At 43.1% G+C, this 243,793-nt stretch overlaps 2 protein-coding genes across 4 annotated transcripts; one reads left to right on the forward strand and one right to left on the reverse strand.

Annotated features, from left to right (window-relative positions):
• The first annotated feature begins 48,913 nt into the window (after window positions 1-48,913).
• On the forward strand, window positions 48,914-94,928 carry CENPF (centromere protein F). Of its 2 annotated transcripts, XM_075863332.1 has the most exons (20): window positions 48,914-49,030; window positions 50,966-51,157; window positions 52,851-53,047; window positions 53,344-53,456; window positions 53,966-54,057; window positions 55,075-55,366; window positions 56,577-56,779; window positions 58,091-58,216; window positions 58,332-58,460; window positions 60,210-60,332; window positions 64,467-64,602; window positions 66,126-68,302; window positions 69,955-72,132; window positions 73,021-73,173; window positions 76,213-76,389; window positions 85,291-85,452; window positions 87,623-87,776; window positions 88,915-89,364; window positions 92,850-93,037; window positions 94,365-94,928. In XM_075863332.1, the coding sequence occupies exons 2-20, from the start codon at window positions 50,996-50,998 to the stop codon at window positions 94,542-94,544; spliced, it is 7,392 nt and encodes a 2,463-aa protein (XP_075719447.1). In that variant the 5' UTR covers window positions 48,914-49,030; window positions 50,966-50,995; the 3' UTR covers window positions 94,545-94,928. The 2 variants fall into 2 exon arrangements, with proteins under 2 accessions (XP_075719447.1, XP_075719446.1); XM_075863331.1 differs by lacking the exons at window positions 48,914-49,030; window positions 50,966-51,157; window positions 52,851-53,047; ... (2 more) ...; window positions 55,075-55,366; window positions 56,577-56,779 and having other exon boundaries at window positions 58,095-58,216; window positions 85,294-85,452.
• A 6,178-nt stretch (window positions 94,929-101,106) lies between these two features.
• LOC142761407 (spermatogenesis-associated protein 7 homolog) lies at window positions 101,107-242,618 on the reverse strand. 2 transcript variants are annotated; one of them, XM_075864596.1, is made up of 10 exons: window positions 242,548-242,618; window positions 211,285-211,377; window positions 206,477-206,524; window positions 139,727-139,848; window positions 126,186-126,586; window positions 125,247-125,283; window positions 120,486-120,520; window positions 115,149-115,226; window positions 114,709-114,766; window positions 101,107-101,421 (listed from the first exon to the last, which is right to left on the reverse strand). In XM_075864596.1, the coding sequence occupies exons 1-10, from the start codon at window positions 242,606-242,608 to the stop codon at window positions 101,272-101,274; spliced, it is 1,083 nt and encodes a 360-aa protein (XP_075720711.1). In that variant the 5' UTR covers window positions 242,609-242,618; the 3' UTR covers window positions 101,107-101,271. The 2 variants fall into 2 exon arrangements, with proteins under 2 accessions (XP_075720711.1, XP_075720712.1); XM_075864597.1 differs by lacking the exon at window positions 101,107-101,421 and adding an exon at window positions 113,686-113,777.
• Window positions 242,619-243,793: the final 1,175 nt, after the last annotated feature.

The following is a 243,793-nucleotide window of genomic DNA, read 5'->3' on the forward strand; positions in this document are numbered from 1 at the left end:
AGAGAGAGGCAGGTCCGTAATAAAGTCCATAGCTATATGCTGCCAGGTGGCATTGGGCACAGGCAATGGCTGGAGCAGACCAACAGGGCTGGAGTGAGCGACCTTGTTGGCTAAACATACTGAACAGGAAGAAACAAAGTCCATAATGTCCTTGGGCAGCATGGGCCATCAGAAATGATGAACAATCAGATCCCGAGTCTTACGGGTCCCCGCGTGACCTAACAGTCTAGAGGAGTGTCCCCAGACGAGGATTCTTCCACGGTCAGCCAGGCGCACAAAAGTCCTCCCTGGAGGAATGTCCCCAACTTCCAGGGGATTGACAGAGACAATGCAAGATGGATCAATGATGTTCTGTGGAATCCCCATGGTGTCTTCTGTCTCAAAAGACCTGGACAAGGCATCGGCCCTCACATTCTTGTCGCCAAGGCGATAATGGAGCTCAAACTGGAACCTGGTAAAGAACAGTGACCACCTGGCCTGACGAGGGTTCAGCCGTTGGGCCGTCTGAAGATAGGTGAGGTTCTTATGGTCCGTAAAAATCAGGATGGGATGAGCTGCACCCTCTAGTAGATGTCTCCACTCCTCCAGAGCCAATTTGATGGCCAGTAACTCTCGATCCCCAATCGAGTAGTTGCGTTCTGCGGAAGAGAAGAGCTTAGAAAAATATCCACATACCATTGACTCGTCCTTGGAGCCTCTTTGGAACAGGAGTGCACTAGCACCGACAGAGGATGAGTCCACCTCCAATGAGAACTGTAGAGAGACATCTGGATGATGGAGGATAGAGGCTGATGTGAAGGCACTCTTCAGGCTATTGATTGCAGACTCTGCCTCAGGAGTCCACGCCTTGGCGTTCATGCCCTTCTTAGTGAGGTTAGAGATAGGAGAAGTTTGGAATAAACTGTCTGTAAAAATTGGCAACTCCCAGAAAGCGCTGTATGGCCCTCAAGACTTGAGGGCGTGGCCATTCCAGAACGGACTTTACCTTTTCAGGATCCATCTCGAGACCTCGATTTGAGACGATATAGCCCAGGAAGGGTAGAGCATCTTTTTCAAACATGCATTTTTCCAACTTAGCGTACAGACAATTCTCCCTTAACCACAGCAAAACTTGACGGACATGTCTCTGATGCGTCATAGGATCTGGAGAAAAAAATCAAGATATCATCAAGGTAGACTACTACACAAACATAGAGGAGGTCAAGGAAAATGTCGTTAAACTCCTGGAAGACCGCGGGAGCATTACACAGGCCGAAGGGCATTACTAGGTATTCATAGTGTCCATCACGGGTGTTAAATGCAGTCTTCCATTCGTCACCCCGGCAAATCCTGATTAGGTTGTAAGCCCAACGCAGATCTAGTTTGGAAAAAATCTTGGCACCACGTATACGATCAAACAGTTCTGAGATCAGTGGCAACGGATATTTATTTTTCACCGTGATCTGGTTGAGACCTCGGTAGTCAATACAAGGACGAAGAGAACCATCCTTCTTTTTGAGGAAGAAGAACCCGGCTTCTGCCGGGGAGGAAGACTTCCGTATGAAGCCCCTCTCCAAGTTCTTTTTCACATTGTCGGACATGGACAGGGTATCTGGCAAGGAGAGAGGATATACCCTACCACGGGGAAGGGATTCACCAGGGATCAGTTCGATAGGACAGTCATACGCCTGGTGGGGAGGCAATGTCTCCGCCTCCCTCTTGCTGAAGACATCTGAAAATGCAGCATAATGACCCGGCAATCCTGCCAATGACCGAGGCAGCGAAGGCTGAGCCGTAAAAATCTGCACCAGACATCGGCTTTGACACTCAGGGCCCCACTGGAGAACCTCTCCAGAATTCCAGTCCATGACTGAGGCATGTAGTCGGAGCCAAGGCAGGCCCAGCAACACAGGGTTAATGGGTTTGGATAGGACATAGAACGAAAGGAGTTCGGACTGAATAGCTCCCACTTGGAGCCTCAGCGGCTTGGTCACAGCTATAACTGGGTCTGGCAGAGGTAGTTCATTCACTGATGCAACCGCCAACGGCCTCTCCAGGGGGGTGGTGGGTAATTGAAGAAGATCCACCAGGTCTCTACGGATGAAATTAGCAGCGGATCCAGAGTCCAGATACGCAGAGACCTGATGCGTTCTCTCGCCGGACACTATGGTCACTGGTATGGACAATTTACACAGAAGTCCTTTCTTACCCAAGGTTGTCTCTCCTAGCAACCCTAGGCTTTGGGATTTTTGGGGACACAGGCGCACAAGATGGCCACCGAGGCCGCAATATAGCCAGAGTCCCGAAGTGCGTCTGCGTTGTCTCTCCCGGGTGGATAGCTTACCCGGGCCATCATCACAGACTCCTTAGGAAGATCGACATCTGAGGACAGCAGGGGTTACTGCAAAGTAGGGATGTCACGATACCAGAATTTGGACTTCGATACCGATACTTCGTTTAGTATTGCGATTTCGATACCAATTTCGATACTTTTGCCAACAGTAATAAAAAAAAAAATTCTTCCGTTTTCTGATGTGAGGAGCAACGTCTGATGAATTTTGAACGCGCCTCACATTAATAGTAATTAATCCCATCATGTTTCTCAGTCATAATGGGTTAATGTGCGAGGTACATGATGGGGTTAATTACTATTAATGTGAGGAACATGGAGGTTAAATTCATCGCACCTCGCGCCCCACAATAATAAGTGAATGAAAGCCGTGTTTCATTTTTTTACAGCGTACACAACATAAATGATGCAAAAAAATTGTTGTGCAGGTTATTACGGCTGCGCCAATACTGAATGTGTATATTATATGTATTGAGACTTATTTTAATGTTTATTGTAAAAACGGTGAATGTGTATTTTTTTTTTAATTTAACAATACTTTGTTTTTATTTTATTTTTAAACTTTAATGTACTGACATATGTCAGATATGTGCCAGTACATTAGCCGGTGTATGTATAGTACACAGGCAGTTGTTAGGACATACTTGGGTATGTCCTAACAACATGAAATATGGTAAGACAGCCCTGGGGTCGTCAATAGACCCTGGGCTGTCTGCCCATATATGGTATGGCCCTCGATCACGTCACACGAATTCCCTGTGACGCGATCCAGGGGCATGCCCCCTGCTCATTTTCTCCTGAATGCTGCAGTCAGCTGTGATCGCAGCATTCAGGGGAATAACGGCGGAGATGAGAGGTTTCTCTGATCTCTGCCGTTATAGAGCGGGGCTGCGGCTGTGTAATACAGCCGTTGCCCCGCTCCTGACAGGAAGTGCGCGCGCGGTCAGCATGAGGAGATGCGGCCGGCGCTGCGCTAATGAGCGGCAGTTCAGGCACTGGTGACCGAACATGGGGGTGTTTTGTAGTGCGCCCGCCATGTTCTGTCTCCAATGCCGCCGCTCATTAGTGCAGCGCTGGCCGCATCGCATCATCCTGACCCCGCGAACTTATCATGACTCAGGAGCGGGGCTGCCTCCTGCCGACGTGCGAGAATGTTCAAGGCCTGGAGGAGTTGGTCCTGTAGAGACCGGAGGTCTAGCATATCCGCCCGCATCTCTTGTGACGTCGTCATGGTCTTGGATCGACCAGCAGGGTCCATGGCCTGAGCGTACTGTCACGTAGGTTTCGTGGACCCACTGGACCGTACCGCCTTGGCGGTATGGCAGCTGGCCAACAGGGCGCAGGTCAGAGTCTATAGTTCATATAGTGTACCTGTGGCAGCTCGGACAGTAGCAAGGCAGGCTAGGCAGGAACTTGGCAGCAGGTAGACGTCAGGCGTGGAGAAGCAGGACAGGCGTGGTATACAGCACGGCTACAGCTCAGCACGGCACTAGAACAGGATACAGGTTACTGGAACAGGGAACACTGGGAGCAGGAAACACTAGGAGACCATTTGCAAGACAGACTTGGAATACAACAACAAAGCTCAGGCGTGGGAGGATGGGGCTGGGACCTTCTTATAGCCCAGGGTGCTCTGTGAGCAATTAGCTCAATCTCCAATATGCGTGCGCTCTGGCTTCTTAAGTTTGGACTGAGCTCGTGAGCGCACCCTGGTGGTCACTGTGGAGCAGGACGGTCGTATGTGTAGACATCTCTTGAGAGAAGAGCGTCAACTGGATGGAAGGAGTTCATGGTCAGCGACCACGGACGTTACAGCCAGATTGTTATCATTAACTCTACATAATTCAGGAGGGACTTGGGTCAAAATTAGGGACTTTATTTCCAAAAGGGGAACACTTGGGAGTTGTCACTTGGGCGTTGATGTTCTTTATCGCTTTGTATTGTTAGTTTTAAGCAGCAGCTACATTATTACACTTCTAGTGTTTCCTACACCACATTGCAGTTGTACTTTGTGACGGACTACAATAGCAATGGACCGTCTTGCATTTTCTCTGTGACTATATTAAATCATACCAAACCAACTATTAGCTTACAAAAGGGGATTAGTTGATTAGATTGGGTCATCATGTAGGAAGTGAGTTTACACAATTCCTTGAGCTATGCTCTTCTTTCAAGTGAAGGTTACACAATGCTTTACAATCTACAATGGAAAGTTTTTGGGGTTCCTTTCATCCAATCATTATGCATCATGGTTTTCCAGTCTGGTTGCTCACCAAGCTGTAGTTTATGGAGCTATAGTTTGCATGTCTTGCACTGATGAGGACTAACAAGCAAGAAACATATCTATGCATGAATATCCACTTCCTTAGTATGTGATTTTTCAGGTCCAACATTCTTTGCTGATAATTTGCTAATATAACTTTACAGCAGTTGTAGCTCAGTCTTCCTGATACAGAGCTCCAAATCCACTACAAAGACCTACAGTCACATGATAAAATTCTGGCTACCTTCTGCTGCCACTAAGGGGAACTTACTGCATAATGTGTTATTATTGGGTTCAATGAATAATCAGTATGCAGTAAGCTCCCCCTAGTGGTGGCTGCTAGAGGCCAGAATTTTATCATTTAACTATACTGTATATCTATGCAGATTTAGAGCTCTGTATCAGAAAAATACTGAGTTCCGACGGCTATAAAGATATATGAAGTAATAATTCGGAACATAATATTGATGATCCTATCGCAGATTATATGGGGCACTAAGCCAAGTTAAACCATTAGAAATGTAAAGAGATTTTACTGAAATGTAAGCTTTTTGATTCCATTCATGTTTATTCAAGAAAATAACCCAAATGAGTATCCTATTGAAAAGTGATATCCTAAAGCACCAGAACTACACCTGGTAAACGCTAAATTATTCCACCCATTGAGTCATATTCTGGATGTTGCAGGTGGAATGTTCATTACACAATCCCAAGAAACAAACAAGTCGAGGTTTACAAGAGCGGGCATGTCTCAGCTCCGATGGCCCAAGGTTAAAAAGACATCACCCAGTGGCACGAATGCCACACAACTACAAAATAACAACTTCGAACCGACGTGTTTTGGAGTTGTGTTCAGGAGAGCATTCCTGTGGCCTTTATCATTGATTCGTATTTATCCTTTCCAAACATACAACTCGTTGTAACACTGGTTTATTGTTAGCACATTTGTTTACAATAATAGTTCAATTCCGGAATATTTCCTACTATATTGTATAAGGAAAAGTTCCTCAACATTCTAATATACTTTGTGTTTCAATTCTCTATCATTTTAAGATCTCTGTTTGCTGTCAGTGAATGGGAACATTCTTGTTTATATTTAGAGCCTTAAAAACCATACATACAATTGAGCATCTGTTAGGCCTCATGCACACGACCGTAGTGGTGTGCACGGTCCGTGATTTGCGGCTCGGAGGGCCGCGAAGTGTCACCCACGACCGCCTGCAAATCAAGGGCCGTGCACATTGCCGTGGTCTTTAATTTCAACGAGCCTGGGCCGCAAAATGCGTCCGTAATAAGATATGACCTATCTTTTTGCGGTCCAGGCTCCCGGGCAATGTGCATGGGCCCATTGAAATAAATGGGGCCGCAATTCACCTGCAGATTTGCGGGTGAATTGCGGCCGCAAAAATACGTTTGTGTGCATGGTGCCTAACAATGTATCCAATTAAGGAAATCTTAGGCTGGTTAAACTCTCTGGACCCCAGACTGATACACTGTAGCAAATCAGGATAGGAGAGAGATTTGTACTGCTGATGGGTAGTTTTTTTTTTCATTGCAGAAAACTCAGCTGTGAGCAGGTCTGTACAGGTTTTTTTTTAGCCTTTGCAGGTAAACAAGAATGTATCCATACACTGACAGCAAGCAGATATATATTGATAATGGTTAAAAAAATAAAACCCTTTTAGTCCTCATTGATATGTTGTTGTTTTTTTTTTTGCAATAATTTGTGCAAAGTCACAACAAAAAAACAGTGTAGTATTCCAAAACTGTGCTGGACTCCCTAATGAATACTTTTTGCAAAATGATTTTGACCACTGCCTAAAAACTTGACTTCTGGGGCAAAAAAAAACATTGTACACGGGTTATTTTGTACAGGGTATTTGAAGTTTTATAGAGGAAAAACACCAGAAAAACACCATACCTAAAGCATGCTGCGTTTTGATCAAAACACCACTGACCCTAAAAACACTATAAGGCCAGGATCACATACACAGTTTTGATGCAGTTCTTGGCTTCTTATTTTAGGGCTTTTCTACACGTAACGGAATTAATGCGTATTTTCTGTCTGGAATTGCAGGCGGAAAATACGCAGCAGAATACAGTAGCAGCAAAGTGGGTGACATTTTACACTGGACGATTATCGGGCAGACGAGCGTTCAAGCAACGCTCGTTGCCCAGTGTAAACAGGGGAACGATCAGTAGATGAGCGAGCAAACGGTCATCTGTTGGTCGTATTGTTTTTAAAAAGTTAAATATTATCGTTGTCGGCATCCCTGTGTAAACGGAGACGCGCTGCCGCCATGATAATAATGTATGGGGACGAGTGATCGGAGTAACGACCGCTCGTCCCCATCCCATAGCTCCTTGTGACAGGAGCAAACGAGCGCCCATCATCGATGTCCTGTCGATCGGCGCTCGCTGCACCGGCCGCTTATCGGTCATTGTAAAAGGGCCTTAAGGCAAGGGCATACGTATCATTGAGGCAAAACATGCAGCTGCTATGTGGTCCTTGGAGAGAGGGGGCCCAGCCCTGATTTCTACCATCCTCATTTACTATTGAGGGACTTACCAGTCTAGAGGAACTGCATTATCAGTAAACAAAAGGATGGGTAATTGGCTCAAAAGGCCCTGGAGTGGCCGTGCAGGGAGAAGTAACACCAGTTTGATCTTTGATATGGGGTCCACTCTCTTAAACCAAGTGTTCACCTATCCACTGGACCGCATTGATCGTCAGTTTTCGTCACTGCCATAGACTTTGAATGGAGCGGCAGGGTGCATGTTCGGCCATCACAGCATCCCAGTGGTCGGGCCCCCACCAATGTAATATTTATCACTTATCCAGTAGATAGGTGATCACTTGTCACAACCGGAATACCCCCTAAAGGCTTGGGCTAACACAGTGACTTCTCGTCATCCATGGACTACTATTGCAGTAGAATAATAATGGCGTAATGTATTCTCAATGCTTCTCCATGGGAAACAAGGTCGCGGACGACCTTTCGCCAATACAAAAAACTCTGACTGGGCTGGCTGACTTTGTTATGGCTTCAAGGTCATCTGCGACCTTCTTTCCTACAGTGACTTGCAGGTAACCAAATGTCGCCTTGTAGCGCTAACCTAAAGCGTGTAGGATGAAGTAGATCTCTCCTGCACCTGTGCACTCATTCATTCTTCACTTCTCTGTGGGGCAGACATATAGATAACATATTATGCAATGGCTGGGAATGTATAGGTTGTTTTATAGGGCCAATGAGCTCATGTTTGCTCTTCTGTAATATGCTTGGTAAGCCTTATCTACTATCTGCTGTTTGTTTAAGGTGCAACATTACTATAAAAAACAGGAAAGAACGTCTGGAACGCAATGAGACTAAATATTTTAGGCCGGGTTGTTTGTAGCGTGTTTTGTGTTGAGAATAGATCATGACAAATCCATGGGATCGAAACCGAGACCAAAGTACACGTGGCCGTATTCCGGATATGCACCTTAACTTGTCATGCTCATGCCGTAGCTCCGTGTGTGTAGCTCCATACAGGGGTTTACCTGCCGGGGGTCTGGATGCCAGTAGTGGTGCCAACAAGCCATTCTATCTTTACTATGGTATTTGGATATAATTAGCTACAACTCTGGCTCCATAGCTCCGCTGAAAATTATAGCCCGGTGGCTACCAGTATTATTAGGGAAACCCCAGTTTTTGCATCACTGGGGTATCCTATCTTATGTCAAAAAGGACCCCCATCTAATTGTTAACACTGCCTGTCAATAAAAACTGCACTTCCACAGGTAATCACAGTGATGTGTTTACAATATACAGTGAAGGAAATAAGTATTTGATCCCTTGCTGATTTTGTAAGTTTGCCCACTGTCAAAGACATGAACAGTCTAGAATTTTTAGGCTAGGTTAATTTTACCAGTGAGAGATAGATTATATAAAAAAAAAAAACAGAAAATCACATTGTCAAAATTATATATATTTATTTGCATTGTGCACAGAGAAATAAGTATTTGATCCCCTACCAACCATTAAAGAGGCTCTGTCACCAGATTTTGCAACCCCTATCTGCTATTGCAGCAGATCGGCGCTGCAATGTAGATTACAGTAACGTTTTTATTTTTTAAAAACGAGCATTTTTGGCCAAGTTATGACCATTTTTGTATTTATGCAAATGAGGCTTGCAAAAGTACAACTGGGCGTGTTTAAAGTAAAAGTCCAAGTGGGCGTGTATTAGGTGCGTACATCGGGGCGTTTTTACTACTTTTACTAGCTGGGCGCTCTGAAGAGAAGTATCATCCACTTCTCTTCAGAACGCCCAGCTTCTGGCAGTGCAGACACATCGTGTTCTCAAGAGATCACGCCTTAGGCTGGGTTCACACGACCATGTTACGTCCGTAATGAACGGAACGTATTTCGGCCGCAAGTCCCGGACCAAACACACTGCAGGGAGCCGGGCTCCTAGCATCATAGTTATGTACACTGCTAGGAGAACCCACCTCCCCGCGGATCTAATGTCCTGTACTGGAAACATGATTACAGTACGGGACAGTTGTCCTGCAGCGAGGCAGGGACTCCTAGTGTCGTACATAACTATGATGCTAGGAGCCCGGCTCCCTGCACTGAGTTCGGTCCGGGACTTCGGGCCGAAATACGTTCCGTCCATTACGGACATAACATGGTCGTGTGAACCCAGCCTTAGGCTGGATTCACACACACAGTTTTTTTGTTGCATTTTTAATGGTGTTTTTAACAGCGGGTTTTTTTGTGTGTTATTTATTTGGTGCGGCCAGATGTTATAGTAAAGTCTTTAGTCAAATATAAAATGCACTATATACACTGTTTGTTTTTGTAGTGTTTTTGTGGTCAGTGGTGTTTTTTTCAAAACGCAGCATGCTCTAAGGGTGTGTTGACACAGTGCAGTTTTAGCGGCGTAGTCTACCGCAAAACTCTGCCTCCCATTCCCCTGTATATCCCGCTGACTGATTTAAAAAAAAAAAAAAAACAGAAATCGACATGTGGTGCGGGTTCTCAATCTGCAGCATGTTAATTTGTCTTGCAAAAACGCTGCATAAATTCCACATGGAGATTAAGGACGGAAATTCTGCAGTGTTAACGCTACATGTCAACCTAAGGGCTTATTCACACGAACGTAGAATAAGTCCTTGTGGCGGCCTCTAAAATAACGTCCGTCACACGGACGCATGTATTTCAATGGGGCCGTTCACACGGCCGTTGTTTCAAAGGACCATGTGAAGGGTCAGTTGAAAAATAGAACATGTCCTCTTTTCTTCCGTTTTCACGGATCCCTCCATACACTCAAGTCTATGGGGATCCTTGAAAACGGAACCCGGACGGGTGCAACTCGGACATGAAAAACAGGTGTTTGCACTCGTTTGTGTGAATCTGGCCTATGGGTGCGCTCACGCGTGGTGTACTTGAAACTACAATGTGTGCCTATTGGAGAAATATTCAGCTACGCAGACAGAATATTGATTCCGTCCAAAAAAAATCAATTGTAATGAAATCAATGGTAATGCAAACGGAAGCCATGGTTTCTGTTTGCCTTTCCGTTGATGGGTAAGGGTATATTCACACGGCCTATATTCAGACGTAATTCGGGCGTTTTACAAACATCTGCCCATTGCTTTCAATGGGTTTTACGATGTTCTGTTCCCACGAGGTGTAATTTTACGCGTCGCTGTCAAAAGACGGAGCGTAAAAAAGACGCCCGTGTCAAAGAAGTGCATGTCACTTCTTTGGCCGTTTTTCATTCACTCCATTGAAAACAGCTCCAATAACGTCCGTAAAATACGCAGCGAAAAACGCGAGTAGTTCCAAAAAACTTCTGAAAATCAGGAGCTGTTTTCAGGCGAAAACAGCTCCGTATTTTACTACTCCGTGTGAACATACCCTTACTCAGATGGAAAGGTCCCATCAACGGAAGCCGAATGCTGGTGTGAACACACCCTTATAAAGTTTTCTGCCGTTTATGCCGCAACGTGCGCATGGCATTTGGTCAGTGTTGTGCTTCGGGTCTATAACATATCAGCACAGGCTGTGCCTTATCACCATTACTCTGGATTTACATTTCAAAGCATTTTTACACCTTTAGGGTATGTTCACACGCACTAATTACGGACGTAATTCGGGCGTTTTTGCCCCGAATTACGTCCGTAAATAGCGCCTCAATAGCGCTGACAAACATCTGCCCATTGAAAGCAATGGGCAGACGTTTGTCTGTTCACACGAGGCGTAATTTACGCGCCGCTGTCAAATGACGGCGCGTAAATAGACGCCCGCGTCAAAGAAGTGACCTGTCGCTTCTTTGGGCGTAATTGGAGCCGTTATTCATTGACTCCAATGAATAGCAGCGCCAATTACGTCCGTAATGGACGTGGCGTTCAAGCGCCTGCACATGCCGTTACGGCTGAAATTACGGGGATGTTTTCAGGCGGAAACATCCCCGTAATTTCAGCCGTTACGGACGCCCTCGTGTGAACATACCCTGACGTTCAAGGAATTCCACACCTGGGCAGCAAACACCCGGCATGGTCAGCGTAATCTTTGAACTAGTTTATATTTAATCATCGCATCAGACCTATTGCTGGTTAAAGTATTCATTGCTCTGACTTTTTCATGGATTTGTCGCCTTTTGTACCTCGATTTTTCTAAACCTGGCAAAACTGCCGCTGTTCTGCGGTGCGGAACCCCCACCCCATACACAAAAAAACAGATACAAAGGTCTGATGTAAGTGCTATATATCCTTAGCACTGGTTTTATGGAGTTTTCGTTGCCAGAATTTAAAAAAAAATATATATATACTGTCGTTTTGCAAAAACACCTACATAGGAATGAATTGGGTTGCAATATTTGCGCGTCTCAATGCTTCTAGAAGACGTTTTCACACTCAGTTTATATGCGCTTTTTTGTATGGAAAGACTCTGTCGGATGATGTTACTTTATAGAGAACCTGTCACCTCTCCTGATTAGTCTGTTTTTAGAAAATACTTGTATTCCACATGAAATGACAATTCTGTTACGGGTTTTCTTAGATCTCTGTGTTGTGCCGTTCCTCTATTATTCCTCCTAGGCATTTATGAATAAATTGACAACTGGGTGTTACCAGTTGTGGGTGTGTCCCTGACTGACACTGTCCAATCACTGCTGATAATGAGACTATGTTGGGGACACGCCCCTTTAACATGGAGGAGCGTAACACCCAGTTGTCAATTTATTCACACATTTCTAGGAGGAGTAAAAGAGGAATGACAGATTTCTAATATAAAATGTATCAGAATTATTTCATGGTGAATACAAGTATTTACTAAAATAAACATGTCGGGAGAGGTGACCTGTGTTCTTTAATGTCTATAGTGTAATATGAGAAAGTCTGTGTTTTGGTTTGTGGCGTTTTTCTAGCATTTTTAGGGTCAATGTCATTTTTAGGAAAACGCAGCATTCTCTAGGTATGACATTGTTTTTTGTTTTTTTCCTTCATAGGCTTTCCTATAGAACACCAGGAAAAACACATGTACAAAATGACACAAAATAAAAAACGCCATAAGGCCCCATTCACATCGCATTTGTGCTGTCCGCCGAGCGTATACGTTTTTTTATAAAAACCTGGACCATTGAAAATGTATACAAACGTGTACCATTTTCTGTTTAGGTCTGTGTTTTCTATAGCGTGTACATTTAGCGTATACTCGTACATCGGTTTATGTCTCTGTCAGTTTTTTACCTAAAAAAATATACGTTTTTTTTTTAAAAGTGAAAACCGATAGAAAAAAACAAGAAAAAAACAGATTTAATGTATGTAAACAGATACAAACTTATAGCATTACGTTTGCATACGTCGTCCATTGAGATCAATGCGGAAAAAACTTTGTCGCCTATACCTTTTTTTGAAGTACAGAATAGCGCATTAGACTACGCTTTTCAGTACTTTCAAAAAACAGTCCCCCTACGTAAACCATGACAAACAGACCAAACGGATGTTATTTTGGTCTACGTTTGACCCATCATAGTCTATGTATACGCCGAACTATACGTTTCAATACTTTTTTTAGTGTTTAAAAACGTATACGCTCGGCGGATAGCACAAACGCGATGTGAATAGAGCCTAAGGGCAGGATCACACACACACAGTTTTGATGCAGCTTTTGGCAGTTTTTTTTTAATCAAAGCCAAAAGTGGATCCAAAAGGAAGTAAAGGTATAAGACTGTCCACTTATGGGTTTGGTTAGAAGAAACGGAGCCAAAAACGGTCACAAAAACTGCGTATGTGATCTTGGCCTAAACGTCATAAAAAAGTTTGAAAACGCATGATAAAAAAACGCTGGAAAAAATACTTTGTGAAGGAGGCCTAACAGGGATATGCACAGCAGATTGGCGCAGAACAGTTGCACCTGATAGAAATGAATGGGAAAGCAACTTTTTGCTATTTTACTTCTGTTGGAGCAGAAAAGTGTTGCACAAAAAGTTGCACGATCACAATTTAGTCTTCAGGGTTATGGCTCATGCACACTGGTACGGAACCTGTTCGGCTCCTTAATACGGTGACATGGAGCCTCCATGCACTGGCGTAAGGCTCTGCCGGGCTCCATGTGTATAGAGATATTCTCCTGTAGAAGCAATGCTTCCAGTAGTGAATACCGCCATACAATGCGGATCCATAATACAGCCATGTATATAAGACCAAAGAATACCCACACTGAGGAGAGATCTTGAATGCCACTACCATAGCTTCATCTCTAGAGACTGGCACTGCCACACTCCTAATGGATTACATACAGAACTCTGCTACTCCTAGATCTAGTGTTTCTCAATGAATAATTGCACAAAACTGAACTATGAGAGACCAACGAAGAATGTCTACTTACTACAAGATTAGTCACATTAGTTCCAAATTATTCACACACCCCTCCTCCCATGAGACCCACTGGTATTTCATGGCACATGCTTGCCCAGGAGATAACCTTGCATACCTTAAGTTGGATTCAGGTGCCAAAGATTACGACGTGTGCTTCATTTATCAGTGACTCAACGTTACCCCATCCAAATAGCAATGAACTCTAATGAAGCCTATTGGAGAGGTACGAGGCATCAAAGTTGCATCATCTCCTTTCATGATTCTCGTTATCATTGTTTAACCTGGAAACCAAGAAAAGTACCAAATAGTTGGGCTTCTCAAAGTTGTCCATGTCTTGACGAACTGGGGCTCATGCACATGGCCGTACTACCGCTCCGTTTTGTTCAGAGCTGTAATGGTGCTCCCCTAGAGGTGCCTCTAGTTTACCGCCGAGATCTGTGTGGTGCCTCCATGCACTGCCTTGTGCACGAGCGCCTACATAGTATTATCTACAATGTTACTGTGGGCATGACTAAGTTTACTATACAACATTATAAAATGTTCTTTTTGCTCTTTACTATACGGCTGGTCATAGATAGGGCAAATATTCAGAGGATTCAACCACGTTGGAGTATTTATAGGCGGTGCCGAAGAAACATTTGCACCTGACCTTTGCTCCTTAGATGCCTACAGCTGCCATTCCCACAAAAAGAAACTGGCAGACTTAGAGCTAGTTCACACGGTGGATTTTGTGTGACTGGTCCCGCCGCAAAATCAACCGTGGAACTATTCCTGCCTCCCATTGACATCCAATATTCCTCCCTCCCATTGACATCAATTGGAGGTTCATGCGGAATCTGCCCAAAGATTGAGCAGGAAGCTTCTATTTCTTTTTTTTAAATGAATCGGAGGCTGAATTTGTCGCAAAATTTCCTCCATGTAAACATGCCCTAATATCCTGGTGATGTTGAGTCACAATAATTCTACTATACAATATTATACTTACTATCTCTCTATATAAACAAATACTGTACTTAGAGCATACCTACCAACATTTCATTCTTTTGTGGGACAGTTTTAAGTCCCACAATTGACCAGAAACGCCCACTATAGGGTACACTTGCATAAGCTCAACCCTTTTGCCACCCGTTCCACGGGACAATCCTGTAAAAAATAGTACTGGTGGGAAATATGCTTAAAGCATAACTACTGTTTGTTAGGAAAACGCCTGTTCCCTTAAGATCACCATGACTACTGTTCTAGCTTCTGGGCGGTTCTGTTTTACTTTGTGCCTATATCCTTTTCTCTTTCTTTCTGCCAATTAGGTGTAGGGTTGTATTTATATCTGGCTTCCTCCACCTGGTCTTTGCTTGTGATTTTCCTAGCCTTCTGGTGTTCTGATCAGGCTCTGACGCTCCCTGTACTTCTGACTTCTTGGAAACTGACCTCGGCTTGTCTCTAGTTAACCCCTTGTTTACCGATTTTGATTATCTGTTCCCGGCTGTGTCTGACCTCTGCTGTACCTGATTTCGACTCGCTCTGTTTTGGACGTTCTGTTACCCTTTGGACGTCTGGTTATCCTGTTCAGGTATTGCCTGCATTGCACCCCTTATCCAACACTGAACTCTGCTAAGACAACCTGGGTTTTAAGCAGCAAAGACCATCCCACCTTGCGGTTAGCTCTGTCGAAAACCTTAGGCTATGTTCACATGGAATTTTTTGCGGCGTTTTTCACCCGTGGGCAAAAAACGCCGCAAAATACGCTTTTTCTGCCTCCCATTGGTGTCAATGGGAGGTCAGAGACGTAGACGCCCGAAGATAGGGCATGTCGCTTCTTGTTCCCGCGAGACCGTTTTTCCGCTTGCGGGAAAAAAACGCCTCCGCCTCCCATTGAAATCAATAGGAGGCATTTTTGGCCGTTTTTTGGTGCGTTTTCCGACGTGGTTTCCACGTAAAAAAAACTCTGTGTTGACTTGCCCTCAGAGTAGCCTTAGACTCTGTCGATCAGAGTTGTGACGGATTTGAGGTTGTGGTTTATTTGCACGCTCTCTCCTGGAAGTCTCCAGCAGTCTTTGGGGAATCGCTCAACTTACAATTCCATAACACTGTTGCAACGTACATTTCACAATCTCTCCTTAGGCAGCTCTTCCTCCCCTTTCACAGCATCCAGTTTTGCACAATCAGCAGCTGCATATCCCTCCTCCCTGTTTTCTATTTACTGTTTAACTCTAGACAGATTTATAGGGGACTGAGGTAGTTTCTGAACATTTACAGAGAGCCTGCAGGTAGGGAAAAAGGAAATATAGGCTACTGGAAGATGCCACTGATACAGTTTCATCTAGGTTCCACGGTGCACCTGGTAGCACCATGTCCCCATTATTCTTTACTCTGGCACAGCGGCTTAAAATTGGGACTGTTGGTAAGTATGATTATAGTCAATAACAGACTGACTATAATCATACTTGCCAACAGTCCCGATTTTAGCGGGAGACTCCCTCAAACCGGACCACAAAAGGGGTGGCGTTTACGCAAATCTGCCTCAGAACTGGCCTCTTCCGCCTCTTTTGGGGGTGTTCCCGGGCAGATAGGGGTGGGGCTTTAAGTCTGCAGATTTTTGGGATTTAAAATGCTGGTAAGTATGACTATAATTAAAAGTGTTTTCAGGAATAAACTGGTGGGGGTCGACTGCTGTGACCACTGAGTTCTGCTGATTGTGAGAGTCCCAATGGGTCACAACCCCATTGATCCTACATTGATGGCCTAGCTTAAAAGGGTTTTCTGGTACTTTTATATTAATAGCCTATCCTTAGGACAGGTCATCAATTTCAGATCGGTTGAGGTCCAACTCCCGGCACCCCCACCGGTCAACTGACTGAAGGGGACCAAACGCCACAAACTCTTTATAGCTTACCAGGCACAGCGCCGTACACATCTGTATCGTCTTTGCATGAAATTACAGTACTGGTCCCATTCATGTTAATGGAACTGAACTGCAATCCCGGGCACAGACGCTACGGATGTGTACGGCGCTGTGACACTGGTAGACACTGATGAGGCCGTGGTGTGGAACCGGCTTTATATATCATAGACCACGGGGCGCTGTCACCAATCCAGATCCATGGGCCTCAATGATCAAAATTGTCTAAAAACACCTGAAACCTGTCCTTCATGCCGATAGCAACCAATCAGGGCTCAACTTTAATATGTCTGGAAAACTTAATACTGTACTATAACTATGACTGTGATAATATTGATGTAAAATGCATTTTATGAGATGGTGAAAATGGCATAAATTGTGCTACATGTATAAAAATGACGCATGTGGAATGATAAATTTGGCGCAACTTACCAGACATGTTAGACTGCTTCCTCTTCCTTATGCCAACTCATAGCTGGTGTACTTTGCACCTAGATTCTAAGCCAAAAATTGTCGCACACATTTTACGACTTCTCTTGGCCGCACTCCTTTTCCTTGACACTTTACAAAATTGTCGAAGAAGGTGCAAAAAGTGTCTAAAACACAAGTTGCCATGACGGGATGGGGTGTAGGGTAGGAAGAATAGACTGTCACCTAGGGCACCATGGAGGGGGGCAATGTTCTGCCTTTACATTTTTTACCAATCGGTATTCCCCTGTAAATAAGGACAGCAGGGATTGGTGGTAAGAGGAGAAACCGGGGGGTGGGGGGGGCAGTTAAATGAAAGTCTATCCACCAACTATAATTCTGAACTTCAGGGACTATGGGGGCAGGGACACATTCTGAAACCAATATCTTGGACACCGACAGAGCTTGTACCGCCCCTTATGCTACATACTCTTTTACACAATTTGCTTAGTAAATCTTTTCCAATTTTTTTCTTCCTTCCCATATTCTCAGATATTAAAAAATTATACAATTACGCCCCCCCCCCCCCGCATAGGCTTCTTTATAGCACTTCAAAAACACAAGAGAAAAAAGCATGTACAAAATGACACTAGATAAAAAACCCATCAAAAACACCACGCATTTTTTTTCATAGATATTTAAACACTAGTCGAAAATCCATGTGTGATGGAAGCCTGAAGAGCATTTCTCCCCAGAATAGGAAAAATGTTAGCAGTTCCTTGGAAAGTTGGGTGGCAAACAAATAAGCTGGCTTTAGGCCGGGTTACCAGGTAGCGTAAATGCTGTGGAATTTCCGCAATGGAATTCTGTGTGGAAATTCCGTAGCCTTTACAGTAGCAGCAAAGTGGATGAGATTTTGAAAATCTCAGGCCCCCGCTGCGAAAAAAAACCCGCTGCGTAAACGTTAATAAATTGACCTGCGGTGCGGAATTCAAATTCAGCTGTTTTGGACGGAATGTGCTGCGGGTTCCAGGTCGAATACGTAGTTTTACGCGAAGTATCCGACCCGTGGGAACCCGGCCCTTTCAGCTCCGGCAGGGAATGCAACCCAGCTTTCCAAGTGTCCTGAAAAACACAACGGTTTGATTATACATCTACGGCAATACGAAACTGGTTGAGCAGACTTTATAATATTTTTACAGCAGAGGAAGACTCAAGGACTTACATGTAAAGTTATATTTACGATTTTTAGTTTGTTTTTTTCTGGGGGGGGAATGCCCTTTAGGTTTTAAAACAAACTTTTTTATTTTCAAAGCCATATACAACATAACCGTAGCTGGAGGGGGGGGGGGGGGGACGTCGTGAGGAAAGTTGCAGGATTAGACAGAGTTCAGGGGCTTGGAATCTCTCCGGTGGGTGTGGTTTTGTGGTTAGACCTCAGCAAAGAATGGACTCCATTCACTACTGTATGAATTGAAATTCTGACCCCGTTCTGTATCTTAGCCCAACCTAATTATAAAACAGGCTTCTAAATTTCATTTTTTGCTGTGATGCATATTATTACTCCTCTGGGAATGAAAACGAAGCAATTGAACAGAGCAATGAATTGTTTATGATGACCCACGGGCTGCACGTGGAATACATTGTAGAGATGTGCATACTGTTATTGTATTTGCTGACCCTATTTGAGGTTAAACATCCGGGTCTTATGAAAAATCAACAAGCCGGACTTGAACTCGTGATCTATAATGATACACAGCACAGTTTATAAGCGGGAAAGCTAAAGAGAAGATTATAAATTATACGGTAAGTGAAGCTCCGTCCTTTGTCTATATAATCAGCAAATGTAAAACCTATAAATAGAATATCTATAAAATATTTCTTCACTTATTTTTGAAGTGACGAAATAAACGATTGCTACCTGGAAACCATAAACAAGCAGGTTTACACCGTAAGGGTATGGTCACACATAGTGAGCAAAAACGTCTGAAAATACAGAGCTGTTCTCAGACGTTTTTGTAGCAACTCGCGTTTTTTGCTGCCGTTTTTGGAGCTGTTTTTCAATGGAGTCAATGAAAAACGCCTCCAAAAACGTCCCAAGAAGTGTCCTGCACTTCTTTTGACGAGCCGTCATTTTACGCGCCGTATTTTGACAGCGACGCGTAAAATAAAGGCTCGTGGGAACAGAACATCGTAATTCCCATTGAAAGCAATGGGCAGATGTTTGTAGGCGTATTAGGGGCGTTTTTTCAGGCGTAATTCGAGGCGTAAAACGCCCGAATTACGTCTGAAACCACTGCGTGTGAACATACCAATATAATACTAGTGATGTCATATGAGGACAAGCATCTGATTGGCTAATAGTGGAGCAGAACAGGTTCAATTCCAATCAGTTTTATTGAGGTCCGTCTTGTCAGGACTAAGAGCTCATGGTGCCAATGGGTGGTTTTGGTCCTGGGGCAGTTGCTCCCCTTTAGGCCGTAGACATGAGATAATTGTGGGGCGAAATGTACAGTTCTGATATATAGTATATAATTATTATGTGTCATGGAGATAATAGTCATGAACTGTTACAAGGCAGGAACCATACTGTAACCCTGAATACAACAAGAACAAAGCCAATATGAAAGTCACCACGTATGTGATAGTCGCATTCTCATTCTAGAACTGAGTTTTTGCGCCGTTGACCTTTAGGCGCAATATAGGATGCTCATCATAACTTCCATATCAAATGACAAACTCGGTTCTGCTACACCTATAGACCTTATAACCACTTAAGGATACAGCATTTTTCTTTATTTTTCCATCACTGCATTCCAAGAGCCATAACCTTTTTATTTTCCCATCTACATAGCCGAATTAGAGTTTGTTATTAATGGGACGTGTTGCATTTTTTGGGGGACATATAATGTAGGTTAAAAAAAAACAACAATTCCGCCGTTGTTGTTTGAGTTTACTTTTTATGGCGTTCACTGTTTAGTATAAATTACATGTTAACTTTACTTTACGGATCGTTGCGATTACAGGGATTTCCAATTTTTTACAGTTTTTGTTATGTTTTACTACTTTTGCACAATAAAAACCCTCATTAAAAATTAGATTTTGTGTCAGGGCAAGTTGGTACTGATTCATTGGTACCATTTTGGGGTACGTTTTAAATGCATTTTATTGCTTTTTTTGTGAGGCGGGATGAACAAAAATGAGAAACACTGGCGTTTTTTTTTTACGGCAATCACTGTGCGAGTTAAATAACATGATGCTTTTATCATTTGGGTTTTTTCGTATGCAGCGATACCAATTATGTGTACTTTTTTATTTTAGAAATTATAAACCATTTTTAATAATAGGGAATTTTTTTTTTCTTTTTAGTAATATTTTTAATTATTTTATTTAACTTTTGAAAAAACCCTTAAAAAACCCCAAAACATTTTTAGTCTTCTTTGATGTCCTATGTCAATTTGCCGGAAAGATTTAGTTCCCATGACGTAATAGTATGTCATGGGGCACGAAAGGGTGAAAAAATACAAAATTCAAAAAATGGTGCAAATTTTTGAGGAATTCAGGAACTTCTTAGGCCGGTTTCACACATGTGTAATATGGGCACAGATCTGAACCTGTAATATGGTCGCAAATCCTTGCCCGAGCACAAGTCAATTGATCTGGACTAACAGCATTATAGAGACCTACTACTGTTAGTTTGGGTCAGGGACCTGCGGTCAAGCCGAGATTTGAGGCCGTACTAAGGACTCAGAAATCTGCCCATATTACGGTCTTGTGAACCTCGTCAGAGCCAATATTTCACTTATGACACATTGATAAGGGTGTGTTCACACGCAGTAGCAAAATACGTCTGAAATTACGGAGCTGTTTTTGCCTGAAAACAGCTCCTGTGATTTTCAGCCGTTTTTGTAACTACTCGCGTTTTTCGCTGCGTATTTTACGGACGTTATTGGAGCTGTTTTTCAATGGCGTCAATGAAAAACCGCTCCAAAAACGGCCCAAGAAGTGACATGCACTTCTTTTTCGCGGGCATCTTTTTTCGTATTTTGACAGCGGCGCGTAAAATTACACCTCGTGGGAACAGAACATCGTAAAACCCATTGAAAGCAATGGGCAGATGTTTGTAGGCGTAATAGAGCCGTTTTTTCAGGCGTAATTCGAGGCGTAAAACGCCCGAATTACGTCTAAAAACAGTGCGTGTGAACATAGCCTCACTCTACCCCATTGTGTTCACAACCCAATGGCTATGGGACAAGGTGGCCATATGTTCCTCTTTTGAAGGCTTCTTTCTCTTGCCCCCCATAGATATACGCGGTAGTGCTGAATCTGATTGCCATCTGGAGATATGAAGATGAAGACCGGTAGAGAGAAGTCTTGGAGGAGCACGTTTATCTTGGAGTCAGAGCCCCCATATGTTGCCAAGCCCCATAGCTATGAATACCATGATGAATAGAATACAGTGATTAAATGGCTGAGCTCTTATGAAATAATACCACCCTGCGCTACGCAGACCTGTGTGGGCGGCTTAACTCGCCTCCTAATATACAAGAATAAGGAACAATCTTATCTACTAATATCAACACTTAGTGGAAGCCGTAAATGATGTCACTATGATGTCACCAAACAAGAAGGGATAAGTGTCAGAAAAGACGTACAAGATGGTGGAAAAAAGCCATAGGCAGTGTGTGAACCTAGTCTTCACAGGCTATTCTAATGATAGCCATTTATAGTATATCCATAGGATATACCATAAATGTCTGATAGGTGTCGGTCCTACCTCAAAAAAACGGGGGTCCTGTGACCAGGGCCGCCATCAGAAATTTCTCAGCCCCATAATCACAAGAAGTCTGGGCCCAGGGCTTTTTTGAATATCCTGAAAGTCTCCTTTAAACGCCCAGCTAGCAGTCTTGTGTGGTGCAGGGGACACAGAAGGTGATTTGTCTCTTTGAGTGGGGTGGGGGCCACAGACCGTGGCAGAGGTTTTGTGGGGGGGCCTAAAGACAGATAGGTGACAGGGAGGCAGAGGGTGGTGGCAGGTAGTCTCCCCACTTGTGACTCTCTCCTGCTCCACAGGCTGTCCTCACTGCCGTGCTGAGCTGGCACTGCTGCGTGGATAACATAGGCAGGCAGCAGGTACTCAAGGCTTCCGCCACTACAAAGAAAACTCTGCATGCTCACACGGATGCAGACGCACATCGCGTCACTGTGAGGACGAGGACCGGGAACAGGAGGAAAAATGAGGGCGGCCCTAGCTGTTGCTTGGGGCCCATGTAGTGTTACCTAGGTTAAAGGTACGGGCCCCATAATGTTATAGGCTTGTTCCTTTGACCTAGGTGAAACTATATGGGCCCCAGGGGCGTTGCTATGGTCTTAAAAGATCAGAGGCACACAAGCCCCAAGGCATGTTTACCCCCGCCTGAAATTTTTACATACATATCAGAGATAGCATATCTATAAGACTAAGGGTATGTTCACACGGGCTATTTTCGGCCATTTTCCGGGCCGTAAACGCCCGAAAAACCTGGAAGCAGAACACCTCCAAACATCTGCCCATTGATTTCAATGGAAAAAGCGGCGTTCTGTTCCGACGGGCCATTTTTTTACGCGGCCATTTTGAAAAACGCCCGCGAAAAAGAAGTGCAGGTCATTTCTTGGGACGTTTTTGGAGCCGTTTTTCATAGACTCTATTGAAAACAGCTCCAAAAACGGGCATAAAAACGCAGCGAAAATCGTGAGTGGCTTAAAAAACGTCTGAAAATCAGCTGTTTTCCCTTGAAAACAGCTCCGTATTTTCAGAGTTTTTGAGTGTGCGTGTGAACATACCCTAAGGCCATACCTAAACCGCTGGATAGAATTGGATGCGTTGTCTCAGCAGACCGTATCACACATGATTGGATTAGATACATTGGCTCAGTGGACAGTATCACACATAATAGGATTAGATATAGGGCCCAGCTCGCTGATATTGCGGCTCCAGCGCTGGACCCAGGAAAGGTAAGGCTGGGTTCACAGAGTTTTTTGCAGGCGGAAATTCTGGCTCAAAATTCTGTTTGGAAGTTTGAGGCAGATTTTCTTCTCCCTGCAGGCCGATTTTGCCTGCGTTTTTCACCCCCGTGGCCATTGAGCGCCGCAGGAATAAAACGCCGCAAAATACGCTTTCTCTGCCTCCCATTGATGTCAATGGGAGGTCAGAGGCGTAAATGCCCGAAGATAGGGCATGTCTCTGCTTTCTCCCGCGAGACGGTTTTATCGTTCGCGGCAAAAAGACGCCTCCGCCTCCCATTGAAATCAATGGGAGGCATTTTCGGGCCGTTTTTGACAAGTTTTGCGGCGGTGGTTACTGGGGTAATAATGGGGGATTACTGCTATCCTTTTCACTGGCTAACACTAAGCCCCGCCTCAATCAGCCAGTGGCCATTACTAAGGCGGGAGTAATAAAGTTTTTAAAAAATACAAAGACATAGAAAAAATATTTTATTGAAATAAAAAACCCCCACACAACCCTCGTTAATCATTTTACTGAAAATGAAAAAAGCCGTTATCAAAGTAGTCCTCGAATCCAAAGTAGTCCAACAACCGAACCTGTAAAAAAAGCACAAACACACAAAAAACCCATTAGTAACACATGTGGTAGGCTTAGATACAGGGCCCATGTGTGATACTGTCTGTTGGGCCCTGTATCTAAGCCTACCACATTAGACTTAGGCTGGGTTCACACGAGCATGTTACGTCCGTAATGGACGGAACGTATTTCGGCCACCAGTCCCGGACCGAACACACTGAAGGGAGCCGGGCTTCTAGAATCATAGTTATGTACGACGCTAGGAGTCCCTGCCTCGCTGCAGGACAACTGTCCCGTACTGAAAACATGTTTTCAGTACGGGACAGTAGTTCCACGGGGAGGCAGGGACTCCTAGCATTGTACATAACTATGATTCTAGGAGCCCGGCTACCTGCAGTGTGTTCGGTCTGGGACTGGCGGCCGAAATACGTTCCGTCCATTACGGACGTAACGTGCTCGTGTGAACCCAGCCTTAGATACAGGGCCCCAGCAGACAGTAATCTTAAACAGTATAAGATTGCCGTCTGCTGGGGCCCTGTATCTAAGCCTAATGTGGTAGGCTTAGATACAGGGTCCAACAGACAGGATAACCGCCCTGTGCGCTCTGGAACCTGAAGGGTAAGTATATTGTCAGTCACTATAGTAACAGGGGTCCATGTATTTTATTACATAGGCCCCAGTTACTATGGCAACTGTTTATAGATGGGGGGCCGCAGGCCCCCTGGCTTCGGGGCCCGGTGATAATTGTGACCGCTGCGACCCCTATAGCTACACTATTGTGTGGCAGTCATCCGGGGCATCGGGCCAAAGATCCGGGGCTTGGGCCCCGAACGTTCGGTGCTAGCGACACCACTGATGGGCCCGTTGATTCTGATTTGCAGTGGCGGTGACCCCTTCTTCTAACACTACGGCCGGGCCCCATACTGCCCTGATGGCGGCCCTGCCAGTGACCCCTGTTATGTAGCATAAACGCAGCAGATTTCTTCCAGACGTAGCATTAATTTATCTAAAAGGAGGCTACTTTTTTGTCTCAGGTGGACAGTCCCCTTTCACATCGCAGCCGCCCTGGCAATCAGCTGATCATCGCATTTTCGGTTGCTGAAGATACAGACGGTCACGCATGGGAAACGTGGTATTACGTGACGCCCATTTAAAAGTGTAGAAAAAAAACAACACCACAATTAAATCCACTGTGATTCAATTCTGTTACACAATTCTATATGTGAGAGTCGGGGTGGAGGGGTGTTACTTCTGGTAATTATTACGTGTATTATTCTGCTTGCAATGAAATAATCTTGGACGCCACAATAACTTGAGGCTTTGCTCATACCTACTGCAAGAAGTACGAGCCTCTGTAGGTATGGAGGAGATGACTATAGGGACAGCACGGACGTGTCCTGTCTTGTGTGCCAAGGGAAACGCATGTTGTGCCTTCTCATGAAAGAATGCAGGAAGGTGCCCCGGGCAGAGAGGGTGGCGTGGAATACTGACAATTTTTAACAGCATAACATACTGTGAATTATAATAATTACAAATATAAGGGGGGCACTACAGGCTTTTACTTCTCCTGTCTCCTTTATCTCATCCTTACATGGGGAGATGCCGGTTTCCATATCCAAACTTTGACCAAAGCCCCTAACGCTTAAAGTGGTAGAACAGAATAAAAATAAAATAATTATTTTTGTTCCCCAGGAACAGCGCCACCCTTGTCGTTGGGCTGTGTCTGGTATTGCAGCTCATACCTATTCAAGTGAATGGATCTAAGCTGCAATACCAGACACAGTAAATGGACAAGAGTGGCGCTGTTCCTGCAAAAACTTGAATTTTTTTGTCTAGTTTAGAAAACCCATCTTCATATTCCATGAGAGATTTCTGAGTGAATAAAGTGGGGGGGGGGGTCCTCTGTTTAGGATCCTCATTCATTGGCCAAAATAGAGAGTGGTTACAAAGAGTGTGCTTCGCTCTGGAGGACTGGAGGACCTGTCACACAGACAACTGCAAAGGGTACGTTAGGTGGCGCTGCAGGGAAATTGAACACTGAGGGTATGTTCACACGCACTGTTTTCAGACGTAATTCCGGCGTTTTACGCCTTGAATTATGCCTGAAAAAACGTCTCCATTACGGCTAAAAACATCGGCCCTTTTGCTTGCAATGGGTTTGACGGTGTTCTGTTCCCACGAGGTGTAATTTTACGCATCGCTGTCAAAATACGGCGCGTAAAAAGACGCCCGCGTCAAAGAAGTGCATGTCACTTCTTGGGACGTTTTTGGAGCCGTTTTCCATTGAAAAACAGCTCCAATAACATCCGTGAGATACGCCGCGAAAAACGCATGTGGCTACAAAAACTTCTGGAAATCAGGAGCTGTTTTCAGGCGAAAACAGCTCCGTCATTTCAGACGTATTTTGCTACTGCGTGTGAACATACCCTTAGGCCGTGTTCACACATAGTTTTTTTTCCTGAGGCTGACCTTTTAGATATCTGCAGCGTTTCTGCATGCAGATTAGTCCCATTCAGTGGGGCTGCGGTAAACACGTCAAGAAGTGATGAACAACGGGGTGGTTTACTATTGAAAACAATGAAAGACTTTTTTACAAGCGAAATTCGCGCTAATTCCAACATGGAAAACACGTCGGAATCAGCGTGAATTTTCTGTTGTGTGAACAAGGCCTTACTGCCAGGTTTCCCCACAGGTTACAGCTGATCCTTCGGGGTGCCAGCAGGAAGACACTTTATGATCATCTTATTGTCAGAGGATCCTTCTAACAAGTAGAGATCGTCCAAAGCGGACACCCCCTTTAATTTCTTTTGGCAGCTCTCTCCTTCCAGAGTTCATAAAATCATGACTGTTTGTAGGTTAAGGATTTTTCTGCCATATGGGGCAAAGGTGTACATAGAGGAGCAAGGTTTTATTTTAAATAAAAATCAGCTCCAACTTTCAGACAAACAACCGATTCAAGGCCCCCTGCACAGGAAGCAGAAATATCCGCCACAAAATCCACATATGTAACATGCAGATATTGCGGCGGATTTCACTCCTCTCATTGAAAGGGGTGTAATCTGCAGTGAAAATCTGCAGCAGAAATTGACAAGATGAAGATTTTAATATCCGCGCAAAAAAAATTACTGTGCAGCATGTAGATGTCAAATCTCATCTACATAGCGGATAATGTATCCGATTGCCGGTGGAAAATCAGAAAGTCCCCAGAAACCGCGCCACTCTCGTCCATGGGCTGTGTCTCGTATTGCAGGTATTCATATGAATAGATGGGGCAGAGCTGCAATACCAGACACAGCCAAGGGACAAGAGTGGCGCTTTTTCTGGAAAAAAAAAAAGCCCATAACCTCATTTAACATTCATTGTATTGTGCCAGTCCCTCTACTGACAGATTATCGACTCCATAAGCGGCACCTACATGCCCCATGGATGCTCTGCCCTCTTGACAGTCGTGTAATTTAGAATATGTGAAAAGTATGTTTTCCTGTTTTTTTTCAGACACAGCTTTTATCCTTTGCATCGTACAAGGAATTACTGCAAATTAACCAGATATGGGGCATGTGAAATATGTGCAGATTTTTTCTGCAGCGTGTGAATGGGATTCCCTAGTGATGTGCTGTATGTTGTGTGTTTTGTTGCTAGAGAGCGCCATCTAATGGTACTTAATAGGAATGCACTTGTCTGCTGCGATTATATATAAGGCCATGTTCACACGTTTATTCGCAGATTCCGCGCTTAAATCCTTATGAAATCCACCGACATTGCGCATCCAATGCAAATAAATAGAGTATTTTATACCCCATTCACACAACATGCGCTGCAGATTTTAAAATCCGAGTGTCAGCCTCAGATTTCTGCAGCGGTTTCTTTTAAAAATTGACGTAGGATTGGAAATAGGTCAATTCTGAATACACATACACCAAGTTCATACCTCCCAACCGTCCCGGATTCAGCGGGACAGTCCCGGATTCTGGGTGGTGTCCCGGGCAGCTGATGGTATGTCCCGGTGTCAACTGTATTTGCATCCTCAGGACGCAGATACAGTTGAACCCAATGCTGAAGCAGGGAACCGTCAGTTCCCTGCTTCATCATTAGTACAATCGTCGAGGACTCCCCAGGTACAGCGCTACTTTAAGCGCTGAGCACGAGGAAGCCCTTGACGTCACTGTCCATATATGGACAGTGACTCCTCTATGAGCGCAATCCCCTGCCAGAACGTTGCCGACGCTCTGGCCGGGGATTCCGCTCCTAGAGGGAACCCCCGAAGTCACTGTCCATATATAGACAGTGACGTCAGGGTCTGCCGACGCTCTGGCCAGAGATTCTGCTCCTAGAGGTAACCCCGGACGTCATTGTCCATATATAGATCGTAAAGCCAGGGGCTCCTCCTGGAGTGGGATCCCCGACCACAAAGTGGCCGATGCTCTGGCTGGGGATTTGGCCTTTAGAGAGAGCCCTAGTGGCGCTATCTACAGAGGGGGTTTCACTATTTACATGGGCACTGTGGCACAATATTGGGGCACTATCTAAAGGGGACACTGGCGCTATCTACATGGGCGCTGTATGTGGCACTATCTATGTGGTCACTGGCACTAGGGGCAGCTATGGGGCATTATACTGTATGGTGGCTGCTAAGGGGGCATTATACTGTATAAGCAGCTGTCGGGGCATTATACTGTATGGCGGCAGCCAAGGGGGCATTATACTGTATGGGGGAATTATACTGTATGGGGGCATCTGTGTGGGCATTATTCTGTATGGGACAGCTATGGGGGCATTACACTGTATAAGGGCAGCTATTTGGAGCATTATATTGTAAGTGACAGCTATGGAGCATTATACCGTATGGGATAGCTATGGGGGCATTATACTGTATGGGGGCATCTGTATTGGTGCATGTATGGGGGCATTATACTGTATGAGACAGCTATGGGGGCATAACTGTATGGGGCAGCCATTATACTGTATGGGAGAATTATACTGTATGGGGGCATCTGTGTGGGCATTATTCTGTATGGGACAGCTTCGGGGCATTACACTGTATGGGACAGCTATGGGGGCATAATACTGTATGGGGGCATCAGTGTTGGCTTTATACTGTTTGGTGGCAGATATGGGTGTATTATACAGTATAGTGACAGCTAGGGGGCATTATACTGTGTGGGGGCAGCTATTTGGTATTATACTGTGTGGGAGGCACTATGACACTGTGTTGGCTGTGTATGAGGAGGGATTATGGTGAATTGGGTGGGATTACAAGCGTGGCTTAAAAGAAAGAAAATTTCCCGCGTCATGCTTCGTGCTCCGCATCGGTTGTCCCTCTTTACAATACTTGAATGTTTGGAGGTATGACCAAGTTATAAAATAAATTGAGTTATTTCAGTACAAAGACGAGATATATTAAAGCCAGCATCACAACATCGATATTCCAAAGATTGTGTGAACCAGTGGTTCTACAGATGTTGTGAAACTACAACTCCCAGCACATCTTGACAGCCAATCAGGAAGTGCTGGCAGCTGCCGTCCCGCCGGGTGGCGCGGGCCCCCTCATGCTGCGGGCCCCGGAGCAGCCGCTACGACTGCTATAGCGGTAGTTACGCCACTGGTACTAGTACAGAGGTTTTTACATATACTCGGATGTATGGATGCAATTTTTCTTTTTTAGGGTATGTGCACACACAAAATATAAAACGTCTGAAAATACTGCGCTGTTTTCAAGGGAAAACAGCTCCTGATTTTTAGACGTTTTTTAATCAAAGTCGCGTTTTTCACGGCTGTTTTTGGAGCTGTTTCTATGGAGTCTATGAAAAACGGCTGAAGTGACATGCACTTCTTTTTCGCGGCCGTTTTGAAAAACGGCCCGTCGGATCAGAACACTGTATTTCCCATTGAAATCAGTGGGCAGATGTTTGGAGGCGTTCTGCTTCAGATTTTTTTGCCGTTTACGGCCTGAAAAACGGCCAAAAACACTCCATGTGAACATACCCTAAGGCTTTATTCAGACGAACGTAAAATACGCGCGTGCAACGCGCGTGATTTTCACGTGCGTTGCCCGTAGCTATATTAGTCATTGGGGCCGTGTAGACATGGCAGCGTTTTTTGCGCAGCGTTGCTCCGTTGCCAAAAACTCACGACATGTCCGTTGATTCAGCGTTTTCAACGCATCACGCACCCATTGAAGTCAATGGGTGCGTGAAAACCACGCATGTCGCACGGAAGCACTTCCGTGCGAACTGCGTGTTTGCGCAACAGCTGTCAAAAGGATGAATGTAAACAGAAAAGCACCACGTGCTTTTCTGTTTCCGAACATCCAAACGGAATGTCTTTGCGATTAGCGAAGCCGGACAAGCGAACCGAACTTCACCGGGTTCGGCCGAACTCGATTTGCCCGAACCCGGCAAAAAAATTATCGGTACACGACGTCAGGAGATAGTCACTGTCCATGGTGCAGAAAGAGTTAAACTGTTTCAGCACCATGGACAGTGACTTCCGATCCCAATAAACATGAACATGTAAAAAAAAAAAAAACGAAGTTCTGACTTACCGATAACTCCCGGCTTCTTCCTCCAGTCTGACCTCCCGGGATGACAATTCAGTCCAAGTGACAGCTGCAGCCAATCACAGGCCAAGCACAGGCTGCAGCGGTCACATGGACTGCCGCGTCATCCAGGGAGGTGGGGCCCGATGTCAAGAGAGGCGCGTCACCAAGGACGCGTCACCAAGGCAACGGCCGGGAGGGAAGTTCTCGGTAAGTACAAACTTTTTCTTTTTTTTTAACAGGTTGCTGTATATTGTGTTCGGCATTCACTGTCGAGGGTGCTGAAAGAGTTACTGCCGATCAGTTAGCTCTTTCAGCACCTTGGACAGTGACGGGCGTCGACTAGCCTCATCTCTATGATGGCGGCTGCGCGAAAATCACGCAGCCGCGCATCATACACGGATGACACGCGCAGCTGTCAAATGTTTTTTGCGCGCGCAAAACGCTGCGTTGTTTGCGCGCGCAAAAACGCAATGCTCGTGTGAATCCAGCCTTAGGGTAACCAACCACTCTTAACCAAAAACGTCAGAAAATACGGAGCTGTTTACAAGGGAAAACAGCTTTTCAGACGTTTTTTAAGCCATTCGCGATTTTCACAGCGTTTTTTACGGCCGTTTTTGGAGCTGTTTTCAATAGTCTATGGAAAACGGCTCCAAAAACATCCCAAGAAGTGACATGCAATTTTTTTGATGAGCCGTCATTTTACGCTGGGTATTTTGACAGCGACGCGTAAAATAGAGGCTCGTGGGAACAGAACATCGTAATTCCCATTGAAAGCAATGGGCAGAAGTTTGTAGGCGTATTAGGGGCGTTTTTTCAGGCGTAATTCGAGGCGTAAAACGCCCGAATTACGTCTGAAAACAGTGCGTGTGAACATACCCTAAGGGTTCACATAGAGGTACGGAAACCTCAATAGAATAACTTTATTAGCAGCATATTACAACTCCATACAACTTGTACCGAGCCATAATATGCCCGTGTGCATGAGGCCTAGACTATTGCTTCTGCCCATAATGCCACTGGAGGAAAGCAGTAGTCTAAAAATGAGAGCACCAACCATTACCATGACTATTGACAGGATCCCGAGCCTGTTGAACAAATGAGGAATCTAGCCATTCAGCCCCGACTTATCTCAGCTGTCGCTCTAAATAGCAATTACCTAATATAGCAGAGTTATCGGAAGCGCTCCTTTTGGTCAGGTTCACACATGACAAATAATACGCTGTTGAACCAGCCTGAAAATCTGCAACACTGAAATCGAACCAACCTGTAAGTGCGGTTTAAAGTATCGTTGTCTTTTGCGTGGCACCAGGACCTGGGTGTCGCCCCTATCACTAGACCGTTCTAGGCACTAATCATATAAAGACATATATTGGGCACTGCCTTTACCCTATAGAAGACCAAAAAGAGAATTCAGTTTTTAATGTTAGAGCGCCCTCTGGTGGAGCATTTACATTTTTCGAGCAGAATATACTTTCAGAAAAGGTTTGACCTGTCAAAGTGATGTCAGAATTTTTTCTTGATGGGGGGGGTCCGAGTACTGAGACCACCACGATTGCTTAAATGAAGCTGCAGAAGTGCTCAGGTGACCGCTGTGCCGCTTAGTTTCTGATCCTCCGAAAGTCGAGCGAGCAGTGAACGGACTCATAGGCTTTCATAGAGTGGAAACGAAGCAGCACAGCACTCACCTGAGCACTTCTGCAGCTTCGTTTTAGCGATCAGTGAGGGTCTCAGCGTTCAGACCCCCATCGATCAAAACTTCTGAGATGTCACTATGACACGTAAGAAGTTTTATGAAAGTTTAGGTACATTTTAAGAGTAAGACTACATTCACACGTAGTATAATTGCTGCAGATATTCCGTCCATTCCGGCCTATTGGGATGACGTTTCATCCCATGTGACCGCAACAGCCTATCACAGGCTCAACACAGACCAGACGGGGGAGTATAGGCTTATTCTTTTTAAAATTCCTTCTTCTCCGTAGCGGCAAATTCAACCGAAAATCGATACTAATTCAAACACGATTTGGTGCAGACTTTTGGCCGTAATTCCCTGCGGTATCTGGGTCGGCTGCAAAGTTTCTCGCAGCACATCCGACCGGTGTCAACATACCATAATAGTACTGAGGACCTAAGAATATTTTTCTTAGAAACAGCAATGACAAGCTGCAAGGATTTCACAAGATGTTGGAAAATTTCTTCAAGAACAAAAAACACTTCCGTAAACGTTCTATAAATATCACATGATCTGTATGGATGTAGCACTCTCTGAAGTTTGAAAATAAATGAGGTCATTGACTTGGAACAGAAAGAACGACTGTCCCACAGAAATAAAGAAAAAAAAGACGATTTTTGTACGGACTGTCAAATCTCTTTCTGGTAGCGTTAATTTGGGGACACAAGAACCTCGGGGTATAGACCCGGCCACTAGGAGGCTGACACTAAAAAGAAAAAAAAGTTGGCCTCTCCCACCCAGGTTATACACAACCTACAGGCACGGAAATAATTAGTTTGTACCCCAGCAATGCTGAGCAGGGAAGATTGAGAACTGGACACGGTTCTCTCCAAAGACTTCGCACGAGAACGTATCAGGCACCATTTTCATCAATTTGGTGTATCTCATGCAATTATCACATAGTCCTAAGGCCTCCAACACACAAGGGTGTCCGGTCCGTGATATATGGTCCGTAGGTCGGCCGCATTTCCCGGACTGAACACAGTGCAGGGAGCCGGGCTCCTAGTATCATAGTTATCTATGACGCTAGGAGTCCCTGCCTTGCTGCGGGACAACTGTCCCGTACTGTAATCACGTTTCATCTGTAATTGTGGATAAAATACTGACACATTTCTATCGGCCACCTTCCCATATATTTACGGCCGTGTGTCTGGGCCATAGAAATGAGCCGCAAACATGTCCTATTTTTCGCATTTATGGACCGTGCTCATATGCTTATTATTGTGAGCCTGGTCCGCAAATGCGGATATCACCCCACGGCCCTTCCCTGCAGTATTTACTGACCGTAGATACTGCATGGTCATGCACATGGGTCCTGAGAGTGTCGGGGAGAATTATCAACTCTTAGGGTATGTTCACACGGCCTATTTTCGTAAACGCCCGAAAAAGGCCCAAAAAAATCGGAAGCAGAACGCCTCCAAACATCTGCCCATTGATTTCAATGGGAAAACGGCGATCTTTTCCGACGGAGCGTTTTTCGCCACGTAAAAAAACGGCCGCGAAAAAAAAGTTAAGGAAACTTTTTGGGATGTTTTTGGAGCCGTTTTCCATAGACTATTGAAAAGAGCTCCAAAGGAGGCACATGGAGGTTAAATTCATCGCACATCGTGCCCTTGTGATAGAAAGCAGTTTTTATTTTATTTTTTTACACCGTACACATCATAAATGATGCAAAAAAATAGTTGTGCAGGTATTTACGGCCGCGCCAATACCGAATATGTATATTTTATGTATTGAGACTTATTTTAATGTTTATTGTAAAAAATGTGTGTGTGTATTTATTTTTTTTTTATATTACTTTATGTTTTTACTTTAATTTTTAAACTTTAATGTACCGGCATATATCTATATACTGATAGTAATGTACCGGCATATATCTATATACTGATAGTAATGTACCGGCATATATCTATATACTGATAGTAATGTACCGGCATATATCTATATACTGATAGTAATGTACCGGCATATATCTATATACTGATAGTAATGTACCGGCATATATCTATATACTGATAGTAATGTACCGGCATATATCTATATACTGATAGTAATGTACCGGCATATATCTATATACTGATAGTAATGTACCGGCATATATCTATATACTGATAGTAATGTACCGGCATATATCTATATACTGATAGTAATGTACCGGCATATATCTATATACTGATAGTACACAGGCATATATCTATATACGGATAGTACACAGGCATATATCTATATACGGATAGCACACAGGCATATATCTATATACGGATAGTACACAGGCATATATCTATATACGGATAGTAATGTACCGGCATATATCTATATACAGATAGTACACAGGCATATATCTATATACGGATAGTACACAGGCATATATCTATATCCCAGTACATTAGCCTGTGTACGGATAGTCACATGCGGTCAGCATGAGGTGAAGGGTATGTTCACACGGCAGCGTCCAATAAGCCTGAAATTACGGAGCTGTTCTCAGGCGAAAACAGCTCCTGAATTTCAGACGTAATTGCTCGTACTCGCGTTTTTCGCGGCGTCAATTACGGACGTAATTGGAGCTGTTTTTCAATGGAGTCAATGAAAAACGGCTCCAATTGCGTCTCAAGAAGTGACATGCACTTCTTTGAGGCGGGCGTCTTTTTACGCGCCGTCTTTTGACCGCGGTGCGTAAAAAAAAAGCCTGTGTGCACAGAACATCGTAACCCCATTGATTTCAATGGGCAGATGTTTGCCGGCAGTTTGGAGCCGTATTTTCGGAAGTAATTCGAGGCATAAAACTCCAGAATTACGTCCGTAAATAGGGCGTGTGCACATACCTTTATAAGCGGTGGCGCAGGCACTGAGGACAGAACACGGGGTGTTTTGTAGTGCGCCCGCCATGTTCTGTCTTCCATGCCGCCGCTCATTAGTGCAGCGCCGGCCGCATAGCATCATCCTGACAGCGCGCACTTGTCAGGACTCAGGAGCGGGGCAATGGCTGTATTACATGGCCGCAGCCCCGCTCTCATACATTCATGTGTTACTATACTGAGCTGTGCGGCCGCACAGCTAAGTATCGAAATACATGAAATGACGGTATCGAACCGTTTGGGGAAGCACGGTATTGAAACAGTATCGAAGTTTCGATGCATCGTGCATCCCTAGTCCTGCGTGTCACCTGTAAACTATGGGTCAGTTCACATGTTGCGTAAATACTGCAGATTTTCCACAATGGAATAGGTTGCGGAAAATCTGCAGCAAATACAGTAGCAGCAAAGTGGATGAGATAGAACAAATCTCATCCACACGCTGCATAAATACCGACGGGAAAAAGCGCTCAGAAATTGACACGCAGTGCAAAATTTTATTCCGCAGCATGTTAATTGTATTTGCGCAAACGCTTATTTGTTGCAGGTTTTCCCCATTGGATTCAATGTGGAGGTAAAACCCACAACAATTAGCAGTTGTCGCATTTTTTTTTTTGCAGTGGTAATTCAGCGATTCCGCCGCAAAAAAAACGCAATTTTGAAAACAAAATTCTCATACTTACAGAGTAGTCTGTTCCTTCCTCCAGGCCAGCTTGGATGATTTCAGAGGGCTGGCCCCCTGGGATGTCATGTCATTCCATGTGACCGCCGCTGCAGCCAATCACAGACTGCAGCGGCCTCCTGAGATAAAACTTCATCCCAGGAGGCCGGCCGGCTAAATGCTGCAGTTTTCCGCAGCGAACACTCTGGGCGAATAACTGCTCCAGTTTGGTGCGGTCTTTCACCCGGAATTCCCTGCGGCGCACAGGGCGGATACGTTGCGTGCTTTTACACAGCATATCTGCCCCGTGTGAACTCAGCCTATCACATCTAACTTAGATGTAATAGTTTACTGGTCTGCCGGACTAACGGACTCAGTGAACACCTGGCAAACTAATTATCACAGGTGTCTGAGATTGATTACAATGATCCAAAGAGCCCTAAGACACAATACCATCCATGAGTTTAATTGAAAAACTAATAATTAAATGTTTATGACACTTAAATCCAATGTGCATAATAATTTGGAACACGGTGTATGTGTGATGGATCCCACTGTATGTACCATCACAAGTATACATTAAACATATACCTCGGGGAGCATTCACAGGGCCAGAATCCTGGGAAGAGTATCAGGTAGCGCCCGGCCCTCGTATTCCAGCCCTGGAGAAGCCCCTGATGTCACTGTCCATGTATGGACAAGTGCTGTCAGGGGCTTTCAACTACAAAGTTCCCAGCCAAAGCATCAATAGCGCTCTGGCTGGTGACTCCGGAACTGAAGAACCTGACGTCACTGTCCATATATGGAGAGTGACGCCAAGGGATCCTCCAGTCCCAGAGTCCCCAGACCAGAGCGCTTCCAAGGCTTTGGCCGGGCACTCCGAAGTTTAAAGCCATTGACATCACTGCCCATATATGGACAGTGACATCAGGGGCTCCTTCACGAACAGAATCCATGGCCAGAGCATTGCCAATGCTCTGACTGGGGATCCTGGCATCTTAAGGCTCCTGATGTTACTGTCCATATATGGACAGTTATGTCAGGGGCCGAACTCCCAGCCAGTGCGTTGCCGATGTGATGGCTGGGGATTTTGGCATCTTAAAGCTCCTTACGTCACTGTCCATATATGGAGAGTGATGTCAGAGGCTCCTCCAAGAGCGGAATCCCCTGCCAGAGCATTGCCGACACTCGGGCCGGGGATCCCAGCATTTTAACACTCCTGATGTCACTGTCCATATATGCAAAACAGAAAATTACCACAGCACTGGACCACAAGTGGGTGCACGCCTCAATAGGACCGGATCCGCGGTCCCCAATATCAGATAGACAAAATAGACGAGGAGACAGCACTTCCAAAATATGTCAGCTTTTTAATCACCCGTGCGACGTTTCAGTCCAGCAGGACTTTTCTCAAGCATAGTGAACACAGCAGTACAGGAGTATTTAAGGACTCACAGAGTCAACAGTAATAAAAAATGTGATTAATACAAAAACAGTTTAAAAGGATCTGTGTATAATAAAGCAGTGTAATTTAAAATCACAATCAGACCACCTAGGTGCTTATGCATAGAACTATATAAGTTTTAAGGGACTGGTACATCAATAAGCAGTCCGAATAAACAAAAAATAATAATGAATAACAAACTCACCAAGTGTGTGTATAATCAAAAACGATTACAGGATATTGTATCAAGATGCCAGATGGAACTACTTCTAATGGATAACGGCGTCCTGGAAGTCCAGATATCCACGTGTATAGGTTGAATAACATTCTATACTTCCTGTATTCAAAATGTGCATACTCTCGCGAGACTATGCTAATTAGTTCCTGCACATGTGCAGTGCATCTAGTGACTGCACGGCGGCCATTTTGGAAAGTGGCAATGACGAACATTAGAGGAAAAAATAGGGAAAAATTGTCAGTATCATTTAAAAAGGGGGGGGGGGGGGAAGAGAATACTCTGTAGGACAACTAGGAGTTAGGGACAATGATATACTAATCAGTATTAAATTGTAAAAAACAGCACACACATGCTAATGTATAAACATTCTGACAGGGTGTGTGTGTAAACCAATATCATTGAGTATATGTCCCACATAATCTCACAAAAAGTGTCTAATCCCACCAAAATGACAATATATATTTATATCCCTTGGCCTCATACGTATGGAAAAAATTATTATATCTAGCCACACATGTTTCACAAATATGGTCGCCACAGGATCAACTTCGTGATGAGTTGGGTGAATCGTCATTGTTTCACCCTAATTTAACCAGTGCCGAATTGAGTGCTTTGAAGGACCTGTCTGGTGACGTGTCCCTGACGATCAAACCGGCCGACAAAGGCGGGGCCTTGGTCGTCATGGATACGTCGCTATACTTGGATGAAATCAGAGGCCAAGTTCATGACATTAATGTATACACAAAGGTCTCGGGTGACCCCAAGTTCAGGATCCAAAATAGGATCACACATATTCTCTCACAGGCTTTGTCAGTAGGGATTATTTTTTTTTTTTAATCAGTTCAAGTTTATTCAACAAAACTCCACATTATTACAGGTCATTGTACGTTCTCATACAGTGTACAAGCAATTTTCAACAGACCCAATTCTTTACATTTAACCAAACATTCCCTTCCCCCCAACTCCCCCCTGTATCCCCCCCAGCCGATCTCCTCAGTACCACTTTTCCAATCCTCTCCCCTCAGTGGCCCTATACCTGCACTTGTTGCCTTAGTGTCATTAGCTCCACAGAAGCATACCCAGATTGATCAATCCACCTAGCCCATTGTTTGTCGAACTTGACCCTGGACCCCCTCTTGGAGTATATCCTATACTCCATCAGAACCTGTGAGTTAAGTGCCCCTATGATTTCTTGTTTTGATGGTGGCTCCGCATCCAGCCAGTGCTTTGCAATTCCTTTCCGAACTTGATACAGTATTTTAGCAATTGCCAACCCTGACATCCTATCTCCCCCCAAATCTCCAACATACCCTAGCAGCATTACTACAGGATCCCATGGGATCTGTACCTCAAACACTCTCCCCACTAGTTCCAATATTTCCGTCCACAGACTCCCCAGCTTCCCACATGTCCAGAACATATGAAGGATGTCTGCTTTTTCTTCCGGGCACCTAGGGCACTTTGCATCCGCTCTTAATCCCATTTGTTTCAGCACCCACGGGGTCCTGTACACCCTATGTATCAGAAACAACTGCGATCTTCGTTGTGCTACATTAATGGACAAAGTACATGTTGCTGCCAATACCGCCTCCCAGTGGTCTGTTGTAATAGGACCCACATCCCTCTCCCATATTGCTTTCACTGTTGCCATAGGATCTCCCAGATGTTCCACCAACAACCTGCGATAAACCAATGAGATTAATCCTTTTGATGTTACTGCCTTTGCAATATGCTCCAACACCCCCGCGGCATGCATCGTCAGGTCCACACTGACCGCTTGTGTCTGCACTGCGTGCCGAATCTGCAGGTACTGATAAAACATGCGGGAGTCCAGTTGAAACTCCTCCCTTACTTGCTGAAAAGATTTGAGTATGTCTCCCTCATACAACTGATTCAACCGTATTATGCCTTGCTGCTCCCACCCCTGCATCCCTTCCAATTTACCCAATTCCCCCAAATAAGCATTCCTCCAGAGCGGTGTATATTTAGTGCACTCCCCTATCCCCAGCAATTGCTTGCACTGCCACCACACCTTATGTATGAGAAGCAGAGTGGGTCTGGTACTCGCCATCTGTTTATATCTGTGCGCTTCCAGTCCTGCCAACGGGTTCTCCCCCCCCCCCAGATATGATAGGATGCGCGCACTGGACCCCCATGTCTCTTCCTGCTCCCACCCCCAGAAATGCTGACATTGGGCAGCTAAATAATACACCCAAGCATTGGGAACAGCCAGGCCCCCCTCCTCCTTTGGCAGCTGTAATTTCTCCAGTTTAATCCTAGGTACCCCCTTCTTCCATACTAGGTCCCTAAAAAGGTTATGCAATCTCCTGAACCAATATTTGGGGATCCATACCGGTGAGTTATGTAGGACATACAACACCTGGGGCATAAGGATCATTTTAATCAAATTTGTCCTACCCAGAGCCGATAGGGGCAACTTATTCCACGCCTCTACTTTGGCTTTTATCTTTGTTAACAGTGGTATTACATTAAGGGACATATAATCCTGTACTTTCGCCGTCACCCTCACCCCCAAATACTTAAACTCCTTCACCACAGGTATCTCCACCTCCTCTTCCCCATTCTGAATATCCCCCGGGTCCATGAGCATTAGGGCCGATTTTGACCAATTAATGAGTAGTCCTGAATATTTCCCAAACCGCTTAATTAGGGCCATCACTAACGGTAATGTGCGTTCGGTATCCGCCATGAATAGCAGCATATCATCTGCGTATAATGCAATTCTTTCCTCCACCCCCCCATATCTCAACCCCTGAATTTGTTCATGTTGTCTCACTGCACACGCCAAGGGTTCCACCGCCAACGCAAACAACAATGGGGACAATGGACATCCCTGACGCGTTCCCCGCTCCAGCGCAAACCGATCCGATAACACCCCATTCACCCTTATCTTTGCTGTCGGGGCTACATACAACAATTTTACCCATTTTATATAATTAGGGCCAAATCCCATTTTTTCCAGAACTGACCACAAATAATTCCACTCCACACAATCGAATGCTTTGGCCGCATCTAAGGACATTATGGCTCTCCCCCCACGATTATCCGGCATAACTTGTAGATTCAAAAACAGCCGCCTCAGATTTACCGCCGTCGATTTGGATGGCATAAAACCGGCCTGATCTCCGTGTACCACCCCAGCTACTACTTTAGCTAGTCGAAGCGCCAATACTTTCGCCATGATTTTAATATCCGCCGTCAGCAGTGAGACTGGTCTATAAGAGCCCGGGAGTTGAGGATCCTTCCCCTCTTTAGGCAGAACTACTATAGTTGCTTCATACATTGTTTCTGGAAGCCGCCCCCTATTGAAGCTATCTAAAAGAGTGGCCAGTAACTGCGGCGCAAGCTCCTCCCCATATTCCTTAAAAACTTCCACCGGAAGACCATCCGGCCCCGGCGCCTTTTCACTGGCTAGTATCCCTATAGCCGCCTGTATTTCCTCCAGAGATATTGGCTCCTCCAATGTCCCTCTCTCCCCCCCCCCCAACCTAGGAAATTCTATCTCCCCTATATACTCTTCCAGCTGCTGAGGCGTGTGCTCTGCCCTAGAGGCATACAAATCCGAATAGAACTTCTGAAACACTTTCAAAATCTGTCCTGTATCAGTCTCCAACTTCCCCCCCTCCCCTTTAATGGTGTGTATGTAATTATTCTCCCTCTGAGCCTGCGCCATCCTTGCCAGTAACCGTCCAGTGGTTTCCCCCTCCTCATAATATTGGCGTTTTAAAAACATCCTTTTGTTATCTGCCCTCTCCAACTGATGTTGCTTTAACAACCGCTGCGCCTCCACCCAATGCTTCAATGTGTCTGTTGTGTTATCTATTATATGCAGCCTTTCTGTCTCCTCTACCCTTCCCAACAGTGCTTCTCCTAATTGTCTAGACCGTGTTTTTACTGCTGAAATGTGCTGGATGAACACCCCTCTCAGCCACGCCTTCATCGCGTCCCACAGTATCTCTTGCGGTACCGTTCCTGAATTGAACTGAAAGTACTCCTTTATGAGGTCTAAAATTTGTTTATTGTCTATCAGCTTTAGCCAAAAGGCATTAAGTTTCCAACACCCTTGCCCCCGCCCTGTCCTCCCCTCCGTCTCTACCTTCATTAACACAGGAGAATGATCCGATAACGCTCTTTGCAAGTATTCTATCTGAGCTACAAATGGTACCGCTGTCGGTGAGCACAAGATTAAGTCTATCCTGGATAAAGACTGATATGTGGAAGACGCACAAGAATACTGAAAGCTATTTGGATGTTTATCCCTCCATATGTCCCGCCAGCCCATTTCAGCAACCAGATGGCCAAAAGCTGTTACACCTCCCCCTGTCATGCCAAATTTATCCATATTGGTATTCAATACTGCGTTAAAATCCCCCATCACTAGTAACGGCACCTCCGGGTACCTAGCCAGTTCCTCCACCACTTTCTTGATACATCCACTAGAAAACGGAGGGGGTACATACAACACCACCAACACACAATTCCAATGATACAATGTACAGTGTACCCCCACATACCGCCCCTCCCCATCCTGGAAGGAGTCGTGACATACAAATGGCACTGCCCTATGTATGAGAAGACTCACCCCCCTTGAATATGTAGTATGGTAAGAATGAAAACTATGGCCTACCCAGGCCCTATGCATCATGGAAACTGAATCCCTAGTCATATGTGTCTCCTGTAGTCCTATCACCCTCGACTCCTGTTTTCTAATAAAATCAAATACCGCCTGTCGTTTTCTGGCTTCCCGCAGGCCCCGTACATTCCAGGACAAACAATTAATTGATCCCATCATCCCTCAACATATCACAGCTCCTCCTATCCTGTTCTCTTAATTTTACATATCCGACCGGCTGGGTCTTCTTTCCCTCCCTCCCCTCCCCCCCCTGCAACCTCCCCTCCCCCCCCTGCAACCTCCCCCGTAAACCTACCCCTTTCCAAGGGTTGGGGCAACAGAACGTATCTGCCATTACCCATAACAAACATCGGCAGGTCAACTCCGCCCACCATACATTCAACAATGCCATAACTCGTTATGTGCTTTTCCCGCTTAACTGACCATCCCTCCCGCTGCCATTTTCTTACAAATAAACTACCATCCCTTCAGCATATCAATACCCCTCAATGTCCATAAACACATTCCTCCTCTTCCGGTCTTCCGCGGTCCCCGCAACCATGCCCTCCAACTCCAATCAAATGCCAAATCTTGCAATTTTTCCTACGACACCTGGTTCAGTCCTGCATCCCCAGCCTCCTTTTGCCAGCCGGTCTGTTCCGGATCAACGCCGTCCCTCTGCCGGTCTCAGCTGACTTTCATGGCTATCCAACCATCTAACCGCTTCTCTCGGTGTCTCAAAAAAGGAAGTTGTTCCCAGCGCCACCACTCTCAAACGGGCAGGATACATCATCGAATATTGCACTTGTAATGCCCTTAGTCGTCTTTTTATATCCATAAACTGTGATCTTTTCCGTTGTACTTCCAAAGAGAAGTCCGGGAAGAAGGACACTTTCACCCCATTAAAGGAGATGTCTTGACGTTCTCTAGCTTTCCTCAGGATCTTGTCTCTATCTTTATAATGTAGAATCTTTATCAGCACCGGTCTCGGCGGCCTTCCGGGAGGGCCAGGTCTGGTCGGCACCCTGTGCGCTCTCTCCACCGCAAATAAAGGGGTCAATTCCTCTCTACCAAATGTGTCTATCAGCCACTTTTCAAAGAAGTCATCCGGATTCGTTCCCTCCACTCTTTCCGGAACCCCCACAAGGCGCACATTATTTCGTCTCAGCCGATTTTCCATATCGTCTGTCTTAGCCATCAATGTCGCCACTGCCTGCGAATGTGCCTGTACATCCTGCTTTATGTGAGGAATCGCATCCTCCATGTCTGAGACTCTCCCTTCCACGGCAGTGGTGCGTTCCGCAACTTTCTGCAAATCATTCCTGAGCAGCAAAATGTCCTCCTTCAATCCACCCATCTGACTTGCTAAGGTATTAAGGACCATAGAATTCTGCTTCACCGCTGCCAAAATGTCCTTTAGGGAGGGTTCCTCCTTCCTTACTCCACTTTTCCCTCCAGCACCTGGCTGATCCTGCATGGCGCCACTCATCTCCTCCTCCTCCTCCTCACTTCTCATGTCCCCCGCCAAAGGAGAATACCTGGATCCATATGATGAGCTTCCAGCTGCCTGATCTCCAGCCGACTTTCGCTGCTGTGCAGCCGCCCCCCCTGCTCTCGGCGTGCGGGCGAACCTCTCCAGCTTTTCCACAACTTCCTGCCGGAGGCCTCTATTGCGGCCTTCCTTCTCCTCGGCGCCATCTTGAGCGCGGGACCCGGGACTCGCTGGCGGCGACTTCTGCTTCTTAGAGCGCGTCATTATGACCGGGTATTCGTGCTCCTCCACCTCCAGACTCTGGTAAGCCCCTAGGGAAGCTATTTTCCCCGAGTTTTACGGGATATATGGACCTTAAAGGATGATTACAGCAGGAGCTCCGGTCACACACGTCCTCTCACATTCACCTCTAGGCCACGCCCCGTCAGTAGGGATTATTGATAAAGAGTTGTCAGAATTCCTTGTCGTTACACATCCAGTTACTCCTGTCATCTACTGTCTTCCCAAGATCCATAAGTGTCTAAATAAACCCCCAGGACGTCCTATAGTTTCGGGGAGAGATTCTATCTTTAACCCTATAGCAATATTCTTGGATAAGATACTTAGAGTGTATGCCATTTCAGCGTCATCATATATACAGGATACATCTGATTTTATAGTGAAATTAACACACATTTCCCTGAGTAGTGAGATCATTTTGGTGTCTTTTGACGTCTGTAATTTATATACATCCATTAACCATAGCCGGGGTCTTAGTGTAGTGAAGGACGCCCTGGGGAGGTCAGAACACTCGGCTGAAGGCATACAATTTTTGATGGACCTCTTGGAGGTGATTCTCACAGAAAATTATTTTCTATTTGCTGACTCCTATGTTCAGAGGAGGGGGACCGCCATGGGCTCGAATGTGGCTCCCACATATGCCAACATGTTCATGGCGGCCCTCGAGGAGCGCCACGTCTATGTATCCCACCACTTCAGCCATGTTCTGAGGTGGTGGAGGTACATAGACGATGTGTTCGTGATTTGGACCGGTAATACGTCACAATTGGAAGACTTTTTTGGGTTCCTTAATTCCATCGATGATGACATAAAATTTACGATGGAATCATCAACTACACACCTACATTTTTTGGATACCCTAGTTTATAGGGAGGGTGACAAGTTAATTACTGATCTTTACAACAAAGTGACTGATCGCAACAGTTTACTGCGATACGATAGTCAACATCCCCGCCGAATGGTACAGTCCTTACCTTTTAGTCAGATGTTAAGGGTTAAACGTATAGTGACTGAACCCCAACAACTTACACTACGTTTAGATGAAATGAGTGACAAATTTGCCAGACGTAAATATCCTTTGTCCCTCTTACAAAAACAGAGGGACAGAGTTCAAACCATCACTAGGGAAGAATTGCTTATACCACATAGACGAGAATCATCTGATAGATTAACTTTTGTCTCTACATATTCAGATATTAGTAATAGAGTTTCTAGTATTATTCGCCAGGAGTGGCATATTTTTACAAATCTTACTAAATCTGGTCCTGAATTTGGTTGTCCTCCTAGGATGGCATTTAGACGACAAAAAAATTTAAGGGATCGTCTTGTTCATGCTGATGTCGGATCCTTTCAAATGAACCGCCAGTTGACTCTGGCTCCCAAAAAATTGGGATGTTTCCCGTGTCTTAATTGCGTCAATTGCAATAATATGATTAAAGGGAACACGTTGGTTCATCCGACTAATGGCAAGACTTACCCCATTAAACATTTTCTGACATGTGCATCATCTCATGTCATTTATGTTTTACAGTGTCCATGCAAGTTGCTATATGTGGGGGAGACTACCCAGGAATGTCGGGCTCGTCTTAATAAACATAGATCGACTATTAGAACTAAAAAATTGGATCTCCCAGTGTCCGCACATTTTGTATCAGCGGGGCATGTGGTCAGCGACCTTAAATTTTGGATCATTGACCATATTCCCCTACACCGTAGGGGTGGGGACAGGGTCTCCAGACTCAAACGGAGAGAACTTGAATGGATTTTCAAGTTAAATTGCCTTGCCCCACATGGTTTGAACATTGATTTTAAAGTCGGTGTAGTCACTTAAGTATGTCATATATTGTAACGTATTTTTCCCTTATGTACCTTGCTTGATTTTTTTATGCATCATCTCTTTTTATGTGAATTGAACACATTCTTAATGATGTCTTATTACTATATATACATATACATATTTTTTTATTATTATTACAGATTCGATTTGTTGAATGGACTGCTTTCTCTGGTTTTCGGAATCCTGCGAATACATTTCTTCCTGTGGCGACCATATTTGTGAAACATGTGTGGCTAGATATAATAATTTTTTCCATACGTATGAGGCCAAGGGATATAAATATATATTGTCATTTTGGTGGGATTAGACACTTTTTGTGAGATTATGTGGGACATATACTCAATGATATTGGTTTACACACACACCCTGTCAGAATGTTTATACATTAGCATGTGTGTGCTGTTTTTTACAATTTAATACTGATTAGTATATCATTGTCCCTAACTCCTAGTTGTCCTACAGAGTATTCTCTTCCCCCCCCCCTTTTTAAATGATACTGACAATTTTTCCCTATTTTTTCCTCTAATGTTCGTCATTGCCACTTTCCAAAATGGCCGCCGTGCAGTCACTAGATGCACTGCACATGTGCAGGAACTAATTAGCATAGTCTCGCGAGAGTATGCACATTTTGAATACAGGAAGTATAGAATGTTATTCAACCTATACACGTGGATATCTGGACTTCCAGGACGCCGTTATCCATTAGAAGTAGTTCCATCTGGCATCTTGATACAATATCCTGTAATCGTTTTTGATTATACACACACTTGGTGAGTTTGTTATTCATTATTATTTTTTGTTTATTCGGACTACTTATTGATGTACCAGTCCCTTAAAACTTATATAGTTCTATGCATAAGCACCTAGGTGGTCTGATTGTGATTTTAAATTACACTGCTTTATTATACACAGATCCTTTTAAACTGTTTTTGTATTAATCACATTTTTTATTACTGTTGACTCTGAGTCCTTAAATACTCCTGTACTGCTGTGTTCACTATGCTTGAGAAAAGTCCTGCTGGACTGAAACGTCGCACGGGTGATTAAAAAGCTGACATATTTTGGAAGTGCTGTCTCCTCGTCTATTTTGTCTAACTGTCCATATATGGACTGTGATGTCAGGGAATCCCACCGCGAGCAGAATCCCGGCCTGAGCATTGCTGATGCTCTGGCCAGGGATACTGGAATCTAAAAGCTCCTGACATCACTGCCTATATATGGACAATGATGTCAGGGGCTCCTTCAGGAGCAGAATCCCCAGCCAGAGCTTTGTCGACACTCTGGCCGTGGATTCCAGGTTTTTTAAAGGGAACCGGTCACCAGCATTTCACCTATTAAACCAGCAATACCTGGTGGTAGGGGGTGAAAAATCATTTCTATATAACCTATAATTGTCTTCTTAGTCGGCTCTGTAGCTTTAGTATTCAGTTACTTAGTGTTCCCACACCGTATGCTAATGAGCATAAAAGAGTCAAATCTTCATTCCTCAAGTCTTTCCGAGTTTACCCCGCCTCCTTACTTTTGATTGACAGCTCCTCGCCACACAAAATCCTGAGCTTGCGCATAGATGTCCTGTTCTGGTATGTGCGTACAACGGATTATTACGATAAAAGGCGCAAAATGTTTGCAGACCGTTATTTACAGTCGGAGGAGGAGTTTAGGAGAGGGGATAACGGTAATGAACTTTTGATAGCAGCGGCCAGTGAGGGATAAGTAAAGTTCAATAGGTGAAATGCTGGTGACAGGTTCCCTTTAAGCTACTAACATCACTGTCCATATATTTACAATGACGTCTAGGAATCCAACAGGAGCAGAATCCCAAGCTAAAGCTTTGCTGACGCTCTGGCTGTGGATTCCGGGTTTTTTAAGCTCCTAACGTCAATGTCCATATATTTACAGTGACATCAGGGGCTCCTCCAGGACCAGAATCCCAGACAAGAGCCTTACCGACGCTCTGGACGTGGATTCCGGGTTTTTTTAAGCTTTTAACGTCAATATTCAGATATTTACAGTAACATATAGGACTCCCTACAGGAGCGGAATCCCCGGCCTGAGCATTGCCGATGCTCTGGCCAGGGATACTGGCATCTGAAATCTCCTGACATCACTGTCTACACCGTGTTTCAAATTATTATGCACATTGGATTTAAGTGTCAAACATTTAATTATTAGTTTTTCAATTAAACTCATGGACGGTATTGTGTCTTCGAGCTCTTTGGATCATTGTAATCAATCTCAGACACCTGTGATAATTAGTTTGCCAGGTGTGCCCAATCAAAGGAAAACTACTTAAGAAGGACGTTCCACATTATTAAGCAGGCCACAGGTTTCAAGCAATATGGGAAAGAAAAACGATCTCTCTGCTGCCGAAAAGCATGAAATTGACCAAGGTATTGCACTAGGTATGAAAACATTGGATATTTCAAGAAAACATAAGCGTGATCATCGTACTGTGAAAAGATTTGTGGCTGATTCAGAGCACAGACGGGTTAATTCAGATAAAGGCATAATGAGGAAGGTTTCTGCCAGACAAATTAATAGGATTAGGAGAGCAGCTGCTAAAATGCCATTGCAAAGCAGCTAACAGGTATTTGAAGCCGCTGGTGCCCCTGGAGTCCCGCGAACCTCAAGGTGTAGGATCCTCCAGAGGAGATTTGTTCAATAAAATTCGCATTATACCCCAGCGGTTGATGGCTTGAAGATTATACTGACTGTCATTTGCATCGACTATTTAGGAAAATCAGCGAAAAACAACATTTGCATAATAATTTGGAATGCAGTCTATAAATGGACAATGATGTCAGGGGCTCCTTCAAGAGCAGAATCCCCAGCCAGAGTTTTGCCGACGCTCTGGCTGTGGATTCCGTTTTTTTTTTAACGCTCCTAACGTTACTGTCCACTAATTCTGCGCTATAATATAAATATCTCTCTATAATATAAACTATTACCTAACTATATTATAAAACACTAAAAAAATACGTGAAACACGAATACCCCAGAATAATTCTACATTCTGTAAAGCACTGCTCATGTAGTTACACAGGATATTCACAACCACTCACAGCCCTCAGTAACCAGCAGTCAGGGTGATAGATATAAAACACACCATCCTGTATCACGTCTAGTAATAGTATTAGCGGCGCTGATCCAGGGTTTATAACTGATCGCCATTTTCACATTAAAAATATATATATATAAAATACATAATAAAATTCATCTTCTTACAGATCACAAATCTCCTGTGTCCTTATTTCTCATCACGTGATGGAGTTTAGAATCTAGCGGAGCTTTTTGTTTTTCATATATGTTATCACTATTAATAATATACTAGTCTTTTATTCTATCTGCCTCGGGCACATTCATCCTGGCTGTCATCACAAAGGTATCCGGTAATATGCATCATAATGAAGAAGCCTATGGAAGTCATTGTGGAAAGCGGCTGCTCGTTTCCCCTGCAGATACCTATGCGGTATTACACAACGTCCATTCAAGTTAACAGGTGCCCGTGTACAGTAATACAGGATTTATCGGACACCGCTCAGCAGAAGACAGCCGGCACTCAGATCCCGACACTATACCAGACTACGCCCACAGCGGCGCGACTGCACCGACCACCCCTTTACCGCACAGCGCCAGCCTCCACCTTTTAAATTCCATGCGAACTAATCCCATTGGCTTCTCGGTCAGAGACCAATAACCAATCGAATTTATCTTTCAGCAGCCAATCACGCTTACCCTTACAATTTCCATAATGAATTTGAACTGAAGCCACGCCTCCTACGCGCTCTGTGCTCTGCGAGTCTAGCAGGTGGGCGGGCTATTTTGATGCGTTCTACCCAATGAGATAAGGCGGAGGAACGCCTTTGGACCAATCACAGCTGTTCTTTCATACATGGGCTGTCCTGTGCTTAGCTGTTGTGTGTTGTGGACGGCGCGGTGTTTGAATCGTTATCGCAGCGGATGAGATGTCTGGAGCCGGGCACTGATTATACGGTGACAGGTGAGAGCAAGCGGCGGCCGTGGCTGGGGGAGGAGTGCAATCCGGCACAGTGGCGTATTTTCCTTGGAATTAGGCTGAGTTCACACTCACTGTGCTGATATATACTGCTTCCCCATTCAGTAGTAAAAAAAATATCATTTTTTATTTTATTTTTTTAAAGCGTAATTGCCAGTCCACTGTGGTTTCCGGTATTTTTTGTATCAAGATCGCCCTGACGGACCCAGTACCGGAAACAACAGCGCAGCATGCTGCGCTATTGTCTACGGTAAAACCATGGAAACCCGACAGGACCCACTAAAGTCAAGGGGTTCTGTCTGTTGTCGCTGTCATTCAAAGGAATCGCCGCTTTTGGTATTTTTGTTGTTTTGCTCCTCTGACGGAGCCGAACTCAGATGTGAACAGCCAGTTGTCAATTTATTCATACATTTCTAGGAGGGATAACAGAGGAACGGCACAATGTAAAGTTTAAAAAAAAAGATTCTCCAGAATTATTTAATGGGGAGAACAATTATTTACTAAGACAGACCGGAGAAGTGACGGGTCCACTTTAAACTGATTAACTCGGTCTCGTTAGAATTGGTTTGAAGTTTCTGGCGCTGGGGGAGGATCTAGAATTAAGTCCCAGGCTGTAACCATATATGGGAGAAGCAGATGAAAGCTAACCAATTGTACAATGTGCGGACTAGGTCACATGGGACACAGAACAAATTAAAAAAAAGTTTCCCCAAAAAATCCTGTAAGGGCCTGTTACTAGTTGGGGGTGTGACCCTACACAGACTGACAATGTCCAATCAGCACTGACAAAGACTTTCAACAAAGGGAATGGTAACACCCAGGTATCCATTTAATAATTGATTTCTAGGAGGAATAACAGAGGAACAGCGCAACAAGACCCCCCCCCAGCAAACTGCTGATTTTTGCCAGGGGTCTCAGGAGGTGATTTGCGGCGGCTCTCGCATTATAGGAGTAGTCTGTGATCAGATAACGCATTTAATTAAAGAGGCTCTGTCACCAGATTTTGCAGCCCCTATCTGCTATTGCAGCAGATCGGCGCTGCAATGTAGATTACAGTAACGTTTTTATTTTTAAAAAACGAGCATTTTTGGCCAAGTTATGACCATTTTCGTATTTATGCAAATGAGGCTTGCAAGAGTACAACTGGGCGTGTTGAAAAGTAAAAGTACAACTGGGCGTGTATTATGTGCGTACATCAGGGCGTGTTTACTACTTTTACTAGCTGGGCTTTCTGATGAGAAGTAACATCCACTTCTCTACACAACGCCCAGCTTCTGGCAGTGCAGATCTGTGACGTCACTCACAGGTCCTGCATCGTGTCGGCACCAGAGGCTACAGATGATTCTGCAGCAGCATCAGCATTTGCAGGTAAGTAGCTACATGGACTTACCTGCAAACGCCGATGCTGCTGCAGAATCATCTGTAGCCTCTGGTGCCGACACGATGCAGGACCTGTGAGTGACGTCACAGTGCTGCACTGCCAGAAGCTGGGCGTTGTGAAGAGAAGTGGATGACACTTCTATACACAACGCCCAGCTAGTAAAAGTAGTAAACACGCCCCAATGTACGCACATAATACACGCCCAGTTGTACTTTTACTTTTCAACACGCCCAGTTGTACTTTTGCAAGCCTCATTTGCATAAATACGAAAATGGTCATAACTTGGCCAAAAATGCTCGTTTTTTAAAAATAAAAACGTTACTGTAATCTACATTGCAGCGCCGATCTGCTGCAATAGCAGATAGGGGTTGCAAAATCTGGTGACAGAGCCTCTTTAAGTGCTTACTTGGACTGTAGTTTGTTGAGCCCTATTAATGTGCACTACAGGTCCCAGCATCTTATTACTGGTCCTGGCAGGCATGAGCCGTGTATGTACTGAGCAAGCTCACAGCAACGTCGTGATGTTTATTTTCTTACAGAATTACAAGTGGACCCCATAAAGCAGGACGATGAGTTGGGTGGTGGAGGAGTGGAAGGAGGGTCTGCCCTCTAAGACCCTGCAGAAGATCCAGGATCTGGAGAGTCAGCTGGATAAACTGAAAAAGGAGCGGCAGCAGAGACAGTTCCAGCTGGAGTCCCTGGAGGCCGCCTTCCAAAAACATAAACACAAGGTAAAGAATTAATAGTCCCACACACTGAGGACTACTGCGCTGAGCTCCCAGAAAACATGCCCTCACCCTCCAAACACCCCACATCCTGCAAGCCAAGTTCACTGCAGTTTTAAGGGGGTTGTCTGTTTAAAGAGGACCTGTCACCTCTCCTGACATGTCTATTTTACTAAATACTTTTATTCCCTATAAAATAACAATTCTTGAATGTATTTTCTTAGAGCCCTGCATTGTGCACCTCTGTTACTCCTCCTAGAAACTGAGTGTTACCATTCCCCTTGTCAAAGTGGCATGTCCCTACATAGTCTGAGACTGTGAGCACTGATTGAACAGTGTCAGTCTGTGTAGTGACACCCCCCAACTGGTAAAACCCAGATGTCCAGTTATTCATCAATTTCCAGGAGGAGTAACAGAGGAACGGCACAATGCAGAGTTCCAAGAAAAGATGCTCCAGAACTGTTAATTTATCAGGAATACAATTATTCACTAAAACCGACATATCAGGGGAGGTGACAGGTCCTCTTTTAGAGAACCAGTTTTTGCGTAGACCTATAGACCAATCAGCCCGAGCAGAGAGCTGCACTTACTCTGGACGGCTCTGCACAATCTTCTGTGACCCAACCATATCCGCAACAGCACAAATCTCTGTCCTGATAGTTTGCTACAATGTAGCAGTGCTGGTAAAAAAATCTGAAACCGCCTGAACAGTACACTCTCACATAGGATTGGCGAAACTGGATACGTTGCAGCAAACCCACAGCTGTGAGAAGATTAGTATTATTATACAAGTATTAAAGTGAAACCGAACTTTTAAAAAAACTTTTGACCTGTCGTAGTGACATGATCGGCTTTCCTCGGAGCTGCTCAATACAAAGTCTGAGTCCGTACGCTGCTTGCTTGGAAAGCCGATCAGAAACTAACCGCTTCTGCTGCTTTGTTTTAGCGATCGGTGGGCGTCTCAGTGCCCGGACTCCCACCGATCAAAACTTCCGACATATCTCTGTGACATGTCAAAAGTTTTTTTTAAAAGTTTAGTTACCCTTTAATAGTTACATATACCTTTACAACCAAAGTAAGGTCAGATGAAAAGGAAGTATGACTGCAGGATCAGACTACGCCGGGTTTGTTTGTAGTGTCACCTCAGAGTCACATAGGTCTGCATAGGAGCTGTATACACACAACGATAAAACATGTTTAACCAAGTCTCCTTTATTTCTTATAAAAAAAATTGGTTGTAAAGGTGGCTATATCCTTTAAAGGGGTAACTAAACGTTTGACAAACTTCTGACATGTCAGAAGTTTTGATTGGTGGGGGTCCGAGCACGGAGACCCCCACCAATCTCTAAAACAAAGTGGCAGAAGTGCTCGGGTGAGCGCTCAGCCGCTTCATTTCTGTTCGGCTTTTTCCGGAAAGCCGATGTATCGGAGTCTGAACTCCTCTACATTGATTTCCGTAAAAAGCCGAACAGAAACGAAGCGGCTGAGCGCTCACCCGAGCACTTCTGCCACTTTGTTTTAGACCCCCACCAATCCAAACTTCTGACATGTCAGAAGTTTGTTACACTTTAAGTTTTATTTACTTAAGACATGTTTAATTATGTCTGTATAATATTGGATTATTTCTTCTTGATGTAAAAGAAAGTGTTGATGGGTTTTAATAATTATCGCTTATTTTAATTCATATTTTGGATGACAGGTTGAAAGCGAGAAAAGTGAAATCACGGCCCTGAAAAGAGAGAATCAGAGTCTGATAGAATTATGTGACAACCAGGAGAAGACCAGGCAGAAACTGAGCCACGAGCAGCAGGTGAAGGACACGCACATCAATTTCCTGGAGGGACAACTGAGCACCAGCAAGAAGCACATAGAGAAGCTGGAGCAGGAACTAAAGAGGTCAGCAAAGACGGGACAAGCGCACGTTATACCTCTCCCAGGCGGGGGAAGGAACGGGGAAAAGTATTGGGGGTGGAGGGGGGGAAGGGTCACATGTAGAAACTAGTGTATGAACCGGCGGTGCCCATGCCAACCAACCTGATTCTAGCCCTCGACTAAAAGACTAGAAAATAAAAGCAAGAATCTGGTTGGCTTGGACACCACCAGTCGTCTTTCCGCCACTAGTATTTATAGCTGACCGGAGCCGTGACATGAATGGCGGATTTGATGGTGGATCTTCCCTCTTTGTCCTACAGATATAAGAATGACCTGGAAAGGAGCCAGCAGTCATTTAATGCGGCTGACATGTCTGTATGTGTTACCCCGCAGAAAACCTGTACTGCCTCGTTCACACCTGTTAAATTTAACGGTAATATTTTATTTTCTTTGTTTATATGGTCATATAAAGGGTGTGTATACTTTTACAACTATCGTTTTATTGCTCAAGTGCATCTTAAATAGACAAAAAAAGCTTCCTTGCAAATCGTCTTGATTAAAAAATATATTACCGTTTTGTGTATACAGCTCCTATACAGACCCATGGTTACAGATTACAATCAACCTGTGTGTAGGATGGTCATGCAGTCATTTTGCTCCTCTACATCCAAAACTACAGACCGTAGATGAGGGGGGCAGACGGAGTGGAATAACACATGACTGGGGGGTTTAGACTACACATTGGTTTTTTTGTAGTCTGTAACCATGGAGATTCATAGACCTGCATATGAGCTGTATACACAGAGGTAGATTATTATCAATACTATTTGCAAAGGTGTTTTTTTCTTTTTATTAGATGCAATAAAATAATTGCAAAACTGTACACACCCTTTAAATTGGAAAGTAAATTGAAGATTTTAATACAGTTTTATATTTTGACAGATTCTAAATATGAAGAGCTACAAGAAAAGTATAATAAGGAGGCGGAAGAAAGAAAGAAGCTGGAGACAGAATTAAGATTTCTCCAAATTAAAGTGAGTAAAAGTTTCTTGCAATAAAGTTCTGATAGCGAATCCGAAGCCCAGTTGTTGTATCAAGACGATACCTCTCCAAGCTTTACACTGCAGCACTGCTTTTTTAGGTTGGCTGCCGTGGAGAAGTACCAGCTTAGCAGGGAGTCCGTGTCTGACTGGCATTGGGGTTTGGACCCAGGACCTATAATAAATGATACCTTTTAGGAGTCCAGGAACACTGACATTTCTAGAAAATATTAGATTGTTTGTTTATTTTTATTTTTTCATTAGGGAATCCTTCAAATTCCTGAAAGGGATTGTATATGATCAGAAAATGGCCTTCTCCTTCATACTCACTGCCTGGGCTTACTTCTAGAGTAGGAGTCAGCAACCTTCAGCACTCCAGCTGCTGTGAAACTACAACTCCCAGCATGCTGCAACAGCCTTTGGCTCAAATAATAGGGCCTTTGGCTGCTAGTGCATGCTGGGAGTTGTATTTTCACAACAGCTGGAGTGTTGAAGGTTACTGACCCCTGTTCTAGAGTATGGTGATGATCTTTGCTGCTGTTTTGGAATAACGTTATGGTTATACCAGCACCCCCTATTGTAAAAAATATAAGCAATTCAATCAAGGAGGTATAAGGACCCTGGAGCATCTTTTCTTAGAACTCTGCGTTGTGATCTTCCTCTGTTATTCCTCCAGGAAATGTATGACTAAATTACTTTTCAAAGAGGCACGTCCCTACACTGTTTGTCATTGTCAGCACTGATTGGACAGTGGGATGTGACACCCCCCAACTGTTAACACCCAGTTGTCAATTTATTCATACATTTATAGGAGGAATAACAGAACTCTGCCTTGTGCCACTCCTCTAAGTATTGACTAAAACTCCTACTTTTTATTTTATTTTTTTTGGATCCTTTGCTATTTTTGGATGGAAATGGCACACAAAAAAAAAAAAATACAACAAAAGTTCTAAAACAGAAACCGTAGAAGTCCTTTTTATGTTTTATGTTTTTTTATTTTATTGTGTCCAGTTGGCGAATCAGCCGTCTCAGCCCGCGCCCCAGAATACAGTGAACCACCGGGACATCGCTCGTCACCAGTTGTCGTCCTCCGTGTTCTCGTGGCAGCAGGATCGGACGCCGAGCCGGACATCATCCAGCAGTCATGATACCTCACTCAAGAGGAATTATACCTCCATTCACTATCCATGGGAGCAAGAAGAGACGCCGAGCAAAAGAGGATTAAAATCCGATGGTTTGAACAGAAGTTTTTGTGAATCCTCCAACAACCCAGCAAATGATCAGCTCAGAAACCAGAATCAAGGTGACCTACAAGCTGATGGGTTTTTAGAAAGTCAACTTCTTGTCCTCCCGTAGGAGGAGATCCGTGTTCTCCAACCTGTGGTTCTCCAGCAATTCTGCTAGAATTCCCTGACACCCTGTGTCTATGATGGGAGTTGTAGTTTTGTAATGGCTGAATATCCTTAGGTTGGAGGAACGCTGGTGTAGAATGTCTATATAAATCAAAACTATCTTTGCAAAGAAAAAACTACAATCTCCTTAGGTTGCTTTAGATGTGGTGAAAGCAAAAATACAAAACAATTTTTTTGGGGTCTTTTCCATCCCTCTGCCGAATATTTTCTCTGCTGGGTGGACTGACTTTTTCTTTTGTGATGCTATTGCTGTGCTCAGCACCCGGAGCCAATCAGATGTCTTCCCACTTCTGCTCCCCCTCCCCTCTCAGACACATAGCGGGTGAGCAAAACTGCAGCTGCATACCCTTCCTCCCCCTATCTTTTACTTACTGAGTTAAACTGCCCTTAGGCCTCGTTCACATATGCGTTGGGGTCCCGTTCTGACGTTCCGTCGAACTTTCCGCCAGAACGGGACCCTGAACAGACACAAACGGAAACAAGAGGTTTCCATCACCATTGATTTCAATGGTGACTAATCCGGTGCCCATGGTTTCCGTTTGTCTCTGTTGTGCAGCCGGACCCGTCGTTTTGCCGGATGCAATAGCGTAGTCGATCGGAAATAATTTGGCCATGGGGGAGTAAATGGCATAAAATGACAAAATACTCACCTGATTGAATCCCCCGACGTTCCAGTGGTGCTGACAATCTTTGTGTACTGTACGTGCCCGTATACCCACGTGACCGCTGCAGCCAATCACTGACCTGACCTTAGTGGTGTACGGCATAAGATCGATGGTTGACTGTAGCGGTCACATGGGTATACGGGTACGTCATCACTGCAGGGTTTTAGATTTACAGATTCGTAAAGGCTCTTTTCTTAATTTTATGGCACCCCCTCCCACTTCCTTGGCCATGTTTATTCTGATCTTGGAAACTTCTTTAAATTGCCTGATCTGCATAAATGTCCATATCGGACACTCAGCAATGCCCTTGAGTAAATTCTGATTGGCGGGTATCTGACGGCTCCTACTTGTCGGGAATTGCTATTTATGCCGTTCTCTAATATACAAGTGTAGCTTCATGAACCGTATTTACTGATGACTGCATCTTCTTTGTCAGAACTGAGGTCCAAAGTCACTGAGCTGGAGCTGCGCTTCCAGGTTCAAGAAAAAGAGCTGAAAAATCAACTTCACAAACTCCAAGAGACCCAGATCCTGCTAGACAAGACACAGGCAGAGCTGGCCGACAAAGACAAGACTCTCGCTAAGAGCCGGGATGATTTGGCGCGGGTGACCGTACAGTTTGAGCAGTCTGTCGACAAAGTGAGTAATAGTTACATCATTCTTCCAGGGGTTATCCATGATTAAAGGGGGCTACCGGGACTTTGATAGCGGTGGCCTATCCTGAGGACAGAACATGAATATCAGACCGGTGGGAGTCTTATTCCCCACCACGATCAACTGATTGGGAGGGGCTGCGGCTCTCTGGGCGAGTGTCCCATCCCCTTCATTGTTTACCAGGCACCGCTCCATACATTCAGTAGTGGTTGTGCCTGGTATTGCAGCTCACGTAGGGTGAATAGGACTGAGCCAGGCTCAGCTATTACCAAATGTGGTCCATACATGTGCCTGGTAAACAATGAAGGGGACGCAAAGCCTCCTGGAGCACAATGGCCACTTCAGCTGGACCCCCACCGATCTGATATAGATGGCCTAGCGTAATGATAGGCAAATCAATATCAAAGTCCCGGAAAAAAAACTTTGTAATATTCCATTTCTTGGATAGATGAGGAAAAATGTAACACTTTTTCTATTGAAATTATAAAAAAAAATACTCCTGTGTATGGATATTGCTGTTATATACTTGTTCTGGGGCCCCCTGCTGTTCCTTTGAGCTGCAGTACCAGACACAGCCACTACTGAATGTATGGCGCTGTGCTTGGTAAGCAACGAAAAGGCCACAGCGCTCACGAAAACACTTTTGCCCCATCAATCAGCTGATCGGCGGAGGTGCCGGGAGTCGGACTGTCACTGATCTAATATTGATGACCTATCCTAAGGGTAGGTTACCCATATGTAACTTTCGACAAACCCCTTTAAATGCTGGTTTCCCTGCAGCGGCCACTAAGAGGAGCTTTGGAACTTATCGCCTATTGTTTTATGCAAAATATTGATTTTATGTAAGATCTCTGTTTGCAGTCATTCAATAAAAACTGTCAAGGTTTACTGTCATTGCATAAAAATCTGTCAAGACACTGCTCTGATAGCTATAATGTAACGAGCCGTGCACCTGTGTGTCCATTACATGATCACGACAGATTTAGATCCACTGAGCGTAAACCATCAAGCTTCCTGTTGAATACCAGCAAGCAGAGATTTTGAAAACTCTAATGAATTCATATCGAAAGTATATTGGAAAATTTTAATACTTTTAATTCTACAAAGACCAACATTTATTTGCTTAAACCAGAATATCCCATAAAATATTATGTTTAAATATGTATTTCCCAGTTGTCCCATTGCAGTGTATATCTGTACCCGTATTTCTTGTCGTATCTTTTATGTGGGCGCAGTTTTTTTTCTTTCCTTTTTGGTTGTCTTCTGTGATCTAGCAAAACTTTCGTTGTGTTTCAGTACGCAATGACTGAACAGAAGCTGAAGAAAGTTTCAGAAGAGCTGAGCTGTCAAAGACAAAATGGAGAAAGCGCTCGACTGGCCCTGGAGACGAAACTAAAGGAGCAAGAGAAAGAAAATCAACAGGTTCGGTTCCTCGTATCCGCATTGTCTCCTATTTGCTGGAGCTGTGTGCATTTCTCTGTGCTTAGCCTTCTGATCTTCTGGCTTTTATGTGATTCGTCTCTTTGTATATATGTAGGAGCTGTTACGTCAGCAGAACTCCCTAAAGAATATGGAGCAACAACTGAACCAGATGAAAACCAAACTAAGCCAAGAATCCCAGCAAGCGAAGAACGAGTTTAATTCCGTCCAATCAGAACTTGACCGGGTAAGACGCTTCCCGCTCTGTATGTCTCAGTTTTGTTATTGACCGTCAAGGCAATGGACTACTTTGCACTGATTTATTTTTATTTCTTCTACTCATTTGCTTCCTAAATGCAAAATTAAGCAACTTTTTGAATAATCTTTATAAAAAATGTCCTACCATGTTGCTGCTGTGCAGTCTGTACAACTCCTGTACGTGGCTGGCTGTCCTGCTGCTTCTGACACAAATCCATCAGCACACTGCTCCTGGCTGCTGTCTGCTACCTCTGCTCTTACCCTCTCTCATTTTAGAGATACCAGCAAGGAGGGGCCGAGGCTGTACACAGCAGAGTAAGCTGTATTAGAGAGGCAGGAGATCACTCAGTCTGCAGGGGTAGAGAGCACACAGGCAACATCAATACAGAGAGAGCTGGGGACCCACGGCAGAATCTGCAGGGGGAGAAGGTAGAGCTCACACAGGCAGCATCAGTGTAGAGAGAGAGGAGATCTTACACACATGCGCACACATGCAGCACCCGTGTAGAGAGACCACATCAGTATAGCGAGAGAGGGGGGAGATATCACACATCAGTGTAGAGAGAGATCTGAGACACAGCATCAGTGTCTGTCAGCACAATTGAAAAGAGATCACATATTGGCTGTATTAAAATGGTAAAGCAGTAGAGGAATGAAGCTGTGGTGACAGATGAGCTAGTGAAGGCAGCAGCATCCTGTATTCACAGACCTCACATCCAGCATGTTTTACTGGGAGGGACACGTCCACATGAGAAAAGTCTGAAACCAGGAGCAGGTTGTAAGACGCCTATCAGGGAATCTAAAAATCAATCGAGGAACAAGGATTGCAGCTTAAAACTTAGTGAAACGTTATGAACGCCATGCAACCACTAAGGCCTCATGCACACGACCGTGTTTTTGCGGCCGCAATTCCCCCGAAAATCCACGGGAGAATTGCGGCCCCATTCTTTTCTATGGGGCCGTGCACACGACCGTAGTTTTTGCGGTCCGTGCACGGCCCGGGAGCCCGGACCGCAGAAAGAACGGGCATGTCTTATTACGGTCCGGGCTCATTGAAAACAATGGTGGCGGCCATGTGCATGTCCCACGATTTGCGGGCGGCCTGCGGCTGACAGTCCGCAGCCGGCCGACCCGAAAATCACGGCCGTGCACACGGCTACGGTTGTGTGCATGAGGCCTAATACATATATACAAATTTATTTTTTTAAATATCAAATGTGTCCATAGGCTTTAAATAAAGTTTAACATGGCAGCTTTCTTCCGGAAACAGCGTCACCGTGCTGTGTCTGGTATTGTAATTCAGCCTAAATACCAGATACAACCCATTGACAATACTGGTGCTATTTCTTGAAGAAAGCGTATTTTTCTACTCTCAAATAATTCCTTTAATGGGAATTTTCAATGAGACCTGTCTGAAGTATTCATGGGCGCAGCTCACAGGTTACGTAGATACAGACATGTAATTCCCATCGGTAAAGAGTCACAAGGTGCAACTTGCCTACAATTGGAGACTTGCAAATCGTACTCTTCCCCCAGTTGTTCTCTTTGTATGTGGCTCATGCTGCAGTCTCCGGTGAGTTGTGGATGTATTGAGGGATTTGGCATCACGTGGCACAAGTCCTTTTTTTTTTTGTTTTTTTTTAACGCCAGTCTTATGGTTGGGCGTGAGTGACTGCAAGTTCACGACGGTCAGGACACTTTTTATTATTGGTGGTACGTTATTTGTCCTCTCCTGTAGGCGACACATGGGAAGAAGATTTTGGAACACGAAGTAGAAGATCTAAAGCAGAAATTATCCAGATCAGAACAGGCCGCGTCCACCAGCCAGAATCACATGACTGATCTAAAGAGGGACCTGGAGGTAAGGGATTTGTGTAGTCAAATTTGCACTCAAAAGGGGTTAACTGGTTTGGATAAGCCCTCGACATATGACCGGTCCCCCAATGATAATGCGATTAATGGACTGTCCAGGGATCCTCTACAGTGGCATATAGAGGGTTCCAAAAGGGAGGGTGCCAGGGGTGCCAGCACCTCTCAAGCATTTATGGCACAACCTGTGTAGGATGGGGAATACCCAAGTTCTTTGCTTATGAAATAGTAAATTTTTACCGCTCAGACGGTGTCCATCAAGAGTTCTCCTTTCCCCAGCCTGCATGCAAAAAAAGAAAATCCCCTCTTCCACCGGTGTGTATCTCTGTATTGCTGGTTCTTGTAGTTCCATGTAGTAATTGAGCAGCGCGCCATATGAATACCTGTGATCGATGGCCTAAATCTTAGACTTATTGTATCGCATAATGTGCTGGGAAGCTGAAAAAAACAGCGATTACCCCTTTTTATGGGGGGGGTTTTGTTTTTACGGCGTCTACCAAGCAGTAAAAACGACATGTGCGCCTTATTCTACAGGTTGATACGATTACGACGATACCAAATTTATATGTTTTGTTTTATGTTTTACCACTTTAAAAAAAAAGAATGTTTTATGTCGCCATGTTCTGAGAGCCAGAACTAAATTATTTTTCCATCAATTTAGCGATGTGAGGGCTTCATTTTTGCGGCACGAGCTGTAGTTTTCACCGATACTATTTTCGGGTATATGCGACTTCTTGATCGCTTTTTATTACGTTTTTTTGGAGAACTAATGTGTCCAAAAACAGAAATTTGTGTGCTATATATATATATATATATATATATATATATTTGTTTTTTTACGGCGTTCACGGAGTGGGTTAAACAACGCTATATTGTGATAATTTGGATTTTTATGGACGCGGTGATACCAGTTATGTTAATTTTTACTTTTTAACATTGATTTAAAAAAATAAAAAATGGGAAAAGGTTTTTTGGTTTTTTTTATTTTTTAACTTTTAATATTTTTTTTGAACAAATTGTTTATTTTTTTTAGTTTTTTGTGTTTTTTAATTTCAGTTTTTTACTTTTTTTATTAGCACCCACAGGGGACTTGAACCAGTGAACGTTGGATTGCTTGCGTGATATACTGCAATACTAATGTATTGCAGTGTATTGTGATTCTGACCGTCTCCTTCAAAGGAGTACAAAGATGGCAGAGATGGGGGCCTTCATTAGGCGTGTTTAAAGCGCATTTCTTACCTTAAAAGCCGCGGTCAATAGCAACCGATGGGGGCGCGATGGCGTGTTTGAGGGGGCGAACCCCTGATTCTATCAATTTAAATGCTGCGGTCGTGATTGACTCCCTTTGGCGACATCTCAGTAATAGTACAATGGGTGGTCCTATACCGGTTTTACGTTCTGCGCAGTCTGTTATCAGCCGTTTCTGGTTGGCTAGAGGCTGACTGTAGTGTTCTTCGATGTGATCGCTACGTTTTTGTTTTTTTCCAGTTCTCAGAACCTCCAGGAATATTTACATACGTAGGATATTGGCAGCTTGTCCTATAACGCTGCTGCTCTTTTATATCTGGCTGATTTTCCATTTACTGCTTCTTTAATTCTCTGAATACAGCGCTTATTGAATCTAAAGCTTGTCATGTAACCCCCGCGGGATGTACGGCAGGAGTGACCGCTAATCTGAATCCTCATGACAGTTGTTGTGGGGGCTTCACAGAATGGAGAATTGTGACTTTCTGCTGTTGAACAGTAGGTGGGTGTCATATCCTAAAAGGCACAGCATAGAAGAGAGAAGATGAAGTTTAAGAACACAGATCGCACTCGCTGTTCTCTTATTTATTATTGGAATGTACTGTGTGTACCAAAATGACGCAGCAGCTGTTAGATCACAACACCCATTATCTGCAGCTACTCCTTATGCTCTCTCCCACATATTTAAAGGGGTTGTACAGGATTAGATAGACATGGCTGCTTTTCTTCCAAAACAGCGCCACACCTGTTCATAGGTTGGGTCTGGTATTGCATACATGACCTGTGGACAGGTGTGACCAGAAAGCATCCATGCCTTTCTAACCCCTTTTAATTTTGCGTGTAGTCCTGATACGTGGTTTGCAACCTGTGGAACTACTAGTCCCAGCCAAACCTGACAGCCGTGTGGAGTTGTAGTTTTTAAAGGGAAAATGATCTTCTCGTTCATAGATTCGTGTGTGAAGATCACATTGTGTGGTTGTGTAAATACTTTGCTTTACTATTAGGCTATGTTCACACTGAGTATTTTGGGGGAGGAATATCTGCCTTAAAATTCCGTTTGGAGCTTTGAGGCAGATATTCCTCTCCCTGCACGCCGATTTTCCCGGCGATTATCGCGCCGTTTTCGCCCGCGGCCATTGAGCGCCGCGGGCATAAAACAGCGCGAAATACGCTTTCTCTGCCTCCCATTGAAGTCAATGGGAAGTCAGAGGCGGAAGCGCCCGAAGATAGGGCATGTCGCTTCTTTTTCCCGCGAGGCAGTTTTACTGCTCGCGGGAAAAAGACGCCGACGCCTTCATTGAAATCAATGGGAGGCGTTCTCGGGCCGTTTTTGCCGAGTTTTGCGACGCGGTTTCCGCGTCAAAAAACTCGCCAAAATACCCCGTGTGAACATAGCCTTATACTCCGATCATGTCTAAAGCTAATTTAAATCTATTACCAGAAAGCAGTGCATTGTGGGGGCTCCAATGACCGTTACACACAGAGGTGTAACTTGAAGCTCCTGGGTCCCGATGGAAAATCTGTACCTACCATGTGTTATTTATAATACTTGTGTCTTCTCATGTGGCCGAGGGGGCCTTTTGGGCCCCCTGAGGAACCAGGACCCGTATATGACAGCTACCTCTTCACCCCTGTAGCTACGCCCCTGGTTACATACTTAGGCAGTTAAATCACACGTCTGACAGCGGGGTGGAACTAAACTGCTGTCTGTTTCCATGGACAACCGGTAGATTTTTTTTTTTACAGGAACAATGAATAGAAATGGTGACATCACATAAAGTAACTGTGATATGTAAAACTGGAACCACGCTGTAAGAATAGTTGGATGCAGAGTTTCTCCATAGGTTCTGTTCACACCATGACGCACCGTCGGATTAGTCAAACGACAGATACCAGCGGCACCCGACTGACGCTATTGACTTACAATGGGGTCTATCGCTTCTGCTGTGGTGACCGTCATTTTGATGGGTGTAATAGCAATGCATGCAATGGATAGACTCCTAAGGCCCTGTTCACACTGAGTTTTTTTTCAGGCAGAAAATTTGGATCTGCCCGCACGCCCTTTGCCACGTTTTTCGCAGCGTTCTTCACCCGCGGCCATTGAGCGCAGCGAAAAACACTTTCTCTGCCTCCCATTGATGTAAATGGGAATTCAGAGATGTAAACGCCCAGAGATAGGGCATATCGCTTCTTTTTCCCTTGAGACAGTTTTTTGGCTCACGGGAAAAAAATGCCTCTACCTCCCATTGAAATCAATGGGAAGTTTTTTTGGCGTGTTTTCTGATGCGGTTTCCACGTCAAAAAGTGTCAAAACACCCTGTGTGAACAGGGCCAAATACTCCCTAGCCCCCAATATAATCAGACATTGTGGATCTAGTCCTCGGTGGGAAGAAAATCAATTCTGTATATAGTCATATGTCATTCAAAATGTTATATTCTTCGAAGCAGTTTAAATGGGACACATGTCCATCCATTTAGATATTTTAATCCAAATAGGTCCTGTTTTCAGTACGGGACAGTTGTCCCGCAGCGAGGCAGTGACATAGCGTCATAGATAACTATGATCCTAGGAGTCCGGCTCCCTGCAGCGTGTTCGGTCCGGGAAATGCAGCCGACATACGGACCGGACCATATATCACGGACCGAACACGCTCGTGTGTGCCTTAACACTTTGATGCAAAATTGCATGAGGGCGCCGATGATTGTAAACGTATAGTGTATAATATGATGCAAGGTCTGGGGATTTGTCGATGCCCATCAGAAGAGTTTCTGATATATGAGATGCCATTAGATAGATTATACAGAATTCCCTTTAAATCATTACCTCTCCTACCCGGAATGATGTGTTCTCTCATTTGCTTCTTTGTTTCGTTGCTTTCAGGAGGCTCGGTCTCAGCAAAATGCAATTAAAAGTCAGCTCGACCATAAAATGAAAGAAGTTTTGAAACTAGAAGATGAATTTAGATCAGCAAATCAAACACTACGGCAGAACCAAGCGTTCATAGACGAGCTCAAAAGTAAGTGCCCCTTTGCAGCAGCTGCGTGTGGCGCGAAGACGCAGTTGACTGGAGTTATTTGGCTGCGGGTGCATCACGCCAGGCAGGATCTCCATAACCTCTGTGTGTTCTGCTTATTAAACGTCAGGATTATGGTAATTATCAATAATACCACAGAATTATATTGTGGAACATGGACAGAACCAGTGACTTTGATAAATGGGTTCTGGTATAATGAGAAAATCAAAAAGACTGATTACGAGCCAGCGCCCCCCCCCCCCCCCCCCTCCGGCTACAATCCGAGCTCCCGGCGTAATCTACGAGAAAGCACTGTAGTGGGAAAATGAACTTAGAAATACAGAAATATGGTGCCAGGGTCCGCTGCTTTGTGTCTGATGCAGTAGCAATTAAAAGGCTCAGCGATTTTTTATTTTTTTTTTGTCTCTTCTTGGAACAAATTAGACTTGATGTTGGTTTTTGTTTTTCTTTTTGCAATTTAATGTAGATTTGATGTGTGTTTTTCTAGAGAAATTAATGTTCGAGAGCAATTTTAATTTTCACAGTGCAGTGAACTTGTCCTTATAGGATAACTCTCGTACATACATCGCTGGAGGTTAATTTTGGATGCGTGATGATGCTGTTGTCGGATACCGTGCTTCAAATCCCCTGCAAAAACATACATTTAAAGAGGATTTGTCGTAGTTTTTTTAGTACATTTTTTTTTTTAACCACATATCTTACCTTTTTCCTGTTGTCCTCCCAATTCCACTGTACTTTTTTTTTTTCCCACTCTCTTGGTTGCGCTATGGCCCCTGCAGTAAATCTCGCGAGATCAGCAGGTTTTCTGCATCACTGTGTCTGCTCTGATTGGACAGTGTCAGAGCAATGCAGGAGGTCTCCTCCTGTCTGTACCTCACAATTAGCATATTAGGCTGCCAAAATGGAGTGGGGGGCATAGTGGGACAACGAAGGACCAATACAAAAGAAAATTATTGACCGCACTGCAATCTGGAGGATGCTAGGAATAGAAAAAGGTATGTGGTTTAAAAAAAGAAAAAAACCATGATCGGTCCTCCCTAAGTTATAGAATTCTGTCTGTCTGCTGCAACCACTAGGAGGCGCTTACAGATTTATTATTGTGTTCAATGGAGGCTTTAAGTCTATATGCAGTAAGCCTCCCCTAGTGGTGGCTGCAGGAAGAATATTTTATTATTTAGGTGTATAGAGGCGATCTAGAGATCTCTTAACAGATTACTGTACAGTGCCTGATGTAGAGCAAACTTCTCAGAATGCAAATCACCAGAAGAAGTTCTGTACAGACACTGAACAAGCAGGGTATGCCGGGAGATTACAGCTCTGAAGAAAACAAAATTGTGAATTCAGCTCTGAAGTATTATACAGACTGTAACACCGGATTAGTTCAAGATAAGTAATGGGTATTCACAAAGTCGAAAATTTGACACAAAAAGTTGAGCAACGGTGGACATACACTTTTTGGTTATGATGTCACTTAAAAATATAAACTTCTTGAATGCGTTTTACAGATAAAAATAACAGTTTGGAGGTGGAAATGAAAGCCGCTGTGCAGAAACTAAACAACGAAGACTCGACTTGTTTAGAAAATCTTAAAGTGACTATGATTAATTTGGAGAAAGAAAGAGATTTTGCCAAAGATTTGCTGCAGAAGAGAGAAAACGACTTGGCTGACGTGAAGAACGCTCACGCTAAAATGTCCGAAGAATTGTCGACTTTGAAGACTCGGCTTCATTGTAAAGAACAAGAATTGAAAGACTTGACTAATTGGAAAAACGAATATGAAAATAATTCTATCTTGTTCTCCAAAGAGAAAGAGAACATGTCGATAAGAACCAAAGACTTGGAAGTGACGGTTCAGAGTCTTACCGATCAGGTAACTTTACTGGAAAACGATAAGAAAAATTTACACACCCAGATAAAGACCCTTCAAGATATCATTGATGTAAGAACAGCTGATCTGGAGGTTCAGGAGGTAAATTGCAGGAAGCTGAATAGTCAGCTGATGTCGGAAAGCGAAAAATATCAAAAAGAAATCGAAAACCTACAGAAAATATCTGAACTGGAGGCGCAAAATAAGACTGAAGAGTTAAATGTTTGGTCAAACAAGGTGTCCTATTTGGAAGGTGAGTTGGAGAAACAGGGAAAATTAAATGCTGAATTACAAGGTCAACTTGACCTACTTTTGAGAAGTCATCAGGAAATCCAAAAACATCTATCTGAAGTCAAAGGAAAGCATGAGTGTCGTATCCCTGATTCTACAAGCTTAAAAGACCATTCATCTGAACAAAGTGATTCTATTCCATCTATCATCAGGGAAAAAGAAGAAGAAGAAATCGTCAAATTATCAGAAAAATGTAGCGTTGCCAAAGCAGAGATGGAATCTGTGTATCAAAATAACACCGAACTTACTACTAAGCTGCAGGAGCTGAATCTGTTGTCCGAGACGTGGTCTGCCGAGAGGGAAACGCTGGCGGCTTCAATTAGTTCTCTTCAAAAAGACCTTGAAAAGCTGACTGAGGAAAACAAAAGAATGGGCGAACACTGCGATCTGCTGAGTTACGAGAAGACACAACTTCAGAACGCAAAGATTGACACTTCAGAGAAAGACTTCTTCTCAAACCATAATGCTGAAGATAAACCGGTCGATGAGTCAAGAGAAGAAACCGCAAACCGATATGAAAATCTGAAAGAAGAAGTGGCGGAATGGAAAGAAAAAGTTTCTAGAACCCAACAAGAAAACAGTCGTCTGCTCCGGGCCAACGAGGAGTTGTCTACATCGATTGGAAAGCTCCGGGACAATGAATTTTCTCTAAATAAGACTCTAGAGGAGTTAAGAGTTTGTCTGAAGGACAAAGAAGCCTCTTTAGGAAACGCGCATACTAAGTTAGAATTGTTGAACAAAAATTGTCGGGAGAAAGATCATTCGGTGGAAGGAGTCCGTGAGCATTTGATTGACCTTCAGAGTCCATCCAACGATGGTTTTGAAAGGAATGACGGTGCAGAATTGACGAAGGTTTCTCAAGATGGTTCTGAAAGTCCCAAAGGAACCAATCTCCATGGACTTGATGAAACCACATTGAATGGCAGCAGTGATGGGATATTAATGAATAATTCTCTTTTTGATATAAGTGGAGATATCTCTTTCTTCACACCATCAGTTGGACAACAGAACCGTGATGAAAATTTGACATTATTGATCAATATGGACCACCTTACTTTGGTATCGGCTAGTGACCCTACTCTTCCCCTACCGGATCTTTCAAGTCTAGAATCCCAAAAATCGGCCACCTTGTCACCTTTTACTTCACCACCAATAAAAAGGGCTGACGGGAATGGAGATCGAAAGTCGATTACCAGCCAGATTGTTGACTTGCTCCTCCAGCAGTCTCCTCCTCAGCAGCAACAAGTCTTAAGCTCTGGAGTAAAGATCGATGAGCCTGTGGAAATGAAAGACTTGCTCGTGGTCTACCAAATGGAACTGAGTAGGTTGCAGAAACAACATTTATCTGAGATTGCCACCTGGCAGCAGAAATTAAAAGACCAAGCTTCGGAAATGGAGACCGTGTTGTCAGCCGGGAAGGCTGAAGCGGAGCGTTTGGCTCAGGAGCTGGAGGCTGCAAGACTTGAACTGCAAGTTTTCGACCTAAGTGCACGCTCCCTGCTGTCTTTTGATAATAATGATGATGTAAGTATGTGTGGGCAATTCTTTATTGTGAGATATGATGTAAGGATATTACTCGCTTCATGCTTTTGATTTGCATGATTTGGACTTGATATGTTCCCTACACTTGTCCTAGGTACGGCACAGGCCGCTCACACATGCAGACTTAAGCTGGCCATACATTAGTGATTTCAGACAACCAATTTCTGTATGACTTCTCATTCACGGTCTTTCTGTAAAAGTTGTTGTTTTGGATCACAATACCTTTAGAAATTTGTCATTTTAACTTATCGACCGCTGGCTTGATCTTTTGCCTGGTCTGGGCTTCTATTGATGGGATTTGGCATGAACGAATATCCGAGATTACACCCGCTAACGGCTGAAAAAAAAAATCAACTTTTCCACATATCTGCCTTCGGTTGGCAGCTTTCATGCTTGTTCGTGTCACGAAAAGGCGTTGGCAAAAAATGGTCTAAATCGACCTTTTCAGACGTCCAAATCTCTAGTGTATGGTCCGCTTTATGGACGGTGTTTATGTTGATAAAACATTTTGTTCACACCAGTAAAATATTCATCTCCTAATTGAGAATCTTTAGTGGACATTCTTTAATTCTGTTTTCACTTTCTTGTCGGTTGAGGACTCCCACATTTCCTACAAATTTCAAAAAGATTTTGAATGTAATTTTAGAACATTTGTTTGACTGTAGAAGGCATAATCTTAACTACTTCATTTACCTTTAAAGGGTAACTAAACTTTCAAAAAATGTTTGACATCGCATAGTAAAATGTCAGAAGTTTTAATCGGTGGGGGTCTGAGCACGGAGACCCCCACTGATTGATTAAAAAAAAAGGCAGCAGAAGCGCTCGGGTGAGCAATGTGCCTCTTCGTTTTTTTTATCAGCTTTTCTAGGAAAGTCGAGCAAGTGGTGTACGGACTCCATGGAAAGTCTATGAGCCTGTACACCGCTCGCTCAGCTTTCCGAGGAAAGATGATCAGAAACAAGGCTGCACAGCACTCACCCGAGCGCTACTGACGCTGTATTTTAGCCATCAATGAGGGGTCTCCGTGCTCAGACCCCCACCAATCAAAACTTCTGACCTGTTCTTTTGACATGTCAAAAGTTCTTTTGAAAGTCTAGTTATCCTTTAAAAGAGATTTCTGAGATTTAGCGTTTATGGCATATCTCTAGATTGAGAACAAAAGGGTTGCAGCATTTTGCACAACCCCCTTCAGTTTTCTTACAGATACCACGCCAATCTCATCCAGGTTCTTTATCGGCCTCGTTCACAGTCCGTGGTCGAGCGCAGCGGAGTCTAGTAAAACTTTACTACACACATTACAAGCCTATCCTAGGGATATACCTTAAAAAAATTCTTCGAAATTTAGCTGTAAATTACTTATTCTAACTTGGTCACTTTCTAGGCCGTGCCTTTTAAATATTCCTTTACATGGACAAACGTCTTGACAAGCGCTCAAGGAGGAGATTGGGTTCGTCAACAGGGCGCGCAGAATTGCAATTCTTTTTGTTACTTAGAATTGTAAAAAAAATCAGACTTGATAGGGTAAATTAATTTTTAAGAGGTTTAAAAAATATTTAGGATTTTTTTGGGGGTGGATTTTGAAAACTGAATTTTTTGATTGTATAGTAAGACTTGCTTTACTTTGTTCTTTTTAGTCAACTACAAGATTTGATGCCACCAATCAGACCCTCTGTACAGTTTTGCCCATAGGACGCCTTTCACTTGGCAACAATGCATTGCAAACCTCTGGATGTCTAACGCAAAGTCCAAAAGTTGCATTCAACGGTGTAGTTGATAGCATTACGGAGATGATTGGTCATGGGAGTCCTACAGGACAAGTAGGAAATATTGAAAAATGTTCTAGAGAGAGGAAGAGAAGGAAGGGTTCTAGTGGAGCCCAAGTAGACAACCTGGAAACTCAAGATGTCTCGGAGAGTCTCCAGCTAAAGACTAAGGAAAGAGAAGAGATTAATCAAGATTTGTTAATGGAAATAAAAGACCTGTCAGCCCAAATTGAGATACTAAAAGGTGAACTTCTTAAAAAAGACAGAGAAAAACAAGATCTTGATGATAAATCTAAAGTTTTTGAAGTTGAAAAATTGGAATTACTAGAAAAAGTCGAATTGATTTCTAGTGAGAAATCGCAGTTGGCAAATAAAATAGTCGAACTTGAAAAAGAGCTTAATAATTCATTAAATGCGATGGAGATATTGAAACGGCAGGTATCTGAAGTGTCCAGTATACGAGAAAACTTAGAGATCTCCGGCAAGGAATGCAAAGAAAATTACCTTCAAACGCAAATTGAGCTGAGGAGGGCAAAATCTGAAAAATCAAATCTTGAGAACCACGCTCTGTCTCTAGAAGCGGACCTGGATGCCCTTCACTCCAAATGCCAGCGCTTACAAGAGGAAAGTGAAGGCAATTTAAGGTCTTTTAATGAGGCCCGGGAGAATCTTGATGCTGTCGTGGAAGCGAAATATCAGCTAATTCAGGAACTGGAGAGTTTAGTTGAAGAAAAGGAAGAGCTTGAACAAATGTATAAAAAGCTTCAGGTTACGGAACAAGAGCTGGAATCGAGTAAATTGAGCTCTAAGGAACTAATAAAGATATTGGAAGCTGATTTACGAACCCTGAAGGAAGAACTTCAGGCAGTAAAATTGACTGCGGAGGAGTTGACCGCAGAAAGGGACTGTATGGTTGACTTGCAAGAAAATGAAAAGACGCAAGTTCGAGAGCTCCAAAATCAGATCCAAAAATTTCAAGAAGAAGAAAAAATCCTGGTCCGTGAGCAAGAAGATCTCCAGATACAAGTAAGAACGACGCAAGCAGAAAATGAGAAGCTCTCTAGAGCTCTGGAACGATGTCAGCAACAGAAGCATGAGCTGGGCAGCAGCTTGAGTTCTGCTCAGGAGGAAGTTACTCTTATGCGTACGGGAATAGAGAAACTTAAGGTTAAGATCGAAGCCGATGAGAAGAAGAAGCGTCATTCGATGGAAAAGCTAAAAGAGAGCGAGCGGAAATTTGACAAGTTGAATGACAAGATCGAGTCTTTGGAACGAGAATTGATCATGTCTGAAGAGAATTTGGAGACTGCCATCATGCAGACGGAGACGGCCAAGGAGGAAGCCGAGAAACTCAAGGAGCAAAAAGACACTTTAGAAATGGAATTGAAATGTTTGGGGAAGAAGCTTGAGGACCTGGAAGAAGAACTTCAGAGCAGCCGGGACAAAATGGTTGAGTTCGAAGCCACAATTGCAACCGTTACAAAAACTCTGGAGAGCGGAGAGATGGAACGTGCTCAGTTTATGGAAGACTCCAAGAAACAACAGGAGTCGTTTCAAGTGGAACTGGAAGAGTTGCTCGCACAGAAAGCCCTTTCTGACCAAAAATATGAAACGGCTGTGGCCGAATGTGCAGATATTACATCGAAGATGAAGGAACAGTTGCTGCAAGAGTTGGAGAAGGCCCAGATGGCAAGCAAGGATTTTGAGATGTCTCTTCAAAAACTTACTTCAGAACAAGAAGAATGCAAACTTCAATTAGACGAAAAGACTCGGCAACTGGTGGCCCTCGAGAGCCAATCAAAAGATTCAGAGCAATGGGAGATTAAATATTCTGCAGAAATCTCCCGATTTGAAGTTGAATGCGAAAATTTGAAGAATAAAAATAAGAGTCTCCAGAAAGCATTAGAAGAATTAGAAGAGAAGGTTCAGGCCAAGTCAGCAGAGAATGAGACCCTTCAGTCCACCATTGCTGATCTGAAAACCTCTTGTTGTGATCTTGAAACACAGGTGGAATCCACGAAATCTGAAAAACAGACCCTTCTGGATAAGGTAAAGTTGTACCACGTCGTCTTCTTTTGTTCCGTTCTTGACCACTAGGAGGAGAGGGTATTGAGCAGGAGAGCGCCACTTGGGCCTCTGATGCCTTCAAAATATAAGTCCCTTGTCGTTGTGTCATCCTATAAATTAGTATGTTCCATAATTGGAAGTCCGTTAACACATTACAGGCACCTTGCGGTTTAACACCCACAGTAGGTTGTAATATGTTTGACCCTGTAACCCGTGCCCCCATAGGTATTCATGGTAGTGTTGTGACGAGATTTTGAGGGGACCTGCTGGCTCTCCTGACATGTCTGTTTTAGTTAAAAAAATGAATAAATTGGATTCCGATTTAAAATAACAATTATGGAACATCTTTTCTTAGAACTCTGCATTGTGCCGTACCTCTATTATTCCTCCTAGACATGTATGACACTTGATAAGGGGTATGGTAACACACAGTTATCAGAGGCGTGACCGCACCGATTGGACAGTGTCAGACTCTGTAGGGACACCCCCCTCCCCAGCTGGTAACGCCCAGCTGTTAATTTATATATTTCCAGGAGGAATAATAGAGGAACGGACAACACATCTGGCACAACTCCTCGTGATGTCACTTGCAGGATTGGCGTTCAGGGGGGGATTTATTTTGTAGTTAAGGAAATAGCCAATGCATAATTAAGTGTAATCGTTTTTTACAATATATAGTCCCTTCCAGCAGCGCCAGTGAGTATTGATCTCTATGGGAGGTTTGGATAGGAATGTAGTTGAGCGTATCTGCAGTACATTGCCTTGCAGGCGGCAGGGGTTTCTGGGCTGATCGACGTGCCCAAGGCTGCAATTCTTGTAACTTCCTTGTCGGAGCAACTGCTTTATCTTAGTCTCTGCGTTACTTTGCAGGTGGCTGAGCTGGAAGACGATTGTTGTGGTTTGCAGAGCAAATTACAAGATGCTGATCTACAAATCAAAAGTATTCAAGAGCTGAATTGCCGTGAACGGCGAGGACTGGATGAAGAAATGCAGGCAATCCGGCGGCAGCACCAGGACGGCAGCGTGAGTCCTTCTCCTTTTCTCTTATAAGAATATTGTCCCTATTATTTTTCCGCCAAGGAACAAATATTAAGAAAATCTTAAAGTGAATGTCCACCTTGTTACCATGTTTTTTTTTTCAGTCCAAAGTTCTGTGCTGATACATTTTTTTTAATATATCTTTATAGACCTAGAGACGAAGATAACATACAGGCTGCCTGCGGCCACCACTAGAGGGAGCTGACTGCATACTGTGCTATTAAGTTCAATGTATGACAGAATGCTGTAATTTCCTAAGCTCCCTCTAGTGGTGGCTGCTGGTAGTCTGTATGTTACCCATGTCTATGCAGGATTAGGTGTTCTTTATCACCAATACGGAGCGCTGACTGCAATAAAGATATATTAGAGGGTGAATAAACATTTGACAAACTTCTGACATGTCATAATGACCTGTCAAAAGTTTGGATTGGTGGGGGTCCGAGCACTGAGACCCCCACCAATCGCTAAAATGAAGCGGCAGAAGCGCTCGTGTGAGCGCTCAGCCGCTTCGTGTCTCTTCGGCTTTTTCCGGAAAGTCGATGTATCAAAATACTCCGATACATTGATTTCCGGAAGAAGCCAATCGGACATGAAGCGGTTGAGCGCTCACACGAGCAATTCTGCTGCTTCTTTTTAGCGATTGGTGGGGGTCTCAGTGCTCGGACCCCCACGAATAAAAATTTCTGCCGTGTCACCATGACATGTCAGAAGTTTGTTGAACGTTTAGCTGCACTTTAAAGAGAACCTTTCACCTGCCCGTACATGTGCAGCGAGTAATAGGCCGGGCTTCACAGACACGGTCTCACTTTACTTTTTTTTTTCCTATCTTCCTCCGTTATTTACATATCGGTGCCGTTATATTTGTCGCCCAATATGTAAATTAGCCCCTGAACTGTCAAAGGGGCGTTTCTATCTAACTAAATGGCAAGGGGGCGTGATGTCTTCGCTCTGACACTGTCCAATCAGCTTTGGACAGTGTCAGGGCAGGTTGCGCTGTGTTCCCTCCCGCGAGAACATGCACAGACTGGTGGTTCTGCAGAGAGCGCTCTGACTTTGTGCGTGTTCTCGCAGGTAGGGAACACAGCGCAGGCCGCCCTGACACTGTCCGTAGCTGATTTGACAGTGTCAGAGCGAAGACATCACGCCCCCTTGCCATTTAGTTAGATAGAAACGCCCCTTTGACAGTTCAGGGGCTTATTTACATATTGGGCGACAAATATAACGGCACCGATATGTAAATAACGGAGGAAGATAGGAAAAAAAAGTGTAAAGTGAGACCGTGTTTGTGAAGTCCGGCCACATGCGGCACTCTGCTGCACAAGTACGGGCAGGTGAAAGGTTCTCTTTAAAGCGACCCTCTGCTTCTCCATAAAATCGTTACCTAATATGGGGAATCTATTGGTAAAGTACCTGGTGCCCTAGTTTTGAGATTTATACTGTGGATCCGCCAATTCCAAATATCTGCATTTAAAAAAAAAAAAAAAAGTCTGGTAGCTACTCAGTCTTCCCTATGCACGCTATTATTATGGAGGGTCGCTTTCACATATCTTTATTGCGGTAAGAGCTCTGTATTTGTGATAAAGAAGGCCAAATCCTGAATAGACATGGGTAACATGCCGACTACCTACAGCCACCACTAGAGGGAGCTTGGGATCTTACTGCATACTGTCAAACATACATTGATCTCTGATCGGAGGGTCGCTTTAAGAAATCAATTAGCGTGGAATTTTTAACCTGTTTAGTTAACAAAAAAAAAAGCTAAAAAGCTAGATAGTAGAAGCACTAAACAAGCGGGAGGCCTCTTAAAGGGGTTTTCAGAATTTTACATTGATGGTGGTAGTCCCCCTACCCCCTTCCCGATCAGCAGAATGAAGGTGCTGGAGCGCCACGGCCCCTTACACTACTTTACCCGTCACAGCTATGTACGAACGTATGCGGCTGTGTTTGGTACTGGAGTTCAGACTGTAACGTGAATAGGGCACAGCTGCAGTACCAGACACCACGGCATGGACAAGCGCATCACAGTAGGGTGGATGTTGCACAATGGCGAGCACCGATTTCCCCCCCCCCACGTTCTGTTGATCGTGAGGGTCGCCACCCACCGAACACACATTGATAGGCCTTTAATGTAATATCATGAGAAATCCCATTTAGGGATGTCGCGATACCAGAATTTGGACTTCGATACCGATACTTCGTGTAGTATTGCGATTTCGATACCAAAACGATACTTTGCCAACAGTAATAAAAAAATAAATAAAGTTCTTCCATTTTCTGATGTGAGGCGCAAGGTGTGATGATGAATTTGTGGTGTGATGATGATGTCTGCCCATATATGGTATGTCCCTCAATCACGTCACAGGAATTCCCTGTGATGCGATCCAAGGGGCATCCCCCTTCTCATTTTCCCCTGAATGCTGCAGTCCGCTTTGATCGCAACATTCAGGGGAATAATGGCGGAGATGAGCGGCTTCTCTGATCTCCGCCGTTATAGAGCGGGGCTGCGGCTGTGTAATACAGTCATTGCCCCGCTCCTGACATTAAGTGCACGCGCGGTCAGCATGAGGAGATGCGGCCGGCGCTGCACTAATGAGCGGCGGTTCAGGCACTGAAGACAGAACATGGGGGTGTTTTGCAGTGCGCCCGCCATGTTCTGTCTTCAGTTCCGGCAATCATTAGTGCGCACATCATCCTGACACTCCACACTTGTCAGGACTCATGAGCGAGGCAATGGCTGTATGCCGCAGCCCCGCTATAATACATTAATATGTTATAATGCTAAGCTGTGCGGCCGCACCGCTTAGCATCGAAATACATACAATAACGGTATCGAACCTATTGGTGTATGGTATTGAAACCGTATCGAAGTTTTGTTGCATCGTGCAACCCTAATCCCATTATTGGAGATATTATTCTCTTTCAAGCAAGTAACTATAATGCAAAATTTGTAAGGATGAAATCCATGTAACCAATAATTCTCCTGTTGATGCATTGTATGTGTGTAATGTGATCTGCCCTCTATAGGTTCAGCTCCTGACCGCTATGTCAGAGGCAGCAGAGATGAAGAAATCTGTCGCTTCCCTGCAGAGGGAGCTGGAGTCTCAGGCAAAGAAGCACGAGGATTATATAATAGAATATGAAGAGCGACTACTCCAGGAACACCACCGGGACCAATCCCTGCTGGATGACATCCGGAAACGGGTGAGCACATTATATCTGATACTTCTACGTAATCGATATACACAATACACCCGGTCACCAGGATATGTTACCACTGAATAAGTTAACAATGTTCCCCATAGGGATGTCACGATACCAGAATTTGGACTTCGATACCGATACTTCGTGTAGTATTGCGATTTAGATACCAAAACGATACTTTGCCAACAGTAATAAAAAAAAAAAAAGTTCTTCCCTTTTCTGCTGTGAGGCGCGAGGTGTGATGCTGAATTTTGAATGTGCCTCACATTAACCCCTTCCCGACATTTGCCGTACATGTACGTCATGGAAAGCATTGACTTCCCGCATCTTGCCGTACATGTACGCCAAATGTTTGGGACCGGCTCAGAAGCTGAGCCGGTGCCATCATCACCGGATCTCAGCTGTATCTTACAGCTGACATCCGGCTGTAACGGCGGGGACCGAAATTAGCTTCGATCCCCGCCATTAAACCCTTAAGTGCAGCGCTCAAACGCGATCGCTGCACTTAAGGTGTTTGCAGCTCATCGGAACCCCAGTAATGAAATTGCCGGGGTTCCGGTGGCTGCAATGGCAACCGGAGGCCTAATACTGGCCTCCCGGTCTGCCTAGCACCGAAGCCGGTCAAGATCCGCCCGGCGGCGGAGCCTGATCGGCTTCCGTAGCTGCCGGCAAGATGGCGCCGGGTCAGGAGCTGATCCGGCGTCATCAGCGGTGGAAGTCAGCTGTACTGTACAGCTGACATCCACCTGTAACGGCAGGAACCGGAGCTTGCTCCGATCCCTGCCATTAACCCCTTCGATGCAGCAATCGAAAGCGATTGCTGCATCGTAGCGGTTACTAGCAGATCGCCAGCCCTGAAAGGCAATCAGGACTGGCAACTGCTGTTATGGCAACAGGAGACACAATGGTCTCCTGCTCTGCCATTACGGAAGCCGATTTAGGCCCCGCCGGGAGGCGAAGCCTAATCGACTTGCTGTCAGTGAATGACTGACAGATCTAATACATTGCACTACATAGGTAGTGCAATGTATTAGAAAAAAAAAAATCTGACCCTTGGACCTTCAAGTCCCCTAGTGGGACTTGAGAAAAAGTGTAAAAAAAGTATAAAAAAGTGTAAAAAAAAGTGCAAATAATAAAAGTTTGAAAACAATAAAAGTTTCAAGTAATCAAATAAAACACAATCCCCCTTTTACTCTTATCAAGTCCTTTATTATTGAAAAATAATAATAAACCATATGTATTTGGTATCGCCGCGACCGTAACGACCTGAGGTATCAAAATATTATATTATTTATTGCACGCGGTGAACAGCGTAAAAAAAACGTAAAAAACGTTACCAGAGTTTCTGTTTTTTAGTCACTTTGCCCTACAAATGTTAGAATAAAAAGTGATCAAAAAGTCGCACATATCCAAAAATGGTACCTATAAAAACTATAGCTCGTCCCGCAAAAAACAAGCCCTCATACACCTCCGTCGACAAAAAAATTAAAAAGTTATGGTTCTCACAACTTGGCGACAGAAAAAATACATTCTTTTTACAAAAGTAATTTTATTGTGAAAAAAGTTGTAAAACATAAAAAAGTGCTATAAATTAGGTATCGCCGGAATCGTACTGACCCGCAGAATAAAGTTAACATGTAATTTATAACGCATGGTGACCGCTGTATAAAAAAAGACGAAAAAAGCTGTGCCAGAATTGCGTTTCTTTGTTTACCTGGCATCCCAAAAAATAGGATAAAAGGTGATCAAAAAGTTGCATGTACCCCAAAATGGTACCAATAATAACTACAGCTCGTCCCGCAACAAACCAGCCCTCATACCGCTACGTCTATGAAAAATAAAGGAAATAAAAAAATATGCAGTTGTGCCCGAGGGGAACATTTCTTCTGTTTGAAGAGGCGATTTATCAAGGACCTAAAATTAGGGAACCAGGAAGGGGAGGGCCCAAACATATCCGCTGGAAGCGACGGTGCCCGTATTATACCAGGACAACACTTCCTAGCAAAATTCCCCAAACTACAAAGGTGCGGAGTGTGGACCAAAAGGGGGATAATAAAGGACGCCATTTATCAGTGCGACACCGGCCTGTGCGGAAAGGATTGCTTCACAGCGTAACACACATCTATGGATCATTTTATTGTTTTTTTTTACCCCATTATTATACCACCTGACTATGCCCCTTATATACTCCGCCCGGCTTACATATGCCCTACATTATAAACGGAAACACCAGTAAGACTCCAAACAAAACTACCACCAAGCAAAATCCACGCTCCAAAAGCCAAATGGCATTTCCTCCCATCTGAACCCTACAGCGTCCCCAAACAGCAGTTTCCTTCCACATATATGGCACCGTCATACCCGGGAGAACCCTTTTAGCAATTTTTGGGGTGTGTGTCTCCAGTGGCATAAGCTGGGCACGACATATTTGCCACTGAATGGCATATCTAGGGAAAAATATAAATTTTGAATTTGCACCATCCACAGCGCATTCATTTATGGAAAAGACCTGTGGGGTGAAAATGCTCACTACACCCCTTAATAAATGCCTTGAGGGGTGCAGTTTCCATAGTGGGGGTCACTTCTCAGGGGTTTATTTTTATTATTTCACATCTGAGCCTCTGCAGTTGTGAACCAATACTTTGTAAATCGCCAAATTAGGCCTCAATTTTACATGGTACGCTTTCACTCCTGAGCCTGGTCGACTGTCCAGGCAAGAGATTAGGGCCACATGTAAGGTGTTTCTAAAACCAGGAAACCCAGCATAATAATTAGAGAGCTGTCTCGTTATGGTGGCACAAGCCGGGCACCACATATTGTCCACATATCTGTGGAAAAAATCCCATTTTCACTCTGCAACATCGAGTTCACACTAATTTCTACAAAACACCTGCAGGGTTAACATGCTCACTACACCCCTAGGTAAATGCATTGAGGGGTGTAGTTTCCAAAATGGGGTCACTTCTGGGGGGTTTCCACTGTTTTGGGCCCACAGGCGCCCAGAAACCAATCCAGCAACATCTGCACTCCAAATGGCGGTCCTTCCCTTCTGAGCCCTGCCGTGTGCCCAAACAGCAGTTTATGACCACATATGGGGTATTGCCGTACTCGGTAGAAATTGCTTTACAAATGTTGGGTTCTTTTTTTTCCTTTATTTGTTGCGAAAATGAAAAAATTTGCGCTAAAGCTACGTCTTATTGAAGAAAAAGGATTGTTTTTATTTTCACTGCCCAATTCTAATAAATTCTATGAAACATCTGTGGGGTCAATATGCTCACTACGCCCCTAGATGAATTCCTCAAGAGGTGTAGTTTCCTAAATGGTGTCACTTTTTGGGCGTTTTCATAGTTTTTTTCCCCTCAGGGGCTTTGCAAATGTGACTTGGCCTCCGCAAACCATTCCTGCTAAATGTGATCTCAAAAAGCCAAATAGCGCTCTTTCCCTTCTAAGCCAAGCCGTGTCTCCAAACAGCCGTTTATTACCACATGTGGGGCATTGTTTTACTCGGGAGAAATTGCTTTACAAATTTTGTGGTGCTTTTTCTCCTTCAGTCCTTGTGGAAATGAGTAAAAATAAGCTAAACCTACATTTTCTTTGAAAAAATGTTGATTTTTATTTTCAGGGCCTACTTCCAATAATTTCTGCAAAAAACCTGTGGGGTCAAATCGCTCACTATACCCCTAGATAATTTCCTCAATGGGTGTAGTCTCCAAAATGGGGTCACTTGTGGGGGGTTTCCACTGTTTTGTGTCCTCAGGGACTTCGTAAATGTGACATGGCCTCCGCAAACCATTCCTGCTAAATGTGAACTCCAAAAGCCAAATAGCGCTCTTTCCCTTCTCAGCCACGCCGTGTCTCCAAACAACCGTTTATTACCACATGTGGGGTATTGTTTTACTCGGGAGAAATTGCTTTACAAATTTTGTGGTGCTTTTTCTCCTTTAGTCCTTGTGGAAATGAGAAAAAAAATCGCTAAACCTACATTTTCTTTGAAGAAATGTTGATTTTAATTTTCACGGCCTACTTCCAATAATTTCTGTAAAAAAACTGTGCGGTCAAAATGCTCACTGTACCCCTAGATAATTTCCTTGAGGTGTGTAGTTTCCCAGATGGGGTCACTTGTGGGGGGTTTCCACTGTTTTGGCACCGCAAGAGCCCTTCAAACCGGACATGGTGCCTAAAATTTATTCTAACAAAAATAAGGCCCCAAAATCTACTAGGTGCTCCTTTGCTTCTGAGGCCGGTGCTTCAGTCCAGTAGCACGCTACGGCCACATGTGGGATATTTCCTAAAACTGCAGAAACTGGGCAACAAATATTGAGTTGCATTTCTCTGGTAAAACCTTCTGTGTTATAAAAAAAATTGTACTAAAAATGTATTTCTGCAAAAAAATATGAAATTTGTAAATTTCACCTCTACTTTGCGTTAATTCCTGTGAAATGTGTAAAGGGTTAAGACATTTTCTAAATGCTGTTTTGAATACTTTGAGGGGTGAAGTTTTTAAAATGGGGTGACTTTTTGGGGGTTTCTAATATATAAGGCCCTCAAATCCACTTCACAACTGAACTGGCCCCTGTAAAAATAGCCTTTTGAAATTTTCTTGAAAATGTGAGAAATTGCTGCTAAAGTTCTAAGCCTTGTGATGTCATAGAAAAATAAAAGGGTGTCAATCTAAAGTAGACATATGGGGGATGTTAATTAGCAACAATTTTGTGTGGTATAATTGCCTGTCTTACAAGCAGATACATTTAAATTGGGAAAAATGCTAATTTTTGCAATTTTTCGCTAAATTTTGGTGTTTTTCACAATTAAATACTGAATGTATCGAGCAAATTTTGCCAGTTACTTAAAGTCCAATGTGTCACGAGAAAACAATCTCCGAATCGCTTGGATAGGTGAAAGCATTCCGGAGTTATTACCACATAAAGTGACACATGTCAGATTTGAAAAATGAGGCCCGGTCAGGAAGGTCAAAAGTGGCTAAAGAGGGAAGGGGTTAATAGTAATTAACCCCATCATGTTTCTCAGTCATAATGGGTTAATGTGTGAGGTACATGATGGGGTTAATTACTATTAATGTGAGGCACATGGAGGTTATATTCATCGCACCTCGTGCCGCACAATAAGTGATAGAAAGCAGTATTTATTTTATTTTCTTACAGCGCACACATCATAAATGACGCAAAAAAATTGTTGTGTAGGTTATTACGGCTGCGCCAATACCGAATGTGTATATTATATGTATTGAGACTTATTTTAATGTTTATTGTAAAAATAGTGCATGTATTTTTTTTTAAATTTAACATTACTTTGTTTTTACTTTATTTTTAAACTTTAATGTACTGACATATATCTATATACTGATAGTACACAGGCATATATCTATATACTGATAGTACACAGGCATATATCTATATACTGATAGTACACAGGCAGTTGTTAGGACATACCTCAGTATGCCCTAACAGGAAATATGGTAGGACAGCCCTGGAGTCCTTCAATGGACCCTGGGCTGTCTGCCCATATATGGTATGTCCCTCAATCGCGTCACAGGAATTCCCTGTGACGCGATCCAAAGGGCATGCCCCCTTCTCATTTTCCCCTGAATGCTCCAGTAAGCTTTGATCGCAGCATTCAGGGGAATAACAGTATCGATCCGTTTGGGGATGCACAGTATCGAAGTTTCGATGCATCGTGCATCCCTAGTTCCCCACTACTTGGAGGGCAGGACATAGAGCGCACCAGATGCTAATGAGCATATACATTTCCCCTTGCAAACCAGGAGTCCCCTCAGCGCTCTCCCGTGTGACCCTTCACGTCTTCCTCCGGTCGTGTCCTGTTTTGCCAAGTCGTTCACTAAAATTCCATGGTTTCTCCTCTCTGTAACGCCAGCCTTCTGGCAGTCCCCACTGCCGGGTTACTCACCCCTGCCGCCGGCGCTCTGACCCTGTGATGGTGTCGTGTTCCATGCCCACCGGCAGGCTTGGACGACAGTGTTGCTTTGCTCTCTGCCACCCTCCTCCCTGTTCTGTTACGGCTCAGGCTTTATGCACACTAACGTAGTTCTCGTCCGTAATTACGGATCCGTAAGTACGAAATTGCGGACCCATTCATTTCTATGGGCTGTGGACACCTTTCCGTATGTTTACGGATGTGTGTCCATTCTGTAGAAATGATCCGTAAAATATATAACCTCTCCTATTCTTGTCTGTAATTACAGCATGCATTTCCCATCGAAGTTTATGGATGCTTACATAATTACGGACCGCTATGGATGTGCATCTGTAGCTGTCCGTAATTACAAAAGCGATGCTTTCCGACGCTAGGGGATTACCCAAGATCCCTGTTCTTTGTTTTTTTTTGCGGATCTGTAAATACGGATAAACTATGGATGCGCTACGGACCGTATTTGTGGACAGCGTGCCGTATATGCAGATGACTTGCGAATGACTACGGATCTGTATTTGCGGACAGTAAAAACCATTACGGTCGTGTGCATGGGGCCTCACACAGTGTCTCATAAGGCGTGCGTGCGCTTCCTTGCTTTGAATACTGGGGTGGCTACAGATAGCCTAAAGTCAAACCGGCTGAGTAGCACAGTGGGTCCACAACCCGCTGGTTATTACACTGCCTTTATTACTTTTGACTAGCCCGAGGCTGAGCCACGCTAATAAACTTTTAGTGGTTTCAGATTCACACATTCATTATTACCTTCTACAATATGCTTCCTGCATGGATTTAAAGAGGGTCTGCCATCTCTCCTGACCTGTCTATTTTTAGTAAATATTTGTATTCCCCATAAAAATCACAATTCTGGAGCATCTTTACTCATTGACTCCTGTAGTGGGCATGCTCTGTGGCACGTGCAGAGGTCACTGCAAGGAGACATAATAGGGACAGCTCATATCCTTTGCCTTCTTGAGTGTCATTCTGTATTATATGCCTCCCAGCTTTATAATCGTGGTGTTTTTTTTCATTTTTTATTATAATCCTGGGGTGTTCCCTTTCATTGTAATCCTGCCTCTAATCATAATCAGATGATCACTGAGAAGTGATCTCTACAGAACAGGAAGGGTCAGTCTATTGTGATGATCAGTAGCCAGCCTGAATTTTTTTTCACGTTAAATAGGTCATTTTGTGACTATACATTCCCTTTTATAGTGACTGTCTAGTCGAGAGTTAAAAAATGTGTCAGTACCTACAGGGGATGATTACCTGCTATTTTCTTGCTGTTTATTAGCTCTGCTCCATTAAGGAACAGTTGTGATCTGTGACTACCGCTTAACTACAATGTCTACAGGGAGTCTGAGGTAGTCTGAGACACACCTCCTTCCTTCTCATTGGTTCAGGATACCTTTCTCTACTTACTTCCTCTATGCAGCTCGGCCTCTTCAGATTGGCTGCAATTATAAACACAGGCCCATCACAGGCTCACCAGGTAGTCAGTCCATTCAGAGCTGATTTTGACTACGGCAAGAACAGAATGATTATAAAATACGAAAACCCCATGCACACGACCGTGGAATTCATCCGTAATTACGGACCCATTCATTTCTATTGCCCACGGACACCTTTCCATATATTTACGGGAAGTTGTCCGTGCCGTAGAAAGGCTCCGCAAAAGATGGGACATGTGCTATTTTTTGCTTTATATGGTAACACGGCACGCAAATGCAGGTGGCCGGCCGTGCCCGTAATCACGGACCGTGATTATGGGCATGGTCGTGTGCATGGGGCCTAAGTTGCTAAACCACCAGTGACAAAAAGATGGAAATCGGGTAATTTCTTCAAATATACTGGGCAAATAAACTTTAGTAGGTGGAATTCATATCCTGACCATGTTGTCCTTGTTTCAAGTGCTTGCGTACGCTGACCCCTATTAACACCTCTATATTGTATCGGCCACACCCAGGATCCTTTTAACCCATTGACTTATTTGAACTGCTAATAAATGACCTGATGATTGGGTGAGAATCATTTATCGGGGTGATATCATTGGCTTTTGATGATCAGAATCACCATTGATTTCAATTGTGACGGATCCAGTGCCAATGATTTCCGTTTGTCTTCGTTGGGCAAGAGTCCAATCAATGGTGGCGGAAACCGAAACCTATGATTTCCGTTTGTGTCATTCAGGGCTCCCGTTCCTACAGAAAGCTTCGGGACGTCAGAACGGAGCCCTGACGTAGATGTGAACGAAGCCTAACTAAGGATGTCCATGCATTGTGTTTCTCCGTGGAGAACTGTATACATGTCAAAAGATTACATTGTGGGAGGAGGTCGGTGCAGATACCCTATTGGTCACATACACAGATTTTTATTTAAGAATACCACCGATCACAGATGAAGACTTCCCAGCGCTCCTGAATCCTCCGCTGCGGTATCTGGGTGACGTCTTTCTGTTCAGGGCTCGGCCGTTTGCTGTACTGACGTCTCCGGCCTCCTAAAGCAGGAGGGTCTGTCACACGGGAGGACTTGATGGAGGGGCTGCTCGGTCCTCTGGTCTGGACGCTGCTGCCGTCCCCTCGTCCTCGTTTCCATGGAGTGATTGTCACCCCCAGAGTCATGGAACTGCTGAATAGTGACCTCACTGTGTGAAAGGTCCTGGGAGGGCTGTAGAGACGCTTCTTCTATTACATCGCCTACACAAATGGATGGATCACAGGCTTTTGAGCAGGTCTATCTGTCCTGTCTATGACCAGAGAGCAAAAATATCTGGAAATTATGGACAAGGGAGCGTTTACCAGCAATATATGCCCTGGCAGGCAAAAGGTTACTAATTCCTTCTTATTGGTTTTTGACCTGCGCATCAGAAAACTCTTAAGGAGGTTTTAGAAACTCGTTTGTTTTTTTCATGGATCAGTAACACACGTAACCGATTTTCTTTGTGTGTTTTTACAGCAGGACGGAGACCAAGCGAGCGATCAGGAGAAGCTGACGTCACTGGAAACACATCTTAATGCACACAAACAGCAGATTGATCGCTTAAAAGCCGGCAACGGGGAATTGAATGAATCCTTGTGTAAAGCTCAGGAGCAGCTGGTGGAACTGAAACAACTTAAGGTAAGTGTGGATTTGGCAGCTGCGTTAATCTGTAATGATCTGTTTGCAGATATCCTTTAAATATTAGATTTTCTCCTGTGGCGAGGTTTTTTTCTTTTTTTAATATGTAAAATGCAGCAATGGCTAGGCTACAACTTTTGCTACACGATGCCAGTCCGAGGCAAGACCTGTGAAGCGAATGATGTAAGGCAGCCGGCTGGTGCGCGTCTTTTCCCAGTTCGTAGCGCTGCGCGGTTTCCCAATCACTTCTATAGGAGTGCGAGTTGTTGCAAAGTTTTTTTTAAAGTGAAACTTTTTTCCTCTCTGTGGTACAGAATGACATATAATGTATCACTTAAAGGAACACTCCAGAATTGATACTCTGTTATGCCCTTTTGCAGGTACTGAGGGGGCGGTGCATGACACAGGGATTTTTCTTTGGTATTCTCGGTGTCATACACCACCCCCTCCAGCACTTCGGGTTACGCATTGTTACTTTTTTGCTGTCCGATTGATGTAAATAATGTCGTCCTCTAGCCCAGGTAAACAGCACTAGGGCAATGCTCATTTAGTGATATTAAATCCTGGGGGATTATATCTGGGACCAAATCTACAGAGGTCATTCATTGTTTTTTTTCCGCAACTAAATAACTCCTTTATGTATGCCCCTTGCAGCAGCCCCCAGTCTTGGTGGGGAGAGCACTACCACTCGGGGACCCCAATGTTATTTGCCAGTGTTGGTAGCCGTATAATACTACAATGTCTGGGTGCCTGCAACGAACCTTCAACAATATCAGCGGATCACAAGAGGTTTCAGCAGCTTTCCATTTGAAAGCAGAGGGTTGTCCAACCCCTATTCAGAGTATCCCCCCCCCCCTATAGTCATATAAATACCTATCTATATAAGTCTCTATAAGGGTGAGGCCACATGTAGGGGCTGATGTGCACCCGCACTGCTTCCAAGGGCTGCAACTACATGTTGGCAGTACCTCAAATTGCAATGCAGTTTTAGATCACAGGGGCTGAGCTGTAATGCAAAATACAGCCTGTAGACAAATGTGGCGCTGTTTCTGGGGAAAAAATGCAGCCATTTTTTTTTAAAGGGATAGTCCCATCTCCGACCTCTGTGGCCTATATCCGAGTTTCCCAACCTCTCCGAAAGACAGAAAACTGCTAAAATCAAGCACTACACTCTTAAGGTATGTTCACACAGCATGAGGGAGAAAAAAATCTGCCTCAAATTCCCTTTAGGAATTTTGAGGGCGATTTTTGAATTGACAGCGTTATTTGACATTTTTTTCTTTTTTTGTCTGCGTTTTTTTAAGTTGTTGAAGCTAATGCAAAAGACACAGGAAAAAAAGCACGAAACGAGCGCCGCAGGTTTTTTCTGCCTCCTATTCATTTCAATTGGAGATCGGCCCCCTGACCATCAGCCCGATGTGGGTAGTACCATACAGCGCTCTTGTAGCTAGCACCACACAGCGCCCTTTTAGATGGCACCCCCTCTTCCTGTAGATGGCACCCCCTTTTCCTGTGTATAGCGCCCCTGTAGCTTCCTGAAGGAGTGGAATCCTCCTGTGGCCGGGGATTCCGCTCCTGGACAGTGACATCAGGGGCAACTCCTGAAGCGGAATCCCCGTCGACCGCATGGCAGACGCTGTGACCTCCACTCCTGGAGAAGCCCGTGACGTCTGTCCATTTATGGATAGTGACGTCATGGGCTTCTCCTGGAGCAAAATCACCGGTCACAGGGGGATTCCACTCCTTCAGGGAGCTACAGTAGCGCTATGTACTGGAAGGGGAAGGTGGGGGGTGCTATATATAAGGGGTCAGCAGAAAAATCACCTCCTCCTCACATGCACGTCTCGCTGTGAGGAGTAGGAGGAGAGAAAATACGGCCGTGGCAGTGGTTCAGAGGAGTGTCGCGGCACCCCGATTAGGAACCGCTGGCCTATATTGTAGATATGCCATAAATGTGTAATCTGGAAATACACCTAGAATTGATGTCTTGTCTGCAGCTATGGACCCCAAAATGAACTCCCGTTGGCTGAATTTAGTAAATAAGGAATAGCACATAGTGTAAATTAGGAAATTGGAGGACGAATTCCCAGAGAACCATACAGAAGTAGGGGAATTTATTATCAAAGGCTTAAATACTTGTGACTGACGATTCACACTGTTCATTTTTTAGGTTGTCCTTCATAATTTAAAGAGGAAAAATGCAAAAACCTGTAAAGATCTGAGTCACTGGATGAATTCATGTAAAGAGATGGAAGAGGAGAAGCAGCAGCTGCAGAGGCAAATCTTCCAGCAGGAGGAGACGCTGAAAGGCCAGAAGCACCACGGTATGATCCCTCATGTGCCCTGTGCTTCAGAGTGGATCACAATCTAATACTGTATATACTGGTTGTTGCCATTTATTTAAAGTGGATGTCTGGTATAGAAGACTATTTATTGAGGGGGGTCTCTCAATCAGGACCCTCGTCTATTAACAGAGTAGAAAAAGTCTCTTGCTCTGGAGGACCCAGCACATCCATGCAGTAAATGCACAGGCCATTAATTTCTAGGGGAACTGTGTAATACCTCATTTCTCCTGCAGTTGTGCTGCAGGGAAATTGTACACTTGCTGCCATGTTTCCCCACTTTATTATAGTTGATCGCTGGAGTTCCCAGAAGCGGGATATCCCGTAAATCATCTGGAATCTTTCTAATAAAAGGGATGGTCCTTCTCTTGTAAGATGGAGCAGGACAGAATGTAGAAATGTAATGAACTGAATGTATTGTAGTAAAGTGACATCCTATGACTGTGACCCTGTTGAGTCGCTGAGCTCTTCAATATGATCCGATCTATGTGAGGGACATGACATGACTGTGTGCTTGATTTTATGCACGCTACCATTGATTGTGACCAAACCTAATACTAAGGCTCTGTTCACAACTGCACCTCTGTCGCAGTTGCCATCAGACGGAAAAGCAGGGATGCATACAGTGTCAAAACTACAGACGCCACAACGAAAACTGACCAACAGATGTGAACGGAGGGTTCACAAACTTGTCTTTTAGCGCATCAGAAAAATTGCCCTCTAGGAAATATGATTCATTACAAATGAAGTCCAACCAAATCTAAAAAAAAGTTACATCCAATCTCCAAAAAGTTTACTCCCACAAGGTTTAGTAATGTGGTTCAGCGAACACGTAACTTTTTGCACTTTCCTTGAAGTCGTCCTATGCGGCTCAGCGGTGCAGCTCCTACAAGGGTTGTTTGCCTAGTTATGCATCTCCTTCCCCTTACATTTCTTGACTAGGCAGGATAGCCATTCAGGAGTCTGAGAAAGACGGATGACAACTAATGTGGGAAATCGAGGCCCCAGTGGTCGTCACCCAACTTTTCAAGGAACAATATTTTATTTCTTTGGTATTTTAAGTGAATATTTTGTGATCTTTTTGGTGACGGATATTTCATGTTTATTTATGTCACTGCAGCTACAGAAATGAACACCAGCGATAACGACTTACTATCCGAGATCGAAGAATTAAAACAGTGCTTGGAAGAGAAGACGTCGGAGGCGGACGAGAGCGTCGAGAAGTACTGCAACTTATTGATTAAGACTCACAAACTGGAAGATTCCAATGACACGCTCCGGACGCAGCTGGATCTGCTGAGCTCCAGGCTGAAGGAGCGTGAATCCAAGAAAGACCAGGTGGAAACTCAGACCTCACAATCAGAAGGTGCGGTGACGCAGGCTAAGAAAAGCAGGACGAGCAGGAGGTCCACCCAAAGGAAGAAAGCAGCCAAGAGGCAAAGAGAATCCGAGACGACGGAGCAAAATCCCTCAACGCCCCAAGTCGTGAGCAAAAGAGTAAAGAAAACCGGAAGTCCGAGCTTAGAAGATGCGTTTAAGCCTGAAGGACTTCCAGACGTTGTGAAAAAAGGTATCCCCCCCCCCCTCCCCGACCTCAAAGGGACCACGTTGTTCTTTTGAGAATGTATTAACCCGTTAGTGACGGCCCCATAGTGTTTTTACGGTGGCCACTAACCAGCTTTATTCCGATGCAATAGCCTTTTATATAGAGCAGGGAGCCGTTAAATCTCACTGCTCTCAGCTAACTCCCTGCTCTAACGGGCGAGATCGATATCCGTTTCGATCTCGCTCGTTTGACCTTTCAGATGCGGCGCTCAATAGCGAGCGCCGCATCTGAGTGGTTTTGGAGAGAGGGAGGGAGCTCCCTCTCATCCCACTGACACCCTGTGTGTAATCGCAGGGTGTCGGTGTCTTCTATGGCAGCAGGGGTGGGCCTAATAAAGGCCCCTAGGTCTGCCCTAGTTAATGCCTGCTAAGCCATGCCAGAGGCATGGCCTAGCAGATACCTGTCGGTTTTACACGGACAGGCAGTAATACGCTGAAATACAAAAGTATTGCAGTGTATTATAATAGCGATCGGACGATCGCATAGTGAAGTCCCCTAGTGGGACTAGTAAAAAAAAAAAAAAAAGTTTAATAAGGTTAAATAAATAAAGTAAAAAAAAAATGATAAAAAACACTTTTTTCAAAGTTACACATATTTGGTATCGCCGCGTCCGTAAAGACCCCAACTATAAAGTTATTACATTATTTAACCTGCTCGGCAAACAACGTAAAAAATAAAATAAAAATCTATGCAGAAGCTGCTGTTTTCTGTGAATCCTGCCTTTAAAAAAATGTGCTAAAAAGTGATCAAAAAGTCGCATCTACTCCAAACTGGTACCAATAAAAACTACAAGTCGTCCCACAAAACAAAAAACCCTCACACAACCGCATCGGCGGAAAAATAAAAAGTTATGGCTCTTCAAATATGGAGACACAAAAACAAATAATTTGGAAAAAAAAGATTTTACTGTGTAAAAGTAGTAAAACATACAAAATCTCTATCAATTTGGTATCGTTGCACTCGTAACAACCCGCTGAATAAAGTTATTATGTTATTTATATCACACGGTAAACGGCGTAGATTTAGGTCGTAAAAAAGAGTGGCGAAATTGCGTTTTATTTTTATTTTCCATGACTTCCCCCTTCCCCCCCCCAAAAAAAATGTTAATAAAAGTTAATCAATAAATTCTATGTACCCCAAAATGGTGCTATTAAAAAACAAAACTTGTCCCGCAAAAAACAAGACCTTATACAGCTATGTCGACGCAAAGATAAAAAAGTTATAGCTCCTGGAATGAGACCATGGAAAAACTTTAAAAAATAGCTTGGTCGTTAATGTTTAAAATAGGCCGATCATTAAAGGGTTAAGAATCTGCTTAAAGGGAAGGTCCACCGTTTTGCAATAATTTTTTTTCTTACAATGTATCTAAAATAAAGAAAATAGACCACTTTCCAAATGGCCTTGATTTAAACAAAAAAAAACACAAAACAACCTCCTACCGTTTTGTGTATGCAGCTCCAAGGCAGAACCATGTGTCTCTGTGGTAACAGACAACAAACAAACACTATGTAGCCTTCATTAGGTAGGTTCAGACTATACACAGGGTTCCTTGGTAGTCTGTATCCGTAGAGACACATAGGTCTGCATAGGAGCTGTAGACCCAAAACGTTTGAACATGTCTTTTTAAATGGCAGTTCTGCAACATAGAATTATTTTCGAAGTAGCAATTTCCTAAATGACATGTTTGCGAGGCCCAGCCTGAGGAAAGCATGCTGGACTGCCTGGAGAATTTAGGGACATGTTCGTCATTGAACATCATTTTGCAGTTTATATAGAGAGATCTGTATTCTAGTCCAGAGCTGCATTAACAATTCTGCATCTTCAGATCTGAAATCTCTCCGCATGTGTCTGCCAGAGCTTGCATTGGTGATTTGCATTCTGGGAAGTGTCCTTTTCACACCAGGCGCTGCATAGTAATCTGATGTAGGGAAAAACTGCCCCCCCCCCTGCATTATAGCAGCTTAGCAAAGTTGTTTCCAATAACAACCAGCAGAATAGTGAGTGCAGCTCTGGAATATAATACAGGCTAGAACTCCGGATAAATACAAGATAAGTAATGTCATGTATGTATACAGTGGCTACACCAGCAGAATAGTGAGTGCAGCTCTGGAGTATAATACAGGATGTAACTCGGGATAAATACAAGATAAGTAATGTCATACAGGTATACAGTGGCTACACCAGCAGAATAGTAAGTGCAGCTCTGGAGTATAATACAGGATGTAACTCAGGATCAGTACAGGATAAGTAATTTAATGTATGTACACGGTGACTCCACCAGCAGAATAGTGAGTGCAGCTCTGGAATATAATACAGGATATAACTCAGGATCAGTACAGGATAAGTAATGTAATGTATGTACACAGTGACTCCACCAGCAGAATAGTGAGTGCAGCTCTGGAGTATAATACAGGATGTAACTCGGGATAAGTAATGTCCTGTATGTACACAGTGACTCCACCTTGTATAATATATCTACATATAAAATGTAAAATATAATTTGAAATATACAGCAAACAAACTGAGCTGTGTTAAAGAGGCTCTGTCACCAGATTTTGCAACCCCTATCTGCTATTGCAGCAGATAGGCGCTGCAATGTAGATTACAGTAACGTTTTTATTTTTAAAAAAACGAGCATTTTTGGCCAAGTTATGACCATTTTTGTAGTTATGCAAATGAGGCTTGCAAAAGTCCAAGTGGGTGTGTTTAAAAGTAAAAGTCCAAGTGGGCGTGTATTATGTGCGTACATCGGGGCGTTTTTAATACTTTTACTAGCTGGGCGTTCTGATGAGAAGTATCATCCACTTCTCTTCAGAACGCCCATCTTCTGCCAGATCACGCTGTGTCGTCACTCACAGGTCCTGCATCGTGTCAGACGAGCGAGGACACATCGGCACCAGAGGCTACAGTTGATTCTGCAGCAGCATCAGCGTTTGCAGGTAAGTAGCTACATCGACTTACCTGCTAACGCCGATGCTGCTGCAGAATCATCTGTAGCCTCTGGTGCCGATGTGTCCTCGCTCGTCTGACACGATGCAGGACCTGTGAGTGACGACACAGCGTGATCTGGCAGAAGATGGGCGTTCTGAAGAGAAGTGGATGATACTTCTCATCAGAACGCCCAGCTAGTAAAAGTATTAAAAACGCCCCGATGTACGCACATAATACACGCCCACTTGGACTTTTACTTTTAAACACGCCCACTTGGACTTTTGCAAGCCTCATTTGCATAACTACAAAAATGGTCATAACTTGGCCAAAAATGTTCGTTTTTTAACAATAAAAACTTTACTCTTATCTACATTGCAGCGCCGATCTGCTGCAATAGCAGATAGGGGTTGCAAAATCTGGTGACAGAGCCTCTTTAAGTCCTTACTAGTTTACGAATTTACTTTCTTCTTTGTTGGTAAATTTTCATTATGAGGTTAATCTATTCCCATATCCTATAGGTTTTGCTGATATCCCATCCGGGAAGCAAAGTCCATTTGTCCTTAGGAGAACAGCGGTGCCCTTAAGGAGGAGTCCCCGTCTCTCGTCACATACAAATTCTCCATCCGTAATGAACACACGTATTGATAATCTAGAAAACATTTCTGACCTGAACAGTCCAACACCAGGGGGCAGCAAATTCTACATGGTAAGTCTTATATGACCGGTTATGCTACATAGGACCATGGCGGCTGTCAGGACATGTTGGGAATTGTAGTTCTACATTTGCTGGAGAGTCGCAGGTTGCAGACCATTGCACTAGAGTCTGTCGCTAGTGTAACCCCACAATATAAAACCTCGCGCTGCGGAGAGTCGGGAATAACTCGCGGTAATTGGTGCAGACGCTGCAGTTTGGCTCTGGAGGGCTCGGGGTTAATGAGGCGCAGTCAAGGTTTTTAATTATATAGCTGCCTCTGAATTGAAAGTCTACCAGTGGTTTCTGCTTTGTGCCGCGCGGCTCAGCTTTGTTTTACATGTCAGCGTGTTTATACCCAAGCAATTAAGATGTTCCAGAGGGACGGGTCACAGAATGTTTATCATGAGCAGTAAGAGACGGAATAGTAATGGAAATACTTGACCAAATCGTCTCGGACCTGACCGTGAAGCTGGTCTTAAAGGGAACCTGTCCGCTCCTAACTGCCTACCAAACTGGTCCCAGCGTTGGGTAGCTCTTGTAAAATGATGTGCCCATATACACCTTTTGATTGCTGAGCAAGGGGTGGAGTTGGGCGGCTAAAAAGGGGTGGAGTTGGGCGGTTCTACATAAAACGCTGAGTAACTTTTTTGGAAATATTTAGTTTTATTTATCTAGTACGGGAATTGAGTTAGATGTTTTCTTCTCCTATTCATGTCTAAAGCTGAATTCAGAATTTCCTATTACCAGAGAGCAGTGTATTGTGGGAACTCGGATAACTGTTCGTGTCCTTTCACGCTGGCCAATTTTGGCCGTTAAAACTTAAGCGCCGATCAACGAGACCGCTTAATTTCTGTTCGGCTTTTACTGGAAATCAATGTATCGGAGTACGGACTGAATAGAAAGTCTATGAGCCGGTACACCGCTATATCGGCTTTCTGGAAAAAGCCGAACAGAAATGAAGCGGCTGAGCGATCACACGAGCACTTCTGCCGCTTCGTTTTAGCGATTGGTGGGGGTCCCAGTTCTCGGACCCCCGCCAATTAAAACTAAAGACGTCAGAAGTTTTTCAAACGTTTAGTTGCCCTTTAAATCTATGCCTGCTATGAGCAAATATAGATTTGCGCATAAATCTACGTTATTTTCGGTTTTTAGTAATAATAAATCTGTCAGAAAATTGTGGGTCACGCCCCTTTTCTTTTGACCCCACCCACTTTTCTCGCCACATTTGAAAACTGGCAAGTGCAAGAAAAGTCGTATTGTCGGTGCGGAATCTGTAACGTATCCGCCGCGTCTGAACGTGACTTTACTCTTCCTAACCGAATATTTCTGGTCCCTGCAGACAAAGGCCACAGAAGGGGACTCCGCTCCAATGGACGTTCTCTCTCCACTCTCTGCCAACGTCAAGATGAAGAGTCGACCGTCTGATGACGCGTGTGCCGGCGAACTGGAGAAAGAGCGAGCAAACATCAAAGCTTCACATGATGAGACGGAAGAGGAGGGGTCGTGTCAAGTCCAATAATTCCCCGGCAGCGTTTTATTATGATATTTTTATATATTCTTGACCAGGACTTGTCTGTTATAGGACAATTTTCTTTTCTTTTATATGGTGGAACCCAAACCTCGTGTCCCCCACAAATGTGTGAACGCAGGCTCGTGTCATAAACGTGGATAAAGACGACTGGCGGCGGCTGGGCCGGGCCTGGAGACTCTTTATTGTGGATGTTTGGAGCCATGACTATTCGTGTAGGGGGAGGAGAGTTTTACTCTTTGGATTAGATTTTATATATTGTCTTACCCTATTCTAATGTTATTTAAAGGGGTTGCCTGACCTGCTATGGCATATGAGTGTAATAGAGGGGTGAGGTCTTCAATTCTAGACCCCCACCAGAGCAGAGAGGCGAGGAAAAGTGCAACCCCCCCCCCCCCCCCCCCCCCCCCGGAGCCCCAGTCTTGTCCGTGCATACCCTTCCCCCAGCAGTGTCTATATTTACATATAGACACTGATGTACTGTCAAATTTCCCATCAACAGTTGCCCTTCCCCCATGACTGCATATAGGCACCGGCCTGCTGCTTCTATATAGGTAGATCTGGCCCTACATCTATCCACTCGTTATCAGTGTAGTTTGAGCTATGGGTTATAAACTAATGAAATGTAGGGATTACGTGTAGTGTATCAGGAGCTGTAGAAAAGGTATGGGGTTATAATATAATTTTTTATTTTTGTAATTCAGGTTTTAATTGTATATGTCAAAAGTGTGAAAATTGGCCCAGCAGCAAAAGGATTAACCGGTTAGTGACCACCACTAACGGGCTTTATTCCGATGCAATAGCATTTTCACGGCGCTGCATCGGAATAAGTAAACAGAGCAGGGAGCTGTTAAATCTCCCTGCCCTCAGCTGCCAGAGGTATCAATCTCACCCGTTTAATCCCTCAGATGCGGCGCTCAATAGCGAGCGCCGCATCTGAGTGGTTTTGGAGACCGGGAGGGAGCTCCCTCTCTCTCCCGCCGAGTGTCTGTGTCTCCGATGGCAGCCGGGGGCATGGCCTACCAGATACCTGTTGGTTTTACACGGACAGGCATAATACACTGCAATACAAAAGTATTGCAGTGTATTATAAATGCGATCGGATAATCGCATAGTGAAGTCCCCTAGTAGGACTAGTAAAAAAGTTAAAAAAAAGTGGGAAAAAAAACGTGGCGGTTTTCCTCCGCAGCTGTCCGCATCAATGCCGCACATCTGCGGCGGATCTGCCCAAAATGTGCAGTAAATTGATGCGGACTAGCTGCTGCGGACTGCGGTAAAAGTGCTTCCCTTCTCTCTATCAGTGCAGGATAGAGAGAAGGGACAGCACTTTCCCTAGTGAAAGTAAACGAATTTCATACTTACCGGCCGTTGTCTTGGTGACGCGTCCCTCTTTCGGGATCCAGCCCGACCTCCCTGGATGACGCGGCAGTCCATGTGACCGCTGCAGCCGTCACTTAGACTGAAACGTCATCCCGGGAGGCCGGACTGGAGACAGAAGCAGGGAGTTCTCGGTAAGTATGAACTTCTATTTTTTTACAGGTTGATGTATATTGGGATCGGTAGTCACTGTCCAGGGTGCTGAAACAGTTACTGCCGATCGTTTAACTCTTTCAGCACCCTGGACAGTGACTATTTAGTGACGTCTCCTAGCAACGCTCCCGTAATTCCGGGAGCCCCATTGACTTCCTCAGTCTGGCTGTAGACCTAGAAATACATAGGTCCAGCCAGAATGAAGAAATGTCATGTCCAAAAAGCAAGACGCATCCGCAGCACACATAACATGTGCATGACAGCTGCGGACATCATTGCGGAATTTAGAATCTCCATTGAAGTCAATGGAGAACTTCCGCAATTAGTCCGCAACCAGTCCGCCACTGGTCCGCAACATCCTTTGTATGCTGCGGACACCAAATTCCGCTCCGCAGCCTATGCTCCGCAGTGGAATTTTCAGCCACTTATAAACGAAGCCTACTAAAAAGAAGTGGAAGGCAATGGAGAAACGGCTCCGCTGCGGATTAACGCTGCGGAGTGTCCGCAGCGGAATTCAAGAGCAATTACGCCACGTGGGGCTTTGCCCTAACAAACTGCTTTATTATTAAAAAAAATAAATAATAAAGTAAAAAAGTTTCACACATTTGGTATCGCCGCGTCCGTAACGGCCCCGACTATAAACTTATTACATCATTTAACCTGCACGGTGAGCGTCGTAAAAAATAACATTAAAAAAAATGCAAAAATTGCTGTTTTCTTTGAATCTAGCCTAAAAAAAAAATGTGCTAAAAAGTGATCAAAAAGTCGCATCTACTCCAAAATGGTACCAATAAAAACTACAAGTCGTCCTGCAAAAAAAAAAAAACCCTCATTCAACTGCATCGGCGAAAAAATAAAAACGTTACAGCTCTTCAAATATGGAGACACACAAACATAATTTTGAAAAAAAAAGTGTTTTTTACTGTGTAAAAGTAGTAAAACAAACAAAATCCATATAAATTTGGTATCGCCGCAACAACCCGCTGAATAAAGTTATTGTGTTATTTATACCACACGGTAAACGGCGTAAATTTAGGATGCAAATAAGTGTGGCAAAATTGCAGTTTTTTTCTATTCCAAAATGGTGCTATTAAAAATTACAACTTGTCCCGCGAAAAACAAGACCTTATGCAGCTATGTCGACGCAAAAATAAAGTTATAGCTCATTGAATGAGACGATGGAAAAACGTAAAAAAAAATTTCGGTTAACGGTAAACCGAACCTGTTATGATATGCTTACCCTATAGAGCAGCATATTATGGTTACAGATGCGATTTAATAAAGATTACCTGCGATGTTGCGGCAATAAATTAGCACAAGTATAAACACATTTTAAAGGGGAAGACAACGCAGATTGGGTTCAATAGTCCAGTTTCCAGGTCGCAACATATCCACAGACCGTTCAATGATTGACTCTGCCGGAGCGCACGTTCCCGTCACCGCCCTCCCGCGAAGAACATGTCCCTGATATACCAGAAGGTGGTTTGTTTTGCTGGATTTCCCGGTCCACCGCTCTCACCAATCACAACTCCAGATTATAAGGACAGATTCATTTTTTGTATATTTTTTTTTTTTTTTGTGTGTATAACGTCTTATATTTAAAAAACTATCCTTTTTATATCACTTTTTAATATTTGTAAATAAGTTCTGTACATATTTATATATTTGTATGTTTTTGTTACCTATTTGAGTACTAGTAACATACTAACGAATACAGGTGTATCTTTTATTCTGGGACTGAACTGTATGATGGTCATTCTGATTTGTAAACCTGTTTTATACAGGCAATCTATATGTCATAATCGGCAAGCCCTTTTTTTTAAATTGTTATTTATTACATGGGGAATTAAATGGGTTGTCCAGGATTAGAAAAACAGCTGATTTTTCCAAAAACTGCGCCACACCTGTCCACAGGTTGTGTGTGGTATTGCAGCTCAGTCCCATTGGTGAGCCTGATTACCAGACACAACCCATGGGCAGCTGTGGTGCTGTTTTTGGAGAATGCAGCCATGTGGTTGTTTTTTTAAATCAAGTAACTTTTTTGCAGTTTTCCACAATACAAATATGTACAAGTACAAAACAGGTTGAAAACAAATATATGACATAATCCTCCCCGTCCCGATACACCTGGGAATGAGTTTGCCCCAATCCTTATAAACAACATGTCAGCGAATAACTAAGGTCTCATGCACATGATCGTAGTGGTGTGCACGGCCCGTGATTAGCGGCTCGGACGGCCACGCAGTTTCACCAACGGCCGCCCGCAAATCGTGGGCCGTGCCCATGGCCCCGTGCATTAATTTCTATGAGCCTGGACCGCAAAACACGGCCGTAATAAGACATGTCCTATTTTTTTGCGGTCCAGGCTCCTGGGCAATGGCGTCGGGGTAAGATTAGCGGAATACGCCCCATTGATAATATTCACTACCTCTCGCCAGAAGATGTCAAGATGCGAACATGATCCTGTGCATGATCTCTGCATTTTGCGCTTTACATCTGTTGCATATGGGGGTATCCCGTAGACCAATATCAAACGAAAACTGGGGTGTTTTATACACCTTGTGTTAGAGATACAGGTGTGACAATCTATGTGCCTCACTAAGGGTATGTTCACACGCAGAGTCAAAAACGTCTCAAAATACGGAGCTGTTTTCAAGGGAAAACAGCTGATTTTCAAAAGTTTTTTGTGCCACTTGTGATTTTTATGGCCGTTTTTGGAGCTTATGAAAAACTGCTCCAAAAACGTCCCAAGATGTGTCCTGCACTTTTTCGCAGCCGTTTTTTTTACACGGCCGTTTTTCAAAACGGCCCATCTGCTTCCGATTTTTGGGGCGTTGACAGGCCAAAAATAGTACGTGTGAACATACCCTTAGAGACAATCTAGCGGTACGTGCTAGTATACACTGCCACTGCCCGTCTTCAATAGGGCCAAGGTCCCTTCCCCATTTTTCTTTGACACCAAGAGGAAATTTAGAATGTTCTTTATTGATCAAATATTTATACACTGTTGAAATTGGCCCCTTGTTTGTGTATCATCGTGTCACCAATGATAGTAACAATAGGATTCGTAGTGCATATGACGGTATCTCCTACATGTATTTCTTTTCCCAGCGCATGTCTCATCTGCAAATATTCAAAAAAGGATTACCGTAATTCGGCAGAGCAAAATCAGATTGTAGATCAGAAAACTTTCGGTACCCCTTCCTTATATAATTGTGTTAGCCACCGGATACCCTTGTATTTCCATCTACCAAAGCCTTCCAGGCTGGCAACCTCCGGTAGCCAGGGGTTATTCCAGATAAGAGTAATTTGAGTGCATCCCTGAATTCCCAGAAGGTCCTTCATCTGTCCCCATACCCTATGCATTTGGTACAATGTGGGCAATCTTTTAGTATGATTCTTAAATTGACTGGTCTCCACAGCAGCAAATAGCCGGTCACACTGTGTGAGATGTCGTAGCACGCCTCGCACAGAGTCTTGTTCCTCCAACCTCCATCCCCTAAGGTGCTGTAACTGCGCCGCTCAATAATAAAGCCCTGAATTAGGGGCCACCAAACCTCCATCTGTCTTACTTCTCTGTAAGGTGTCCATTTTTATACGTGTATGCCCCTTCTTCCAAATAGGATCTCTAAACAGCCGATTAATCGTCAGGAAAAAGCGTTGGGGCAACCAAACTGGTGAGTTATGTAGAAAGTACAATAGCTGGGGCATCCATACCATCTTTATGAGATTCGTGCGCCCTACTAATAATAATGGCAGTCTACACCAAAGCCACTAAGTTATTTCTAAACTTTATCAGATGATCTAAATTAAGGCATTCATATTCGGTCAACACGGTTGATCTCTTTATTCCTAAATATTTAATAGCCGTAGCTCGCTGCAGTGGAATGTGTTCCCTATCTAGATCCACCAAGGGTTCATCCAACGGGAGTAAGTCAGATTTTGTCCAGTCGATAGATAAACCAGAATATGATCCATATTGTCTGATGACACTTATGACTTTGTCCGAAGTTTGACCAGTGTCACCCAGGAAGAGGAGCATATCAACATACGGGGCTATTCTTTCCTCTAGTCCACCACCACGAAAGCCCACAATCCCGGGATGCGCTCGAATACTAGCCGCTAATGGTTCGATGTCAATTGCAAAGAGCGGTGGGGATAAAGAACATCCCTGCCGAATGCCCGTGCTCAACGCAAGTGTGTCTCTCAAAGCACCATTCACACGTACACGTGCCACAGGAGCCTCGTATCAAAGGTGAACAGAGGCTATGACTCTTTCCCCAAACCCCATATGTTCTAAGACCTTCCACAAAAATTCCCTTTCTATACTGTCAAAGGCCTTGGCCGCATCTAGGACACCGCACGTTTCCTGGGGTTATCCACTGGAATCTCTAAGTTTAAATACACTCGCCTAAGGTTAATGGTACCATATAAGTAAATAAGCGAGAAGTCACATCAGGTACAATTATCACGGTCATTAGCTTGTGTATAAAAATAAACTTAAAGGCCATCACCACTTTTGCAACTGTTTTATTGCTCCACAGTATCTAAACAACTGCATTAGATCTTGATTTAAATAGAAATATACTGTTTTGTGTCTCCAGCTTCCATGCAGACCTATGTGTCTCCATGGTAACAGACTACAAACAAACAAACCTTGTGTAGTCTGATCTTGCAGTCATACTCCCATCTGTCTCCTACTTATTCCTAATGTACTGTACATTCGTAGGTTACATGGAGTAGAGGGCAGATGGAAGGGAGTAACTCATTACATTATTACGTTTATTTGTAGTTTGGAGACATGGAGTTCTGCATAGGAGCTGTATACACAAAACGGTGGGAGATGGTTTAATCAAGACTATTTGCAGTTACTTTTTTTTTAATTTCTTTTTTTAAATTATAGATGTATTTGAGAAAATGTTTGCAATTGTTTTCACTCGCTTTAACATGGATGTGTAATACAAAATTAATCTAATGCAAAACTTAAGCCAAGTTTAGTGTTTTACGAGAAACAAAAAAAAAAAAAAACAACTGGATTTTTCAATACATTTATAGAATGTACTAAAATATGAAAGGTTCTCAAGAAAAGGCTTTGGTGCATTCTAGCTGGTATTCTCCGTATCTAATGCAGGATATAGTCTATGTGACAGTTGAGCAGACTTTAGGACAGCACATCACACCACAGGTGTCACTGCGCTTTCAAGAGTTGGTTGAGATTTCCCCGCAGAGGGAGATTTTCTGAGCCGTATTGAGCCCCATCATAGCTGATGGAAAAGTCTAACTTCACGTTCCTTTCTAGTTCATCTCTCAGTTCCTGCACCAGGATCATCTTCTTCAGCTGCAAGAAAATAGGGATTACAGGCATAGGACTGGGGCTACAAGATGAAACAACGGCGCTCCAATCACAGTAAAATCAGACTGCGACTTTAAGGCTGGGTTCACACACCCTATATACGTTCGTAATTCGGGCGTTTTAGCCTCGTATTACGTCCGAAAATATGGCTCCAAAGCGCCGGCAAACATCTGCCCATTCATTTGAATGGGTTTTACGATGTACTGTGCCGACGGTCAAAGAATGTCACTTCTTGAGACGTAATTGGAGCAGTTTTCCATTGACTCCATGGAAAAACAGCTCCAATTACGTCCGTAATGGATGCTGCGAAAAACGCCTGCACATGCCATTACGTCTGAAATTCAGGAGCTGTTTTCTCCTGAAAACAGCTCCGTAATTTCAGCCGTAACGGAGGCTGCCGTGTGAACATACCCTAAGGGCATGCCCCCACGTGGCGGATTTCCTCCGCAACTGTCCGCATCAATGGCGCACAGAATCTGCGTTGCAAATTCTGCGGCGGATCTGCCCAAAATATGCAGTAAATTGATGCGGACTAGCTGCGGACTGCGGGAAAAGTGCTTCCCTTCTCTCTATCAGTGCAGGATAGAGAGAAGGGACAGCACTTTCCCTAATGAAAGTAAACGAATTTCATACTTACCGGCCGTTGTCTTGGTGACGCGTCCCTCTTTCGGCATCCAGCCCGACCTCCCTGGATGACGCGGCAGTCCATGTGACCGCTGCAGCCTGTGCTTGGCCTGTGATTGGCTGCAGCCGTCACTTAGATTGAAACGTCATCCTGGGAAGCCGGACTGGAGACAGAAGCAGGGAGTTCTCGGTAAGTATGAACTTCTATTTTTTTACAGGTTGCTGTATATTGTGATCGGTATTCACTGTCCAGGGTGCAGAAACAGTTACTGCCGATCGCTTAACTCTTTCAGCACCCTGGACAGTGACTATTTACTGACGTCGCGTAGCAACGCTCCCGTAATTACGGGAGCCCCATTGACTTCCTCAGTCTGGCTGTAGACCTAGAAATACATAGGTCCAGCCAGAATGAAGAAATGTCATGCCAAAGAAGCAAGACGCATCCGCAGCACACATAACATGTGCATGACAGCTGCGGACTTCATTGCGGAATTTAGAATCTCCATTGAAGTCAATAGAGAAATTCCGCCATGAGTCCGCAACCAGTCCGCCACAACTCCGCAACAGACAGAGCATGCTGCGGACACCAAATTCCGCTCCGCAGCCTATGCTCCGCAGCGGAATTTTACGCATCGTCTAGACGAACACTTCTAAATAGAAGTGGAAGTCAATGGAGAAACGGCTCCGCTGCGGATTAACGCTGCGGAGTGTCCGCAGCGGAATTCTAGTGAAATTCCGCCACGTGTGAACCCAGCCTAAAGAGGAACTGTCATCTGACATGACATGTCTGTTTTAGTAAATACTTGTATTCCCCATAAAATTACAATTCTGGAGCACCTTTTCTTAGACAATTGTGCTCTTACTCCATTATTTCCAGGAGTAATAACAGAGGAACGTCAGAACACAGAGTCCTAACAGCTCTTGCACACAATCGGACTGTGATAAAGGGTCCGTGTGTTTGCTGGATTTCCCGGCCCGACCACGGTACAGGTGAACGGGACTCCTAGTATCATAGACATTTCTAATGCTAGGAGTCTCTGACTCCCCACGGAACTGCTGTTCTGTAGTGAACAAAATGATACAGTGCAGAGCAGCAGTTCCGTAGGGAGACAGGGACTCCCAGCATCATAAATGTCTAAGATGCCAGGAGTCCCGTTCACGGGTAGCGTGGTCGGGCTGGGAAATCCAGCTGACACTTGGACCGTTTTTTTGCGGCCCGATCGGGGTCGTGTGCAAGAGCTGTAAGAACTGATGCTCCAGAATTGTTATTTCATGCGGAATACAAGTATTTACTAAAACAGACATGTCAGTTGAGATGATGGGTCCTCTTTAAATCCCATAAATAGGAACGCTGACATAACAATACATCCTGGGCTCTCAAATAAAACCAGCTCCACACCAGCCGCAGTCTACACAGCAGGGAAGGTTTTATGAACTTGTCTCAGTGGTGTAAAGTGTTCTCCGCTATCAAATCTCAGGATTATAGATCTAAGCGCACTATACAAGTACAGTCATTAGAGAAAACCCATCGCTAAGCACTAGAACTGAAAGATCAAAACATTCTATCCAAGAATTCTGTCAGGGTAAGGCCACACGGAGCGGCCCATGTTCAGCGCGGCTGTCAAATACCGTGTTAATGGCGCTATAATGCGGGTAAAACGTCCCTTTATCTGCAAAATCGTGCAGCCATTAATTAATACACCCTTTATGGGCACGGCCATTAACAGGGTATTTGACAGCTGCGCCGAACATGGTGCCGGCACGGTTGTTGGACGCGTTGCGACCGTGTCTGTGTGGCCTTACCCTTAAGACAAATCTGTATTTGAAGTACAGTATGATTAGAAGAACAACACCCAAGAGATAAGACGTCCCCTTAGGCCGGGTTCCCATGTAGCGTAAATGCTGTGGAATTTCCGCAACGGAAAACTGTGTGGAAATTTTGCAGCCTTTACAGTAGCAGCAAAGTGGATGAGATTTTAAAAAAACTCATGCCCCCGCTGCAGAAAAGAACTTAAACGTTAATAAATCGACCTGCGGTGCGGAATTTAATTCCGCAGCGTGTAAATTTATGCTGCGTTTTAGTTGATTTTTTCCGTTGCGGGTTTTCCCTATTAAATTCAATGGGGATGCAAATCCTGCAACAGAAAGCTAAGTGTTGTGACTTATGCGGTGTATTTGCAGCCATTACGCTGCAAAAATCGCAACTACGGAAAACGAAAAAAAAATCATACTTACCCAGAACGCCCTCCTTCTTCCTGCAGTCTGGCCTTCTGGGATGACATTTCATTCCATGTGACCACAGCATCCAATCACAGGCTGCAGCGTCACATGGCCTGCAACGTCATTGTAGGAGGCCGGACTCTGCACACAAAAGAGGGAGGGGAGATATCTAAGGTTTTTTTTTTAAGCACTGCTTTCCGCGGCGGAAATTCCGTCTGAAAACCCCACCACAATGTGCGATTTTTTGGGACAAAATGTACTGCGGGGTCCAGGTCGGATATGCTGCGCTGTTTATACGCAGCGTATCCGACCTGTGGAAACCGGGCCTTATATAGGTCTTTGTTTGCTAGGCTGCAGCGATAATGTGCTATAATCTTCACGTGACCGCAGCAGCCAATCACTGACATCAGTATGGACGGACGGCACTGATCTACTGCCATAGTCACACATCCAGTATGGCACATCATCATTGTGGACAAGTTAAAGACTGTTGGGAACCAGGGAATATAATCCATTAACAGTTTATTGGCTTTTCCTTACCCGGGACAAGAATTCAACTTGATGTGCTAGCCCTGTATCTTTATAGCCTAGCCAAGGCAGGGTTCTATGGTGATATACAGTTAGGTTCAGAATTATTTGGACAGTGACACAAGTTTTGGCATTTTAGCGGTCACTTCGGTAAAGTTTCTGTGGGACCTAATCACACAGCACAACGTGATCTTGCGACACGCTGTGCCGTGAGTAAGTCCCACAGTAACTTTACTGAAGTGTCGGGAGTGTGAATAGACATTGCGTCCTGGCTGGTAGTGATGTCTATTCACTCTCAAGACACTTCAGTAAAGTTAATGTGGGTGTATGTGACAGCACAGCGTGATCTTGTGAGATCACTCTGTGCTGTGAATACAAATGGGCATGAATGGAGAGAAGTGTATGACGCTGATTGGTCACTGATTGGTCAGCGTCATACACTCCTCTGTTCAACGCCCACTTGGTCAAAAGTTAAAAACCGCCCAGTTGGGCATTAAGAAACAAATTCGCCTAAATCTAAAATTGTTCATAACTTGCTTAAAAATGATAGTTTTTCAAAATAAAATTGTCCATTTACTCTTGAGCCTCTGAAATGAGGAGGCTGTGTGGAAAAATGGTTGCAATTGCTAAACTTTTCACAGGATATTTTTGTTCAACCCCTTGAATTAAACCTGAAAGTCTAAACTTCAATTGTATCTCCGTTGTTTTCATTTCAAATCCAATGTGTTGGCAGCAAAACCCAAATCATGAGGATTGTGCCACTGTCCAAATAATTCTGAAACTAATGGAACTAACTGTAAGTTTGTTTCAGTAGAACCACGGGAAGTCTGGGTATTATGCCCCATGTACACGACCGTGTTCGGTCAGTGATATACGGTCTGCATGTGGGCCGCATGTGCCGGACCGAACACAGTGCAGGGAGCCGGGCTCCTAGCATCATACTTATCTATGACACTAGGTGTCACTGCCTATCCACGGAACTACTGTCCCGCACTGAAAACATGATTACAGTACGGGACAGTAGTTCCGTGGAGAGGCAGTGACACCTAGCGTCATAGATAAGTATGATGCTAGGAGCCCGGCTCCCTGCACTGTGTTCGGTCTGGGACATGCGGCCGACATGCGGACCGTATATCACGGACCGAACGCGGTCGTGTGCATGGGGCCTTACTATGGGGATCTAAGTTTGGTTCAGTAGAGCCATGGAAGGTCTGGGTATTGCTATGATGATTTAAGTTTGGTTTAGTTGAACCATGGAAGGTCCGGGTATTACGATGATCATCTACGTTTGGTTGAGTAGAACAATGAGAAGTCTAGGTATAGCTATGATGATCTAACTTCAGTTCAGTAGAATCACAGGAGATCTGGGTATTGCTGTGATGATCTAACTTCGGTTGAGTAGAACGATGGTAGATCCAGGTATTGTTATGGTGATCTAAGTTCAGTTCAGTTCAACCATGGAAGGTCCCAGATATTGCTCTAGTGATCTAAGTTCGGTTTAGTAGAATCATAAGAAGTCAGAGAATTGCTATGGTGATCTAAATTTGCTTGAGTAGAACCATGGAAGGTTCAGGTATTGCTATGATGATCTATGTTCGGTTTAGTTGAATCGCAGGGGATTGAGTATTGCTATGGTGATCTGAGTTTGGTTGAGTAGAACAATGGGTGGTCTGAGTATTGCTATGGTGATCTAAGTTCAATTTAGTAGAAACATGACAGGTCTGGGTATTGCTATGCTGATCTAAGTTCAGTTCAGTAGAATAGTAGAAGGTACGGGTATTGCTCTTGTCATCTAAGTTCAGTTAAGTAGAACCATAAGCCATAAGTCTGAGTATTGCTTTGGTGATCTAAATTCGGCTTCGAGTAGAACCATGGAAGGTCCAGGTATTACTATGATGATCTAAGTTTGGTTGAGTAGACCGATGGAAGGTAATGGATATTGCTATGGTGATCTAAGTTTAGTGCAGGAGAACCATGCTAGGTCTGGGTATTGCTATGGTGATCTAAGTTCGGTTCAGTAGAATCACAGAAGGTCCGGGTATTGCTATGTTCATCTAAAAATGGTTTAGTAGAATCGCAGGGGTCTGAGTATTGCTAAAGTTATCTAAGTATGGTTTAGTAGAATCGCATAGGTCCGGGTATTGCTAAGGTAATCTAGGTTTGGTTGAGTAGAACAATGGAAGGTCCGGGAATTGCTATGTTCATCTAAGTTCAGTTCAGTAGAATCGCAGAAGGTCAGGGTATTGCTATGGTCATCTAAGTATGGTTTAGTAGAATCGCAGGGGTCTGAGGATTGCTAAAGTAATCTAGGTTTGGTTGAGTAGAACAATGGAAGGTCCTGAATATTGCTATGGTGATCTAGGTTTGGCTTAGGAGAACCATGCTACGTCTGGGTACTGCTATGGTGATCTAAGTTTGGTGGAGTAGAATGATGGGATGTCCGGGTATTGCTATGGTGATCTAAGTTTGGTGGAGTAGAATGATGGGATGTCTGGGTATTGCTATGGTGATCTAAGTTTGGTGGAGTAGAATGATGGGATGTCCGGGTATTGCTATGGTGATCTAAGTTTGGTGGAGTATAATGATGGGATGTGCGGGTATTGCTATGGTGATCTAAGTTTGGTGGAGTAGAATGATGGGATGTCCGAGTATTGCTATGGTGATCTAAGTTTGGTGGAGTAGAATGATGGGATGTCTGAGTATTGCTTTGGTGATCTAAGTTTGGTGGAGTAGAATGATGGGATGTCTGAGTATTGCTATGGTGATATAAGTTTGGTGGAGTAGAATGATGGGATGTCCGTGTATTGCTATGGTGATCTAAGGTTGGTGGAGTAGAATGATGGGATGTCCGGGTATTGCTATGGTGATCTAAGTTTGGTGGAGTAGAATGATGGGATATCTGGATATTGCTATGGTGGTTTATGGTTGGTGGAGTAGAATGATCGGATGTCCGTGTATTGCTATGGTGATCTAAGGTTGGTGGAGTAGAATGATGGGATGTCCGGGTATTGCTATGGTGATATAAGTTTGGTGGACTAGAATGATGGGATGTCCGGGTATTGCTCTGTTTGTATTTTGTAGCAGCTGCACAGTCTCTATATTCATTAGAACACGGGAGGTCCCGGGTAATCGCGGTCAGTCGGACGGTTGTTGACGTCTTTTTAGCTACAATAATAACTTTCCAGCAAGCAGGTTTCTGGGATTTTGCTGTAAAGAATGATTATATTATTACATTCCTACAATATTTCTACTTCTTATTTCCGGGCACCTGGAGGAAGAAGAACTTTTGCCCTTTTCTTCATAACGAGTAAATAATTGCATTAGAACCCATCTCACATGGTGAGTACATCCAGGGCGGCTGCTCGTTTCAGGTCACCTCATCACATTATTTCTATCCTCCGGATCCTTCAGGCGAGCGCAGCGCTCTGCATAATTTATCACCTTACTTTTGGCAGCTCTGCATCATTTTAACAATTTTTAAATTATATTTTGTGCGCTGAGCATTTTTCACTGAGAACTTCTACTAATGTCTTAAAGCAGTGGTCTCCAACCCGGGGGATCCCATCTCTTGCAAGTCTACAACTCCCAGCATTCCCTGACAGCTGCCGGCCCTCACAACTGGGGCCCTAGGATGGAAAACAGTGTCTTAAAGGGAACCTGTCACCAGCATTTTAGCTATAAAGCCAGCAATACCTGGTGAAAGTGGGTGAAAAATCATTGTCATCTAAGCTATAAATATGTTCTAAGTAAGCTCTGTAGCTTTAGTATTCCGTTTTTCAGTGGTCCCACGCCGTATGCAAATGAGCAGAAAAGAGTCATATCTTCATCTGAAAAGAGTCAGGTTTTCATTCCTCCAGCATCTCAGAGTGGACTCCACCTCCTTCTTTTTGATTGACAGCTCCTTAGCCAGTCAGGGCCGGACAGGTGTTGGCAGTGGGTGTGGTTAAGAAGCTGCATCCCAGAGGGAAAAATAATTACCATAAAAGGCGGGAAAAGTTTAAACAACTATATTTACTGACAGAGGAGGACTTCAGGAAAGAAGAGAACAGGAATGAACTCTGCACAGCTGCGGCCATTGAGGGGTCCGGCGAGTTTAACAGGTAAGATGTTGATGACAGGATCCCTTTAAGGTGATAACACTTAATAATAGTAATCTATATACGTTGTGTTTGTCTTCCGATTGAAATGGATCTTTAGGCCACAGCTACACCTAGAATTTCTGTAGCGCTACTAATGGATTTTAACTATCAAGTGACAGCTGCAGTCCACAAGATTGCTTGCAACGCAATGTATTCATTTGCACTGTAGCTGTAGTTCAATAGTTAAAATCAGTAGCACTACAAAAAGTCTATGGGTAAGGCCACATGGAGCGGCCCTGACACGGTCGCAACGCGGCCAACAACCGTGCTGGCACTATGTAGGAGCGGCTGTCAAAGGGGTATTCCGGTTACATGCGCCTCCGCACTGCCGCTCCATTCATTCATATGGGAGCACCGGAGATAGCCGAGTGCAGTGTTCGGCTTTTTCCGGCGCTGCCATAGAGAATGAATAGGAGGTAAGTTGCCATAAAGGGTTTATTAATTCATGGCCGAACGATTTTGCAGATAAAGGGACTTTTTACCCGGCGCGGTTGTTAGCTGTGTTGCGACCGTGTCAGGGCCGCTCCGTGTGGCCCTACCCTGCGTGTAGCCTGTCTTAAAATGTGTGGTGAACATTTGAGCATTACAGGGGCAGTACAGTCCCTTTGTATATTGGAGCAGCTACACAGTCTCTATATTTCTGCATTGACCCTTTAATTACCAAGGTGTTGAAGGCACAGTGATTTCCTGTGTCAGCTATAACTTTTTCATCTGTGAGGCTAGAGAAGAGATTTTAGTATTGTTTTTTTTGTTCCAGGATGGATAGGACTTTATATTCCATTTTTATATGCATAGTCAATGCCTTTTTCAAATAATTAGGCTTATAAAATAGTAAAAAATCAGCAGTTTTTCACTTTATTGTCTTTTTGTTTTTATCATAGGTGATGGGCAATGTTGGCAGGGGCATTTTTGGTGGTGGATCCTACATAAGAACGTCCAGCCAGAATGTAGGAAAAGACCTTTGGGGATATGATAATGGTCTCTAACCTTTGGATCTCCAACAGTTACAAAACTTCAGCTACGAACAAACTTAGACTGTCTTCAGCTGTCCAGGAATGCTGAGAGTTGTAGTTTTGCAGCAATGGAGAGCCACAGGTTGCAGACCACTCCACTTAACTACAGATGTCACCTGTAACTGCGGCTAACATTACAGCAAGAAATCCGAACTGATAGTGCCAACATCCCAGCAATCATGTGTCCCTGCCGCTTCCTCCATCGTATGCACAGCGCTCGGCGGTATGTGATAGCTCGGCACCAGACGCATAGTTGCAGGTACAGCTACAATTGTGCCGCACATGGAAAGATGTTGCTGGAGACTAAAGTCCCTTTTGTTGTCATTAAAGGGGTATTGTCATCATAGACATTTATGATATATCCCTGACCGCCATCTTGACTGGTGAGACAGCCATCAGCTCTGCCTAGCAGGATGGGGATCGGGGCACCTCGTTCTGGGAATAGGCGTGGGTCCCAAAGTCTGCAGATTTTGGTGCATTTTCCTGTAAAACTAGTCAGATGCAATTCGCAAGCGGAAACGCCGGATAAATTGACATGCTGCGGATATTAAAACACACACCGCAGGTCAATTTAAGTGCAGGAAAATCCTCACTGTGTAGATGAGATTTCTTGAAATCTCTTTTACTATACTGGTGCTGTATTACGCTGTGGATTTTCCACAAATCAGTGTGTTTTGTGCAACTTTATAATTCATTTTTATTAAAAATTATTTTGACTTTTTGAGATACAGCTGCTTAGTATTCCATATACAGAGCAGCTGTATTCTGCGCTAAGACCTGAATCTGTCTTGTCCGCGGGATTGACGGGTTTGGTGTCAGCGGGCACTGAGAGTCTCTGATACGAAGGATCCACCTGTAATCTATCACATCTAAGGGCTTATTCAGAACATATTATACGTCCTTCTGATGGCTGTTTTTTTTTAATGGCCGTCACATGGACGCATGTAAGTCTATGAGGGACCTGTGAAATAGGGGCCCGCACGGGTGCAACTCGGACGTAAAAAAACTGAATTTTTTCACGTCCGAGTTTGCACTCGTTCGTGTGAATCTGGTCTAACTTATGAACTTAGATGTGATGGACAACAGGTGGACTCGACCCGCTGACACTGAACCCGTCAGTCCCGCGGACCTCAGGGCACGATACAGCTGCTCTGTATACAGGATATAAAGCAGCTGTATCTCAAAAAGAAAAAATAATTTTTAATAAAAACGAATTATAAAGTTGCACAAAACAAACTGATTGTCCTTTTTTATAAAAAAAAATAAAAATCCCTTTCAAATGTTTACATAGCCTTCAATGGGGTAAGAGTCCCCCCAAGTGTTGCTATTTTGGCAGGACTTTGCCTCTTAAATTAAGTAGTACCGCTTTTGTCACTTTTCCAAATTTAGGCTGCTGCTTCAGGCGACCATCAGTGGGTCACACAGAAGTATGGATGAAGCTAGTAACATGCTATACCAACTCTGCTGACTCTGCTCTAGGGCTGTTGTTATTATAGAAACTATGGCTGGTACTTATCCTGACAGTGGATAAAATCAGGGCACAGGCGGCACTTATGGGATTTCTTCAACCTGGGATCTGTGGCTGGCACAATGGGGGCACTGGCTGTCTTTTATAGGGGGCACTGTGTGTGTGTCAGGGTGGGGTTGTTCCTAGTTTTGATGTCAGAATATTGGAGGGTCTGCATTAATCATCCCACCTCATTTACACCGGACAGTTGTATAAATATACAATCCAGGTGATATGTAATAGAGAACAATATGATAATTATCCACATAAATATGAAATCTCGGATATTCAGTGATAGAGACCTCATATTTCCTCATGTCCATGAAGATTACCTGATACAGGAACAGAACATCCTGTCCCTAATTCAATGTGTTATCCTCTCGACCTCAAAATGACTTCTGTGTCCTCTCGAAAGAGCATCTCCCATTGAGAAGTATTTAGGATATATGAAAAACGGCAGCAAGGTCTATGGTCGTGGTCTTGACTTCAATAGCAAAAAACGCAGCACTAAAAAGCACGACCGCATTACCTGGAAAGGCTTCTTTAAAGCGTACGTAACTTTTCAGATAAGTGGTCATATGTGTGTACATGAGGAAAAACACTATTTCTGACCATTTTATGACTTGTATGTGGCATTGTATAGCGGTTTTCCCCTCTGCAGGCTTTATCTCTGACTCTCAGTTGTCTCTGAGCTAACTGCTATCATCTCTTCCATACTCTGCATACATAGAAGAGGAGAATCCTGCTCTCCAATCTCTATCTATCACATATATAGAAGCTGTAGCAGAATGGAGGACATTATACAGCAGTAATGAGCAGTGTGGCCGTGAATCCAGCACCGGGGTGAGATAGAACACTTACTAGAAGCTGCAGCAGCATCTGAGTGTGTCTCTCTGCCTCTCTCACGCTGCTCCTTCCCCACTCCCCTCTCCATAGACATCTATGGGCAGCTGTATCCCGATCCCATAGTGAGCTGATAGTTTGTCTTATCTTGAGGAGATAGATTGAGCAGTAAATTCAGAGTGAGTGAACAGTTAGGAGGGAGGGGGAGTGAAAAGGAGTCTGGTAAATGAAGGAAGAGGCATTTTTCACTAATAAGATACAGTATATTAGAAAGATTCTTATATTCGCATGTACTATTGATTTATCATTTATGCAAAGTTTGATGAAAAGTTAGTGACCATTTAAAGGGGTTGTTCCATCCCATTACGTCATCATAGATGGGGTGGGTCCCATACTTGGAATACCTCTCTATGAAATGAGCATTTCTTGCACTAGTGGACTTGACCATGTCATTTAATTCATTTTAATAGGCACAATGTGATACTACTACATTTCCCCTGCGGCAGACGCTTCAGGGGAAATATGTGGCCACGCGCAGCTTCCCCCGGTGATAAACAGCTGATCACCAGAGGTTAGAGAAACTGGCCCTGCGATGATCAGTATATTCTAAGAAGGGGTTGTCCAGATCATGTTATAATGAATTTTCCCTTAAAATAGAAAAATCAGTGGTCCTTCATATCTTATCTTCTTCCGGAAAAGTAAAATCAATATGGCTGCAATTATAAGCCACATATAGTCTTCCCCCAGCTGGCCCGAAGTCTTAAACAACACATCTGCCTAGTTTTGCAGTAAAATGGATGCAGACAATGTATTATCACTGCATAACCAGACCAATATGCCATTCAGCAGTCCGAAAATGTAGCCAAGGGCCATATAGAAAAACCGAAAGGTCCGCCAAATGTACTTTGCTTTTGTTAATGTCTATCATTCTGTTTTTAGATCTGAAATTCTGTACTGAGTAATTCCATAATATATCTGGATAGGGGAGCTCCATTCTTTCTGGGTAGATAGTTATAATTCTCAATGGGAGTTGTATAAATATAAATGTAGTGAGCTCCCCTAGTGGTGGCTGCAAGTAGCTGCTATGGCAATGTCAGCAAATAGGGGTAGCAGATCAGTGGCAGGTCCCCTTTCACCAGTCCTGTGCTCTGCCCCTGTGGTAGGTGCCCCACAAGTCCTGCTGTGCTCTGCTCTCTCTTGTCTCTGTAGAGACACGCTGCTGCTGCACTTCTTCTCCCCTCTATAACTATTATTGGGTACGCATCCACCTCAAGAGGACGGGGTTAATGACATCACTGACAATCTGCTGATGCCTGGTCTGGCTGCTAAAAATGAGTTCTGCTTTCAATAAATAACATGTACTGTATCTCTTTATTTTATTTATAGCAGCTACTTTGGTTGCTCGCCTCTCTTGAACCTTCTAAATAGCGCCCCCTAGGCTGGTGCCATGCTCTGTTGCCCTTGGATCTACAAGATAAAAGTTTCAGCTCATAATGAATACACGGTGTAACTTCTGTTGGTCAGACGATCTCTTATGTTTGCACTTGACATTTCTGAGACTTCTTCAATGAGACAATTTACACATTTCTGTCTGCGGCGGCGTCGCTACGTGTTACCTCTGACCGTTTTTTATGCGTTATTCTAGATTATCTCCTTCAGAGTCAGTATACTTTTTTAGGTATGGAATAGCATTGCAGTCCATTCTATTCTATCCCATGGGATCACGTGAAAGAAACATATACCATGTGGTATACGTATTGAATATGGTAGCCTATGGGTGACGTGTGCCACTGCGTGGCATACATCACAGGCATCCATTAAACGTATATGTCATGAGCTTTTTAATAGCTTTTCATGATGTATCGGTTAGACGGAGACCATAATGGTCTATGGGCAATGGATGGCTGTGGCACCCATCACCCATAGGCTCTTATACCTACGTCATGAAAAGCTCATGAGAGTTCATGATGTATCCCTTTAACAGATCCCATAAAAGTCTATGGGTGACGGACATCACTGTTAGGCATCCGTCTCAGTCTACGTTTACCTCATTCAGACGAGCGTCTACCTCGTTCGTGTGATGGCCGTTAAAACAACGGCCGTCGCATGGACTCACACGACCGTTGTTTCAACGGAGCGTGGGAAGAAATAGGACATGTCCTATGCGTGTCCCGCATCCCTCCATAGACTCTAGTCTATGGGGGATCCGTGGCAACGTGTCCTGCACGGGTGAACCTCATTTTTTCACGTTATTCACGTCCGCGGTTAGCTACGCTCCTCCGAATGTTCTCTACTACACCGAAAATGTAATTCTGTCTTTCCACTGATATCAGCTAAAAGACAACAAGAACAAAAAACAACAGGAACAAAATCGAGACTAGAAATAGCGCCGGCCTACCTCATCAATGTTTGGCTGCTTTCGTTGAAGATGATCTTGAAATACGCGCTCCATGGCACTGAAGAGGGAATAAGATAATTTGTTATATATTAGATATTTCCTCAAGACATTGATAAAAAATGATCAACAATTTTGCAAAGGAAAAGTGAAGCAGTTGTTCATAGCAACCAATCAGATCCTGATACCCTTCTGCAACAAATCTAAACAATCAGAGCTTCAGTATAAAGCATGGGGGACAGGATAGAACAGAACCTGAGATTCGAACAGGATTGTATTGTTCCATGACTCATGGAGTGAAGCCAACAGAAACTAAAGGGACAGTACCCTCAAGACAGCCACAGCTCACGGAACCCCACCAAAAATATCTTCTAAGATAAGATACACATACACTTTAAGGGAAGGAGATACATTGGAAAGATTATAAAATACATCACTCTCACCTGTTGGACCTGCAACCTCTTAGTATTAAGTCACTAGTGAGGTCTCCAAGAAAACGGAGATATTTCAAATCTTCTTCCCTGTAAATAGAATAGGAAATACCCGGGGTTTTAGAAGAATTTTGCAGGGAATATAACTTCATGCAACGCTTTTCAAAATCGTCCTGATACCCCTTCTAAACAGTTGGCAAGTAAAGGTTATTTTCCCTCCGATACACATGGAGAGGAAGTACAGGTGCTTGTACACCTAAATGGGAATATTTAAAGGTTCACTCCAGGCAAAACCGAGGGGGCGGTGCATGACAAAAACAAGACAGAAAAAAGCCTTGTGTCATGCACCGCCCCCTCAGGCCCTACATTACACATAACATAGAATATAAATTTTTTAAAGAGTGCGCCCTTAAAATTTGAAAGAATCGAATATTGACATACGTCCCAACATGAAGTAGAGGGCACAATAGTAGCCATAAAGTGCAAATTAGGTGCCTAGGAAATAGAAGTCCTGTTTCTGGCTAGTACTGCATCTTCCGCCACCCATGTTGGCACTTTACCTTTAGTAGGCACAAGTTAGTGACTGATTTGTATGTATGCCAGTCATGGTTGCTACTCCCCTCTGGATGCCATCCTCTCTTATAAGAGCTGGCACTATTGCAATGTGTCACAGAAGTACTCAATTATTTTCCTGTTTTATTATCTTGTTTGCTAACACCGCAATCTCGTATGATAAATGGGACCCGTTACAAGGAAACAATAACATGCGGCTCCGCGATAATTGAAGGCTTCTGACACATCATTACACATTAGCTGTACGCTGTAGATGGGCACGGTGCCAATTGATCACCCTGTATGTAATGCCATGCAAGCCCAGATGTGAGAATTGTTATAATGCAAGGGTTATTGTATCCGGCATCGTCAGGGCATGCTGGGAGTTGTAGTTGGAGAGCCACAGGTTGGATATCACTGATATATAGGAATATGGGACTAGACAGCATCTCCCTACTACTATAGATAGACATATTAATGGATTATTGGACAATAAAACTTGACAGTATGGTATTCAGCTGTAAGACTATATTCATAAGACAGGTTCATTTTAAGCAGATCCATCTTCAAGATGACCATAAAGGGTTAACCTAATGAGGACAGAGCGCCCACAATATTGAAGCCGAACACTGTTGGGGCTGTTCATTGTGTCCAGAGCTGGATTATAGCATGTGCAAAAGGGGCAATTGCCCTGGAGGCTTCCACCACCTCGCCCCCACTATAGGCTAACCCTACATCATGGCATTTAGCTATAGAATCATTTAGGAACTATATAGTGCTATTATTTGGACACTACATTGCTCTGTTATTGTGGCACTGAATGGCACAGTAGAGTTCTCACTGTAGGGTACTATTATGTCGTCACTATATGGCAGTATTATGTTGGCACTGTAAAAGGTTTACCCAGGGTCCTCCATATACCTTTTCCAGCTCTGATTGTGTCCACTTGGCAGATCAATTGGACGGCTGGTCCAAACAGTGTAAGGATAGTCCTAAGCCGCATCTCAGAGAGTTTCAGGCTGCCAATGGGTTCCCTCAGTGGCCACTATGTTAACCCTTTATAGCCAACTGGTACATGCCCTCTTTTTAAGGAGAACCTATCTGATAAGACAAATGGGTTATAAAGAGAAGGCCCTTCCTGCCCATTGCTTATATGGTGCCTACATAAACGGCAGCGCTGTACACGGATTGTAGTCACTCACATCGGTAATCATCAAATTGTCAAGTATCTTTCCTAAAGTCCTAAATGGCAAACCTGCAGACGACCGCCATCATTGGTTGCAACATGGTCTTGGAAATACTGAATATTAACAAGGACTTGCTGCACTTTAACATTAGTCATTTTGGCGTAGGTGAGGTCCTCTTATTATTATTTCTCCGGTTTTCAACCAGCAGGAAATCATTAGACCTCAGTGCACATTAGGCATCCTTTCTGTGCATTTCTATATTTTGTCTTTGCTATTAGTACATGAAGCCTGTAGATTAATCAGGGAAACAATGGAAGAACCATTACAGAGAGAAGCTGGAGAACAAAGCACAGAAATATAACTGGACGATGTATGAGATGATCCACAATGGCTGATTTATGTATCTCTTATGTGATTTATTTTTATGCGCTCTAAATGCATTGTGGGTATAATAGTCTATTATATATTGCGGTTATTCCGTACATGACACAGGACAGAAAATCACTGATTATTACGTTATTTTAACGTTTAATGGGTATAATATTATTTAAGTAGCCGAGTACAAGATACTGTCTTCTATTATTGGCACCGTGCCAACTTCTAACTAAGTTATTGGCTTATACAAGCATTGGTACTTTTGTCTTTCATGTTTTATGTACTGTCCACTATGGCTCCTTCCTGTTTGATTGACATCAGGCAATACCACTGTTATGGGGCCTGGGGTCAAATTCTGTCTCGCCTAAGCAACAAGTCCAGGTTTCAAGATTGGGACATGGAGGAGACGTTGGTGTTGGCTCCAACTTCTGTCTATATCCAAGATCTGCAATATGTAGCCCCCACAGTTCTGTCAATCTGCTGGAGTGTGGGGGAACTGGATGCTTGCAGCCAACTAAGCAGATTGTAGAGTGCACTGTAAATACATTACTTATCATGTGCTCATCGTGTGTTACAGGCTGTATTATGCTCCAGAGCTGCATTCACAGTATTGAAGGCTCCATATTTTTCGGCATTGCTTGCTAGTTCAGTGTCTGCACAGAGTTTGCTCTGGTAATTTGGATTCTGGGAAGTATCATCTATAGCGTGACCATAGAGGTAGACCATGCGGTTGGTATGAGACCCTTGGAGAAAGGGGTCCCAGCCCTAGTTTTCTCATCCACTTTGCTGCTGGGTGATGAAAATCTGTGCAGGACTCCCCTCTCCATAGGAAGGATGGGACATATCTATGTATGAACAGTAAGATGGTGCTCAGAGAGTCATATACACTTTAAGTTGGCATAGACGTTCAATTATTCTTGGCCAATCAAGTGGATTTCAATGGGATCTGGGCAATAGGCCATCCAATGTCTCCATGTCTAAATTGTCCCATGAATGGAACTCAACCTATTTGATCCTATTGTTTTTTCAGACATAGGTGGAATTAGAGCTATCAACTAGATCAGGGGTCTCAAGCAAGCGGCCCGCAGGCCGCATTCGGCCCCTGGGGCTGTTATCTGCGGCCCGCGGAACACAGAGCCGCTAGACTCTGGAATTCCCTGACATCGCTGTCCACATATGAATAGCGATGTCTGGGGCTTCCCCAGAGCCGGAGTCCCATGCAGAGCGCTAGTATCGGCTCTGCTCCGGGACTCTGTGGAATTCCCTGACATCGCTGTCCATATATGGACAGTGTGTCAGAGTCTTCCCCAGAGCGGAGTCCCGAGCAGAGAGCTAGTACAGGCTCTGCTCTGGGACTCTGTGAAATTCCCTGACATCGCTGTCCATATATGGCAGTGTGTCAGGGTCTTCCCCAGAGCGGAGTCCCAGGCAGAGCGCTAGTACAGGCTCTGCTCCAGGACTCTGTGGAATTCCCTGACATAGCTGTCCATATATGGACAGTGTGTCAGGGTCTTCCCCAGAGCGGAGTCCCGAGCAGAGCGCTAGTATCGGCTCTGCTCCGGGACTCTGTGGAATTCCCTGACATCGCTGTCCATATATCGACAGTGTGTCAGGGTCTTCCCCAGAGCGGAGTCCTGAGCAGAGCGCTAGTACAGGCTCTGCTCCGGGACTCTGTGGAATTCCCCAGAGCAGGAATCCCAGTGATGTCAGGACCACAGCTGGAGTCCCAGGAAGAGCCTATTAGCGCTCTGCCCTGGACTCCAGCTCTGGGGTTGCGCTTGACATCTCTGTCCATATATGAAGAAGACTCTGCGGCAGCATCCACAGAAGACTCTGCGGCAGCATCCACAGAGGGCTCCGCGGCAGCATCCACAGAGGGCACTGCGGCAGCATCCACAGAGGGCACTGCAGCAGCATCCACAGAGGGCACTGCGGCAGCATCCTCAGAGGGCACTGCGGCAGCATCCACAGAGGGCACTGCGGCAGCATCCACAGACGGCACTGCGGCAGCATCCACAGAGGGCACTGCGGCAGCATCCACAGAGGGCACTGCGGTAGCATCTACAGAGGGCACAGTGGCACTATCTAAAAAGGGGCTGCCCAATCTTGACATGTGTGTCTGCCAAACGCTGCCAACTGAGCCGCCGGACTGCATTTAGCGACACTTAAACTGGTTTTTGAAATAAGCACGTGGAGAAGTATCTCAAATTTTAAACCTAGCGGTATTATTATAGTAATGTAGTATTAATTTTATAGTAATGTAGTATTATTATTATAGTAATATAGTGTTATTGTAGTTCAAATAAGTAATTTATTAACAATAATTTTGTGTTGTATCAAATTTGAAAGTAATGCGGCCCGTCAACTTCCCATTTTTACTATATGCGGCCCACTTACCCTGCCGAGTTTGAGACCCCTGGGCTAGATATTCTTCTCCTTCTCCTAGCTGAGGTTGAACTAACCGATCAGTTTTGCCATCATATGTTGATGGTTGAGATTGCCATTCGCACTTAAAGGGGTCGTCCAGGCATGGACAACTGATGACCTATCTACAGGATAGGTCATTAGTATATGATCGGTGGTGGCAGTCCGACACCTGGACCCCGCACCGATTAGCTGCTCTGGCTTCCTCCGGCTGCGCCGGATGTTATGCAGGGTATGCAGTATTCTGAGGCAGTTGGCTCCATACACTGCATAGCGGCCGTGCTGCAGAACAACAACTCTGCTCCTATTCACTTGAATAATGCAATACTGCAGCTCGTCCGCTATTCTGTGACTGGAGCCAACTGCTTCCGGCATGGACATCCAGTGCCTGGAGGCAGCCGGAGTAGCTGATCGGTGCGGGGTCTGGTTGTGGGACCCCTACCGTTCATATAATGATGACCTATCTTGTGGATAGGTCATCAGTTGTCCATGCCTGGACAACCCTTTTAATGATCATTAGACAAACATTTAGATGACACGACCATACAGTAATGAATCAGGACAACAAATTCATTCAATAAATCATCTGTAAGAGTCATTTGTATCTCCGAATAAACTTACCTGTGTAAAAACACAACTTAACATGAATGTTCAGTGTAGCTGAAGCCGTATTATGATGGGGGAGTAAGGACTAACAGATATTACACATATATAGTCAATATTAGTCTGAAACCATATTTGCATTAGATCAGGTAGCGCTATATATTACAATATATAGTACATGTGTAAGTACATCATCATTACTACTCACTTGGTTGTTCCCACAATGCCGTGCTTTTCTGTCCTCTGCAAAAATAAAAAATAATGAAACACTTTCTTAAATGTTGCCGGTCATTATTTTTTTTTTAGAGTTTTGTTCCGCAGCTGGAACTCCCAGTGATCAATAGTAATCTGTGGGGGAACCCGGCAGCAAGTATGCAATCCCCCTGCAGCGCCACTGCAGGGGAAACGATGCATTACACTGCACATATTGAAATCAATAACTGTCTATGAAGTGCACAGATGTGTCAAGTCCTCCAGAGTGAGAGATGCCTAATAAAGAATTTGAACATGGGTTTTCTAAACCAGACAATACCTTTATGTTTTTGTAACTAAGCAATTTAGAATTTTTTTTAAAAATTCCTATAGAAAAGTACTTATTAGTAATAAACTGTAAATGCTTTGGTTGCCAATATGTATACTTCTTTTATATGGGGTTTGATAATATGGTCAAATTAAACCTCTTATATTCCAAATTATGTTCAGGAGTGATTTGCCTTCACTTCATGAGTTGAGGAGATAACGTACCCATAGGCATTATAAGGCAAATTTATTAATAATGGGTTAAAGATGGATAAACCTAGAAGTGCTAGGCTGAAGATGTGCCAAATCACGTGCGTCCTGTTTGATAGATTTTCCACATATTGGCGCAAGTTAGACAACTTTCCCTTCTTTTCACCACCTATTGGGTGGTATACCTTAGACTAGTATTCTGCACCACAAACTGGGGCTTGCAAGTGTTAAATCTGGCACATTTCACGACTCGACAAATCCATTGTCATACTCTAAGTATGTGACCCAACGTGGCAAACTTGTTGTAAATCAAGATTCTGTCTCGCGCACGCTTTAATAAATTTGGCTATTAATATATGCGCCAAGAAAATAGGTGCATGAAACGCCAAAACCAAGGTGCAAAAAAGACAATAATAAATCTGCTCCTATGTGTCCTATATAAGGTGAGGGCACTCAGAGGTACAGAATGGGCCTATAGAAGGCTATGGGTGTCGTATTATATACCCATGTGTTATACTGTAGAGCCGTCAAAATGATCCCTCTTTTTCACCATACTATTCACTCCTCACACACACTAGAATATTTAATATCCATATTAGTTCCGTTTTTTATTAATGTCATGGTTATGGAGCACCTGCTGGTGCTATCAATGTTCATATTAGTCAAATTTTCTCCTATGGAAGTTAACAAAATTTGCAGCTTTAAACTATCCCTGTCCTTAATTGTGGTTACTTTTTTTTTTCTTCAAAAAAATTAGAGTTTTTTTAGTAGTATGTGTTTTGGCGAAAACTGGGTTACATCCAATATAGGCACACTTTTACCTATATGTAAGAATTATTTTATTGATAAAGTGCCAACATTTTCCACAGCGCTGTACGATAAGTTACCGGCTACTGTGGCATACGGTTACAATGTTACAATATAAACATAAGGTAAGAGGACCCTGCTCACAAGTTTACATTCTACAAGAAATAGGGTGATACAATAGGAACAAGGGTATTTATTGCACCACTGAACCAGCCAATATCGGCGAACAAGATTAAATTAATATGTATACATAAGTGCCGACTTACTTATACATACTATAGATATATATACTTAGTTGATTGGACTGACCACGGTTTAATGAGGTAAGGAAGAAATGGAGACAGCTATATTACAGAAAAGAGGGGAACCAGTAGTATAGTTTATTGGCTAGGTATTGTGGTGGGCTTCCTTGAAGAGTTTGGTCTTTAGAGCCCTCTCAAAGCTTTGTACACTAGTGGTTAGTCTACGAGAATGGGGGAGAGCATTCTAAAGAGGAGGAGCAGCACGGGAGAAGTCTTGGACACAGCCTTGGGAAGTGGTTAATATGGATGAAGACAACAGTCGGTTCGCAGCTAAGCACATAAGGGGAGATTAGAGAAGACAGATGAACAGGTGTCTATATAGTCTCGATAGAGCAACCACTGTATGAGCTGTAATGTAATATGACCAAGGAGAGCACAAGTCAGGGGTTTACATTTACTGATGAATTTTCCTTCATTACTCTAAATACTTCCTAATATTGAGTCAATATAAAACATCTTCAAAGCTAAGTTACCTTCCAAAGAACGGTGGGGAAGACGGTTTTCCAGCCCAAAAAAATTGATGGCCTATCCCCAGGATTGGCCATCAATAGCTGATGGGTCTCGGTCCAACTTTCAGGACCCCTGCCGATCAGCTGTTTTGAAGGGACCGCAACGCTCTTAGGAGAGCTGCTTCCCCTTCATTTCTTCCTGCTCACTGTGAATTGTAGACACGCATTTAGCGGCTATTCACCGGTATTGCAGCCTTTTCTCCCATTCACTACAATGGGAGACCCCAGACCCATCAGCAATTTGATGGCCTATCCTGAGGATAAGCCATCAAGTTTAAGTGGCTGGAAACCCCTTAACAAGTGCTTCTTCTACAGCGGTCTTTTGGCGTCGCTGTAGAAGAGGCTGATGAGCGCTCCTGTGAGCTGTAACTTACAGCTCATGATCTTAGAGCAGCCTGCTAAATACAGCTGGGGTCGGAGAACATTCGGACCCCAGCTGTTTAAACCTTTGATCGCCGCGGTCTGTGACCCCGGCAAGATCAAAGGGAACTCTACTCTTTGATCACATTACCGGAAACCCAGTGATGTGATTAAAGACTGGGGAATCCCTCTGCAGTCAGCCCTGGGTTCCTAGAAAGGAACCCAGGGCTGTCTGTTCAGTTTGCCTGCTGTTATGGCACACTATGAGCTGTCCTAAGAGCAGCCTGTTTCAAAGTGACACAGTATAATGTATTAGCATACAGGAGTATGCTAATAAATTATAAGTAAAAAATAGAGTTGTAAGTAAAGTTATCCCTTAATGGGAATTTTAAAAAAAAGTAATAAATAAACAAAAAAAAGTCCCCCCAAAAATGGCATTATTTTGCATAAAATATATTTTATTGCCCCCTACATTAAATAAAAACATAAAACCTACACATATTAGGTATCTAAACGTCCGTAATAACTTGAAGAATTAATCTAACAGGTTATTTAGCGCAAAACATAAACAGGATAAAAATAAACAAGAAAAACTATGCCGATAATCTTTTTCCTATATTCACATCGTAAAAATATTTTTTTTTCTACCCCCTAACTGCGAAAAAAAATAGAAATTCTCCCGCATAAAACAAGGCCTCATACAGCCACGTCAATGAAAAAATAAAAAAGTTATGGCTGCTGAAATGCAGAAAGGCAAAAACGAAAAAATGTAGCTGGTTATTAAGACCTTTTCAGGCCGCATCGTTAAGGGGTAAAGGGCTCAGGACAGAACATGTTATGTTCATCTCTGTTGGTTGCAGATGCTGGAAGCCGAAGGCCAACATTAATGGTTGTCTCAATCCTACTACTGAGATCTTGATCAATATCCTGTTTGTTTCTTTGCCGCTGACATCATCTATAATTGTCAGATTTGTATTTCTTGCTGACCACCGGTGAGAACAAGTGAGATGTGACAACTCATAATCATTTTAGTAAACAGAATTCACATTATCGGAGAGGGGATCACCCTTGTGATTGATAATTAGTTTCTACTTGACCTAGAATATGAAACGCTGATAGAGTTCACTAACTGTAATGAGTTTCTTTATGTCTCAGGAGAGAGGGGAATTACATTAATTTTGAATATTGAAAGCTCTGGTCCACAGATAGGAAACCCAATGGTCTAAAAATCAGACTAATCCAGCATCGGGCAGAAATAATCCCAATGTCGGATTGAGAGGAAATTGCCCATACACTCTTAGTTGCCAAAACTATAAGTAAAAAGTTTAGGAATGTTGGGTGAGGGTCAGTGGTGCATTTGAACTTTTGTAGAGGGAAGCATTGGAGGAAATGGTGGACCTAAATTACGAGAGATGGAAACTTTAGAGTCACTGGTGTACTGGAAATCAGTAGTGTACCTGAGGTCTTTGGTCCATGGGGGAAGAATCTGAACCAGCTGTACTTCTTGAGTCTAGAAGAAAGGCGCTAACATGTCAGTGGTGGACCTAAAATCTAGCAGAGGGGAACATCCAAGGTAATAGACCAGCCAGATGAGGGGGAGCCTTCTTTGTGTTGGTGCCACCATCATGGACAACACATTCTGCCAACAATACCTATAAAAAAACACTCCTTCTCTACATCCATATTCTGCTGTTGTTAGAGGAACAAATCTCCTGTGCTTAGAAACTTTTTAATAATCTGGACCCATCCCATGACACCACGATCACTGCACCAGACAGTGGACATTATGCTTGTTGGGTCTACCAATTTTTTGTGTTTTTTTTTAACAAAATCTTGAGACTAACATTGAACTGAATTTTGGAGCTTCAGACCAAGGAATGTTTTTCCAATGTTTTAGAACTATATCAATGCTCTCTTGTTTTTGGCAGAACCTAGTGTGGTCTTCTGCTGTTATTGTCCATCCTCTGCCCCATGTTCTTTGACCAGTACGTTCTATGCGCAACTACTTTATTCTACTCTATTGCTCTGTTATTTATTCATTCGAACTTCAGTCATCTTGTACAGTCTATCTATCTATCTATCTATCTATCTATCTATCTATCTATCTATCTATCTATCTATCTATCTATCTATCTATCTATCTATCTATCTATCTATCTATCTATCTATCTATCTATCTATCGTATTACTTTAAATGCTTTATTATTGCAAGTAGAGTAAGAATGCTAATAATAATAACAACAATAGTGAGAATATACTTACTGATTGGGGTGTGCGTGGTGTGATATCTTCAATTGACCTGTTAATTAGTAGTACACAGATTAAAACATATTACTATTATTTATACGAAATAGTCAATTTAATTTGGAAAATTATAACTAGAGTCAAGGCAGCAATAAGCCATTATAATATGTGTATTACCAATGTAAATGCGTCTAGAACAATCTCTGGTTAACATATATTTTAATATTGCTGTATCCAGTCAATCCAATAATAACTTCCATAACTACAGGCTACTGGAATGGAAGGAAAATTACACTTTCCCATAAGAACATATATTATTACAAAGTTTCATATATCCATATGTGCTACAGATTTATGCAAAGATTATAACGATACACTTTTAAGCCTAACCTAAAACTTCTATCAGGGGGTCGTACTGTATAAGTAGGGCACTTTCTGACTGAACGGACTGGGTGGCAGGGGTTAAAAGTTTTAGGAATAGATAGGCACACACCTGATTGGTCAGTACTGGTCAGGTGCCTCTTCCCCTATGTTATCTATGTTATATATTGTCCTCTACCTTGTGGGTTATCCTCTTTTCTCCTGGGACCCCCAAAAAGAAGATCAGTACCAAAAAGACTAGAAATACCACTGAGTGGAAAGAACCAAGACCAATCCTATGTAGCATGGAGAGGTAGTGTACTGTATAGAAGAAAGGATTTTCTGTGATCACTTCAGTACATGTTGCTGCATGTAATCAAATGGTGGTCACCAAGACAGGAAGTCAAGCGGTTGCTAGGCAACCTAATCAACACGTCCTGAAGTACACATTTAACGTCAGCTGTGAGTAGAGAAATATACTTTTCCATGGTATGCATTACTAGTTGTTGTATTTGTATGCAGTTATTACATTCTTAGGCTTCTAATTATACTTTTTTGCGCACATATGTTTATATTTGGGTCTCGTCTGATGGTTACCTGTGTACCTTTGTCCTGTTTTGATGGTTAACCTTCACTGATGCGGTTTTCTGAGAGATTTTCTTTGAAGGACCCATGTAATACCTATACTTTGAAAGGAAAGACTTGGAGGGTTTCTTCAGTAACCTTGGCTTGAATGGCTTGTTGGTGCTTGTGAAGCTTGCAGGGTGTTTGTCCAGGAGATCTCCACTGTAGGTTTGTTGTTGAGGATTGTTATATGGTTTCTTTCTGTGTAGACTTTGATTGTCAGAAGTTCTGGGGTTCACACCACTATCCTCCTTTTTAATATGGCCTATGACTTCTCGGACTATAAGGACTGGGGAGTAGGTCTCAGATCTTGTCTTTTGTTCAGCCGAAAGTTCAGTTTTTTCCACTTGTTTTTTTTTGTGTCCATAATGAACCTGCAAAAGTTTAGACTTCATATTTTTAAATTGTGAGACTTATATAAGTGTATGTATGTATGTATGTATGTATGTATGTATGTATGTATGTATGTGTTGTATGTATGTATGTATGTATGTATGTATGTGTTGTATTAAGTTGCACACACTATGTGACTCACTGCATTTTTATGGGTAGGACTATCATGCAACTGTTGTACAACTTGAGATTCTCTCTTATTCATGCTTATAATGCTGACATTTCCATCATACAGTGCCCAAATAATACCATCATACTACTATATGAAGAAATAATACAACCATCTAACACTTCCATACAGTGTATAAATAATAACAGCATAGTGCCCAAATAATACCATCATACTATGTAGAAATAATACAACCATCTAATACTTCCATACAGTGTATAAATAATACCAGCATAGTGCCCAAATAATACCATCATACTATGTAGAAATAATACAACCATCTAATACTTCCATACAGTGTATAAATAATACCAGCATAGTACCCAAATAATACCATCATACTATGTAGACATAATACAACCATTGAATACTTCTGTACAGTGTATAAATAGTACTAGCATACAGTGCCCAAATGATACCATCATACTACTGTATATAGAAGTAATACAACCATCTAATACTTCCGTAGAGTACTTAAATAATACCAGCATACAGTGCCCAAAAAATACACTCAGTGTCGAACTAGGGTTTCTTAGGCCCACCAGAGGTAATGATTCTGAGGGCCACCGTCCATATACACAGAACATTTGTATGTCCACGTTTGATGAACTTGTACATTTTCTTGCTATCATTGCACACTCAGGACATATCATCAATTAAGTCTGATAGGTTATTTATGAATCATCTCATTAGAAATATATTCTAGTAAGTGATTGGTTCAAATGGTGTTGTATTCTGTTGGAACTTTGGAGCCTATAATTATGTCAGGGCCTGGGCCCATCGAAGGATCCTCTTGTTCTCTTTTGTGCTAGTCCAAGGCTGGCTACTGCGTAGAAATAATACAACCATACAGTGCCATCTAATACTTCCATACAGTGTATAAATAATACAGCCATACAGTGCACTTAACACAAAATGAATTGTAGTACATATCTAAAGATTTCTTCTTATAATATACACAGGAGTATAAAGCACCACATTCCCATACGCTCTCTTTTTCATGCTCACAATACAGCACGCATGGAATAACATGTCCAAATAATAAAACTAGACATAAAATATACAGCGCTTACACCACCTGACAATATAGCACTGCGAATATGCACATGCCACTTAAGATTTCTTGATTAAGACATGAGCAACTAAGTTCTGGAAGAGCGGGTAGTATATATATATATATATATATATATATATATACATACATACACAAACACACATATACACAGTTCTGTGCAAAAGTTTTAGTCAGTTGTGGAAAAATGCTGCAAAGTAAGATTGCTTTCAAAAGTAGAACTGTTAATGTTTTTTTTTACATCAATTAATAAAATACAAAGTGAATGAAAAGAAGAGAAATCAAATCAATATTTGGTGTGACCACCCTTTGCCTTCAAAACGGCATAAATTCTCTGGATACACAAACACAAAGTCATGGATTTTGAAGGATTATTGTCAGGTGGTGCATGATTAACCAATTATACCAAACAGGTGATAATGATCATCATTTTCATATGTAGGTTGACGTCACAGTCATTAATTGTAACAGAAACAGCTGTGTAGGAGGCTTAAAACTGGGTGAGGAACAGCCAAACTCTGCTTCAAAGGTGAGGTTGTGGAAGACAGTTTCATGTCACAAGTTCACCATGGCAAGACTGAGCACAGCAACAAGACACAAGGTAGTTAAATTGCATCAGCAAGGTCTCTCCCAGGCAAAGATTTTAAAGCAGACCGAGGTTCAAGATGTGCTGTTCAAGCTCTTTTGAAGAAGAACAAAAAAACGGGCAATGTTGAGGGCCGTAGATGCAGTGGTCGGCCAAGGAAACTTAGTGCAGCACATCAAAGACACATCAGGCTTGCTTCCCTTCAAAATCGGAAGATGTTCAACAGTGCCATCAGCTCAGAACTGGCAAAACCAGTGTGGCCCAGGTATACCCATCTACTGTTCGGAGTCTGGCCAAAAGTGGTCCTCATGGATGAATTGTAAAAATGGGAGAAGATGCTCTGGACTGATGAGCTAAAATTGGAAATATTTGGCTGTAACAGAAGGCAGTTTGTTCACCGAAAGGCTGGGGAGCTATAGAATAATGAGTGTCTACAGGCAACAGTGAAACATGGTGGAGGGTCCTGGTGGAGGTTCCTTGCAAGTTTAGGGCTGCATTTCAGCAAATGGAGTTGGGGATTTGGTCAGGATTAATGGTGTCCTCAATGTTAAGAAATACAGGCAGATACTTATACATCATGCAATACCATCAGGGAGGAGTCTGATTGGCTTTACATTTATTCTGCAGCAGGACAACAACCCCAATCATACAGCCAATGTCATTAAGAACTATCTCCAGCGTAAAGAAGAACAAGGAGCCCTGGAAGTGATGATATGGCCCCCACAGAGGGCCCCCCTGATCTCAACATCATCGCGTCTGTCTGGGATTACATGAAGAGACAGAAGGATATGAGGAAGCGACATCCGCAGAAGATCTGTGATTTTTAATTTCTCCAAGATGTTTGGAACAACCTCCCTGCTGAGTTCCTTCAAAAACTGTGTACAAGTGTAACTAGAAGAATTGATGCTGTTTTGAAGGCCAAGGGTGGTCACACCAAATATTGATTTGATTTAGCCTTCTCCTCTGTTCATTCAATTTGTATTTTGTTAATTGCTAAAAAATTTTTTAAATCATTCTTACTTTTAAGCTGTTGTGGAAAAATGCTGCAAACTTTTGCACAGTACTCTCTCTCTCTCTCTCTCTCTCTATATATACATATAGAATCACTTGAGAGAGGCTCCTGTGTTGAGCTGAAACGTCGTGTGTATATGGACCACTAAAGCACCTTTTTCTACTTTGCTTATACCTTGGAGTGCTGCCTGATTTTTGGATTCTACTACAGCAGGTCTGTTAGCCCTGACCTGGGCAGGTCGGCACCCATCCATGATTCACAAGGCTGTGCGGCTGACATTGTATTTGGTCTTTATATATACATATATATATATATATATATATACTCACTGTAGGTGCTATCACATTTGTATGCACAATCACAATATACAGGTACACAAACACTACGTATATACATGCATGCGTAGGTACTGAAAAGCACACATATAGACCCACATACGTAATGGCCTCTTATCGCTCTGTTTTTCTCATTGCAGCCTGCACAAGGTTAAGCGGAGGGGGGGGGGGGGGGGGGGGGTTGCGGCGCAGTATTTGCTTGTTAGGCAATGTGTGCTGAAATATAAAGCTATGTTCACATGCTGTGTTTTCAGACGTTTTTCGGGGCATGATAAACGTCTCGAAAAATGCCTGAGAAAACGGAAGCTCAATGCCTCCAAACATCTGCCCATTGATTTCAATGGGTAAAACGTTGTTTCATACAGGCAGGGCGTTTTTTTATGTGGCCGTTTGAAAAAACGGCACGTAAAAAAAGAAGTGCATCTTACTTCTTGAGACGTTTTTGGAGCCGTTCTTCATTGTGTCAATAGAAAAACAGCTCCAAAAACAGCTTCAAAAAAAGCATCAAAAAACATTCCATGCTTTAAAAATGGCTGAAAATCAGAGGCTGTTTTTCCCAGCTCCGTATTTTACATCCGTTTTTACATTAGCGTGTGAACATAGCCTTAGATGAACTTGCATAACACAAAGCGCAGGAACTCTGGGCAGCCGTATATATTGCGGCTGCCCCTCCTTGCCATTGCTGCCCCCCTCGCACCACCGCCATATTAGTAGGGGTGGACGTCCATCGACTACTCCAGCACTTTATGGGTCAGTATGGTTACTCTCTCTTTGTGGACCTTTTTTATATGCTCTATTTTAGTGTTTTCAATAAAATGTATATATTTTATATGTGATACATTACAATTGTGTTTTGCATCATTTTGTCTTTTTTGGTCTAGGTAATTGTCCTGATTGTCTTTGATTATCTACAAGAACTAATCTATGTTTTATTTCCCGAATTACTGAAATGATTATTAAATTATAACTATTGACTTTTATGCTTTGGTTATTCATCCTGTAATTTTAACCAACCTCATTACTGTATATCAAATTTACTGTAGATCTTATTATTGCAGCAATAACGCAGTGTCCGTTGTGTTCATGTCATGCTCTACAGGATATAAATATCGAGAGCGACATTATAACGTGTACAACATTCATATCCATCTATACAAAGAATATATAATAACTACACATAGGTCTACTCTGATGTAACGTCCAGGGGTCCACTGACAGAAGAGGCAACCTCAGAGGGGTCGGTAACTGTCTGGGAGTCAATCTCTTATGTGGGCACTGTTTGTGTTATTATGTGGGTACTAATGTTACCATTATGGAGTGCCTGTTGTTCTCACTGTTATGAGGGCACTGCAGGGGCGTCGCTAGCACCGGACCTCCCCGGCCCAAGCTCCGGATCTTTGGCCTGGTGCCCCGGATCCCTGTGCGACTGCCGCTACAGGGGTCGCAGCGGTTGTAATTGCGACCGGGCAGCGGTCGAGATTGCGACCGTGTCTATAGAAACTTACTATAGTAACTGGGGCCCATGTCATAAAATATACGGGCCCCTGTTACTATAGTAACAACACAAATACTTACCCACCTTCCCGAGCACAGCGGAAGTCCTGACGTCTTCTCGCGTCATGACGTCACGATGCTGGATGGTGTTGGGACATCCGTTGCACCGAAGAGCTGGGTAAGTGTAACATCATTACTGCCTGCTGGGGTCCTATATCTAAGCCTGCTTGTAGTAAGCTTAGATACATGGTCCAACAGACCGTATCACACATGGGCCCTGTATCTAAGCCCATGTGTGATGCTGTCTGTTGGACCCTGTATCTAAGCTTACCACAAGGCAGGCTTAGATACAGGACCCCAGCAGGCAGTAATGATGTTACACTTACCCCAAAAATTTTATTGAAATAACCAAAAAACCCACACAACCCTCATTAACCATTTTATTGAGAATAAAAAAGCCTTAACCGAAGTAGTCCTCGAATCCGACGTAGTCCAACAAATACACCAACAAAAATTAGTAACACATAATAGAAGCAAAACAATTATTATCTTACCTTTCCTGGGTCCGGCGCTGGAGCCGCAATGTCAGCGAGCTGTATCTAATCCTATCATGTGTGAAACTGTCTGCTGGGCCACTATATCTAATCCTATCATGTGTGATATTGACGGCTGAGCCACTGTATCTAATCCATCATGTGTGATACTATCTGCTGAGCCACTGTATCTAATCCTATCATGTGCGATACTGTCTGCTGAGCCACTGTATCTAATCCTATTCATAGCTATAGGGTCCCAGTGCTATAGATATTCCGTCTTATATATATATATATATATATATATATATATATATATATACACACATACATACACACATACACATTTTTTGGAGGTGGTGAACATATGTTAGTACAAGGATACTTACTGCTGGGGCGCTGTATCTAAGTATCATGTGTGATACTGTCTGCTGGGCCATGTATCTAAGCCTATCATGTGTGATACTGTCTGGTGGGGTACTGTTTCTAAGTCTGTCATGTGTGACACTGACTGCTGGGGACATGTATCTAAGTCTACCATATATGATACTGTCTGATGAGACAAGGTGGGTATGTGGGACTACCTACAGGGGACTGCATGGCACTGTCTACAAGGGGGATGTATGGCAGAGGGACTGTGTGTGGAAACATACAGGGGGGTTGTGATACTATATACAGGGGGCATTGTGTGGGGAACGCTCTACAGGTGTCTTTGATTAGACATAACTTTTCTTGGGGCCCCAGAAATGCCAAATTTGCCCCTGAGGGTTAGTACAAGGATACTTACTGCTGGGGCCCTGTATCTAAGGCTACATTCACACGAGCGTGACAGATTTACGTGCGTAAAAAAAACATGTGTAAATCTGGTCGTGTGTGTTGCGTTTTGCATCAGTGTGCTTTGCGTGTGCCATGTGTTTTTCACGTACTCGTAAGCACTTTTTTCTTCGGTGTAATTGATGCGTGAAACACGGACAGCACACGAATGACATTGACTTCAATGGGCGACCAGGTGCGTGAAATATACCAATATAGGACATGCAGTGAGTTTCACACAACGGACACTCGCTGAAAACTCCTGCATGTGTGAATAGCCCCATTGTTTCAAAGTACAACACACGGACGAGAATCACGCTCATCTGAATAAGCCCTGAGCGTATCATGTGTGATACTGACTGCTGGGACCATGTATCTAAGCCTATCATGTGTGATACAGTTTGCTGGGGCCATGTATCTAAGCCTATCATGTATGATACAGTCTGCCGAGACAATGCATCCAATTCTTTCTAGCGGTGCAGTTATAGGAGCCTTAGTCTTATAGATATGCTATTTCCGATATGTATGTAAAAATTTATTTTTATTATGTGGGATATAATGCGGCACTGTGTTTACCGTTGTCAGGGGCGTCATTGTGGCCGGCATTGTCAGGAGGACGAGGGACACTGTTGCTGGTATTGATGGGGGAGCGTTGTGGATATTAACATAAGGATGTGACTAACAGAATAAAAGGCAGGTCAGTGGGTGATTGTGAGAAGGCTGGCCCCCTGTACTGATGTCCAAGGCAGTGGCGAATTATCATATGGGCGATTCGGGCGGCCGCCCGGGGCCCGAGGCTCCCAGGGGGCCCATGGCAGCCCGAACCGCACATCATTTTACAAACCTATTCAGCGCGCTAGCGCTGCTACAAGCCGAAGATGAGGAGGGGAGGAGCAGGGAATTGGCCGGGATCCAGAGGTAGGACACGCCTCCCTGACAAGTGCGGGCGCCGCCATTGAGTAACAGAACAGCGACGGACGGCTGTTCTGTTACTCCAAAGCTGCAAGAAGAGCCGGGCGGGCGGTCACCGGCGCTGAGGTTAGTTGGCTTATCCTCCCGCCCAACTGGTTCCCGACCGCTGGCTGTATTTTTACGGCCAGCGGTCAAGGACGGGTCCTTAAAACCCGAGCCATAGACTTTCTACGGCTCGGGTTTTAACTTGCTGCCCCCGCGATCGGGCAGCTGAATGTCGGGTCTCCGGCTGTCAGTGACTGCCGGGGACCCTGAGGAGAAGACAGAAGCAGCTATTCTGCTTCTGTCTTCTCCGATGTCTTCTTACACAGCGTTCAATGAACGCTGTGTATAGGAATAGAGACAGCAGCAGCGGCGAAGTCTCTATTCCTCCCGGGGATCATGTGACTGGTCACATGATCGCCGGGTGCCGTTAGTGGCAGACTGTTGCTGGGTCTAACTAGACCCAGCACAGCCCTATTAGTGACAATCGTCACTATGAGACGGCTGATTTCCCCTGTAACTGGGGCTGCTGTGCAGCTCCAGTTACAGTGGAAAAACATGGTGTAAAAGAAAGAAAAATTATATATAAAGTTCCCCAAAGGTATTTTTTGACCTTTGAGGATCAGACCACAGTAATAAAAAAAGAATAAAGTAAAGTGCAAAAAAAAAATTAAATAATAAATACACATAAAATACCCACCCCAAAAAAAACGTTCCCCCCGCCAATCATTGTTGTAACGCTAGCGCTGACCCTAGTACCCTAATATAGACATGTAATATATAAAAATTTATATAGACAATGACGATCACAAATAAAAGGTCTATTTTAGGGTAAAACTATGTTATTACCAAAAAAAATAGCTGAAACGTAAAAAAGCTTATTTTTTTACTATTATTTTCAAACTTTATGAATAAAAATTCTAAAATAGCAAAAAAGGTGTGTATAAAAACGATAAAAAAATGAAACCTGCATTGTCTACGGAAAAAACGTCGCAAAAATCACGTCGTTTTTATTTATTTTTTATAAAAATGTGTGTTTGGTGCAACTTTGTAATTACGTTTTATTAAAAAATATTTTCACTTTTTGAGATACAGCTGCTTTGTATCCTGTATCCGTCAGGTCAGCAGGACTGACGGGATCAGTGAAACGGGCCCTGCGCTAAATTATAATCTTAGATGTGATAGATTTGAGGTGGATCCTGCGTGTCACTGATCCTGTCAGTCCTGCTGACCTGACGGATTCAGGATACAAAGCAGCTGTATCTCAAAAAGTGAAAATATTTTTTTAATAAAATCAATCAATCAATCAATCACACACATACTAATATATATATATATATATATATATATATATATATATATATATATATATATAAATAAAATTATGATATAAAGTTTTTAAATATGTACATAACCTTGTGGCACTATATACAAGGGGGGGCGCTGTGTGCCACTATATACAAGGGGGAGCGCTGTGTTCCACTATATACAAGGGGGAGCGCTGTGTTCCACTATATACAAGGGGGAGCGCTGTGTTCCACTATATACAAGGGGGAGCGCTGTGTGCCACTATATACAAGGGGGGGGCTGTGTAGTGCTATCCACAGTGGTATGTGTGTGGCACTCTTTATAGGGGGGGCTTTTTGGTGCTATTTACAAGAGGGGGAGGGCTGTGTGGCGCTCTCTACAGGCGGCTGTATGGCACAATCTATATGGGGCTGTGTGTAACGCTCTCTACGGGGGGATGTGTGATATATAGAGGGGGCTGTGTATGGCGATATCTATGGGGGTGTGTAATATCTACAGGGGCTGTGTGTGGCACTATGTACAGGGGGCTGTGTGTATGTGGTGTTTTACAGTGTGTGGTATTATTATATTCAGGCACGCAGTGTTTGGTGCTATTATATTTAGGGGCACAGTATGTGGCACCATGATAACTTTATTTTCGTTTATAGGTGTGGAAATGTTGGAAAAGTGAGGAGACGTCTGAGTGGCAAATTCTGCAGAAATGAGTCATGGCCGGGAGAAGTCGTCATGAGCGCTGGACCGGATGGAGAAGAAAAGAGGAAAAAAACTACTAGAATCTGAGACGTCGTCACCTGTGAGTCACTAGATTTATAGAGAATCTGTCACCTCTCCTGACATGTTTATTATAGGAATCCTTGTATTTCACAAAAAGTCTTTCTGCAGTCCAGGACTGATAGACAATTCCCCTTGTCAGGAGGTTGTGTCCCTGCACAGTGTGATACTCTCAGTATGTATGGACACAGCCCTGTGACAAGGGAAATCGTAACACTGTTAATGCTTGTCCAAAAAGGTAATGTTAAAAATAGTTACGGCGCGGCAGGGCGGCGGTGAGGAAGGGGGGCCCAAGTTTGGGTAACAGCCCAGGGCCCATGGTCTACTTAATCCGCCACTGGTCCAAGGGCCTATGTAAGCTTGGAGTCGACTCAACTTTTTCCTAAAAGCCAATTTGTAACGTGTTGTGTGGGCTGTATGGGGAGATATATTGTGATGTTGGCTGTACAGGGAGATATATAGTGATGTGGGCTGTACGGGGAGATATATTGTGATGTGGGATGTACGGAGAGATATATTGTGATGTGGGTTGTACGGGGAGATATATTGTGATGTGCGTTGTACAGGGAGATATATTGTGATGTGGGCTGTACGGGGAGATATATTGTGATGTGGGCTGTACAGGGAGATATATTTTGATGTGGGCCATACAGGGAGATATATTGTGATGTGGGCCATACAGGGAGATATATTGTGATGTGGGCCATACAGGGAGATATATTGTGATGTGGGATGTACGGGGAGATATATTGTGATGTGGGCCATACAGGGAGATAATTGTGATGTGGGCTGTACGGGGAGATATATTGTGATGTGGGTTGTACGGGGAGATATATTGTGATGTTGGCTGTACAGGGAGATATATAGTGATGTGGGCTGTACGGGGAGATATATTGTGATGTGGGATGTACGAAGAGATATATTGTGATGTGGGTTGTACGGGGAGATATATTGTGATGTGGGTTGTACAGGGAGATATATTGTGATGTGGGCTGTACAGAAAGATATTTTGTGATGTGGGCTGTACAGGGAGATATATTGTGATGTGGGCTGTACGGGGAGATATATTGTGATGTGGGCTGTACGGGGAGATTTATTGAGATGTGGGCTGTACGGGGAGATATATTGTGATGTGGGATGTACAGGGAGATAATTGTGATGTGGGCTGTACGGGGAGATAATTGTGATGTGGGCTGTACGGGGAAATATATTGTGATGTGGGCCATACAGGGAGATATATTGTGATGTGGGCCGTACAGGGAGATATATTGTGATGTGGGCTGTACGGGGAGATATATTGTGATGTGGGTTGTACAGGGAGATATATTGTGATGTGGGTTGTACAGGGAGATATATTGTGATGTGGGCTGTACGGGGGGATATATTGTGATGTGGGCCGTACGGGGAGGTATATTGTGATGTGGGCCGTACGGGGAGATATATTGTGATGTGGGCCGTACGGGGAGATATATTGTGATGTGGGTTGTACAGGGAGATATGTTGTGATGTGGGCTGTACGGGGAGATATATTGTGATGTGGGTTGTACGGGGAGATATATTGTGATGTGGGTTTTATGGGAGATATGTTGTGATGTGGGCTGTATGGGGAGATATATTGTGATGTGGGTTTTAGGGGAGATATGTTGTGATGTGGGCTGTACAGGGAGATATATTGTGATGTGGGCTGTACGGGGAGATATATTGTGATGTGGGCTGTATGGGGAGATATATTGTGATGTGGGATTGTAATGACAGGGTAGGGAGACAGACAGGTGAGCCCTAATCTACCATTTACTCAGTCCCTGCCTACTTGCAACGACCCGTCCTAAGCGACGGGGTACAACTGGGCGACGGTCCCTACGCTCAGTAAGTGCAAGACAGACAAAACAGACAGGGGTACACAGAAGCTAGGGAAACGGGGCAGCTGCCCACGGAGACACCGTGAGCAACAAGAGTGGTGAACGAGCCGAGTCAAGCCAGGAGTGAGCGAGGTACAAAACGCTGAGCAGGAGAGTGGTCAGAAAGCCAAGGTCAATAAGAAGCAGAGGATCAGTAGTACAAGCAGCAGCAGCAAGCCAGGAAACAAGCATAGAAGAATCACAGGCAAAGGAGGAACAGGAAAGGCAGGTATAAATAGACAGTGGGCGGGAACTAGCTCCGTCTGGCCAGGCTTGATAGGCTCTCCCACTCCTAAGCCTGCCATCCTAAGTGGTGGAAGATGGAGTCAGTCTCACAGACATAGGAGCAGGTGCAGACTGATTGCCCACGGGCGTCGACACAGAACCTGTGTCTGGCAAATCCTTTACAGGGATGTACGGGGAGGTATTGTGATGTGGGCTGTACAGGGAGATATATTGTGATGTAGGCTGTACAGGGAGATATATTGTGATGTGGGCTGTACGGGGAGATATATTGTGATGTGGGTCATATAGGGAGATAATTGTGATGTGGGCTGTACGGGGAGATATATTGTGATGTGGGTTGTACAGGGAGATATATTGTGATGTGGCTTGTACAGGGAGATAATTGTGATGTGGACTGTACGGGTAGATATATTGTGATGTGGGTTGTACGGGGAGATATATTGTGATATGGGCTGTACGGGGAGATATATTGTGATGTGGGCTGTACGGGGAGATATATTGTGATGTGGGCTGTACGGGGAGATATATTGTGATGTGGGCTGTACGGGGAGATATATTGTGATGTGGGCTGTACGGGGAGATATATTGTGATGTGGGCCATAAAGGGAGATATATTGTGATGTGGGATGTACGGGGAGATATATTGTGATGTGGGATGTACGGGGAGATATATTGTGATGTGGGCTGTACGGGGAGATATATTGTGATGTGGGCTGTACGGGGAGATATATTGTGATGTGGGTTGTACGGGGAGATATATTGTGATGTGGGCTGTACGGGGAGATATATTGTGATGTGGGTTGTACGGGGAGATATATTGTGATGTGGGCTGTACAGGGAGATATATTGTAATGTGGGCTGTACAGGGTGATATATTGTGATGTGGGCTGTACAGGGAGATATATTGTGATGTGGGCCGTACAGGGAGATATATTGTGATGTGGGCTGTACAGGGAGATATATTGTGATGTGGGATGTACGGGGAGATATATTGTGATGTGGGCTGTACGGGGAGATATATTGTGATGTGGGATGTACGGGGAGATATATTGTGATGTGGGCTGTACGGGGAGATTGTGATGTGGACTGTACGGGGAGATATATTGTGATGTGGGCTGTACGGGGAGATATATTGTGATGTGGGCTGTACGGGGAGATATATTGTGATGTGGGCTGTACGAGGAGATATATTGTAATGTGGGCTGTATGGGGAGATATATTGTGATGTGGGCTGTACGGGGAGATATATTGTGATGTGGGCTGTGCGGGGAGATATAATGTGATGTGGGCCGTACAGGGAGATATATTGTGATGTGGGCTGTACGGGGAGATATATTGTGATGTGGGATGTACGGGGAGATATATTGTGATGTGGGCTGTACGGGGAGATATATTGTGATGTGGGTTGTACGGGGAGATATATTGTGATGTTGGCTGTATGGGGAGATATATTGTGATGTGGGTTGTACGGGGAGATATATTGTGATGTGGGTTGTACGGGGAGATATATTGTGATGTTGGCTGTATGGGGAGATATATTGTGATGTGGGTTGTACGGGGAGATATATTGTGATGTTGGCTGTATGGGGAGATATATTGTGATGTGGGTTGTACGGGGAGATATATTGTGATGTGGGCTGTACAGGGAGATATATTGTGATGTGGGCTGTACAGGGAGATATATTGTGATGTGGGCTGTACAGGGTGATAATTTGTACACCCCATATACCTTTCATACCATTAAATTGACTTTAAGAGGTCAAACGCTATTTTCTTATCTTCTCATATTTGTGCAAATGACGTGAAAATGTTTTTATTCGAGTGCATATTTCAGTTTCCTTTTTTTCATCTTCATCTATTGTCATTATGCAGCTTATTACATGATAATTCTATCAGTAAGTATCAGTACGGGGAAGACGCCATTACTAACCTTGTCTTGTTCTGGGAAATTGCTCTGTGAATGATGATGAGATGTTGAGCAGATCTGCTGAAGTTCTTTCCTGAATTTTTCAACAGCTCTGAGTAGTCGTTCTTTGTTCTGCTGATCTCTGTCTGTAGATGATAAAAACCTGATTATATATATATGTATTACATTTTCCAGGGACTTTTCATTAATTCATGAATCTGAACGCTGCATATTTCATATAATACATGTGGTGCAGGTACGCGGACAAAATGTGAATTAAAATGTGATTCCATATAGATTTACTAAGTATTTTCATCTAAAATGGCCTCTAGTTATTGCTATAAGCCTACATGGGAAAATGTCTCCATGGGCTCTATGGGGGGCAGAGGTAGCAGCCCCCCTCTGATCCTGGTGACTATCCCAAAGACCCCTCTAATATAACAGGACACCAGTTTAATTAATGGCACATAGTGTGTATGTGTGGGAGGGGGTCCGGTTACAGATTTTTCATTATGCCTCTGGATGTCCCATACACAGAGCCAGAGAGAATAGATGGGAGGTGAGAGCAGGGACTATACTTTTCAATGATGCCTATGTGACGATGAGACAAATAATAACCCTATAGCTGTTAAAAAATGGCTGCTGTAACTTAGTTACTTCCAACAAGAGGAATAAGAGTCACCTCTAGAGGGAGCTTGGGAGATTACTGCATACTGTTTATACAATGGACTCCATTATAATACAGTATGCAGTTTGCTACTAAGCTTCCTCTAGTGGCGGCTGTATGCAGGGGATTTGTTGCTCTGTATCAGAAAATTGGAGCTCTGACCGCTATAAAGAAGTATTAAGAATTTAATCAGCAGAAAATGTAATCCAATTTACATTAAAAAACAAAACAAAATGGTGATCAAGGGTGGACATTCACTTTAAAGAGGACCTGTCAGCTCTCTGACTTTTATTCCCCATGAAATGTCGTTCCTCTTTTATTCCTCCTACAAATTTAGGAATAAATTGACATATTAGGGTATGTTCACACGCTAGACTAAAAACTTCTGAAAATACGGAGCTGTTTTCAAGGGAAAACAGCTCCTGATTTTCAGACGTTTTTGAAGCCACTCGCGATTTTCGCAGCTTTTTTCGCAGAATTTTTACAGCCGTTTTTGGATCTGTTTTAAATAGAGTCTATGAAAAACGGCTCCAAAAACGTCCCAAGAAGAGACCTTTTTCGCGGCCGTCTTTATATGCGGCCGTTTTAAAAAATGGCTGCATAAAAAAACGGCTTGTCGGAACAGAACGCCGCTTTTCCCATTGAAATCAATGGGCAGCTGTTTGGAGGCGCTCTGCTACCGATTTTTTGGAAGTTTTTCAGGCGTTTACGGCCCGAAAAACGGCCGAAAGTAAGCCGTGTGAACATACCCTAAATGTTGCCAGTTGGGGGTGTGTCCCTACACAGACTGAAACTTCTCCAATCAGTGCTCACAGTCTCAGACTGTGTAGGGACATGCCTCTTTGACAAGGGGGAATATTAACACCCAGTTGTCCATTTAAGCATACATTTCTAGGAGAAATAACAGAGGAACGGCACAATGCAGAATTCTAAAAAGAGATGTTCCAGTGTAACGTCTATGGCCGGGGGCCGTCGTACAGACTTACCCTCTGACGGCCCCGGCCATGGACATCTGTCTTCTCGGCGTCAGCACCCTCCAGGGAGACGCAGGCACTCACTGCCGGGTCCTCGGACTGTTTCCCGCAGGGCGTGTGCGCCCGCGCTTGCATGGCCTTAAAGGGCCAATACGCGTCCAGCTGTCACCAACCAATAATTAGCCCAAATGGCTGCTGGACTATAAAAAGGGTCTCTGCCCACTTGTTCCTCACCTGAGCGTTGTTACATAGTTACATAGTTACATAGTTAGTACGGCTGAAAAAAGACACATGTCCATCAAGTTCAACCAAGGGAAGGGAAAAGGGAAGGAAAAATTTCTACACATAGGAGCTAATATTTTTTTGTTCTAGGAAATTATCTAACCCTTTTTTAAAGCCATCTACTGTCCCTGCTGTGACGGCTCCTGCGGTGACTATTCCATAGATTCACAGTTCTCACTGTAAAGAAGCCTTGTCGCCTCTGCAGCTTGAACCTTTTTTTCTCCAGACGGAGGGAGTGCCCCCTTGTTTTTTGAGGGGGTTTTACAAGGAACAGGATTTCACCATATTTTTTGTATGTGCCATTAATATATTTATATAAGTTAATCATGTCCCCCCTTAGTCGTCTTTTTTCAAGGCTAAATAGGTTTAATTTTTTCAATCTTTCCTCATAACTTAAATTCTCCATGCCCCTAATTAGCTTCGTTGCTCTTCTTTGTATTTTTTCCAACTCCAGGGCATCCTTTCTATGAACTGGAGCCCAGAACTGAACTGCATATTCTAGATGAGGCCTCACTAATGCTTTGTAAAGTGGTAATATTACATCCCTGTCCCGCGAGTCCATGCCTCTTTTAATACACGACAATATCCTGCTGGCCTTTGAAGCAGCTGATTGACACTGCATGCTGTTATTGAGTTTATGATTTACAAGTACACCCAGATCCTTCTCAACAAGTGAATCCGCCAGTGTAGCTCCCCCTAGGACATATGATGCATGCAGGTTGTTGGTACCCAGATGCATAACTTTACATTTATCTACATTAAACTTCATCTGCCAAGTGGACGCCCAAACACTTAATTTGTTTAAATCTGCCTGTATTTCATGAACATCTTCCATAGTCTGAACTATTTTACATAGCTTGGTGTCATCTGCAAAAATAGAAATAGTGCTATTAATCCCATCCTCTATATCATTAATAAATAAGTTGAATAATAGTGGTCCCAGCACTGAACCCTGGGGTACACCACTTATAACCGGTGACCATTCAGAGAAGGAATCATTGACCACAACTCTCTGGATACGGTCCTTGAGCCAATTCTCAATCCAATTACAAACTATATTTTCTAAACCTATAGTCCTTAATTTACCCATTAGGCGTCTATGGGGGACAGTGTCAAATGCCTTTGCAAAGTCCAAAAACACTAAATCCACAGCGGCCCCTCTGTCTAGACTTCTGCTCACCTCTTCATAAAAACAGATTAGGTTAGTTTGACAACTTCTGTCCTTAGTAAAACCGTGCTGGCTGTCACTTATAATGCTATTTATTGTCACATAATCCTGTATATAGTCCCTCAATAGCCCCTCAAACATTTTCCCCACGATGGATGTTAAGCTTACTGGTCTATAATTACCTGGGGAAGACCTAGAGCCCTTTTTGAAAATAGGCACCACATTTGCGCTGCGCCAGTCCCTTGGCACTATACCAGTCACTAGAGATTCTCTGAATATTATGAAAAGGGGGACAGAAATAACTGAACTAAGCTCTTTAAGAATTCTAGGGTGTAACCCATCTGGTCCCGGGGCCTTGTGCACATTTATTTTATTTAATTTAGCTTGGACCATCTCTACATTCATCCAATTCAGTATATCAACTGATATATTAACAGCACTGGCACCGGCTACATCAGCTGCTCTTTCTTCAGTTGTATATACAGAGATAAAGAACCCATTTAGTAACTCTGCCTTCTCTTGATCCCCTGTGATCAACTCTCCATTACCATTATCTAGGGGTCCTACATGTTCAGACCTTGGCTTTTTTGCATTTATATACTTGAAGAATTTTTTTGGGATTTGTTTTACTATCCTTGGCCACCTGCCTTTCATTTTGTATTTTTGCTAATTTTATTACATTTTTACAGATTTTATTAAGCTCTTTATATTTTACAAAGGCTACAGCTGTACCCTCAGATTTGTATTTTTTAAATGCCCTTTTTTTGTCATGTATTGCCCCTTTCACAGAAGGTGTAAGCCATGTGGGGTTTAATTTGAGTCGTTTATACTTGTTACCTATAGGAATACATTTTTCACTATAATAACTCAAAGTAGATTTGAAAATCTCCCATTTATCATTTGTCCCATTATTTGACATTAGTTCTTCCCAGTCTATATCCTGAATTGCAGCCCTCATCCTGGGGAAATTGGCTTTCTTAAAATTAAATGTTTTTGCCCTCCCAGCCTGCGTTTGTTTTTTACAGTATAGGTAAAATGTAACTATATTATGATCACTGTTACCGAGGTTTTCACGAACATTGACATTCCCAACAAGCTCTGCATTATTAGAAATGACCAGATCCAACAGAGCTTCACCTCTAGTCGGGTCTTCCACAAACTGGCCCATAAAATTTTCCTGCAACAGGTTGAGGAAATGTCTCCCCTTTGCAGTTGAAGCCGAACCATGACACCAATTAATATCCCGGAAATTAAAATCTCCCATTATCACTACAGTACCCGCCTGTGAAGCCTGCTCCATCTGTTTATATATCTGACCTTCCATCTCCTCAGTTATATTGGGGGGTCTATAGATTACACCAAAAGTAATTTTTTCAGTGTTTACCTCCCTTTCTAGTTCCACCCACAAGGTTTCAACCTCCTCACAGTATTCACCCACTATTGTCTCTTTCACACTCGCCTTCATATCATTTCTCACATACAGACATACACCACCACCTTTCCTATTTGTCCTGTCTTTCCGAAAAAGTGTAAAACCCTGTAGATTTACAGCCCAGTCATGTGAAGAGTCCAGCCATGTTTCAGCAACACCAACTATATCTATATTTTCTTCCAGTATCAAGGCCTCCAGCTCCCCCATTTTGCTTGCTAGACTTCTGGCATTTGTGAACATACACTTTAACTTGCCTGTCAGTTTTTCACTTTTATTATCAGAAATGTGATTTGACATTAATCGGGCCTTTTTATTTACACTGATGTTTTGTAACGAAAGGATCTCCTTATCTTGTTGTCTAGTCCTCTCCCCACATTCTGTTTCTCCCCCCACCAATATAGTCTGACCCCTCTCTAACCTGGCTACCCCTTTTTTTTCTACATTGACCTCCCTCCTCAGCCCTAGTTTAAATACTCCGCCACCCCAGCTAGAATTCTCTCCCCCAGCACAGCGGACCCCCTTCCATTTAGGTGCAAATCATCTGCAGAATACAGTTTGTACCCCAATGAAAAGTCAGCCCAGTGCTCTAGGAACCCAAATCCTTCTCCTCTACACCAAGACTTCAGCCATGCATTTAACTCCCTGAGCTCCCGCTGTCTTTCCTGTGATGCGCATGGCACAGGCAGTATTCCTGAGAATACTACTTTGGAGGTCCTTCCCTTCAGTTTGTAGCCTAGTTCTTTAAAATTATTCTTAAGGCTCCTCCACCTACCATTTATTCTGTCGTTGGTACCGACATGGACCACGACAGCTGGATCATCACCAGCCCCTCCCAGCAATTTGTCCACCCGTTCCACCACATGCCGAACCCTGGCACCAGGGAGACAGCAAACCATTCGGTTGAGGTGGTCTTGGCGACAAATTATTCTATCCGTCTTCCTGATTATAGAATCCCCTACGACTATCAATTGTCTTGGCTTACCTGCATTACCATCCCGCCGACTACTAGCTGGGCTGTTCTCCCGGCTGTTAGGGAGATCAGTATCCACTAGGGCTGCCATTTCTGAGACTGACACCCTCGCATCATCACCCAACTTGGCAATTTTGCCTGGAATGTCAGAAACCGGATCGGCCTTCCTTTTCTTTGACCCCTTTCTACTGCCCCTAACTACATTAACCCAGCTACTTACCTGATCCTGCTCACCCATGTCTTCACCCTCCAGTTGTAACCCACTAACTGCATGCTCCGTGAGCAGCAAGCTCAGCTCAAGATTGTCTATCCTCCTCAGTGTTGCATTCTGCTCCTCCAGATCTCTAATACAAGCTTCCAGGTGACCAACATGCTCACATCTGCCACCGAGATATTCACCCTGGAACTCCGGCTCCAGTCGTGCATACATATGGCAAACTGTGCACTGAAGAAAACCTCCAATCTTGCTATCCATTATCCAAGTTACAAAAAAAACAGCGAACAGGTGTTAATCAAAAAGAAAAAGAAGTAGAAGAGCACTTACTGGGACTTTAACTCCTCTTTTGAACTCCGGTTTTTGGAACTCCACTTGATCTACAAACCACTTGTTGTTTCAAGCCACAGAGCAGGCTCTACAGAGTAGTGAGGCCTGATTTATAGCACCTGGTACCAGCTAACCCCTCCCCCTTACTCAGCTACTCAGGAAGGAAACTGCAAGGGAAAAATGGTTTTAAATAATGTCACTTTTGCAAACTTTGTAGCAAGCAAGCAATCAATACATATATCACATACAATTGTTGTATACCTAAGTTTGTCTTACAAATGGTCTCCCAGTGTTTTCCAGTTCTCAGTGTTACCTGTTCCTGCTGCCTGTACCCTGTATCCCGTGCTATCGTATCTACTGAGAAAGTCAAGTCGTGTCTCCGCTACTGTCTACATTGCCTCAGGTACCCGTTCTGAACTATAGATATTGGTTTGTACCTTGTTGGCCAGCTGCTACCCCGCTACGCGGTACGGCCCAGTGGGTCCACACCCCACGCCGTGACATCCAGAATTGTGATTGTATGAGGTATACAAGATTCACTGAAACAGAAGAGTCAGGAGAGGTGACAAGTCCTGTTTAAGGTCTATTAATCTGTGATGGTGGTTCCCAATCTCTGTTCTTTAATGTTACGACCTCCATATCTTGTGCTGATTCACACTAATAAGCTCAAAACGGCTATATATTTCTGGCCATTCTAACTACCACAAGGGTGATCACCCAGCTTTACCAGACTCCTGAAATACAAATATGCCTAGTTATTCAGCATAGATGAGAGAATATTTTTTATACATTTATCCTTCAGTAATTCATGCCACTGGATCCCCGACCAAGTATTGAGGGCAGATACTGTACATGCTTTTCAGTAGGACAACATTTTGGTATTAAAAATCATTTTTGAAATTGGGCTTATATAATATTCTCATTTTCTGAGACACAAAATTTTGGGTTTTCATTAACTGTTCCCATAATCGTCAACATTAAAAGAAAAAAAATGCTGGAAATTTATCCCTCTGTGTGTAATGAATCTATATAATATAGGAATTTCACTTTTTGAATTGAATTACAGAAATAAATAAACTTTTTGATGATATTCTAATTCATTGAGCAGGACTAAAATATATATTGGGACGCACCTCTTAATCATTGAGCTCATTGGGACGCACCTCTTAATCATTGAGCTCAGGCGTTTCATTCAGTCCCATTTCCACAGGTGTATAAAGTCCAGCACCTGCACTAGAGCTGAGATTCCGAGTCAGGCCCCCTTCCCCAACATCAGTGTCTGACCCCACAAATGTTCTTCTGGATGAATAGGCAAAAATTCCCATATACAAACTCCAAAATCTGGTAGAAAGTCTTCCAAGAAGAGCGGAAGATATTTTAGTTGCAAAAGGGACCAACTCTATATTAATTATACTATATTAATGCTTATGGATGTAGAATGAGATGTCATAAAAGCTCCTGTAGGTGTCCCAATACTTTTGTCCATAAAGTGTATATACAACCACTAGAAAAACGTGTCCTATTATGGATAAAACCTCCCAGAACATTGTCAGACAGTGGATTTGATCTCGGATATGAACAAATCCAGAACATTTAGTGACTGATACTGCAAGGAATTAACATTGATGGGAAACTATAAATCTTAGAAATCGCAGACCCACAGAAAGACGACGAATCCGAAACCTGTAACCAGAGATTTGTGATGTTCTGTGAATGTATATGAGGGAAACGTCTCGGCTATGATAAAATGTGGTCAGGGATAATATTACATGAACCTCAGCCCTTCATTATAACACTATAATTCATGATTGAAGGGGCTGGTTTGTGGCCAAGGCTGAGTGATATCCACATCGTAATGTCAGTCGTTACTCCTTATAGTCACGACCGGTATGCAGATAATCAAAATGTGACAATATATGAAGCCATTCATCATTTTCACTATATTCAGAACTCTTTTATAATAATTTTTAATCAAACTGTCTGGGAATTTATTAAGACTGGCGTTTCATACCCCAGTCTTAAATTAAAGTTGAAGTAAGATGCGTCTAATTTATTAAGATGAGCGCGCCTTTCAATAAATTATGCACAACTCTTGCCGTTGTAGAAATCCCTGTATTGTAATATAAGGTCCACTGCATCTCTAAAGATAATGAAAAAAATGGGACCAGTTCAGATTGATACAGCCAATATTGTAGTGATTAAAAGTATAGACAGTGGAAACCCAATGATATTGGCACCTCAGGTAAGCTGGTCCTGCTATTGGTTCTGCAGAAATTGGTATTTACTGTTTAAATGGGTATTCCATCCTACAGCATTTTTGACCTATCCACTGGATAGTTGATAAATGCTGGATCGGTGGCTAGGAGGAGTTTGAATGGAGCGGAGGCCGGGCGTGTGCAGTGCCCCACCATTCAAGGTCTACCAAAACAGTCAAGCGCTGTGCTCTGCTGTTCTTTTCGTCCCTCATCGATGTGTCGGGAATGTAACTGTAAAAAGGACCTGCTGGAGAGGCGTTTGACTATGTAAAATACTTGAACTATGTAGGATCTTTACATAAGTAAATTATTATTGAATGTTATGAAATATCACTAGGATATGCCAGAACATTGCGGATGGTGGAACACAATGGTGGTCCAACCTCTTAGACCCCCGACAATCCTTAGAATGAAGGGCCCCCTTTACAGTTTTTTCTGCACAGCAACGCTCCTGGCCACATGAGGTGGAGTATACTCGTCACGCTGATTGTGCGCGCACTGCTACTTTGCCTGCATGATTAGAAGCGCATCAATGGCAGTAATATGCTTAACCCTTTTTGTATGCAGGGGATTCTTGTGACGCAATCGGAGACTAAACCTTGTATGGGCAAACAGCCCAGGGTCCATCGAAGACCTCAGGGCTGTCTGACCAGTGCTGGCCTTAGGACAGATGGCGCTCTGGACAAAATTTTCTTTCGGCACCCCACCCGATTGTAAAAAAATGCCCCATAAAAAAGTATAATGCCACCCCAAAGTATAACGCCCTTTTTAGTGCCCCCACACAGTATAATGCCCTTTAAAGTGCCCTCCATAGTATAATGTCCCCTAAGTGCCACACACAGTATATTGCCCCCTGTAGTGACCCTACACAGTAAGTCCCCTTAGTGGTCCCCACATAGTATAATGCCCCCTTATTGTCCCCCCACAGTATAATGTCTCCCCTACCCTCCCCTGGGTGCCACAAACAGCCCCCTCTTGTAGATAGTGCCCCCTGTAGATTGCCCCATACAGCCACCTGTAGATCCTGCCATACAGTCCCCTTGTGGATTCTGCCATACAGCTGCCACCTCCCCCTTGTAGATTCTGTCATACAGCCCCCCACGTCCCCCTTGTGGACAGTGCCCCCCACCTCCCCCTTGTAAACAGTGTCATACAGCCCCCCACCTCCCCTTTGTAGATAGTGACGTACAGCCCCCACCTTCCCTTGTAAACAGTGCCATACAGCCCCAACCTCCCCTTTGTAGATAGTGCCATAAAGCCCCCCACCTCCCCTTGTAAACAGTGCCATACAACCCCCACCTCCCCCTTGTAAACAGTGCCATACAGCCCCCACCTCCCCTTTGTAGATAGTGTCATGCAGCCCCCACGTCCACTTAGTAAACAGTGCCATACAGCCCCCACCTCCCCCTTGTAAAAAGTAACTCCCCACCTCCCTCTTGTAGACTGTGCCCCCCAAAAAATAAAACAAAAAAATTGTACTCACCTAGGCCCCGTTCCCGCGACGAACGGAGCTGCTCCACAATGCTGACAGGATCCTTGCGTAGGCCGGCGTGAGCCAGTGATGTCATCACGCCGGCCTGTAGCCTATGGCAGAGCAGAGAGATACCTCTCTGCTCTGTCATAGGATTCAATGGTATCTGCATCATAAGGACACAGATACTATTGAATGTAGCGTCGCTACCACTGGCATAGTGGCTGCAAGTGGAGCTACCGGGCATGAAGGAGCCAGTTACGGTGGGCGGCATGGGCGCTCTCATGCCCGGGAAAACCTCTTCTCTGACTTTTTGTCTCTGCTTCCATGTGATATAAAATAGGCTTAATACCGGCATATCTCTGAGGCGTATGCAGCCTTCAGATTTTGATGAGTGACCAGACTAGGCAATGATAAATGGGCAGCTATGAGTGATGTGGCACAGTGCCCAGACCTACCTCCGATATACCACGCAAATGTTGAAACAAGAACAGGCGTTGTGATTATTACTGGGTAAGTCCCAGGCTGTGCAGAGTCTACTTAGGAGAATGTGACCTGATGTACGGCTGACTCTCCTCATTACTTGCCACAGCAGGATGTCTTATTACAGCCAAGTAAAGGACGCAAACTGCTCCATTCCCTGAAATATTCCCTAATAATAATCACTCTGTCACCGCGTGTTTGACTTATTTTCTAGGTTTGTCCGGGAGGAAAAGGTAAAGCATTCTCCAAAAGTGAATCTCTCTGTGCTCTTAAGCTTGTTAAGAAACCTTGGCTGTCATAGAACAGGGTTACGGTTTACTTTTTCAAAGCAGCACTTTTTCTTTCAGATCGATATATGGACGGCTCCAAAGCAGAGAAGGCACACATTTATTATTATGCTTTTTATTTATCAAGTAAATTAAGGCTGTCCCAATGGGAAGATTGGTACCAAGAATCAGTTATTATGAACAGAGCAGTTAGCAGTGGCATAACCACCGCTGTAGCAGCCATAGCGGCTGCTACGGGGCCCATGGCATGAGGGGACCTGTGCCACCCCCTGGCTTCTACAGCAGTAGCGACGCCACATTCAATAGTATCTGCGTCATTCGGACGCAGATACTATTGAACGCTATAACACAGCAGGGAGGTATACACATACCTCTCAATTGTCCCGCTGTCCCAGGCGGCCGGGAGTATGTCCCAATGTCAACGGTATCTGCGTCCCCAATTCTGAAGCAGGGAACCATCAGCTCCCTGCTTCAGAATTAGTTCAGAGTGGAGGAGCAGATGGAGCTCCTCCGCTCGCTGAGGACTCCTCGGGCACAGCATTACTTTAAGCGCTGTGCTCAGGGAAGCCCTGATGTCACTGTCCATATATGGACTACAAGGGGCGCTGTCTGGCACAATCTACCGGAGTGGGCTGTATGGCACTATCGACTGGGTGGCACTATCTACAAGAGAGGGCTGTGTGTGGCACCCAGGGGAGGGGGGCCCAGTCAAAAGTTTGCTATGGGGCCCAGTCTTTCCTAGTTACGACCCTGGCAGTTAGTATGCTGATTTAGGAACAATTGCTATTATATATGAATATTCACACTCAGGACCATATTTTTCTCCACAGGGGGCAGCATTGGAGTGGTTATATACTAATCAATAAATATCAGTGTTAGGATATGTTCACACGCAGTGACCAAAAACGTCTGAAAATACGGAGCTGTTTTCAGGCTAAAATCGGCTCCTGATTTTCAGAGATTTTTTTAACAACACGTGTTTTTCACGGACGTTTTTGGAGCTGTTTTTCAATGGAGTCAATGAAAAACGCCTCCAAAAATGTCCCAAGAAGTGTCCTGCACTTCTTTTGACGAGCCGTCATTTTACGTGCCGTATTTTGACAGCGACGCGTAAAATAAAGGCTCATGGGAACACGACATTGTAATTCCCATTGAAAGCAATGGGCAGATGTTTGTAGGCGTATTTGGGGCGTTTTTTCAGGCGCAATTCGAGCCGTAAAACGCCCAAATTACACCTGAAAACACTGCGTGTGAACATACCCTTATAGTCGTTATATTCTTGTACATAGGGGGCAGTATTATAGTAGTTATATTCTTGTACATAGGGGGCAGTATTATAGTAGTTATATTCTTGTATATAGGGGCAGAATTATAGTAGTTATATTCTTGTATATAGGGGCAGAATTATAGTAGTTATATTCTTGTATATAGGGGCAGTATTATAGTAGTTATATTCTTGTATATAGGGGGCAGTATTATAGTAGTTATATTCTTGTATATAGGGACAGTATTATAGTAGTTATATTCTTGTATATAGGAGCAGTATTATAGTAGTTATATTCTTGTATATAGGGACAGTATTATAGTAGTTATATTCTTGTATATAGGAGCAGTATTATAGTAGTTATATTCTTGTATATAGGAGCAGTATTATAGTAGTTATATTCTTGTACATAGGGAGCAGTATTATAGTAACGAGAAATGGGTGGTTGGATCCAGCGCTGGGTGAAATATAAAATGGAAACGATTTCCAAGTTTAATAGTTCAGTTCGATAAAATCCAATAGTGTGAAGTCCTGGTGTGAAGAAAGCGAGGGGGAGATGTCCTCAGAGCCTACGCGTTTCGGACGGCTTCGGCGTCCTTAGACTTGGCTTTGGTAATTATATTAGTTATATTCTTGTACATAGGGGGGCAGTATTATAGTAGTTATAATCTTGTACGTAGGGGCAGTATTATAGCAGTACCGGATTAAATATTCTCATATTCTATTGAGAATAGAGTTGTAAGCATACTGTGGCAAAATAATACATTTATAAACTTTTTTATATAGTGCCAATATATGGAAACAAAAGCAAAGTAATCGGGCAGCACATACTCTATATTTTCCTAATGAGATATGGGGTGGCAGGGTATTTAACCTCTTCCCGCAAAATCATGTACAGTTACAGTACCTGATGGGAACTAGTGTTTTAACGCATTCCCACGTAAGTACGTGAAGGAGATGTATGTTACAGCTGGCACCCTGATTTAAAGGGAATGTGTTGCCAGCAAAACATGTTTTGTTTTTTTTTTAGTTAAACAATTAGTGTATAGGTGATTAAACATTGTTCTAATTTTTTTTTTTTTCACGAGTCAGGAAATATTATAAATTGGATTCAATTGGATTCTAATTTATAATATTTTCCATTGCTGGTCACTAGATGGAGCCATTCCCAAAATTGCAGCATTGCATGTGGTAAAGCAACCACATTGCTTTATGCTGCAAAATTGGGTAAAAAGCCCTCGCTCTAGTGAGCTCTCAGCATCCCACCTCCTTTATCCTGGCTAGTGCCGGGAGAAACGAGGGGTTTGAACGGTCTAACCTCCTACACTGTGTGTCGCCATTTTTTGAGCTAACACACAGTGTAGAAGGTTTACATACAGTAGTAAACACACACTGAACACAAACATACATAGAAATCCCTTACCTGCTCCAGTCGCCGCCGCTCCCTCCGGTCCATCCGCTCCGTCTGCTGCCGCTGCTCCATGTGCACAAGTCCGGAAGCCGCGACCGGAAGTAGTAATCTTACTGTCCGGCCGCGACTTCCGGTCCACAGGAAAATGGCGCCGGACGGCGCGCATTTCAAATTGAACTGTGTGGGAGCGGCGCATGCGCCGTTCCCACACAGCGGCGTACATGTTAGTGGATGGAATGGGCCCCGTTCGCAGTCCCTATGGGACTGGAGCTGCCGTATTCCATGTCTGTATGTGTCGTTAATCGACACATACAGAAATGGAAAAAAAAATGGCAGCCCCCATAGGGAAGAAAAAGTGTAAAAATAAGAAAAAGTAACACACAAACACACAAATTAATCCAAACAATTTTAATAAAGCCCTAACATCTTTAACATATTAAAAAAAAAATTGTGGTAACACTGTTCCTTTAACGGCCAGGACCGGAGCTAGCCTCAGATCCGGACGATTAACCCCTCACATGTTGCTTTCAATAGAGATCGCAGCATGTGAGGAGTTTTTTGTCACCGGTACCCCAGCAACGTGATCGCTGGGTTGCCGGTGGCTGCACAGGAGATCAGAGGCCTAATACTTACCTCCCGGTCTGCCAGCAAGGAAAGCCTCCTAAGTCCCACTCCGCGGCGGGGCCTAAAAGGCTTCAGGTACCATCGGCAAGATGGTGCCATCTCAGAAGCTAAGCCGGCGTCATCAGCAGTGCGTGTCCGCTGTATGTTACAGCGGACACCCCGCTGAATCGGCATTAACCGTAGCTAGCTCCGATTCCTGCTATTAACCCCTTCGATGCAGCGATCCAATGCAATCGCTGCATCTTAGCAGTTTGTAGCGAATCGGCAGCCTGCCATGCGATGGCAAGGCAGGCGACTGCTACTATGGCAACAGGAGGCCTAACAATGGCCTCCTGTCTGAAATTACGGAAGCCGATTAGGCCCCGCCCAGAGGCGGAGCCTGATTGGGTTGCTGTCAGTGAACAACTGACAGTTCCAATACATTGCACTACATAGGCAGTGAAATGTATTTGAACATCAATCAAACAGTTGGATCTTCAAGTCCCCTAGTGGGTCTAAAGAAAAGTGTAAAAAAAAAAGTGTAAAAAATGTAAAAAGAAAAGTTGTAAAAAATAGAATAAAAGTTTCAATTAATAAAATAAAACACAATCTCCCACTTTTTCCCTTATCAAGTCATTTATTATTGAAAAAAATAATAAACCATACATATTTGGTATCGCTGCGACCGTAACGTCCTGAACTATAAAAATATTATGTTATTTATCCCGCGCAGTGAACGCCGTAAAAAAAAACTAAAAAATACTGCCATAATTGATGTTTTTTTGGTCACTTTGTCTTCCAAAAATTGAAATAAAAAGTGATCAAAAAGTCGCATGTATCAAAAAATAGTACCTACAAAAACTATAACTCGTCTCACAAAAAACAAGCCCTCATACAGCTCCATCGACGAAAAAATTAAAAAGTTATGGCTCTCACAACATGGCGAAAAAATACATTCTCTTTACAAAAGTAATTTTATTGTGCAAAAAGTTGTAAGACATAAAAAAGTGCTAGAAATTAGGTGTCGTACTGACCCGCAGAATAAAGGTAACATGTAATTTATAACGCGTGGCGAACGCTGTATAAAAAGAACTAAAAAAAGATGACAAAATTGCCGTTTTTTTGTCTCCTTGCCTCCCAAAAAAGGGTAAAAAGTGATCAAAAAGTCGCATGTACATCAAAAATGGTACCAATAATAACTACAGCTCGTGCCGCAAAAAAACAGCCCTCATACCACTACGTCTATGAAAAAATAAAATTAGTTAAGGCTCCAATAAGTCAGGAAAGAAAAATATGCAGTTGTGCAGCCCGAGGGGAACATTTCTTCTGTTTCAAGAGGTGAATTATCAAGGCACTAAAATTAGGCAACCAGGAAGGAGAGAGCCCAAACATATCCGCTGGAAGAGAGGGCACCCGTATTATACCAGGACAATACTTCCCAGCAAAATTCCCCAAACAGCAAATGTGCGGAGTGTGGACCAAAAGGGGGATAAGGAAGGACATTTATCAGTGCGACACCGGCCTGTGCAGAAAGGATTGCTCCACAGCGTAACACACATCTATGGATTATTTTATTGTTTTTTTTACCTTATTATTATACCACCTGACTATGCCCCTAATGTACTCTGCTCCGCTTACATGTATCCCCACATTATAAATGGAAACACCAGCAATTCTCAAACAAATCTACTACCAAGCAAAATCCACGCTACAAAAGCCAAATGGCGCTCCCACCCATCTGAGCCCTACAGCGTGCCCAAACAACATTTTACTTCCACATATATGGCATCGCCATACCCGGGAGAACCCTTTTAACAAATTTTGGGGTGTGTGTCTCCAGTGGCATAAGCTGGGCACAACATATTTGCCACTGAAATGGCATATCTAGGGAAAAATTTAAATTTATAGCACTATTTCTATTTTTGCAGATGATACAAGCTATGTAATATAGTTCAGATTATGGAAGATGTTCGTGAATTACAAGCTGATTTGGACACACTAAGCTTTTGGGCATTCACTTGGCAAATTAAGGCCTCATGCACACGACAGTAGTGTTTTTCTGGTCCGCAAATGCCAGGACCGTGTTCCGTGAAATGTCCTCCGCAGTTCATCCGTATGTAATCCGCAGTTCATCCGTATGTAATCCGCAAAATGCGGATGAAAAAAAAAAGCCTAGGTAAAACAGGATGACGACAGAACTCATTCCCGGTCGTCGCCTAGCAACACTTCCGCAAATCCGCAAACTGCGGTTGACACACGGAGGTGTACCCGCATTTTCCACGGGCCCATTGACTTCTATGGGCATGTCCGCATCGAATTTGCGGGCCGTAATAAGACATGTCCTGAGTTTGTGCGGCACGGATTTGCGGACATGCGGGGACCCGTGAAAACACGGATAGTGTGTATGGGCCCATAGAAATAAATGGGTCCGCAATTCTCTCGTGGATTTTCGGGGGAATTGCGGACGCAAAAACACGTTCGTGTGCATGGGGCCTAAGTTTAATGTAGATAAATGTAAAGTTATGCACCTGGGTACGAACAACCTGCATGCATCATATGTCCTAGGGGGAGCTACACTGGTGGAGTCACTTGTTGAGAAGGATCTGGGTGTACTTGTAAATCATAAACTAAATAACAGCATGCAGTGTCAATCAGCTGCTTCAAAGGCCAGCAAGATATTGTCGTGTATTAAAAGAGGCATGGACTCGCGGGACAGGGATGTAATATTACCACTTTACAAAGCATTAGTGAGGCCTCATCTAGAATATGCAGTTCAGTTCTGGGCTCCAGTTCATAGAAAGGATGCCCTGGAGTTGGAAAAAATACAAAGAGCAACGAAGCTAATAAGGGGCATGGAGAATCTAATTTATGAGGAAAGATTAAAAGAACTAAACATATTTAGCCTTGAAAAGAGACGACTAAGGGGGACATGATTAACTTATATAAATATATGAATGGCACATACAAAGAATATGGTGAAATCCTGCTCCATGTAAAACCCCCTCAAAAAACAAGGGGGCACTCCCCCTGTCTGGATAAAAAAAAAGTTCAACCCGCAGAGGCGACAAGGCTTCTTTACTGTGAGAACTGTGAATCTATGGAATAGTCACCGCAGGAGCCGTCACAGCAGGGACAGTAGATGGCTTTAAAAAAGGTTTAGATAATTTCCTAGAACGAAAAAATATAAGCTCCTATGTGTAGAAATGTTTTACTTCCCCTTTCCCATCCCTTGGTTGAACTTGATGGACATGTGTCTTTTTTCAACCATACGAACTATGTAACTATATAAATAAGTGCATAAAATAAATTATTAAATGAATATTATGAATTCATCTTAATATTATCTATATATAGAATTCCAATAACTGCAGATGTTTCCCTTAAATGAAACGATAAATAGTAAAATATAGTAATTGAATGCAATTTGTTTCATATTTCTTTTCGATGGCACATAAGTGTTGGCTTTGATGTTTAGTTATAAAAAAAATAATTGTCCTGAATTCCTTTGAAGTAAGATCTCAGAAAAGAAAGAGTCTAGAGCGAAAACAATAGCGAGACCAAATTTTAAAATGGCTTTATTTATTCTACTTAAAACCATAGCAAGTTGCATTATATCGGATGAGAAACCACATGCAATGTATAAATTTATATTTGACCGCATTTTTGTAAGAGAATTCTGGACCATTTAATAACACAACATTTGCAATCGTGGCTCCTATGTATCTAAAATAAAAGTTAAAAAAATCTCCTACCTCATTTCCTTTCTCTTGCCATCTACATACATTCGGCACAGTAGAGAAGGACAACTCAGGGAAAATTTGTGATTTAAAAAAAAAATTCACCACAAAGTCTGCACATGTAAGCCTCCGTTGCAGCGCAATTCTTCCTGACATCACAATGGACCGCATTGTAATTCCTACTAAATCTATTTTTATATATTGGACAATGTCCCCCCTACTATAAATTCTAAGAATATTAACCCCTTCCCTCCGCAGCCATTTTTTGGATTTTCACTTTTGTGTTTTCCTCCCCACCTTCCAAAAGCCATAACTTTTTTATTTTTTCTATTAATATTTCCGTATGAGAGATTGTTTTTTGCGAGACAAGTTGTAGATTTTCACAGCACCTTTTTTTGTACCATCTCATGTAGTGGGAAACGAGAAAAAAATATATATGTGGGGTGGAATAGGAAAAAAACAGCGATTCCTCAATAATTTGGGTGGTTTTGTTTTTATGGCGTTCACCATACGGTAAAAACGGCATGTTAACTTTATTCTGCAGGCCAATATGATTACAGCGATACAAATTTATATAGTTTTCTTTATGTTTTACTACTTTTACTAGGAAAAGACTGATTGTTAAAAATAAAATTTGAGTTTTGTCGCCACATTCTGAGAGCCATAACGTTTTTATTTTTCCGTAAATTTAGCGGTGTGAGGGCTTATTTTTTGCGTGGCAAGCTGTAGTTTATATTGGTACCATTTTGGGCCACGTGAGACTTTTTGATCACTTTTTATTTCATTTTTTGTGGGAGATGAAGGGACCAAAAAACAGCAATTCTGATGTTTTAAATTTTTTACGGCGTTTACCGTGCGGACTAAATAATGATATATTCTAATAGTTCAGACGTCGATACCAGTTATGTTAGCTTTTTATTTTTTTTATATTCTGCTTAAGGGAAAATTGGAAAAGGTTTTTTTTTTGAGCTTTTAATTTTTAATTTTTTTTATTTGTTAAAAAAAACTTTACTTTAATGTTTTTTACTTGTCCCCCTAGGGGACTTTAACCAGCGATCGTTAGATCGCTTGCACGATATACTCCAATACTAATGTACTGCAGTATATCGTGATTCTGACAGTCTACCATGAAGCCCTGCCGGAGGCAATCGCTATTTACCGCGGCATTTAACGTGTTAAACAAGCGGGATTGAGCTCGAACGGGATCCCGCTCGTTACCCGGAAGTGTCAGCTGTAACACACACCCGACACGCTCGCTCTATGGAGCGGGCTCAGCCCATGCGCGCGCTCCATATTCCCCCACCAGGCGTGCGCCGTATATATACAGCGGATGTCGGGAAGGGGTTAAAATACCTTGAGGAGTTCTGCATGAGGCTGAAGGCAGGAGGAGCCCATGATGTCATTGTCCATATATGGATAGGGATGTCAGGGCCTCCCTCTATGAGCGGGTCCGGTCTGGTGTCTGAGATAATTGTGAGGGTCTGTACTGGGGTATGAATTAATTTTAGGGTCGGTCTGGAGTTTTAATTCATTATGGGATCTGATCTGGATTCTGGATTAATTTTAGGGTCAAGAATTTGAGGTGTTTCCTATAGCGACCAATCAGATCAGTGTTTTCATTTTCAGACCTACTTTGGAAAAATAAAAGCTTAATTCTGATTGGTTGTTATGGGTAACATTTCTGGTTCTTGTTTGCACTAGTTTTGATACATGGGGCTGTGTTGTTGAGAAAATTATATTTGTATAACATTCTGATGTCAGAACCGGCCGATGATACAGAGATGAGCGGCGCTACATCTCTTCTGAAGCAGTCTGTCACCTATTGATTTTGCAGGAATTATTATTTCCCTTGGCTTGTATTGTCCCAAGATATTCCTCAGTGATGTACGGAAATTGTTATCACTCACAATCTAGAGCCACACACACGTCACACACACATATACTAGGGCCGATTTCCTAGGACGTCAATTATCCCATCAGTATGTTTTTGGAGTGCGGGAGGAAACCTGAGAGCCTTTAGAAAACTCATGCAAACATGGGGAGAACATACAAACTCCATGTAGATGTTGTCCTGGGTCAGATTCAAACCCAGTACCCCAGAGCTGCAAGAGTGCTAACCACTGAGGCACCAGAAAGAGATTCTTCAGCAGCTGCAGTGTGTATCAAGCTCTGTTTAGATCTGCATCAATGGAAAATCGGAGCCTCTGGATCCTTCTCATGATGGAAACCAACAGCGCCCGAAGGAACCCATTGACTTCAGTCAGGTTTCCCTCACGGTGTCCGTCATTTCGCTGGACATAATAGCGCTGCTCAGGAGTGTATTATAAGGAATAATGTCCCCCTTACTATGAATAATTAAGAATATTGAATATCACCTCGGGTTCTGGGACCTATATACACGTACTCAGGAGCGGAATCCCTGGCCAGAGCGTTGCCGATGCTCTGGCCGGGTATTCCGCTTATTGAGGGAGCCCCTGACGTCTCTGTCCAAATATGGACAATGATGTCATGGGCAGCTCCTGGAGCGGAATCCCCGGCCAGAGCGTTGCAGACCCTCTGGCCGGGGATTCTGCTCCTGAAGGAGCCCCTGGCGTCACTATCCATATATGGACAGTGACATCAGGGGCTCCTTCAGGAGCGGAATCCCCAGCCAGAGAGTTGCCGACGCTCTGGCCGGGGATTTCGCTCCTAGAGGGAGCCCCTGATGAAAGGGCATAGCTAAAGGCTCATGGGCCCCAATGCAAAGATTCTTCTTGGCCCCCACAAACTTCTCATGGCCGACGGCCCACAGCTTTCAGCTGCATCGCTGGGTCTCCTAAGTGACCCAACGATGCAGCACTAGCAACCAGGGGCGTCACTAAGGTCTTGAACCGTCAGGGGAAATAGCCCCAATACATATACCCCCCAAAAAGATGTGTCTGCGTGTATGTATATGTGTATATAGGAGACAGCATATCTATAGCACTACGACCCTATAGCTATGGATAGGATTAGATACAGTGGCTCAGCATACAGTATCACACATGATAGGATTAGATACAGTGGCTCAGCAGACAGTATCACACATGATGGGATTAGATACAGTAGCTCAGTAGACAGTACCACACATTACAGGATTTAGCAACGTTTCCGTCACCATGAAGATCAATGGCGAGGGAAACGGAAGCTGAGGTTTTAGTTTGCCGTTCCCTTGAGGGGTTACCCGACAGAAACCTCTGACGGAACCCCTCAACGGAAGGGCAACGCTGATGTGAACACAGCCTAACACACATATGATAGGCTTAGATACAGGGCCCAAGTGCATGTGTAATACAGTTTGTTGGACCCTGTATCTAAGTCTAAGGTAGGCTTAGATACAGGGTCCAGCAGACAGTAATCTTATACAGTATAAGATTACTGTCTGCTGGGGCCTTGTATGTAAGCATACCATATGGTAGGCGTAGAAGGGGTTGTCCAGGTCCTAAACATTGAAGGCCTATCCTCAGGATTGGCCATCAATAGCTCATGGGTCGGGGTCTGATTCCCGGGACCCCCACCAATCAGCTGTTTTGAAGGGGGTGCAGAGCTCATACGAGCACTGCTTCCCCTTTGTCACGAAGCGGGTTAGTGGACCCACTAGGCCGTACCGCCGTAGCGGGGAGGCAGCTGGCCAAACCACAGGAAACCCCAGAAATACAATGTCCCGCACAAGGGTACCTGGATAGTCCAGACGGTGGCCGCAGCTCTGGCACTGATGGAGATGGTTGCAGCAGACAGCGCCAAACGTGGCGGATGACACAGGAGCCGCAAGTTGCGCCAGACGTGGCGGATTCCTCGGGACGTGGCAGATGACACAGGACGTGGCGGATTCCTCTGGACGTGGCAGATAACACAGGACGTGGCAGATTGCTCTGGACGTCACAGATGACACAGGACGTAGTGGACGTGGCACGACTTGATACTAAGGCACAGCATGGGAAACAGGAACGGGGAACAAGGCACGGGTAACAACAGGAACGGGAAACACTAAGGGACCATTTGCAAGATAGACTGGGAAAACGAACAACGCTCAGGCAAGGATTAGAAGGCCAGGGGCCTTCTTATAGACCAGGAAATCGTGGCAGTTGATGATGATGACTTCCTCCAATTTGCGCGCGTTCGACCTTTATGGCCGGGCACGAGTGTGCGCGCGCACCTTACGGGACACAGCCGAACGGAGCGGAAGTGAGCGCTGGTGTCTCCTAGGAAGGAGATGGGGACCAGCGCTCACAGATCCATGGCTGCGGGCGTTGGGAGGTGAGTAAACCCTACGGCCCGCGCCCATGGACGCTACACCCTTCATTTCCCTTACTTGCTCACACTGTGAATCGCTGACACATCCGTGTCGGCGATGTGTGAGAAAGTGACCGTAATGAAGGGGAAGTAGCACTCGTACGAGCTCTGATTGGCGGGGGACCCAGGAGTTGAGAGTCGGACCCCGACCCATCAGCTCCAGACAGTAATATTAATACACAGACAGAAATATTAATCTTACCCTTCTCTTCGGCCACAGCGGAGGTCCTGACTCCATCCAGAGTTGGGATGCTGTGCGCAGCCCATAGCGTTGTGACGTCATGTGCTGCGCACAGCGATGTGACGTCAGGACCACCGCTGTGCTCCGGAAGGAAGAATGCAAGTACTGTCAGTTGATATAGTAACGGGGGCCCCTGTGGTTTATTACATAGGTCCCAGTTACTATAGTAACTTTTTTATTGATGTGGTGCGGGGGGCCGCGAGCCCCCCTGGTATCGGGGCCTGGTCGCAATTGTGACCGCTGCGACCCCTATAATTACGCCACTTCCCAGTGAAGTGAGGGGCTCCTCCTGGAGTGGAATACCTGTCCGGAGCATTGCTGACACTCTGGCCGGGTATTCTGCTCCTGGAAGGATCCCCTGGTGTCACACAGACAAAAATTTTCAAATGTTGGCAATTCTGCACACACCACACACACTACATAGACACAGACTTTCACCAATTTTGAACCTCCTCCTCTGCGTTGCCTGGGTGCAGGACCTTGATCGTGTGACCATCCTGTCATTAAAGTTCCTTCACCCCTAACCCCTCAAAATGCAGCGGTCTTGCCATGGTTTTTCCAAAACTGCTGCTTTTTTAAGCGATTTTACAAAAATAGCGGCAACTTCATGCTGTGTAAGACATACATGGCTGGTGTTTTGCTCCTAGTAGAGGACGTTTTAATATCTAGGTGGTGGAGGCTCCCAGAATACGTGCCCCACGGTGGTTGCAATGTAGAACCTGTAACCAGGGCCACTGTGCTCTTATGCCTCATGCAAAAGGGTGTATTGCCGAGTTTTACCGAGCCATATTACAGCATCCATAGACATCTTTGGGGCCCTACTGTGTGCATGAGGCCTTAGTTCATCAGATTTGTTGCAGTCGTGGTCACCAGAGTTCAACGCTGACCTATATCATCAGAAAATAATTTTCCTAGAATCTACCCACTCCTCTCATTGATTCCAGGATTCCTTTATTATCCCTAATAAGTCATAAATTCATTCAAAGACCTACAAATGCAATGCTTAAAAAGCCAGACGTATTCATCAACTGCTTGTCTGCAACAGATTAATTTCTAGGCAGATGTTACATTATTTTTAGAAATCCAAAAAACCCTTCAGGTTTCCAGTTAGAGAAAAAGAAATCTGCCAAATTAAATTTATCTGAGGCTCGAAAACATCAGCAAATTTCTTTAATGTGTTGTGAATTAAGTGTATGAACCCCGATGATGGATACTGCCGGTGACAGGTGGAGATCGTATTTAAAGTTGGGTGAAGCCGGCCAGACAACTCCCTTTTACAGATATTTTTAATTTATTACACAATTGGAATGTTGATGTGTTTCCATATGAAGATTACATATTAGATCGGAAAGTTTTATCTATGATCAGAGATAACATGACACAAGTAATAAAGCTCCAGACCAATAGACACAACCAAGGAACATGAGATGACGCTTCTAAGATTATGATATCACTGTTCAGTAAATATCAGACTTTTACTGGGACGATCCCTGTATGAGCCAGCGTTCGTTTAAAGGGCACCTAAAATACAGTTGCGCGAACCTGGATTTCTGCATTGATTGCTGATAAAATGTGACCTGATTGATATCTAAGTGACAATTATACACAAACACAATCTAACTAAATTAATAACACACAAATAGTTGTACTGTTCATGTCTTTTATTGAGCACATTGAGTAAACAGCCACAGTGCAGGGGAAAAAATAAGTGAACCTCTGTGTTATAGACTTTTCCAAGAGTTAATTGGCAACAGGTTTTTCAATAAGGAGATGAGATTGGAAGTGTGGGTTTCACAGGTGCCTTGGCCATTAAATAAAGGCACACAAAGCCTGGTTACTGACAAATCTCTTCTTTTCAAGAAAAAATGGTTAGTGTGAACAATGCCTCGAGGCAGACAACATTCAGAAGACGTATTACAGAGACACATGATGCTGAAAAAGGCTTGTCTACAGATGGAGAAAACTCAGCACTGTTGCTACTCTCCCTAGGAGTGGGCGCCCTGTTAAAAGGGTTATCCAGTCGCTAAAAATTGATGGCCTATCCTCAGGATAGGGCAACAATTATCGGTGGGTCGGGGTCTGACGACCCGGACCCCCGCCGATCAGCCTTTTCCCATCCCTTTCCCCCATTGAAGTGAATAGGAGAAAAGGCTGCAATACCTGTGAATCGCCACTAAATGGTTGTCAAAGAAATGAAGAGGAAGCAGCGCTCGTACGAGCGCTACACCACCTTCAAAACAGCTGATAGGCGGGGGATTCGGACCCCGACCCATCAGCAATTGATGGCCTATCCTGAGGATAACCCCTTTAAGATTAGTCCAAGAGCACAACGGGCAATCCTGAAAGGGGTGAGAAAGCAGCCAAGGGTAACAGCAGAAGACCTACTGAAAACTGAAGGACACTTCAAAGAAAGCTGCAGCTGTCCAAAAATAAGTTTCCACCTGCCTAAATTGCTTTGCCTTTGAACGTCATTTAGTTTTCCAGTAGCCATCGCTTATTTAGTTGATTAAAGTTAAAAGGGTTGTCCCAAAACAGAAAAAAGGTCCGGTTTTCTTCAAAAACAGCACCACTTCTGTGTAAAGGCTGTGTCTGGTATTGCAGCTCAGACCTTTTCACTTGAATAAGGCTGAGCTAGATTACCAGATGCAACCCAGGGACAAAAGAGGCTCTGTTTCTGGAAAAATAAACACACCTTTTTTTTCTAATCCTTTAAATTATAATTATTATTTTTAGCAATTCACACAGTCTATATAAAATGAGTTGATGTATGTTCTCTCTTTGTGCCAGTTTCCTCTGAGTACTTCACATCTAAATTAAAGGGTAACTAAACATTTAAAAAACTTTTAACATGTCATAGTGACATGTCAGAAGTTTTGATCGGTGGAGGTCCGAGCACTGCGACCCCAACGCAACCCTTCTATGAAGATGTAGCAACCTTCTTTCCTCTAGATGTAGTGGATGCCCTCTTATTATGGTTATAGGTCTAGGTAAGAAATGATCTTTAGGTCAATCTCTGTACCGTCCATTGAGATATATATATATATATATATATATATATATATATATATATATTACAGTGAAGGAAATAAGTATTTGATCCCTTGCTGATTTTGTAAGTTTGCCCACTGTCAAATACATGAACAGTCTAGAATTTTTATGCTAGGTTAATTTTACCAGTGAGAGATAGATTATATAAAAAAAAAGAAAATCGCATAGTCAAAATTATATATATTTATTTGCATTGTGCACAGAGAAATAAGTATTTGATCCCCTACCAACCATTAAGAGTTCAGCCTCCTCCAGACCAGTTACACGCTCCAAATCAACTTGGTGCCTGCATTAAAGACAGCTGTCTTACATGGTCACCTGTATAAAAGACTCCTGTCCACAGACTCAATGAATCAGTCTGACTCTAACCTCTACAACATGGGCAAGACCAAAGAGCTTTCTAAGGATGTCAGGGACAAGATCCTAGACCTGCACAAGGCTGGAATGGGCTACAAAACCATAAGTAAGACGCTGGGTGAGAAGGAGACAACTGTTGGTGCAATAGTAAGAAAATGGAAGACATACAAAATGACTGTCAATCGACATCGATCTGGGGCTCCATGCAAAATCTCACCTCGTGGGATATCCTTTCATCCTGAGGAAGGTGAGAGCTCAGCCGAAAACTACACGGGGGGAACTTGTTAATGATCTCAAGGCAGCTGGGACCACAGTCACCAAGAAAACCATTGGTAGCACATTACGCCGTAATGGATTAAAATACTGCAGTGCCCGCAAGGTCCCCCTGCTCAAGAAGGCACATGTACAGGCCCGTCTGAAGTTTGCAAATTAACATCTGGATGATTCTGAGAGTGATTGGGAGAAGGTGCTGTGGTCAGATGAGACTAAAATTGAGCTCTTTGGCATTAACTCAACTCGCCGTATTTGGAGGAAGAGAAATGCTGCCTATGACCCAAAGAACACCGTCCCCATTGTCAAGCATGGAGGTGGAAACATTATGTTTTGGGGGTGTTTCTCTGCTAAGGGCAAAGGACTACTTCACCGCATCAATGGGAGAATGGATGGAGCCATGTACCGTCAAATCCTGAGTGACAACCTCCATCCCTCCTCCAGGACATTAGAAATGGCTCGTGGCTGGGTCTTCCAGCACGACAATGACCCGAAACATACAGCCAAGGCAACAAAGGAGTGGCTCAAAAAGAAGCACATTAAGGTCATGGAGTGGCCTAGCCAGTCTCCAGACCTTAATCCCATCGAAAAGTTATGGAGGGAGCTGAAGATCCGAGTTGCCAAGCGACAGCCTCGAAATCTTGATGATTTACAGATGATCTGCAAAGAGGAGTGGGCCAAAATACCATCTGACATGTGTGCAAACCTCATCATCAACTACAAAAAACGTCTGACTGCTGTGCTTGCCAACAAGGGTTTTGCCACCAAGTATTAAGTCTTGTTTGCCAAAGGGATCAAATACTTATTTCTCTGTGCACAATGCAAATAAATATATGTAATTTTGACTATGTGATTTTCAGTTTTTTTTTTTTTTAATATAATCTATCTCTCACTGGTAAAATTAACCTAGCCTAAAAATTCTAGACTGTTCATGTCTTTGACAGTGGGCAAACTTACAAAATCAGCAAGGGATAAAATACTTATTTTCTTCACTGTACATGGAGGTACAGTAAGGGCCCATAACAAGCTATGGGCATCGCCATATTATGGATTCATACTACACAAAACCTTATAGGGGGTGTCTAGTATAGATAACCCATTTTCATATACGATATTAGGGGAATACTGAGTTAATAGGGGGGGTCCCTCTATTTAGGATCCTCATCTCTTGGCCAGAGTGGAGACAAAGAGCGTCTCTCGCTCTGGAGGACCTGTACTGTACTGCATTACACAAACAACACATGGACATGAATGGGCACTGTGTAATGCTTTATTTTTCCTGTGGTGGTGCTGCAGGGAAATATAACACTTACTGCCAGATTTCCTCACAGATCACATCTGATCGCTTGAGGTCCCAGCAGCGGGACATTTCATAATCAGGTTATTGTCAAAGTACCCTTCTAACAAGTAGGCCATATGTATGAACCCTAAAAGAAATTCAGAGCCCTTACTAAATCTGTAGAAATATAATGTAGCTTGCACCACCTCACTTCCACATTGCTATTCCGTTAGAGAAAACTTTAAGAAAAATTAAACATCTTGACGTCTGTCCTACCAAGACTCTCATAGTGATTGACCGTTCTTCTTCCTTTGTCACTTTTAGGGCTTATTTACCCGAATGTGTAATACGTCCGTGCAACGCGCGTGATTTTCACGCGTGTCGCACAGACTTATGTTAATCTATGGGGCCGTGCAGACAGTCTGTGATTTTTGCGCAGCGTGAGTCCGCTGCGTAAAACGCACGACATGTCCTATATTTGTGCATTTCTTGCGCATCACGCACCCATTGAAGTCAATGGGTGCGTGAAAACCACGCGCAGCACACGGAAGCACTTCTATGTGACACGCGTGATTCGCGCAAGAGCAGTAAAAAGTATGAATGAAAACAGAAAAGCACCACGTGCTTTTCTGTTTACAAACATACAAACAGAGTGTTATAATGATGGCGGCTGCGCGAAAATCACGCAGCCACGCATCATATGGTGGTGACACACGGAGCTGTCAAGTACCTTTTGCGCGCGAAAAACGCACACGCTCGTGTAAATCCGGCCTTAATGACAAGGTTGACGTTTTTATAGAGGATCTTTTCTACGTTCCTGTCACTCTCACCAGACCTGACATCCCTGCAAGCCATCATGAAGACACTAATGTAGAAGGATGTGAGAGATTATCAGCAACTTTAGGCTTTTTTATTTCATTTGATTTTAATATTGCAAATTTAGTTTATTGTTTAATGTGTTGAGAAAAGAAATGAGGAATACAATGTTCAGCAGTAGAAATGATTTCCATCACCAGGGGTGCACCACCCATGAGGCCAGGTGAGCATTTTGTCTTAGACAGTACTCTTATTTGACTGCAGGGGGCATTTTTTGACAAAGATAATATTTATCCTTCCATTGTCCGTTCCGTAATAGAGTTCTGCTTCAGCCAGGGTGGGATTAAAGAGCGGGCAAAAGATGCAATTGCCCAAGGGTCTCCAAAATCTAGAAACTTCCAGCACTTCCAAGACATTAAAGCCTCATGCACACGACCGTAGTGGTGTACACGGCGTGATTTGCGGCTCAGACGGCCGCGGACTGTCACCCGCGAGCCGCCCCCGAAAATCACGGGCCGTGCACATGGCTGTGTACATTAATTTCTATGAGCCTGGCTCCTGGACCATATACGGGCCGTGGAAACCACGGTCGTGTGCATGGGCCCATTGAAATTAATGGGGCCTCTATTCATCCGCAGATTTGCAGGTGAATTGCGGCCGCAAAAATACGTTCATGTGCATGGGGCCTTAGTATCAAGGTATGGGAGTTTGAAGAGATTTCAAGTGATTATGCAGCTTTTGCCAATATTTATTACCATGGGCCAGGGTTTTATTCTCCTGCAATAACTAGAAGAAATTTGGTGGTTGAGCATGCATGTTTATTGCCATAGGGAGCGGGGATGAGCAGCTGCCAGATACCTCTGGCACCGCTTACCCCTGGAGCAACAAATGATGGGGCATTTCCCCCAACAGTAGACACCAGGGAGAGAGTTGGGCTGCACCATGCACATTCGATTTGAAGACAATTATTTAATGTTTATGTGCAGTGTAGGCAACCATTTATGCAAGATGTCCAACTCCAAGCTGTATAAACGTAACTGCTTATTGGATGAAGCATATCAGGTGATGTGTATTTGTGTAATGAGGGGGGGTGAGGTCCAAGTAGATCAAAACCCTATATCGAGGTGTGCAGAATTATTAGGCAACTTGTTTTCCTCTGGCAAAATGGGCCATAAAACAGATGTAACTGACTCTGAAAAGTCAAAAATGTTTCAGAGGGATGCAGCACTCTGAAAATTGCTAAGATATTGGGGCGAGATCACAGAACCATCAACGTTTGGTTGCAAATAGTCAACAGGGTCGCAAGAAATGTGTTGGAAAAAAAACCTGCAAATGAACTCCCAACGATTTGAGATGAATCAAACGTGAAGCGACCAGGAACCCATTACCCTCCAGTGCTGTCATATTCCAGAACTGTGACCTCCCCGGAGTGGCCAGAAGTACAAGGTGGTCAGTGCTCAGAGACACGGCCGAGGTAAGGAAGCCTGAAACCCGACCACCACTGAACAAGACGTCAAGACTGGCCCAAGAAATATCTGAAGACAGATTATTCAAAGGTTTTATGGGCTGATGAGATGAGTGACTCTTGACGGACCAGATGGATGGGCCGTGGCTGGATCGGTAATGGGCACAGAGCTCCACTTCAACTCATACACCAGCAAGGTGGAGGCGGGGTACTGCTATGGGCTAGTATTTTTAAAGATGAGCTAGTTGGACCTTTTCGTGTTGAAGATGGACTAAAAATCAACTCCCAAACCTACTGCCACTTTTTAGAAGACCCTTTCATCATGAAGTGGTACAGGAAAAAGTCTGCAGCTTTCAAGAAAACCATGATTTTTATGCAGGACAATGCTCCATCTCATGCAATGAAGTACTCCACTGCATGGCTAGCGAGTAAAGGCCTTAAAGGGAATGTGTTGCCAGCAAAAAATGTATTTATTTTTTTTAGTTAAACAATTAGTGTGTGGGTGATTAAACATTGTTCTAATTTTTTTTATTTTTTTCACGAGTCAGGAAATATTATAAATTAGATTCTAATTGATAATATTTCCCAGTGCTGGTCACTAGATGGAGCAATTCCCAAAATTGCAGCATTGCATGTGGTAAAGCAACCACATTGCTTTTTGCTGCAAAATTGGGAAAAACTCACTCGATCTAGTGAGCTCTGAGAATCCCCCCCTCCTTTATCCTGGCTAGTGCCGGGAGAAACGAGGGGTTTGAACGGTCTATCCTCCTACACTGTGTGTCGCCATTTTTTGAGCTAACACACAGTGTAGTAGGTTAACATACACTAGTAAACACACAGTAAAACACGTACATACACAGAAATCACTTACCTGCTCCAGTCGCCGCCGCTCCCTCCGGTCCGTCCGCTCCGTCTGCTGCCGCTGCTCCAAGTGCACAAGTCCGGAAGCCGCGACCGGAAGTAGTAATCTTACTGTCCGGCCGCGACTTCCGGTCCACAGGAAAATGGCGCCGGACGGCGCACAGTTCAACTTGGACTGTGTGGGAGCGGCGCATGCGCCGTTCCCACACAGACGGCGTACACCATAGTAGATGGAACGGGCCCCGTTCGCATTCACTATGGGACTGGAGCTACCGTATTCCATGTCTGTATGTGTCGTTAATCGACACATACAGAAATGGAGTAAAAAATGGCAGCCCCCATAGGGAAGAAAAAGTGTAAAAATAAAAAAAAGTGAAACACAAACACACAAATAAATATAAAAGTTTTTAATAAAAGACTAAAATCAAACTGATGTTAAAATTTTTTTTTTCGTGACACTATTCCTTTAAAGATGAATGAATAATGACATGGCCCCTTCCTCACCTGACCTAACCCTATTGAGAACTTCAGGGCCCTTCTTAAATGGCAGATTTACGGTGAAGGAAAACAGTACACCTCTCTGAACGGTGTCTGGGAGGCTGTGGTTGCTGCTGCACAAAAAAGTTGATCGTCAACAGATTAAGGAACTGACAGACTCCATGGATGGACGGCTTATGACTGTTATTGAAAAGAAGGGCGGCTATATTGGTCATTGATTTTTTTTGGGAAATGTCAGAAATGTTTATTTGTAAATTTTGAGTTGTTTGTTTATTAATTTCACTTTAAGGGTCAGTTCACACTGATTTTTTTTTTTACACGTTTTTTTAAACGCGGAAACCGCGTCGGAAACCGCGCCAAAAAACATCAGAAAATGCCTCCCATTGATTCCAATGGGAGGCGGAGGCGTTTTTTTTCCCACGAGCATTTCTCCTTTGTAATACAAATTCCAAATCCAGTATTAGTCAAATCAGAAACACCCAGGAACCGGAGCATCCAGGACTCTCCTGACTGGGCCTGCGGATACAGCCATATAAATGCCTGAACATCTCCATGATACTTTGATATTTTATTTAAAGTTCTTCATCTTGTACAGCAACAGGCAATGTATGGCAGTACTATGTAGGCGTTCTATAGCTGCATTACTTCAGTACTATGTGGCTGCATTATTTGAGCACTATATGGGGTATTATTTACCACTGTATGGCTGTAGACTTTATGCACTATATGACAACATTATTTAAGCACTGTATGGGGTATTATTTATTACTGTCTGGCTGTATTATTTATGCAATATATAACAACAATATTAAAGCTCTTCTGTAGCTGTATACCTTACCTTACTGGTTCACATCTCCACAACCGTAGTGGTGCATACTGGGTCAGCATTAGCACCAGGCAAACCTCAACAGGTCCCAAGACCCATCCCTACTAGGCTTGAGGTGGGGGGTGGTTGTCCAGGATTAGAAAAACATGGCTACTTTCTTCCAGAAACAGCTCTATACCTGTCCATGTGTTGTTTCTTGTATTGCAGCTCAGCTTCATTGAAGTGAATCAGTTTGAGTTATAAGCCACAAACAACCGTGGACAGGTGTGGCCCTGTTTATGGAAGAAAGCAGCCACGTTCTTTTAATCTCTGACAACCCCTTTAAGATGCTATACTCTTTCATAGTCATAACATTTTTGTGCCATATCGAATTAAGTATTTACAATACTCATAGGAACTGACCACTCAAAACATAAAATCCTAGTTACAAGAGAGTTATGATATTCATAGTGTAAAAATTAAAGGGACTATTACCATTATCACAATCCCAGTCATTATACCCTATGAGGGTACATGGACATCATAAAGGGGAGTCTGTTTCGCATTTCCCTCTGCTAGCCAGAGTGGAGAGTTGCTGCAAAGAGCAGCTCCCCTTCTGGATGACTCAGAATGACCATATATCCCATCATTGCCCATTAATATCATTGGATGTCATGTAATACCACGCTTCCCCTGTAGTGGCTGCTGCAGCAAAAATGTGTGGCCCCTCCCATCATGATTGCAGCTGATTGGCAGGGGTTTCAGCTGCTGGTCCCAAGATGATCAGCTGACAACCTGTGGGTCATCATTTAGAAAAGGGATTGTCCAGGTTGTACTACTCGATTAACATTTTAGCTCAACAGAGAAATTCTTTTGTATGAAATTTTAAGAAGAAACTTTGGAGAATAATTTAACAGCAACAGGCTCTTTCCTGATTTTGCCATTCACTCCAGTCCTTAATCTTCTGTCCTGTAGTTATAGATATTTCTGCTAAGACTAAACGCTACGTTATACATATTATTCTAGAACAAAATAATTTTTATTCGTATTGAAGAGCATATTACAATTGAACTACAGCCTTTATATTCTTACATTTTACATTAAAAATTAAATCCTTATATTTTATATGGGCAAAAATCAATGAGTAAAAAAAAGTGTAATGTGTGATCTCCTATTTTTGATCCAGATGAACCCAAGGTAACAACTATCTGATTATGTAACTACTAGAATTATGTAATCAGATTAAAGTGCTGCCACCATTACAACTATCAGTGTAAAGACTTTGCATTGTGAGGGTTTATATAACTATTTAATTTGGACATACCGTATTTTTCGGACTATAAAACGCACCCAAGTTACAGAAAATAGGAAAAATGTATTTGTTAAAAAAATGTGTTCTGTTTCACCACATTCTGAGAGCCATAACTTTTATATATTTGTGAGGGCTTATTTGACCGCAGCATTTAACTAGTTAAACGGCCAAGAACAGCGTGATCCTGGCTGTTACAGCAGCATGTCAACTGTAAGGGTATGTTCACACGACAACGCAAAATACGTCTGAAATTACGGAGCTGTTTTCAGGCGAAAACAGCTTCTGAATTTCAGATGTTTTTGCAAGTACTCGCGTTTTTCGCAACGTCTTTTACGGACGTAATTGGAGCTGTTCTTCATTGGAGTCAATGAAAAACGGCTCCAAAAACGGCCCAAGAAGTGTCTTTTGACAGCGACGCGTAAAATTACACCTCGTCTGAACAGAACATCTTAAGACCCATTTCAAGCAATGGGCAGATGTTTGCCGACGTATTTTCAGGCGTAATTCGAGGTGTAAAACGCCTCCATTACGTCCGAAAATAGGTAGTGTGCACATACCCTAAAACACAGCTGACACCTGCAGTCTATCGAGCAGACTCAGGGGGTGAGCCCGCTCGAAACATCATCCCCCCCGCTGCTCCATGATGTGCCGGCACGTCATGGGTCGGGAAGCTGCCAACTATAAGACACAGGGACTTTTTTTGCAAGATTTATTCTTGCTAAAAACTGCATTTTATAGTCCGAAAAATACAGTAGATAGAAGCTCAGAAAAATATATATAAATAACAATAATTTAATATTAAAGTGACACTTGGGGTTGCTTAAAGTCAGAGGAGTAACTTGAAAACCCTGGATCCCAATGCAAAATCTGTAACAGCCCCCCCCCCCCACCTAAATATGCCATTTATAATACTGGTGTCTTTTTATGTGACAGAGGGACCTTTAGGCCCCGTTAGGCTACTAGTGCCTGTGTATGCACCGCCTATAGCTGCGCACATGCGTAACCAGCCGGTCTGTTCATAAGTGGATTCGGGGTCCCAGCGATCAAACGCTTATCATCTAAACTGTGGATAGGTGATAAGTTGTTTCGGAGGGACAACCCCTTTAACCCCTTCCAGACATTTGTCGTAAGTATACGTCATGGAAAGCCGGTGCTTCCCGCAAAATGTTGTATACTTACGACAAATGGATGGCACTGGCTCAGAAGCTGAGTCGGTGCCATCATACCCGGATGTCAGCTGTATCTTACAACTGACACCCTGCTGTAGTGGTGGGGACCGAAATTAGCTTCGATCCCCGTCATTGACACATTAAATGCAGCGGTCAAAAACGATCGCTGCATTTAAGGTGTTTGCAGTCCATCGGGGTGAAATCACCGGGGTGTCAGTGGCTGCAATGGCAACCGGAGGCCTAATAGTGGCCTCCCGGTCGGCCTAGCATGGAAAACTTCCAACCCCCGCCCGGAGGTAGGGCCTGAAAGACTTCCGTAGCCGCCGGCAAGATGGCGCCGGCTCAGCAGCAGTGGATTTCAGCTGTATGTTACAGCTGACATCCACCTGTAACAGATAGAAACGGAGCTAGCTCCGAACCCTGCCATTAACCCCTTAGATGCAGCGATCGAAAGCGATCGCTGCATCTTTGTGGTTGTCAGCAGATCCGCAGCCCTGCCATGCAATCAGGGCTGCGGACTGCTACTATGGCAACAGGAGACCTAACAATCCCCTCCTGCTCTGCCATTACGGAAGACGAATAGGCCCCGGCCGGAGGCGAAGCCTAATCGGCTTGCTGTCAGTGAATGACTGACAGATCTAATACAATGCACTACATAGGTAGTGCACTGTATTAGAAAAAAAAATCTGACAGTTAGATCTTCAAGTCCTAGTGGGACTAAAGAAAAGTGTTAAAAAACAGTTAAAAAAGTTGTAAAAAATACAATAAAAGTTTCAAATAATAAAATAAAACACAATCGTCCTTTTTCCCTTATCAAGTCCTTTATTATTGAAAAAAATAAAATAAACCATACATATTTGGTATCACCGCAACCATAACGGCCTAACCTATAAAAATACTATGTTATTTATTCCACGCAGTAAACGGCGTAAAAAACCCCGTAAAAAACAATGCCAGTATTTCTATTTTTTGGTCACTTTGCCCAACAAAAATTGAAGTAAAAAGTGATCAAAAAGTTGCACGTATCCAAAAATGGTACCTATAAAAACTATAGCTTGTCTTGCAAAAAACAAGCCCTCATACAACTCTGTAGACGAAAAAATGTACAAGTTATGGTTCTCACAACTTGGCGACAGAAAAAATACATTATTTTTACAAAAGTAATTTTATTGTGCAAAAAGTTGTAAAACATAAAAAAGTTTTATAAATTTGGTATCTCCAGAATTGCGCTGACCCACAGAATAAAGTTAACATGTAGCTTATAACGCATGGTGAGCGCGGTATAAAAAAAACGATGCCAGAATTGCCGTTTTTTTGTCACCTTGCCTCCCAGAAAATAGGATAAAAAGTGATCAAAAAGTTGCATGTACCCCAAAATGGTACCAATAATAACTACAGCTCGTGCCGCAAAAAAACAGCCCTCATAACACTACATCTATGAAAAAATAAAATTAGTTAAGGTTCCAATAAGTCAGGAAATAAAAATATGCAGTTGTGCAGCCCGAGGGGAACATTTCTTCTATTTCAAAAGGCGATTTATCAAGGCCCTAAAATTAGGGAACCAGGAAGGGTAGGGCCCAAACATATCTGCTGGAAGCGAGGGTGCCCGTATTATACCAGGACAACACTTCCTAGCAAAATTCCCCAAACTGTAAAGGTGCGGAGTGTGGACCAAAAGGGGGATAAGGAAGGACATTTATCAGCGCAACACCGGTCTGTGCAGAAAGGATTGCTTCACAGCGTAACACACATCTATGGATTATTTAGTTGTTTTTTAGCCCATTATTATACCCCCTGACTATGCCCCTGATGTACTCTGCCGAGCTTACATATGCCCCCACATTATAAATGGAAACACCAGCAATACTCAAACAAATCTACTACCAAGCAAATCCACGCTGCAAATGCCAAATGGTTCTCCCTCCTCTATGAACCCCACAGCGTGCCCAAACAGCTGTTACTTCCACATATATAGCATCTCCATACCCGGGAGAACCCTTTTAACAATTTTTGGTGTGTGTGGCACAAGCTGGGCACTACATATTTGCCACTGAATTGGCATATCTAGGGAAAAATTTAAATTTTTACTTTGCACCATCTGCAGCGCAATGATTTATGGAAAATACATGTGGGGTGAAAATGCTCACTACACCCCTTAATAAATGCCTTGAGGGGTGTAGTTTCCAAAATGGGGCCACTTCTCAGGGGTTTCCTTTGTTATTTCACATCTGAGCCTTGCAATTGTGAACCAATACTTTGTAAGTCGCCAAATTAGGCCTCAACTTTGCATGGTACTCTTTCACTCCTGAGCCCTGTCGATAGTCCAGGCAAAAGATTAGGGCCACATGTAAGGTGTTTCTAAAACCGGGAAACACAGCATAATAATTAGAGAGCTGTCTTGTTATGGTGGCACAAGCTGGGCACCACATATTGGCATATCTATGGAAAAAATCCCATTGTCACGCTGCAACATCGAGTGCACACTAATTTCTGCCAAACACCTGCGGGGTAAATATGCTCACTACACCCCTAGGTGAATACGTTGAGGGGTGTTGTTTCCAAAATGGGGTCACTTCTGTGGGGTTTCTACTGTTTTGGTCCTACAGGGGCTTTGCAAATGTGACATAGCGCCCAGAAACCAATCCAGCAAAATCTGCACTCCTTCCCTTCTGAGCCCTGCCGTGTGCCCAAACAGCAGTTTATGACAACATATGGGGTATTGCGGTACACAGGAGAAGTTGCTTTACAAATCTTGGGGTGCTTTTTCTCCTTTTATTTTTTGAGAAAATGAAAAATTTTGAGCTAAAGCTACGTCTTATTGGAAAAAAAAATATTTTTATTTTCGCTGCCCAATTCAAATAAAATCTATGAAACACCTGTGTGGTCAAAAGGCTCTCTACACCCCTAAAAATATTCCTCAAAGGGTGTAGTTTCATAAATGGAGTAACTTTTTGGGCATTTTCACTGTTTTGGTCCCTCAGGGGCTTTGCAAATGCGACATGGCCTCCACAAACCATTCCTTCTAAATTTGAGCTCCAAAAGCCAAATGGCGCTCTTTCCCTTTTAAGCCCTGCCGTGTGTCCAAACAGCCGTTTATTACCACATGTGGGGTATTGTTTTACTCTGGAGAAATTGCTTTACAAACGTTGCAGTGCTTTTTCTCCTTTAGTCCTTGTGGAAATGAGAAAAAATTAGCTAAACCTACATTTTCTTTGAAAGAATATAGATTTTAATTTTCACAGCCTACTTCCAATAATTTCTGCAATAAACCTGTGTGGTTAAAATGCTCACTATACCCCTAGATAATTTCCTTAAGGGGTATAGTTTTGCAAATGGGGTCACTTTTGAGGGATTTCCACTGTTTTGGCACCGCAAGAGCCCTTCAAACCGGACATGGTGCCTAAAATATATTCTAAAAAAAAGGAGGCCACAAAATCCTCTAGTTGCTCCTTTGCCTCTGAGGCTGGTGCTTCAGTCCAGTAGCACGCTAGGGACACATGTGGGATATTTCCTAAAATTGCAGAACCTGGGCAATAAATATTGAGTTGCGTTTCTCTGGTAAAACTTTGTGTTACAAAAAAAAAAAATATGGATTAAAAATTAATTTCTGCAACAAAAAAAAAAATGAAATTTGTAAATGTCACCTCTACTTTGCTTTATTTCCTGTGAAACGTCTAAAGAGTTAAGAAAATTTCTAAATGCTGTTTTTAATACTTTGAGGGGTGAAGTTTTTAAAATGGGGTGACTTTTTGGGGGTTTCTAATATATAAGGCCCTAAAAGCCGCTTCACAACTGAACTGATCCCTGAAAAAATAGCCTTTTGAAATTTTCTTGAAAACGTGAGAAACTGCTGCTAAAGTTCTAAGCCTTGTGATGTCATAGAAAAATAAAAGGATGTTCAAAAAATGATGCCAATCTAAAGAGACATATGGGTGATGTTAATTACAAACAATTTTGTGTGGTATAACTGCCTAACTTACAAGCAGATACATTTAAATTTAGAAAAATGCAAATTTTTTACATTTTTCACTAAATTTTGGTGTTTTTCACAATTAAATACTAAATATACCGACCTAATTTTAAGAGTAACATAAAAGTCCAATATGTAAGAATCTCAGAATTGCTTGGATTGGTGAAAGCATTCCGAAGTTATTACCACATGAAGTGAAACATGTCAGATTTGAAAAATGAGGCTCTGTCAGAAAGGTCAAAAGTGGCCAAAACGGGAAGGGGTTAAGATATCTATCTATATTGATGAAATCTGCAAAAGTTCTAAGAAAAGATATACAGATGTGTCCACCCTTACCTCTGCTTGGTAAAAGACTCTAATTTGTCATGAAACTATTTCAATGCAATATCGCGACATGCTAGCAAAACCCTTGACCGGCATAACCACATAGAGACACAAATGGCATAGACATCTCGTGACAGAGTATTTTTTTTTTTGGTCATCTTCTGCTACACATCTCAGGATATGTTGAGATAAGAGGAAAGGTAAAGAAGGACACATCTGTAGAAGGTTTGGGGCATAACAAGTATTCATGGGGACCCATAGCAAAATGTATTTGCCGCCTACTCCTACTAAGCCATCACATAACACATTAACAAGAACACAGATGCATACACACATATACACAGAAATACTGTACATACATAACATACCCATTCTGTCTTATCAGTTTGTGGAGGCCCCTTGGCAGAACATTGGGTGGGGGATCTATCCAATTTTTGGAAGAAAGGAAAGAAAGAATATATGTAAATGTAGCTCTGATAACTCCTATTCATATCAAGATGATGGTGGTGTTTGTTTACATCTTATTTTTTCATGCCATACACAGTAGGTTAAGGTATTACTGACCTGTTACCACCCAATCACAGCGCAGAAAAAAAGAAATGTTGGCCAAGGTGGTGCTGGTATGGGCAGCATTATATTGTAAGTTAATAAACTGTGGAATAATAATATTTATTTGTTTGAATGCCATTAAATGGGGGTGGTGGGGGACCCCTCGAACCCCTAGGTGGTGGATTCCCCAGGGCGATTTTCCCATTTGTACTATGAACATACACAGGCAGATACACATACATGCACAAGTACTTTTTACACACACACACACACACACACACACACACACACACACACACACACACACACACACACACACACACACACACACACACACACACACACACACACACACACACACACACACATATATATATATATATATATATATATATATATATACACACGTTTTACCTTTTCTCTAAATAGTTTTGCTCCTGAGCAATCTGAGCAATTCCTTTCCCAAAGAAGTGATACCCAAGCCAGAGCCTCCCTGGTGAGAGGATTGAGATGATGAGGTTTGGCTTGGCTCTCTCTGAAACAAAGTTCCTGGTAAACCTTCAGAATGACAGTAGTATTGATTGAGGAATCCTCTGAAAACCTTGGAGCTTAAGTCATGCTTGGGTGACATGGGAATTTCAGAGAATCAGCTGTGGCCTGAAGGTGGGACTGCTAGAGGAACTGGTGGTAGATGGAGCATACATGGAAGTTTGTAGCAAATAAAGTCAAGAAAAAAAAAAAGCTTTCAAGATACTGCGTGCTCTTGATTGTCTTCTTGTTTTTGGATGTGCTCTCCCAGGTGCTAGAGCAAATCAGACATGCCAGCGAAACTCGTGGCCAAAGTATACTGTCACTTACTTGGATGAAAATTTGTCGATTTCCTAGAGTTGTCCCTGACCGGAACAAAGGCGAAGCGTCGAAAAGGTCTTTCATTTTTCATTCATGGAAGCGTTTGACTTTGCTGTGGAGGACTTGCAGAATGGTGTCCTAGGGCAGTGACTGGCATCAGCTGGTATAAAAGATGGCAGCAGAGTCAGATGAGCCAGTGTTCAAAACCAGGAGTTGGAATCTAGTTCAGAGTAAAGTACAAGATGGCAAGCAAAAGTCAGAAGATGGCTTGTGTCAAGGTCACAGGGAAAGCAGTGGGATCACACAGGCTGAGGTCTGTACATAGAAAATGGTAGCAAAATAGAACATCAGGTATGGTGAAGCCTAGACTCTAGCAAATGTCAGAGGATAAATCCTGCTTTAAGTGGTCCTCTTGCAGGACACTGGAATGATTTTTGTGCAGAATGTGAAAGGATACAATAAACTGGGGTGTCAATTTCATGAAAGGAACGTCAAGTCATAGTGGATATCCATACAAAAATCCTCTGGATTCAAAGGGAGTACAGTACATCTTTTTTTTATCTCCCGACTTCTTCTGATAAAAAAAAACGCTTTCTCGAAGACCAATGGATTCATGAAGACCGTGGTTATAGGGAAATGAATGACAGAGAAGATTAAAGAAAAATTTATTTGGCTCAACCTCTGGTCTGACCATTGGATTTGGGATGGTATGCAGAATCAAAGTTAAGTTTACTGATAAGATTCATGGAGAGTTTTGTATAATCTAGTTGTAAATTACTTCCCATGACATGAAATTATTTCTTCTGGATATCCATGTCGACGAAAAATGTCCCTGATGAAGATGAGATCTAATGCAGAAGGAAGATTCAGAAGACACAAGAAATTAGCCATTTTGGAAAACTGGTCAACCACAGCCAGGAGGGTGTTGAAACATTCGACTAGCAGAAGGTTTGTAAAAAAAAGAGAGGGGAAAGGGGGGAGGAATCCTCCAGCTCACCTGACACGTTACTTAGAAAACGACCAAATTAAACTTGGAAATAGCTTCCATTTTATTCTAACCAGCGCTGGATCCAACCATCTTCAAACCTTCCTAGCAGAAGGTTTGTTATGAAATCCAGAAGTGTGACCACAGGTGGTGTGGAATAGAAAGAAGCAGAAGACTATCAAAACTAGCTTCTTGATGGCTACCGAAAACACGTGTACATCTTTCCCCAGCATGGGCCACCATTAAGAATGTGAGATTTGTTCAATGGTCTTCTGAGAGCCACAATAGCAAAGTCAAGAAGAATGCATCCTTTGCTCTAGCTTAAAACACTGAATATTTGGGTACGAAAGTTTTCCCTGGATGGATATTGTTTGGGGAATGGGAGTAACCTCTACAATACAAGAGGGATGAAGAACAGTTAATGTGTAGCTAAACGTTTGACAAACTTCTGACATATCATAGTGACATGTCAGAAGTTTGGATTGGTGGGGGTCCGAGCACTGATACCCCCACCAATGGCTAGAACGAAGCAGCTGAAGCACTCGTGTGATCGCTCAGCCGCTTCGTGTCTGTTCGGCTTTTTCCGGAAATAAATGTATCGGTGTACGGACTCAATAGAAAGTCTACCCTTCGCGACAATCGGCTTTGCGGAAAAAGCCAAACAGACACAAAGCGGCTGAGCGTTCACACGAGCCCTTCAGCTGCTTCATTCTAGCTATTGGTGGGGGTATCAGTGCTCGGACCCCCACCAATCCAAACTTCTGACATGTCACTATGACATGTCAGAAGTTTGTCAAACATTTAGCTACACTTTAAGGGTTTAGACAGCTCAGTCAATGTGCGTATGTAGCACAGGGATGGATCGGCGGATGAGAAGAACCCCAATATCTACTAAAATCTGCTCTATGTTTCAAAATACAATACCTATAAACGTGAATACATAACCAAGTACAGATATAGTAAAGGATATTGTCTTTGATGCAACAAGACCCCGGCAGAAACCGAGTACACATGTCCCAAGTGACTTCAATCCTTTATGAACAAGGAAAACCAGTTCTCATCCTTTCATAGACTTGTGTCACACGCATCGTTTATCAAGCAGCAATAATTATGCGGACAGATTTATGCTGATAAATATTATATGAAGGTCGCATACATTACTGAGGAACAAACTCATAAAACCCAAAGAAGATTTTCTTGCATTATGACCTTTTATTTGTCATATTATTTATGTGCATTCATTGACATATTGCTTTATTTTTTACTGCTCGATTTCCAGAACATAATCAGGTCAGTTACGTCCTTCTTGGCAGTAATAAAAATTGCTGCAACAGGATCTCCCGAATTACTTGCAATTTATTATATAATAGGACTTTGGAAACAAACATCAATGAACCCCACAGGACTGTGTGTTGAATCAGTTATATTACAAATTGCACATAAGTACATTACATACAGAATGGCATCATTTTGATGTTTTTATATACACTATTCAGCCATAACATTAAAACCACTGACAGGTGAAGTGAATAACATTGATTATTGCGGGCAAGCATAAGGATATGAGAAAATGTAATAGGAGCCAAATTGTGATGGCTAGATTCCTGGGTCGAAATATCTTCCAAATGGAAGATCTAGGAAGGAAGATCTATCAAAAGTGGCCCAAGGAAGGACAACCGGTGAACCCGTGACATTTTTGACCAAGGCTCTTTGATGTGCGTGGGAAGTGAAGGCTAGTCTGTCTGGTCCGATCCCACAGAAGAGCTAATGCAGTAGTCCACAAATTGCTGAAAAAGTTACTGCTGGCTATGATAGAAAGGAGTCAGAACACGCAGAGCATCGCAGTTTTCTGAATAGCCGCGGACTCGTCAGAGTGCCCATGTTGACCCCTGTCCACTACTGAAAGTGCCTATAATGGACACGTGAACAATAGAACTGGATCAAAGAGCAATGGAAGAAGTGGCCTGCTCTGATGAATCACGTTTTCTTTTACATCATGTGGACGGTTGGGTGTGTGTGCCTGGTGCCATCTCTTCTCTCTGGAGAAGAGATGGCACCAGGATGCACTATGGGAAGAAAACAAGCCGGCGGAGGCGGTGTGATGCTCTGGGCAATGTTCTGCTGGGAAACCTTGGGTTCTGACATTCATGTAGATGTTACTTTCACCCTTTCCACCTACCTAAACATTGTTGCAGACCAAGCCACCCCTTCATGGTAACGGTATTCCCAAATGTCAGTCTCCTCTTTCAGCAGGATAATGTGCCTACCACACTGCAAAAATCTCTTTTCAAAATCCATTTTCAAATGCCCTATTAAGTAATTCCCTGAGTAAAATCTCTGGATTTTCTAACCAGAAAATTTCATAAAAGTAGTAATTCTTAAAAGCTGCAATTGCCTTTTTTTTATATGTGGTGTTCCCTTCCACGTTTTAAATGGGGTAACAAACACTACAAAAACATCAGAGAAAAATACCTTAAAAACCCAGTATGAACCATGCAGCTCTATGCCGCACTGTGTGATTTAGATTGCTTACAATCCTGATCACTACAAGTTAAGGTAATAAATCTCATCAGATCGTTTTGATATCCTCTGTGGTCAAGAAATTAAAAAATGAACAAATGTTCACAGTCCTCATATTACAAACCACTACAAATTAGTTAAAGTACTCTGGTTCCAGGGTTTGGGATGTTTTAGCAGCCACCAGACATAGTAATTAAAAACCATGTTCAGATTCAGTTCACACTTATGTTTTCTGGCGCTGATTTTGACGGGGAAACCGCGTCGGAGTAAGCGGCAAATAACTTCCCAAATTGACAACCATTGATTTCAATGGGAGGCAGAGGCATTCTTTTTCTTTTTGGCTGCTCACGGAAAAAAAAAGTTACATGCTCTTTCCTATGGGCAAAAAAAGCATCAAAACAACGCTGGCAATTTAAAATCTGCTGTCAAAAATCTCTGTGTGAACAAGGTCTTAAACGTCAGACTGCCAAGATCAGCTAAAACCCAAAAATTCTTGCCTTTATGAAGTCATCTATAGTTAACTCTGATAGGACGTCTATGGATTACACCTAAGGGAACATCTACAGATAGCAGTGGAGTGGGGAATTTGTGGTTGACAGTGTTATGGGGCAATTTGTAGATAACACTTATAGGGCATCTGTTTTGTGGGAAATCGGGGGCCACTCAGAACGGTGCATGTAAATAATTGTCTGTGGAGTGCTACCCAGGGGCGTAACTGTAGGATTGCAGAGGTAGCAATACCATACAGGCTCTGGTCCTCTGCCACATAAGAAGACACCAGTGTTATACATTACACATAGTAGGTGGGGGCCCTGTTGTTACAGATTCTGCATTGGGACCCAGGAGCTTCAAGTTACGCTGAGTGCGACCTGTTTTAAAAAAGTTGGAATGTGACACAACAGGCAAGGAAAAGGTTAACACGTGAAATAGATGGAATAACGGCAGTTTTGTTTTTTTTAACAACTTTTTGCTGTTAAGAAGCTGAATCCTCTATCTTTTATTACACAATAAACAGTCTTAGGAAAGGACAGAACTCTCCATCTCTCTGCAGCCTGAAAGCACAAACACACAGTGTGACATTACCACTGGCTTTCCACTTCCAAGCTAATGAGGCCTTTAAAAATGTCTTCTGTTCTTGTTTCCCAGGAGGAAATCTCAGCAGAGACACTGTCACTTAGTACATGACATGGCGATCAAAGTATCACATCTTCACAATAAGGAAAATCTTCATCGTAAATGAATACGGATTTGTCTAAGTCCAGTCCTTAACAAACATTTATAGGTGTTTCAAGACGTATTTCTGTAGGCGTTCTTAAAGCTATAGACAGGGTTTAAACTGATTTTTTTTTTTGTTATTTTGTATGCTAAATGCAAAATTAAAGAGGCTCTGTCACCAGATTCTCAAATCCCTATCTCTTATTGCATGTGATCGGCGCTGCAATGTAGAGAACAGTAACGTGTTTTTTTTTTAAAAACGTTCATTTTTGGCCAAGTTATGAGCTATTTTATATATATGCAAATGAGGTTTGAAATGGACAACTGGGTGTTTTTTTTTCTCGTTATGTCCAACTGGGCGTGTATTGTGTTTTTAACTGGGCGTGTTTACGTGTATGACGCTGACCAATCAGTGACCAGTCAGCGTCATACACTCATCTCCATTGATTTACACAGCAGCGATGTGCAGTCACATAAACAGAGATTAACGTTAATCAAGTGTCCTGATAATGAATACACATGAAATCCAGCCTGGACGTCATGTGTATTCACAATCCTGACACTTCTGACTCTTTTCTTTGAGATTTCTAGCAAGGGAAACAAAATCTCGTTTACCTCCGTAATCTCGCGAGATTTCGCTTCCCTTGCCGGAGTCTCACAGAAAAGATTCAGAAGTGTCAGGATTCTGAACAACACATGACGTCCAGGCTGGATTTCATGTGTATTCATTATCAGGACACTGCAGTAACGTTAATCTCTGTGTATGTGGCTGCACATCGCTGCTGTGTAAATCAATGGAGATGAGTGTATGATGCTGACTGGTCACTGATTGGTCAGCGTCATACACGTAAACACGCCCAGTTAAAAACACAATACACGCCCAGTTGGACATAACGAAAAAAAACGCCCAGTTGTCCATTTCAAACCTCATTTGCATATATATAAAATAGCTCATAACTTGGCCAAAAATGAACGTTTTTTAAAAAAAACAAAAAAAGTTACTGTTATCTACATTGCAGCGCTGATCACATGCAATAGGAGATAGGGATTTGAGAATCTGGTGACAGAGCCTCTTTAACCCCTTAAGGACGCAGCCTAGTTTTGGCCTTAAGGCTCAGAGCCCATTTTTCAAATCTGACATATTTCACTTTATGTGGTAATAACGTCGGAATGCTTAAACCTACCCAAGCGATTCTGAGATTGTTTTCTCGTGACACATTGGGCTTCATGTTCGTGGTAAAATTTGGTCGATATATTCAGTGTTTATTGGTGAAAAATTGCAAAATGTAGAGAAAATGTTGAAAAAAATTGCATTTTTCAGAATTTAAATGCATCTGCTTGTAAAACAGACGGTTATACCACCCACAATAGTCACTAGTTCACATTTCCCATATGTCTACTTTAGATTGGCATCGTTTTTTGAACATTTTTTTATTTTTCTTGGACGTTACAAGGCTTAGAACATAAACAGCAATTTCTCATATTTTTAAGAAAATTTCAAAAGCCTTTTTTTTAAGGTACCTCTTGAGTTCTGAAGTGGCTTTGTGGGGCCTATGTATTAGAAACCCTGATAAAACACCCCATTTTAAAAACTAGACCCCTCAAAGTATTCAAAACAGCAGTTAGAAAGTTTTTTAACCCTTCAGGCATTTCACAGGAATTAAAGCAAAGTGGAGGTGAAATTTGCAAATTTCATTTTTCTTGCTGAATTTCAATTTTATTCATTTTTTTTTCTGTAACACAGAAGGTTTTACCAGAGAAACACTACTAAATATGTATTGTCCAGATTCTGCAGTTTTTAGAAATGTCCCACATGTGGCCCTACTGCGCTCGTGGACTAAAACACAAGCCCTAGAAGCAAAGAAGCACCTAGTGGATTTTGAGTCCTCTTTTTTATTAGAATATATTTTAGGCAGCATGCCAGGTTTGAAGAGGTGTTGAGGTGTCAAAACAGTAGTAATCCCCCAATAGTGACCCCATTTTGGAAACTACACCCCTCAAGGAATTCATTTAGGGTTGTTGTTACCATTTTGACCGCACAGTTTTTTCACAGCACGTATTTGAATTGGGCTCTGAAATGAAAAAAATGTCATTTTTTCCAATAAAATGTCATTTGTGATCAAAATTTCTTATTTTCACAAGGAACAAAATACCCCATTTTGTTGCCCAATTTGTCCTTAGTGTGGCAATACCCCATTTGTGGTGATAAACTGCCGTTTGGGCCCATGGGAGGGCTCAGAAGGAAAGGAGCGCTATATGTTTGTTGGAGTCCAGATTTTGTTGGATTGGTTTTCGGGTGCCATGTCGCATTTGCAGAGCCTCAGAGGTATCAAAGCAATGGAAACCCACCAAAAGTGACCCCATTTTGGAAACTACACCCCTCAAGGAATTCATTTATGGTTGTTGTTAGCATTTTGACCACACAGTTTTTTCACAGCACCTATTTCAATTGGGCTGTGACATTAAAAAAATGACATTTTTTCCAATAAGATGTAATTTTTTACCAAAATTTCTTATTTTCACAGGGAACAAAATACTCAATTTTGTTGCCCAATTTCTCCTGAGTGCATCAATACCCCATTTGTGGCAATAAACTGCCGTTTGGGCCCATGGGAGGCCTCAGAAGGGAAGGAGCGCTGTGTGTTCTTTGGAGTACAGATTTTGCTGGTTTGGTTTTCGGGTGCCATGTCGCATTTGCAGAGCCCCAGAGGTATCAAAGCAATGGAAACCCACCAGAAGTGACCCCATTTTGGAAACTACACCCCTCAAGGAATTCATTTATGGGTAATGTGACCATTTAGACTCCATAGTTTCTTCACAGAACTAATTTGAATTGGGCTGGGAATTAAAAAAATATATATTTTTTCCAATAATATGTCATTTTAGCTCAAAAATTCTTATTTTCACAAGAAATAAAATACTCCATTCTGTTGCCCAATTTGTCCTGAGTGCGGCAATACCCCATTTGTGGTGATAAACTGCCGTTTGGGCCCATGGGAGGGCTCAGAAGGAAAGGAGCGCTGTGTGTTCTTTGGAGTCCAGATTTTGCTGGATTGGTTTTCGGGTGCCATGTCGCATTTGCAGAGCCCCAGAGGTATCAAAGCAATAGAAACCAACCACAAATGACCCCATTTTGGAAACTACACCCCTCAAGGACTTCATTTATGGGTGTTGTGACCATTTTGACCCCATAGTTTTTTCACAGAACTTATTTGAATTGGGCTGGGAATGAAAACAAAATTATTTTTTTCAAATAATATGTAGTTTTGGCTGAAAATTTCTTATTTTCACAAGAAACAAAATACCCCATTCTGTTGCGCAATTTGTTCTGAGGGCCGCAATACCCCATTTGTTGTGATAAACTGCCATTTGGGCCCATGGGAGGGCTCAGAAGGAAAGGACCACCATTTGGCCTACTGGGGATTTTCTAGTGCGAAGTCATGTATGCAGAAGCCCCTGAGGTACCAGAACAGTTGAAACCCCCAAGAAGTGACCCCGTTTTAAAAACTACACCCTTAAGGCATTCATCTACATGTGTAGTGAGCATTTTGACCGGAGACCTACACCCCATAAACTGTAATGTGGGTTCTCCCGGATATGGCAATACCCTACATGTGGCTGTTATCAGCTGCCTGGACACACAGCAGGGCCCAGAGGGGAAAGACGAGGGGGGATAAGCTGTGTGGAGTGCATCAGGGTAAGTAAAATTGGGGTAAATTATAAACCAAGGGATGTATGCTAAATTTTAAAACACTTTCATACAGAGCTCTGGTTATTCGGGACACGTGTCACATTGATATATTGTGTCCTCCCTTACCCCCTCTTATAGAAGACTTTGCACCTCTTTTGACTTTTTCCCTTCTTGCCAGTTTGGGGAACTTCTCCTGGAAAGTGTTGCCCTGGTACGATGCGTGTGGGCTCGCTTCCAGAAGTACTGAGTGCCCCCCCTTCTTGGTCCCTAAAGATTAGGTTCTTGATAATCACCTCTTGAAATTTCAGGAAAGTTCCCGTCTGGCCTGCACATCGACGTAGCATGTACGCATTGTACAATGCCATCTGTATGATGTGCCCGGCCAGCTTCTTATACCACACCGCATGGCGCTGTAGGGCTTCAGGGCTTGATCTTACAAGTCCATCCCTCCCATGTACCTATTGTAGTCCAGGATGCAGTCTGGTTTGGGGGTGGCCTTTCCTTCATATAGCCTAAACCTGTAGGTATACCCTGATGCACTCTCACAGCTTATACATCTTCACGCCATACCTTGCCCTCTTACCCGGCAGGTACTGGCGGAATTGAACCCTCCCTTTAAAATGTACCAGGGACTCATCAATAGAAATACACTTCTCAGGGGTGTATGCTGGGGAAAACCGGGCACTGGAACGGTCTAATAGGGGTCTCCGTTTATACAAACGGTCAAAACTGGGGTCATCTCGGGGTGGGCACGGCTCATTATCAGTATAATGTAAGAAGCGAAGTATTGCCTCATTTATTTATTTTTTTAGGTTCCAGTTCAGTTCTGAAGTTGCTTTGAGGGGCCCATATATTAGAAACCCCTATCAAAAACCCCATTTTAGAAACTAGACCCCTCAAAGTATCCACAACAGCATTTAGAAAGTTTATGAACCCTTTAGGTGTTTCACGGGAATTTAGAGCAAAGTAGAGGTGAAATTTACATATTTTTTTTTGTCAGAAAATCCTCTTTATACCATTTTTTTTATAACACAAAAGGATTTATCAGAGAAACGCAACTTAATACGTATTGCCCAGATTCTGCAGTTTTGAGAAATATCCCACATGTGGCCCTAGTGCGGTAATGGACTGAAGCACCGGCCTCCGAAGCAAAGGAGCACCTAGTGGATTTTGAAGCATCTTTTTTATTAGGCACCATGTCCGGTTTGAAGAGGTCTTGTGGTGCCAAAACATTGGGAACCCCCCAAAAGTGACCCCAATTTGGAAACTAGACCCCTTGAGGAATCCATTGTAGTTTTCTTGGGGTGCATGCGGCTTTTTGATCAGTTTTTATTCTATTTTTAGGTGGCGTGGTGACTAAAAAACAGCAATTGTACGATTGTTTTTTTTTTCGTTTTTTTTTACAGCATTCACCGTGCGCTATAAATGACATATTCACTTTATTCTGCGGGGCGATACGATTACGGCGATACCAGATATTTATAGTTTTTTTTTATGTCTTATGGCGTTTGCACAATAAAATACGTTTTGTAAACAATCATTCACTTTTTGTGTTACCTTATTCTAAGAGCCATAACGTTTTTATTTTTCAATCAATAAAGCCGTGCGAGGACTTATTTTTTGCGTAACGAACTGTAGTTTCGATCAGTACCATTTTTCGGTACATGCGACTTTTTGATCTCTTTTTATTCCATTTTTTGGGAGGTGAAGTGACCAAAGAATTGTGATTGTGGTTCGGTTTATTATTTATTTTTTTTACGGCGTTCACCGTGCGGGATAAATAATGAAATAATTTTGTAGTTCAGGCCGTTACGGACGCGGCGATACCAATTATGTATAGTTTATTTGTTTGTTTATATATTTTTATTAATAATAAAGGACTGATAAGGGAAAAAGGGGGATTTTTACTTTTAATACTTTTAAATCTTTTATTTTCTTATTTTTACACAACTTTTTTTAACTTTTTTTTTACTTTATTACTTTGTCCCACTAGGGGACATGAGGGCAGGAGGCCCTGATCGCTATTCTAATACACTGCACTACATGCGTAGTGCAGTGTATTAGAACTGTCAGCTACTCACTGACAGCAAGCATAGTGGGTCCTGACGTTGTCAGGACCCACTAGGCTTCCGTCTATGGCATCGCCGGACGCCATTGTTTGGTGTCCGGTTGCCATAGTCACCATCGCCGGCCGCTATCGCGTAGCAGGCCGGCGATGGCAGCTTAACCCCTAAAAAGCCGCGATCTCTATAGAACGCGGCTTTTAAGGGGTTAATCAGCGGGGACACAGCGATCGGTCCCCGCTGTAGGAGCTGTGACAGCTGCTGAACAAGACAGCAGCGTCACAGCTCCTGTATGTGTCGGGAGGACGGCCGAAACGGCCGTTACTCCCGAGACGTACTATTACGGCATGGAGCGCGAACGATACAGCTGCCATGACGTAATAGTACGTCAAGGAGCGGGAAGGGGTTAAGCAGCCTTCTAAAAAGTCCTTATGAAAAATTTCCTTACATTTTGCTTCTCTAGAGTTTGTGATACTCCTGTACATAGCTGGCTGTGCTGCTGATTCTGACATAGTCTGGAAAAGAAGGAGGGGGCGACAAACAAGTTGTGTATGTGTAGAGAAAGGAGAGCACCCACAACAGACTCAGCAGGGGGAGGAAGGGGGAAATCCTGCACTCCTCAGCAACGGTTTCTGCAGCACAAGGGAGAAAGAAAATCCCTTAAGGGCTGTAGATTGAAAACGTAGTACAGGAATGAAACTGTGCTGGTACAATAGAGCTAGTGAAGGCAGCAGCATCCTGGACACACAGCCCTCACAACCAGTATGTATTACTGTGAGGGATACATCCACATGGATAAAGTCTGAAACTAGGAGAAGGTTGCAAACTAAATATCATGGGGCCTGAGAAAAATTGCAGCCTGCAACTTAGTGCAACTTTTTTAACTTAAAGTAACTACTAACATATGTAAAAATAATTTTTTCCAAGTCACGTATTCTTAACCTTGAAGAAAGATTGTTGGGGCTCCCTTTGTGCCGTTTTTTAAGCAGACTCTCCAGTATGTTCGGGCTGTTGCATAGTAACAGAGGATGCCGTGCCATTCATGTTTAGCAGAAGGGCTGATGGCAGAGATAAAAAGACCGTTTGGCATTTGGCCAATAAGAGCTCATAGCAGCTAAGTCACAAGCAGCATTCATTAAAGGTGAAGTACAGGGCTTGCGGAAGCAAAGCAAGAGGCAAATGCTGCTCAGATGTAATGTGTTTACCCAAATGTAGCATGACTATGGTGGGTGCTAAGGGGTCCATATCTTTTATTGCCCAGGGTCTCAGACCATTCTCAATCTGCCCCTAGCTGATGGTGACCCCTATGTACTAATGCTGCGCTCCAATACTCCGGGATCCCACTCTATCCCACATTCAGATAGTAGTATGTCAAAGAGCCGCATCACTACCACATAAAAACAATACATGCAATTTTGTAAACACATTTGCCCATTTCTTTTTTTTTTAACACAATGTTACAGATGAAAAAAAAATAACTAAAAAATAGAAAGACACAGGGTCTATAAAATGATTCACCCCTCCCCTTGGACATTGTTACAACATTGATCTGCACTGGATTTTATTAGTCTTTTTGACACAAATCTATCCACTAACCGTGGAGTCTTCTTTCAGTCCGGCAGAGTGGGCATTGAGTTTCAGCAATATGATGCACACTCTTTTAAGATTCTGGCGTTCACTGCGTGACCAAGGTGAGCGTCTTCAACATGCACTTTCCTCTGTCCTAATTAAGAGGGTGGAGGGACTTCTCTCACTGTCTTCAGAGGAGCTGCCCGGGAAGGTTAGGGAGCTGGGCACAGTGCTGACATTATCAGAGCTGTGCCCTAGTGTTTGACAAAGGTGGGGCTCAGATTACCTGTGCACACAAAATTGCACTGTGTGCATAGGGTAGTCCGAAAGTACTGGCAGCCATGACAGGTGAAAAAAAAAAAACAGAGCACGGAGGCATAAATACAATTTAAAAGGGTTATTATGGCAAATTTTTATTTTATAATTGGAGGGTCGCTTTAATAACCGAATGCATAACCATTTATTTATTGTTACATACTTAAAAGAATACTCACTCTTAAATTCTCTGACCATTCTCTTAAAACGAGGGCTAGAGTGCCTTTACGGGCATTAATAGCCAGAGTAAGTCCTGTAGTGTCAGTCAAAGATAGTGACTACTAATTGTGCCCCATTATAACAGCCACAGTGTACCCATACACATTGACTGCTAAAAGTGCCTCAATTATGATACCCAAAATACTTCCACAATCAATGATATCTAGAGTATCCACACAGTCAGATATGTACATTGTATGCCCAAAGTTGATGATGCCCAGAGTACCTCCACACTCAATGATGTCCAGAGTGCCCCGTAATATAGAGTACCAGCACAGTAAGGGATATCCAGAGTTCTTCCCACAGTCAGTAATATCCAGGGTACCCCCAGTGTCATTGGTAGCCTTGTAATGATAACCAGATTTCCCCTATACAGGGTTGTCAACCATTTGTCAGTTCCTGTACAATACATAAAAATAGAGGATTTTTTTCAGTGTCCTTCTTCCTATCAATATTCTGAACTATAGACATATCTTACTTATCATCTGTATGATTCATTTTGGTTTTCCAATTCGTTCTTAAAAAATGTTGACTCTTTTTGTAAAGGTTGTCCAGAATAAAGAAAAAAAATCAGGTTGAAAATCCTGCTTTAATAGAAGTGATAACCCGAGTCCAGTGTACATAAAGAAAAATCAAAAACGGCTGTTCGTCATTAGGAAGTGATGAGTAGTCACCTCATTCAAATAATCTTTAACATTTAGGACAAGAATTTTGCTTATGATTGTTATTTCGAAGAAGGTTAAAAGCAAAGAAACGTCACTGTGTGACCTTCAAGACAACTGAGTCATAACAGTGACAGCATGTAAAGATGGAAGAATAATTGGGGACAAATGAGGTGGAATTGGAGAGAGTCTCATTAGGTAAAAGTCCTGAAAATATCCTTAATGAGAAAGTGAGAACCAGACAGGTGACCTTTACTCCAGTCTGTAACGCCGACCCCATATTTGTCAGTGTTCGTGCCTCCATTCTGAAGTTCTTTTCGCTACATTTGTCGGAAAAAGAGCAAGTGTATTAGTATGTCAAAATACATTGCTGCACGGATTTTCCAGTTGGATGCTAATTAAATGCCATAATTGTAGAATTTATCAGTAATGAATGAGAAAAATGGGAAAGCTTCTGCAATACTTGTTCCAACTGAAGACGTGATTGCTTTAGTATGATAGATAGTATCATAGCTCCTGTTCTGGTGACATGGTCGGCCATTCATTTGAATTGACAGCATGAAATACCATTGTATGGCCTTATGAAACCCAGGACATTTTTGTTTAGAGAAAAGGTTGTCTTTAAGAGATTTTTGTTTTTCGCCAGTTTAAAGTGTATGCTCCCCTTTTGAGTACAATTTTGCAGTTCATAGATACATATTATCTACATATAAAGTTGAATAACTTTGTAAATACATCATATTACTTGTCCTGATCATGAGTTATGGTTTGTATGCTGCTTACAGAATTCTGCTGGTTGCTATTAGAAACAGTCAACAAACTTGTTGTCAGACACACCCCTAAGATCTTAGCTGACGGTTAGCTTTATCTACATTAGATTACTGTACAATGCTTTGTGTAAAGGGCCTGTTCACATCACCGTTGCCCTTCCGTTGAGGGGTTTCAATGGAAAGGCAAACTGAAACCTCAGCTTCCGTTTCCCCCACGATTGATATCAATGGTGATGGAAATGTTGCTAAACGTTCTGTTGTTTTGATGGAATTAATAGTGCAGTCAACTGCGCTATTGATTCTGTCAAAAACGACGGAACCCTGTCACAACGGTGACAAACGGAAACCATTAGCTAGGTTTCCGTCACCATTTCCGTTGAGGGGTTAACCCGACGGAAACCTCTGACCGAACCCCTCAGCGGAAAGGAACGGTGATGTGTAGTCAGTAGTGAATGTCAATATATATCTTAATTAACTAATTAGGGTAAAGAGATATTTTCTTCACTTTCCAAAAACTATTAGTTCTCTTTCCCTGCCTGCATGTTCTATGTAAATGTTCACAAACCTCCTCAGTCCCCAAAAGATCCTAGACAAGGAGGATGGGGAAGAAGGGGATGCAGCTGCAGTATGACTAAATCTCAGTGTGTTAGACTGCACACTGTGAGAGGAGAAGTGGAGCATCAGGAAGGAGACATCTGATTGGCTCAGAGTACACAGTATAGCTATGACATCACATCAGGAAGAGTCCACTTAGCAAGCATGGAGATAGAAATGTTACATTTACAAAAAGCAAGAGCAAAGGGAAACAAAAAAACCCAATGCAGGTTACACTCGAAATGTATGGCTTGCTAATGAAGAATAAGAGTTTTCCTTTAATACATAACTGGTTCTTAAATTGTTAATCTCCAGTCCTGTACTGGTGGCCCAGAGTCTTTAAAGTAGTATTCCCATCTCAGACATTTATGGCAAATATAACATATGTCCCCCATTTGCTATGAGTTATAAAATAAATGTTTACCGTCACATTAATGCTTAGAAGTTCTTGACTAAAAGTAAATGGAAAAAAACCTGATCACTTCTTATTTATGTTCCTCAAATCCTTTCATATTGAAAAGTATCACTGCAGTGTAAAGGGACTTCAGTCTTGTGTTGGTAGATATTAGAAGCCAAATATATTGTCATGGAGTATGTAACAACATTTTTTCATAACTAAGGCTTCGTTCACATCTGCATCGGGACTCCGTTCATGGGTTCCGTCTGAGCTTTCCGTCAGGGGATCCCATGAACGGAATCCAAACTGAAACAAACAGAAACCGTAGGTTTCCGTTTGCATCAAAATTGATTTCAATGGTGACGGATCCGGTGCAAATGGTTTCCATTTGTCTCCATTGTTTAAGGGTTCCGCTGTTTTGACAGAAACAGTAGTCGACTGAGCTATTCATTCCGTCAAAACTACGGAACCCTTAAACAACGGTGACAAACAGAATTGAGTCTTGGGGTACACCGCCAGAAAGGAGTGTAGAGAGGACGTGGCACTTTGAAGGACTGGTTCAAAAGTAAAGAGAGAAACCAGAAGAGAACTTTGCCTCGAAAGCCACTGGTGGTAGTGTAAAAGATAAAGTGGAGGAGAAACCAAGGAGGAGAAGCAAGGAGAGGCAACCTAACCTTTTAATATAGTTCTATGAAGAGCTCTGGTCAGTTTTATTAGTTTCATTAATTGTACATTGTGTGTATTTGTTATAACATAGTTTTTATTTTACTACCAAAGTCAATGAGATCCTCGACTCACAAAAACATTATGATGAATCTACATCCTTGATCTAATACAATGACAAGTTCTATTTTTATTGTGATTTTCCTTCTGAAAAAAGTTTGTAATTTAGTTTTAACCCGGCGAAATGTTCAGGGCACCAATTTACAGCTTTTACGGACCCATTAATTTCTATTAGCCACGGACACCTTTCCATATTTTTACAGATGGGTGTCCGTGATGCAAAAATTATGTAACCTGTCCTATTCTTGTCCGTAATTACGGCACGCACTCTCCCATAGAAGCTTATGGGCGCCTCTGTAAATCATCCATTTACGGAAGCATTTTACGGATCCGTATATACGGATCAAATACGGATGCACTACGGAACATATTTGCGGATACCGTTCTGTATATATGGATAAGTTATGGATGACTACGGATTCCTATTTATGGACAGTATTTACGGGTAGATGAAAATACGGTTGTGTGCATGGGGCCTTGCTGGGCCTTTTTGTATTGTTACTCCCTCAGCCTGAAAATCTCATAGGTGAAACATCCAGAAAAATAGCTTTAAGTGCTCGTCTGCAGTATATTATCTGACTGGCATGTCATGAAGTTTTCACTTTGGAATAGCTTCCAAAATAAAGAAACCTTAGTAGAGATGTGGGGAAGCTGATCTGCAAACACAATTTACTGTGTTGTTCTACATAATGCTGGCAGGGGAGTTTTTGAGCTACAGCCAATTTTATAGATCAGGATCTTAAAAGATTTATAAACATCAATTGTCTATTAGTTTCTACAACTTTTTGATTATTGAAGGAGCAGAATGACCCTGTGATTAACTGAGACTAGCGGTGGGCCCAGGGACAGGGTCAGTTTTATAGAAAATGGGGCACTGGCAACAAAGTAGGGCCCTCGAGATAATACAGCTCACATAGCGTAATATTTCCATATAGTCCCCACATAATACTGACATTCAATTACCAAATAGTACCACCATAAACTGCTAAATAATACTGGGTGGTTTTATATTGCTCATGGGGTTCCCATCCGTGGGAAATTGCACATTTTTCCACCCCCTATAACTGGCCATGCCCAGGAGGTAAATATGGTCCTTGGAGGCTCACCTTCCGGTCCTTGGCTTCCCTCTGCTCTATGTGTCACAGAATAGTATATGCTCAATCATCATTCATATTGATAGGATTTCCAAGATATGTTTGGTTGCTGAGGCTACTGGAACTCCCAACTATTCTGGTAATAGGGGTCTTTCCCCCTCCTGTTTGTAGCAGAGAGGTGTCCTCACATGTCTGGTCACCAATTATATTAAATAGAAGGTAAGGCAACTCCGTTGTTTCTTTATCTACCATAGACTTCAAAAGAGTGTGAACAGGCATCTGTGACCATCTCTCTGCTGCTAATGGGGAACATGGGATAATAGATTAAATCTACAGTCCTCAGATGGAGTCCCGGCTTCAATAAATGCTCCTATAATGTTGTTCATAGGTTGATCACTATTATTTTTATATTCTTCATAAACATAGTGCAACATATTCTGCAGTGATATACAGAAATTGTTATCACTAACATTGGTCCTTGTCGCCATTGTGGCTCACAACCTATATTCAAAATTAACATATCAGTATGTTTTTGGAAGATATCTTGGAGGCGACCCACACAAACACAAGGAGATCATACAAATTCCATGAAGATGTTGTCCTTATTCAGATTCGAACCCCGGAACCCAGTGCTAACCACTGAGCCACATAGCTACTCACTACTGCCTTAGGCCTTGTTTTTTCCTTCCATCATAGGTAAATGTCGGGAGGACTCCTGACCTATTCCTCCAACAGAACTTAGCAATGTATCCCACTGTATAGGTATACACTGGGATACGTTGCTCGAACTCCCCGGGCAGAGTGCTACTGGAAGCGATGTGAGTGATGTGGACAGTGATGTCAGGAGCTACAATGCCGTATACAGTTTGCCGGAACTTGCGATGCTCTGGCTGGGGATTCCAGTCCTGGGAAGCCATTGACGTCACCGTCCATATATGGATGGTGACGTTAGGAACACTGAGATGCTGGAATCCCCGGTTAGAGCATCGGCAGCATTCTGGTCAGGGATTTCGCTCCAGGATGAGCCCATGACATCACAGTCCAAATATGAACAGGGATGTCAGGGGCTTTCAACTACAGAGTCCATGGTTTAGAGCATCAGAAGCTCTCTGGCCTGGGACTCCGGGAATTGAGAAGCCCCTGACATCACTGTCCATATATGAACAGCTGAGCTGCAATATCACACCTGTAGACAGGTGTGGCACTGTTTTTACAAGAAAGCAGCCATGTTTTTCTAATGCTGTACATTTCCTTTTAATTGTAATTGCCAAAAGTTTGTCATGAATTTGCTAGAGACCTGCTCATCAGAGCCATGTTTATAACTTTTCATGGTGAACCTCTGAAAAAAATACACCTGCATGTAATGATCTTGGAAATTATTCTCATCCCCATGCAAAATCATCCGTTTCTTATTATTTTGCTTACTGTGTTCGCTGCAGCAGAGCTGTAAATAGCTCTGTGTCCATACACTGAATGAAGAAGCTCTGTCTGCTCCACTCAGTGCAGGAACTCCCAGCATGATTTAATCACCAATCAGCATCTCAGTTACATGTAGCCGGCTGCCTGTACGCGACTTAGACTCTATGTGTGTGCAGCTGGTCAAACTCACTCATACTTTTTGGCAACTCCCACACAATAAAACAAAATTAATTTACATGAGACAAGAAAATTTATGTTTTTTTTTTTATCTTGCTGGACAGAGCATCTTATTACTTTACTGTTTACATCTTTTTAAGACTAATGTTTTCATGGTCCATCCCAAGGGACCAATCCCAAGGCTTTACTATGCGCCAGATCCTATTTCTCTACATATCTTCCTCAATCTGTCTCTGCTGCAAAAGCTTCATAATGGACTCTTAAGTGAGAAAGTCTGACCATAGTTTTTGCATCAACAGAAGGCAAGTGAACGAAAGCCAGTCCAAAGACTTCTCTGTACACAAGATATCAGGCCAGTCAAAGAGGAATTTAAAAACAATCTGGAATAATGGCATAGATAAAATTTAAGGGACATACAGTAAATCAAGAAATTGAAATCAGGATAAGCGTTGGAAAAGAAACTAGAACACTTGCCAGCCTCTTGGGGAACTGAAGTAGAGTTACCAGGAGACGTTGATGTCTAAAGCAAAACTGTAAACTATGTTTTGGTCATTGGAAAATACGAAATCATGTAATCAAAGATCATCTAAGAAAGCAAGATGGACTTCTTCATCCCATGCACTACTGTCTTAAAAGAGTTGTTTTCCTGAAGACTACCCCTGTCCATATGTCCTGCTGGGGAACCACCTTCTACGACCCGTCCATCTATTACATTGACAGACATTCATCTAAATGTCCACCATGTAATATTAAATTACTAGTTGACTCTGACTTCCCCCAGCATAAAAGCATTCTGACGGGAATGTTGGAAGCTGGACCTGCTGTGATCATCTGATCGACGCGGTGACACCCATTTGAAAGGGCTTGTCTGAAGTGAGAGAACCACTTTAACAGTTCTAAGACAGATATGACCTATTTTTTTGGCACTGGGGTACACCTCAGATAGTGGTGTTGTCTAGTTTGGACCATCTCTTTTCTTTTGATAGTTTCCTTGATGACTAGTGAGTGGGTGGAGGGAACGAGGGGAAACTTTGTCCTGCTGTTAGGTCTTTCTTAGATCAGGGAATTCAGTGCTTTGTGCTTGCCATACACTACTGATTTTTGACCGCTGGAACGGATCATTTAGACCATTTTCTGCCGACTGTCGGCACCTTTTTGTGACATGAACGCTTGTCTGCCCGATAATCGTCCTGTGTAGAACCCCCTTTACTTTTCAATGTTTCAATGATAATGAGATGACTTCTGAGAAGTGATCTCTACAAAAGAAAAAGGGGCAATCTGTTATGAATGGTGGATCCTGTGTTATCTATATATAGGTGTTACCTGTCAGTGTAATCCTGCCTGTGATGATAATGTGATGAATGCTGAGAAGTGATTTCTACAGAACAGGAAGTGTCAGGATCCACCATTTATAATATACTGACCCTTCCTGTTCTGTAAAGATCACTTCTCAGCATCATCTCATTATCATCACAGGCAGGATTAGGCTTCGTTCACATTCGTGTCAGGGTCCCATTCTGACGTACCGTTGGAGCTTTCCGTCAGAAAGGGACCCTGACTGAAACAAACGTAAACCATATGTTTCCGTTTCCATCAATATTGATTTCCATGGGGATGGATCCAGTGCCAATGGTTCCCGTTTGTCTCGGTTGTGCAAGGGTTCCGTCGTTGTGACAGAATCAATACCGTAGTCGACTAGGTGGCACCGGATCCGTCACCATTGAAATCAATGGTCATGCAAACGGAAACCTATAGTTTCCATCTGTTTTAGTCAGGGTCCCATTCTGACGGGAAGCTCTGACGGAACATCAGAACGGGACCATGACACAGATGTGAACGAAGTCTTACACTGAAATATGACACCTCTATATAGATAACACAGGATCCACCATTCATAATAGACTGTGTCATCTATATAGAGTTGTTATCTGTCAGTGTAATCCTGCCTGTGATGATAATAAAATGACTGCTGAGAAGTGATCTCTACAGAACAGGAAGGATCATACTATTATGAATGGTGGATCCTGTGCTATCTATATAGAGGTGTTACCTGTCAGTGTAATCCTGTTTGTGATGATAATGAGATGACTGCTGAGAAGTGATTTCTACAGAACAGGAAGTGTCAGTCTAATGTGAGGCTCTGTGGCCAGAGTGAAAACTGCAAAAATGTTTTTAGAATTTTTATAATAAGGACAGTAACATGAAAAATAAAAATAACATAAAAACACCACCAAATTGAAAAAAAAAAAAGGTTTAACATAAAAATGTAAACAACAGGTTATCTTCTAAAGATACATTCCCTTTAAACTGGATTATCCCTTCAACTTTCTTTAGCATCAATATAATGAATAAATATATTCTTATAAGGACTATATATTTCACAGCAATTTAAAGAAATGTATTCATTTAAGACCAATTCTACACAGACTAGGAACGTCTCTGTCATTCAGATTCATGTTTTGTTTTTTTTACCATAGGGGGCAGTATAATAGTATCTAATGCTGGAGGAGTCAAGATATCCTAATTTATAAGTACAATGGCTGAAAACAGTTACAGAAATATGCGGAGTGTCTTTCTTATATAAAGTGTATTAAACAGCATGAGGGCCCAAGAGAAAGCAGACTCCACCTGTTCAACATAAAAGTGATGTCATATCATGCAATCTGCGCCATAAAGTATATACACTAGGTGGCGCCATCTCCCTATATAGGTGCTGCCCCAGTCATAATTTTTGCAACATGGGCCTAAGGGATTAATAAAATTGTAATGCAAATGTTATTGTTGAAATTAGAATAAAAGATGCATTGTGTACGGGAACAGTAAAATATAACAAGGGTCTTAGAAATGTGAGGTATTGTATTGAGGCGATGGTGGCTGATGCACTTGTGCTGATCATTAGTGTATGACATAACCTCATATTAAATATTGATCACAGCTCATTTGATCATCACGTCGCCCTCACGAGTTGCTTGCCAGCAGTTCTGTCGTCTTCTCAGGGAGAATATGTAAGAATGTTGTCTGTTTGACAAGTTTTGATAGGTCTGTAAACAATTCAGCAGAATGATGTCCATTTTCACAGTTCACAAAGCCTGAGAAGCAAGCAAGACAAGGCGCACCACCCTCCGGCTAAATATAGTCACCACATTGATCCAGCTTATAAAACATTCATGAATGAGGCGCAGGCACCTGCACGGCCCTTCTGCAAATACAATATTTAGGTTATTTTTCTCTCTTTTATTTAACATTTTCTAGGTATAATTTTTTTTTTAGTACAGACCTCAGCATTGCTTGCTGAATACCGATACTGGATAGCAACATCTATATAAGTTTGAGGCCCTGTTCACACTGAGTATTGTGGCACTGATTTTGACGCGCGCAAAAAAACAGTCAAAATTGCCCGTCATTGATTTCAATGGGAGGCAGAGGCATTTTTTGTTTCCGAGCGGCTTTTGGCCGCTGCCGGTAAATAAAGGGGCATGTCCTTTCTTGCTGAGGTTCCGCGGTTTCTATTGAAATTGGGAGGCAGAAAAAACCTGCGGCACTCGTTTCCGGGCGTTTTTCACAGTGATTTTTGCCCGCGGTCCTTGGATTAGCTTAAATGGCTGTGGGTGAAAAACGCTGCGAAAACTGTGGCAAAAAACTCTGTGTGAACAGGACATGAGAGGGCCAGTCTGTCTAGTAGGTATATTAATTTCTGTAAACCAGTTACTTACTGGTTTGCTTAACCCCTGGGGGACTGAGACAATTTTAACCTTAAAGTAAATATCCAGCTTTGATCACCTTTTTTAATTTGTAAAAAATCTAAATAGGTTTACAATTCAGTGCTGGTTAATTTCATTATATATTTTATATAGCAATCAGAGCTTAATTTTTCTGATGCAGGGCTCCAAATCCCCTGCATAGACATAGATTTAAAAATCTAACATGCTGACTGCCTGCAGCCACCACTAGAGGGAGCTTAGGAGGTTACTGTATACTGTGTTATTATTATTGCGTTCAATGAATGATAGTAAACAATCATGCTCCCTCTAGTGGTGGTGCAGTAATCCAGCAAGTTATGTTTTAAATCTATGTCAGAAAAACAAATTTGACCGCTATAAAGAGATACTCAGCACAGAATTGTGGACCTAAAAATGACATAATGATAAAAGATGGATATTTACTTTAAGGACCAAGGTAATTTTTTTCATTCTACCTCCTCCCATTCCACCAGTAACTTTTTTACTTTTAAGGCTACGAAGATATTTGTGGCGTTATTTTATTTGTGGGTCGAGGTGTACATTTTTAAGGCATCATTTCCAGGTACATAGATGACACAACTTTATTGTACAGGTCAGTTCAAGTGTGGTGATACCTAATTTGCGTATGTTTTCAACTGCTTCATGATTTTTATTGAATAAAAATGGTTTATTTAAAAAAAACAATTCAAACTTTTTATTGTTGTGATGTCATTTTGTTTTATAATCACAATTTTTATTTATTTTTACCATTATTTTTTTATCCCATTAGGGGACTTTTACTTTAAACTATAATGTACAGTACTGTCATATGACAGTACATTAATATCTGTGCATTTAAAAGGCACAGGCATCTTTTAGGGCACACCTAAGGTAGGACCTAAGGTAGTCACTAATCCTGGACTCCTCTGGGGGCCTCTATTAGGGCCGGGGTTGCCAGTATTTAGCCATTAACCCTGGCAATGGCGATGCAGGCGCTGATGGTGACAGGACAATGGAGTTGCTACCTTTTGTCCATACTGAGATTAGTACTGATCACTGTGCATTAGAGGGTTAGACGACCGGGATCAGAGTTTTCTCCTATCCTGGCTGTTACTGTGGGAGTGTCATTCTGGTGTACATGGCATAATGCGGGAATGGGTTAAATAACAAAGTAGAAAATACAGAAACATTTTTAAAAATCCCAGCAATTCCTCCCTTGGCTCTTCTTCTCCCTATGATTCTATCCGATCTCATATTGCAATCAAACGGAGAAATATATTCTTCTATATGTGTCCCAGGAGTTCAGCCATATCCCTTCTCCTCCTTTTCCTTCTCGCAATCTGGCTATAAGGCAACTGGTTGCGCAAGGAGCTCTCCCCCACTTAACTGTGTGCAATAGGAGACAAAGAATGATAACCCCGCCCCTTGGCTAAGCCACACCCCTCATCAGTCTGCAGCCAAAAATGGAATCAGACGTAAATTAACACCTGTGTTCTCTGCAAAATTTCTACAAGAGAAAACAGGAATTTGGAGCTTTGTAACAAAATAACAGGTCTTGAACCCTACCTAGCGTGCTCTGGTTAGCAAGAAGAGGGGCAAGAGGAGAAACAGAGGGTTTTAGCAACTTCATATAAAGTTATAGCGCATTGAAAAAACTTGAGTTCCATCTGAGCATGGTACAATGCTACCAGGACATTATAACAACCATAAAAAAGCAACTTTTCAAATTGTCTTGATTCAAAATATCCTACCGTTTTATGTATATTGCTCTTATGCAGACCTATGTGTCTCCATGGTTACAGACTTCCACAAAACCCTATGTGTGTAGACCGATCCTGCAGTCATACATTACTCCCTCTCTTCCTCGCCTTACTAATCCACAGACAGTTGAAGAGGGGGTAGATGAAAGTGAGAAACATATGACTGCAGGATCCGACTACACTGGGCTTGTTTGTAGTCTGTGACCATGGAGACACAAACGTTTGTGTGCTATGTTTCTCACCAGACCCTTTGGACCCTCAGGAGGGCGCTCAGGATGCGACAAGCCAGAGGACAAGACTAGGACGTCGTTAGAGGATGAACCAGGAATGCAAGTCAGCTGGAATCCTATTAAAATAGTTCTTAGTGGGTGCAAATTTCCATTGTAGCAATATCCAGAGACTTGTGTCCTTGATGCATTTTTTTTCATTGGGTTATAACTTTAAGCTATGCTTCTACTGACTGTAGGTTAGCAAGAGGCAGGGCAAGAAGAGGGGTAAGAAGAGAGGCAGTGGTAGAAGAGGGGGCAGATGGAGGAGAGTAACACATAATTGCAGAACCTGACAATCTGTTTATTTGTAGCCTGTAATCATGGAGACACATAAGTCTGCATTGTATCTATATACACAAAACGGTAGGAGATTTTGTTACCAAGGCTGTTTCCAAAGTTGCTGGAAATTTTCTTTTAGATGCATTGAAACAATACGAAAAATTGTTTCAAAAGTCTACACACCCTTATGTCAATTATTTTACTAAACTAAATTTAATCGAAGAAAAATTGCAAAGTATTTTAATCTTCTACAAAGTAGACATTTTGGCTAGTGGATATTTTTATATTTGGGTACATATATCTTGGATTTCCAAAAAACCACAGCCAATTATTTACTATCTGTATAAATAAAAGTGAATCGGGGGGTAACACATCTGTCAATCAAGCCACCGATGCTCTGCTATAATTACCGTCTTCCTGCCTGGCTATGAAAGATATGTCACATGTGTCTTGTGCTGACAGCCACAATGGGAGACTTAACAAGCGGACACCGCGGGAGAGGCTCACGGCGAATGGCTTGGTATTGTCTAGAAAATGCTGTTTCAGGAAAATGGAGACGGCAACAACATGATAAGTAAATCCTTGCCTGCCCTTTGCTCCTCATTTCCTTCTGTAATGTCAGGTGTGATATCCCATATAATGCTTAGCATGCAATAATAGGAGCAGCTCTATTACATCAGCACTGTGCAGGGCTCTTGCTGCATGATGTATTTTATATGTATACTTTTATATTTAGTTTTCATCATAATAAAAAATGTCTAATTGTTTTCCACCTGTCTGGGTCATGTTCAGGTTATGGGATGTCACATACAGTTCACACATCACTATTTGGGTTTCTGTCACCCGGATGGAGGAAATGGTGTCTTGCTGATAGATGAGCGAATGTTCTGCAATTCTAAATGGCCCCATAGCTGTAACTGCTATTTGGGGTCAATGTCCTAACTATAAGGGTAGGATTTAAGGAGAAACTCTTGCAAAAAAAGGAGTTTCCCATTGTAATTATTCCCATTGTAAGATGTCCTTCAAATACTGAATGAGAAGGCTGTGGATGCATTTTGCCAGGGTACTTGGTTTGCCCTGCGCATCATCTATCTACAGTACTTAATTTTCTCATCTATCTATCTATCTATCTATCTATCTATCTATCTATCTATCTATCTATCTATCTATCTATCTATCTATCTATCTATCTATCTATCTATCTATCTATCTATCTATCTATCTATCTATCTATCTATCTAGCTGCGTAACTACGGCCATCGGCACGGGCCCCCACCATGGCCGGAGGCTCCGCTAGCTGCCGCTATGGCTGCTACAGCGAGACGCCACTGAACAGTACGGCAGAGCAGGGAGGTATCTCCCCGCTCTGCCATTAAACAAGACATGCATCCCCTATGCACAGGATAAGGGATACATGTGTGATCGCTGGCAGCGATAGGGAGAACGGGGGACCGAAAGTCCCCTGAAGTTCTCCATCACAAACCTCGGATTTCCGGGGTCTGTGTCGGCAGCTCCGTAGAAATGAATGGAGAACCGGTCGCGCTTGTGCGCATGCGTGACCAGCGCTCCTTTCATTTTTATTGAGCTGCGCAGACGCCGGAAGTCAGAGGTTAGTCATGGAGAACTTCAGGGGACCTTCGGTCCCCCGTTCTCCCTATCGCTGCCAGCGATCCCACATGTATTCCCTATCCTGTGGAGATCCTGTGGAGAGGGGATACATGTCTTTTGTAGGACACACTGTAGGTCGCATTTTTTTGGAAGGGGGGACGCTGCATGGCGTTCCCTACGGGGGGGGGGGGGGGGCTGTATGGCGTTCCCTAGAGGGGGGACGCTGTATGGCGTTCCCTAGAGGGGGGGGCTGTATGGCGTTCCCTAGAGGGGGGGGCTGTATGGAGTTCCCTACAGGGGGGGGGGCTGTATGGCGTTCCCTACAGGGGGGGCTGTATGGCGTTCCCTACAGGGGGGGGCTGTATGGCTTTCCCTACAGGGGGGGCTGTATGGCATTCTCTACAGGGGGGGCTGTATGGCGTTCTCTACAGGGGGGGCTGTATGGCGTTGTCTACAGGGGGATGTATGGCGCTATCTACAGGGGGATGTATGGCGTTATCTACAGGGGGGGCTGTAAAAAAAGGCACTATCTCCAAGCGGGGGTTGTGTGACACCCAGGGGAGGGGTGGCCCCAGTCAAAAGTTTGCTATGGGGCCCAGTCTTTCCTAGTTACGCCCCTGTATCTATCTATCTATCTATCTATCTATCTATCTATCTATCTATCTATCTATCTATCTATCTATCTATCTATCTATCTATCTATCTATCTATCTATCTATCTATCTATCTATCTCTCTATCTATCATCTCAGAAGTAACATTTTATAACAGTAACACATTCATCTAACTTTCCCACACAAAAGATAGGGAGGGGATTACAGCCTTTACACATCAGTGGTGGTGACATAGTGACTGGTGATGTTACGTTGTTATCCGTCTTTCCTCATAGATCATTTACATTATTCTGAATAAGGAATGTGCATTGTTATATGGATTATATATGAGCAGTGGATTTACATCTCTGTGTGATATTTCAGCATTCTGCAGTTACTCACATTTAACGCTGCTTGATAAACTTCTTGGAGCAGACGTGTCCACAGCAGCTGAAAACAATGAAAAAGAAATACACGCAAGTCATTCTTCCTAGATGAGAATAATGATGATGGACTGTAATGTCATGATAGTAATATGTACACGTAATAATGCATTTCTTTATGCTTCATTCATACGCGGCAGGAATGGTACTGTACACAGCCGCATATTACCGTTCCCCAAAAACCGCAGCAAAAACGTAACATTCTTGCCTTTTTGAACATAATTAATGGTTTTAAAGAAATGTTTCCCTTCAAAACCGCGACCACAATTGCGGCAAACCACAAATGTGCATTGCATCATTACAGAGTGTCAATGTACTCAATGTATACTTTTTTTGACCTGGGAGTCTATGGGCGATGGATGGCCGACAGGTGACTGTGATCCATGCCATCCATCGTCCATAGACTTCCATGTAAAAAAACATATACATTTAGCATATTCGTTTTTTTACTGGATGGCTGTGTACATTTTTTAACATGGCAGCCTATGGCTGACGGATGGCTGGCGGATGGCTGACGGATGGCTGACGGATGGCTGGCGGATGGCTTGTGGATGGCATCCATTGGAGGCACCCATCCGAGATATACTTTTTTTTGTTGTTTCTTTCTTCTGTCATATTTTTTTATATGAGCCATTTAAAAACTTTTACATATTTGTCATGATCCCCCCTTAGACGTCGCTGCTCAAGACTAAAAATACTAAAAAGCAAGGTGGTGGTGGCTCATCTCAGTCTCTGTTATGGGGCCCTATGAATTCTATTTTCTCGACTTTTACATCCTTGAAATAAGCCATCAATATATGATCGTTGGGAGATCGACCATGTGGATCTCCACCAATTAGCAAAATGAAGGGCAGCAGTGATCGTTGGATTGCCATGACTCCTTTACTGCAGTACCCGACTTTTTAAATAGTTCTACAATATAATATGATCTTTCTTATATCCAATATAGTATCTAACGCATTAGTGGGAAGAACAACAAGGTAACAAGTGGGAATTTATTTTACAGCTTAAATGTGCCAGAATTCTGTCTCAGTTTGCGCAAAAAACTGACGTACATGCCTTATTAGAAAGTTTTAAAAAGTGTTGAGAAAGGGGGTGTGGCTTAGCGGAAAGGGGGCGAGATCTAAAATGCACCAAAGTGTGACAAAATATTGACAACCAAGAGGTGGCGTAAGGAAGAGAAAAGTGTCTATCAAGATGCAACAAATTCATCATACAGAGAGCAATACTGCCACAAATTTGGCGCATCTTCTGCCTGTCTGGTCTAGTTTTAAGATGTCTAAGTTTAAGACAGTAATAATACATCTGCCCCAAAGCGTATTCTAAGCACAGCGGGAGCGTGTCTACAGTTTTATATTGCAATACATTTTTACTTTACTTGGCCAAGTATAAACTTTCATGGAAAATGCAGAGTCGACAGCCAGAAGTGCACAAAAAAGCACAAGAGGAAACCTTCAGTGAATTCAGCATAAATCAATAAACACTGTTGCAAAATTCATTAAAGAAGTTCATCACCTCAAGTAAAAAAATGAAGAATATATTTCTTGTGAATAGTACATAGTGGAATAGCCAACTGACTCCTGATGCCCCCAGCAGTCTTTAAGAGAATATCTATTAAACTTCCCACACTGATAATGTTTATACATTTATTCTCTGAATACAATTGAAAAGTCTCAATTTACTAGCATTTTCCCCTTTGAAAATACATTTTGTCAATGGGTCACCTGCTAATTAGCTGATCACAGAGTGTTCTGCTTGATAGTCCTGCTTGTGAAAGAATATGGTAACAAGTGTTGGAATTCCCTACAGCACCCCCGCAGGGGAAATTAAGAATTACACTGTTCAAATTTAGACCAGTGGACTTTCCATGTAATGCACAGATGTGCTGAGTCTTCCAGAATTAGAGATGCTCTTTGTAGCCACCCTTCACTCTGGCTAATAAGTGAGGGTTCTGAATGGGGGATCGCCCTTTATTAATTAAGAATTCCTTAATAGGGTCATTGAAAATGGGTTTTCTAAACCAAACAACTCCTTTAAAAAAAGTAACTGGTCAATATTGTGTAGCCCAATGACTTTAACATGGAAGGAAGATCAAGGAAGAAGGAAGATCAATCATGGAATGCAAGGTCAATCCCAGAGTATGGTCAGTAAACTCCAAAATCAGCAAACTGCTGTGTTAATCCCAAACTCAATGTCACAGATGTTGGCAGAGCCTAAGGGTATGTGCACACGATAACGACCATTACGGCTGAAATTACGGAGCTGTTTTCAGGAGAAAACAGCTCCGTCATTTCAGACGTAATTGCTCGTACTCGCATTTTGCAAGGCGTCTTTGACGGCCGTAATTTGGAGCTGTTCTTCATTGGATTCAATGAAAAATGGCTCAAATTACGTCCAAAGAAGTTTCCTGCACTTCTTTGACGAGGCAGTCATTTTACGCGTCGTCTTTTGACAGCGACTCGTAAAATTACAGGTCGTCGGCACAGTATGTCCGCAAACCCATTCAAATGAATGGGCAGATGTTTGCCAACGTATTGGAGCCGTATTTTCAGGCGTAAATCCAGCCATAATACGCCTCGTTTAAGCCTGAAAATAGTTCGTGTGAACCCAGCCTAATGGTCAAGTTTATAAATCAGAATTTGTGAAGAAAAGTGAAAATACATTTTCTCCAAGAAACTAACATATAATGTGTAATGACGGGGTAGGGAGACAGACAGGTGAGCCCTAATCTACCCGCCACTCAGTCCCTGCCTACTTGTACTTGCACGGCTCGTCCTAGGCGACGGCGTACAACTGGGCAACGGTCCCTACGCTCAATAAGTGCACGACAGACCAACAGACAAGGGTACACAGAAGCTAAGGGAAATGGGGCAGTTGCCCACGGCAACACAGTGAGCAACAAGAGTAGTGAATGAGCCGAGTCAAACCAGGAGTGTACGAGGTACCAAACGCAGAGCAGGAGAGTAGTCAGTAAAGCCAGGGTCAATTTGAAGCAGAGTTCAATAGTACTAGCAGGAGCAGCAGAGCCAGGAAACCAGACAGAATCACAGGCAAAGGAGGAGCAGGAAATGAAGGTATAAATAGACCGAGGGCGGGAGCTAGCTCCGTCTGGCCAGGCTGTGATAGGTTCTCCCACTCCTCAGCCTCCCAGCCTGAATGGTAGCTGATCGAGCCACTCTAAGGCTGGGTTCACACTACCTATTTTCAGGCGTAAACGAGGCGTATTATGCCTCGATTTACGCCTGAAAATACGGCTACAATACGTCGGCAAACATCTGCCCATTCATTTGAATGGGTTTGCCGACGTACTGTGCCGACGACCAGTAATTTACGCGTCGTCGTTTAACAGCTGTCAAACGACGACGCGTAAAAGGACTGCCTCGTCAAAGAAGTGCAGGACACTTCTTTGAAAAGTAATTTGAGCCGTTTTTCATTGAAGTAAATGAAGAACAGCTCAAGATTACGGGCGTCAAAGTCGCCTCGCAAAATGCGAGGAGGAGCTTTTACGTCTGAAACGACGCAGCTGTTTTCTCCTGAAAGCAGTCTGTCTTTTCAGACGTAAAAGCCAGTTCTCGTGTGCACATACCCTAACAGACCTAGGCACAGATGCAGGCTGATTAACCACGGGCGTCGACACAGAAGCTGTGTCAGGCAAATCCTTTACATAATAGCCAAGAGAATACAACCAACTTTTATCTAGTCATAATAAGCAACCCTGATTGGACACTGAGCTTGGAGACAAATAAAAACGATGTATCCCACCTGAACATTGAGTTACAATTTTGTCGTAAATGAGAATCAATAAGAGTACTTTTGCAAGCAAGATCAAACCCAAACTTAGTGGACTCAAGTGCAAATCCAAATTCAAGCTCAGGGTCAGGGCATGCACAAAAACTCAGGGTCAAATACATAAGCCAGACGTCTTGAAGAAAAAAATAGTCAAAAACTTGCTTCAAAAATGGTCTAACATCTACTGGGCTATGACCAGTGAAGACAATTAATAATGAACCGGTAGAGAATGACAGATTGGACATCTAATTGGCAATGGGCAAAGAAGGCAACCACCTTATGTCCACTGGTAATGAATGACTGCTTAGACACTTAGTGTCACGTGGCGCGTGAAGAGACTATCACAGGGCCTGCAGAGGATGGTGTGAACCCATTTTGTCACTAAGGGTTTAGACGTATGGCTAAACCAAGGAGCGTAGTCTAAGGGGACCCCAGGTATTCATCCTTTAACCCCTATACAGGGATCTGGACTTCACTGCAGGCAAACCCCAGGTCGCTATCCCTCAAAGTAGTCTCCCTTGGTGACAACCAACATAAACAGACGTAGTACTAAATCGGCAGACAGCATGCAAGGTCAGGTGTAGGAAAGATCAGGGCAGGCGGAAAACTGGCACTCATGGTTGTTCAAGCAATAGGTCAGGGCAGGCGGCAGAGATTCGTCACAGGTCACTAGCAAGAGGTCAGGGCAGTCTGCAGGCAACGATAGTCACAAACAAATGACAGGAAATGATCAAACCAGGGAGATGTCCCTTTATTCCCTGGTGACCCTGTTGGGTCCTCCAGAGTGGGAGGCTCTGCTCTGACTAATAGATGAGAATCCTGAAGGGAGTGGACACCCGCTTTAATCAAAGAGATTGTTATTATAATAATTGATACATCACAAAATGTCTATGACAATCATTGTGAAGTAAGCTACAACCTGGAACAGATATTTTGTAGTTCACATTAACAATGAAGGATTTGTCACCCTTTAAATACCTTTTGCAGAATTCAGCTTTCGGTAGTGTGTGGACATGTGATCTTGAATGAGAAACTGAGTTGATAGAGAACATGAAGACCCAGGAAATAGCGCTGTTGGGAAAAAAGGAGATTAAAAGAGAGAATTATGGGATTGTTAAAATCACTTACGGCAATGTAAAAACATATGAATCATTGATAGTTCAGGGGTTCTTCTTATAGTACTGAAATTTAAGTAATAATACTTCTCTTACAGCGTAGCTATCATTGCAAAAAATATCACAATCCCTCCTTACGCAGCTGTAGATGTATATAAGATATATAAAAGTTTTGGGTAACATGCATATTTTGGCTCTATCGTATCTTATTTATTATTCAATAGACGATGTAGAAATCCATATGTAGTGAGCTCCCCCTAGTGGTGGCTGCAGGCAGCCAGATTTCAAGCATTTAGCTCATCATCATAACTGAATTTTGGAACTCAAAGCAAAATGATGTTCATAGTTGGAGATCTAATTTCCTTCCCCCACAACTAATTGTTAAAGCATGTAGATTTAATAAGGGATCTTACTTTTTTTATTTATTTTTTTGGGACAGGGGGTGGAGGTGCATTTAATCTAACATGAAAATAAAACGTGATGAGGGTTGAGTGATTTGCAAGTATTGCTTTATTGCCAATTTTCTGGTCCATAGAAAACAAATGGGAGAATTAATTTATCTATTATTCCAATAGTCAATGATCTGGGGGAAATTTCGAAAGACAACTGCAAGACTTTTAACATGGCTGGATTTCTGGCAAAATCATCTACAAATTTTCACCCTAATAATTTAATAGGATTTTTCTGCGAATCACCTCTCTGTGTCACCATAGCATTTCAAAAATTTGTAAGTTGAATCTTAAACCAGATGAATCAGTTCCCCAATGCCTCCTAATGGACTCTGAAGCACAAATTGGGCAAAAAAATTTGCTGACCTCTATCTATGACCAGATTATAGCCAGAACAGCCCTACATCAGCCAATGAAAAGAATGGAATAATTTAGTAGATGTTCCCTCTTAGCTGTGCGATATGAACATATAGGATAGTTCCTCGAGTAGTTGTATTAATACGGAGTGATGTATTCTTTTTATTGCTTTTTGTACTTTATATTATGCAGTGACTTATGATTTACAGTTGTGCATTGAGCCAAGCTGTGATTGTCTGTTATAAAGAAGTGTAAGGAGCGCAATATAACAGCCCGGAGTATTATAACAGAAAATCCTCCGCTTTCACATTTGATAAATCCAGAACATCATCACATAACACAGGCGCAGGACTTCCCTGGACTCTCAAGGTAAAGTCTGCTGCAACTGCGTATTTAACGCATTAAGGGTCAAGTTAAAGCTTGCTACATCTGTATCTCACTACTCTGAGTCATTAACAATTGTTTGCCTCTTTGCATTCCGAAGGTTATAACTTTTTAATATTTTTATTCTACATAGCTGTATGAGCTGTATGCTTTAAAGTGGTATTTCCATTCCGGACCTTTATGGTATATCCACAGGATGAGGGTACCACATCTGGCACCAGCACATATCTCTAGAATGGGGCTCCCTGACCCCCATCCTACTTTCTGCCGCTGGGTTATGGCCCTTGAGTTACGAGGTGGGCGGGCTTTCAGAAAACAGTCAAGTGCGGAAGTGAATGGAAATGGTGCAACGCTGTTTCCGTAACCTTTATTCACTTCCATGGGAGTCCCAGAAACGCATCGACCTTTAACTCACTGGCCGTGGCTCAGCGCCAAAAGGTAGGATGGGGTCAGAGAATCTCATTCTAGAGATAGGAGCAGGTGCCAGAGGTGACACCTGCATCTATTGGACATTTATGGCATATCCTTTGTAACAATAGGAAACATGGTCAGACAGACCTGGGGTCCTTCACTGGAGCCTAGGCTGTCTGCCCATACAATTTAAATGATTGTGTAGATTCCCAAGAAGAATTATTTACTTTTTATTTTTTATTTTTTATTATTTGTTCATTCCATAAGGTTCAGTATGTACAGAACAGAGGAAATTAAATGCAAGTGATAGGTATTAAGACGTTTCGGCCCAACCAAGGCCTTTCTCACATTCGCTGCAACTGCATATGGTCAAGAAAGAAGGTATAAGGTATAGATGGCGCCTTCTTTCTTGACCATATGCAGTTGCAGCGAATGTGAGAAAGGCCTTGGTTGGGCCGAAACGTCTTAATACCTATCGCTTGCATTTAATTTCCTCTGTTCTGTACATACTGAACCTTATGGAATGAACAAATAATAAAAAATAAAAAATAAAAAGTAAATAATTCTTCTTGGGAATCTACACAATCATTTGGAGTGCTTATAGGTTTCTTTATCTCTACAATTGGGGTACAACCCGAACCTAGCAATAGCACCAACGACTAGGAGTGCATCCTTACTATATTTTTTAACATTGCCCATACAATTTGCCTGCCGCTCATAATGAACATACTCGTCATCAGTGGGCAAGTTTTTTTTATGGTTTTATGTAAATAAAGCTTAATAATTGTATAATGAAAAGTAGTGCAACTTTGTGTTTCAATTAATCACCATTTTTAAGATCTCTGTTTGCTGTCAGTGAATGTGAACTTACAGGCTAGATCCAAGATCCTCAAGGTGTTGGAAGCCCCAGGACACTTGCCGCATGTGCCCACCTATAATCTGGTCCTTCACATATACAAAATGCTTTTTTTTTACCTTAAATTCTTAATTTTTGCCTCTATTTTTGTGAATATCCCGTCCCTTGTTGTACTATTGACCACTGATATAACTGATGGAATTAATGTGAGCACCACCCTGTATCATTCACTTGCCAAGATGATATATCTTGTCATGCATTTCTAGAAGGCTAAACTTGATGAAAACTTTATCGACTTTTAAAAACAGCAGCGGGGCGTAGAGAAGAGAATTCTAGAGCAGAGCAGGAAGTGATTAAACACTGATGTGGGAAATACGATAAGGAAAATTGCATTTAGGGGTTTAAAGGGACGACCTGCCCTCTTCACCTTCCTTAAGCATTAGTCTGCAGACCGATAAAAACGCGGCCACATCAGCTCCTTGCTTTATACGACACAGTAAATATTATTCATTCCCAACTAAACCCTGCCTGAAGTCTGCCATAAACAAAACACATATCACAATGATAAGAACTCCCATTACAAAATGTATCTCAGTGTTGGACCCCTACTATTTCTAAAAACTACGAAAGAGTCCTGACGGTCATCCATCCCCTCAAAAAATCCTGAGAAATGATCTCTTACAATCTCAGATCCGAGATATCTCCTCATCATACTAGATAAACGAACGGTGCCTACATTTAAAAATGGGCCGGCTAAGCCAGGAAAATAAAGAACCTGTAAATTTCACCTGTAGGTGAAATTCTTAAAGGCGTCTTCCGGGCTTTATAAAAAATTAACCCTGCTCTGCATATGTGATAACTTAATGAGAAAAACAGCCCATACTTTTAATCCCTTGCCGGTCCCCCGCCGGTTTATGTTTACTTTGGCTAAAGCTGTGACGAGTCGTATGGCCGGGGGACCTTGGACCGACAGGACTGGAGAGCTGAGTGATTGAAAGGAGAGTATGGGCTTTTTATTTATTAAAGGGGTATTTTGGTCACAAGAAGTTATCACTTGTCTGACTGTTATACCGGTCGGGTCCAACTGCTGCGACCCCCACAATCGCCAGAATGGAGGTCTTGTGTCCCTTATTCCCCCAAGCTGCAAGTTGGCTGCCAGAAGGCATTGAATGGAGTGCAGGTCGGGCATGCGCCCTGCCGCTCCATTCATAGTCTATGGCACTGATGAAATCGGCTGAGGATGGTACCATTCTGGCGATCAGTGGGGTTGACTGCAGTCGGACCCTACCAACCTAACAGTTATCACCTATGTAGTGGATAGGGGATGATTTCTTGTGGCCAGAATACCCTTTCAGTTTATAGCTTCTAAACTATGGTATTTTTTCTTGGGTTCCTCATGATAATTATTCTCCTTTCTCTTTGAAAAATAATCCGTCATGTCAGAAGAATTTAGTGTCTAAGATAAAACCTTAAGAAAGCTCCATGCTGCTTGTACAGAAATGAGGCAAGGGCCGGGGATGTTCCCTGCAGGTCTGTGCTGCTTCTCATATTCTCTGTACTAGATATTGTTTTATTAATGACGCTGCAATCAATCACCGCTCCTCCTCACATAGACACGAACTTTCAGAAATTCTGCATGAACTAACAGGAAATGTGTACAAGGGGCTGTCTTACAATGACAAACCCTGTCCATATCTTCTATTGTGGCATATGGATGTCACAGAGTGGGGTCTCCCACTTGGGACAAGCGGTCAGGCGAATTTGGCGCATACATGCATTGATTGATTTGAATAGCCGGCATTTAATGCTACATTTCCCCTGCCGTAGCTGGGGATGTATTGCCAGATGGGGCTTCGGGATTAGAGAAGTTGGACCTTTTAAATGGAACCTGTGATTTGCGGGCTGCATGATATAGAGCAGGAGGAGCTGAGCAGATTGATGTAGATTTTTGTAAGAATACACTACCGTTCAGAAGTTTGGGGTCACCCAGACAATTTTGTGTTTTCCATGAAAACTCACACTTTTATTTATCAAATGAGTTGCAAAATGACTAGAAAATATAGTCAAGACATTGACAAGGTTAGAAATAATGATTTTTATTTGAAATAATAATTTTCTCCTTCAAACTTTGCTTTGGTCTTGGAATGCTCCATTTGCAGCAATTACAGCATTGCAGACCTTTGGCATTCTAGCTGTTAATTTGCTGAGGTAATCGGGAGAAATTTCACCCCATGCTTCCAGAAGGCCCTCCCACAAGTTGGATTGGCTTGATGGGCACTTCTTGCGTACCATATGGTCAAGCTGCTCCCACAACAGCTCTATGGGTTTGAGATCTGGTGACTGCGCTGGCCACTCCATTACAGATAGAATACCAGCTGCCTGCTTCTTCCCTAAATAGTTCTTGCATAATTTGGAGGTGTGCTTTGGGTCATTGTCCTGTTGTAGGATGAAATTGGCTCCAATCAAGCGCTGTCCACAGGGTATGGCACGGCGTTGCAAAATGGAGTGATAGCCTTCCTTATTCAAAATCCCTTTTACCTTGTACAAATCTCCCACTTTACCAGCACCAAAGCAACCCCAGACCATCACATTACCTCCACCATGCTTGACAGATGGCGTCAGGCACTCTTCCAGCATCTTTTCAGTTGTTCTGCGTCTCACAAATGTTCTTCTGTGTGATCCAAACACCTCAAACTTCGATTCGTCTGTCCATAACACTTTTTTCCAATCTTCCTCTGTCCAATGTCTGTGTGCTTTTGCCCATATTAATCTTTTCCTTTTATTAGCCAGTCTCAGATATGGCTTTTTCTTTGCCACTCTGCCCTGAGGGCCAGCATCCCGGAGTCGCCTCTTCACTGTAGATGTTGACACTGGCGTTTTGCGGGTACTATTTATTGAAGCTGCCAGTTGAGGACCTGTGAGGCGTCTATTTCTCAAACTAGAGACTCTAATGTACTTGTCTTGTTGCTCAGTTGTGCAGCGGGGCCTCCCACTTCTCTTTCTACTCTGGTTAGAGCCTGTTTGTGCTGCCCTCTGAAGGGAGTAGTACACACCGATTTAGGAAATCTTCAGTTTCTTGGCAATTTCTCGCATGGAATAGCCTTCATTTCTAAGAACAAGAATAGACTGTCGAGTTTCATATGAAAGCTCTCTTTTTCTAGCTATTTTGAGAGTTTAATCGAACCCACAAATGTAATGCTCCAGATTCTCAACTAGCTCAAAGGAAGGTCAGTTTTATAGCTCCTCTAAACAGCAAAACTGTTTACAGCGGTGCTAACATAATTGCACAAGGCTTTTCAAGTGTTTTCTAATCATCCATTAGCCTTCTAACACAGTTAGCAAACACAATGTACCATTAGAACACTGGAGTGATGGTTGCTGGAAATGGGCCTCTATACACCTATGTAGATATTGCACTAAAAACCAGACGTTTGCAGCTAGAATAGTCATTTAGCACATTAACAATGTATAGAGTGTATTTCTGATTCATTTAATGTTATCTTCATTGAAAAAAACTGTGCTTTTCTTTCAAAAATAAGGAAATTTCTAAGTGACCCTAAACTTTTGAACGGTAGTGTATAATCGGTTTAACTTATATTTTATTAATTTATATCCTATCTCATTCTGGGCTTGGCAGTCCAGTGGGTGGTTCTACTCAGTGTTTGACATCTACGTATGCACACTTATATGGGTTAAGCTGTCAATCACTGAATAGAACCACCCACTGGACTCATAAGACCAGAACGAGCAGAGACTGTCCTGAAGAGTCAATGCCTTCAATGAAAGTATTTCCAAACATGGAAATTAGTTTTTTGGACTTTTTTTTATATTTAAAAGAGATCCGGTCAGCTACAATTTTCCAATCGGTAGACCATATTCTCTTGAGTACATACATTGCTCTTCTTTGAATCAACAAGCACGTTGGGATCAGTCACCATTATAAGGACTGTTGGACTCTTTCCAAGTGTTTGTTAAAATCTTTGGAATCCTATTACTTTTACTGCATAGTGACCAAACCTGATATGGGTTTTCATAAGGCCTTGTGTACATGGCTTTCCATGTGGTGGCACATGGACCACCTAAAGTTCTGTATTATGAAGCCGTAGTTCCTTTATGGTTTCCATAAGAGCATGGAGATTCAATGTGGTCACCTCTGGTTGGAGGACCTGCTGTTAGGCACCTGCCTATGAAATTAAGCGCTTGCACAGATTATTAATAAAGAGTCTGATGAACTTCTTAGAAGGGTTGTCCACTTTGGACAGTCCCTTCTTGTTAGAAGACTGCCCCGACAATAAGCAGATCACAAGGTGTCCCATTGCTGGAGCCCTCAGTGATCAGCTGTAATCTTTGGAGAATCTAGAAGCAAGTTTTCAAATTCCCTGCAGCGCCACCACAGGGTAAATGATGCATCACACAGTTCCCATTGAAATCAATGGGCTTTCTGTGTAATCCATGGACATGCTTGGTCCTCCAGAGCAAGACACTTTTGCAGCCATTCTCGCTAATAAACTGGGAACTCCCATTTATTAACACTTTTTTTAAAATCTTATAGGGTATTTAAAAATGGGGTTTCTAAAGCAGTCAACCCTTTGAGGAATAACTATAATGCAAAACTAAATTTTTTATCTTTAAATATATGCTCCAATTTTGAGCCATTTTCCAAATTATATCAGAGAATTGCATTATGATCAATATGTTGGTTTTCTTATCTTTTCATATCATAAATGTGATAATAGAGCAGGATAGCCCCATGAAAGTCACCATCATTGCTACACTCCCCGAGCCAGCAATGATCGCTAGCAGCCATGGCTCTTCTCTTCTTCGCCACAGCTCTCCTACTACCAACCGTGGCTATCCTACTCCCAACTGCATTGGTTGCTCTGGCTCACAGATGACATCAGTCCCGGCGACATACAGTGCTTAAAGTGGGATCCGGCCTAATAGCGTGGCCTGCAGATTAGGATAGATTCTTCTGAGGTATATTGCTTGTGTTTTGACCCTGATCTGACTTTGACCTTAGCCTAGCCTACCCCACAACCCAGACATATGACTAACACGGGAGATTGTTGTCATGTGCACTACACAACTAGCACCTGCCAGAAAGTCCTGCAGCTCCTTTAATGTTGCTGTAGGCCTCTTGGTAGCCTCCCGGACCAATTTTCGTCTTGTCTTTTCATCAATTTTGAGGGACGTCGAGTTCTTGTTAATGTCACTGTTGTGCCAAATGTAATCCACTTCTTGATGACCGTCTTCACTGTGTTCCATGGTATATCTAATGCCTTGGAAATTCTTTGGTACCCTTCTTCTGACTGATACATTTCAACAATCATATCCCTTGATGTGTTGTAAGCTCTTTACGAACCATGACTTTTGCTGCCACATGCAACAAAGAAAATGTCAGGAAAATCCCAATAGAACAGCTGAACTTTATATGGGGTTACTGAGAATCACTTATGGCAGCTCTGTACTGACTACTATTTAACATGATTGGCTAATTCTGAACACAATCACATCCCCAATTATAAGAGAGTGTTCACACTTACGCAACCACATTATTGTAGTTTTGTTATTTTTATTTTTCCCCTCTAAAAGATTTCAGTTTGTTTTTCAATGGAATTGTGCAGATTATGGGTCACATTAAAGGTGGAAAAAGTTCTGAAATGATTCATCTTGGACTGACTTTGTAACATGACAAAAACCTGGCATTTTAACAGGGGTGTGTAGACTTTTTATATCCACTGTATATGCGGACAGTAAACAGGGCGCTGCAAACAGTGCTTCTATCCTGCTGATGGTACAGGCAGGGGAGTGGTAAGAAATTTGATTTCCCAGTCCCTCCCTGGTTTATCTAGTTTCAGAACTCTTCCCCCGGGATAATAATTTTGTAATAGGGAACCACTCATAATTACATTTTTTCATATAATAGTTAATAGTTAGTGTGTAAGAGAAATATTTTGATGTGTTTTGTTCCATGGCAACCTTGTGGGGGAAGTCATCTTCAGATTTATCTAGTCTATGCACAGAAGACACTGATGTCTGCCATATGACGCCATTATATTACATGGAAATATATTGTGGTTGGCTTTTAGAACTGTTAATATTTTATCTATTCATCGTAATATAATTTTCTCAAATTCTTCTTTGTAAAACCACTCCCAAAACATGTCTGCGTGAGAATGTGGTTTACTTGCTTCATTTCATTTTTGTCTTTTTTCCTCCTAATGACAACCAGACAATTACCATATGAAAACCAAAGTACTGGATCAGAGATACTAAATCCTTATACTTTATTTAAGGATATGTTTACATCTATCTAGCAGCACAATAATAATTATTGTGGTGTGTGCCAAGCCTCTAGACCTCAGCCTCCAATCCAGAATTATCTATCTATCTATCTATCTATCTATCTATCTATCTATCTATCTATCTATCTATCTATCTATCTATCTATCTATCTATCTATCTATCTATCTATCTATCTATCTATCTATCTATCTATCTATCTATCTATCTACCTCTATCTTACATCTATCTCATTTCTATCCAGGGCCGGCCTTAGTGGTATGCGACCTGTTGCAAAGGGTGCATCACCCCAGCAGGTGGAAGGGGGCGCTGCGCTGGCTCCCTTCCCCTGCTTGCTTCAGAAGTGCCCGAGCTCAGTGACTCAGCAGCCGCCTTTCCGCCCGCGTGCTTTTTCACTCAGTGGCCGCGACACCGGGCATGAGGGCAGGGCCGCCATCAGGGGGTATTAGGGGTACTGGTGTGAGGGGCCCGGCCAAACCTAATTGAAAGGGGGGCCCGGCAACTGCCGCGACTTGCCTTTGGTAGAAAAAAAACGGGCCCCTGCAATGGGGCCCGTTTTTTTCACCACAGAATGTCGTGAGCTGCGGGCCCCCCCCTCTCGTCATGGGGGCCGTCGAACCGCGCGCGCGCGAGAGACCGACCGATTGCGCACACAAGGAAACTCCCGCGCGTGCGCACTCGCGAGCGTGCACCCACGAACGCCCCCACTCGAGACCGCCCGCGCGCGCACCCGCGAAAGCCGGAAGCGCGCACCCGCGACAGCACGGGCGCTCCCAGATGCGACAGCCCGGGCGCTCGCAGCCGCGACTGCACGCGCGCACCCGCGAACTAAGCGGGCGCAGCCGCGGACACACATGAACAGAACTTACCTGGAGCCTGGCTGGAGGTGAAGGACTGGACGTCTGGACCGAAGACATTTTCTGGAAGACATCGCCTGACGAGGACTGGAGTGGGAGCAGCAGCTCTTCTGACACAGTGAGTAAAATGTCTCATAGTGCTGATCATGTATGGCCCGGTTCACACAGAGTATTTTGCAGGCAGAAAAAAAATCTGCCTCAAAATTCCTTAAAGAATTTTGAGGCAGATTTTGACCTGCCCACACTATCTTGCCGCGTTTTTTTGCTACGTTTTTGGCCCGCGGTGATTGAGGACAGCAGACAAAAAACGCAGCGAAAAATGCATTTTCTGCCTCCCATTGATTTCGATGGGAGGTCAGAGGCGGAACCGCGGCAAGAAAGGACGTGCTGCTTTTCCTTTTTTCCGCGACTGGCTCCCATTGATTTCAGATTAAATCAATGGGAGGCGGTTTTGGAAGTTGTTTGGTGCTGATTCTGACGCAGTGTCCGAGTCAATATCAAGGCCCAAAAACTCTGTGAACTGGGCCTTATTGTTAGGGCTTATTCAGACGAACGTGTAATACATCCGTGCAACGCGCGGCCCTATGTTACTCAATGGGGCCGTGCAGACTGTCAGTGAGTTTCACGCAGCGTGAGTCCGTGTGTCCGCTGCGTAAAACTCACGACATGTCCGATATTTGAAGTCAATGGGTGCGTGAAAATCACGCCCAGCACTTCCGCAGCAGTATAAACTATGAATGAAAACAGAAAAGCACCACGTGCTACAAACATACAAACAGAGTGTCATAATGATGGCGGCTGCGCGAAAATCACGCAACCGCGCATCATGTGCAGCTGACACACGGAGCTGTTATGGACCTTTTGCATGCGCAAAAAGCACACGCTTGTGTAATCCGGCCTTAGGGTAGGAACACACTAGGCATGAACACTGCAGATTTTATGCAACACATTTTATTGTGGAAAATTCGCAGCGTATTACAGTCGCAGCAGAGAGGATGAGATTTGAACAAATCTCATTCACACACTGCAAAAAAAATTGACCTGCAGTGTGGCTTTTTAAGCCGCAGTCAATTTATTCTGTGGAATCGCCGCTCCTCTGTTGCGGAAATGCTGCGGTTCTGTCGCAAAAATCACAAATGAGAAAAAAAAAAGGTACTTTTTTCAATTGATAAAAAAGTTTAGACTTACCCCGGCCGTAGTCCTGGTGACGCGATCCTCTATTCTTAGCGCAGCCCGGCCTCCTGTCATGACGTTTCATCCCATGTGACCGCTGCAGCAGTCACATGGTCTACAGCATCATCCCAGGAGGCGGGGCTACGTTCAGAAGAGAGAGATGCGTCACCAGGACTACGGCCGGGGTAAGTCTAAAAAATTTTTTCCCTGCAGGATTCCCGCAGCGGACATGCCTTACGAAACCTGCGCCACTATTTGGTGCGGTTTTGCTGTCGGAATTCCCTGCGGCTACCGGGACGGATAAGCTGTGGAGTTTTACTCAGCATATCCACCTAGTGTGTCCCTTATGATGTCGCTCCTGGAGCTGCTGCCTGTCTCTAAATTGATCTCAATGGTGACGGAAACATCGTTAATGGTTTCCGTTCGTCACCATTCCGGCTGGTTTTCGGAAGGAATCAATAGCGTAGTCGACTGCGCTAATGGTGACGGAAACGGAAGCTGTGCTGTCACTTTCACTTTCCGTTGCTGGGTTCACCCGACGGAAACCTCAGACGGAACCCCGGAACGGAAGCGAACGGTGATGTGAACAGGCCCTAACACAAAAGTTTTGTATTTTTTTAAACTGGTTCACAAAAAAAAATAATTCCAAATTCTACTGGACCAACTGCCTATTTAGAGACCGGCAGCAGCTCCAGGAGCGACATCATAAGGGTAGGAACACACTAGGCGGATATGCTGAGTAAAACGACACAGCTTATCCACCCCGGTAGCCGCAGGGAATTCTGCCAGCAAAACCGCACCAAATAGTGGCGCAGGTTTCGTGAGGCGTGTCCGCTGCGGGAATCCTGCAGGGAAAAAAAAGTTTAGACTTGCCCCGGCCGTAGTTTAGGCGACGCGTCTCTCTCTTCTGAACGTAGCCCCGCCTCCTGGGATGACGCTGTAGACCATGTGACCGCTGCAGCAGTCACATGGGATGAAACGTCATGACAGGAGGCCGGGCTGCGCTAAGAATAGAGGATCGCGTCACCAGGACTACGGCCGGGGCAAGTCTAAACTTTTTATAAATTTAAAGAAGTGCCTATTTTTTTTTTCTCATTTGTGATTTTTGCGGCAGAACCGCAGCATTTCCGCAACAGAGGAGCAGCGATTCCACAGAATACATTGACATGCTGCGGCTTAAAAAGCCTGAAGGAATTTTGAGGCAGATTTTTTTTTCCTTACAAATAATGCTGTGTGAACATACCCTAAGAGTGCAGTGCTTGTTTTTAACCATTTTCTGTCTTTCTCAACAAAATGTTGGTAGGGGTGCCCTGAGGAAATTTTATTTTTCTAGTGGTGCCTCGAGTCCGAAAAGGTTGGGAAACTCTGTACTAGGCTACAGGATCACGCCGGCCTACGTAAGGATCCCGTCATGGAGCAGTTCGTTGTGGGAACGGGGCCTAGGCGAGTACTATTTTTTTTTGTTTGGGGCACTGTCTACAGGGGGGAGGTGGGGAATTATGGTACTGTCTACAGGGAGGCTGTATGGCGCAATCTACAGGGGGGCACTATCTACAAAAGGGGGCTGTGTGTGGCAGCCAGTGGAGTGGGGCATTATAATGTGTGGGGGCCACTAAGCGGACATTATACTGTGTAGGGGTGCTACAAGGGGCATAATACTGTGTGGGCACAATTAGAGGACTAAATACTGTGTCCTTAAAGGGGTTATAAAATATTCTATTATTAAATATTATTATACTGTGTGGGGGCACTAAAGGGGCTTTATACTGTATGGGGGCACTATATAGGGCATTATACTGTGGGGGGCATTATACTTTTTATATGGGGCATTTTTTTTATGATGTGGCTGGGGGCGCGGAAAGATAATTTTGCACGGGCGCCATCTGTCCTAAGACTGGCCCTGTATCTATCTATCTTACATCTATCTCATATCTATCTTATATATATATATATATGTCATATCTATCTATTCTATATCTCTCTTCCATCTTTCTCTTCTATTTATCTCTTCTATCTAATTCTATTTCCTCATTTTAAATCAGTTTGACGAAAAAGTGCTTATTAGCTTTTAAAAATAACTCCAGGTGGAACAAAAAGTCCCCTGCTGTTCCTTCCTTGGCCTCCTCCATGTACCACTTTAAAAATAAATACCATTATATTCAGGATCCAGCTGGGCTCTTGCCACTATCTTCCTTCTCCCTGGCAACCAGGACTGAATACGGTGGTGGTATGTATGAATGCGTCAAGAGCCATTGTGCGGAATTTGGTGGAGATCCAAAAGCATCACTCACAGTCTTGACATCTGGAGGTATAGCTGGCCAGCCGCGTACTTTAATACTAAGCAAACAACTTAACTGAAAATGATTTGTTAGGGAATCCTAAAGATTCCCCAATGAATAAGTACAATGAAGGACTAATTCTTCTCAAGAAGTTAGAACGGTTAGCGGTAGAACTGTCCTCTGGGGTAAAGTATTTCCAAAAAATTCAGGATAATCCTGGAGGAAAACCTGCTGCAGTCAGCAAGAGAACTGCAACCTGGGAAATGTATTTTCTTAGCAGAACCATGACATTTAACATAAAGCCACAGCAACAGGGGAATGGCAGATTAGGGCTGTGACAATCTCTCATTAATAATCACTAGAGCAGCCTTTCCTGTAGTAAAAACAGAACGGAAGTATGAAGAGCCATTTAAACAAACCAATAATCGGGTGAACGAGTGTTCATACGAATAGCAAACAAAAGGAGAGTTGGATCCAGCGTGATTAGAAGTTAAAATGGAACGTGGTTCCAAGTTTAATTGGGTCGGGTTAAAACAGGATCAAAAATTGAGAGAATGAAGTCCTGGAGTAGAAGGAGAGGTATTGTAGGTATAGGAAGCCTACGCGTTTCAGACGCTTCCTGCGTCCTTAATCATGGCTGAGGTTTCACGTTCATTGACCCATATAAACAGAACAGAGATCAGCCAACGAACAAGCCAACACTTGTGCCTTGGCTGATCGCATCTTTTATGCTGTCAAAAATATTATGGTTGTCTGCAGCACATCTCGCTGTACAGGAGATGGGCTGCTGACAATAGGTAACTGTGTGAGGACCGAATGATCGCATTAGTCGTTCGACCCCAGACAGTTTACATCGGCCCATGTAGAGGCATTTTAATCGAGTACCGATCGACCTGTTACTAACGACGATCGGCGCTCATTGTGGGCATGTAAACCCACCTTAAGAGTCCAATTCAGGAACATACATAGCGATAAAGGCGCCCCATGGCAAAGATTTACATTTCACCCATTTTTAGTGCTGGTTAACACCAATATCGCGCTCCTAACCACCTGGGACATGAGGGCTTGGTGCTTGTTTGCCCCAACTCCTTTACATTATTTTTGGGTTAATTCCCAACACCCTTTTTTTCCGAATATTATTGAGCCTATTAAATAACGGATGAAGCCAACCTGGGCTGGGCCCCCTCTCTCCAGGGGCCCTAGAGAAGCTACATGGGCTCTTTCTATGGTACACATACTACAACTTCCAGCATATACTATATATATTTATTTGGGCATTTCATGTTCAGGGTTTCTTCGATCCATGCTGCAATTTTGGTTTGTTAACTTCCAGCATGTCCTAGTCAGACATTAATGCATTAAAAGAAAAGGACCCCACAGAGGAGGAACCCTGTACAAGTTCTCCCCACCCAATGGAAACAGGGATAAAACCAACCCAACGGAGGACCCTATCTCAATAGGGAGTGCAGGAATTTCCATTGTGGTATGGTAACTTGGCTCATGCCAAAATGTTAGACTTCAACTATCCAGATACTTGTGTTTGCTTTTATAATTAAACATACCCGACTTAGCAACAACAAGTAATATTTGGATTCTCCTTTGAATAATGGATCAGCATTTCCAGTTTACTCGCAGCCGAGAACTCAGATAAATGGCTTCATGCCAGAACCAACAAGCGTTCTGCCGACATGTTGTTTTGTTACACGGAAACATTACAGGTTTATCTGTGAACTTCAGAGTGCCCGGCTGCTGTAAAGTGCAGCAATAACATCTTACTTTCCATGTATTCCTAACATTTTTGCTGAATTTCTCCTGATGGAGGACAAGAAACCGTTATTGAAGGTAATGAAATTAATGGATGCTTCTCAAGAGAGTTTTGTGCTGGTGGTAAAAGCTATTTCTCACCATACTGCTGAACTCGCTGTTCTTTTCAGCCTCTTAATATCCTTCTCGAGAAGTCATCTAATGATGTGAATTTAAAAAAGAAACATAAAAAGACCTTGAATTTTACAAATTAGAACTCTATAAATAAAGCTGAAGGCCTTTAACAATGATCATATTTGTGAATAATAAAAAATAAGATGTAAAAAAATAAAAATTTACTACATAAAAACACATTTTTGCACATTATGGTTGTCCCAGCTCGGCATTTTAGAGAAGTTTTTGATCTTTTATCAAGTCACCAACCAACAACCCTGGTCTTATCGCATATTACAGAGTTATTTGCCCACTTGGAAAGGTACCAACCAGAAATGTGTGTGCTCCTTCTACTGGGACTATATAGCAATACATAAAAAGAAACAGATGTAAAAAATAACTAAAAGTTTTGGTTAAAGGCTATGTACACCTTTGAAATAATTATATATATCTTTCTAATAAAAATGTTATGTGCTTAGATGTGATCGGTAACAGCTCGATCCTGCTTGTCAGAGACACCCAGGACCTGCTGACACTGAACCCGTCAGTGCTGTTGACCTGGCAGATACAGGTTTCAGTGCTAGATACAGATGCTCTGTATACAGGATACAAAGTAGCTGTATCTCAAAAAGTAAGAATAACCCTTTAGCAAAAAACACACTGATCGACATTTATATATATATATATATATATATATATATATATATATACACACACACTTATAAATCTTTTCGAATATATTACTTAGTCCAAGGATCAGGACTACTTGCTGGGCACCCATACATTGGTTCGTTGTGAGTGCTGCTGATTTCTGTTTTGCCTTTTCTACGCACACACACACACACACACACACACACACACACACACACATATATATAACATTTCAAAGTTGTACACAGGCTTTAAGTTGTAATATTAGGTTGGAACCTGGCGTAGCACTTGGATCCTTAGTACTAATCAAACCAATGTAGTATCTATATTGTGGGTGCTTCCCTCCGTCCACACTAACGCTGTATTCCGTTTTATCGGGGCTCCAGTGTTTGACGGCAAAAATTCTGTAGTCTACAGCGCTATTGTTGCCCTCAAAAACACTAAAATACCAATAGATAGATGACCGACCCCATTACAAGTCAGTGGGTTTAAATCAGTCAGTCAGAATTCTCTAAGATCTATTTGAAACTGATCCACTATACCGGTCATGGTCCCGTTAAATATAGGAGCCATGACGATGACAATTTGATAGTTGAAAGTGCACCTAACGTTGAAGATGCACTTTAAGTTCTACTGAACAACCTTTTTGTTCAATCATCTCATTGGATTATTTTAAGAATGGTCCCAATACTTGAAAAATAGACTGAATGGATGGTTGACTTGTGTTTCGATAGTTCATCTACTAATACTCTGGGTAGTTTGTTCAAATGTTTGTTTGAATAGGAATACCATACTGGTGCAGTAGAGCTCTGCACTGCACTCATGAAAAATATGGTTATGTGCCTTGTCAATTGGAATGGGCTGAAGGTAAACTTGTCACCCTATAGGCTTGTGCCTCGCTATCTAATTATGCACAGTACAATACTATATGGAACCATAGAAGAAGTCAACAATTAGGAGACCAGTCTTGGAAGCATTATCTTGTATAGAACAAAGACATGAATTAAGTATGGACCTGGAGGTAGAGTCTTTGGATTATTCTGTCAAGCAAGATCTTTTGAGTAAAATTCCACATGATTGGCCTTCAGAGAAGAATACATCATGGCTATAGCCAGAGGGGTAAAAAAGGTTCAGGACGTCAATGAAAAATCTCTAATATGGCCCCCTATTAATTGAACTGCTGTTCTATTATGTGGCAGAGGAGCTGTTGGGTCCATCAAATAAGGCCCGGGAGCAATCTTAATGCTGAAGGACTACATAAAGGGTGTCCATATATTTGCCTCAAGCACGTGTTTTCCAGCAATGCCATGGACTCTTCTATCATACTTCACCACCAAAAATATTCACATAATCCCCTGGCCCATAATACAAGGGGTTGGAGGAAAAAAAAAAGTTTGCCATTGAGTTTGAATGCAGTTTCCTTCCAATCAATAGAAAGTTATCTTTCTGTAAATCAGAGGGTCAGAAAGAGTTGCCTGAGACTCAAAAACACCCTAAGGCCCTATGCACATGAACGTAAAAATCGTCCTATCTTTTGCTTTTCACGGACCATGCTCCCATACTTTATATGGGAGCATAACCCGCAAATGCGGGTGGCTGTCCGCGGTCATCGGCGGCCGATTACAGGCACGGCCGTGTGTATGGGGCCAGGGGCGTAGCTAGAGGCTCATGGGCCCCGATGCAAAAATTCTCACTGGGCCCCCCCCGCAAACTTCTCATGGCCGACGGTCCGCTTTCAGCTGCATCGCTGGGTCTCCTAAGTGACCCAACAATGCAGCACTAGCAGCCTGGGGCGTCACTAAGGCTGGGTTCACACACCCTATTTACGGACGTAATTCGGGCGTTTTAGCATTGAATTACGTCCGAAAATGCGGCTCAAAAGCGTCGGCAAACATCTGCCCATTCATTTGAATGGGTCTTACGATGTTCTGTGCCGACGGTCATTTTTTTTTACGCGTCGCTGTCAAAAGGCGGCGCGTAAAAAAGTGCCTGTCACTTCTTCAGACGTAAATGGAGCCGTTTTCCATGGACTCCATGGAAAACCAGCTTCAGTTACTTCCGTAATGGACGCAGCAAAAGATGCCTGCACATGCCATTACGGCTGAAATTACGGTGCTGTTTTCTCCTGAAAACAGCACAGTAATTTCAGCCGTGACGGACGCTGCCGTGTGAACATACCCTCAGGGCTTAAAATGTCCGGGAAATAGCCCCAATACATATGTGTCCGCCCCAAAAAAAACTGTGTATATGAGACAGCATAGCATATCTATAGCACTACGACCCTATAAACTATGGATAGGATTAGATACAGTGGCTGAGCAGACAGTATCACACATGATAGGATTAGATACAGTGGCTCAGAAGGCAGTATCACACATGATAGGATTAGATACACAGCTCAGCAGACAGTATCACACATGATAGGATTAGATACAGTGGCCCAGCAGACAGTATCACACATGATAGGATTAGATACAGTGGCTCAGCAGACAGTACCACACATGATAGGATTAGATACAGTGGCTCAGCAGACAGTACCACACATGATAGGATTAGATACAGTGGCTCAGCAGACAGTACCACACATGATAGGATTAGATACAGTGGCTCAGCAGACAGTACTACACATGATAGGATTAGATACAGTGGCTCAGCAGACCGTATCACACATGATAGGATTAGATACAGTGGCTCAGCAGACAGTATCACACATGATCGGATTAGATATAGGGCCCAGCAGACAGTATCATACATGATTGGATTAGATACACAGCTCAGCAGACTGTATCACACATGATAGGATTAGATACAGGGCCCAGCTCGCTGACATTGCGGCTCCAGCGCTGGACCCAGGATAGGTAAGAATAATAATTTTGCTTCTTTATGTGTTACTGATTATTTTTGTGTTTGTGTTTTTTTTACAGGTTCGGTTGTTGGACTTCGGATACGAGGACTTCAATGACGGCGTTTTTTTTATTCTCAATAAAATGGTTAATGAGGGTTGTGTTTTTTTATTTCAATAAAATATTTTTTCTATGTGCTTGTATCTTTTTAAACTTTATTATCACCGCCTTAGTAATGGCCGCTGGCTGATTGACAACCTCCATTACTAAGGCGAGGCTTAATGTTAGCCGGTGCAGAGGCTACACTAACCCCCATTATTACCCCGGTACCCACCGCCACCAGGGGTACTGGGAAGAGCCGGGTACAAACCAGTACCCGACCATCTGTAGTGACGGGCAGGCACCGGTGTGGCCGCAGGCTGGTAGTATTAGGCTGGGGAAGGCCAAAAACAGTGGCCCTTCCCACCCTTGTAATGCTGCCTGCTGCTGCTGTGTTGCATCTGGCTGGTTATGAAAATTGGGGGGGACCCGACATCGTTCTTTCCAATTATTATTATTTTTTTTTTAAATGACGTGGGGTCCCCCCCATTTTCATAACCAGCCAGATACAATAAAGCAGCAGCAGGCAGCATTACAAGGATGGGAAGGGCCACTGTTTTTGGCCTTTCCCCTCCTGATAATACCGGCCTGCGGCCACCCCAGTGGCCGACCATCACTACAGATGGTCAGGTACTGGATCGTACCCGGCTCTTCCCAGCACCCCTGGTGGCGGTGGGTACCGGGGTAATAAAGGGGGTTAGTGTTAGCCTCTGCATCCGCTAACACTAAGCCCCGCCTTAGCAATGGATGCTGTCAATCAGCCGGCGGCCATTACTAAGGCGGTAGTAATATAGTTTAAAAAAAAACCACAAAGACATAGAAAAAATATTTTATTGAAATAAAAAAAACCCCACACAGCCCTCATTAACCATTTTATTAATAAAAAAAAAAGCTGTCATCGAAGTAGTCCTGGAATCCGCCGTAGTCCAACGACCGAACCTGTAAGAAAACACACAAAAAATGATTAGTAACACATGTGTTAGGGTATGTGCACACACACTAATTACGTCCGTAATTGACGGACGTATTTCGGCCGCAAGTACTGGACCAAACACAGTGCAGGGAGCCGGGCTCCTAGCGTCGTACAACTGTCCCGTACTGAAAACATGATTACAGTATGGGACAGTTGTCCTGCAGCGAGCCAGGGACTCCTAGCATCGTACATAACTATAATACTAGGAGCCCGGCTCCCTGCACTGTGTTCGGTCCGGTACTTGCGGCCGAAATATGTCCGTCAATTACGGACGTAATTAGTGTCTGTGCACATACCCTAAGGCTTAGATACAGGGCCCATGTGTGATCCTGTCTGTGGGACCCTGTATCTAAGCCTACCACAAGGTAGGCTTAGATACAGGGTCCAGCAGACAGTAATCTTATACAGTATAAGATTACTGTGTGCTGGGGCCCTGTATCTAAACCTACAGTGTGGTAGGCTTAGATACAGGGCCCAGCAGACAGGATCACGCATGGGCCATGTATCTAAGCCTACCATGTGATTGGCTTAGATACAGGGCCCAGCAGACAGGATCACACAATCTGTGATCCTGTCTCATGGGCCCCCTAAGCCTGATACATCGTAGGCTTAGGGGTTGTGCAGTCCCTAAAGATTGATGGCCTATCCACAGGATAGGCCATCAATAGCTGATGTGTCACCCGGGACCCGCAAATCAGCTGTTTTGAAGGGGCCGCAGCACTCGTACGAGAGCTGCGGCCCCTTCATTTCACAACTCGCTCACACTGTGAATCGCCGACACGGATTCACAGTGTGACCGGAATGAAGTGACAGGAATGAAGGGGAGCAGCTCTCGTACGAGTGCTGCGGCCCCTTCAAAACAGCTGATTGGCGGGTCCCGGGAGTCAGACCCCGCCTGTCAGGGCTAACCTTACCTCTGCTGCGATCCGGAACCAGGAAGGTAAGTAAAGTATGTTACTATAGTAACAGGGGCCCGCGGCCCGAGTTACTATAGTAACTTTTTATTGATGTGGTGCGGGGGGCCGTGGGCCCCCCTGGCTTCGGGGCCCGGTCGCAATTGCGACCGCTGCGACCCCTATAGCTACGCCAGTGTATGGGGCCTTACTCAACATCTCCAGCTCCGGACACAAAGAAGTCTTATCTTATGGTTCCTCTATAGGCCCTTTCCTCACAACATCTGATTGAGGGGCCTTATAGCTTTGAGAGCTTGGGGCAGGGGTTAGTACTATTAGTGATAGTAATATACTATTATATCACTATTATATTAATATACAGCTTCCTCAAATAACCAGATATATATGAAGCCTGGAAAATTGTGATATTTTTTTTATTGGAGCAATATATAAAACGGAGAGCACTTTACCAATCCTGAACCGGGGAAAGAAGGGTCAAAATTAACAATAGTGTTTTGTTAGACAGAATCCAAAAGGAAGTGCTGAAAAGAAGAAACTTGTTTTCTCAGTGTAAGAAATGAGGCCGCTAGCGCCTGAACTAATAAAAGTGAGATGCGACAACAGTACAAGCGCTACCTGGAGAATCACTGCCCCGGGGACACTTCCTCACAGGAGAAGATGGACATGACGGGTCTGAGGTAGCAAAATCAAATAACCCCTAGTATTTTGTTGACATGTACAGCGGCGTATGCACCAAGTCATTAATATTCCCACATGTGCTTATATTATAAAACAGATGGACAGATACTGTATATACTTTATTCTGCCTGAGGTAAATGTGATATACTACTGGTACCTACCGCAGCCTGTACGCAATGTGCCCTTTTCTAATATGGCGCTATAGGTCGGCATGTGTACTTTCAGATATGTGCTTTTACATGGGGTGGACAACTACTGGCTATGATTTTAGCCATGTATATGGGGTTTCTAAAAGAGTTGAGATCCGATTATCTTTTATACATAAAGTCAATGATTTAATACATACATCTGTATATTAACGCTCACAATTTATGACACTGCTGAGTTTTTGTTTCTTAAATATTTTTATGATAGTTTCTTTTTAAAATAAATTAAATACTAGTTGGACACTGCTTTACATTGCTTGAGTAGAAACGTCTCAGAGGTGAATCAAGTGATTCACGACAAATTGGATATTTTGGAGTTCTGTCTTCCATATGTATTCTCTATCTCAAAGAGTTAGATACAGTTTGGTGAGATGTGCACATGTTAAGCCTTACAGATAGATGATAGATAGATAGATAGATAGATAGATAGATAGATAGATAGATAGATAGATAGATAGATAGATAGATAGATAGATAGAGAACACAGAAGTTTGAACAACACATTCCAACAAAATGGAACAAAACGTGTATACAGGTGAAAGAACGCCTGTGACTGCAAATATACAGCACACAAGAAAATGGCGACAGTACACTGCCAACACTAATGCCACCTAAGCCACTAAATATAAATAAATATGCATTACTGCTAAATCTACTTACAATAAGGAGGTTCTTAGCGCACATATTGATCAAATTGTGTGAGCCCATCTGCCACGACAAGGCGACCTCTATAGGTGGGAACCTATGCTGCACATACACCCTTAACTGGGACTAAGCCTACATATATCTGGGGATGGTGGGAACTAGCATTAAACTAATTAAATCCCCCAGGGCAGAATGGGGGGAGTGCAAGATGAAAAAATGGAGGCAGTCACTAACCACACATATATTAGTGTTCGCGGTGTGCTGTCTCCATTTTCTTGTGTGCTGTATAAATTTGCAGTCACAGGCGTTCTTGCACCTGTATACACGTTTTGTTTTTGTGTTGTTCATGTGATCCATATTTGTGGGGTTAGTGATTGCCTCCATTTTTTGATCTTGCACTCCTACCATTCTGCCCTGGGTGAATTTAATTTGTTTAATGCTGGTTCCTACCATTCCCAGATATATGTAGGTTCCCACCACATAGAGGTCGCCTTGTCGTGGCAGGTGGGCTCACACAATTTGATCAAAATGTGCACTAAGAACCTCCCTATTGTAAGTAGATTTAGCAGTAATGCATATTTATTTATATTTAGTGGCTTAGGTGGCTTTAGTGTTTGCAGTGTGCTTTCGCCATTTACTTGTGTGCTGTATTAATTAGATAAATAGATATGGAATAGATAGATTTACCCTCATGATTGGTTTGATTCTGGGCTAGAAAAATGTTGTGTATGATCATGTGCCGTATAACAGAAATCGAATCACCTAGGTTCTAGCTAAGTTTGCATTCTAATTGCACTTCATTAATAAGGAAAGCACACAGGCAGACACTACAGCTCTTATGGGGTCCTTCCCCTCTGTCCATAGATATTATGAATATGCAGAGGGTACACTCTACAACATTAGCTAACCTGGGAGGGTCTGAGGGTCATACTGTACTTACACTGATGGGATAGGATGCAGTTACCCAATATATTATTTAAAGTTGCTCCTTGGTGGAACCTTAAAGTTAATTTCCCCCCTTGGACGACATTAAGTATTTTTGTACTCTAAATAGGTCCAAAATTCGGTAGAGATTAATGTCTTAATATATTTTTGTAGCGATCAAGGCGCAGGTTTTCTAATGCACAGATCCAATTCCTCTGCATAGACATAGTTAAATGATAAAAATTTGTCTGCCTGTAGCCACCACTAGGGGGAGCTAAGGAGCTTACTGCACACTATTTTATTATTGAGTTCAATGTATAAGTTCCTTAGCTCCCCTTAGTGGTGACTAAAGGCAGCAAAAATTTTATTATTTAACTTTATATCTATGCAGGGAATTTGGAACTTATTATCAGGAAAACTGAGCTTGGACCGCTATAAAGATATATTACGAAATTAATCAGTACAGGTGAACAATCACTTTGAGGCTTTTTTCTCTGCAGCAAGGAATTGTTGGAAAGAAATTTACACAAATTAAGTAAACCCCATGCTGATTGTGCTTTAGCCGGACTAAACATAAGATCTGAGCTGCAATTCTACCAAGTGCGTCATCGTGCTATGTCACGCTTCTCCTCCTGTGATACATTTCACATTTATGCTCTATAAGATCAAATAATACATTTTAGTTTAAGAACTTCCCACGGGCTTTAGTAACTCTGCTTATTCACCAGCAGTCGTCTGTCAGTTAATATTTGTCATACTTGTGTTATCATGGCTTAATAGGCAGGAAATGACCCGGTAAATGGGGAACAACACAGCCTTCTCTGCAATCCAACTGGCTTAATAGGAAATTTATTTTGTTTCCTGTGTAGAGAGAGCCTGCAGGTTCAGAATACAGAGTCACTTATATTCTAGCAGTACATAGGTGGACACCTCTTCTAACAAGTGCACAACTCAAGAATAGAGTCAAAAAATCTCTATCGAAAAAAGCCTAATCCATCATACTTAAAATTTCTAAATCAAAATTCTGTGCTGACTCATTTTGTATTATATTTATACTGCGGTCAAAGCCCAGTTTTTCTGAAAAATAGCTCTCTTTCTGCTAAAATTCGAACTTCCTGCAGCCACCACTAGAGGGAGCTTAAAGGGTTTTCCCATCAGAGACATTTATGACATATCCACAGGATATCCTCAGAAAAAGTGTGGTTGAACAGAAGCACATGTCTCCCAAGTTTCAATTAATATGTTCTTTTATTGGTCAAACATCCAGTAAAAAATGGCTACGTTTCGACCCGTGACAAGTGGAGGGTCTTTCTCGAGCCACGAGTCGAAACGTTGCCATTTTTTACTGGATGTTTGACCAATAAAGGAACATATTGATTGAAATTTTGGAGACGTGTGCTGCTGTTAAACCATGCTTTTTCTGAGGATTACATTAGACTGGGTTTGTCTGATATTACAGTGTGACACCGCTCCTGATACCGGGATTTGTGCTGCTTCAAATATTTTATTTTTTGGATATCCACAGGATATGTCATAAATGTCAGATAGATGCGAGTCCCACCTCTGGGACCCGCACCACTCCAGAACAGGGCCCCCTACACAACATTCTACCTCTCTGTGTTGTGACTGAAGCGTGCGATTTACGTTGTTTCCATATCTCCCATAATAGTAAATGCCAGTTACGGAAGCAACGTAGCATGCGAGCTACACTATTTAAGCTTAAGGACTCCAATTTCTCATGAAACAAGTTCAATACAATATCGCGATTCGACTACAAAACTCTTGACAGGCTGCAATTCACATCACAACCACTGGGAGGCCACACATAGACACATGTAGCATATATATCTCGTGACAGAGTATCGCAAAATCATGCTTTTTTTTTTCAAGGCTGGTCACCTTGCACCACACTTCTCAGGATATGTTGAGATATGAAAAAAAGTAAGTAAGGACACATCTGTATAGGGTAAAACCATTGAATTTGTCAGAAGATGGTCAGATTTCTGTGCTCAGAGTAATGTCCACCTTGTGTACCATTCACTCAATGTAATGGAAAAGGATAAACGTTTACATTTTTGCATAAAAAATGTAATGTGTGAACTGAGCTTTAATTATATCGACAATTCTTGTTATAATTCTGACAAATAACTCCAATATCCTATTCCGATTAATTCCAGTTTTGGGCTCGGCTTTGATCTATTTGTATTTTTAGATTATTTATATGCTGAACTGCACCTTGTGTTATTTCATTATGACAGATCTAGGTTGTATGTGTAACCTGTCAGGATTTACAGTAGTTCACGAGACTCCGGACCTGCGGTTCCGCAAATAAGGTTCTTAATTAAAGTGGCGTATTAGCAAGGGACATAGACGCTACAAGGATCGCTGAGGTTACGGTGATTTAAAGGAAAGTTTTATATTTCTCTATTTTGTCCCAGTGATCCATTATTAAGGCATAAAAAAGTACATAAAAATAATAAAAATGAAAAATGGTCTCTACCAGGTCCTATTTTTATTGACGTTGTCTAGCTATCAATCATGGCAGACTCTCTTTTTTTTTTTTAAGCTGCTCAAATGCAACAAATTTCCTTCTGAATGAATAAGGTAGTAATAGTTTACTGCTGCGCTTTACAACTCACCAGGTCTACACTCTCACTGCGGAATTGGATTCATTTATCAGGACGCTCAAGGATAAATAGTGCTGGAGGATTAATATATTTTTGTAAATAATGCATGTGATTAAGCAATGATGGCTCTTTGGCTGCAATTTATGGGGGGCATGTTGAAATATCCGTTAAAGTGGCGGTTCTTACCACCCATTCTGTCTATATACTCTATCATGGCATATGGAAATAATAGAGGAGGGTCCCGCCTCTATGCGTCAGAGCGGAGAGCCGCTGAAGACATTGGCTCTGGCAGATTCGGCCTGTCCATGTATTGGTTTGTATGGCTGCCATGTAACATTACAATTCGGCTATGGCTGGCTGGAGCCTCCCATGGAGAGCACTGGGGGTTAATGGAGCCCGGCTGGCTTAAATAGAGGAAAGGCTTGTCATGTTTAAAGCATTGTTTTACAGGGTGTATATATACTGTATAAATATAATAAGTATCGTTGCAAATATTGGGGCAATTTTACTATTTTCTCCACGCATAGCAAGATGTTGTGAAATGAGAGTAGCACTTAACAAATGGTTAAAACAAGCCATGAATAAGGACGCTGCAGTCGTCCGAAACGCGTAGGCACCGCCTATATCTACAACCACCTTTCGTACCTGGAATATATTTTTCTGATTTTAATACATTTATGGAATAAAATTTGGAACGGAGCTTCCTTTTTAACCACTTTACTTGTCTTGGCGCTGGATCCACCTCTTGCATTCCTTTCTATATATCAAGGGTACCGTCAATAGTATATCGGAGATCAAAGAATTGAAAAGACCTGTTAGTCTATAGTTGTTATCCAGGTAAGGTCCCGGGGGTTACGCGCCATGTGGGAAGTGTGTTGCATGTCCAAATGTGGAAACTGCTAATATTTTACTCAATTCATGCAGGAAGAAAGAATTTAAAATCACACATTCCATTGGATGCAACACAATCGGTGTAATATATTATGCGACTTGTCCGTGTGATAAAGTCAATGTCGGACCAACATCACGCAAATTAAGACGTCGTGTGGGAGAACATGTCTGGGATATTTTTTGGAGCTGTTTTTCTATAGAGTCAATGAAAAACGGCTCCAAAAAACGGCTCAAGAAGTGACATGCACTTCTTTTTCGCGGCCGTGTTTTTTACACGGCCGTTTTTAAAAACAGCCGCCTTCAAAATCGGACCGTCGGAACAGAACAACGTTTTTTCCATTGAAATCAATGGGCAGATGTTTGGAGGCGTTTTGCTTCCGATCTGTCAGCCGAAAATAAGCCGTGTGAACATAGCCTTAACATTTTCAGGTTAGAGGGATTGACCGTGTACTAATTAATGGCAGGGGAGGCGATTGGAAGCGAATTTTGGACCAGAAAGAGGCCAGGTGGATTCATATACTTGATACTGCTTCCCTTAAAGGATTAAAAGAAAAAAATTGTTTTGCACTGTTCCTATAAATAAAGAGCCCTACGTTTTGCCACGATTTATAGAGTATTGTAACAATTTGACATTGAATGTGGTCTCTTTCTTAGTAGCTCTGTTTGTTCTGAGTATTTATAACCACTTACTGTAGGTTTGTATTTGATCTATATAATCTAGATTACCGATGCTCCATATCACCATTACCAAGGTCTTTGGAAATGAGTTGGTTTTATGTATTCTTTTAACTTTATTCTATTAATTTTTGTGTTCTGTATTTGTTATTTTCAGGTCCTACAGGTCTATACAAGTTCAATATGGCCCCTCCTGTCTTTTGTTCAACTCTGTTTCTTCTATACGTGTACGATGAAGATGGCGCAGGACTCCGATAAACATAATACCATCCACCTTTGAATATATTTTCACTTGACAATATCTCTTCTAAGATCATTATATTGGGTATTATACGTGATAAGCTGATATTTGGGTTTGGATTATTCATATCTTGGTCACCTATTAGTTTTTTATTATTTCTCACTTACTGTGTGTTCACTTATCGCTGCATGCTCACTTTTTTAGTACTATACACTATTATTTTTCTAAGTGTTTTATTAGGAAATATATCTTTTTCATGATGGTAATATGCACTAACATTTGACTGCATTGTTGCTTTTAATACTGTATTATACACTTTCTTTATGAATATACTTTCTATAACACTTTTATTATGCATTGAATAGACATGTTATATAACATTATATTGTACTGACTGTCCTTGTCAATACACTAACACTATGTGTCTATTTGTTCTTATATATAATGTATGTTGTATTATACTGTAATGATTGTGTTTTATATTAGTATATGGCTCTCTACAGATACTTTTATTCTGTCTATACTGTTGTGCTTTTATGTATAATATTGACTGCACTAAACTTCGTAGGTTTCATTGGTTCTAGTGTCAGGGGATGCTTTTTGCATCTCCGTTCTTTTCATTGGTTTATCACATGACCTCTGATGTGTTTAGGTCTCGTGTTCACTTTATCATCTATTGGCACTCTCCTGCACTAGTGCGCTTGCGCGGCTTCTTGGCCACTCTTCCATTCGCCCCTCCCGCCACCTTTGTGGTGGGGCAGGAGTCTGGGGATGGTGGCCATGTCGTCTGCGTTCCATCGCATTTCACCGGTCAGCACTTATGCATCGGTGTTGTTGTGATGCTTGGCGCTTTCTGTGCTCCCACTCGCCCGCCCCTCCCCCCGTCTGAGGGATGGACTGGTGTGATTGTGGTTAGCTGCCCCTGGTATATGCTAACTATGCAGTACCACAGGCTCACGCCGTCTGAACCTTACGTATTGCTACTGATGAGGAGTTTACCAGTTTGATTACACCTTGTAGGACTTTGAAGTTATTTATTATATATGCTACCAGATGTATGTTTTGTCTTTCATTGGTGGGTTCTGCTTTATATACTCATACATTTTGACCTTTGGTATAGCCCCCGGAAGAAGCTACATGCGAAACACGTGTTGGGGTTTGGATCCCCTTATAGCTCTGGTCTGTTTGCCTCCTTATACTTTTTTTGATCTGGCTCTCATCATATAATATAATTTTTTGGATGCTTTTTGTGTCCATTTTCACTTTGTGATACATGTACCAGTTTTCATATGCACTATTTGCACTTTAATATATGAGGCTTTGTGACCCGACTTATGTGGGAATCCTTCTTCATGGGTAATGTTACTGCCAATGTACTTGTTTTTTAAATATTTTGTCTCTCAATAAAATATTGTTTATTTTCTTCTAGAAATGGTTCATGTGTGATTTCTTATATAGGTGTTCAAGGGGCGTGGCTTAGCAAAAAGTAGGCATGGCTTAAAATTGAACACCGTACGGCACAACTACGCCAACATTTTGGCATAAAAAACTGGCATAGACTAAGCCAACTAATAGAGGGTATAAGGAAGAGGAAAGTTTCTAGCAAGATGATCCAAATTTATCATTTATCATGCACCTTGATTGCCTTGTCTAAGTTTATGCTGTCTAAAACTTTAACAATATTAGTAATTCTGTCCCAGTGTATAACTTATATTGTGCAGCACATATTATAGCTTAGATCTCATTTCAGATTTTGCTCCTTTTTATAGGGGTTGTCCTGTATGGACTATCCATTCCTGTAATAAGAGTCCTCGGTCAAGAAAGTTGACAAGTTTGTCACGTTGGTGGGTCAAGCTATCAGCTGTAATCTGTGCAAGTGTTTTATTCCCCTGTGTACCGCAAGGGAAAGGAAGCTTTTCACCGTACCCTTATACTACGCAGACATACCAGTGGGAGATGATTTGGTGGCCACCCTCTGTACTGTGAGGGTCTGCATCGGGGGATTACACTCTATTAACTCACAATTCCCTAATAGGGTACTTGAAATGGAAATAAGAATTCTGATGACAGTCACATCGCTAACAGTTAACATAAACAGGGTTAATTTCTTTGTACAAATTACCTCTAAGAATACAAATCATCTGAATAAGACCTATACAGACACTGAACAAGCAGGGAATGCTGTGAGGGAAACCCCACAATAATGCTAGAGCTTGTAGAACAATAACACACTGACAGAGAAGGTTGAACAGCAATGGTTCACTGACGTGAATTTCTAGAATAGTGTCACATTGAACCCTTGGTTTCTAGAATAATGGCACACTGATACTTTGAGTCTTGAAACTACGGAACACTGAGCCCTGGTGCCAACTGAGGTTGTAAAACAATGGAAGACTGACATGGTGGCGGTCCTAAATCTATGGAACACTGACACTAGAGGTACTAGAACAATGGCATATTAAGACAAGGGGGTTCTAGAATAATGGAACATTGACACTTTTGGATTTCAAAACAATGGAACACTGACACTTCTAGAACAATGAGACACTGACACTTGAGAGTTCTAGAACTCATACTCGGAATGTTCGAGGACAATGGAACAATGACACTTGGGGCTCCTAGAACAACAGAACACTGACACTAGGGGTCCTAGAACAATGAAACACTGAGACTAGGGAGGTTCTAGAACAATGGAACACTGGCACTGTGAGGTGTTTAAACAATAGATCACTGACACTTGGGCGTCCTAGGGTTTATACTCTGAATGTTCTAGAACAATAAGACACTGACATTTAGAGCCCTAGAGCTTATACACGGAATGTTCTAGGATGGTAGAACACTGACCTTTGGAGGGTCCTAGAACAATGAAACACTCACTCTTGGGGGTACTAGAACAATGGAACACTAACCTTTGGATATTCTAGAACAATAGAACACTGACACTTGGGCGTCCTAGAACTTATACTCCGAATGTTCTAGGACGGTGTAACACTGACCTTCAGAGGTCCTAGAACAATGAAACACTCACTCTTGGGGGTACTAGAACAATGGAACACTAACCTTTGGTTATTCTAGAACAGTGGAACTCTGACACTTGGGGGTCCTAAAATGATGCCACGCTGATATATTACATAAGTGACGAGCAACTGTGTTGTACAAACTAAGAGGAGGAGGAGGGGGATAGAGGAGTCCTGACCAAAGAAGGTAATTTTTAATGGAAACCTCTGGCCTGCTTTTTGGTACGGGCGTGATCAGCACCATTAAAGTTGTTCCCCATTATACACCTGTATGGCATGTTTAATAAGGATCAGTGGAAGTCCAACTAATGGAGCTCTCCTCGATAATGTGAATAGGGTCCTGTGGGCAGAGAGGTGGCTGTACATGTGCTTGCTTGTTTTTCCCCATTATAGTGATTGGACACATGTATGCTCAATAGTTTCCATATCTTTTACAATCTAGAATGAAGAGTGGCGGCTTAAGGCTTATAGTAGGAGCTGCAGGGCCTAGGGGTGGGTCATCACACAGGGATTTATTCCTTGGTTTTCTTTAAATCCATGTGTCATGCCCTCACCCCCGGGCCCCTTACTAGGCATAACATAGTGTATACGTTTTGCCTGGAATGTTCCTTTAAGGTATCAAATTTAATAAGTGGGTGCAGAAATAAAATTTGCTTGGCGGCCCATAGAAGATATGATGTTTAGTACATACAAACTACATGTACTTTCTATATATTACTCAAAACTTCACATTTCATTTTGATGACAAATACTTACGGCTGCTTTTTATGCTCATGTGTCCTTTGAACGGTCCCGTCATTGAATACCTTGGGATCATTACTGATGGTATTTCTGACAATAAAACAAGCAGACACATGTCAAAGCACAAATCTATAAATTTATATCAATGTATTGTCTGAACTTTGAAGTAATAAAAAACTAGCAAAGATAAAATTTGACATCATCAAACTCCTATCCTCTTCATGACTACATCACTGTGCATGTTCTTACCACCCACAAGAGGGACACGACTTCTGGGGGACTCATAGCAGTCCTATGGGCAGCCTCTATGGTACGTACGACCTTGCCTATTAGGGAATTCTGAATTATTAGACGGGTGAATGTCCTTCGGGACCAACATCGATTAGCTGGAGCAAAGAGGAGTTTCACAAAAGCATCTCTCTTGAGTACTAGGCAATGACAGCTCATGTAATACTTAATTTCCCCTGTAGTGGCGCTGCAGGAGAATTTAACACCCTTGCAGATTACAGATGATCTCTGAGGGTACCAGCAATGGAACAACCAACCTGTGATCAACTTTTTTTTGAGGGACCTTTCTAACAAAAAGGGATTTTCTAAAGCTGAGAACTCCTTAAAGAGGTATTCAGCCTGCAACATTTTTCACCTATCTACAGTGAAAAAATGCTATATCGGTAGGGGTCCAAACGCTGGGACCCGCACCAATAGCTGGAACGGGGGACACTGTTCCTCCCAGTCGCAAGACGGTAGCTAGGAGGCGTTTGAGTGAAGAGGAGGCTGTGCATGTGCGGTGCCGCTCCTTTCATACTTTCTGAGGCTGACGGAAATAGTTGAGAACATCGCTCGGTGGGGGTCCCAGTGGTCGGACCCCCACCGATCTAGCATTTTTCACCTATCCAGTGGACAGAATATCCCTTTAAAGCTCTAAGGCTATATTAACACATCGTTAATTTTTTTTTTCAAATTTTGTTGCAAATTTTTGAACTTTGTCTTTGGCTCTGAAAACTGTAACAAATAGGAATATGTGAACATAGTCTAATGCACTAGGCCAGTGTTTCTCAACTCCTGTGCAGCGTTCATTGCCTTTTTATATATTATTCAATGTATGCTTACTGTGCTCTCACGCATTATATTTAAGTAACTGTACTATGTTACATTCTTATACCACTTCTGGAATAAACCAGTAGGACTTTTGACATTGGGTGGAGTAACCCTTCAAAAGTCACTAAACCAAAATATCTGATGTAAGAATTTCTCTAAGCTG

Source organism: Rhinoderma darwinii, chromosome 4 (assembly GCF_050947455.1).
Source record: "Rhinoderma darwinii isolate aRhiDar2 chromosome 4, aRhiDar2.hap1, whole genome shotgun sequence".
Classification (NCBI taxonomy): domain Eukaryota; kingdom Metazoa; phylum Chordata; class Amphibia; order Anura; family Rhinodermatidae; genus Rhinoderma; species Rhinoderma darwinii.

Bases quoted from the DNA above. Each gene is read 5' to 3' on its own strand.
- CENPF (XM_075863332.1), top strand. From the start codon at position 50,996: ATGAGTTGGGTGGTGGAGGAGTGGAAGGAGGGTCTGCCCTCTAAGACC. The intron at 53,048-53,343 runs GTCAGCAAAGAC...TTTGTCCTACAG, and splicing joins CTGGAGCAGGAACTAAAGAG to ATATAAGAATGACCTGGAAA. The intron at 54,058-55,074 runs GTGAGTAAAAGT...TATTGTGTCCAG, and splicing joins TAAGATTTCTCCAAATTAAA to TTGGCGAATCAGCCGTCTCA.
- LOC142761407 (XM_075864596.1), bottom strand. From the start codon at position 242,608: ATGATCCCAAGGTATTCAATGACGGGACCGTTCAAAGGACACATGAGC. The intron at 115,227-120,485 runs GTGAGTAGTAAT...TTCTATTTACAG, and splicing joins GGCATTGTGGGAACAACCAA to GGAAGAAGATTTGAAATATC. The intron at 101,422-114,708 runs GTAGGCCGGCGC...ATTTTCTTGCAG, and splicing joins AGCAGCCAAACATTGATGAG to CTGAAGAAGATGATCCTGGT.